This window comes from Somniosus microcephalus, unplaced genomic scaffold (genome assembly GCF_052327205.1).
Source record: "Somniosus microcephalus isolate GS21.2 unplaced genomic scaffold, FLI_Smic_1.0 scaffold197, whole genome shotgun sequence".
NCBI classification, from domain to species: Eukaryota; Metazoa; Chordata; class Chondrichthyes; order Squaliformes; family Somniosidae; genus Somniosus; species Somniosus microcephalus.
Genome location: NW_028225384.1, coordinates 3,104 through 291,461, shown reverse-complemented (window position 1 = coordinate 291,461; position 288,358 = coordinate 3,104). Strand labels below are relative to the sequence as shown.

At 50.1% G+C, this 288,358-nt stretch overlaps 1 protein-coding gene and 1 long non-coding RNA gene across 4 annotated transcripts; both read left to right on the top strand.

Annotated features, from left to right (window-relative positions):
- The first annotated feature begins 92,193 nt into the window (after positions 1–92,193).
- On the top strand, positions 92,194–95,663 carry LOC147082062 (uncharacterized). Its single transcript, XR_015076325.1, has 2 exons — positions 92,194–93,145; positions 94,971–95,663. It is a non-coding gene; the product is annotated as an uncharacterized LOC147082062 (long non-coding RNA).
- Positions 95,664–113,466: 17,803 nt separating this feature from the next.
- On the top strand, positions 113,467–246,425 carry LOC147082061 (uncharacterized). 3 transcript variants are annotated; one of them, XM_085980485.1, is made up of 3 exons: positions 113,467–113,553; positions 113,940–114,104; positions 245,196–246,425. In XM_085980485.1, exon 3 carries the CDS (start codon positions 245,303–245,305, stop codon positions 246,254–246,256), a length of 954 nt encoding a protein of 317 aa, XP_085836611.1. In that variant the 5' UTR covers positions 113,467–113,553; positions 113,940–114,104; positions 245,196–245,302; the 3' UTR covers positions 246,257–246,425. The 3 variants fall into 3 exon arrangements, with proteins under 3 accessions (XP_085836611.1, XP_085836609.1, XP_085836610.1); XM_085980483.1 differs by lacking the exon at positions 113,467–113,553 and adding an exon at positions 113,560–113,763; XM_085980484.1 differs by lacking the exon at positions 113,467–113,553 and adding an exon at positions 113,560–113,862.
- The last annotated feature ends 41,933 nt before the right edge of the window (positions 246,426–288,358 follow it).

Sequence of the window (288,358 nt, the reverse complement as noted above, 5' to 3'; positions counted from 1 at the left end):
CCGACCTGACCAGTCCTGATGGCCGAGACTGTCCCCGCCCCTCCCCCGACCTGACCAGTCCTGATGGCCGAGACTGTCCCCGACCCTCCCCCGAGCCGAGCCGACCATTCCTGATGGCCGAGACTGTCCCCGCCCCTCCCCCGACCCGACCCGACCAGTCCTGATGGCCGAGACTGTCCCCGCCCCGCCCCCGACCCGACCTGATCAGTCCTGATTGCCGAGACTGTCAACGCCCCTCCCCCAACCCGACCAGTCCTGATGGCCGAGACTGTCCTTGCCCCTCCCCCGACCCGACCAGTCCTGATGGCCGAGACTGTCCCCGCCCCTCCCCCGACCCGACCAGTCCTGATGGCCGAGACTGTCCCCACCCCTCTCCCAACCCGTCCAGTCCTGATGGCCGAGACTGTCAACGCCCCTCCCCCAACCCGACCAGTCCTGATGGCCGAGACTGTCCCCGCCCCTCCCCTGACCCGACCAGTCCTGATGGCCAAGACTGTCCCCGCCCCTCCCCCGACCCGACCAGTCCTGATGGCCAAGACTGTCCCCTCCCCTCCCCCGACCCGACCAGTCCTGATGGCCGGGACTGTCCCCACCCCTTCCCTGACCCGACCAGTCCTGATGGCCGAGACTGTCCCCGCCCCTCCCCCGACCCGACCAGTCCTGATGGCCGAGACTGTCCCCGCCCCTCCCCCGATCCGACCAGTCCTGATGGCCGAGACTGTCCCCGCCCCTCCCCCGACCCGACCAGTCCTGATGGCCGAGACTGTCCCCACCCCTCCCCCGACCCGTCCTGTGCTGATGGCCAAGACTGTCCCCGCCCCTCCCCCGACCCGTCCAGTCCTGATGGCCGAGACTGTCCCCACCCCTCCCCCGACCCGACCAGTCCTGATGGCCGAGACTGTCCCCGCCCCGACCCGTCCAGTCCTGATGGCCGAGACTGTCCCCACCCCTCCCCCGACCCGACCAGTCCTGATGGCCGAGACTGTCCCCGCCCCTCCCCCGACCCGTCCAGTCCTGATGGCCGAGAATGACCCCGCTCCTCCCCCCGACCCGACCAGTTCTGATGGCCGAGACTGTCCCCGCCCCTCCCCCGACCCGACCAGTCCTGATGGCCGAGAATGACCCCGCTCCTCCCCCGACCCGACCAGTCCTGATGGCCGAGACTGTCCCCGCCCCTCCCCCGACCCGACCAGTTCTGATGGCCGAGACTGACCCCGCCCCTCCCCCGACCCGACCAGTTCTGATGGCCGAGACTGCCCCCGCCCCTCCCCCGACCCGACCAGTCCTGATGGCCGAGACTGACCCCGCCCCTCCCCGGACCCGACCAGTCCTGATGGCCGAGACTGTCCCTGCCCCTCCCCCGACCCGACCAGTCCTGATGGCCGAGACTGTCCCCGCCTCTCCCCCGACCCGACCAGTCCTGATGGCCGAGACTGTCCCCGACCCGACCAATCCTGATGGCCGAGACTGACCCCGCCCCTCCCCCGACCAGTCCTGATGGCCAAGAATGTCCCTGCCCCTCCCCCGACCCGACCAGTCCTGATGGCCGCGACTGTCCCCGCCCCTCCCCCGACCCGACCAGTCCTGATGGCCGAGACTGTCCCCGCCCCTCCCCCGACCCGACCAGTCCTGATGGCCGAGACTGTCCCCGCCCCTCCCCCGACCCGACCAGTCCTGATGGTAGAGACTGTCCCCGCCCCTCCCCCGACCCGACCAGTCCTGATGGCCGAGACTGTCCCCGCCCCTCTCCCGACCCGAACAGTTCTGATTGCCGAGACTGTCCCCGACCCGACCTGACCAATCCTGATGGCCGAGACTGTCCCCGCCCCTCTCCCGACCCGAACAGTTCTGATTGCCGAGACTGTCCCCGCCCCTCCCCCGACCCGACCTGACCAATTCTGATGGCCGAGACTGTCCCCGCCCCACCCCCGACCCGACCAGTCCTGATGGCCGAGACTGTCCCCGCCCCTCCCCCGACCCGACCTGGCCAATCCTGATGGCCGAGACTGTCCCCGCCCCTCCCCCGACCCGACCTGGCCAATCCTGATGGCCGAGACTGTCCCCGCCCCTCCCCCGACCTGACCCGACCAGTCCTGATGGCCGAGACTGTCCCCGCCCCTCCCCCGACCCGACCAGTCCTGCTGGCCGAGACTGTCCCCGCCCCTCCCCCGACCCGACCAGTCGTGATGGCCGAGACTGTCCCCGCCCCTCCCCCGACCCGACCAGTCCTGATGGCCGAGACTGTCCCCGCCCCTCCCCCGACCCGACCAGTCCTGATGGCCGAGACTGTCCCCGCCCCGACCAGTCCTGATGGTGGAGACTGTCCCCGCCCCTCCCCCGACCCGACCAGTCCTGATGGCCGAGACTGTCCCCGCCCCTCCCCCGACCCGACCAGTCCTGATGGCCGAGACTGTCCCCGCCCCTCCCCCGACCAGTCCTGATGGCCGAGACTGTCCCCGCTCCTCCCCCGACCCGACCCGACCAGTCCTGATGGCCGAGACTGACCCCGCCCCTCCCCCGACCTGACCAGTCCTGATGGCGGAGACTGCCCCTCCCCCGACCCGACCCGTCCTGATGGCCGAGACTGTCCCCGCCCCTCCCCCGACTTGACCAGTCCTGATGGCCGAGATGTCCCCTCCCCCGACCCGACCAGTCCTGATGGCCGAGACTGTCCCCGCCCCTCCCCCGACCCGACCAGTCCTGATGGCCGAGACTGTCCCCGCCCCTCCCCCGACCTGACCAATCCTGATGGCCGAGACTGTCCCCGCCCCTCCCCCGACCCGACCCGACCAGTCCTGATGGCCGAGACTGTCCCCGCCCTCCCCCGACCCGACCAGTCCTGATGGCCGAGACTGTCCCCGCCCCTACCCCGACCCGACCAGTCCTGATGGCCGAGATTCTCCCCGCCCCTCCCCCGACCCGACCAGTCCTGATGGCCGAGACTGCCCCGCCCCCCCGACCTGACCCGACCAGTCCTGATGGCCAAGACTGTCCCCGCCCTTCGCCCGACCTGACCAATCCTGATGGCCGAGACTGTCCACGCCCGTCCCCGATCCGACCCGACCAGTCCTGAGGGCCGAGACTGTCCCCGCCCCTCCCCATGGCCGAGACTGTCCCCGACCCGGCCAGTCCTGTTGGCCGAGACTGTCCCCGCCCCGCCCCGACCTGACCCGACCAGTCCTGAGGGCCGAGACTGTCCCCGCCCCTCCCCGACCCGACCAGTCCTGATGGCCGAGACTGTCCCCGCCCCTCCCCCGACCCGGCCAGTCCTGTTGGCCGAGACTGTCCCCGCCCCGCCCCGACCTGACCCGACCAGTCCTGAGGGCCGAGACTGTCCCCGCCCCTCCCCGACCCGACCAGTCCTGATGGCCGAGACTGTCCCCGCCCCTCCCCCGACCCGACCAGTCCTGGTGGCCGAGACTGTCCCCGCCCCTCTCCCGACCAGTCCTGATGGCCGAGACGGTCCCCGCCCCGACCAGTCCTGATGGCCGAGACTGTCCCCGCCCCTCCCCCGACCCGACCAGTCCTGATGGCTGAGACTGTCCCCGCCCCTCCCCCGACCCGACCAGTCCTGATGGCCGAGACTGTCCCCGACCCGACCAGTCCTGATGGCCGAGACTGTCCCCGCCCCTCCCCCGACCCAACCAGTCCTGATGGCCGAGACTGCCCCGCCCCTCCCCCGACCTGACCCGACCAGTCCTGATGGCCGAGACTTTCCCCGCCCCTCGCCCAACCTGACCAATCCTGATGGCCGAGACTGCCCTCCCCCGACCTGACCCGACCAGTCCTGATGGCCGAGACTGTCCACGCCCCTCGCCCAACCTGACCTATCCTGATGGCCGAGACTGTCCCCACCCCTCCCCCGACCCGACCAGACCAGTCCTGATGGCCGAGACTGTCCACGCCCCTCCCCGACCCAACCTGACCAGTCCTGATGGCCGAGACTGTCCCCACCCCACCCCCGACCCGACCAGACCAGTCCTGATGGCCGAGACTGTCCCCGCCACTCGCCCGACCTGACCAATCCTGATGGCCAAGACTGTCCCCGACCCTCCCCCGAGCCGACCCGACCATTCCTGATGGCCGAGACTGTCCCCGCCCCTCCCCCGACCTGACCAGTCCTGATGGCCGAGACTGTCCCCGCCCCTCCCCCGACCTGACCAGTCCTGATGGCCGAGACTGTCCCCGACCCTCCCCCGAGCCGAGCCGACCATTCCTGATGGCCGAGACTGTCCCCGCCCCTCCCCCGACCCGACCCGACCAGTCCTGATGGCCGAGACTGTCCCCGCCCCGCCCCCGACCCGACCTGATCAGTCCTGATTGCCGAGACTGTCAACGCCCCTCCCCCAACCCGACCAGTCCTGATGGCCGAGACTGTCCTTGCCCCTCCCCCGACCCGACCAGTCCTGATGGCCGAGACTGTCCCCGCCCCTCCCCCGACCCGACCAGTCCTGATGGCCGAGACTGTCCCCGCCCCTCCCCTGACCCGACCAGTCCTGATGGCCAAGACTGTCCCCGCCCCTCCCCCGACCCGACCAGTCCTGATGGCCAAGACTGTCCCCTCCCCTCCCCCGACCCGACCAGTCCTGATGGCCGGGACTGTCCCCACCCCTTCCCTGACCCGACCAGTCCTGATGGCCGAGACTGTCCCCGCCCCTCCCCCGACCCGACCAGTCCTGATGGCCAAGACTGTCCCCGCCCCTCCCCCGATCCGACCAGTCCTGATGGCCGAGACTGTCCCCGCCCCTCCCCCGACCCGACCAGTCCTGATGGCCGAGACTGTCCCCGCCCCTCCCCCGACCAGTCCTGATGGCCGAGACTGTCCCCGCCCCTCCCCCGACCAGTCCTGATGGCCAAGACTGTCCCCGCCCCTCCCCCGATCCGACCAGTCCTGATGGCCAAGACTGTCCCCGCCCCTCCCCTGACCCGACCAGTCCTGATGGCCGAGACTGTCCCCGCCCCTCCCCTGATCCGACCAGTCCTGATGGCCGAGACTGTCCCCGCCCCTCCCCCGACCCGACCAGTCCTGATGGCCGAGACTGTCCCCGCCCCTCCCCCGACCTGACCAGTCCTGATGGCCGAGACTGTCCCCGCCCCTCCCCTGATCCGACCAGTCCTGATGGCCGAGACTGTCCCCGCCCCTCCCCCGACCCGACCAGTCCTGATGGCCGAGACTGTCCCCGCCCCTCCCCTGATCCGACCAGTCCTGATGGCCGAGACTGTCCCCGCCCCTCCCCCGACCCGACCAGTCCTGATGGCCGAGACTGTCCCCACCCCTCCCCCGACCCGTCCTGTGCTGATGGCCAAGACTGTCCCCGCCCCTCCCCCGACCCGTCCAGTCCTGATGGCCGAGACTGTCCCCACCCCTCCCCCGACCCGACCAGTCCTGATGGCCGAGACTGTCCCCGCCCCTCCCCCGACCCGACCAGTCCTGATGGCCGAGACTGTCCCCACCCCTCCCCCGACCCGTCCTGTGCTGATGGCCAAGACTGTCCCCGCCCCTCCCCCGACCCGTCCAGTCCTGATGGCCGAGACTGTCCCCACCCCTCCCCCGACCCGACCAGTCCTGATGGCCGAGACTGTCCCCGCCCCTCCCCCGACCCGTCCAGTCCTGATGGCCGAGACTGTCCCCGCCCCTCCCCCGACCCGACCAGTCCTGATGGCCGAGACTGACCCCGCCCCTCCCCCGACCCGTCCAGTCCTGATGGCCGAGACTGTCCCCGCCCCTCCCCCGACCCGTCCAGTCCTGATGGCCGAGACTGTCCCCACCCCTCCCCTGACCCGACCAGTCCTGATGGCCGAGACTGTCCCCGCTCCTCCCCCGACCCGACCAGTCCTGATGGCCAAGACTGTCCCCGCCCCTCCCCCGACCAGTCCTGATGGCTGAGACTGTCCCCGCCCCTCCCCCGACCCGTCCTGTGCTGATGGCCGAGACTGTCCCCGCCCCTCCCCCGACCCGCCCAGTCCTGATGGCCGAGACTGTCCCCGCCCCTCCCCCGACCCGACCAGTCCTGATGGCCAAGACTGTCCCCACCACTCCCCCGACCAGTCCTGATGGCCGAGACTGTCCCCGCCCCTCCCCCGACCCGTCCAGTCCTGATGGCCGAGACTGTCCCCACCCCTCCCCCGACCCGTCCTGTGCTGATGGCCGAGACTGTCCCCGCCCCTCCCCCGACCACAGAGAAGACTGGTTGGGTCATGGAATATGTGGGTCAGTGGCAGCTTGGATAAGGAATTGGTTTAAGGACTGAAAACAGCGAGTTGTGGTAAATGGCTGTTTTTCAAACTGGAGGATTGTAGACAGTGGTCTTCCCCGAGGGGCAGTGCTGGGGCCACTGCTTTTTTGGATAAATATAAATGACCTGGATATTGGAATACAGAGTAGAATTTCTAAATTTGCCGATGACACCAAACTTGGAGGTGTGGCAAACAGTGAGGATGATACCAATCCACTGCAACAAGACATAGAAGAATAGCAGAATGGGCAGACAAGTGGCAGATGGAATTTAGTACAGAGAAGTGTGAGGTGATGCATTTTAGCAGAAGGAACAGGGAGAGGCAATATACACTTAATGGCACAGTTTTAAAGAGTGTGCAGGGACAGAGGGACCTGGGAGTTAATGTGCGTAGGTCCCTGAAGGTGGCGGGTCATATTGAGAGTGTGGTTAACAAAGCATTTGGGATCTTGTAAGGGGTTTTGTCCTCGGTCTCTCTCCCGTGAGACCTCTCTCTTTTACACAGTAATTTACCGAGAGTTTCGACCCACTCACCCCTTAGGTTCTGTACACTGGACTTTGAGGCAGGAGCGACAATGCAGAGAATACTCTGTAGACCAGGTTTAATGAAACGAACTGAAATTTTATTGCATGAAGAAAAATTGGATGTAAGCCAATAAGATACATGGGAGGGGAAAACAAATCATAATACAGTACTGACCAATATATCCGCAGGCATATTATACTTTACAAGGTTCAACGTGAAATATTGGAAACACACAGAACATCGAGGGACAACAACTCATTGTTAATTATCCCTTAAAATGCCCACCCCCTAAACCTAGCTCGGTTAGATTATGAGGGGCCAGAAACATGCTCACCAGTCCCAGTTAGAAAGTAGAGGTTTTGAAGTCTGCGTTTTGGTCCTCTCGGGCGTCCTGTCTCCACGTGGTCAGCGGAACGCAGCGGGTAGTGACACACTCTTTTCTCCCTCGAGGTGATGGACACGGCCAGGCTGGATGTTAGCAGGCCTGGACGTCGGCGTGGAGAGAGACCAACTGTTTGACCATTTTTTAATCGGTTTCTTTGTGGAGGGTCGCCGTCTTTTGTCTCGTCAACGGCCCGGGGTTTATCGATGATCTCCCGGTAGCTACCCCGGGTCTGGACGCAGACTCTGCCTGGACCACCAATGCCTCTACAAAGCTCTCTTTCGATCAACTCCGTCGGTCATCTCCCGGATGCTCTCCCTTCGAGAAGTGCTCCCGATGATCTCTGATGGCCTCGATGTTCCCGATCCTTCCCGATGGCCTCAATCTCCGATGATCTCGAATCAATAGCCCCCGATGCCTACCCCGGGTCTCCAGTTATACTTTTCATCGAGGCCCTTATCTCCCACCATATCAAGGTTAGTCTTTGTTTAACTTTTGGTGGGCTTGTAGCACAGCGGGGTAGTCATTGTGTTTGAAGTACCTTCAGGATGGCCGGTAACTGCCATCTCTGGTCTGGAATGACCTTGTACTGTCTTTAATGGGTCTTGATGTCCCCCTTCGAACTTGAAGCTGTTTCCCTTTGTCTGGGTAAACAGTTTGATGGCATTTATCTACAGGCCGATCTGATTGGCTCTGCATCCAATCTATATGTATGGGGTTCTGTCTGGTTTCGCATTCTCTGAAATTGCATTCCAGAACTTACTGTGGGCTGAATCCACAAAAGCAGTCTGTGGACTGCAGGAACCATTTAAAAATGTCCCAAAAAGCTGGTCACGGGGTCTGGTGGCCATTTTGTGTGCCCCTTTTCCTGGGCTTCTTTTCAAACAGTCTTTAAAAAATTAAGGCCTTTTCTGCCAATAGACCCTTATAGGACAATGTTCAATTTTGCGAATCCTACAATCTTGGGCTTCATAAATAGAGGTATTGAGTACAAAAGTAGAGAAGTTATGCTGAACCTTTATAAAACGCTGGTTAGGCCACAACTGGAGTATTACGTCCAGTTCTGGTCACCACACTTTAGGAAGGATGTGAAGGCCCTTGAGAGGGTGCAGAGGAGATTTACCAGAATGGTTCCGGGGATGGGGGATCTTAGCTACAAGGACAGGTTGGAGAAGCTGGATTTGTTTTCATTGGAGCAAAGGAGGTTGCGGGGTGATTTGATAAGAGGTGTACAAGATTATGACTGGTTTGGATAGGCTAGACGGGGAAAGGCTGTTCCCACTAGTTGATGGTACAAGGACTAGGGGACACAGATTTAAGGTTTTGGCCAAGAGATACAGGGGGGATGTGAGGAAAAACTTTTTTACGCAGCCAGTGCTGATGACCTGGAACTCGCTGCCGACGGAAGTGGTGGAAGTGGAGACACTCAATGTTTTCAAGGGGAGACTGGATAGGCACTTGAGGGAAATAAACCTGCAGGGCTACGGGGATAGAGCGGGGGAATGGGACTGACTGGATTGCTCTACAGAGAGCCGGCACGGACTTGATGGGCTGAATGGCCTCCTTCTGTGCTGTTGTGACTCTATGACCTCTACCACCTAGAAGGACAAGGGCAGCAGACGCATGGGAACACCACCACCTCCAAGTTCCCCTCCATGTGCCACACCATCCTGACTTGGAAGTATATCAGCCGATCCTCCATCGTCGCTGGGTCAAAATCCTGGAACTCCCTCCCGAACAGCACTGTGGGAGCACCTTCACCACACGGACTGCAGCGGTTCAAGAAGGCAGCTCACCACCACCTTCTCAAGGGCAACTAGGGATGGGCAATAACTGCTGGCATTACCAGCGACGCCCAGATCCCATGAATGAATAAAATAAAAACTACCTCCCTGATTTTGTCTGTATATTTTCCTTTCCTGTAACACCATGAACAGTTAATCAAAGGTAATCATTAGCACAACAATCTTAAAGATTAAACAGCAGTACAAGAATTTATAAAACATTCATCCATTCCATGTTCATGTCACCCCAGCTGTCTACAGGGCCCTGTGCTACAGAACAGTGTGAACTCGCTGGTGTCTCCGCAGAGTCGAGGACTGAGAGAATCCCTTCCCACACACAGAGCAGGTGAACGGTCTCTCCCCAGTGTGAATTTGCTGGTGTCTCTTCAGCTCCCCAGAGCTTTTAAAGCTCTTACCACAGTCAGAACATTTAAATAGTCTCTCATCAGTGTGAACTTGCTGGTGTGTCAGCAGGTTGGATGACTGAGTGAATCCCTTCCCACACACGGAGCAGGTGAACATTCTCTCCCCAGTGTGAACTCGCTGGTGTCCGTTCAGATTCCTGGAGCTTTTAAAGCTCTTCCCACAGACAGAACATTTAAATGGTCTCTCATCGGTGTGAACTTGCTGGTGTCCCTTCAGATCCCTAGAGGTTTTAAAGTCTTTCCCACAGTCAGAACATTTAAATGGTCTCTCATCAGTGTGATATCGCTGATGTGTCAGTAGGTGGGGTGACTGAGTGAATCCCTTCCCACACACAGAACAGGTGAACGCTCTCTCCCCAGTGTGAACTCGCTGGTGCCCCTTCAGATCCCCAGAGGTTTTAAAGCTCTTCCCACAGTCAGAACATTTAAATGGTCTCTCATCGGAGTGAACTCGCTGGTGTCTCACCAGGCTTGATGGCTGAGTGAATCCCTTCCCACACACAGAGCAGGTGAACGGTCTCTTTCCTGCTGTCTCCAGCTGGTGGCCCTTCAGCTCCTGGGACCTTTTAAAGCTTTTCCCACAGTTGGAATGTTTTACCGGCCTGTCCCCAGCGTGAACTCGCTGGTGTGCCAGCAGATTAGAGGACCGAGTGAATCCCTTCCCACACTCAGAGCAGGTGAACGGCCTCTCCCCAGTGTGAACTTGCTGGTGTCTCTCATCAGTGTGGACAAGCTGGTGTCTCAACAGCATGGAGTGTGCAATTAATCCCTTCCCACACACGGAGCGGGTTAAAGGTCTCTCCCTAGTGTGATCTTGCTGGTGTGCCATCGGAGCGGACGACTGAGTGAATCCCTTCCCACACACGGGGCCGGTGAACGGGCTCTCCTCAGTGTGTAGCCACTGGTGTCGCTTCAGGTACTTGTAGATTTTGAAGCTCTTCCCACACTCAGAACATTTAAAAGGTCTCACATCATTGTGAACTCGCTGGGGTGCCAGCAGATTGGAGGAGCGACTGAATCAGGTCCTGATGAATCGAGCGACTCTGTCTGTTCTTGACGTGATGTTTGGTCTGAGCTTCCTGTCTGTAAATGCTCCACTTCTAAAACCCTGTAAAAGGAGTGTAGAAAGGGGTAAGAGGGAGAATGTTGCCTCATGTCCCCCTTTCCCAGCCCAGGGGCAGTGAAGCTGATTTTCAGGCCCCAGCTGCTGCACAGGTTACATACGAACATACGAATTAGGAGCAGGAGTCGGCCTCTCGGCCTCTCGAGCCTGCTCCGCCATTCAATAAGATCATGGCTGATCCGATTAGGCCACATTCCTGCCTACCCCCGATAACCTTTCACCCCCTTGCTTATCAAGAATCTATCTACCTCTGCCTTAAAAATATTCAAAGCCTCTGCTTCCACCGCCCTCTGAGGAAGAGAGTTCCAAAGAAGGCCATCAGGCCCCGGGGACTTGTCAGGCCGCAGCTCCAACAATTTGCTCAGTACCACTTCCCTGGTGATTGTCATTTTCACAGATCACAGAAATCACAGAAACCCCACAGTGCAGATAGAGGCCATTTCGGCCCATCGAGCCTGCACCGACACATATCCCACCCGATCCCCGTAACCCCTACACCAACACATATCCCACCCGATCCCCGTAACCCCTACACCAACACATATCCCACCCGATCCCCGTAACCCCTACACCAACACATATCCCACCCGATCCCCGTAACCCCTACACCGACACATATCCCACCCTATCCCCGTAACCCCTACACCGACACATATCCCACCCGATCCCCGTAACCCCTACACCAACACATATCCCACCCGATCCCCGTAACCCCTACACCAACACATATCCCACCCGATCCCCGTAACCCCTACACCAACACATATCCCACCCGATCCCCGTAACCCCTACACCGACACATATCCCACCCTATCCCCGTAACCCCTACACCGACACATATCCCACCCGATCCCCGTAACCCCTACACCAACACATATCCCACCCGATCCCCGTAACCCCTACACCGACACATATCCCACCCGATCCCCATAACCCCTACACCAACACATATCCCACCCGATCCCCGTAACCCCTACACCGACACATATCCCACCCTATCCCCGTAACCCCTACACCAACACATATCCCACCCGATCCCCGTAACCCCTACACCAACACATATCCCACCCGATCCCCGTAACCCCTACACCAACACATATCCCACCCTATCCCTGTAACCCCTACACCGACACATATCCCACCCGATCCCCGTAACCCCTACACCAACACATATCCCACCCTATCCCTGTAACCCCACTTATTTAATCCCCCTAACACTAAGGGTCAATTTATCATAGCCAATCAACCTAACCCGCACATCGTTGGACTGTGGGAGGAAACCGGAGCACCCGGAGGAAACCCACGCAAACACGGGGAGAATGTGCAAACTCCACACAGGGAGGGAGGATTTTCTTGAATTCCTCCCTCCCTTCCATTTCCTGATTTACAGCTATTTCTGGGATGTTACTTGAATCCTCTATAATGAAGACCGATGCAAAATACCTGTTCAATTCAACTGCTATCTCCTTATTTTCCATTTTTAATTCCCCAGACTCACTTTCTATAGGACCAATGCTCACTTTGTTAACTCTTTTCTTTTTTAAATATCTATAGAAACTCTTACTATCTGTTTTTATATTTCTAGTTAGCTTTCTCTCATACTCTCATTTTTCTCTCCTTATTAATCTTATATTCATTCTTTGCTGGTTTTTATATTCTGTCCAATCTTCTGACCTGCCACCCATCTTTGCGCAATTATCTGCTTTTTCTTTAAGTTTGATACTATCTTTAACTTTTTTAGTTAACCACGGATGGTGGGTCCTCCCCTTGGAATTTTTCTTTCTCGTTGGAATGTATCTATTTTGTGTACAGGAAACTTTCTGGTACCCTGCACTGATGGGACCGAGCTGGTGCCGTTAGATCAAAACTGCCGGAGAAACCAGCGCTAATGTTAAAACATACGGAGCTTCTGAGCAGCTTGCAAGCATCTAGCTGAAGCTGTTGCTTAGCTACAGAGACGCTTGCAGAGCCAGGACTGGAGAAAAGAAGCAATGAAAAGAAAAAAACTTAGCTGAACTGACTCCTGAATTTTGCCATGGCATAGAGTTTTCCGGACATTTAACCTCCGGATAAATGAAAGTTTCCTGTATTCTGAAATATCCCCTTAAATGTCTGCCACTGTAACTCTATTGACCGATCCCTTAACCTAATTTGCCAGTTCACTTTAGCTAGCTCTGTTTTCATGCCCTCAGAATTGCCCTTATTTAAGTTTAAAATACTAGTCTGGGACCCACTCTTCTCTCCCTCAAACTGAAGGTAAAATTCAATCATATTATGATCGCTGCTACCTAGGGGCGCCTTCACTATGAGGTCATTAATTAATCCTACCTCGTTGCACAATGCCAGGTCTGGTATAACCTGCTCTCTGGTTGGCTCCAGAACGTGCTGTTCAAAGAAACTATCCCGAAAACATTCTATGAACTCCTCATCTAGGCTACCTTTGCCCATCTGATTTTTCCCATCTATATGTAGAATAAAATCCCCCACAATTATTGCCGTACCTTTCTGACAAGCTCTCATTATTTCTTCCTTTACACTCCATCCTACTGTTAGAGGGCCTGTACACCACTCCCACAAGTGACATTTTGCCTTTATCATTTCTCATCTCTACCCAAACCGCTTTGACATTCTGGTTTCCTGAACTTGGGTCATCCCTCTCTATTGTGCTAATACCATCATTAATTATCAGAGCCACCCCTTCACCTTTTCCCACCTTCCTGTCCTTCCTAAATGTCAGGTACCCTTCAATATTCAGGTCCCAATCTATGTCACCCTGCAGCCATGTTTCTGTAATGGCGATCAGGTCGTACTTATTTATTCCTATTTGCACTATCAGTTCATCTGTTTTGTTTTGAATGCTTCGTGCATTCAGATGCAGAGCCTTTAGTTTTGTCCTTTTATTATTTTTGTAACCTCTAGCCTTATCTGTTGATTTACTCTTAGATTTGTCCTCTCTATCCCTTCCTGTCACGGTCTGTTTATCATTTCCCATATTAATACCTTTCTCTCTTGCCTTGTCTCTACCCTTTGATTTACCACATCTCAACAAGTTTGCTCCCTTGCCCCCCACTATTTAGTTTAAAACCCTCTCTACCGCCCCAGTTATATGACTCGCCAGAACACTGGTCCCAGCACGGTTCAAGTGAAGACCGTCCCAACGATACAGATCCCACTTTCCCCAGTGTAGTGCCAGTGCCCAGGAATCGAAACCCATTTCTCCCACACCAGTCTTTGAGCCACGCATTCATCTCTCTAATTTTATTTACCCTATATGCCAATTTGCTCGTGGCTCAGGTAAGAATGCAGACATTATTATCCTTGAGGTTCTACTTTTTAATTTAGCCCCTAGCTGCTCACACTCTCTCAGCAGAACCTCTTTCCTAGTTCTACCTATGTCGTTGGTACCAACATGGACCATGGCCACTGGCTCCTCCCCCTCTCACTGCAAGTTCCTCTCCAGCCCGGAAGAGGTGTCCCGAACCCTGGCACCGGGCAGGCAACACAGCCGTCTGGACTCTAACTGGTTGAAAGGATCAACAGTAATGGCGGCTGCAATCCCCAAAAGCTCCCGCGTTCCAGCCGCCGCGCTGAGTTGTGGCTGACCCCGCTCATGCGCCCCATGGCCCCGCCCTCTCCTCCTCCACAGGTGCCTGGCCCACACTGCGCATGCTCAGCACACACCCTGGGCCCCTGTCAATCATCCTCGCCTGCGCGCTGGGCCCCTGTGGTGATTATTCCTTGTTTAGTAAAAGTATTGTGATTGGTTGTTTGTTAACTGCCTTGGGATATATGTTGTAATCTCATTGGTAGTTGATGATCACATGATGTGTTGTGGCCACCTTAAATTCAGTTCTTTTCCAGCTTTGGTTGGGACTGGATGTGGGAAGATGTGCTGCAGATTTTAAGGTTAATAAAGCCTAGCCTTGGAAGGCAAATCTATTCTTTATTTCAATTTATTAACTTTATGTTAGAATGGAGCGATATCTTCAACCAGAACGATTCAAGGCTGACCCCAATTCTGCTGGAGTGGATGATAAATGGAAACATTGGTATTGTACATTTAAAAACTTTTTGGGTGTGTTGGATCAAGAGTCTCTAAATAAGCTGAATATGCTGATCAACTACATTGCTCCAGATGTATATAAATATATTTTGGACTGTAAAACTTATGAAGTGGCTATTTCTACATTGGAAAAGATTTTTGTTAAACCAAAGAATGAGGTATTTGCACGTCACCTTCTATCTGCCCGTAGGCAGCAGGTGGGAGAATCTTTGGATACTTATTTACAAGCACTTCGGTGCCTTAGTGTTAACTGTAATTATAAGGCCGTGACGGCTGAAGAATATAAGGAAGAATCGGTACGGGATGCTTTTATTAATGGATTACTGTCTAGATCAATTCGTCAGCGGTTGTTAGAAAATAAGACTTTGGATCTTAAAAGTGCTTTTGAGCAAGCTTCTACATTGGATGTGGCTCAGAGAAGTTCGGATTCTTATGCTCTTTTTAATCAGCCTGCGTCTATGGTTTCGGCAGTTTCGGATGAAAAGGAATTATGTGGACTTAATGGGAGTGGTTTACTAGATTCTGAAACAGTTTCTACTTCGGCGGCTGTTGCCTCTAGGATTCAGAAGTGTTATTTTTGTGGGAATATCCGGCACCCTCGTCTGAAGTGTCCTGCTCGGGAGGCTGTGTGTAGTAAATGCGGCAAGAGAGGTCATTATGCACGCGTGTGCAAATCATCAGGTTCAATTACCTCCTCCTCTCCTGGTGTGGGAGGGCCCTCCTCCACTACCTCCTCTGTGACTATTCAGCCTTTAGATAGGACGTTTATTGCATCAATTTCTGCTGCATTTGCTCATGGCCTAAACAAAGCTATAGTTACGGCTCAAGTTAATGGGTTGGAAGTGAAGGCCCTTATAGATACGGGCAGTACTGAGAGTTTTATAAGTCTTCAGTTTGCGAAGGAGAAGCATTTGAAAATTTCGCCTGTTACGTATCAGCTGTGTATGGCTCAGACGACCCTTACTTCACAAATAGCTGGTTGTTGCTTTGTGAAAATGATTCTTCTAGGTAATACGTATACTGATATACGCCTATCTGTTTTGCCTAATCTCTGTGCGGATATTTTGATTGGACATGATGTGCTTCAGTTACACGAGTCTCTTAGTCTTTCATTTGGAGGGACTAAGCCACCTTTATCTATTTGTGGATTAACCTCTTTATCTATTTCTCCATTATCACTTTTTTCCAATTTGATGTCGGATTGTAAGCCAATTGCTACCAAGTCAAGAAGATATAGTAGTCAGGATAGAGAATTTATTAATTCTGAAGTTCAACGTCTCTTATTGGAAGGAATCATTGAACCTAGTTGTTCGCCTTGGCGAGCACAGGTAGTTGTCACGACTAACGAGAGACACAAGAAGCGAATGGTGATAGACTATTCCCAAACTATTAATAGGTATACTCAATTAGATGCGTACCCTTTGCCTAAGATTGATGAGCTTATCAACAAAGTATCTCAGTATAAGGTTTTTAGCACTATTGATTTAAAGAGTGCTTATCATCAGATTCCCATTGTTAAGAAGGATCAACCATATACGGCCTTTGAGGCTGGTGGAAAGCTGTATCAGTTTTGCCGAATACCATTTGGTGTTACTAATGGTGTTGTTTGTTTTCAACGGGCAATGGATGCTTTTATAAGTGATAACTCCCTCTCTGACACCTTTTCATACTTAGATGACATCACAGTGTGTGGCAAATCAAGGGTGGAGCATGATTCTAATTTAAAAAGATTCCTTCAAGCTGCGGAAAAAGTTGGTTTAACTTTCAACAAAGAGAAATGTATCTTTTCGACTACTGAGGTAAATCTATTGGGGTATATTATCTCGGGAAACAAGATTAAACCAGATCCAGAACGTCTGCGACCATTGATTGATTTACCTTGTCCTACTAATTTTAAGGCTTTGCAACGAGTTGTTGGACTGTTTTCTTAATATTCTAATTGGATTGCAAATTTTTCACGGAAGATCCGGCCTCTTATTCGGGTTACGACATATCCTCTATCATGGGAGGCCAGGACATGTTTTGAGAATTTTAAAAAGGATATTTTAGGAGCAGTTGTGCATTCTATTGATGAGCAGGTTCCCTTTGTGATTGAGACGGATGCTTCAGATTTTGCAATTGGGGCTACTCTGAACCAAAATGGAAGACCTGTGGCCTTTTTCTCACGTACTTTGAACAATAGTGAAAAAAGATATTCTTCAATAGAGAAAGAGGCATACGCAATAGTAGAAGCATTGCGTAAATGGAGACATTATTTATCGGGGCGACATTTCACGTTGGTAACTGATCAAAAATCTGTGTCCTTTATGTTTGATGTTAAACATTTTGGAAAGATCAAAAATGATAAAATAATGAGATGGAGGATTGAGTTGGCATGTTACCATTTTGACATAGTTTATCGTCCGGGGAAGGATAATGTTGCTGCTGATGCACTGTCGAGGGCTTATTGTTCTGTGATTCACGGAGATACACTTATTAATCTTCACAATGCCTTATGTCATCCTGGGGTTACGAGGATGATACACTTTGTACGCAGTAAGAACTTGCCTTTTTCAGTTGAAGACGTCAAGCGGATGACTTCATCATGTTCTATCTGTGCTCGGTGTAAACCGAATTTCTTTAAGCCTCAACGAGCTCATCTTATAAAGGCTACTTCTCCTTTTGAACGTTTGAGCGTCGATTTTAAGGGGCCTCTTCCTTCAACTACTCAAAACCGATATATATTTACTGTTGTGGATGAGTTTTCAAGGTTCCCTTTTGCTTTTCCTTGTGCAGATGTATCAGCTGCTACAGTTATTAAATGTCTGACAACTTTTTGTCATCTTTGGGATGCCTGCGTATATCCATTCGGATCAGGGAAGTTCTTTTATGTCTTCCCAGTTGAAGGAATACCTTCAGAGTCGGGGAATTTCTACTAGTAGAACTACCCCGTATAATCCCCAGGGTAATGGACAGTGTGAACGATACAATGGGGTGATCTGGAAGGCAGTTATGTTGGCTTTGATATCCCGGAACCTTAAGAATACACAGTGGGAAATGGTACTGCCTGATGCCCTGCATTCCATTAGATCATTGCTTTCAACGGCTACTAATGTGACCCCCCATGAAAGGCTCTTTAACTATCCACGGAGATCTACTACGGGATATTTGGTACCTTCATGGCTTACTATGCAGGGACCTGTGCTGCTTCGACGCCATGTTAGATTGTCAAAATATGATCCTTTGGTGGAGGAGGTGGAGCTGTTGGAGGCAAATTCCCAATATGCTCATATTCGATTCCAAGATGGGAAAGAAAGTACTGTTTCAATTAGAGACTTGGCTCCTTGTGGGGGCCAGCCCTCTTCTGAGGATATTAACAATAGTCATGATTCAGATAATGTGGATGCTGTTACAGATATTACGAATATTTCCAATCCGATTGCAGATAATTATACTTCTATTAGTCAGCCCTTGATAGATGTTTATGACCATCCCAGTTTACCTTCTGATGGGATTTCTAATCCGGAAACCGTTGAAAATCGGGATATGGATAGCCTTCCTGCTGAAGATACTTCTGTGCCTTCTGGTGTGGGAGGGCAAGGAATTTCACCAAGGTTAAGAAGGTTGACACGAACAAGATATCCGGTCGACCGATTGAAAATGGACTTTTAAATTGATAGTAATGTTTTAAAATTGTTGAAATATTATAGTATATTGTTTTAGTTGAGAGATACTTAATACTTATGTGCAATGTTACTATTTGTTGTTGTTCACTTAGTATTGTGTCATGTGAACAGTTTTATTCTTGTTGTGCATAGTTTTAGTTGTAAATAATTAATTATAAATTGTAAAGGTTATTTAGGTTGGAGTATATTTTAAAAGGAGGGGTGAATGTGGTGATTATTCCTTGTTTAGTAAATGTATTGTGATTGGTTGTTTGTTAACTGCCTTGGGATATATGTTGTAATCTCATTGGTAGTTGATGATCACATGATGTGTTGTGGCCACCTTAAATTCAGTTCTTTTCCAGCTTTGGTTGGGACTGGATGTGGGAAGATGTGCTGCAGATTTTAAAGTTAATAAAGCCTAGCTTTGGAAGGCAAATCTATTCTTTATTTCAGCCCCTGAGCTCCAGGCTGCTGCGCGGGGCTTTCTTTGTAAAGTCGGTGTTGGTGAAGAGCCGCAATCAGTGAGGGAAAGTGAGTTTTCCCCCAGATCCGATTGAGATCAGAGGAGGGGAGAGAATAAAGGGGAATCCAAACCTGAGAGTCCGAGGGCTCTGCAGGCACTGAATGAAGCGACTTCACTCGGGCGGAGCCGGAGAGTGCCTCAGGGGCACGTGACCGTGGGCAGCGGGTGGGATTGATGTGTCCACCGACCAATAGGGAGAGAGATCACGGGAGCAGTGGGCGGGCGGCGGGTGATGCGCTCGCCAACGTCTTGATGTCATAAAAAGTGCAGGTGTCATAACGTGTTTCTGCTGAGTGCTGTACATCAATGAGTTGGTCTTGAACAGAGCAAGTATGAAGTTTGCAGATGATGCAAAAGTTGGCCGTGTGGTGGATGAAGAAGAAAGCTGCAGACTGCAGGAAGATATCAATGGACTGGTCAGGTGGGCAGAACAGAGGCAAATGGAATTCAATCCAGAGAAGTGCGAGATAATGCATTTGGGGAGGGCTAACAAGGCAAGGGAATACACAATAAATGGTAGGACACTGAGAAGTGTAGAGGATCAGAGGGACCTTGGAGTGCATGTCCACAGATCCCTGAAGGTAGCAGGACAGGTAGATAAGGTGGTTAAGAAGACACATGGGATATTTGCCTTTATTAGCCGAGGCATAGAATATAAGAGCAGGGAGGTTATGCTTGAACTGTATAAAACACTAGTTAGGCCACAACTAGAATACTGCGTGCAGTTCTGGTCACCACATTACAGGAAGGATGTGATTGCACTAGAGAGGGTGCAGAGGAGATTTACCAGGAGGTTGTCTGGGCTGGGGAATTTTAGCTATGAGGAAAGATTGGATAGGCTGGGGTTGTTTTCTTTGCAACAGAGGAGGCTGAGGGGAGACTTAACTGAGGTGTATACAATTATGAGAGGCCTAGATAGAGTGGATAGGAAGGACCTATTTCCCTTAGCAGAAGGGTCAATAACCAGGGGGCATAGATTTAAAGTAATTGGTTGGAGGTTTAGAGAGAATTTGAGGCAAACTTTTTTCACCCAGAGGGTGATGGGGGTCTGGAACTCACTGCCTGACAGGGTGGTAGAGGCAGAGACCCTCATCACATTTAAAAAGTACTTGGATGTGTACTTGAAGTGCCGTAACCTACAGGGCTACGGACCGAGTGCTGGAAAGTGGGATTAGGGTGGATAGCTCTTTGTCGGCCGGCACGGACAGGATGGGCCGAATGGCCTCCTTCTGTGCTGTAAATTTCTATGATTCTATGAGTGAGGGAGTCTGGGGGTCAAGGTCGACTGACAGTCTGTGCTGACCCTTGACCTCCCTTTCCCCCGCTCCCCAGGATAGGTTGCCCATTCCAGCTGCTCACTGTGGGGGTGCTCAGCTGATCCCGGCCTGGGATGCAGTTAGGGAGACTGCAGTTAGCCTCAGTGCCCTGGGCTCCTGCTACTGATCACTGTCCAGTCACCCCGGCAGCAAAGGCCGAGTCTGCAAAGGGGGCTTGATTTTGTCTGTGATGCCCCCCCAAGGTTGAATAGGCTGCCAACAGTCACTGCACCCCCTCACACATTGGCCACTCGGAGGGGCACTAGAAGGCAACCAGTGACACTGGGACTGTATCCCAGCGGATACCCGCCCTTCACAATAGAGGGAGGGAAACTTGAATAACAGTTAAAAAACTAAAAAGGGCAGGGGGAGTTCTCCCTGTGTCCTGAGGCCAATGTTTATCGCTCACCCAACATCACCAATACAGCTTATCCAGTCATTATCACACTGCTATCTGTGTGAGCTTGGTGTGAGTGAATTCACTGCCACGTTTCCTGCCTGAAACCCTCATCCAAACCTTTGTTACCTCCAGACTCGACTGTTCGTACCCTAACTCGCACCAAGTCCCGTTCACCCTGTGCTCGCTGACCTACATTGGCTCCCGGTCCAGTGATCTCATCCTTGTTCCCAAATCCCTGCATGGCCCTTGGTCTCTCCCTATCTCTGTAACCTCCTCCAGCCCCACAACCCTCCCCGATCTCTGCGCTCCTTGATATACGATGATCAGCCATGATCTCATTGAATGGCGGAGCAGGCTCGAGGGGCTGAATGGCCTACTCCTGCTCCTATCTTCTATGTTTCTATGTCTCCCACCCCTCCAGCCAAATCCTCTGGTAGTCTCCTAGCTCGTCCTGTCATTAATTCATAGGGGGTCAGTCTGGTCGTTCGTCCTGGGGTGGCTCACAGCCTCATTACTATGCTGGGTAATAATTCCGACCATCCCTTCCCTGTTTCTTGGATGACTTTTGTCAGCTCGTTTTTCAGTGTCCTATTCATTCTTTCTACCATCCCCGAGCTCTGGGGGTGATATGGTACATGATATTTTTGTGTCACATGTAGCAGCTTACAGATTTCTTTCATTATTTTGCTGGTGAAATGAGTGCCGTTGTCTGAGTCAATTTGCAGAGGCACTCCCCAACGGGGTATAACCTCGGTAGCCAATATTAGTGCAACTGTTTGTGCAGAGCAGTCTCGGGTGGCAAAGGCTTCCACCCAGCTGGTAAATTGGTCAATTATTACCAGGCAATATTTCTTCCCCCGGTCCTGCGCTAAGGGGCCGGCGAAGTCAATTTGTAAGTTTTCCCAGGGTCCTTGGGGCCTGGGTTGGTTTGCTACTCTAACTCGACATCTCTGTCCTACATTATTCTTGTGCATATTATACAGCGGTGGCAATATTTTGCTACTTCCCGACCTATCTTTGGCCACCACCAGTACTGTGTCAGTAGGTGCAACATGTTACTTCTGCCAGTATGTGTTACACCATGGTATAGCGCCATCAGTTGTTGTCTACAACATTCCGGTGCCACCACCTGGTTACGTGGGCCCCATTTCCAAATTCCATCTTGTAATTGTGCGCCAGCTTGTCTCCATTTCTCCTTTTGCTCTTTACTAGTATTTTCTTGTAGCTCCATTATATTCACTTCCTGTACCCCACTGACTATCATGACCATATTTATTTCGTTTTTGAACGCGTCCTCTGGTTGCATTTCTTCTGCAGCTAGTTTTGCGGCTAGATCTGCATACCTATTCCCCATAGGGGCCTGGTCCTGGGGTTCATAGAAACATAGAAGATAGGAGCCGGAGTAGGCCATTCGGCCCCTCGAGCCTGCTCCGCCATTCAATGAGATCATGGCTGATCATCCAAATTCAGTACCCTGTCCCTGCCTTCTCCCCATATCCCTTGATCCCTTTAGCCTTAAGAAATATATCCAACTCCTTCTTGAATATATTTAATGAATTGGCCTCCACTGCCTTCTGTGGTAGAGAATTCCATAGGTTCACCACTCTCTGGGTGAAGAAGTTCCTCCTCATCTTTGTCCTAAATGGTTTACCCCTTATCCTTAGACTGTGACCCCTGGTTCTGGACTCCCCCGCCATCGGGAACATCCTCCCTGCATCCAGTCTGTCCAGTCCTATTAGAATTTTATAAGTTTCAATGAGATCCCCTCTCATTCTTCTAAACTCCAGTGAGTATAAGCCCAATCGACCCAATCTCTTCTCATACGTCATTCCTGCCATCCCAGGTATCAGCCTGGTGAATCTTCGCTGCACTCCCTCCATGGCAAGATCATCCTTCCTCAGATAAGGCGACCAAAACTGCACACAATACTCAAGATGTGGTCTCACCAAGGCCCTGTACAACTGCAGCAAGACATCATTGTTCCTGTACTCAAACCCTCTCGCTATGAAGGCCAACATACCATTTGCCTTCTTAGCTGCCTGCTACATCTGCATGCTTACCTTCAGCGACTGGTGCACAAGGACGCCCAGGTCTCGTTGCACTTCCCCTTCTCCCAATCTATTGCCATTCAGATAATAATCTGCCTTGCTGTTTTTGACACCAAAGTGGATAACCTCACATTTATCCACGTTATATTGCATCTGCCATGCTTCTGCCCAATCACCCAACCTGTCCAAATCATACTGGAGTTTCTCGGCATCCTCCTCACAGCACACACGCCCACCCAGCTTTGTGTCGTCTGCAAACTTGGAGATATTACATCTAGTTCCCTCGCCCAGATCATTAATATATATTGTGAATAGCTGGGGTCCAAGGACTGATCCCTGCGGTACCCCACTAGTCACTGCCTGCCACTCGGAAAAAGAGCCGTTTATTCCAACTCTTTGTTTCCTGTCTGCCAACCAGTTCTCTATCCAAGTCAGTACCTTGCCCCCAATCCCATGTGCCTTAACTTTACACGCTAATCTCTTATGCGGGACCTTATCGAAAGCCTTCTGAAAGTCCAGATACACCACATCCACTGGTTCTCCCTTATCTATTTTACCAGTTACATCCTCAAAAAATTCCAGTAGATTAGTCAAGCATGATTTACCCTTTGTAAATCCATGTTGACTTTGTCCGATCCGGTCACTTGCTTCCAAGTGCTCTGCCATTACATCCTTTATAATGGACTCTAGCATTTTCCCCACTACCGATGTCAGGCTTACTGGTCTGTAATTCCCCGTTTTCTCTCTACCACCTTTTTTGTGGGGTAACATTAGCTACCCTCCAATCCATGGGAACTGTTCCAGAGTCTATCGAATTTTGGAAGATGACCAGCAATGCATCTACTATTTCTGGGGCCACTTCCTTAAGTACCCTAGGATGTAGATTATCAGGCCCTGGGGATTTATCGGCCTTCAATCCCGTCAATTTCCCTAACAGCATTTCCCTAACAATATTGATTTCTTTCAGTTCCACCCTTTCATCAGACCCTATGTTCCCCGACATCTCTGGGAGGTTATTTGTGTCCTCCTTTGTGAAGACAGAACCAAAGTATGTGTTTAAGACCAGGACCAGTGCAAGATAGATTAAGGCGATACTTAATACAACTAAATCAGGAGGTACAAGCCCTAAATAAAGAAGTAAGGAACCAACAACAGATTAAAGATCTAGAAAGGCAGAATGCTGGACTTAAACCAGACGAGTTGCCCAGAATAGGTCAACAAGCAATGACGCAAGTTATCGGAAGAAAGGGAATGGGGGCCGTTGGATGGGGCCATGTACTGTATTAATGACAAGTGATACGTGTGTTTGTCTACAGGAACCGATGGGTATGTGATGGAAGCAATGGACCCAGGTGAAACCATTTAACACTAAAGACCCCCATTCTACCCTCTCCTCTAGGGGAAAGAGCTCGGAAGACGACCAGACCTCTGTTTAAATTACAGATAAACATGGATCCAGTCGACCCTTTATATCAGAGGGTCTGTCTCGGGGAGAAGAAGCTCTCCCGGTTTCCCCTTACACCTGAGAACTCATTTTTAATGTGGAAGCAAGTCATCCTCGGTTCCGGGGGACTGCCTAAGAAGAAAGAAGAAGATATAATTGGAGTAAGACTTCTTTACTCCTGTACTCAAATCCTCTTGTAATGAAGGCCAGCATACCATTTGCCTTCTTAACTGCCTTTCACGACCACCGGACGTCCCAAAGCGCTTTACAGCCAATGAAGTACTTTTGAAGTGTACTGTTGTAATGTGGGAAACGCTGCAGCCAATTTGCGCACAGCAAGCTCCCACAAACAGCAATGTGATAATGGCCAGATAATCTGTTTTTTCGTCGTGTTGATTGAGGGATAAATATTGGGCTCAAAACACCGGGGATAACTTCTTCGAAATAGCACCACGGGATCTTTTACGTCCACCTGAGGGGGCAGGCGGGGGCCTCGGTTTAACGTCTCACCCTTCGGACGGCACCTCCGACACTGCAGCGCCCCTTCATTACTGCCCCTCCGACAATGCGGCTCTCCCGTGGCACTGCCCCTCCGACAATGCAGCTCTCCCGTGGCACTGTCCCTCCGACAGTGCGGCGCTTCCGCAGTACTGCCCCTCCGATGGCGCGGCGCTCCCTCAGTACTGCCCCTCCGACAGTGCGGCGCTCCCTCAGCACTGTCCCTCCGACAGTGCGGCGCTCCCTCAGCACTGTCCCTCCGACAGTGCGGCGCTCCCTCAGCACTGTCCCTCCGACAGTGCGGCGCTCCCTCAGCACTGTCCCTCCGACAATGCGGCGCTCCCTTAGTACTGTCCCTCCGACAGTGCGGCACTCCCTCAGCACTGCCCCTCCGACAGTGCGGCGCTCCCTCAGTACTGCCCCTCCGACAGTGCGGCGCTCCCTCAGTACTGCCCCTCCGACAGAGCGGCGCTCCCTCAGCACTGCCCCTCCGACAGTGCGGCGCTCCCTCAGTACTGCCCCTCCGACAGTGCGGCGCTCCCTCAGTACTGCCCCTCCGACAGTGCGGCGCTCCCTCAGTACTGCCCCTCCGACAGTGCAGCACTCCCTCAGCACTGCCCCTCCGACAGTGCGGCGCTTCCTCAGCACCGTACTGGAGTGTCAGCCTCGCTTTATATGCTCAAGTCCCTGGAGCGGGATTTGAACCCACAACCTTCTGACTCTGCTATCCACTGAGCCACAGCTGACTCCAGTCTTTTACACAGTTTCATGATAACTTCCTTGCTTTTGCACTCTACGCCTCTCCTAAAGCAGGGGAGTTATGATGAATTGTTAAACAGTTATTTTCTGCAGAGTGACCAAGGCTGTCTGTACGAAACAATTTTGCATTTGAAAGAAGCTTGTATTGTAAAGCTTCTGCCCCTTTGCCAGGCCCGCTGCCTGCGGCCCCTCTCCCAGACTCCAGCCCCAGCTCTGCGCTGCCTGCGGCCCCTCTCCCAGATTCCAGCCCCAGCTCTGTGCTGCCTGCGGCCCCTCTCCCAGATTCCAGCCCCAGCTCTGTGCTGCCTGCGGCCCCTCTCCCAGATTCCAGCCCCAGCTCTGTGCTGCCTGCGGCCTCTCTCCCAGATTCCAGCCCCAGCTCTGTGCTGCCTGCGGCCCCTCTCTCAGATTCCAGCCCCAGCTCTGTGCTGCCTGCGGCCCCTCTCCCAGATTCCAGCCCCAGCTCTGTGCTGCCTGCGGCCCCTCTCCCAGATTCCAGCCCCAGCTCTGTGCTGCCTGCGGCCCCTCTCCCAGATTCCAGCCCCAGCTCTGTGCTGCCTGCGGCCTCTCTCCCAGATTCCAGCCCCAGCTCTGTGCTGCCTGCGGCCCCTCTCTCAGATTCCAGCCCCAGCTCTGTGCTGCCTGCGGCCCCTCTCCCAGATTCCAGCCCCAGCTCTGTGCTGCCTGCGGCCCCTCTCCCAGATTCCAGCCCCAGCTCTGTGCTGCCTGCGGCCCCTCTCCCAGATTCCAGCCCCAGCTCTGTGCTGCCTGCGGCCCCACTCCCAGATTCCAGCCCCAGCTCTGTGCTGCCTGCGGCCCCTCTCCCAGATTCCAGCCCCAGCTCTGTGCTGACTGCGGCCCCTCTCCCAGATTCCAGCCCCAGCTCTGTGCTGCCTGCGGCCCCTCTCCCAGATTCCAGCCCCAGCTCTGTGCTGCCTGCGGCCCCTCTCCCAGATTCCAGCCCCAGCTCTGTGCTGCCTGAGCTGCTCTCACCTGGGGACAGCGCGTCACAATCGGCCCCAGCGCACCTGAGCTGGAGAGGAGGCCCCGCCCCCTTGCCGCGCCGCCATTGGTTGGAGGACCAGGACGCCCAGTTTAGTCCTCCCACCTCAGCCCTCGTCCTATTGGTCAGAGCTCCTGTCATTCACAGGCCGGGTCGGGCCTCCATCCACCTGATTGGGCCTCTTCTTCTGATGACGTCACAATCCGGCCCCAGCGTCAGCGCCGGGGAGGAAGGTCCCGCCCCCTTGCCGCGCCACCATTGGTTGGAGGACCAGGTCCCCAGTTCAGTCCTCCCACCTCAGCCCTCTTCCTATTGGTCAGAGCTCCCGTCAGTCAGAAACACGTTGCTCCGGCTCACTCCGCCCCCCCGCGTGGCTCAATCCGCTCCGTTCGGTGTCTGCGGAGGTCCCGCCCGCCCGCCCGCCCGACTCTCAGGTTTGGTTTTCCCGTATTTTACTTTATAATCTCGCTCTCCGCTCCCCCCTCACCTCGATTTAAATCGATTCCCCAACACTTGACTTTACCCCGGCCGCTGATTCCACCTCTTCCCCCGGGCCCGGCCTTCCGTTTCCTGCCCATAGGCCCCGCGCAGGCGCACTGGCAGCCTCGTGTTGTGGTGGGGCCGAATGAGCATGCGCGGCCCCGCCTCTCCACATTTAAAGGGACACCCACCCCATCCACATTTAAAGGGAGACCCACCCCCCTCCGCATTTAAAGGGACACCCACCCCCCCGCAATTAAAGGGACACCCACCCACCTCCACATTTAAAGGGACACCCACCCACCTCCACATTTAAAGGGACACCCACCACCTCCACATGTAAAGGGACATCCACCCCCTCCACATTTGAACGGACACCCACCTCCTCTACATTTGAAGGGACACCCACCCCCTCCGCATTTAAAGGGACACCCACCACCTCCACATGTAAAGGGACATCCACCCCCTCCACATTTTAAGGGACTCCCTCCCCCCCCCGCCCCTCTCATGTCCCCTACTGTGGAGGAGGAATTCCTGGAGTGTTTACGGGATGGTTTCCTGGACCAATATGTCGAGGAACCAACCAGAGATCAGGCCATCTTAGACTGGGTATTATGTAACGAGAAAGGATTAATTAGCAATCTTGTTGTACGAGGCCCCTTGGGTTCGAGTGATCATAATATGATCGAATTCTTCACTAAGATGGAGAATGAAGTTGTTGACTCAGAGACTAGGGTCCTAAATTTAAATAAAGGAAACTACGATGGTCTGAGGAGCGAGTTGGGTAGGATTGATTGGGGAATGTCTCTCAAAGGGTTGACGGTGGATAGGCAATGGCAAACATTCAAAGACCGCATGGATGAACTACAGAATTTGTTCACCCCAGTTTGGCATAAAAATAAAACAAAAATGGTGACTCAACCGTGGCTAACAAGGGAAATTCGGGATAGCATAAGATCCAAGGAGAGGACATATAAATTGGCCAGAAAAAGCAGTAAACCTGAGGATTGGAAGCAGTTTAGGATTCAACAAAGGAGGACAAAGGGATTAATTAAGAAGGGGAAAATACAATATGAGAGTAAGCTTGCAGGGAACATAAAAACTGACTGTAAAAGCTTTTATAGATATGTGAAGAGAAAAAGAACATAAGAAGTAGGAGCAGGAGTAGGCTATATGGCCCCTCGGGCCTGCTCCGCCGTTCAATAGGATCATGGCTGATCCGAACCTAGACTCACGTCCACTTCCCTGCCCGCTCCCCGTAACCCCTAATTCCCTTATCAGCTAGGAAACTGTCTATCTCCGTTTTAAATTTATTTAATGTCGCAGCTTCCAAAGCTATCTGAGGTAGCAAATTCCATAGATTTTCCACCCTCTGAGTGAAGAAGTTTCTCCTCATCTCAGTTTTGAAAGGGCAGCCCCTTATTCTAAGTTTATGCCCCCTAGTTCTAGTCTCACCCATCAGTGGAAACATCCTCACCGCATCCACCCAATCAAGCCCCCTCACAATCTTATATGTTTCGATAAGATCGCCTCTCATTCTTCTGAATTCCAATGAGTAGAGGCCCAACCTACTCAACCTTTCCTCATACGTCAACCCTGTCATCTCCGGAATCAACTGAGTGAACCTTCTCTGAACTGCCTCGAGAGCAAGTATATCTTTTCTTAAATATGGAAACCAAAACTGTATGCAATATTCCAGGTGTGGCCTCACCAGTACCCTGTATAACTGAAGCAAGACTTCCCTGCTTTTATACTCCATCCCCCTTGCAATAAAAGCCAAGATTCCATTGGCCTTCCTGATCACCTGCTGTACCTGCATACTAACCTTCTGTGTTTCATGCACCAGGACCCCCAGATCCCTTTGTACTGTAGCACTTTGCAGTTTCTCTCCATTTAGATAATAACTTGCTCTTTGATTTTTTCTGCCAAAGTGCATAACCTCACACTTTCCAACATTATATTCCATCTGCCAAATTTCTGCCCACTCACTTAGCCTGTCTATGTGCTTTTGCAGGTTTTTTATGTCCTCCTCACTCACTGCTTTCCCTCCCATCTTTGTATCGTCGGCAAACTTGGATATGTTGCACTCGGTCCCTTCCTCCAAATCGTTAATATAGATTGTAAAGAGTTGGGGTCCCAGCACTGACCCCTGTGGAAAACCACTAGTTACTGATTGCCAACCCGAGAATGAACCATTTATCCCAACTCTCTGTTTTCTGTTAGATAGTCAATCTTCCACCCATGCCAGTATATTACCCCCAATCCCGTGATTTTTTATCTTGTGCAGTAATCTTTTGTGTGGCACCTTGTCAAATGCCTTTTGGAAGTCCAAATACACCACATCCACTGGTTCCCCTTTATCCACCCTGTTTGTTACATCCTCAAAGAATTCGAGCAAATTTGTCAAACAGGACTTCCCCTTTATAAAACCATGCTGACTCTGTCTGATTAAATTATGCTTATCCAAATGTCCTGTTACTGCTTCCTTAATAATGGACTCCAACATTTTACCAACCACAGATGTTAGGCTAACTGGTCGATAGTTTCCAGCCTTTTGTCTACCTCCCTTTTTAAATAAGGGCGTTACATTAGCAGCTTTCCAATCTGCTGGGACCTTGCCTGAATCCAGGGAGTTTTGGAAAATTACCACTAATGCATCCGCAATCCCCACCGCTACCTCTCTCAAGACCCTAGGATGTAAGCCATCAGGTCCAGGGGATTTATCCGCCTTAAGTCCCATTATCTTACGGAGTACCATCTCCTTAGTGATTTTAATTGTGTTTAGCTCCTCCCCCCTTATAGCCTCCTGTTTGTCCAGTGTTGGGATATTTTTAGTGTCCTCTACTGTAAAGACTGATACAAAATATTTGTTCAGCGTTTTTGCCATCTCCATGTTCCCCACTACTAATTTCCCGGTCTCGTCCTCTAAGGGACCAACATTCACTTTAGCCACCCTTTTTCTTTTTATATAACTGTAGAAACTCTTGCTATCTGTTTTTATATTTTTTGCTAGTTTACTTTCATAATCTATCTTCCCTTTCTTAATTAATCTTTTAGTTATTCTTTGCTGGCTTTTAAATGCTTCCCAATCTTCTATCCTCCCACTAGATTTGGCTACTTTATATGCCCTTGTTTTCGGTCGGATACTATCCTTTATTACGTTACTTAGCCACGGATGGCTGTCTTTTCTTTTACGCCCCTTTTTCCTCAGTGGAATATATTTTTCTTGAAAGTTGTGAAATATCTCCTTGAATGTACACCACTGCTCATGTACCGTCTTACACCTTAATCTATTTTCCCAGTCCACTTTAGTCAACTCTGCTCTCATACCTTCACAGTCTCCTTTATTTAAGCTTAGTACGCTGGTTTGAGATCCAGCTCTCTCACCCTCCAACTGAATTTGGAATTCAACCATGTTATGGTCACTCATTCCAAGGGGATCCTTTACTAGGACATTTTTTATTAATCCTGTCTCATTACACAGGACCAGATCTAAGATTGCCTGCCCCCTGGTTGGTTCAGTAACATACTGCTCAAGGAACCCATCCCTAATGCACTCTAGGAACTCTTCCTCAAGGCTGCCCTGCCCAATTTGATTTGTCCAGTCAATATGAATGTTAAAATCTCCCATGATTATAGCTGTTCCCTTATTACAAGCCCCAACTATTTCCTGATTTATACTCCGACCAATAGAGTTGCAACTGTTAGGAGGCCTATAGACTACGCCCACTAGTGACTTTTTCCCCTTATTATTCCTTATTTCTACCCAAACCGTTTTAATATCCTGATCCTTTGACCCAATATCATTTCTCACTATTGCAGTGATTCCATCCTTTATTAACACAGCCACCCCACCTCCTTTTCCTTCCTGTCTGTCCTTCCTAATAGTCAAATACCCCTGGATGTTTAGTTCCCAGTCATGGTCACCCTGCAGCCATGTCTCCGTAATGGCCGCCAGATCAGACCCATGTGCAGTTATTTGTACCGTCAACTCGTCTATTTTGTTACAAATGCTGCGTGCATTCAGATAAAGAACTTTTAAATATGTTTTGCGACAATTTATTCCTGCTTTTACCCCCTTTACTACTTTACCTTTATATATTCTGTCCCTTCCTGACACGCTCTGGTTTTTAATTCCCCCACTGCTACCTTGCTCTATTGCCTTCTCCGCTGACATTTTTATTTTTCACTCTCTTGAAACCTCCCCCCCACTAATTAGTTTAAAGCCCTCTCTCCAACCCCAGTTATTCGATTCGCCAGGATTCTAGTCCCAGCACTGGCCAAGTGAAGTCCATCCCAACGGAACAGCTCTCTCCTGTCCTGGTACTGGTGCCAGTGTCCCAAGAAGCAAAACCCATTTCTCCCACACCAGTCTTTGAGCCACGCATTTAACTCTCTGCTTTTATTTACCCTAGCCAAATTTGCTTGTGAGGGCAGGTACAGCATGGGTTAGATACAGAGTAAAGCTCCCTCTACACTGTCCCATCAAACACTCCCAGGGCAGGTACAGCACGGGTTAGATACAGAGTAAAGATCCCTCTACACTGTCCCATCAAACACTCCCAGGGCAGGTACAACACGGGTTAGATACAGAGTAAATCTCCCTCTACACTGTCCCATCAAACACTCCCAGGGCAGGTACAGCACGGGTTAGATACAGAGTAAAGCTCCCTCTACACTGTCCCATCAAACACTCCCAGGGCAGGTACAGCACGGGTTAGATACAGAGTAAAGCTCCCTCTACACTGACCCATCAAACACTCCCAGGGCAGGTACAGCACGGGTTAGATACAGAGTAAAGCTCCCTCTACACTTGCCCATCAAACACTCCCAGGGCAGGTACAGCACGGGTTAGATACAGAGTAAAGCTCCCTCTACACTTGCCCATCAAACACTCCCAGGGCAGGTACAGCACGGGTTAGATACAGAGTAAAGCTCCCTCTGCACTGTCCCATCAAACACTCCCAGGGCAGGTACAGCATGGGTTAGATACAGAGTAAAGCTCCCTCTACACTGTCCCATCAAACACTCCCAGGGCAGGTACAGCACAGGTTAGATACAGAGTAAAGCTCCCTCTACACTGTCCCATCAAACACTCCCAGGGCAGGTACAGCACGGGTTAAATACAGAGTAAAGCTCCCTCTACACTGTCCCATCAAACACTCCCAGGGCAGTTACAGCACAGGTTAGATACAGAGTAAAGCTCCCTCTACACTGTCCCATCAAACACTCCCAGGGCAGGTACAGCACGAGTTAGATACAGAGTAAAGCTCCCTCTACACTGTCCCATCAAACACTCCCAGGGCAGGTACAGCACGGGTTAGATACAGAGTAAAGCTCCCTCTATACTGTCCCATCAAGCACTCCCAGGGCAGGTACAGCACGGGTTAGATACAGAGTAAAGCTCCCTCTGCACTGTCCCATCAAACACTCCCAGGGCAGGTACTGCACAGGTTAGATACAGAGTTAATCTCCCTCTACACTGTTCCATCAAACACTCCCAGGGCAGGTACAGCACGGTTTAGATACAGAGTAAAGCTCCCTCTACACTGTCCCATCAAACACTCCCAGGGCAGGTACAGCACAGGTTAGATACAGAGTAAATCTCCCTCTACACTGTCCCATCAAACACTCCCAGGGCAGGTACAGCACAGGTTAGATACAGAGTAAAGCTCCCTCTACACTGCCCCATCAAACACTCCCAGGGCAGGTACAGCACGGGTTAGATACAGAGTAAATCTCCTTCTACACTGTCCCATCAAACACTCCCAGGGCAGGTACAGCACGGGTTAGATACAGAGTAAATCTCCCTCTACACTGTCCCATCAAACACTCCCAGGGCAGGTACAGCACGGGTTAGATACCGAGTAAAGCTCCCTCTACACTGTCCCATCAAACACTCCCAGGGCAGGTGCAGCACGGGTTAGATACAGAGTAAAGCTCCCTCTACACTGTCCCATCAAACACTCCCAGGGCAGGTACAGCACGGGTTAGATACAGAGTAAATGCTGGAAATACTCAGCAGGTCCGACAGCGTCTGTGGAGAGAGAAACAGAGTTAACGGTTCAGGTCTGGGACCCTTTGACAGAACTGGAAAAAGCTGGCGATGGAACAGGTTTTTAAGCAGGGGCTGGGCAATAAATGCTGGCCTTTGCCAACGACACCCAGATCCCAGGGAAAGTTGCCTTGGGGCAGGGAAAGGGGGGAGGGGAGGAAAGAACAAAAGGGAAGGTCTGTGATCGGATGGAAGGCAGGAGAGATTAGGAGATGGTGCGAGGCTAAAGGAGATGGTAATGGGACAAGTTAAACAAAAGATGGCTCTCGATGAAGTGTAAATGGCTCTCCCATTACCATCTCAATCAATTTTCTCCCTCTATTATTTTTTTAGTCATCCTTTGCAAGTCTCTGAAAAATTTCCCAATCTTCTGGCCTATCACTAATCTTCACAACATTGTATGCCTTTTCTTTCAATTTGATCCCCTCCTTAACTTCCTTTGTTCATCCTTCTCAGAGTCTTTCTCACTGGAATATATCTTTGCTGAGAGTTATGAAATATCTCCTTAAAAGTCTGCCACTGCTTATCTACCATCTTACCTTTCAATCTATTTTCCAGTCCACTTTCGCCAACTCTGTCTTCAAACCCTTGTAATTGCCTTTATTTAAGTTTAAGACACTAGTTTCAGACCCAAGTTTCTCACAATCAAACTGAATGTGAAATTCTATCATGTTATGAGCAGGTTCCCTAGAGGCGGTTATGAAGGCAACTGGTATGTTGGCCTTCATAGCGAGAGGGTTTGAGTACAGGAACAAGGATGTCTTGCTGCAGTTGTACAGGGCCTTGGTGAGACCGCACCTTGAGTATTGTGTGCAGTTTTGGTCACCTTATCTGAGGAAGGATGTTCTTCCCATGGAAGGAGTGCAGCGAAGATTCGCCAGGCTGACACCTGGGATGGCAGGCATGACGTATGAGGAGAGATTGGGTTGATTGGGCTTGCACTCGCTGGAGTTCAGAAGAATGAGAGGGGATCTCATTGAAACTTATAAAATTCTAACAGGACTAGACAGACTAGATGCAGGAAGGATGTTCCCGATGGTCGGGGAGTCCAGAACCAGGGGTCACAGTCTAAGGATAAGGGGTAAGCCATTTAGGACTGAGATGAGGAGGAATTTCTTCACCCAGAGAGTGGTGAGCCTGTGGAATTCTCTGCCACAGAGGGTGGTGGAGGCCAGTTCATTAAATATATTCAAGAAGGAGTTGGATATATTTCTTAAGGCTAAAGGGATCAAGGGATATGGGGAGAAGGCAGGGACAGGGTACTGAATTTGGATGATCAGCCATGATCTCATTGAATGGCGGAGCAGGCTCGAGGGGCCGAATGGCCTACTCCTGCTCCTATCTTCTATGTTTCTAAGTTTCTATGTAATTTTACATTAAGTTTGAGAGTGATGTAGTACAATCTGAAACTCAGGTCTTCAATCTAAACAGAGGAAACTACAAGGGTATGAGGGACATTCTCCCTGTGTCTGCGTGGGTTTCCTCCGGGTGCTCTGGTTTCCTCCCACAGTCCAAAGATGTGCGGGTTAGGTTGATTTGGCGATGATAAATTGACCCTTAGTGTTAGGGGATTAAATACGTGGGGTTACGGGGATAGGGTGGGATATGTGTCGGTGCAGGCTCGATGGGCCGAAATGGCCTCTATCTGCACTGTAGATTCTGTGATTCTGTGTGATTCTGTGAAGTTGGCCATGGTAGATTGGGAGACTACACTAAAAGGTATGAAGGTGGACATACAATGGCTAACATGCAAGGAAATAATGCATAATTTGCAACAAACATATATTCCTCTGGGGCATAAAAACCCAAAAGGAAAAGTGATCCAACCATGGCTAAAAGAAATTAAACTGAGTATTAAGTCAAAGGAGGAAGCTTATAAAGTTGCCAGAAAAAGCGGTCAGCCTGAGGATTGGGATCTGTTTAGAAATCAGCAAAGGGGGACCAAGAAATTGATAAAAGGTAAAATGGAATATGAGCACAAACTAGCGAAAAATATAAAAACGGATTTAAAAGCTTCTATAGGTATGTGAAAAGGAAAAGACTGGCGAAGGTAAATGTAGGTCCTTTACAGTCAGAGACGGGAGAATTTATAATGGGGAATGAGGAAATGGCAGAGAAATTAAATAAATACTTTGTTTCTGTCTTCACGGAGCAATACACAAAAAACCTCCCAGAAATACGAGAAAACCAAGGGTGTGGCGAGAATGAGGAACTTAAAGAAATTATTATTAGTAATAAAACAGTACTAGCAAAATTAATGGGACTAAAAGTCGATAAATCCCAAGGACGGGATGACCTACATCCTAGGGTTTTGAAAGAGGTGGCCATTGGAATAGTGGAGCATTGGTTGTCATCTTCCAAAATTCTATAGATTCTGGAACGGTTCCTGCAGATTGGAGGGTAGCAAATGTAACCTCGCTATTTAAGAAAGGAGGGAGAGGGGGAACGACAGACCTGTTAGCCTCACATCAGTAGTTGGGAAATTGCTGGAATCTATTATAAAGGATGCAATAACTGGGCACTTAGAAACTAATAGTAAGATTGGGCAGAGTCAACCTGGATTTATGAAAGGGAAATCCTGTTTGACAAACCTATTGGAGTTCTTTGAGGATGTAACTAGTGGAGTAGACAAAGGGGAACCAGTAGATGTGGTGTATCTGGATTTTCAGAAGGCCTTCGATAAGGTCCCACACAAGAGGTTGGTGAATAAAATGAGGGCACATGGAATTGGGGGTAATATACTAGCATGGATTGAGAACTGGTTAACAGACAGAAAACAAAGAGTAGGGATAAACGGATCTTTTTCAGGATGGCAGGCTGTGACTAGTGGGGTACCACAAGGATCGGTACTTGGGCCCCAGCTATTCACAATCTATATCAATGATTTGGATGAGGGGACTAAATGTAAAATTTCTAAATTTGCTGATGATACAAAGCTAGGTGGCAGTGTCAGTTGTGAAGAGAATGTGAAGAGGCTTCAAGGAGATCTCGACAGGCTCAGTGAGTGGGTGAGAACATGGCAGATGGAATATAATGTGGATAAATGTGAAGTTATTCACTTTGGTAGAAAAAACAGAAAGGCAGAATATTTCCTAAATGGTGAAAGATTGGGGAATGCAGATGCTCGAAGGGACCTGGGTGTCCTTGTACATGAGTCACTGAAAGTGAATGTGCAGGTGCAGCAAGCCATTAGGAAGGGAAATGGTATGCTGGCCTTCATTACAAGAGGATTTGAGTACAGGAGTCTTACTCCAATTATATAGGGCCTTGGTGAGACCACACCTGGAGTACTGTGTACAATTTTGGTCTCCTTACCTAAGGAAGGACATACTTGCCACAGAGGGAGTGCAACGAAGGTTCACGAGATTGATTCCTGGGATGGCGGGACTGTCGTATGAGAAGAAATTGAGTAAACTAGGCCTGTATTCTGTTGAATTCAGAAGAATGAGAGGGGATCTCATTGAAGCATACACAATTATTACAGGGCTTGATCGGGTGGATGCTGGGAGAATGTTTCCCTTGGCTGGGGAGTCTAGAACCAGGGGCCACAGCCTCAGGATAAAGGGTCGGCCATTCAGGACTGAGATGAGAAGAAATTTCTTCACACAGAGGGTGGTGAATCTTTGGAATTCTCTACCCCAGAGGGCTGTGGAGGCTCAGTCATTGGGTATATTCAAAACAGAAGTCTATAGATTTCTGACTAGTAAGGGCATCAAGGGATATGGCGATAGGGCCGGTGAATGGAGTTGAGGCAGAAGATCAGCCATGATCTAATTGAATGGCGGAGCAGGCTCGAAGGGCCGAATGGCCGACTCCTGCTTCTATTTCTTATGTTCTTAAACCCTTATAAATCACTGGGTTCGTCCCCAGCTGGAGTATTGTGTCCAATTCTGGGAACCACACTTTAGGAAGGATGTCAACGCCTTGGAGAGGGTGCAGAGGAGATTTACCAGGATGGTTCCAGGGATGAGGGACTTCAGTTATGTGGAAAAACTGAAGAAGCTGGGATTGTTATCCTTAGAGCAGAAGGTTAAGGAGAGATTTAATAGAGGCGTTCAAAATCATGAAGGGTTTGGATAGAGTAAATAAAGAGAAACTGTTTCCAGCGGCAGGAGGGTCGGTAACCAGAGGACACAGATTGAAGATAATCGGTAAAAGAACCAGAGGTGACATGAGGAAACAGTTTTTTACACAGCGAGTTGTTGTGATCTGGAACGCGCTGCCTGAAAGGGCGGTGGAAGCAGATTCAATAGTAACTTTCAAAAAAGAATTGGATCGATACTTTAAGGGGAAAAATTTGCAGGGATATGAGGGGAGTGGGATTAATTGGAGAGCTCGTTCAAAGACTCCAAGGGTTAAGTTACGAGGAGGGATTACACAAACTAGGGTTGTATTCCCTAGAATTTAGAAGGTTATGGGGCGATCTGATGGAAATTTTCTAGATATTGAGGGGAACAGATAGGGCGATAGAGAGAAACTATTTCCGCTGGTTGGGGATTCTAGGACTGGGGGCAGAGTCTAAAAGTTAGCGTCAGACCTTTCAGGAGTGAAATTAGGAAACACTTCTACACACAAAGGGTGGTAGAGGTTTCGAACTCTCTTCCGCAAACAGCAATTGATGCTCGATCAATCGTTCATTTTAAATCGGAGACTGATAGATTTTTGTTAAGCAAAGGTATTAAGGGATATGGGCCAAAGGCGGGTGTATGGATTGAGGCTGCAGACCAGCCATGATCTCATTGAATGGCGGAACAGGCTCGAGGGACAGAATGGCCTCCTCCTGCACTGTATAGAAACATAGAAGATAGGAGCAGGAGTAGGCCATTCAGCCACCGAGCCTGCTCCGCCATTCAGTGAGATCATGGCTGATCATCCAAACTCAGTACCCTGTCCCTGCCTTCTCCCCAGATCCCTTGATCCCTTAAGCCTTAAGAAATATATCTAACTCCTTCTTGAATATATTTAATGAATTGGCCTCCACCGCCCTCTGTGGCAGAGAATTCCACAGGTTCACCACTCTCTGGGTGAAGAAATTCCTCCTCATTTCAGTCCTAAATGGCTTACCCCTTATCCTTAGACTGTGACCCCTGGTTCTGGACTCCCAGGCCATCAGAAACATCCTTCCTGCATCTAGTCTGTCTAGTCCTGTTAGAATTTTATAAGTTTCAATGAGATCCCCTCTCATTCTTCTAAACTTCAGCGAGTATAAGTCCAATCGACCCAATCTCTCCTCATACGTCATTCCTGCCATCCCAGGTATCAGTCTGGTGAATCTTCGCTGAACTCCCTCCATGGCAAGAACATCCTTCCTCAGATAAGGCGACCAAAACTGCACACAATACTCAAGATGTGGTCTCACCAAGGCCCTGTACAACTGCAGCAAGACATCCTTGTTCCTGTACTCAAACCCTCTTGCTACGAAGACCAACATACCATTTGCCTTCTTAACCGCCTGCTGCACCTGCATGCTTACCTTCAGCGACTGGTGCACAAGGACACCCAGGTCTCATTGCATTTCCCCTTCTCCCAATCTATTGCCGTTCAGATAATAATCTGCCTTCCTGTTTTTACCACCAAAGTGGATAACCTTGCATTTATCCACATTATACTGCATCTGCCATACATCTACCCAATCACCCAACCTGTCCAAATCATCCTGGAGTTTCTCGGCATCCTCCTCACAGCACACACGCCCACCCAGCTTTGTGTCGTCTGCAAACTTGGAGATATTACATCTAGTTCCCTTGTCTAGATCATTAATATATACTGTGAATAGCTGGGGGTCCGAGCACCGATCACTGCGATATCGATCTAGAATTCTTTAAAATAGGCTTTACTGACTCAGCAAACCTTATTTGCTTTGCTGCTTTTTGGCTGACGAAATAAAAGTGTTTTTTTGGGCTGCAGGTATTTAATTGAGTTAGTTCAGGCTTGCTGTCAGTCCTGGCACTGATCCCGCCCCTTCCTGCACCTCATTGGCTGACACGCTGCTGTCAATCGACAGCACGAGGGGATCGCGATGGTCGGGAAGTCCAGAACCAGGGGTCACAGTCTAAGGATAATGGGTAAGCCATTTAGGACAGAGATGAGAAGGAATTTCTTCACCCAGAGAGTGCTGTGCTGTGAGGAGGATGCCGAGAAACTCCAATATGATTTGGACAGGTTGGGTGACTGGGCAGAAGCATGGCAGATGCAGTATAATGTGGATAAATGTGAGGTTATCCACTTTGGTGTCAAAAACAGGAAGGCAGATTATTACCTGAATGGCAATAGATTGGGAGAAGGGGAAGTGCAACGAGACCTGGGTGTCCTTGTGCACCAGTCGCTGAAGGTAAGCATGCAGGTGAAGCAGACGGTTAAGAAGGCAAATGGTATGTTGGCCTTCGTAACGAGAGGGTTTGAGTACAGGAACAAGGATGTCTTGCTGCAGTTGTACAGGGCCTTGGTGAGACCACATCTTGAGTATTGTGTGCAGTTTTGGTCGCCTTATCTGAGGAAGGATGTTCTTGCCATGGAGGGAGTGCAGCGAAGATTCACCAGGCTGATCCCTGGGATGGCAGGAATGACGTATGAGGAGAGATTGGGTCGATTGGACTTATACTCGCTGGAGTTTAGAAGATTGAGAGGGGATCTCATTGAAACTTATAAAATTCTAACAGGACTAGACAGACTAGATGCAGGAAGGTTGTTCCCGATGGTCGGGGAGTCCAGAACCAGGGGTCACAGTCTAAGGATAAGGGGTAAGCCATTTAGGACAGAAATGAGGAGGAATTTCTTCACCCAGAGAGTGGTGAACCTGTGGAATTCGCTACCACAGAGGGCAGGAGAGGCCAATTCATTAAATATATTCAAGAAGGAGTTGGATATATTTCTTAAGGCTAAAGGGATCAAGGAATATGGGGAGAAGGCAGGGACAGGGTACTGAGTTTGGATGATCAGCCATGATCTCATTGAATGGCGGAGCAGGCTCAAGGGGCCGAATGGCCTACTCCTGCTCCTATCTTCTATGTTTCTATGTTTCTAAAATAGACTTTGCTGACTCAGCAAACCTCATTTGCTTTACTGTTTTTTGGCTGACTCAATAAAAGTGTTTTTTTGGCTGCATGCAGGTATTTAATTGAGTGAGTTCAGGCTTGCTGTCAGTCCTTGCCCTGGTCCCGCCCCTTCCTGCACCTCATTGGCTGACACCGCTGTCAATCGACACCACGAGGGGGAAGGGAGAGTGATTGACAGGTGACGATTGAGAGAAGCGCCTGCCCGCGCTGTGATTGGTGCAGGGGAAGGGAGGGTGATTGACAGGCGGCGATTGAGAGATGCGCCTGCCCGCGCTGTGATTGGTGCAGGGGAAGGGAGGGTGATTGACAGGTGGCGATTGTTGAAGCCCCTGCCCGCGCTGTGATTGGTGCAGGGGAAGGGAGGGTGATTGACAGGTGGTGATTGAGAGAAGCCCCTGCCCGCGCTGTGATTGGTGCAGGGGAAGGGAGAGTGATTGACAGGTGGCGATTGTTGAAGCCCCTGCCCGCGCTGTGATTGGTGCAGGGGAAGGGAGGGTGATTGACAGGTGGTGATTGAGAGAAGCGCCTGCCCGCGCTGTGATTGGTGCAGGGGAAGGGAGGGTGATTGACAGGTGGTGATTGAGAGAAGCGCCTGCCCGCGCTGTGATTGGTGCAGGGGAAGGGAGGGTGATTGACAGGTGGTGATTGAGAGAAGCCCCTGCCCGCGCTGTGATTGGTGCAGGGGAAGGGAGGGTGATTGACAGGTGGTGATTGAGAGAAGCGCCTGCCCGCGCTGTGATTGGTGCAGGGGAAGGGAGGGTGATTGACAGGTGGCGATTGAGAGAAGCGCCTGCCCGCGCTGTGATTGGTGCAGGGGAAGGGAGGGTGATTGACAGGTGGTGATTGTTGAAGCGCCTGCCCGCGCTGTGATTGGTGCAGGGGAAGGGAGGGTGATTGACAGGTGGTGATTGTTGAAGCGCCTGCCCGCGCTGTGATTGGTGCAGGGGAAGGGAGGGTGATTGACAGGTGGTGATTGAGAGAAGCGCCTGCCCGCGCTGTGATTGGTGCAGGGGAAGGGAGGGTGATTGACAGGTGGCGATTGAGAGAAGCGCCTGCCCGCGCTGTGATTGGTGCAGGGGAAGGGAGGGTGATTGACAGGTGGTGATTGTTGAAGCCCCTGCCCGCGCTGTGATTGGTGCAGGGGAAGGGAGGGTGATTGACAGCTGGCGATTGAGAGAAGCGCCTGCCCGCGCTGTGATTGGTGCAGGGGAAGGCAAGTGGGCGTGTCCGGGCGCGGCCCACGTGGGGTAGTCAAAGGCTGGCTGAAGCGCATGCGCAGCCCGCCTCGCACCGTTGGGAAACTTTTCAAAAAAATGTTTTTCCAAAACAAATTGAAAACACTCATTAATTCCCCCAACCTCCTCCGCTCTAAAGTGCGATTATTATTATTATTGTTTTTCCTCATTTGTGTGGGGTGTTTCTTTTTTTTTAACCTTGCGGTGGCGCGCGCCGATTCAACCGTCCCCTGGGCGTTGCGTGCTGGCGTCAGCGCGTAATCGGAGGGGGGTGATTTACGCGAGGCGCCCGCCAATCAGGAGCGGGGAAAACGCTGGGAGGACCGGGCGGGCTGACGGTCCTCCAACCAATGGCGGCGCGGGAGGGAGGGGGGCGGGACCTCGGTGGGCTGCGCGCGCCGCTTTCCTGCTTTCATTGTCTGCAGGAGCTGTTAAAGGGAAGGGGAGGAGGGGGTGGAAAAAACCCAGCTTGTGAGTGTTTATTCCTTTACATTACCTTTATTGCAAGGCTGTTCATCAACTGCATTCATTAAAAATAAGTGAACCTTTTCTCTTTTATCCAGAAGAAAGAGCCCTGATGCTGTGAACATTTTGGTGGGCAGCCACTTTTAAAGGGACAAAGACCAGCATTCTTCCTCCTCTCTCTCTCTCTTGTGAGTATTTGTGGTGGGTGGGGGGGTGAGTCAAAGGGGACTGCGGCCCCTTTTCAACACAAAATTATTGCTTGGCCATTTAAAAGGGAATGGTGCCCCCCCAGGTATTTAAAGGGGCAGTGCCTATTTCTGTATCATGTAAGAGCAGGGAGGTTCTGCTGGAACTGTACAAATACACCAGTTAGGCCACCGGCTAGAGTGCTGCGTGCAGTTCTGCTCGCCCCATTGCAGGAAAGATGTGACTGTGCTCGAGACGGGAGATTTACGAGGATGTAGCCAGGACTGGAGAATTTCAGCTACAAGGAAAGATTGAATACATAGAAACATAGAAGATAACCTACATCCTAGGGTACTTAAGGAAGTGGCCCTAGAAATAGTAGATGCATTGCTGGTCATCTTCCAAAATTCGATAGACTCTGGAACAGTACCCATGGATTGGAGGGTAGCTAATGTTACCCCACTGTTCAAAAAAGGTGGTAGAGAGAAAATGGGGAATTACAGACCGGTAAGCCTGACATCGGTAGTGGGGAAAATGCTAGCGTCCATTATAAAAGACGTAATAGCAGAGCATTTGGAAAATAGTGACCGGATTGGACAAAGGTAAATCGTGCTTGACTAATCTGCTGGAATTTTTTGAGGATGTAACTGGTAAAATAGATAAGGGAGAACCAGTGGATCTGGTATATTTGGACTTTCAAAAGGCTTTCGATAAGGTCCCGCATAAGAGATTGAAACATAGAAGATAGGAGCAGGAGTAGGCCATTCGGCCCCTCAAGCCTGCTCCGCCATTCAATGCGATCATGGCTGATCATCCAAGTTCAGTACCCGGTCCCTGCTTTCTCCCCATACCCCTTGATCCCTTTAGCCTTAAGAAATATATCCAACTCCTTCTTGAATATATTTAATGAATTGGCTTCTACTTCCTTCTGTGGTAGAGAATTCCACAGGTTCACCACTCTCTGGGTGAAGAAATTCCTCCTCATTTCTGTCCTAAAAGGCTTATCCCTTATCCTTAGACTGTGACCCCTGGTTCTGGACTCCCCGACCATCGGGAACATCCTTCCTGCATCCAGTCTGTCCAGTCCTGTCAGAATTTTATAGGTTTCGATGAGATCCCCTCTCATTCTTCTAAACTCCAGCGAGTACAAGCCCAATCGTCCCAATCTCTCCTCATACATCATTCCTGCCATCCCAGGTATCAGCCTGGTGAATCTTTGCTGCACTTCTTCCATGGCAAGAAAATCCTTCCTCAGATAAAGTGACCAAAACTGCACACAATACTCAAGATGTGGTCTCACCAATGCCCTGTACAACTGCAGCAAGACATCCTTGTTCCTGTACTTGAACCCTCTCGCTACGAAGGCCAACATACCATTTGCTTTCTTCACCGCCTGCTGCACCTGCATGCTTACCTTCAGCGACTGGTGCACAAGGACACCCAGATCTCGTTGCACTTCCCCTTCTCCCAATCTATTGCCATTCAGATGATAATCTGCCTTCCTGTTTTTGACACCAAAGTGGATAACCTCATATTTATCCACGTTATATTGCATCTGCCATGCTTCTGCCCAATCACCCAACCTGTCCAAATCATCCTGTAGTTTCTCGGCATCCTCCTCACAGCACACACGCCCAACCAGCTTTGTGTCGTCTGCAAATTTGGAGATATTACATCTAGTTCCCTTGTCTAGATCATTAATATATATTGTGAATAGCTGGGGCCCAAGGACCGATCCCTGCGGTAACCCATTAGTCATTGCCTGCCACTCGGAAAAAGACCCGTTTATTCCAACTCTTTGCTTTCTATCTGCCAACCAGTTCACTATCCAAGTCAATACCTTGCCTTAACTTTACACGCTAATCTCTTATGTGGGACCTTATCGAAAGCCTTCTGAAAGTCCAAATACACCACATCCACTGGTTCGCCCTTATCTATTTTACTAGTTAAATCCTCAAAAAATTCCAGTAGATTAGTTAAGCACGATTTACCTTTTGTAAATCCATGTTGACTTTGTCCGATCCTGTCACTGTTTTCCAAGTGCTCTGCTATTACATCTTTTATAATGGACTCTAGCATTTTCCCCACTACCGATGTCAGTAATTCCCCGTTTTCTCTCTACCACCTTTTTTGAATAGTGGGGTAACATTAGCTACCCTCCGATCCATGGGTACTGTTCCAGATTCCATCGAAAATCCAGCAGCTTCTCCTCCATCTCCACTCCAGCTCAAACTGCTGCAACAAAAAGACCTACACAGGTGGCCAGGGACCGACTTCCGTCAGCCTGCAATAAAACTTTTCCCAACAGCCGCTGACGAATGGCGGCAGCAGCACCCACAATTCCCTGCGCCCCAGAAACCGCTCTATGCAACGCGCTGATTTCCCCGCTGAGAGTGCGCATGCTCCCCGGGGCCGAGGGCCATTCTGGGAGCCTGGCTCCTGTCCTTTGTCCTGAGTCAGACTTGGTGGAACCGGCTGAAGAAACCGGGAAGCAGCAGCTCGGATGGGGGAGGCGCTGCACCCTGGGTTTCCTGGTGCCGGGGCCCTGGCCGCATGTCCGCCGGGCCTGGCCACTCTGATTCTGATTGAGTTTTTTGATGAGGTAACGGGGTTCATGAGGGCAATGCGGTTAACGAGGTGTACATGGATTTCCAAAAGGCGTTCGACAGCGTGTAAAGTTAAAGGCACATGGGATTGGGGGCAAGGTATTGACTTGGATAGAGAACTGGTTGGCAGAGAGAAAGCCAAGAGTTGGAATAAACGGGTCTTTTTCCGAGTGGCAGGCAGTGAGTAGTGGGGTACCGCAGGGATCGGTCCTTGGACCCCAGCTATTCACAATATATATTAATGATCTGGACAAGGGAACTAGATGTAATATCTCCAAGTTTGCAGACGACACAAAGCTGGGTGGGCGTGTGTGCTCTGAGGAGGATGCCGAGAAACTCCAGTATGATTTGGACAGGTAGGGTGATTGGGCAGAAGCATGGCAGATGCAATATAATGTGGATAAATGCGAGGTTACCCACTTTGGTGTCAAAAACAGGAAGGCAGATTATTATCTGAATGGCAATAGATTGGGAGAAGGCGAAGTGCAACAAGACCGAGGTGTCCTTGTGCACCAGTCGCTGAAGGTAAGCATGCAGGTGCAGCAGGCAGTTAAGAAGGCAAATGGTATGTTGGCCTTCATAGCGAGAGGGTTTGAGTACAGGAACAAGGATGTCTTGCTGCAGTTGTACAGGGCCTTGGTGAGTCCTCATCTTGAGTATTGTGTGCAGTTTTGGTCACCTTATCTGAGGAAGGATTTTCTTGCCATGGAAGGAGTGCAGCGAAGATTCACCAGGCTGATACCTGGGATGGCAGGAATGATGTATGAGGAGAGATTGGGTCGATTGGGCTTGTACTTGCTGGAGTTTAGAAGAATGAGAGGGGATCTCATTGAAACTTATAAAATTCTAACAGGACTACACAGACTAGATGCAGGAAGGATGTTCCCGATAGCGGGGGTGTCCAGAACCAGGGGTCACAGTCTAAGGATAAGGGGTAAGCCATTTAGGACAGAGATGAGGAGGAATTTCTTCACCCAGAGAGTGCTGAACCTGTGGAATTCTCTACCACAGAAGGCAGTAGAGGCCAATTCATTAAATATATTCAAGAAGGAGTTAGATATATTTCTTAAGGCTAAAGGGATCAAGGGATATGGAGAGAAGGCAGGGACAGGGTTCTGAATTTGGATGATCAGCCATGATCTCATTGAATGGCGGAGCAGGCTCGAGGGGCCGAATGGCGTACTGCTGTTCCTATCTTCTATGTTTCTATGTGTCCCCAGGTATTTAAAGGGGCAGTGCCTCTCTCTGTATCATGTAAGAGCAAGGAGGTTCTGCTTGAACTATACAAAAACACCAGTTAGGTCACCGCGTGCAGTTCTGATCGCCCCATTGCAGGAAAGATGTGACTGTGCTCGAGACGGGAGATTTACGAGGATGTTGCCAGGACTAGAGAATTTCAGCTGCAAGGAAAGATTGAATACATAGAAACATATAGAAGATAGGAGCAGGAGTCAGCCATTCGGCCCCTTGAGCCTGCTCCGCCATTCAATGAGATCATGGCTGATCATCCATATTCAGTACCCGGTCCCTGCTTTCTCCCCATATCCCTTGATCCCTTTCGCCTAAAGAAATATATCTAACTCCTTCTTGAATATATTTAATAAATTGGCCTCCACTGCCTTCTGTGGTAGAGAATTCCGCAGGTTCACCACTCTCTGGGTGAAGAAATTCCTCCTCATCTCAGGATAGAGAACTGGTTGGCGGACAGAAAGCAAAGAGTTGTAATAAACGGGTCGTTTTCCGAGTGGCAGGTAGTGACTAGTGGGCTGTCGCAAGGATCGGTCCTAGGACCCCAGCTGTTCACAATATATATTAATGATCTGGACGAGGGAATTGGATGTAATATCTCCAAATTTGCAGACGACACAAAGCTGGGTCGGAGGGTATGCTGTGAGGAGGATGTCGAGAAACTCCAGTACGATTTGGACAGGTTGGGTGATTGGGCAGAAACATGGCAAATGCACTATAATGTGAATAAATGTGAGGTTATCCACTTTGGTGGCAAATGCAGGAAGGCAGATTATTATTTGAATGGCAATAGATTGGGAGAAGGGGAAGTGCAAAGAGACCTGGGTGTTCTTGTGCACCAGTCGCTGAAGGTAAGCATGCAGGTGCAGCAGGCGGTTAAGAAGGCAAATGGTATGTTGGCCTTCGTGGCAAGAGGGTTCGAGTACAAGAACAAGGATGTCTTGCTGCAGTTGTACAGGGCCTTGGTGAGACCACACCTTGAGTGTTGTGTGCAGTTTTGGTCGCCTTACCTGAGGAAGGATGATCTTGCCATGGAAGGAGTGCAGCGAAGATTCACCAGGCTGATACCTGGGATGGCAGGAATGACGTATGAGGAGAGATTGTGTCGATTGGGCTTATACTCACTGGAGTTTAGAAGATTGAGAGGGGATCTCATCGAAACCTATAAAATTCTGTCAGGCCTGGACAGACCAGATGCAGGAAGGATGTTTCTGATGGCCGGGGAGTCCAGAACCAGGGGTCATAGTATAAGGATAAGGGGTAAGCCACTTAGGACTGAAATGAGGAGGAATTTCTTCACCCAGAGAGTGGTGAACCTGTGGAATTCTCTGCCACAGAGGGCGGTGGAGGCCAGTTCATTAAGTATATTCAAGAAAGAGTTGGATATATTTCTTAAGGCTAAAGGGATCAAGGGATATGGGGAGAAGGCAGGGACAGGGTACTGAATTTGGATGATCAGCCATGATCTCATTGAATGGCGGAGCAGGCTCGAAGGGCCGAATGGCCTACTCCTGCTCCTATCTTCTATGTTTCTATCATGGGAGGTGGATTCTGGGGGAGATTAGGTTGTTAAACAGACACTGTCCGTACAATGTAAAAGAGTACTGTTTTAGGAACAAGTATTTCTGTACAGGCTTTTAATCCAGTTTACATCTACAGATTTGTTTTAATTCATTCTTGGGATGTGGGCGTAGCTCGCAAGAGCAGCAAATATTGCCAATCCCCAGTTTCCCATTGAGAAGGGGCTGGTGAGTCACCTTCTTGAACTACTGCAGTCCGTGTGGTGAAGGTATTCCCACAATGTTGTTCGGTAAGGAGTTCCAGGATTTTGACCCAGCAACGATGAATATATCTGAGTCAGGATGGTGTGTGACTTGGAGGGGAACTTGGAGGTGATGGTGCTCCCATACAACAGCTGCCCTTGTCCTTCTAGGTGGTGGAGGTTGTGGGTTTTGGAGGTTCTATCAAAGTTCTGGTCGAGTTGCAGATGTATAAAGCTACTTTCCTTCGCCCCTCCCCCTCCCACCTCTCTCTCTCTCTCTCTCCTCCCATAGAGGCCAGAGTCTTGTGTAGGCCCAGACCAGGTGGTGGATTCCCTTCCCTGAAGTACATCAGTGAACCAGTTGGGTATTTATGACAATCCAGCAGCTTTCATGGTCACTTTTTTCTAGTGCCGGCCCCACAATTGACCAGATTCATTGAGCTCAATTTCACAACCTGCCTTTGTTTTCTTGTGGGTTGTCTCTCACGCTCCCTGTTTTATATTAATTTTATTTACAGGGCACTGGAAGGGGAGGATTTACAGACGGTAAGCTCAAACCAAACATCACTTCAAGATCTGACAGAGCCACTCGACTCATCGGATCTGAATATCACCGGCCTCTGAACATGGAAGCAAAAAGCACCGTTCACAGTGGGGAGAAACCGTACACGTGTTCTGTGTGTGGACGAGGCTTCAGCCGATCCTCTGGCCTATCGAGACACAAGCGCATTCACACTGGGGAGAGGCCGTTCACCTGCTCTGAGTGTGGGAAGGGATTCACTCAGTCATCCCACCTACTGACACACCAGCGAGTTCACACTGGGGAGAGGCCGTTCACCTGCTCTGAGTGTGGGATGGAATTCACTCAGTCATCCAACCTGCTGATACACCAGCGTGTTCACAGTGGGGAGAGGCCGTTCACCTGCTCTGAGTGTGGGAAGGGATTCACTCAGTCATCCAACCTGCTGACACACCAGCGAGTTCACACTGGGGAGAGACCGTTCACCTGCTCTGAGTGTGGGAAGGGATTCACTCAGTCATCTGAACTTCAGACACACCAGCGTGTTCACACCGGGGAGAGACCGTTCACCTGCTCTGAGTGTGGGAAGGGATTCACTAATTCATCCAACCTGCTGAATCACCAGCGAGTTCACACTGGAGAGAGACCGTTCACCTGCTCTGAGTGTGGGAAGGGATTCACTAATTCATCTCACCTACTGACACACCAGCGTGTTCACACTGGAGAGAGCATGTTCACCTGCTCTGAGTGTGGGAAGGGATTCACTCGGACATCCCACCTACTGACACACCAGCGAGTTCACACTGGGGAGAGGCCGTTCACCTGCTCTGAGTGTGGGAAGGGATTCACTCAGTCATCCGACCTGCTGAATCATCAGCGAGTTCATAGTGGGGAGAGGCCGTTCACCTGCTCTGAGTGTGGGAAGGGATTCACTAAGTCATCCAACCTGCTGAGTCATCAGCATGTTCACACTGGGGAGAGGCCATTCACCTGCTCTGAGTGTGGGAAGGGATTCACTAATTCATCCAAGCTGCTGAATCACCAGCGAGTTCACACTGGGGAGAGGACGTTCACCTGCTCAGAGTGTGGGAAAGGATTCACTAATTCATCCAACCTGCTGAATCACCAGCGAGTTCACACTGATGAGAGACCTTTTAATCGCCCAGACTGTGGGAAGTGCTTTAATAGTTCCAGGGAACTGACATGCCATCAACGTGTTCACACTGACGAGAGACCGTTCAGGTGCTCTCACTGCGGGACTAGGTTCAGGCGATCATCTGAGCTCACTGTACACCAGCGCACTCACACTGGGGAGGGACCGTTCACCTGCTCCGTTTGTGGGAAGGGATTCACTCTGGCATCCAACCTGCTGAATCACCAGCGAGTTCACACTGGGGAGAGGGAGTTCACCTGATCCGTGTGAGGGAAGGGATTCACTCTCGCATCCAAACTGCTGACACATCAACAAGTTCACACTGTGGAGAGGCCGTTCACCTGCTCTGAGTGTGGGAAGGGATTCACTCTGGCATCCAAACTGCTGACACACCAGCGAGTTCACACTGGGGAGAGGCCGTTCTCCTGCTCCGTGTGTGGGAAGGGATTCACTCAGTCATCCGACCTGCTCAGACACCAGCGAGTTCACACTGGGGAGAGGCCGTTCACCTGCTCTGAGTGTGGGAAGGGATTCACTCAGTCATCCAACCTGCTGACACACCAGCGAGTTCACAAGTGACTGCAGGGGTTGGATTCTGCTGTCACTGCTGCTGTTAATCACATCCAGGACTGAACCATGTTCATTCTGACAGTTGGGGTTTGTTTCTGCTGATGTTAATAACCCCTATAACTGGGCTGGAGTTTAATATTCTGGATAGAGGTCAAATAAATCAGCTTTGTTTTAAACACATTGTTGTAGATTTTTGTCTTTCCCACCTGAGTTGTTTAGCATCACCTGGCTGGAGCTCAGAAAGGACAATCTGGGGGAGGATCGTACTGCGGGAACAGAACTCCAGCCTGGACACAGTGCTTCAGGGCCACACTGAGAGGGGCAAATGGCACGTTGGTCTTTCTTGTTTCTCTTCACTGACAGCAAAGTTGCCATGCGGGTTACTCTCGAGGCGTGTGAGAAACGTGTCCCAGCTGCTCTCTGCCATGGTTCAGAGCTCCTAGGCACGGAACAGGAGGCTCCTTTAGGCGTGTACCCCAGTGCTTTTTTTTAATGGCCTTATTAACCTGTGTTGCTACTTTTAGTGATTTGTGTATCTGTATCCCTGGATCCCTCTGCTCCTCCAGCCCATTTAGACTCTTAGGGAGAAATTCAGAGGGGCCGGGGCTAATTTCAGCACCCCGAAAAAGTTAGCGCCCCTGCGCATTAAATTCAGTGGTAGCGCCACAGGCAGGAGGCAGGGTGCTACTGGAAGCGCTCCCCTCCCTCTTGAGGCACTACCAGTGAATTTCACAGCGCTTCGTGTAACAGTGCCACGCCCATCGGCACATAGCACCGTGTCATAGCAGACCTCCCTCCCTGATTAAAGGGGAGGGGCCTAGCACTGCGCACACCGGGGCCCTGCTGGCCCACCAAGGAGTGGGGTGTCGGATCAAGAGGAGCACCGGGCTGTGCGATCGTGGCCGACACCCCGAAGAAGAAAGGGGAAGTGGGCAGGTGCTGGCTGTCAGCCAAAATAAAAGGTTGCCGCCCGACACCTGCCCTTTAAGTGGCGTCGCCGCGGCTGCAGAAATGACCCCTGACCCTGTCTGACATATCGTCCGGCGATAGGTCAGGGGTTGCCACCCAAGTTTGCAGCCGGGGTGCTGTGCGTGGCGATGACGTCACTGCCGGCGGTGCAGTGCCGCAGGGAGCTACTGACTACCTCCGCCGCTAACCTCCTGCTGAGTATCGCGGGAGGCACAAAGAAACCCAATTTCACCCCCATGTCCAAGTAGTGAGTTGCCTCCTTATTCTTCCCACCAAAACACACCACCTCACACTGACCTATAGTGAAATTCAATAACACACCCCGTCACACTGATCTACAGTGAAATTCATTAACACACCACCTCACACTGACCTACAGTGAAATTCATTAACACACCACATCATATTGATCTGTAGTGAAATTCATTAACACACCACCTCACACTGATCTACAGTGAAAATCATTAACACACCACCTCACACTGATCTACAGTGAAATTCATTAACACACCACTTCACACTGACCTATAGTGAAATTCATTAACTCACCACCTCACACTGACCTATAGTGAAATTCATTAACACACCAACTCACACTGATCTACAGTGAAATTCATTAACACACCAACTCACACTGACCTATTGTGAAATTCATTAACACACCACATCACACTGATCGACAGTGAAATTCATTAACACACCACCTCACACTGATCTATAGTGAAATTCATTAACACACCACCTCACAGTGACCTATAGTGAAATTCATTAACACACCACCACAAACTGATCTACAGAAAATTTCTTTAACACACCACCTCACACTGATCTACAGTGAAATTCATTAACACACCACCTCACACTGATCTACAGTGAAATTAATTAACACACCACATCACAATGATCTACAATGAAATTCATTAACACACCGCCTCACACTGATCTACGGTGAAATTAATTAACACACCACCTCACACTGATCTATAGAGAAATTCATTAACACGGCTCCTCACACTGATCTCTCGTGAAATTCATTAACACACCACCTCACACTGATCCACAGTGAAATTCATTAACCTGCCACCTCACACTGATCTACAGTGAAATTCATTAACACACCACCTCACACTGATCTACAGCGAAATTCATTAACACACCCACACTGATCTACAGTGAAATTCATTAACACACTCCCTCACACTTATCTAAAGTGAAATTCATTAACACACCACCTCACACTGATCTACAGTAAAATTCATTAACACACCACCTCACACTGATCTATAGTGAAATTCATTAACACACCACCTTACACTGATCTACTGTGAAATTCATTAACACACCACCTCACACTTATCTACAGTGAAATTCATTAACACACCACCTCACACTGATCTATAGTGTAATTCATTAACAAACCACCTCACACTGATCTATAGTGAAATTTATTAACACACCACCTCAAACTGATCTACAGTGAAATTCATTTCCCAATTACACACCACCTCACACTGATCTATAGCAAAATTCATTAACACACCACCTCACACTGATCTACAGTGAAATTCATTAACACACCACCTTACACTGATCTACAGTGAAATTCATTAAGACACCACCTCACACTGATCTACAGTGTCATTCATTAACACACCACCTCACACTGATCTAGTGTCATTCATTAACACACCACCTCACACTGACCTATAGTGAAATTCTTTAACACCACCTCACACTGACCTACAGTGAAATCCATTAACACACCACCTCACACTGATCTATAGTGAAATTCATTAACACACCACCTCACACTGACCTATAATGAAATTCATTAACACACCACCTCACACTGATCTACAGTGAAATTCATTAACACCCCACTCACACTTATCTAAAGTGAAATTCATTAATGCACCGCCTCACACTGATCTATAGTGAAATTCATTAACACACGACCTCACACTGATCTAGAGTGCAATTCATTAACACACCACCTCACACTGATCTACAGTGAAGTTCATTAACGCACTACCTCACACTGATCTATAGTGAAATTCATTAACACACCACCTCACACTGATCTATAGTGAAATTCATTAACTCACCACCTCACACTGATCTACAGTGAAATTCATTAACACACACCCCTCACACTGATCTATAGTGAAATTCATTAACACACACCCTCAAGCTGATCTGTAGTGAAATTCATTAACACACCACCTCACAATGATCTACAGTGAAATTCATTAACACACCACTTCACACTGACCTATAGTGAAATTCATTAACTCACCACCTCACACTGATCTATAGTGAAATTCATTAACACACCAACTCACACTGATCTACAGTGAAATTCATTAACACACCACCTCACACTAACCTACAGTGAAATTCATTAACACACCAACTCACACTGATCTATAATGAAATTCATTAACACACCACCTCACACTGATCTATAGTGAAATTCATTAACACACCCCCTCACACTGATCTATAGTGAAATTCTTTTACTCACCAACTCACACTGACCTATAGCGAAATTCATTAACACACCACTTCACACCGAACTATAGTGAAATTCATTAACAAACCACCTCACACTGACCGAAAGTGAAATTCATTAACACACCACCTCACACTGATCTATAGTGAAATTCATTAACACACCACCTCACACTGACCTATAGTGAAATTCATTAACACACCACCACAAACTGATCTACAGTAAATTTCATTAACACACCACCTCACACTGACCTGCAATGAAATTCATTAACACACCCCATCACACTGATCTACAGTGAAATTAATTAACACACCACCTCACACTGATCTATAGTGAAATTCATTAACACACCTCCTCACACTGATCTCTCGTGAAATTCACTAACACTCCACCTCACACTGATCCATAGTGAAATTCATTAACCTGCCACCTCACACTGATCTACAGTGAAATTCATTAACACACCCACTCTGATCGACTGTGAAATTCATTAACACACTCCCTCACACTTATCTAAAGTGAAATTCATTAACACACCACCACACACTGATCTACAGTAAAATTCATTAACACACCACCTCATACTGATCAATAGTGAAATTCATTAACACACCACCTTACACTGATCTACAGTGAAATTCATTAACACCCCCCCTCACACTGATCTACAGTTAAATTTATTAACACACACCCTCACACTGATCTACAGTGAAATTCATTAACACACCACCTCACACTGATCTATAGTGAAATTCATTAACAAACCACCTCACACTGATCTATAGTGAAATTTATTAACACACCACCTCAAACTGATCTACAGTGAAATTCATTTCCCAATTACACACCACCTCACACTGATCTATAGCTAAATTCATTAACACACCACCTCACACTGATCTACAGTGAAATTCATTAACACACCAACTTACACTGATCTACAGTGAAATTCATTAACACACCACCTCACACTGATCTACAGTGTCATTCATTAACACACCACCTCACACTGATCTATAGTGAAATTCCTTAACACACCACCTCACACTGACCTATAGTGAAATTCATTAACACACCACCACAAACTGATCTACAGTAAATTTCATTAACACACCACCTCACACTGATCTACAGTGAAATTAATTAACACACCACCTCACACTGATCTATAGTGAAATTAATTAACACACCGCCTCACACTGATCTACAATGAAATTCATTAACACACCGCCTCACACTGATCTACAGTGAAATTAATTAACACACCACCTCACACTGATCTCTCGTGAAATTCATTAACACACCTCCTCACACTGATCTCTCGTGAAATTCATTAACACACCACCTCACACTGATCCATAGTGAAATTCATTAACCTGCCACCTCACACTGATCTACAGTGAAATTCATTAACACACCACCTCACACTGATCTACAGCGAAATTCATTAACACACCCACACTGATCTATAGTGAAATTCATTAACACACTCCCTCACACTTATCTAAAGTGAAATTCATTAACACACCACCTCACACTGATCTACAGTGAAATTTATTAACACACACCCTCACACTGATCTACAGTGAAATTCATTAACACACCACCTCAAACTGATCTATAGTGAAATTCATTAACAAACCACCTCACACTGATCTATAGTGAAATTTATTAACACACCACCTCAAACTGATCTACAGTGAAATTCATTTCCCAATTACACACCACCTCACACTGATCTATAGCAAAATTCATTAACACACCACCTCACACTGATCTACAGTGAAATTCATTAACACACCACCTTATACTGATCTACAGTGAAATTCATTAATACACCAACTCACACTGATCTACAGTGTCATTCATTAACACACCACCTCACACTGACCTATAGTGAAATTCTTTAACACACCACCTCACACTGACCTACAGTGAAATCCATTAACACACCACCTCACACTGATCTACAGTGAAATTCATTTACACACCACCTCACACTGATCTACAGTGAAATTCGTTAACACACCACCTCACACTGATCTCTCGTGAAATTCATTAACTCACTACCTCAAACTGATCTACAGTGAAATTCATTAACACACCACCTCACACTGATCTACAGTAAAATTCATTAACACACTACCTCACACTGATCTATAGTGAAATTCATTAACACACCACCTTACGCTGATCTACAGTGAAATTCATTAACACACCACCTCAAACTGATCTACAGTGAAATTTATTAACACACACCCTCAGACTGATCTACAGTGAAATTCATTAACAACACCTCACACTGATCTATAGTGAAATTCATTAACAAACCAACTCACACTGATCTATAGTGAAATTTATTAACACACCACTTCAGACTGATCTACAGTGAAATTCATTTCCAAATTACACGCCACCTCGCGCTGATCTATAGCAAAATTCATTAACACACCACCTCACACTGATCTACAGTGAAATTCCTTAACACACCACCTCACACTGATCTATAGTGAAATTCATTAACACACCACCTCACACTGATCTATAGTGTCATTCATTAACACAGCACCTCACACTGACCTATAGTGAAATTCTTTAACACCACCTCACTCTGACCTACAGTGAAATCCATTAACACACCACCTCACACTGATCTATAGTGAAATTCATTAACACACCACCTCACACTGACCTATAATGAAATTCATTAACACACCACCTCACACTGATCTACAGTGAAATTCATTAACTCCCCACTCACACTTATTTAAAGTGAAATTCATTAATGCACCGCCTCACACTGATCTATAGTGAAATTGATTAACACACCACCTCACACTGACCTAGAGTGCAATTCATTAACACACCACCTCACACTGATCTACAGTGAAATTCATTAACTCCCCACTCACACTTATTTAAAGTGAAATTCATTAATGCACCGCCTCACACTGATCTATAGTGAAATTGATTAACACACCACCTCACACTGACCTAGAGTGCAATTCATTAACACACCACCTCACACTGATCTACAGTGAAGTTCATTAACACACTACCTCAAACTGATCTATAGTGAAATTCATTGACACACCACCTCACAATGAACTACAGTGAAATTCATTAACACACCACCTCACACTGATCTATAGTGAAATTCATTAACACACCACCTCACACTGATCTACAGTGAAATTCATTAACACACACCCCTCGCACTGATCTATAGTGAAATTCATTAACACACACCCTCAACCTGATCTGTAGTGAAATTCATTAACACACCACCTCACACTGATCTATATTGAAATTCATTAACACACCCCCTCAAACTGATCTATAGTGAAATTCATTAACACACCACCTCACACTGATCTACAGTGAAATTCATTAACACACCACGTAACACTGGCCTATAGTGAAATTCATTAACTCACCACCTCACACTGATCTATAGTGAAATTCATTAACACACCTACTCACACTGATCTACAGTGAAATTCTTTAACACACCACCTCACACTAACCTACAGTGAAATTCATTAACACACCAACTCACACTGATCTATAATGAAATTCGTTAACACACCACCTCACACTGATCTATAGTGATATTTTTTAACACACCATCTCACACTGACCTATAGCGAAATTCATTAACACACCACTTCACACTGAACTATAGTGAAATTCATTAACAAACCACCTCACACTGACCGAAAGTGAAATTCATTAACACACCACCTCACACTGATCTACAGTGAAGTTCATTAACACACCACCTCACACTGATCTATAGTGAAATTCATTAACACACCACCTCACACTGACCTATAGTGAAATTCATTAACACACCACCACAAACTGATCTACAGTAAATTTCATTAACACACCACCTCACACTGACCTGCAATGAAATTCATTAACACACCCCATCACACTGATCTACAGTGAAGTTAATTAACACACCACCTCACACTGATCTATAGTGAAATTCATTAACACACCTCCTCACACTGATCTCTCGTGAAATTCACTAACACTCCACCTCACACTGATCCATAGTGAAATTCATTAACCTGCCACCTCACACTGATCTACAGTGAAATTCATTAACACACCCACACTGATCGACTGTGAAATTCATTAACACACTCCCTCACACTTATCTAAAGTGAAATTCATTAGCACACCACCACACACTGATCTACAGTAAAATTCATTAACACACCACCTCATACTGATCAATAGTGAAATTCATTAACACACCACCTTACACTGATCTACAGTGAAATTCATTAACACCCCCCTCACACTGATCTACAGTTAAATTTATTAACACACACCCTCACACTGATCTACAGTGAAATTCATTAACACACCACCTCACACTGATCTATAGTGAAATTCATTAACAAACCACCTCACACTGATCTATAGTGAAATTTATTAAAACACCACCTCAAACTGATCTACAGTGAAATTCATTTCCCAATTACACACCACCTCACACTGATCTATAGCTAAATTCATTAACACACCACCTCACACTGATCTACAGTGAAATTCATTACACACCACCTTACACTGATCTACAGTGAAATTCATTAACACACCACCTCACACTGATCTACAGTGTCATTCATTAACACACCACCTCACACTGATCTATAGTGAAATTCCTTAACACACCACCTCACACTGACCTATAGTGAAATTCATTAACACACCACCACAAACTGATCTACAGTAAATTTCATTAACACACCACCTCACACTGATCTACAGTGAAATTCATTAACACACCACCTCACACTGATCGAAAGTGAAATTAATTAACACACCACCTCAAACTGATCTACAATGAAATTCATTAACACACCGCCTCACACTGATCTACAGTGAAATTAATTAACACACCACCTCACACTGATCTACAGTGAAATTCATTAACACGCCTCCTCACACTGATCTCTCGTGAAATTCATTAACACACCACCTGACACTGATGCATAGTTAAATTCATTAACCTGCCACCTCACACTGATCTACAGTGAAATTCATTAACACACCACCTCACACTGATCTACAGCGAAATTCATTAACACACCCACACTGATCTACAGTGAAATTCATTAACACACTCCCTCACACTTTTCTAAAGTGAAATTCATTAACACACCACCTCACACTGATCTACAGTAAAATTCATTAACACACCACCTCACACTGATCTATAGTGAAATTCATTAACACACCACCTTACACTGATCTACAGTGAAATTCATTCACACACCACCTCACACTGATCTACAGTGAAATTTATTAACACACACCCTCAGACTGATCTACAGTGAAATTCATTAACACACCACCTCACACTGATCTATAGTGAAATTCATTAACAAACCACCTCACACTGATCTATAGTGAAATTTATTAACACACCACCTCAAACTGATCTACAGTGAAATTCATTTCCCAATTACACACCACCGCACACTGATCTATAGCAAAATTCATTAACACACCACCTCACACTGATCTACAGTTAAATTCATTAACACACCACCTTACACTGATCTACAGTGAAATTCATTAACACCCCACCTCACACTGATCTATAGTTAAATTCATTAACACACCACCTCACACTGATCTACCGTGTCATTCATTAACACACCACCTCACACTGACCTATAGTGAAATTCTTTAACACCACCTCACACTGACCTACAGTGAAATCCATTAACACACCACCTCACACTGATCTATAGTGAAATTCATTAACACACCACCTCACACTGACCTATGATGAAATTCATTAACACACCACCTCACACTGATCTACAGTGAAATTCATTAACACCCCACTCACACTTATCTAAAGTGAAATTCATTAATGAACCGCCTCACACTGATCTATCGTGAAATTCATTACACACCACCTCACACTGATCTAGAGGGCAATTCATTAACACACCACCTCACACTGATCTACAGTGAAGTTCATTAACACACTACCTCACACTGATCTATAGTGAAATTCATTAACACACCACCTCACAATGAACTACAGTGAAATTCATTAACACACCACCTCACACTGATCTATAGTGAAATTCATTAACACACCACCTCACACTGATCTACAGTGAAATTCATTAAGACACACCCCTCACACTGATCTATAGTGAAATTCATTAACACACACCCTCAACCTGATCTGTAGTGAAATTCATTAACACACCACCTCACACTGATCTATATTGAAATTCATTAACACACCCCCTCAAACTGATCTATAGTGAAATTCATTAACACACCACCTCACACTGATCTACAGTGAAATTCATTAACACACCACTTCACACTGACCTATAGTGAAATTCATTAACTCACCACCTCAATCTGATCTATAGTGAAATTCATTAACACACCAACTCACACTGATCTACAGTGAAATTCATTAACACACCACCTCACACTAACCTACAGTGAAATTCATTAACACACCACTTCACACTGAACTATAGTGAAATTCATTAACAAACCACCTCACACTGACCAAAAGTAAAATTCATTAACACACCACCTCACACTGATCTACAGTGAAATTCTTTAACACACCACCTCACACTGATCTTTAGTGAAATTCATTAACACACCACCTCACACTGACCTATTGTGAAATTCATTAACACACCACCTCACACTGATCTACAGTGAAATTCATTAACACACCACCTCACACTGATCTATAGTGAAATTCATTAACACACCACCTCACACTGACCTATAGTGAAATTCATTAACACACCACCACAAACTGATCTACAGTAAATTTCATTAACACACCACCTCACACTGATCTACAATGAAATTCATTAACACACCCGCTCACACTGATCTACAGTGAAATTAATTAACACACCACCTCATACTGATCAATAGTGAAATTCATTAACACAGCACCTTACGCTGATCTACAGTGAAATTCATTAACACACCACCTCTCACTGATCTACAGTGAAATTTATTAACACACACCCTCACACTGATCTACAGTGAAATTCATTAACACACCACTTCATACTGATCTATAGTGAAATTCATTAACAAACCACCTCACACTGATCTATAGTGAAATTTATTAACACACCACCTCAAACTGATCTACAGTGAAATTCATTTCCCAATTACACACCACCTCACACTGATCTATAGCAGAATTCATTAACACAGCACCTCACATTGATCTACAGTGAAATTCATTAACACACCACCGCACACTGACCTACAGTGAAATTTATTAACACACCACCTCACACTGATCTACAGTGTCATTCATTAACACACCACCTCACACTGACCTATAGTGAAATTCTTTAACACACCACCTCACACTGACCTACTGTGAAATCCATTAACACACCACCTCACACTGATCTATAGTGAAATTCAGTAACACACCACCCCACACTGAGCTATAGTGAAATTCATTAACGAACCACGTCAAACTGATCTATAGTGAAATTCATTAACACACCACTTCACACTGACCTATAATGAAATTCATTAACACACCACCTCACACTGATCTACAGTGTAATTCATTAACACACCACCTCACACTGCTCTACAGTGAAATTCATTAACGCACTACCTCACACTGATCTCTCGTGAAATTCATTAACACACTACCTCAAACTGATCTACAGTGAAATTCATTAACACACCACCTCACACTGATCTATAGTGAAATTCATTAACACACCACCTCACACTGATCTACAGTGAAATACTTTAACACCCCCTCAAACTTATCTGAAGTGAAATTCATTAACGCACCACCTCACACTGATCTATAGTGAAATTCATTAACAAACCACCTCACACTGATCTACAGTGAAATTCATTAACACACACCCCCCACACTGTTCTATAGTGAAATTCATTAACACACACCCTCAACCTGATCTGTAGTGAAATTCATTAACACACCACCTCACACTGATCTATATTGAAATTCATTAACACACCCCCTCAAACTGATCTATAGTGAAATTCAATAATACACCATCTCACACTGATCTACAGTGAAATTCATTAACGCACCCCATCACACTGATCTATAGTGAAATTCATTAACACACCACCTCACACTGATCTACAGTGAAATTCATTAACACACCCCCTCACACTGATCTATAGTGAAATTCATTAACACACCCCCTCACACTGATCTATAGTGAAATTCATTAACACACCACCTCACACTGATCTATAGTGAAATTCATTATCACACCACCTCACACTGATCTATAGTGAAATTCATTAACACACCACCTCACACTGATCTACAGTGAAATTCATTAACACACCACCTCACACTGATCTACAGTGAAATTCATTAACAAACCACCTCACACTGATCTACAGTAAAATTCATTTGCCAATTAATTGCCCATTCTGAAATTTATTAATGTCTTCTTGCATTTTGTCTTCCTCAGTATTAACTCTACCTCCCAATTTGGTGTTATCGACAAACTTTGAAAATGTTCTAGAACATAAGAACATAAGAAATAGGAGCAGGAGTAGGCCAATCGGCCCCTCGAGCCTGCTCCACCATTCAATGGCTGATCTGATCCTAACCTCAAATTTTCTATCACTCTGCATCCACCCGAACCCATGTGATGGGTTCTTCTGATTCACATGTCCAAATTGTTTATGTAAATGGTGAACAATAGTGATCCCAGCGCCGATCCCCGTGGAACACCACTTCCCACCTTTTGCCACTCTGAGTAGCTACTCTTAACCCCTACTCTCTGTTTTCTGTTTTGTGACCAGCTCGCTATCTGTAACAGTATGTAAGATCGACAAGATGACCAAGGTCAGGCTGTGTGGAGTGAAGGGCCAGGCAGCAGAATGGATGGAAAGCTGGCTACAAAACTGAAACGGAGTTAAGGGAAGTTTGTAGTGATCTTTCCATCCATTCTGCTGCCTGGCCCTTGACTCCACATGGCCTGACCGTGGTCATCTTGTAGACCGTACATACTGCAGACACAGTGCACCAGTGGTGGAGGGAGTGGATATTGAGTCCTGTGGCAGGGGCGCTGATGAAGTGGATTTCTCTGTCTATGAGTTTTGAGGCATCGCTAGTTGCGTTTTTCACCTCTTTCCACCTTTAAAAAAAACCTTGCTGCCAGTTTATTAAAGCCATTAACAGCCGCTCGGGTGGGACACAGCAATAAATGAAGCCTTGTTTCCCTCAGAATGACAGGCCTGAACCCGAGTTAGAAAACATTTAGTAATTAAACCAGACTGGTGGCCAGCGTACTTCACACCAGGGCTGAGGACCCGGGGACTCAGATTTCTGTGTCATTTATTGATTAATTTTGTTTATTGCCCAATCTCAATTAGACTGGCGGGTCATCTTGCTGTCTGACAGAGGCGAGGTTCCCCAGTGGAGGGCTCTCTACACGGGAGTCCTTCCCAGCACCATTGGGGATCTGGGGTGGAGACTGTTGCAGGGAGCTGTCGTGTGCAACAGTTTAAGCTCCTTTCCAGACTTCAAGGTCAGATGTGATGTTTGCGACCTAGACGAGTCCACGTGCCGTGTACATATTCAGTGTGAGAGGTTACAGCCCCTGTATAGTTACCTGAAGGGGCTGCTCCTCAACTCTTGGTTACACTTTAGCCCCATGCTCCTAATCTTTGGCCGCCTGGTGCGGAGTGGGGGTGGGTAAGTGGGAGGATCTTCTCCTGGACCTGCTCTTGGGCCTGGCGGAAACAGCAATTTGTAGATCCTGGATGGGCGGGGCCCATGGGGGTTCACTCTGGCTGCCTGCCTCTCTCCCATGGTCTTGTCCCTGCCCGGGTGGCCCTGGAGAGGGAGCAGGCGGTGTCCACCGGCTCACTTGATACCTTCCTCGACTGGTGGACACGGAAGGTATCAAGATGCGATAATCGATCCTCACAATCACATTGTGATTTAATTATTAATTGTGTGTGTGTCACAAATACATTTCTTCTATTTTGATACAAAAGTTCGACTAGACATGTTAAACTACTAGTTATTTTATCAGGGCTGCAGCTGCTGAAAGGTTGACTGTACTGAGGTTTGTGGCCAGAGCTGGCAGATGTGTTGTTCTGAAGTCTGATGTCTCACACCTGAAGAGTCTGCTTATGTTGTGTTGTAATGACCTTTTTCTGTTGCCTGGTGTCAGAAATAGAAATCAAAGGAAGATGATGCCCCACTCTGTTAATCAACTCTTTGACACATTTCCATTTCTTAATTTACAAAGATCACAACTGCATTAGTGGACAATGGATTGCCAGTCTGCCACTTTTTAGTGAGGCTTGAAAGAATTCACTGTGAAGCTACACCTGCCCATCTGTCTGTGTGTCACTGTGTTTAGATTGTGTTAGACAACAGTCCTGATATCTTGCCTACATCCATTACAATTTTTGAAATGTTAGATTGTACTTGGAAGAAGTTGAGTTTGAATCTGACAATTCTGAAATTGGGAGCTGTTAATAATTTCTGTTTTTCACATAACTATATAGTGATGTGATCAGTCAAAGCAAATTAAAAGATGGTGCTATTTACTGAACACAACTGAATAATCCTACAAGGATGCTATCACAGTCTTCCTCAGTATTAACTACACCCCCCAATTTAGTGTCATCAGCAAATTTTGAAATTGTACTTCTGATTCCCAAGTCCAAATCATTCATGTAAATGGTGAACAACAGTGGTCCCAGCACCAATCCCCGTGGAACACCACTTCCCACCTTCCGCCCATCTGAGTAAATACCTTTAACTCATCCCATCACTATAACTGGACTTGTCTCCATTCCCGTGCCGAGGGGATTGCTGTACCAGATGGGAGGGGTGTTGTATCCGTGTGTTAATGGAGACACGGAATGCAGGAGTTGGTTTAACAGGTGTTTACTGAACAAAGTCTGGAGGTGAACTAACAGATACAAGACACTATACAGGCTTATATAGCCCGAGTGGCCACTACCGGCATTACAGTACACAGGGGCTCTTAAAGGCACATACACCACAATTCCTCCCCTTCTAGACAACCAGTACATAACATTTTTAAGTGTTCATTAATTAACATGTTTACAAGAACAATAATCTACACATTTGCTGCAGTTAATTAATTATAAGTTAGTCTCCCTGGAGGCTTCCTGACTCGGTCCGGATAATGCCTCGGTGGTGTAGTAGTTTTCGGTGGTGTAGTAGGTTCTTTTGGCAAGGTTGATTCGGCTTGAATGCCAGTGTCGGGTTCATCTGGTCAGAGCTGATCCTATATCTAGCTCCATTTTAACTGGGGACCCCGCTATCGTGAGGGTAACCCAAATGGTCTGGTAATCTTCTTTGGCAATTACATTATGTAATTTGAGACAGCTTAGTCTCTTGTTCCGGAGTCGCTATCTCTCTTCTGGTCTTCGGAGCTACTGTCCGTCCTCATTTGCAACTTTCTGTACTTTTCCTTATTGATTTTTTTTCTGTCAGTGGATTTTTTGTTTCCAGATCGGCATACACGTGCAATGTGTCCCATCTTTCCGCATTGCCTGCATGCTTTGTCCTTGAACCAGCTGTCCCTCTGGTCATGGGTGGATCTGCCGCAGCGATAACATGTCTCGAAACCCTGTGTCATTTCATGGGTGCCGAAGTCCTGTGGCTTTTGCTGTATCTCTGCAGCTCCTCTTGCTGCTGCTTCGTATGATACAGCTACCCTGAAAGCCTTGACCAGTGTTAAATCTTTCTCAGAAAGTAGCCTTTTCTGTGTTCCTTCACTTAGGAGACCGCAGACGAATTTGTCTTGAAGAGAATCTGCCAGTCCTGCCCCGAATTGGCAGTGCTTTGACAGCTTCCTTAATTCGGTGAGGTAATCAGCGTTACTTTCATTCTTCTGCTGATTCCTCCTGAAGAATTTGAATCATTCCACTATCAGCAGCGGTGTTGGGTTCAGGTGCTCCTGTAGGGTATCAACAATCTCCTTAAAATTCTTGTCCATCGGTTTGGCTGGAGTGATTAAGTTTCGTAACAGCCCGTATGTCCTTGCGCCCATTAGATTTAGAAGTACCGATGCCTTTTTATCATCCTCTATTTCATTCGCTGTGAAATATACCTCCACTCTTTCCACATATGTGGTCCAATCCTCTACATCACTATCGAAAGCAGTAATATTTCCAGTCTTAGGCATCCTGGAAAAAAAATGGCGCCTCCCGCGCTTTCCTTCCCTGCCGAGAAAAAATGGCGCCTCCCGCGCTTTCCCGCCGCTGCCGCTGCTGACAACGCTGTTCTCTGCGGTTTTTATTTATACAGATATTTTTAATAGTTGGAGACTTGTTCCCATCAGACTCTCTGGGACTTTTCCCTCCCTCTGCTTGGTCCGAACGCCGACCTGCTTTGCAGCGCTGGCCGTCTCCCGAGTGCACCACCCTCCGTCTCTGTTTGCCTCCGCCTTCGCTGCTTGGCCCCGCTGCAGAGCCAGCCGATCAAGCCCCAGCCCACCACCCAGGAAGGATTATTGCAGTACCTGCCACCAGCCCAGCTAGCTGGTGAAACCAAAGTTTTTTTTTCCTTTTTTTTTCTTCGACTTTCGTCTGAGGAATCGATCTCCTTGAGGTGCTGCCGAATTGCAGGTAAGTCCGTTTCCAATTCGTCACCACTGTTGTATCCATGTGTTAATGGAGACATGGAATGCAGGAGTTGGTTTAACAGGTGTTTACTGAACAAAGTCTGGAGGTGAACTAACAGATACAAGACACTATACAGGCTTATATAGCCCGAGTGGCCACTACCGGCATTACAGTACACAGGTGCTCTTCAAGGCACATACACCATAAGGGGCAACATTTGGGGACTCTCGATTCTTCACCAATTCCCATTCCCCTTCTTTCTGGTGGATAATGGAGGTGCCACTGTTTGTAATGTGCAAGTCAGTAAGAGTTGTCAGTGAGGATTAATCAGCACTTTCTAATTGGAGATGATAATCAATGGAATCTTTCAGACAATGAATTGTAGATTTTATAGCAAAGATTAATATACGATTGGAGTAAAAGTTCATAATTTTATTGTAAAATATTTCAGGGACACACATCAGAAATTAAGGGGAAAGATCAGACAGCAGCACTTAAAGGGACACTGTTGCCCCGACAATGCAATCAGCTATATATCCAGAATATTAAAATCCAGCCCAGTTATAGGGGTTATTAATATCAGCAGAAACAAACCCCAACTGTCAGAATCAACATGGTTCAGTCCTGGATGTGACTAACAGCAGCAATAACAGCAGAATCGAACCGCTGCAGTCACTTGTGAACTTGCTGGTGTCTCAGCAGGTTGGATGACTGATTGAATCCCTTCTCACACACTGAGCAGGTGAACGGCCTCTCCCCGGCGTGAACTCGCTGGTGTGCCAGCAGGTTGGATGACTGATTGAATCCCTTCTCATACACTGAGCAGGTGAACGGCCTCTCCCCGGTGTGAACTCGCTGGTGTGTCAGCAGGGTGGACGACTGAGTGAATCCCTTCCCACACACGGAGCAGGTGAACGGCCTCACCCCAGTGTGAGCTCGCAGGTGTATCAGCAAGTTGGTTGACTGATTGAATCCCTTCCCACACATGGAGCAGGTGAAAGGTCTCTCCCCAGTGTGAATATTCTGGTGTATCAGCAGGTTGGATGAATTAGTGAATCCCTTCTCACACAAGGAGCAGATGAATGGTCTCTCCCCAGTGTGAATGTGCTGGTTTATCAGCAGGTTGGATGAATGAGTGAATCCCTCCTCACACATGGAGCAGGTGAACCGTCTCTCCCCAGTGTGAATGTGCTGGTGTATCAGCAGGTTGGATGAATTAGTGAATCCCTTCCCACACTCAGAGCAGGTAAACGGTCTCTCCCCGGTGTGAACTCGCTGCGTCGATGAGTTTCCAGCTGGGACATGGAGCTGAATCAGTTGAAGCCTCATCCACACACACAACACGTTTACGGTTTCTCCCCGCTGTGAACAGTGCAATGTTTTTTCAGACTGTGTAACTGGTTAAAGCTCTTTCCACAGTCAGTGTACTGGAACACTCTCACTCGGGTGTGTGTGTCTCGGTGCTTTTCCAGTCACACCGATCTTCGAAATCTTTTCCCACAGACAGAACAGGCAAACATTTCTCCTTCCACATTCAAAGGCCGATATTCCCTGTAAAAGCAGTTTACAAAAGACATCACTGTAAGTTCAGGATTAAAATTTGGAACAGATAATTCTAGTTTCTATGGAACATTCTCTCCTCTCTTATTACATAGAATTACACAGATTGTACAGCACAGAAACAGGCCAATCGGCCCAACTGTACCATGTGGTGTTTATGCTCCACACGAGCCTCCTCCCACCTCTCTTCATCTCACCCTATCAGCATCTCCTTCTATTCCTTTCTCCCATGTGTTTATCCAGCTTCCCCTTAAATACATCCATGCTCTTCGCCTCAACTATTCCCTGTGGCAGCAAGTTCCACATTCTCAGCAACCTCTGGGTGAAGGAGTTTAATCTAAATAGGACTTCCCTGGGCAGCCAATCAGCACTGCTGCCTCTTTTGTGCATTTCCTGGCGAGGCAAAACAGTTGATATTTTCTGATCAAAAAGAGCTGAGCTCGGCAGCATTAGTCCTGTTTTGCCTCCTTTGGAGACCAGGTGTACGAGTAGAGTGAGCGCAGCCTTCGCAGCAACCACAATAAAATTGTTACAGTTGTGGAGGAACTTTGTGTCAGTGCACTGGACCACAAGCAAAATATGTGTGTCAATTGTTGTCTTATTACCCTACTGTAAAGTGCCTTGAGATGTTTTAAAAGCTCTATATAAAGGTAAGTTGTTGTTGGTGTATAGAGAACTCTGTTGAAATTTAGTGAAATGATCAATAACCAAGGAAGATCATTTCTTTGTTTGGTTCTGTTAGTTTTCATAGAATCATGGAAACGTACAGCACGAAGGAGGCCATTCGGCCCATCGTGCCTGTGCTGTCTCTTAGAAAGAGCACTCGTGCTTAGTCCCACATCCCTGCTTGTTGTCCGTAACCCTGTAAGATCCTCATCCTCAAGTACCCGCCCAACTCCCTTTTAAACTCATTGATGGAATCAGCTCATGACCTTTTCAGGTCGAGCGTTCCAGATCCCCACAACTCTCTGAGTTTTATTCAATTGTTACCACAGTTGTTTCTGTGAAGGTTTAATAATAAATGCATTTTGCTATGAAAGCAATTAAAACATTCCAGTATATAAATAGACAGATGCATCAAAATATTAAAATTGTGGGAGGGAGGGCAGTGCTCGCCCAGGGCCCAATAAACAATGGATTTCTTGTTTCCCAACCCAATGCTCAGAAGATGAAGTCCCAGAGCTGCCTCTGGCTCGGTTCCACCTGCCCTATTCTGACAAGCTGAGGTGTTGGTCAGTGCACTGTGATTGCCCTGTGGGCAGAAAATGGCAAATCTAGAAATATGACCAAAATAACACATTTAACCCCAAAGCTGTAAATCCCCGTCCCACACACTCTCCCTCCTCCCTGTGCTGAAATCCAAACCCATCGCACCATCTCCAACATTTCTTTCCTCCACTCCCAGTTTTCCCCCTCCCTCTACTCTGGTTGGGTTCAGTTCTACACCCGCTGTGTGCAGAGTGAGAATAAAATCATGAGTCAATGATTGTCTGTCCTGGTCACTGGGACCCTGAAACCTTCAGTTCCACACCCGCTGTGTGCAGAGTGAGAATAAAATCATGAGTCAATGATTGTCTGTCCTGGTCACTGGGACCCTGAAACCTTCAGTTCCACACCCGCTGTGTGCAGAGTGAGAATAAAATCAATGAGTCAATGATTGTCCCTCTTGGTCACTGGGACCCTGAAACCTTCAGTTCCAAACCGGCTGTCTGCAGAGTGAGAATAAAATCAATGAGTCAATGACTGCACCTCTTGGTCACTGGGACCCTGAAGCCCTGCCCACTCTCTGTTCCTGTACAAAGATGGCCACGCATGTGCCCTGCTGCAGGCAGAACCGGTCTGTCTTTCCTTCACCAAGATGGTGGTGCGTAACCCGGGCCTGTCACCGAGAAAAAGCCTCACCGCTGCTGTCTGGCAGAACACATTCAGCCGCTGGATCTCATTTGGGCCTGAGACCATTCTCCAACTTTATAAACCCTGCGGCACGGCCTACCCGCAGTTTATTTTTTTTTAGTTTATATTTTTTTATATATATATTTTTTTTAATTTTAAATATTTTTTTTGGTTCATTTTTTTGTGCTTTTTTTTAATGACATTCACAGAGCTCAAGTCTCGGCTCTTTGTACAAAGTCACAAGCCCTCATGCCTACAAGGCAGGGGTCCCAGTCTCCAAGTTAATGATGTGATCTCCAAGCTTCTTGATCATCTTCACTTGTTCATCCGGATAGTGGGTCTCCAGGAATTCACAAAGTTGAGGGTCGGCATTCCCAGTGGAGAGTTTGTGCAGATCCAGCAGACTCTGGTCGACATTCTTCTCCATCTGCAGGGCTCTCTGCATCGCCGAGCGGAGCCTCCCGCTCTCCCAGCCAAACAGATGGACTGTAAAGAAGCTTAAAATCACTGGATTAATTTAAAAAATGAATCAAGTTAAATTAAAATCACATTGGCCGGGGTGATGATGCACTCCAGTCCCCGCATCACCCACCGCTCTCGGAAGGTCTCAAGTGTGCCGGCAGACACCGCATGCTCCATCTCCAGGGCAACCCGGGCATGAACATAGCCGCAGAAGAGAGGCAGGCAATCGGGCCGAATGACACCCTCGACCGCCCGCTGCCTGGACCTGTTTATGGCCACTTTAGCCAGGCCCAGGGGCAGTCCTACAAGGAGGTCCTCTGACCTGCCCTCTCTCCTCCGCACCGGGTGGCCGTAGATCAGAGGCGTGGGACTGAAGTGCAGCCAAAAATCGAGGAGCAGCCCCTTCAAATAATGGAACAGGGGCTGCAACCTCTCACATTCCACATAAACATGGAACACGGACTTCTCCAGGCCACAAAAATAGCAAGAGGCCTGGGAGTCCGTGAACTTACTTAAAATCTTATTGCACGGGACTGCTCCATGCAACACCCTCCAGGCCAAGTCCCCAATAGATAAAGGGAGGACTCCTGCGTAGAGAGCCCCCCATTGGGGACCTCCGCCTCCACCGGATGGCAAGATGGCACGCCAAGGCGTGTCCAGACGGCAGGTGAAGATGACAAAGTGGAGAGTGTGCAGGAGCAGCCCGTACAGGAAACCCCTCCGCGCAGAACTATAAGGCACGGAGGGCATTTCCTCGAGATGGCTCAAATTGTGAGGCACCAGTTCCCGAGAGGCGTTTTGGGGCCACGCACCGATGAGGAATTCCATCCGAACAGTGGTCAGTTCAGACGGGATCGCACCACATGCTTGAGCCTCCTCGATACACCTAGTGGAGTCGGGGCCCAGTGCCGCTTTCAGCGTCTCGATGGCTTTGGCCGCGAGCCAGACACTGGCCCAGGACAGGCACTGCATCAGCTCCTCCGGCACCATCCAGCCCGCTCCTCCGCCATCGAGCAGGTCCCTGACCCTAGTCACCTTACCAGGCACAGCCCTGCCCTCCGCCAGCCGCCCGATCCAGCGGTCATGGAGGTGCAGATTCCTGAGCAGCGGCTCCTGAAGGAGAGCTGCCACTCCTGACAGGGGAGAACTCCGCCTGGAGGCGACGCTGTTCTAGACCCATAGCAGTTCCTGGTAGAAGACAGGCAGCTCGGCACGCATACAGCCCAATTCCACAAACAGGAGCTGCGTGTCGTAGTTGAGGCCGTGCAGCTGGCGGAAGAAATACGTCACCAGCCCACACCATCGAGGAGGATTCTCGACGTACAGGTATCTCTGCAGGGTCCGAAGACAGAAAGTCGCCGCCCAGGTGCGAAGGCACACCAGCGCCTGACCACCCTCCCTAAGCGGGAGACTCAGAACCGCGGCAGAGACCCAGTGCTTCCCTTTGTCCCAGAAGAAGTCGATGAGCTTCTTCTGCATCTTGGCGACAAACGCAGGGGGCGGGATCAAAGTGACCAACCGGTACCACAACATGGCGGCCACCAGCTGGTTTATGACCAGCGCTCGACCCCTGTCGGACAACACTCAGAGCAGTCCTGTCCAGCATCCTAGGCAAGCGGTGACTTTGGCCTCCAGCTCCTGCCAGTTTGCCGGCCAGGCGTCCTTGGCGGGGCTGAGGTAGACTCCCAAGTAGAGGAGGTGTGTGGTGCTCCAGGCGAAGGGCCTGAACTCCTCCGGCAGGAAGTCCACCCGCCACTGACCCACCTGGAGCCTGGAGCATTTCTCCCAGTTGATTCTGGTGGAGGGTGCATCCGAGTAAATCTGCTGGCATTTTCGCATCATCCGCAAGTCAGTGGGATCCGTGACCATGAGGAGCACGTCATCAGCATAAGCTGAGAGGACGACTTCCACACCCGGCCCTTGCAGAGCCAATCCCATCAGCCTCTTCCACAAGAGGTGCAGGAAAGGCTCCACGCAGACGGCATATAACTGGCCGGACATGGGGCATCCCTGACGCACCCTCCTCCCGAAACAAAGGGGAGCCGTCAAAGACCCATTAACTTTAATCAGACACTCCGCGGCGGCGTACAGAAGTCAGATCCGGGCGACGAAATGCATCCCGAACCCGAATGCGCGCAGAGTTCCGAAGAGATACTCATGATCCACCCTGTCGAATGCCTTCTCCTGATCCAGGGAAAGGAAGGCGACCGACAGAACAGATCTCTGGGAATGGTGGACCAGGTCCCGGACCAGATGGATGTTATCGTGGATAGTCCGGCCCAGGACTGTGTAGGACTGGTCAGGTGGATCATGTGGGCCAGCACGGTGCCAAGGCGGGCAGACATAGTCCTGGCAAAAACTTTATAATCCGTACTGAGGTGGGAGACCGGGCGCCAGCTTTTCAATAGGTGGAGATCGCCCCTCTTAGGCAGCAGGACAATGATCACCCTGTGCCAAGAGAGGGGCATCTCCCCGGTCGCCAGACTTTCCCCCAGGACCCGCACGTAGTCACCCCGCAAGATGCCCCAGAACACACTGTGGAACTCCACGGTCAGCCCATCCAGCCCTGGGGACTTTCCCTTCAAGAGCTGGCCGAGGGCGCCGGTCAGCTCCGCCAAGCTTAGCGGAGCATCCAATTTTTCGGCGCTTTCCAGGCCAACCTTCAGCAAGTCCTCCCACAAAGCTCTGTGCGCATCCTCCCTGGACAGATCCGGAGAGAGCAGAGCCCTGTAATAGGCCCAGGTCTCCGCGCTGATCCCCTCCGGATCAGAGACCAGAGATCCGTCGTCGGCCAGCAGCCCCAAGAGCTGCTTACGGACCCCCCATATTTTCCAGCGAGTAGAAGAAGGGGGAGCTGCGGTCCAGGTCCCGGAGGGTCTGGATCCGCGATCTCATGTACGCGCCTCGGGACCCGACGAGCTGCAGGTCCTTCAGTGTGCCCTGCTTCTCTTCGTACACCTTCCGCAGGGCCGGGTCATCGACGACTTGACCGAGACGGGACTCCAGGTCGAGCACTTCCCTCTCCAACCGACCGACCTGGGCCTCCCGCCTCTTGGTTGACCACCTCGTGTACTCCTGACAGAAGAGACGGACGTGAGCCTTGCCCACGTCCCACCATAGCCTCAAGGAGGGGAAGCCCCCCCCCCGCTTTCTTTTCCAGTCAGCCCAGAACCGACGAAACGAATCCTGGAACCGTGCGTCCTCCAGCAGCAGGTTGTTAAAATGCCAGTACGTGGACCCCCCCAGCGCACGCAATGGAGCGAGCTCCACCCACACCAGGTGGTGGTCCGTGCACGACACCAGCCGCATGGAAACCGCCGGGACGCAGGAGACGTACGCCCGGGAAATGTAAAGGCGGTCGATTCTGGACCTTCCTCCTCCAGACCTTACGTAAGTGAAGGCGCTGGAATCGGGATGGAGATTTCGCCAGATGTCCACCAAGTCAAAGGACCCACACAGAAATCACACAGAAACCCCACAGTGCAGATAGAGGCCATTTCGGCCCATCGAGCCTGCACTGACACATATCCCACCTGATCCCCGTAACGCCTACACCAACACATATCCCACCCTATCCCCGTAACCCCACGTATTTAATCCCCCTAACACTAAGGGTCAATTTATCATAGCCAATCAACCTAACCCGCACATCTTTGGACCCGACCAGGTCCCTCAACTTCTCCACCAATGCCAGGCTGCGCGGGGGACCCGAACGGTCCCTCGCCTTGAGGGTGCAATTAAAATCTCCCCCGAGGATGATGCACTCACCGACGTCGATGGAGCCCAGAAGAGCAGACACTTCTTCAAAGAAGCACACTTGCTGCGCACCAGCCGCAGTGACCTGAAGCAAGCAGCCCGGCACGTGCTCCTTGACCCACAAGATAACCGGCTGAAAATGCAGGGCCAGCAAGGTAGCCACCCCGCTGGAATAGTTGGAGAGGTGACTCATGCTGACCCCTCCTTGCCACTCCAGGAGCCACGTGGCCTCGTCCTCCGGAACGGTGTGGGTTTCTTGCAGGAAGCACACCGCATACCTCCCGTCCCGGAGGACCAAGAAGTTATTAACTCTACGGCGCGCATCTCTGCTGCCGTTGATGTTGAGGCTGGCTATGGTTATCTTCATGACAAGAGCATAGTGCAAACTCTACTTAACCCAACGGGAGGAGGGAGAGCGGCCGCTATTCGACCGCCACTCCCTCAGCAGCCCAGTGAGGAATTTGTTGATCTGACGCTGCTCCCGTGGCCCCGCGCCCTCGTCCGCGCCCATGGATTTGACAGCGGCACGTATGGAGCCGACGAGCAGCACCAGATCCGACCATCTGTCTAGGGCCTTGGAGGCAGGGCAGTTCTTTCGTACGTGCCCCACCTCCTTACAGGCGTGGCACTGCACACCGTCCGACATCCAAAAGCCGCGGTGGGCAGCCCCATCGTGGCACACGATAAAAGCGCCCTCGGTGTCCTCATCCTGAGCCAGCTGAACATAAAGCTGGTGCTGGAAGGAGAAGACATGCCGGAGGCTGGCCTCCTTGCATCCGAGTGGGATGGGTGTGATCCCCGACCTCACCTCCCCCAGTTGACGTAGGTGGGGGGAGGAGGAGCTCAGCCAAAACAAAGGGCGGGACGTTTGACAAGAGGATCCTTTGCGCGGTGGCCTCAAGAGGATCCACCGGCAGGAAGGTCCCACCCACGGTGAGCCCCTTGGTTACAGCCAGGGACATCACCCGCTCCGATGCCAGGAAGAACACTGCCTTGCCGTACATTTTCGAGGTGGCGATGATGGCTGAAGGGCCAACAACCCCAGCCATGGCCTTCACGCACGCCTCGATAGTCATGTTGGGGTGAGTGTAGCTCTTCACCCCGTGTTTTTTAGTGATGAGGCGGAATGGTGACGGGGCAGCAGAAGCAGCGGGAGCAGCCGTGGCCATGGCTGCCACACTTGCATATGACCTTGCTGGCCCCGTCACCAGCGATGATGTGGTCACCATCGTGGGGTGCTTATTATAAAGGGCTACACCCGCCCAAGTCACAGGCCTGGTGATGTTAATGGCCTCAGTGGTTGTTTTCCCTGAGCAGGGGGAGCTTTAAAAGTGAAGACACACCTCTCCCCTTGTTGATTAAATTGGGAGAGGGGCCTTCTCCCCTCTGCTCAATGGGCAATTGATGGATATGAGGTGCCTCTTTAGAGAGAGACAAAGAGAGAGACAAAAAGAGAGAGAGAAAGGGGGGTGGGAAGGAGGGAGGCCGCAGGGGCTGGGTCTCCACTCAAGATGGTGGGTGGGTGCTCGCAGGGGTGCACTCTCTGAAAAGTAAGTCTCTATTGATGGTCTTCTTGTGGGGGGAGAAGATGTCTTCACCTGGGAAAATAAAGCTAGCGATGCCCAGGCTCAGTCCACCACCAGGTCTTAACGATGTGATAATTAAATGATGACTTCACCTGGGCAGCTCCAGCTGTCCCAGGTCAAGCAATAGGGAGGGGTGTTTGCTAGTGGTGTGTGTGGCCTAGTTTTTACAAGAGCCACACACACTCACACACACCCCTAGATGTTTTCTTCTCCTTCTTCTTTCCTCCCCCCCACTTAAATACAAAGTCTTTATGAGAGTGCACCATGAAACACCCACCTGTAGAAGTTTTCCAATGGCTCTCCCTCCTTCTGAACAGATGTAGGATGTTCGTTTTTCTCACCTCTCTCCCTCTCCTGTAATGGAGACCAGTTGGGGAAACAGTGATGGAATGGCTTCCCTTTGTTGTTAGCTCTGGTCTGGTCTCCTGGTCTCTCCTCTCCTCTCCTCTGGCACCCCAATAGTAGCTGCAGCAGCAACATATGTGGTCTCTCCTCCTGGACAGAGAGAGAGACCTCACCTGTCCTCTCCTCTCCTCTCCTCTCTTCTCTTCTGGCACAGCAGCAGCACCAGATTCCTGGCTGGCTATCAGGGATCCCGGGGTTCATTTTTTCTCTTTTATTTAAATCTGGTAGTACTTGTTACAGCTCATCAATTACATGATAAATCCATTACATTCATTAACCACAATAAGGCTAAGCCTTAAAAAAAAACAGCTTTTAGATTAACAGTACAAATACAATAATAAATTTTTCCAGGCAAAACCAATGTCAACAATACAGGCACCCATAGTAAAAAACAATACATACCAGTCCTACTGGCAATCTAGTAACTCTTCATTTTTGCTTGGTATAACCTGTTGTCCTTTTTAAAATGTTAACATTCAAGTACAACAGTACTTATACAACTCATCAGTTACATAGTAAATCCATTACATTCATTGACCAATTATGGTCAACAATATAAATACAACAATAAATTTTACAGGTAAATCAATAATATTTACAGTACAAACTGCAACTATTTAATAAACCAAGAATCCGTACACACCAGTCCAACTGGCATCGTTCAATCATTCATTCCTCCATTCGTACGTTCGTTCGCTCAAGCGTAAGTTCCATTGTGCATGACTGTGTACATGTGTGCCATTTCTATCTGCGTGCATGCGTGCATTCGTTCATCCATCCGGCAGGCTTCGTGCTCACCAAGCGGGCCTTCATCCTGGAGAGCAAGGGCCCTTCATTCAGTCGAACGTAAGTTCCATTGTGTATGCGTGCATATCATTTGTCTACCTGTGTGTATGCGTGCGTTCGTTCATCCGTCCGGCAGGCCTCACACTCACCGAGCGACCCCCGTCCTGGAGAGCGGGCCCTTCATTCGGCTGAACGTAAGTTCCACTGTGTATGCGTGTGTGCGTGCATATATTTGTATCTGCATGCGTGCGTTCACTAGAGCGTTCGTTCATTCGATTAAGGAAGGCTTTAACACTAAATAACACCACAATATACAAAGTCCTACAACCACATCAAAAAATCACTTAAGACTTCAAGTAAACTATTTTTAACCAGAACCCGAAACTTCTTCAAAATGCAAGTAATACCAGTTCAACGCCAGTCCTATTGGCACTCTAATAACTCCTGGTCTTCACTTGATGTTATCCAACCATATAATGTCATAATCCTTATCCACAATCTTCAACCTTTCCACAGAAAAGAAGCCGACCACTTTCTCAAATCCCGTAAAAGAGGAAAACGAGTACTCAAATTTCCTTCTTCTTGCTGTTATCACTCACAGGACCCAGCCATCAAGACATTGGTTATTCCTTGCCGATATACCTTGTTTTGTCTTTTATTTTCCTTTTTCACTTGTATCCCGTTCTCTTTTCCCATCTTATGGCTGTTCAAGCACCATACTATAGATAGGAACAGTCTGTCTTTCCTCCACCAAAATGGCAGCGCACAAACCCGATCCCATCACTGAAACAAAGCCTCACAGCTGCCACCAGACGAAGCACAGGCGGGGCCGCTGGAACTCATTCGGGCCGGAGACCGTTCTTCAACTTTAGAAACCGTGCAGCATGCTCACCCACAGCATCTCCCCACTCCGCTTCTGTCGACCAGCCGCTCTGCCCTGGGCCCCCCGCCTGGGGTCCTCCGTGCTGGGCCCCCCGCCTGGGGTCCTCCGCCCTGGGCCCCCCGCCTGGGGTCCTCCGCCCTGGGCCCCCGCCTGGGGTCCTCCGCGCTGGGCCCCCCGCCTGGGGTCCTCCGCGCTGGGCCCCCCGCCTGGGGTCCTCCGCGCTGGGCCCCCCACCTGGGGTCCTCCATGCTGGGCCCCCTGCCTGGGATCCTCCGTGCTGGGCCTCCCGCCTAGGACACTCTCCTCTGGGTCCTCCGTGTTGGGCCTCCCACCTGGGGTCCTCCGTGCTGGGCCTCCCGCTGAGGACACTCTCTGGGACTTCCACCCTGGGCCTTCTGCACTGGGTGCTCCGCACTGACATTCCCTGTGAGCAGCCGGGGTGTGGAGCAGCCCGTTCACACAGCACCGAGCAGAGCTGAGCTGCTGAGAATCTCGCAGCCTCCCCTGGGGTTCATTAACCCGCTCCCTGAGCTCTCTCACCTGATGTGTCAGCGGCAGCTGCCAAGGTTCGCGCATGCTCAGCTCACACTGCCCGGGTGATTGCCGGGAGCTTCCAACCAATAGGGAGCGAGCGGGGCAGGGCTGGAGGAGCGAGCCGGTGGCGGGTCCTCCAACCAATCGGGGAGCCCGAGGGGTGGGACTAGCGCCGGCTGATTGTCTGATCTGCAGGGCAGCGAGTTTCTCCAGTCCCTTGTTCGGGGCCCGGGGAGGCTGTGGGCCTTTATTCCCCACATTGGACACAAGGCTCTTTGTCTCACAACACACTTTCTCAGGTTTTAATAGAGACTTTTTAAATTCATCACTAAAAGCAGATAAATCTCGTGGAACAAAATATTTAATATTTGGGAGTAAAAATACTGTTATTTTTCCTCTGTGGAATTTGTTAGTTTCAGACAATAACAACGATTTGGATTTATAGAACGTATTTAATGTAGTAAAATGTCCCAACGTGCTTCACGGGAGCGTTATAAAACAAAATTTGACACCAGGTACAAACCAAGCATATTCCCATAAGGAGGAAAGATGGGGCGTCCAAAGCTCAAACTCCCTGGATGACAAAGGATATCGAGGTAAGAATAAAACAGAAAAAGGAAGTTTATGACAAATGTCAGGTACAGAATAAAGTCAAAAACCAGGAGAATACAGAGAGTGTGGGGAAATTGAAAAAGGATATATGAAAGAAAGACTTGCATTGATATAGCGCCTTTCACGACCACCAAACATCTCAAAGCTCTTTACAGCCAATGAAGTACTTTTGAAGTGGAGTCATTGTTGTAATGTGGGAAACACGGCAGCCAATTTATGCTCAGCAAGCTCCCACAAACAGCATTGTGATAATAACCAGGTAATCTGTTTTTGTTCTGTTGGTTGAGGGATAAATATTGGCCAGGACACCGGGGATAACTCCCCTACTTGTCTTCAAAAGAGTGCCATGGGGTCTTTTACATCCACCTGAGAGCAGACGGGGCCTCAGTTTAAAGTCTCATCAGAAACAGTGCAGCACTCCCTCAGCACTGCACTGGAGTGTCAGCCTAGCTTTATGTGCTCAAGTCCCTGGAGTGGGACTAGAACAACCTTCTGACTCAGAGAGCCACAGCTGACACAAGGGAGAGAATACAAGAAAAGATTAGTGGGTAATGTAAAAGGGAACCCAAAAATCTTTTATAAACATATGAAAAGTAAAAGGATAGTTAAAGGAATGGTGGGGCCGATTAGGGACCAAATAGGAGCTCATCATACGGAGGCAGAGGGCGTGGCTGAGGTACTGAATGAGTACTTAGCATCTGTCTTCACAAAAGAAGAGGATGAAGTTAATGTCGCAGTAGAGGAGGGGGAGTAGAGAAATTGGATAAAAATGGATAGAAAGGAGGTGCTAAATAGGTTGTCATCACTCAAAGTTAACAAGTCACCCAGTCCAGGTGGATGCATCCTCGATTGCAAAGGGAAGCTAGGGTGGAGATAGCAGATGCTCCGAGCACAATCTTTCAATCTCCCTCAGATATATGGGAGTGGTGCCAGAGGACTGGAGGATTGCAAATGTTACACCCTGTTTAAAAAAAGGGAAGAGGGATAAACCTGGTAACTACAGGCCAATCAGTCTAATGTCATTGGTGCAGGTGGGCATCCTTTACCTGGTTTACGGTAATTTACCTGGTCAGGCAGCCTTTGGCACTGCACTTTGACCAATTCCAATCAGCGGTTTTGAATCGCTAAACCCCCCCCCTCCAGTTCTGACTTGAGGACCTTATAATTAATGATATATTAAAAACGGACAAATGGTCTGGATGCAAGAAAGTCACATTTTATTATAACTAAAGAAACTACACCACACGATCAAAGTAATCACGGTAAAATTGCTTAACAGGGGAATGCAGACGGCAAAAACGAGGGATAAATGGCTACAATGTTAACCGTACAATCTTAGCAACATTTCCCTTAAATTACCACCCCTTCTCACTAGATTGTCTTGCTAGTGGGTCAAAACCTTGCTCACCTGCAGTCCAAAGAGTAAGAGACAAAAAAGGGGGCAGAGGAATTCCTGGGCTTAATCTTTATACCCTGGGAGTCCCTGCTGTTTTCACGCCGAAAAGGTCCGTGCGCAATTTCGCGCTGAAAAGTCCGAATACACAAGAGAAGGGCTTTTAACTTCCTCCATTCATACATGGAGACATCACGTAGTAGAGTCAATTTCAGTGAATGGATGTGTGTAAACAACCCATTGTGCTTGCTGTCCGATGATTGGCTGATTCAAACAGGCTACTCCCCAGTGTAAACAAGCAGCTTGTAGGTTACCAGACCCGCCCAATACCACAGGGTGACCGACAGCTCGGGCTCCATTCAAACTTACTACAGGGCAGTGCTGAGCTTTTCATATGCTAACAGCCTGTCTGTCCTTTTCTGCTGCCTTTTAAAATTCGGTTTCCATGAGGTCTGTTCAGCCATTTTTATGCCCTGGGCAATTTAAACAGTCCAAAACTCAAGAGTACATCTTTTAATAAAATGTACAATCTTAAAGTGTGCGATTTTCACAAAGTTCTTTGATTCCAGTGTCCAAGTGCTGCCTAGCTTACGAGCTTTTTAACACAGCCTTTTGCAGTTCTGGGTATGTTTTAAAACATTGTCCAACCCAGAGACAATTTAAATCACACAAGTCGTCGTCCACGATGTGGGCTAATATTTCCCAATCTTTGGGGGCTGGGGGGATTTTGCGACCCCTACATTTCCCCACTTGGATACTTCCAACTTGCTTGTAGTATCCTCTTGAAGAAGTGAGCAAAATTTTCTGACCCCCCCCACAAACAATCATCCCCTGTATTTACCTATAGCTACCTATCACTGATTCCCCGACCCGTCTATTACCCTCAAATCCGAGAAAAACCATGGTACGGTAGGCATCTACAGATACATCAATTACAAAATGTTACAATAAGGGGTCTCATACCCCTGCACCACTTGTTACATTATAACATATTACAAAATGTTGCAATCTTGGTTATACAATGTAATCAAAATGATCCCAAGCACGGAGAGGGTCCAACGCCTCTGCAGTGCTTGGAACTGTAAAACAAAATACAAAATCTTCATTAAACATTTGAAACAAAATGCTGAAATAAACCCCAACCATCACGTGCCAATGATGGGTCGCAAAATTCGAGTGGGTATTGCTCCTCCCACCCGGGCAGTAAATGTTCCATCCATCCCCCCTTTAATGGTCATAAACGTTTAAAATATACTGAATGGATTTTACAGAACAGTCTGATCTGCCAGCCCCGAGCCGTTCCCTTGTCCCTTTGTGGAGGCGGGGTACCCCTCATGTTTCACAGACCGAGACCGGGGAGTATAGGATTGTGACTCCCAGTCCCTCCCCCTCCAGTCTTCCCTCGACTGGCTGCAGAAAATGATGGGTGCCTGTGTGGCGGCTCTCACTGGCCCCACACTCAAACTTGGATCCCAGATCCGGCCACCCACTCATCCTTCCCAGCCACACTTACACTCTAACTTTACCCGTGGGCCCCGGGTGAGTTCCTCCCTTCCCCGAACGCACCCACGCGACTCTTGGGTCTCCCCCTTCCCTTTACAATCTTTCCCGGGCCACCACCACCCACTCCCGGGGAACGCGTCCCTATCTGACAAGGCGCCCGCACTTCCCCACCATGACTCCTCAATAGCGAGGTCTCCCGCAAGTGAAATTCGGTCAGGATAGTGCTGGGTTGGGGCCGTGCCCCACCCAGCTGGGGCCATCTCTTCCACGTAGGATGAATAGGCAGGTTCCTCCGGACCCTGTCCGGTTTCTCCCAAAGGTCGCTGCGGGGTCTCCTCCTAGATTCGTCCAGTGGCGAGGTGATCCCCAACATTCTGTATAACTATACCTTCATTTGATGCCCAGCTCGGGCTGAGCGAACAGGGCTGCTCCTTTGTCCACTCTCCTGCAAAAGAACTTAAAATGCAGCCAGGTCTCTCACTGACCTGCTGTCTTAGGTGGAGACATGGTCGAGTCCCTCGACCTCGGACCAAAATACAAGCATTTGGCACACTTATAAACTTAAACCTTGAACTTAAACTCAAAACTACTAGTTACATTCTAAACTTAAAATTTAAACACCTTAAAAGCAAGCTATAAACATTGGTAACTTAACACAAAGCTATAATACAAATGCCGCCCATCTCCGGATGGCCAGGTTAATCTCTGGTGTCACTGTCACAGATTACTGCTGCCTGCAGCAAAGCTGGACTGCCTCCTGCTTCTGGTCCCTGGCAACTTATGGCTGCTAGTTGGGGACCTCTGTGATCAGTTTCCTCCCGGGCTCGGGAGATTGCTCCTTGTGGCGGGTACTCTGGTGACCATCTTATCTTGGGCTTGTGGACCCGCTGAGACCTTCTGAGGGGCGTCTCTGTGGGGGAAACTTTGGCTGACGGACCCTGAGCTTGGGTCACAGCCCTAGCTGGCTGGGAGCCTTCTCCCCCTGATGCAAACAGCCCGCACTGTTTAATATACCTGGCAGCCTGCCAGTAATCCGGGTTTGTCTCCTTTTCCCTACCCACTCCTGTACTGGGGGCAGGTATCCCCTCACCACCCGCTGCTGGTGGCTGAAAATCTTCCTCTCCAGGTCCAAAACCTGGTACCAGCTCCTTCCATATGTCCCCTGCAAGAGGAATTGCTATCCCTTCCTCCCAGAGTCCCACACCATAGGGGGAACCACTCTAGAAGCGGGCTGGGAAGCTTGTCCCTTTAACCAGGTGACTGCGCCTGCGCGAGAAAACTGAAGAGGAGCCGCTGTGGTCACGGGCTGGGGAACTGCACCTGCGCGAACAGGCCGTTCAAAAGACTGGGGAATTCCTGTCTCCAGACCGGCGACTACGCATGAGCAGGCAGTCTCTTCAAAAGGCGGCTCCTTCCTGGAGCCCCCCAAGCGATTTTCTGTGAATGAACTCACAGCAGCCTGCAGATTTCTACTCTCAGGCTGCGGTTTCTCTGTTTCTGAACTAAATAACTGCTTCAAATTTAAACTTTGGCCAAAACTTAGGTCCCACTGGGGCGGGGAAGTGTCCCAATTGGTAGGCCGGACAACTTTTCCCTTGAAACAAGCCACAGCGCCTGTCTTTACAGCCTGTGAACTTGAACTTGTATGGTCAGATTTATACAATTTACATTGGTTGGTGTGGAACCACTTTGTGCACCGGGGTAGTTTTACTGCATAGACCATGGGGCTGGCCCTATCAACTATACTATAGGGTCCCATGTAGAGTGGCTCTAAACTTCCCACCTGGGAATAGTTTCTTACCATCACTAGGTCTCCTATCTCCCACTGGTGGCTCTTGCTAGGCTCGAGCAGCGGCCGGTTATTCCAATGATGCTTCCCCATGCTGTCTGCTGCCTGCCCATAAATTACCCCCGCCTGCTCCTGACCGGTGAATCCCGATAGTATGTATGGAACCCCGTTAGACAGAGGTGAGGTGGTGGGATTATCCATATGGATCACGGTGCATGATGCCCCCGTATCCAATAGATAAGTCCCTGTAACCTTCTCTACCTCCATCTGTACGAGCGGTCTCTTCCATTCATCGTACCGGAGATTACACAGACGGACAGGCTGCGTGGGCTCCAGTCATTGTGGGGAGGCAGAGGTGGGCGAGGGGGCTGTAGCACCACTGATTGCTGCTACCTTTCCCTGATTGGCCCTGAGGAAAGATTTTATCGACTCCATGATGGACTCGACTGTATCGGGAGAAGTTTCTGTCTCTGCCTTCTGAGTTGGGCCTTGGGGGTCCTGGCTTTATCATCTCTCCCAGGCTTTTCACAATCCCGGTGCCAGTGGCCATCCTCCCCGCACCTGTAACAAGTGACCTTGTTCTGGGAGGGATGGCTCCCCTCCTGGCGCCACTCTTTCTTGTTTTGAGCCCCAGGTTTAACCTCGTGGACCTTACCCTTTTGCTGGGGGGTCCCACTATTCCTACCGTTCCTATATGCTACTGTGAGCTGCCGGATTACAGTCTCTTCGGTTGCTAGGGGGTCTCGGTGGTCAAACCAAGTATCAGCCTTTGCTTTTATCTGGGGCAGGCAATTGGACACCAGGCAATGAAACCATTGGGTCCGCTGCCGCTGGTTCAGGTGTGCCCTATCTTGTCCCCCTGTACACGCACTGTTGTAGACTGGCCACAGCCTGTCTGCAAATGCCTGTGGGGTCTCCCCTTCCTTCTGCAGAGTTTTCCCTATGCGATCGAATGGACTGCCGTCGTTCGCACCCATGGCTTCCAGTGTTTCCTCCTTTAGGTCCTCAAAACCCTTCTGCCCTCTCTTAGCCTCATCTGAAAGGGTCTGATAGAGCTTACTATCTACAGAGAAAAGCAACATTTTGGCTTTCTCTTCGTCATCACAGCCGTTAACACAGGCTGCCTGTTCTATCTCTTGGAAGTGCATTCAGGGTTTCCCTTCTCGGAGAGCAGGGGAATATGTTTCACCAGGCCTCTGAGCTGTTGGGTATCATAGGGTACCAGATAGGTATGCTGAACAGCCCCTGGGTCATTATCGTTCACGGGCAGACCATACCTCCGTTGTCGGAGGGGGTACACTGGTCCTGGTCCCCGCCTGCCTAGTGGGACTTGCTGGCATTCTCCTACCACCCCATTGTCCACCCCTTCTTGCTGCCAGAGCTCCTCAAAACTCGGAGCTGTGGGCTGCGGTCTTGGGATCTCTAATTCCCTAGCCAGCTCTGTTCTGGGTGCTGCCTGTGGGGCAGTTTGATTTGGGCTGCTGGTACTGTCCGACGGACTTCCCTTCGGACTTATGAGACATATCATCCCTTTAGTCCTTAATAACACCATACCCAAACTCTCTATCTGTCTGTTACATGGGGTATGATCTGCTCCACTAAATCTTTGGTCGCAGGCCAGCTTATAAGCTGCCTTTACCTCCCTAACCTTTTCCTCCTGCTGTTACTTCTGAGGTGAGGTGGGCATTCTCTTCCCGCAGTCTCATCTCGTTACTCTTTGCTTCTGTAATTTGGCACTTTAGGAACTCTATCTTGTGCCTCGTGTGGCTTTTGCCCTCAGTAGCTTCTTGGGTGAGATGTGCGTTTTCCTCCTGTAGCCTCATCTCACTGTCCCTAGCCTCTGTGACTTCCTGCACAAGGCGCTCGATCTCTGCCTGGCATTTTGTGACCTCTAGTGTGAGGCGTGCATTTTCTTCCCACACCCTCATCCCACTATCTCTGGCCTCATTCACCTCTCTTATGAGGCGTTCTACGTCCGCCTGGCATTTTTCAAACACTGACTCCCGATTCTTGGCCTCTGTAACCTCCTCCCGCACCCTCATCTCACCCTTCTTAACCCAGCCACCTATACTATAATAGGTCAGCTTACATGCTGCCGCTAACTTCTGCAGGGCTACCCACAGACTGAAAGCAAGAAAAGCAAGAGCTGATGCTTTCTCTAGATCCAGACCACTTATCCTTTCAAAAACTTCCTCCAGTCCTGCCGTGGTCGCCAATTTGTAGGTGGGCATCCTTTACCTGGTTTACAGTAATTTACCTGGTCAGGCTGCCTTTGCCACTGCCCTGTGACCAATTTCAATCAGCGGTTTCAAATTGCTAAAAAAAACTCCAGTTCTGACTGGAGGAACTTATAATTAATGATATATTAAAAACGGACAAATAGTCTGGATGCAAGAAAGTCAAATTTTATTAAAACTAAAGAAACTACACCACACAATCAAAGTAATCACGGTAAAATTGCTTAACAGGGGAAGGCAGACGGCAAAAATGAGGGATAAATGGCTACAATGTTAACCGTACAATCTTAGCAACATTTCCCTTAAGTTACCACCGCTTTACTTCTCCCTAGATTGTCTTGCTAGTGGGTCAGAAGCCTTGCTCACCTGCAGTCCAAAGAGTAAAAGAGACAAAAAAGGGGGCAGAGGACTTCCTGGGCTTAATCTTTATACCCTGGGAGTCCCTGCTGTTTTCGCGCTGAAAAGGTCCGTGCGCAATTTCGCGCCGAAAAGTCCGAATACACAAGAGAATGGCTTTTAACTTCCTCCATTCATACATGGAGACATCACGTAGTAGTCAATTTCAGTGAATGGATGTGTGTTAGCAACCCATTGTGCTTGCCGTCCGATGATTGGCTGATTCAAATGGGCCACTCCCCAGTGTAAACAAGCAGCTTGTAGGTTACCAGACCCACCCAATACCACAGGGTGACCGACAGCTCGGGCTCCATTCAAACTTACTACAGGGCAGCGCTGAGCTTTTCATATGCTAACAGCCTGTCTGTCCTTTTCTGCTGCCTTTTAAAATTCTGTTTCCATGAGGTCTGTTCAGCCATTTTTATGCCCTGGGCAATTTAAACAGTCCAAAACTCAAGAGTACATCTTTTAATAAAATGTACAATCTTAAAGTGTGCGATTTTCACAAAGTTCTTTGATTCCAGTGTCCAAGTGCTGCCTAGCTTATGAGCTTTTTAACGCAGCCTTTTGCGGTTCTGGGTCTGTTTTAAAACATTGTCCAGCCCAGAGACAATTTAAATCACACAAGTCTTCATCTACGATGTGGATTAATATTTCCCGATCTTCGGGGGCTGAGGGGATTTTGCGACCCCTACAGTGGTGGGTGAACGACTAGAGACCATTGTCAAGGACAAAATTAATTCTCACTTGGAGAAGCATGGATTAATAAGGGGCAGCCAGTATGGATTTGTTAAAGGTAAATCGTGTCTGATTAACCTGATTGAGTTCTCGGATGAAGTAACAGAGGGTTGATGAAGGTAGTGCAGCAGATGTTGTATATATGGACTTTCAAAAGGCATTTGATAAAGTACCACATAAGAGACTTACTCTGAAAATAGAAGCAGAGGGAATTAAAGGGCTGATGGTAATTTGGGTATATAATTGGCTAAGGGAGAGGAGGCAGTGAGCAGTGCTGAGGGATGTTTTTCTGAACTGGAGGGAAGTATGCAGTGGATTCCCCCAGGGGTCGGAATTAGGACCATTGCTTTTCTTGTTATATATAACTGACCTGGACTTGGGTATAGGTGAACAATTTCAAAGTTTACGGATGATACTATTTACTATGTTGCCAAGTTTTGTGAGTGTAGTAGTAGCAGACTTCAGAAGGACAGAGACAGACTGTGAAATGAGCAGACACAAGGCAGATGACATTAAATGAGGAGAAGTGTGAAGTGATGCACTTTGGGAGAAACAACAGGGAGAGGCCGTATAATCTAAATGGGACTATTTTGAGGGGGTGCAAGAGCAGAGGGACCTGGGGGCCCATATTCACAAATCTTTGAAAGTGCCGCGGCAAGTTGGTGAGGCGGTTCAGAAAGCGTATGGGATACTTGGCTTTGTAAACAGTGCCATTGAATACAAAAACAAGGAAGTTACACTAAACTTTTACAAATCACTAGTTGGGAACATAGGACAGGAGGAGGCCATTCAGCCCCTCGAGCCTGTTCCGCCATTCAATGAGATCATGGCTGATCTGTGACCTAACTCCATACACCCGCCTTTGGCCCATATCCCTTAATACCTTTGGTTAACAAAAACCTATCAATCTCAGATTTAAAATTAACAATTGATCGAGCATCAATTGCTGTTTGCGGAAGAGAGTTCCAAACCTCTACCACCCTTTGTGTGTAGAAGTGTTTCCTAATTTCACTCCTGAAAGGTCTGGCTCTAATTTTAAGACTATGCCCCCAGTCCTAGAATCCCCAACCAGCAGAAATAGTTTCTCTCTATCTATCCTATCTGTTCCCCTTAATATCCTGAAAACTTCGATCAGATGACCCCTTAACTTTCTAAATTCCAGGGAACACAACCCTAATTTGTGTAATCGCTCCTCGTAACTTAACCCTTGAAGTCCAGGTATCATTCTGGTAAACCTACGCTGCACTCCCTCCAAGGCCAATATATCCTTCCTAAGGTGTGGTGCCCAGAACTGCTCACAGTGCTCCAGGTGTGGTCTAACCAGGGTTTTGTACAGCTGCAGGGTTTTGGCCTCAGCTGGAGTCTTGTGTACAGTTCTGGGCACCACACTTTAGGAAGGATGTCAAGGCCTTGGAGAGGGTGCAGAGGAGGCTGACCAGGATGGTACCAGGGATGAGGGACTTCAGTTATGTGGAGAGATTGGAGAAGCTGGGATTGTTCCCCTTAGAGCAGAGAAGGTTAAGAGGAGACCTAATAGAGGTGTTCAAAATGATGAGGGGTTTTGATCGAGCAAGTAGGGAGAAACTGTTCACTCTGGCAAGTGGGTCGGTAACCAAAGGTCACAGATTTAAAATAGTTACTAAAAGAACTAGAGGGGAAATGAGGAGAATTGTTTTCATACAGAGGGTTGTTAAGATCTGGAACGCACCATCTGAAAGGATGTTGGAATCAGGTTCCACAGGAACTTTCAAACAGTAATTGGATGAGTCCTTTAAGAGGACTAGTTTGCAGAGTTCTGGGGATAAAGCTGGGGTGTGGGACTAAATTGGACAGATCTTTCAAACACACGATGGGCCGAATCACCTCCTTCTGTGCTGTTAGATTCTATGATCAGTGTGAAGTCGCTGGTGTCTCTTCAACTCCCCGGAGCTTTTAAAGCTCTTCCCACAGTCAGAACATTTAAAGGGCCTCTCGTCAGTGTGAACTCGCTGATGTGTCAGCAGGTTGGATGACTGAGTGAATCCCTTCCCACACACGGAGCAAGTGAACGGTCTCTCCCCAGTGTGAACTCGCCGATGTGCCAGCAGGTTGGATGAATCAGTGAATCCCTTCCCACACACAGAGCAGCTGAACGGCCTCTCCCCAGTGTGTAGGTGTTGGTGTAGCTTGAGGTCCCCGGACCTTTTAAAACTCTTCCCACACTCAGAACATTTAAAGGGTCTCTCGTTAGTGTGAACTCGCTGGTGCCCCTTCAGCTCCCCGGAGCTTTTAAAGCTCTTCCCACAGTCAGAACATTTAAAGGGCCTCTCATCAGTGTGAACTCGCTGATGTGTCAGCAGGTTGGGTAACTGGGTGAATCCCTTCCCACACACAGAGCAGGTGAACTGTCTCTCCCCAGTGTGAACTCGCTGATGTATCAGCAGATTGGATGACTGAGTGAATCCCTTCCCACACACAGAGCAGGTGAACTGTCTCTCCCCAGTGTGAACTCGCTGATGTATCAGCAGATTGGATGACTGAGTGAATCCCTTCCCACACATGGAGCAGGTGAACGGCCTCTCCCCAGTGTGTAGGTGTTGGTGTTTCTTGAGCTCCCCGGAGCTTTTAAAACTCTTCCCACACTCAGAACATTGAAAGAGTCTCTCCCCAGTGTGAACGCGCTGGTGTCCCTTCAGCTCCCCAGAGCTTTTAAAGCTCTTCCCACAGTCAGAACATTGAAAGGGTCTCTTGTCAGTGTGAACTCGCTGGTGTACCAGCAGGCTGGAGGGCCGAGCGAATCCCTTCCCACACACGGAGCAGGTGAACGGTCTGTCCCCAGTGTGAACTCGCTGATGTACCATCAGCTGGAATGACTGAATGAATCCCTTCCCACACACAGAGCAGGTGAATGGCCTCTCCCCAGTGTGTAGGTGTTGGTGTCTCTTCAAACCCCCGGAGCTTTTAAAGCTCACCCCACAGTCAGAACATTTAAAGGGTCTCTCGTCACTGTGAACTCGCTGATGTACCAGCAGTTGGGATGAATCAGTGAATCCCTTCCCACACACGGAGCAGGTGAACGGCGTCTCCCCAGTGTGAACTCGCTGATGTACCAGCAGGTGGGATGAATTAGTGAATCCCTTACCACACACGGAGCAGGTGAACGGCCTCTCCCCAGTGTGTAGGAGCCAGTGTCCCTTCAGCTGCTGGGGGCTTTTAAAGCTCTTCCCACAGTCAGAACATTTAAAGGGTCTCTCGTCAGTGTGAATAAGTTGGTGTTGCTTTAGTTCCCCGGGGCTTTTAAAGCTCTTCCCACAGTTAGGACACTGAAATGGTCTCCCATCAGTGTGAACTCCCTGGTGTCCCTTCAGTTCCCTGAGGCTTTTAAAGCTCTTCCCACAGTCAGAACATTGAAATGGTCTCTCATCAGTGTGAACAAGCTGGTGTCCCTTCAGATACCGAGCGCTTTTAAAGCTCTTCCCACAGTCAGAACATTGAAATGGTCTCTCATCAGTGTGGACAAGTTGGTGTAGCTTTAGTTCCGCGGGGCTTTTAAAGCTCTTCCCACAGTCAGAACATTGAAATGGTCTCTCATCAGTGTGGACAAGTTGGTGTAGCTTTAGTTCCTTGGGGCTTTTAAAGCTCTTCCCACAGTCAGAACATTGAAATGGTCTCTCCTCAGTGTGAACTCCCTGGTGTGTTTGCAGGTGGGATGAACAAACAAATCCCTTTCCACACACGGAGCAGGTGAACAGACTGTCCCTGGTGTGACTGCGCCATTGAACCTCCAATGCAGACGGGGAACTGAAGCCCTTCCCGCCGTCCCCACCTTTACCCGGTTTCTCCCCGGTGTGACGGTGCACGTGTCTCACCAGGTCAGGCGATCGGCTGAATCCGCGTCCACACACTGAACACGTGTGCGGTTTGTCTGCGTTGCGATCCCTGCTCTCTCCTTCCATGTGCAAAGGCCGATGATATTCAGGTCCTGATGAATCCAGCGACTCTGTCAGATCTTGACGTGATGTTTGGTCTGAGCTTCCCGCCTGTAACTGCTCCACTTCTATAACCCTGTAAATTGAGATCAGAAAAGGATCAGAGGCAAACTGTTGTTTAATTTTCCCCTTTCCGAACCTAGGGGCAGTGAAGCTGATTTTCAGGCCCCAGCTGCTGCACAGGTTGGTTGAAAGGATCAGCAGTAATGGCGGCTGTAATACCCACAAGGCCCCGGCTCTGCAGAAAGTGCTCTGTTGACTCTGAGTCCCGCGCATGTGCTCATGGCCCCCGCGCTCTCCCTCCTGCTCTAAAATCGCCCGTCCCGATCGGCCTGCAACACGTATGCTCAGCACACAAAACCCTGCGGTTGGAACATCGGGCGTGCATGCGGAGCCGCAACATCTGGTACGCGTGAGCGGCTCAGGTGCGGGCGAGTCGGTGTTTCGCCTCAGCCGCCAGGGAGGTGCGCATGCGCAGGATGACCCAACATTCTTCCTGTCAGCAATCACTCCCTCGTTTCTTTAATAAAAACAGAAAATGCTGGAAATACTCAGCAGGTCAGGCAGCATCTGTGAAGAGAGAAACAGAGTTAATGTTTCAGGTCGATGACCATTCGTCAGAACTGCTTGCTCTTTAGTGTCAGGCAGTGGCTCAGTGGGCAGCACTCTCGCCTCTGAGTCAGAAAGTTGTGGGTTCATAGTCCCACTCCAGAGACTTGAGCACAAAAATCCAGGCTGACACTCCAGTGCAGTGCTGAGGGAGTGCTGCACTGTCGGAGGTGCCGTCTTTCGGATGAGATGTTAAACTGAGGCCCTGTTTGCTCTCTCAGGTGGATGTAAAAGATCCCATGGCATTATTTCAGGAAAGAAAGACTTGCATTTATATAGTGCCACCAGATATCCTAAAGTGCTTTACAGCCAATGAAGTACTACAATGAAGTAGTCACTGTTGTAATGTGGGAAAGAGCAGGGGAATTATCCCCAGTGTCCGAGCCAATGTTTATCCCTCAATCAACATAAAAAATGATAGATTATCTGGTCATTATCACATTGCTGTCTGTGGGAGCTTGCTGTGCGCTAACTGACTGCCGCATTTCCTACATTACAACAGTGACTACACTGCAAAAGTACTTTTTTGAAGTGTAACCGAAACGTCAACTCAAATTTCTCTCCACGGATGTTGCCTGACTTGCTGAGTTTTTCCAGCATTTTCTGTTGTTACTTCAAAAGTACTTCATTGGCTGTAAAGTACTTTGGGACGTCCGGTGGTGGTGAAAGGCGCTATATAAATGCAAGTCTTTCTTTCTTCACTGGTCTCACCAGCGACCTCTTCTGGCGGTTGGTGGATTGACAGCCGAAAGCCCGCGCATGCGCACAGGGAGCGGCGGTTTGGGCCGAGTCCGGCACAGCGACCCCTCCCGGTCACCAAGGGTAATGACCGCGCATGCCCAGAGGAGACCAAAACCCCCTCCCCCACTCGGAGCTGCGCCTGCGCACTCGGATCCTGCCAGACGGAGTCGGCGCGGGGCCATTCCGGGGAAAGGCCTTGGTGTCGGTTCCAGAGTCGCGATCGGTGACGCGAAGTGAGTTTTCTCCGCTCCGATTGGGTGGAGAATGGCGCGGGGTGGATCGGGAGAGAATCGAGAGAAATAGAAAAACCTCAGAGGCCCCGGACCGAGCGGCGGCACTTGGACGGTGCACGTGATCTCCTCGGGGACACGTCACACCGGCCCACGGCCTGATTGACGGCAGCTTCCCACCAATAGGGAGCGAGCGGGGCGGGGCTGGTGGAGCGAGCTGGCAGCGGGTCCTCCAACCAATCGGGGAGCCCGAGGGGCGGGACTAGCTGCACCCAGTGGGCGGGGCTGGTGGAGCGAGCCGGCGGCGAGTCCTCCAACCAATCGGGGAGCCCGAGGGGCGGGACTAGCGGCACCCAGTGGGCGGGGCTGGAGGAGCGAGCCGGCGGCGGGTCCTCCAAGCAATCGGGGAGCCCGAGGGGCGGGGCTAGCGCCGGCTGATTGTCTGATCCGCAGGGCAGCGAGTTTCTCCAGTCCCTTGTTCAGGGCCCGGGGAGGCTGTGGGCCTTTATTCCCCGCATTGGACACAAGGCTCTTTGTCTCAGGCATATGGTGACGTCGCACTGAAACTTTCCGCTGTCCTTTACAAAGATGGCTGCCGTTAACCTGGGCCTGTAAGGGGAAGAAATCCCCGCAACTGCAAACACGGGATCTTCAGGTTATTATTCGGGGCTTGCCTCCTGCACGAGTTGTTTATGAAGCCTCCCCACCCACCTACCGGTCCATTACTCCCCTCCGTCGCCCTCCCGGCTTCAGCTCCTCTCCAACTCCGGTAACGCACTGCGCATGCTCACTATACCGGCCCCTGCTGCGCCTGCGCGCTGGGCTCTTGTAGTCTGGGTGCGGCATGTGGTCCACCGCGGGGAGTGCTGGGTAAAAGACATAGAAACATAGAAGATAGGAGCAGGAGTAGGCCATTCGGCCCCTCAAGCCTGCTCCACCATTCAATGAGATCATGGCTGATCATCCAAATTCAGTACCCTGTCCCTGCCTTCTCCCCATATCCCTTGATCCCTTTAGCCTTAAGAAATATATCCAACTCTTTTTTGAATATATTTAATGAACTGGCCTCCACCGCCCTCTGTGGCAGAGAATTCCACAGCTTCACCACTCTCTGGGTGAAGAAGTTCCTCCTCATTTCAGTCCTAAATGGCTTACCCCTTATCCTTAGACTGTGACCCCTGGTTCTGGACTCCCTGGCCATCATAAACATCCTATCTGCATGTAGTCTGTCCAGACCTGACAGAATTTTATAGGTTTCGATGAGATCCCCTCTCAATCTTCTAAACTCCAGTGAGTATAAGCCCAATCGACGCAATCTCACCTCATACATCATTCCTGCCATCCCAGGTATCAGCCTGATGAATCTTCGCTGCACTCCCTCCATGGCAAGAACGTCCTTCCTCAGGTAAGGTGACCAAAACTGCACACAATACTCAAGGTGCGGTCTCACCAAGGCCCTGTACAACTGTAGCAATACATCCTTGTTCCTGTACTCGAACCCTCTTGCTACGAAGGCCAGCATACCATTTGCCTTCTTAACTGCCTGCTGCACCTGCATGCTTACCTTCAGCAACTGGTGCACAAGAACACCCAGGTCTCTTTGCACTTCCCCTTCTCCCAATCTATTGCCATTCAAATAATAATCTGCCTTCCTGTTTTTGCCACCAAAGTGGATAACCTCACATTTATCCACATTATAGTGCATTTGCCATGTTTCTGCCCAATCACCCAACCTGTCCAAATCGTACTGGAGTTTCACGACATCCTCCTCACAGCTTACCCTCCCACCTAGCTTTGTGTCATCTGCAAATTTGGAGATATTACATCCAATTCCCTCATCCAGATCATTAATATATATTGTGAACAGCTGGGGTCCTAGGACCGATCCTTGCGGCACCCCACTAGTCACTGCCTGCCACTCGGAAAACGACCCGTTTATTCCAACTCTTTGCTTTCTGTCCGCCAACCAGTTCTCTATCCAAGTCAATACCTTACCCCCAATCCCATGTGCCTTAATTTTGCACGCTAATCTCTTATGTGGGACCTTATCGAAAGCCTTCTGAAAGTCCAAATACACCACATCCACTGGTTCTCCCTTATCTATTTTACCAGTTACATCCTCAAAAAATTCCAGTAGATTAGTCGAGCATGATTTACCTTTTGTAAATCCATGTTGACTTTGTCCGATCCTGTCACTGCTTTCCAAGTGCTCTGCTATTACATCTTTTATAATAGACTCCAGCATTTTCCCCACTACCGATGTCAGGCTTACCGGTCTATAATTCCCCGCTTTTTCTCTACCACCTTTTTGAATAGTGGGGTAACATTAACTACCCTCCAATCCATGGGTACCGTTCCAGAGTCGATCGAGTTCTGGAAGATGACCAGCAATGCATCTACTATCTCTCGGGCCACTTCCTTAAGTACCCTGGGATGTAGACCATCAGGCCCTAGGGATTTATCAGCCTTCAGTCCCATCAATTTTCCTAACACCATTTCCCTACAAATACTGATTTCTTTCAGTTCCTCCTCACCAGATTAGTGAATGGAACATGATTTACTGTGATCAGGACCCCAGCTGTTCAGATTGAGGACTGAACCATGTTCATTCTAGTAGTCATGGTTTGTTTCTGCTGATCTTAATAACTCCTGTATCTGCGCTGGAGATTAATATTCTGTTTAAATAGTGAATAAATAAAGCTCGAGGAACAGCACCTCATCTTTCGATTCGGCACTTTACAGCCTTCTGGACTCAACATTGAGTTCAACAATTTCAGACTTTAACACTTACTCCCATTTTTCATGCTGTATGATTTTGCCATCCCCATTTGTAACATTTTCCAAGACTCGGTTTCACAGCCACATCCCTTTCCTCAGCACCTGTCTCCGGTTCCAACTTATTCCACGTGGATTCCAACTGAACTTCCACCCTTCGTGTTTCAGATCCACCCAGGATAACTTTCCTGCCTCTTACCTTAGTAATATCTGTTACATCTCCAGCTTTTTCCAGTTCTGATGAAGGGTCCCAGACCTGAAACGTTAACTCTGTTTCTCTCTCCACGGATGCTGCCTGGCCTGCTGAGTATTTCCAGCATTTTCTGTTGTTATTTCAGGGAATAAATAAGCTTTGTTTCAAACACAGTGTGTCAAATATTTGATTTCTCCATAAGAGAAGACGAATTGATGTTCTGTTCCAGACTGTTTAATTTTCGGGCCTTTTCTTACTCTAGATTATTTCCGTTCTCATCTCGTTCGCCTTCTACCACATCAAACCCCAAGCTTGCTCCATTTGAGTACACGACTTGTGGGTGTCATAGACTGAACTGTAGTGTCTCACTTACACTCAACTGCCATCAACTGGTCCAGGCAGCGGGCGGTCGAGGGGGTCGTTCGGCCCGACTGCCTGCCTCTCTTCCGGTGGCCCTGGAGATGGAGCACGCGGTGTCCGCTGGCAGGCTCGAGGCCTTCCGCGACCGGTGGGCACTGCGGGGACTGGAGTGCATCATCACCCCGGCCAACAAAATTTTAATTTAATTTGTTAAGTTTCATTTAATGGTTTATTAAGTTACAGTTTATTTGTTTATGATCCCTACAAAAGAGTAAACTCATCTGCACACCGCAGGGACTGGGGTGCTTATCACCACAGGTAATGAAATGTTAATTGAATTATTAAGTTTCCTTTAATGTTTTAAATTAAGCTACAGTTTATTTGTTAACACAAAAGAGCACACTCAGCTGCAATTCCTTTGAACCATAGCTTTATAGAACTATCTTGCATAGGTTTTGAAATCTGTTATTACCTGTATCATTTAGTAAATCTCCTCCACACGGACTGCACGTGAGAACCTTTGAAAGGTTCTGATCTTTGCAGTAGTAATTTCTGAGCTTGATGGTCCAGTTGATTTAATCTCTTGTTACTAACATACCTTGCACTATTTCTTTCATTGAGATAATTATTTCAAATACTTCCATTATCAGGTCTTTAGCTCCTCCATTGATCCCTGTCAATGGTCCTTTGTTAGGGGCTGTGGTTAGGGTGTAGGCTTAGGGGTTAATGGTTGTGGATAGTGGTTATTGGTTAGGATTGGGGTTAGTGGTTGGGGTTAGTGGTTATTGGTTAGGATTGGGGCTAGTGGTTGGGGCCAGTGGTTATTGGTTAGGATTGGGGTTAGTTGTTGGGGCTAGTGGTTATTGGTTAGGATTGGGGTTAGTGGTTGGGGCCAGTGGTTATTGGTTAGGATTGGGGTTAGTGGTTGGGGCTAGTGGTTATTGGTTAGGATTGGGGTTAGTGGTTATTGGTTAGGATTGGGGTTAGTGGTTATTGGTTAGGATTGGGGTTAGTGGTTATTGGTTAGGATTGGGGTTAGTGGTTATTGGTTAGGATTGGGGTTAGTGGTTGGGGCTAGTGGTTATTGATTAGGATTGGGGTTAGTGGTTATTGGTTAGGATTGGGGTTAGTGGTTATTGGTTAGGATTGGGGTTAGTGGTTATTGGTTAGGATTGGGGTTAGTGGTTATGGGTTAGGATTGGGGTTAGTGGTTGGGGCCAGTGGTTAGGATTGGGGTTAGTTGTTGGGGCTAGTGGTTATTGGTTAGGATTGGGGTTAGTGGTTGGGGTTAGTGGTTATTGGTTAGGATTGGGGTTAGTGGTTATTGGTTAGGATTGGGGTTAGTGGTTGGGGTTAGTGGTTATTGGTTAGGATTGGGGTTAGTGGTTATTGGTTAGGATTGGGGTTAGTGGTTGGGGTTAGTGGTTATTGGTTAGGATTGGGGTTAGTGGTTGGGGCTAGTGGTTATTGGTTAGGATTGGGGTTAGTGGTTGGGGCTAGTGCTTATTGGTTAGGATTGGGGTTAGTTGTTGGGGCCAGTGGTTATTGGTTAGGATTGGGGTTAGTGGTTGGGGTTAGTGGTTATTGGTTAGGATTGGGGTTAGTGGTTGGGGTTAGTTGTTGGGGCCAGTGGTTATTGATTAGGATTGGGGTTAGTGGTTGGGGTTAGTGGTTATTGGTTAGGATTGGGGTTAGTGGTTGGAGCCAGTGGTTATTGTTTAGGATTGGGGTTAGTGGTTGGGGTTAGTGGTTATTGGTTAGGATTGGGGTTAGTGGTTGGGGCTAGTGGTTATTGGTTAGGATTGGGGTTAGTGGTTGGGGCTAGTGGTTATTGATTAGGATTGGGGGTTAGTGGTTGGGGTTAGTGGTTATTGGTTAGGATTGGGGTTAGTGGTTGGGGCTAGTGGTTATTGGTTAGGATTGGGGGTTAGTGGTTATTGGTTAGGATTGGGGTTAGTTGTTGGGGCTAGTGGTTATTGGTTAGGATTGGGGGTTAGTGGTTATTGGTTCGGATTGGGGTTAGTGGTTATGATTGGGGTTAGTTGTTGGGGCTAGTGGTTATTGGTTAGGATTGGGGGTTAGTGGTTATGATTGGGGTTAGTTGTTGGGGCTAGTGGTTATTGGTTAGGATTGGGGTTAGGGTCTAATTGGAGCCTGAGCAGGCCAAGTGATATACGAGGTCGACACGTTACCCAACTTAGGCTTATGTGAATAAACTCACACAACCAAATAGTTTGAGAGAAGTAAAAATGCACAGTTTAATGTACAGAGCGCTCTGGGAGAAGAAGAACAGTAGACCCCGTGGTCTCAGCTGCCAGCTTCTCGGTTTTACAATAGTAGCCGAGCTTCTTTTATACAGTTTAAAAACAGGAAAGGTAGCATATCAGCAGTTATTACATTAATTCCTTGGCCAATCTGGTACTTTAGCATCCTTCAACTTTGGCCAATCCGATACCTTAGCAACCCTTAATCACATTCTGTCAAAAACAAGTTAATTATATTATTATACCGTTAGCTATCTTCTTTCACAAACAACTTAATTATATTAATGTTAGCTAGCTTCTTTCATGTGACATGTTGGTATTTCGCAACCCTATTCTCAGTGATACCTATGACCTGCCAGTTGCGTAACCCCGCCCTTAAACACCCTTTACCTCCCTTCTTCTTCCTAAACATAATTTTTCGCTCTTACAGTTTTACCCCAACAGTTGACTAGCCGTTCCTGTCTTACGTCTGTACAAGTGATATCACAAGTTGGTGCAAGCAGATCAAGTCAGCTGTCTGTTATGCCAGTGTCTGCAAAAGTCAATAAATGTCAAGTATTTCAGCAGGCACTACGGTGCCATTTTAAATTGTCCTCCAACAGCCCCTCCTTTTGGTCCTGGAGCACGATCCTCTTGCTCCCAGATGACCATCGTTCTTCGTTTCTTCACAGGGTTGGTTTACAACCACTGACTCATCTCGTGAGAACCGGCTGTTCCGGCCACGTCATCATACGTTTCTTCTTCACCCGTATTTCTGGGCAGGAGCTCGGTGTATTCTTCGACAGAAGCTACTGGCAGCACAGCTTTCACAGCAGTTTGACAGCACATTTTAATGATACTCAATGCACAGCACAGCAGTATACATATCACAACTATGATCAATATCATTTGCATTAGCCAAGCACCCCAGCCTGATCCTCCCAGTAACCAATCAAACCATCCGCCTCCAATATTGGATTGATGGAGCAAAGCTACTTGTTTTTGAATATGGTCTGCTAGGTTGGTAATATTTTCAGAACTGTCTGGGATATATGTATAGCATTCTGCTCCGATCATGACACGTGTACCTCCCTGTGCAGCTAGTAGGTAATCTAGTGCCATTCTATTTTGTAGGGCAACAGTTCTTAGGGCTACCATTTCGGCACTCATCTCTCTCAGGGATTCAGCCATGTCATTGGCTACTCCCTCAATTATGGTTGCCAATAACTATATTTCTTGAGAAGTAAACACTATTCCAGCCGTGGGGAACATAGCTCCTAGTACCACCTGCCAGGTGGGAAGTTCTCTTTTAGTACGACTATGCTTGTGGTGGTCTTTCAATTCCTTTATGTGGTGTACGTATGGTACTACATACCCCAAATAGCATGATCCTGCCCAATTCTCTGGTAGCCAGGGGTATGCTCTATGACCGCATATGAAGTATGTCCCATTATAGGCTGTCATTATCTGTCCCGGTTGTTCGGGGTTTATGTTGGCGCGGAAGACGGTAAAACCCATCTGGTTGTCAGTATCTGTTCGCCTGGTCCCATTCCATGGTTTATTATTGGTCAAATTCATCAAATTGGTGGTATTGAACCACCAGCTTTCCATGGAATTTCCTGCATTATATGTGGTAAAATTTTGTATACAATGACTTTTCCCCACATCAATTCTGATCCCTTCAGTCTGTTCTGTACCGCGCTCCCAACATATCTCTGGGATCGGCTGGCCCTTTCCTGACGTATTGGTAAGGACTAAAAAGGGGGGTTCTTTCGTATAATCATATGTTGGCTTATACCATTCTTTAAAATTTTCTAATGAATATCCTCCCCCCCGGAACTCATTCCTTAGGCTACTCCATTTCTGTTCCCATGTTTTTCCGAAGGTGGATAAGGTGGTATTTTTCTGTTTCGTATGATTTTTATTAATTATCCATTCTGCCATATCTGTGAGGTTCAAGGGTATTGGTCGCAAGGGTATCCCTCCTTTCGCATGAGTGGGAGTATGGCTACATACCGAACAGGCATCTATCCCACTCAGTTTGGATTACTTATATGACATATATAAAAACGTATTTACATGCAGCTCTCTTTTCTTGCGGGAGTTAAGTATACCTTCCGTGACAATACCAATTAACGCAACTATACATAAAACACTTAACAGCCTCATGTTGTTTTGGGGCTGTCACCTTTTGCTTGCAGTATTCAATCTGTAGTTTTAAATTACATGGTTTTTTTCTCTCGGGAACAATTTATGGGTTATAGACTTTTAATTGGGTCCAATGTTTCCACTTTCCTACACCCCTTATGTCCAGACAGGCACAGGTGTCTCCACTGATTATAACCTCATAGGGTCCAGACCATTTTGGGGCAAATCCCGGTTTTCCAGGTAAGTTTTTTAACATTACCTTAGATCCAGCGGGTGGAACCTCGGGGAGCATTTGTAATTTCAGCTCCTCGTCCCTTTCCTGTTGACGGTTCCTCACCCCCGCCCTCATTTCTTTTAGTTGGTTACTTAGTTCCAACACATATCGTTTTAGCCTGTCTTTTAAGGGCCCCACATCTGCTCCACCTGTTATAATGCCTTCTGGTAATTGCATTGCTCGTCCTGTCATTAGTTCATAAGGGGTTAGTCCAGTGGTACGATTGGAAGTTGCTCTCAACTTCATTAATATTATGGGTAACATCTCCACCCATGTTTTTCCCGTTTCGGCTATAGCTTTGGCCAGAGCTAATTTCAAAGTTCTGTTCATTCTCTCTACCATCCCGGAGCTTTCGGGGTGGTAGGGTATGTGGAATTTCTGTTTGATTCCCATCAATTTGCAAATGGTTTTTTACCACTGTTCCAGTAAAGTGCGTTCCTTGATCAGAATCTATTTGCAATGGTACTCCCCACCTTGGGATAACTTCTTCTGCCAAAAGACGCGCAACTGTTAATGCGGTACAATTTCGGGTAGGAAAAGCCTCGACCCACCTTGTAAACTGATCAATTATTACTAAACAATATATTTTTCCATGTGATGATGGCAGGGGGCCAGTAAAGTCAATTTGGAAGTGTTCCCAAGGTCCCCTAGGTCGAGGCTGATGTGCCATTCTAATTTTTACAGGCCTGCCTGGATTATATTGTGCACACATCACACACCGGTGACAGTGTTTTGCTATATCTCTTCCCATTCCAGGCCACCACCAATCTCTTGAGCGAGCTTCCTGCATGGCATCTCGTCCTGAATGCGTCAGGCCATGATGCAGATCCAGTAACGTTAACCTTACACACTCTGGTGCTAATACTTTAGTATCCTTCCTCCAGTTTCCATCTGATCCTTGTACTGCCCCTTTCTGTTTCCATTCATCCTTTTCTACTGGCGGGGTATCTTTCTGCAATTTCTGTATTTCAATTTCTTCCATTTGTATGCTCCCTACGGGATAACTGTCTTCCTCTTCCTCTAATTCTAGAGCTGCCTTGGCCGCCAAATCGGCCGCCTGATTACCCTGTTGATTTAGCCAGTCAGGGTTACCCTGTTCTGGGGCCTTCTGGTGTGCCTTTATTTTTATAACGGCTGCCTTACTTGGTTTTGCCGCCGCATCTAATAAGGCTCTTATTCATTGTTGATGTTTAATAGGTTCCCCAGTAGTGGTTACAAATCCACGTCTTCCCCAGGCTGTCATATAGTCATGTACTACCCCAAAGGCGTACCGGCTATCTGTATAAATATTGACAGTTTTTCCTTCTCCTAATTCAAGGGCTTTGGTTAGGGCGACTATCTCCGCAACCTGTGCGGATAGTCCTCCTTCTAATCGCCCGGATTTTACTGTTTTAAGAGGATTGTCCACTATTGCCCAGCCTGTTCTAGGTAAGCCGTTAATATGTTTGCGGGATCCATCTACATAGAAGACCTCTTCTGTCTGTTCCAAAGCTTCTTCCTTAATCCAACTTTCCTCAGCTTCCTCATCTATATCCCCACACTTATGTGGTTCTCCTTCGTTTAACATTCCTGCGGCTGGGTTAACTCCGGTGTCCCGAATTATTCCTACTGATTTATCCGCTGGTACTAATACGGCTTCCCATCTTGCCCTCCTCATATTTGAAACTGACCTTAATCTTCCGGTATTTAACATTTCTACCAAGGTGTGTTTGGTATGGAGGATAATTTCTCCTGTCATTACGATGGGCTCACTAACCTTTACCGCCCATGCTGCACAATCCAGGGCAGCTACACACCGAGAAAGTCTGGCTGCTGCCGGACATCGTCGTGTGGAATAATAGGCTACCGGTCTATTATCACCCCCGTGGTCTTGAGTGACTACCGCAGCGTAGAAGCCTCCTTCATTTTCACAATAGATGTGAAATGGCTTACCTATATTGGGTAATCCTCATCCTGGAGCTAATGTTAAGGCAGTTTTTAGTTCGGTATACGCATTTTCTTGTTCCGATCCCCATTCTATCTGATCGAAGGCCGCTTTCCCTCCTTTTAATAATCTTTGTATTGGCTCCGCTATTTTAGCAAAGTTGGGGATGAAGTTCCTACTATAGTTAAAGAGTCCTAATATTTTCCTAACTCCTCTAACTGTACTGGGTCTGGGCATAGCCCGTATAGCCGCTTTTCTATCTTCTGGCATTGTTTTAGTTCCTTGCGAAATTTTATGGCCCAAATAGGTTACTTCTGATTTCCCAACTTGCGCTTTTTTGGGGTTCACTTTAAACCCTTTACTATTTAGTGCTCATAACAGCAAATCGAGTGCACAATTGTGGTCTTCCTCCTTCTCTGAAGCAATGAGGAGGTTGTAGTGTCCGTGTGTAGATAAAGACACTGAAGACAGGAGTTGGTTCATAGGTATTTACTAAGCAAGTCTGGGGGGGGGTTCTAAAGGATATACACAATACACAGGCTTATATAGCCCAAGTGGCAATTACCGGCATTACGCACACCTGGGGCTCTTAAAGGCACATACACCACAATTGCTCTTAAAGGCACATACACCACAATTCCTCCCCTTCTAGCTAACTAGTACATCATATTTTAAGTAATTATTAATTACATGTTATATGCAAAATAATATACATTGCTGTATTAATTAATTATAAGTTAGTCTCTCAGGAGGCTTCCTGACTCGGTCCGGATAACGCCTCGGGGGTGTAGTAGTTTCTGGTGGTGTAGTAGGTTCTTCTGGCAAGGCTGATTCGGCTTGAAGGCCAGTGTCGGGTTCATCGGGTTCCAGTATCACCGGATCGGAGGTAGATATGGGTATCTCTACTTCATCGTTAGATGTATAGCGTGGTGGTGTAGGTTGTCCCTTTTCGGATGACTTGATGATTTGGTCAGCATGGCGCCTTATTATGCTTTCTCCGATGTCCACGGTATACATCAGTGGTCCTAGTCGTGTGCAGATAGTTCCAGGCTGCCATTTCTCGGTACGGTAATCCCGGGCCAAAACCGGTTGGCCTATCTGGAAGGCCCTAGTTGGCCTTTCATTCATGCCCTGAAACTGCCGGTTCTCCACGTCCCTTCGGATGTTGGGCTTGACCAAATCCAGCCGGCATCTTAGGTTTCTATTGTAGAACATCATGGCGGGAGTTTGGTTTGAAACCATATGTGTTGCATTCCTATATGCAAATAAGAAGTTATCCACCTTGTGCTGAAGTTTTATGTCTTCATTACCCATGGCCTTTATGGCCTTCTTGAAGGTCTGGACAAACCTTTCAGCCAATCCATTGGTGGCGGGATGGTATGGGGCGGACGTGTAGTGCTTTACCCCATTGTTCTTTAAGAACTTTCTGAATTCTTCGGACACAAATTGCGGTCCATTATCAGAACATATCTGTTCCGGCAGCCCATTCCTGGCAAATATGGTCCTTAATACTGTGATGGTTTTTTCCGTGGTGGTGGAGGACATCTTTATTACCTCCGGCCACTTGGAGTGTGCATCAACTGCGATTAAGAACATTGAGTCCATAAATGGACCAGCAAAGTCGATGTGCACCCTTTGCCAGGGAGATGAGGGCCACTCCCATGGATGTAGAGGGGCCTGTGGCGGAGCATTTTGGACCTTCTGGCATCCTAGGCAGCTCTTGGTCATGTCTTCGATGTCTCCATCGATACCTGGCCACCATACAAACGCCCTAGCTAGGTTCTTCATTTTCACTCCACCCAGATGCCCCTCGTGAAGCTCCTTTAGCACTTTATCCTGGAGTTTGGGTGGAATCACCACTCTGGATCCACACATCAAGGTTCCTCGGCACACTGACAGCTGTTCTCTTCTTTGTGAGAATGCTGGCAACAGTGGTTCGCCATGTGCTGGCCATCCCTTCACTGTTAAATCGTAGACCCGTGAGAGAGTAGGGTCATTTCTTGTCTCCCTTTCAATGGCAGAATTTGTCACCGGTAGACATTCCACTATGGTAGAGTGGAATATCTCTACTGGGTCTACTGTAGGTGCCTCTTCTATCGTTGGCAACGGCAGGCGTGATAAACCATCAGCATTCCCATGCTGTTTTGACCCTTTGTATTCAATGTTGTATTGGTGTGCCCCTAGAAAAAGGGACCACCTCTGTAGTCTTTGTGCCGTCATAATGGGGACACCTTTCTTAGGGTTGAATATGGAGATGAGGGGTTGATGGTCAGTCAGCAAGGTAAATTTTTGTCCGTGTAGGTAATGGTTGAATTTCTTCACTCCCCATACCAGGCTGAGTGATTCCCTGTCTATCTGGGAATAGTTACGCTCAGCTGAGTTCAATGAGCGTGACGCAAAAGCTATCGGCCGTTCCGAGCCATCAGGGAATCTATGGGACAATACCGCTCCTATGCCGTAAGGGGATGCATCGCACGCCAGTCTGATTGGTAGTGATGGGTTGTAATGAGCCAAAACTTTCTCGGATGTGATTAAGTCTTTACATTTATGGAAGGCACGTTTACAGTCTTCGTTCCATTTCCAAATCACTCCTGTGTGTAGAAGATCATTAAGAGGGTGTAGAATAGTTGATAAGTTCGGTAAAAATTTATGATAGTAATTTATTAATCCCAAGAATGACCTCAATTGTGAAACATTTTCAGGTGCTGGGGCTTTTATAACTGCTTCAATTTTTTCAGGTGACTTATGCAACCCTTCCTTATTAATTATGTGGCCACAATATGATATCTGATTTTGGAAAAATTCGCACTTGGGGCGATTTGCTCGTAGGCCCCGTTCTTTCAGTCTAGTGAGTACCTGCTCCAAATTGGCAAGGTGCTCGTTGTCGTTTTCGCCTGCTATAAGGATGTCGTCCAGGTAGCATTGAGTCCCTGGAATCCCTTGCAGGACTTGCTCCATAGCTCTTTGCCAGATAGCTGGAGCTGATGCTACTCCAAAAACCAGTCGATTGTACTGGTACAGGCCTTTGTGTGTGTTTATTGCGAGATACTTTTTAGAGGTCTCCTCAACCTCCATTTGTAGATATGCCTGTGCCAAGTCAATTTTTGTGAAACGTTTCCCTCCGGATAGTGAGGCGAAAATATCTTCTATCCTCGGAAGAGGATACTGTACCATGTGAAGGACCGGGTTTACAGTCACCTTAAAGTCCCCACAGATGCGAATTTTTCTCTGTTCCTCAAAGTTATTTTTCAATGCTTTTTTCATGACTGGAACGATGGGTGTTGCCCATTCGCTCCAATCTATTTTGGATAATACGCCTGACTTTTCCAAATTCTCCAGCTCTGCTTCGACTGCCGGACGTATTGCGTATGGCACTGGCCTTGCCTTAAAAATTTTTGGAATTGCTGCATCTTCCAATTTTATTGAGGCGGTGATGCCTTTCAAGGTTCCTAGTTTCTCTTGAAACACTTCTTTGGCGTTGGCCAAGATGTCTTTTAATCGTTCAGGTATGATGTCATCATTGTTTTTTTCCTTATTGGTCACCGTCAGTGCCTGAATGGAGTGCCAGTCTAAACGTATCTTCCTTATCCATTCACGTCCCAACAACGGTGGACCACCATCTTGTAGAATGTATAAATACAACTTTTGTATTTCTTTGCCGTTTTATACCACAGGCACCTTTATTTTTCCTTTGGGGTATACTTTCTGCCCCGTATATGTTTTTAAGATAATGGATGTGTCTTTTAGAGGTATATGCGAAAATAGCCTCTCGTAATCTCGTCGATTTATTACGGTTAGAGCTGATCCTGTATCTAGCTCCATTTTAACTGGGGACCCTGCTATTATGAGGGTAACCCAAATGGTCTGGTAATCTTCATTGGCAATTACATTATGTAATTTGAGAGAGCTTAGTCTCTTGTTCCCGGAGTCGCTATCGCTCTTCTGGTCTTTGGAGCTACTGTCCGTCATCATTTGTACCTTTCTGTGCTTTTCCTTATTGATTCTTTTCCCGTCAGTGGATTTTTTATTTTCAGATCGGCATACACATGGAATGTGTCCCATCTTTCCGCATCGCCTGCATGCTTTTTCTTTGAACCAGCAATCCCTCTGGTCATGGTTGGATCTGCCGCAGCGATAACATCTCTCGAAACCGCGTGTCATTTCATGGGTGCCGAAGTCCTGTGGCCTTTGCTGTATCTTTGCCGCTCCTATTGTACTGAAAGCCTTGTCCAGTGTTAAATCTTTTCCAGAAGATACCTTTTTTTGTGTTTCTACACTTAGGGGATCGCAGATGAATTTGTCTTGCAGAGAATCTGCCAGTCCTGCCTCGAATTGGCAGTGTAGGGTATCAACAATCTCTTCAAAATTCTTGTCCATCGGTTCGGCTGGAGTGATTAAGTTGCGTAACAGCTTGTATGTTTCTGCGCCCATTAGATCCAGAAGCACTGAAGCTTTTTTTTCATCTTCTATTCCATTTGCGGTGCAAAACACCTCCACTCTTTCTACATATGTGGTCCAATCCTCTATCTTGTTATCAAAAACATCAATATTGCCAAAGTTAGGCTCTGTTTCCTTATCAAAAGCATCAATATTGCCAGACTTAGGCATTTCAAAAAAAAGATATGGCGCTTCCCGCGCTTTTTTTTTCTTCTCTGTAGCAACGATATGGCGCTTCCTGCGCTTTCCCGCCGCTGCTACCGATAACAACGATGTTTCACTGGGGTTTCCGTTTATTCACTGTTGGAGACTCGTTCCCGACGGAGGTCTAAACGCTGACCTGCTTGCCGCGCCGGCCGTCTCCCGAGTGCACCCTCCCAGTCCGTTATTGCTTGCCTCCGATTTCGCTGCCTGTCTCAGCTGTAGAGCCCGCCGCTGGAGCCCCAGCCTGACGCCCAGGAAGGATTAGCGCAGTACCTGCCACCAGCTTGGCCAGCTGGTGAAACCACAGTTTCTATTACTTCTTTGAGTCTTCTGGACGCTGGAGGAATCGATGTCCTTGAGGTGCTGCCGAATTGCAGGTAAGTCCGTTTCCACCTCGTCGCCACTGTAGTGTCCGTGTGTAGATAAAGACACTGAAGACAGGAGTTGGTTCATAGGTATTTACTAAGCAAGTCTGGGGGGGGTTCTAAAGGATATACACAATACACAGGCTTATATAGCCCAAGTGGCAATTACCGGCATTACGCACACCTGGGGCTCTTAAAGGCACATACACCACAATTGCTCTTAAAGGCACATACACCACAGAGGTCATCCACATATTGTAGAATAGTACTTCCCTTCGGGAGGTCAACTGTCTCCAGTAGAGACTGCATGACTCTATGGAATATAGCCGGACTGTTATGGAACCCTTGTGGCAAGCGGGTCCATGTGTATTGCGTATCTCCTATAGTGAACGCAAATTTCTCCTGGGATTCTGGGTCCAAAGGTAATGACCAGAATCCATTTGCAATATCTAATACTGTGAAAACTTTATGTTCTGCGCTTAACCCATTTAATATTGTCGCTGGACTTGCTACAATAGGTTGTAACTTTGGTGTTACTTTATTTAAAGCGGTATAGTCAATAGTTAATCTCCAAGTTCCATCGGGTTTTCCTACCGGCCAGGTAGGGGAATTGGTTGTGCTTTCCGTTTTACGCACTACTCCCTGTTCTTCCAATGTTTTAATTATTTCCGTAATTGCTTTCTTAGCTTCGGGTTTTATTGGGCATTGTCTATGCGGTTTATGCTCTGGTCCAGGGATTTTAATTGGTTCCATTCTTACTTTTCCGGTCTCTAATTTATCCTCTGCCCATACGCCTTTTACGGCATTACATATTGTTCCAAAATTACCAGTTTCTAATTTCCAATCCCGGGAAAGAGGTTTAGCAGTTGCTATTTTAGTGCAATTTGCAGCATATTGGTTTACTTCAGTTTTACTTCCATCCTGTCTAGGCCAGATCAATTTTCCTTTATGACAGTCAATCAGGATTTTATATTCCCTCATAAGGTCATTTCCCATTATAGTTCCTTCATTATTTTTACACACATAAAATCTCATCGGGATCAAATGGCCATCTAATTCGACCACTTGTACTGTACTTAAAAAGGCGGGGGTCTTTGTCCCCCCTAATCCGGTCAAATAAATGTTAGTTTATGTGATGGGTAAAGGTAAATTGGTTATAGACATCGATGCGCCAGTGTCCACTAGCATGTTACACTGTCGGCCCCCTACTAGTGCGGACACATAAATTCTACTATCTCCCTTATCTTTAATTACGGGGGCCGCTGCATGTCAGTGCCCTCCGTCCCGAGCATCCCTAAAGGCTTGGAGTTCTCGGTATTCATCACTGGTCATTTTTCCCGGTTCTGGATTTAATCTACTATAACATTTGTCCCATGTGTGACCTCTCTTTTTACAAAATGAGCATTCCTGTCGCGGGGCTCTACATTCTTTAGCAAAGTGTCCTTGTTTCCCACCATTCTCTTTGTGCTCCCAATGTCTGACTCGTATCCCATCCATCTCTCCGCATTTTTTAAATTAGGGTTCTCCTATCAGCCATATACTGATTACTAAGGGAGCCCGAAGGCCCCCATGTTTGACCCTTACCTGTGATCTTGTAAATCCTCTTCTTACCCTGTGTTGTCAGAGGTACGTCCTCCTCACGAAGAGAAGCAAGCGTACATGCAACCTATATATCAGTGGTTCCCCGGGACCTTCTGCCGGTCCAACCCCGAAGGTAGTAAGCGACATCTACGAGTTTTACCTTATGATCCTTATAAATGCTCTACGAGATACAAACAAACAAAGAATACCACAAACTTTCGGTTAACTGTGAATTCTCACCTCTCGTCAAACCCCTTTCTTGTTCTTTTGATCAGTCGGTGCTCCGGTGTCACCCGTCTAGCGTCGCTAATTGATGGATGGTCAAAAATTTGACTACTCGCCCGAGATCACCTCTGGGTGCTCCGGCGCCCTCCGAGCTGATCCTGCCGACTACGTCAATTTGTTAGGGTCTAATTGGAGCCTGAGCGGGCCAAGTGATATACCAGGTCGACGCGGTACCCAACTTAGACTTATGTGAATAAACTCACACAACCAAATAGTTTGAGAGAAGTAAAAATGCACAGTTTAATGTACAGAGCGCTCTAGGAGAAGAACAGTAGACCCCGCGGTCTCAGCTGCCAGCTTCTCGGTTTTACAATAGTAGCCGAGCTTCTTTTATACAGTTTAAAAACAGGAAAGGTACCAGATCAGCAGTTATTACATTAATTCCTTGGCCAATCTGGTACTTTAGCATCCTTCAACTTTGGCCAATCCGATACCTTAGCAACCCTTAATCACATTCTGTCAAAAACAAGTTAATTATATTATTATACCGTTAGCTAGCTTCTTTCACAAACAACTTAATTATATTACTGTTAGCTAGCTTCTTTCATGTGACATGTTGGTATTTCGCAACCCTATTCTCACAGTGATACCTGTGTCCTGCCAGTTGCGTAACCCCGCCCTTAAACACCCTTTACCTCCCTTGTTCTTCCTAAACATAATTTTTCGCTCTTACACTTTTACCCCAACAGTTGACTAGCCGTTCCTGTCTTACATCTGTACAAGTGATATCACAAGTTGGTGCAAGCAGATCAAGTCAGCTGTCTGTTATGCCAGTCTCTGCAAAATGTCAATAAATGTCAAGTATTTCAGCAGGCACTATGGTGCCATTTTAAATTTTCCTCCAACAGACACGATGGGCCGAATCACCTCCTTCTGTGCTGTTAGATTCTATGATCAGTGTGAAGTCGCTGGTGTGTCAGCAGGTTGGATGACTGAGTGAATCCCTTCCCGCACACGGAGCAGGTGAACGGTCTCTCCCCAGTGTGAACTCGCTGATGTAACAGCAGGCGGGATGACTGAGTGAATCCCTTCCCACACACGGAGCAGGTGAACGGTCTCTCCCCAGTGTGAAGTCGCTGATGTACCAGCACGTAGGATGACCGAGTGAATCCCTTCCCACACACGGAGCAGGTGAACGGCCTCTCCCCAGTGTGTAGGTGTTGGTGTCTCTTGAGCTCCCGGGAGCTTTTAAAACTATTCCCACACTCAGAACATTTAAAGGGTCTCTCGTTAGTGTGAACTCGCTGGTGCCCCTTCAGCTCCCCGGAGCTTTTAAAGCTCTTCCCACAGTCAGAACATTTAAAGGGCCTCTCGTCAGTGTGAACTCGCTGATGTGTCAGCAGGTTGGGTAACTGAGTGAATCCCTTCCCACACACAGAGCAGGTGAACTGTCTCTCCCCAGTGTGAACTCGCTGGTGTACCCTCAGGTCCCTGGAGCTTTTAAAGCTCTTCCCACAGTCAGAACATTTAAAGGGCCTCTCGTCAGTGTGGACTCGCTGATGTGTCAGCAGGTTGGATAAATGCGTGAATCTCTTCCCACACACAGAGCAGGTGAATGGCGTCTCCCCAGTGTGACCTCGCTGATGTACCAGCAGGTTGGATGAATCAGTGAATCCCTTCCCACACACAGAGCAGCTGAACGGCCTCTCCCCAGTGTGTAGGTGTTGGTGTTTCTTGAGCTCCCTGGAGCTTTTAAAACTCTTCCCACAGTCAGAACATTTAAAGGGCCTCTCGTCAGTGTGAACTCCCTGGTGTCCCTTCAGCTCCCCGGAGCTTTTAAAGCTCTTCCCACAGTCAGAACATTTAAAGGGCCTCTCGTCAGTGTGAACTCGCTGATGATTCAGCAGGTTGGATGACTGAGTGAATCCCTTCCCACACACAGAGCAGGTGAACGGCCTCTCCCCAGTGTGAACTCGCTGATGTTCCAGCAGGTTGGATGACCGAGCAAATCCCTTCCCACACACGGAGCAGGTGAACGGCCTCTCCCCAGTGTGTAGGAACCAGTGTTTCTTCAGCTCCCGGGGGCTTTTAAAGCTCTTCCCACAGTCAGAACATTGAAATGGTCTCTCATCAGTGTGAACAAGCTGGTGTCCCTTCAGATACTGAGTGCTTTTAAAGCTCTTCCCACAGTCAGGACACTGAAATGGTCTCTCCCCAGTGTGAACTCCCTGGTGTGTTTGCAGGTGGGATGAACAAACAAATCCCTTTCCACACACGGAGCAGGTGAACAGACTGTCCCTGGTGTGACTGCGCCGTTGAACTTTCAATGCAGACGGGGAACTGAAGCCCTTCCCGCCGTCCCCACCTTTACCCGGTTTCTCCCCGGTGTGACGGTGCACGTGTCTCACCAGGTCAGGCGATCGGCTGAATCCGCGTCCACACACTGAACACGTGTGCGGTTTGTCTGCGTTGCGATCCCTGCTCTCTCCTTCCATGTGCAAAGGCCGATGATATTCAGGTCCTGATGAATCCAGCGACTCTGTCAGATCTTGACGTGATGTTCGGTCTGAGCTTCCCGCCTGTAACTGCTCCACTTCTATAACCCTGTAAATTGAGATCAGAAAAGGATCAGAGGCAAACTGTTGTTTAATTTTCCCCTTTCCGAACCTAGGGGCAGTGAAGCTGATTTTCAGGCCCCAGCTGCTGCACAGGTTGGTTGAAAGGATCAGCAGTAATGGCGGCTGTAATACCCACAAGCCTCCGCGCTCCAGAAAGCACTCTGTTGACTCTGAGTCCTGCGCATGTGCTCATGGCCCCCGCGTTCGCCCTCCTGCTCTACAATCGCCCGTCCCGATCGGTCCGCAACACGCATGCTCAGCACACAAAACCCCGCATGCGGAGCCGCAACATCTGGTACGCGTGAGCGGCTCAGGTGGGGGTGAGTCGGTGTTTCGCCTCAGCCACCAGGGAGGTGCGCATGTGCAGGACGACCCAACATTCTTCCCGTCAGCAATCACTCCCTCGTTTCTTTAACAAAAACAGAAAATGCTGGAAATACTCAGCAGGTCAGGCAGCATCTGTGGCGAGAGAAACAGAGTTAACGTATCAGGTCGATGACCATTTGTCAGAACTGCTTGCTCTTTAGTGTCAGCCAGTGGCTCAGTGGGCAGCACTCGCACCTCTGAGTCAGAAAGTTGTGGGTTCATAGTCCCACTCCAGAGACTTGAGCACAAAAATCCAGGCTGACACTCCAGTGCAGTGCTGAGGGAGTGCGGCACTGTCGGAGGTGCCGTCTTTCGGATGAGATGTTAAATTGAGGCCCTGTTTGCTCTCTCAGGTGGATGTAAAAGATCCCATGGCATTATTTCAGGAAAGAAAGACTTGCATTTATATAGTGCCACCAGATATCCTAAAGTGCTTTACAGCCAATGAAGTACTACAATGAAGTAGTCACTGTTGTAATGTGGGAAAGAGCAGGGGAATTATCCCCAGTGTCCGAGCCAATGTTTATCCCTCAATCAACATAAAAAAATGATAGATTATCTGGTCATTATCACATTGCTGTTTGTGGGAGCTTGCTGTGCGCTAATTGACTGCCGCATTTCCTACATTACAACAGTGACTACACTGCAAAAGTACTTCATTGGCTGTAAAGTACTTTGGGACGTCCGGTGGTGGTGAAAGGCGCTATATAAATGCAAGTCTTTCTTCCTTCACTGGTCTCAGCAGCGACCTCTTCTGGCGGTTGGTTGATTGACAGACGAGAGCCCGCGCATGCGCACAGGGAGCGGCGGTTTGGGCCGAGTCCGGCACAGCGACACCTCCCGGTCACCAAGGGTAATGACCGCGCATGCCCAGAGGAGACCAGCCCCCCTCCCCCCACTCGGAGCTGCGCCTGCGCACTCGGATTCTGCCGGACGGAGTCGGCGCGGGGCCATTCCAGGGAAAGGCCTTGGTGTCGGTTCCAGAGTCGCGATCGGTGACGCGAATTGAGTTTTCTCCGCTCCGATTGGGTGGAGAATGGCGCGGGGTGGATCGGGAGAGAATCGAGAGAAATAGAAAAACCTCAGAGTCCGCGAGGCCCCGGACCGAGCGGCGGCAGTTGGACGGTTCCCTGATCTCATCGGGGACACGTGACCCGGGCCCGCGACCTGATTGACGGGAGCTTTCGACCAATAGGGTGCGAGCGGGGCGGGGCTGGAGGAGCGAGCCGGCGGCGGGTCCTCCAACCAATCGGGGAGCCCGAGGGGCGGGGCTTGCGGCACCCAGTGGGTGGGGCTGGAGGTGCGAGCCGGCGGCGGGTCCTCCAACCAATCGGGGAGCCCGAGGGGCGGGACTAGCGCCGGCTGATTGTCTGATCCGCAGGGCAGCGAGTTTCTCCAGTCCCTTGTTCAGGGCCCGGGGAGGCTGTGGGCCTTTATACCCCGCATTGGACACAATGCTCTTTGTCTCAGGCATATGGTGACGTCGCACTGAAACTTTCCTCCCTCCTTTACAAAGATGGCTGCCGGTAACCTGGGCCTGTATATGTTCCGATGTAGTCCTCCCACCACTGGGAGCGACAGTGATCCGTTCATGCGACATAGCTGTACCGCGCAGGCGTAGTACCGCTCCCTTTCCTCTCTCTCTCTCTCGCGCAGGCGCAGTGCCGCTCCCTTGCTCCCTCCCGCGCAGGTGCAGTGCCGCTGCCCTGCCGTCCGGCGCAGGCGCAGTGCAGCTCCCTTTCTCCCTCTCCCGCGCAGGCGCAGTGCCGCTCCCCTGCCCTCCGGCGCAGGCGCAGTGCCGCTCCCTTTCTCCCTCCCGCGCAGGCGCAGTGCCGCTCCCCTGCCCTCCGGCGCAGGCGTAGTGCCGTTCCCCTGCCCTCCGGCGCAGGCGCAGTGCCGCTCCCCTGCCCTCCGGCGCAGGCGCAGTGCCGCTCCCCTGCCCTCCGGCGCAGGCGCAGTGCTGCTCCCCTGCCCTCCGGCGCAGGCGCAGTGCCGCTCCCCTGCACTCCGGCGCAGGCGCAGTGCCGCTTCCCTGCACTCCGGCGCAGGCGCAGTGCCGCTCCCCTGCTGTGTGCCGGGCCGGGCGGCGCGGGTTGATCGGTGCGTGTGGGTCAGACACAGGCTGGTTGCCCGGGTTACAGGGCCCGTTCTGTGACTGAGGGAACTCGGCCCGACAGCGGCTACTCAGCCCCGAGTTTAGATCACAGTGAGGGAGGGTCATCGCTCCGGGAAGTAACTCCGCACAGAAAATGGCGCATTTCCGCCGAGAGCTGTGAGAATGGGGGAGTCTCAGGAGGCCGGAAATTGACTGTGAGCAAAATCTCCAAACTAAACACACAGCCCCGCAACTGGGGATCTGAGCAAAGGCACAAATTCAAACAAATACTCCGCCTTCACATTGGATTATTAGTAAGCAGATTAAAAGTCTACATTACATTATTTCACGCTTTCAATATTGTTCTTATTTTCTGCTTTGCCACAATTAGATCTCCCGGTGAATGATGGTGTGATTGACGAAGGTGCTCACCTCGAAGTAAACAGGGATTGTCGACTGAGGAACAACAGCCAGTTAACCAGCACAGGATTGTGAGCACCAACCGGAGAGAACCCTTCCGATTCAAAGAGCTTTCAGAGATTGACTGTGGAACAAGGTAAGAGAAAGTCCCATTGACTCAGATACACACTGGTCCTGGAGATGGACTGGGGAGAAAGGTCAGAGAGAGTCCCATTGACTCAGATACACACTGGTCCTGGAGATAGACTGGGGAGAAAGGTCAGAGAGTCCCATTGACTCAGATACACACTGGTCCTGGAGATGGACTGGGGAGAAAGGTCAGAGAGAGTCCCATTGACTCAGATACACACTGGTCCTGGAGATAGACTGGGGAGAAAGGTCAGAGAAAGTCCCATTGACTCAGATACACACTGGTCCTGGAGATGGACTGGGGAGAAAGGTCAGAGAGAGTCCCATTGACTCAGATACACACTGGTCCTGGAGATGGACTGGGGAGAAAGGTCAGAGAGTCCCATTGACTCAGGTACACACTGGTCCTGGAGATGGACTGGGGAGAAAGGTCAGAGAGAGTCCCATTGACTCAGATACACACTGGCCCTGGAGATAGACTGGGGAGAAAGGTCAGAGAGAGTCCCACTGACTCAGATACACACTGGTCCTGGAGATAGACTGGGGAGAAAGGTCAGAGAGAGTCCCATTGACTCAGATACACACTGGTCCTGGAGATGGACTGGGGAGAAAGGTCAGAGAGAGTCCCATTGACTCAGATACACACTGGTCCTGGAGATGGACTGGGGAGAAAGGTCAGAGAGAGTCCCATTGACTCAGATACACACTGGCCCTGGAGATAGACTGGGGAGAAAGGTCAGAGAGAGTCCCACTGACTCAGATACACACTGGTCCTGGAGATAGACTGGGGAGAAAGGTCAGAGAGAGTCCCATTGACTCAGATACACACTGGTCCTGGAGATGGACTGGGGAGAAAGGTCAGAGAGAGTCCCATTGACTCAGATACACACTGGTCCTGGAGATGGACTGGGGAGAAAGGTCAGAGAGTCCCATTGACTCAGATACACACTGGTCCTGGAGATGGACTGGGGAGAAAGGTCAGAGAGAGTCCCATTGACTCAGATACACACTGGTCCTGGAGATGGACTGGGGAGAAAGGTCAGAGAGTCCCATTGACTCAGATACACACTGGTCCTGGAGATGGACTGGGGAGAAAGGTCAGAGAGAGTCCCATTGACTCAGATACACACTGGTCCTGGAGATGGACTGGGGAGAAAGGTCAGAGAGAGTCCCATTGACTCAGATACACACTGGTCCTGGAGATGGACTGGGGAGAAAGGTCAGAGAGTCCCATTGACTGAGATACACACTGGTCCTGGAGATGGACTGGGGAGAAAGGTCAGAGAGTCCCATTGACTCAGATACACACTGGTCCTGGAGATGGACTGGGGAGAAAGGTCAGAGAGTCCCATTGACTCAGATACACACTGGTCCTGGAGATGGACTGGGGAGAAAGGTCAGAGAGAGTCCCATTGACTCAGATACACACTGGTCCTGGAGATGGAACGGGGAGAAAGGTCAGAGAGAGTCCCATTGACTCAGATACACACTGGTCCTGGAGATGGACTGGGGAGAAAGGTCAGAGAGAGTCCCATTGACTCAGATACACACTGGTCCTGGAGATGGACTGGGGAGAAAGGTCAGAGAGAGTCCCATTGACTCAGATACACTCTGGTCCTGGAGATGGACTGGGGAGAAAGGTCAGAGAGAGTCCCATTGACTCAGATACACACTGGTCCTGGAGATGGACTGGGGAGAAAGGTCAGAGAGTGTCCCATTGACTCAGATACACTCTGGTCCTGGAGATGGACTGGGGAGAAAGGTCAGAGAGAGTCCCATTGACTCAGATACACACTGGTCCTGGAGATGGACTGGGGAGAAAGGTCAGAGAGAGTCCCATTGACTCAGATACACTCTGGTCCTGGAGATGGACTGGGGAGAAAGGTCAGAGAGAGTCCCATTGACTCAGATACACACTGGTCCTGGAGATGGACTGGGGAGAAAGGTCAGAGAGTGTCCCATTGACTCAGATACACTCTGGTCCTGGAGATGGACTGGGGAGAAAGGTCAGAGAGAGTCCCATTGACTCAGATACACACTGGTCCTGGAGATGGACTGGGGAGAAAGGTCAGAGAGAGTCCCATTGACTCAGATACACACTGGTCCTGGAGATGGACTGGGGAGAAAGGTCAGAGAGTCCCATTGACTCAGATACACACTGGTCCTGGAGATAGACTGGGGAGAATGGTCAGAGAGAGTCCCACTGACTCGGATACACACTGGTCCTGGAGATGGACTGGGGAGAAAGGTCAGAGAGAGTCCCATTGACTCAGATACACACTGGTCCTGGAGATGGACCGGGGAGAAAGGTCAGAGAGAGTCCTATTGACTCAGATACACACTGGTCCTGGAGATAGACTGGGGAGAAAGGTCAGAGAGAGTCCCATTGACTCAGATACACACTGGTCCTGGAGATGGACTGGGGAGAAAGGTCAGAGAGAGTCCCATTGACTCAGATACACACTGGTCCTGGAGATGGACTGGGGAGAAAGGTCAGAGAGAGTCCCATTGACTCAGATACACACTGGTCCTGGAGATGGACTGGGGAGAAAGGTCAGAGAGAGTCCCATTGACTCAGATACACACTGGTCCTGGAGATGGACTGGGGAGAAAGGTCAGAGAGAGTCCCATTGACTCAGATACACACTGGTCCTGGAGATGGACTGGGGAGAAAGGTCAGAGAGAGTCCCATTGTCTCAGATACACACTGGTCCTGGAGATGGACTGGGGAGAAAGGTCAGAGAGAGTCCCATTGACTCAGATACACACTGGTCCTGGAGATGGACTGGGGAGAAAGGTCAGAGAGAGTCCCATTGACTCAGATACACACTGGTCCTGGAGATGGACCGGGGAGAAAGGTCAGAGAGTCCCATTGACTCAGATACACACTGGTCCTGGAGATGGATTGGGGAGAAAGGTCAGAGAGAGTCCCATTGACTCAGATACACACTGGTCCTGGAGATGGACGGGGGGAAAAGGTCAGCAAGAGTCCCATTGACTCAGATACACACTGGTCCTGGAGATGGACTGGAGAGAAAGGTGAGAGAGAGTCGCATTGACTCAGATACACACTGGTCCTGGAGATGGATTGGAGAGAAAGGTGAGAGAGTGTCCCATTGACTGAGATACACACTGGTCCTGGAGCTGGACTGGGGAGAAAGGTGAGAGAGTGTCCCATTGACTCAGATACACACTGGTCCTGGAGCTGGACTGGGGAGAAAGGTGAGAGAGTGTCCCATTGACTCAGATACACACTCATCCTGGAGATGGACTTGGGAGAAAGGTCAGAGAGAGTCCCATTGACTCAGATAAGAACATCAGAACATAAGAAATAGGAGCAGGAGTAGGCCAATTGGCCCCTCGAGCCTGCTCCGCCATTCAATTATATCATGGCTGATCTGATCCTAACCGCCAATCCACTATCACAGAACCATCTCCTGAATCTAACAGAATTAGACACACGAAATAGGAGTAGGATCAGGCTACACGGCCCCTGGGCCCGCTCCGCCACCCACAGGGCCATGACCGATCCGAACCTAGACTCATGTCCAAATTCCTGCCCGCTCCCCGAAACCCTTAATTCCCTTTACTTCGAGGAAACTGTCTATTTCTGTTTTAAATTTATGTAATGATGTAGCTTCTACATCTTTTTGGGGCAGCATATTCCATGGACCTACCATCCTCTGAGTGAAGTAGTTCCTCCTCATCTCAGTTTTGAAAGAGCAGCCCCTTATTCTAAGACTATGCCCCCTAGTTCTAGTTTCACCCATCATCGGGAACATCCTCCCCGCATCCACCCGATCCAACCCCTTCACAATCTTGGGACTGGGGAGAAAGCTCAGAGAGAGTCCCATTGACTCAGATACACACTGGTCCTGGAGATGGACTGGGGAGGAAGGTCAGAGAGAGTCCCATTGACTCAGATACACACTGGTCCTGGAGCTGGACTGGGGAGGAAGGTCAGAGAGATTCCCATTGACCCAGATACACACTGGTCCTGGAAATGGACTGGGGAGAAAGGTCAGAGAGAGTCCCATTGACTCAGATACACACTGGTCCTGGAGATGGACCGGGGAGAAAGGTCAGAGAGAGTCCCATTGACTCAGATACACACTGGTCCTGGAGATGGACTGGGGAGAAAGGTCAGAGAGAGTCCCATTGACTCAGATACACACTGGCCCTGGAGATGGACTGGGGAGAAAGGTCAGAGAGAGTCACATTGACTCAGATACACACTGGTCCTGGAGATGGACTGGGGAGAAAGGTCAGAGAGAGTCCCATTGACTCAGATACACACTGGTCCTGGAGATGGACTGGGGAGAAAGGTCAGAGAGACCCATTGACTCAGATACACACTGGTCCTGGAGATGGACTGGGGAGAAAGGTCAGAGAGAGTCCCATTGACTCAGATACACACTGGTCCTGGAGATGGACTGGGGAGAAAGGTCAGAGAGTCCCATTGACTCAGATACACACTGGTCCTGGAGATAGACTGGGGAGAAAGGTCAGAGAGGGTCCCATTGACTCAGATACACACTGGTCCTGGAGATAGACTGGGGAGAAAGGTCAGAGAGAGTCCCATTGACTCAGATACACACTGGTCCTGGAGATAGACTGGGGAGAAAGGTCAGAGAGAGTCCCATTGACTCAGATACACACTGGTCCTAGAGATGGACTGGGGAGAAAGGTCAGAGAGAGACCCATTGACTCAGATACACACTGGTCCTGGAGATGGACTGGGGAGAAAGGTCAGAGAGAGTCCCATTGACTCAGATACACACTGGTCCTGGAGATGGACTGGGGAGAAAGGTCAGAGAGAGTCCCATTGACTCAGATACACACTGGTCCTGGAGATGGACCGGGGAGAAAGGTCAGAGAGAGTCCCATTGACTCAGATACACACTGGTCCTGGAGATGGACCGGGGAGAAAGGTCAGAGAGAGTCCCATTGACTCAGATACACACTGGTCCTGGAGATGGACTGGGGAGAAAGGTCAGAGAGTCCCATTGACTCAGATACACACTGGTCCTGGAGATGGACTGGGGAGAAAGGTCAGAGAGAGTCCCATTGACTCAGATACACACTGGTCCTGGAGATAGACTGGGGAGAAAGGTCAGAGAGAGTCCCATTGACTCAGATACACACTGGTCCTGGAGATAGACTGGGGAGAAAGGTCAGAGAGTCCCATTGACTCAGATACACACTGGTCCTGGAGATAGACCGGGGAGAAAGGTCAGAGAGTCCCATTGACTCAGATACACACTGGTCCTGGAGATGGACTGGGGAGAAAGGTCAGAGAGACCCATTGACTCAGATACACACTGGTCCTGGAGATGGACTGGGGAGAAAGGTCAGAGAGAGTCCCATTGACTCAGATACACACTGGTCCTGGAGATGGACTGGGGAGAAAGGTCAGAGAGTCCCATTGACTCAGATACACACTGGTCCTGGAGATAGACTGGGGAGAAAGGTCAGAGAGAGTCCCATTGACTCAGATACACACTGGTCCTGGAGATGGACTGGGGAGAAAGGTCAGAGAGAGTCCCATTGACTCAGATACACACTGGTCCTGGAGATGGACTGGGGAGAAAGGTCAGAGAGTCCCATTGACTCAGATACACACTGGTCCTGGAGATGGACTGGGGAGAAAGGTCAGAGAGAGTCCCATTGACTCAGATACACACTGGTCCTGGAGATGGACTGGGGAGAAAGGTCAGAGAGTCCCATTGACTCAGATACACACTGGTCCTGGAGATGGACTGGGGAGAAAGGTCAGAGAGTCCCATTGACTCAGATACACACTGGTCCTGGAGATGGACTGGGGAGAAAGGTCAGAGAGACCCATTGACTCAGATACACACTGGTCCTGGAGATAGACTGGGGAGAAAGGTCAGAGAGTCCCATTGACTCAGATACACACTGGTCCTGGAGATAGACCGGGGAGAAAGGTCAGAGAGTCCCATTGACTCAGATACACACTGGTCCTGGAGATGGACTGGGGAGAAAGGTCAGAGAGTCCCATTGACTCAGATACACACTGGTCCTGGAGATAGACTGGGGAGAAAGGTCAGAGAGGCCCATTGACTCAGATACGCACTGGTCCTGGAGATGGACCGGGGAGAATGGTCAGAGAGTCCCATTGACTCAGATACACACTGGTCCTGGAGATGGACTGGGGAGAAAGGTCAGAGAGGCCCATTGACTCAGATACACACTGGTCCTGGAGATAGACTGGGGAGAAAGGTCAGAGAGGCCCATTGACTCAGATACACACTGGTCCTGGAGATGGACTGGGGAGAAAGGTCAGAGAGAGTCCCATTGACTCAGATACACACTGGTCCTGGAGATAGACTGGGGAGAAAGGTCAGAGAGAGTCCCATTGACTCAGATACACACTGGTCCTGGAGATGGACCGGGGAGAAAGGTCAGAGAGTCCCATTGACTCAGATACACACTGGTCCTGGAGATGGACTGGGGAGAAAGGTCAGAGAGAGTCCCATTGACTCAGATACACACTGGTCCTGGAGATGGACTGGGGAGAAAGGTCAGAGAGAGTCCCATTGACTCAGATACACACTGGTCCTGGTGATGGACTGGGGAGAAAGGTCAGAGAGTATCATTGACTCAGATACACACTGGTCTTGGAGATGGACTGGGGTAGAAAGGTCAGAGAGAGTCCCATTGACTCAGATACACACTGGTCCTGGAGATGGACGGGGGAGAAAGGTCAGAGAGAGTCCCATTGACTCAGATACACACTGGTCCTGGAGATGGACTGGGGAGAAAGGTCAGAGAGTATCATTGACTCAGATACACACTGGTCCTGGAGATGGACTGGGGAGAAAGGTCAGAGAGAGTCCCATTGACTCAGATACACACTGGTCCTGGTGATGGACTGGGGAGAAAGGTCAGAGAGTATCATTGACTCAGATACACACTGGTCCTGGAGATGGACTGGGGAGAAAGGTCAGAGAGAGTCCCATTGACTCAGATACACACTGGTCCTGGAGATGGACTGGGGTAGAAAGGTCAGAGAGAGTCCCATTGACTCAGATACACACTGGTCCTGGAGATGGACGGGGGAGAAAGGTCAGAGAGAGTCCCATTGACTCAGATACACACTGGTCCTGGAGATGGACTGGGGAGAAAGGTCAGAGAGTCCCATTGACTCAGATACACACTGGTCCTGGAGATGGACTGGGGAGAAAGGTCAGAGAGAGTCCCATTGACTCAGATACACACTGGCCCTGGAGATGGACTGGGGAGAAAGGTCAGAGAGAGTCCCATTGACTCAGATACACACTGGTCCTGGAGATGGACTGGGGAGAAAGGTCAGAGAGAGTCCCATTGACTCAGATACACACTGGTCCTGGAGATGGACTGGGGAGAAAGGTCAGAGAGAGTCCCAATGACTCAGATACACACTGGTCCTGGAGATGGACTGGGGAGAAAGGTCAGAGAGAGTCCCATTGACTCAGATACACACTGGTCCTGGGGATGGACTGGGGAGAAAGGTCAGAGAGAGTCCCATTGACTCAGATACACACTGGTCCTGGACATGGACTGGGGAGAAAGGTCAGAGAGAATCCCATTGACTCAGATACACACTGGTCCTGGAGATAGACCGGGGAGAAAGGTCAGAGAGAGTCCCATTGACTCAGATACACACTGGTCCTGGAGATAGACTGGGGAGAAAGGTCAGAGAGGGTCCCATTGACTCAGATACACACTGGTCGTGGAGATAGACTGGGGAGAAAGGTCAGAGAGGGTCCCATTGACTCAGATACACAGTGGTCCTGGAGATGGACTGGGGAGAAAGGTCAGAGAGAGTCCCATTGACTCAGATACGCACTGGTCCTGGAGATGGACCGCGGAGAAAGGTCAGAGAGAGTCCCATTGACTCAGATACGCACTGGTCCTGGAGATGGACTGGAGAGAAAGGCCAGAGAGAGTCCCATTGACTCAGATACACACTGGTCCTGGAGATGGACTGGGGAGAAAGGTCAGAGAGAGTCCCATTGAGTCAGATACACACTGGTCCTGGAGATAGACTGGGGAGAAAGGCCAGAGAGAGTCCCATTGACTCAGATACACACCGGTCCTGGAGATGGACTGGGGAGAAAGGTCAGAGAGAGTCCCATTGACTCAGATACACACTGGTCCTGGAGATGGACTGGGGAGAAAGGTCAGAGAGAGTCCCATTGACTCAGATACACACTGGTCCTGGACATGGACTGGGGAGAAAGGTCAGAGAGAGTCCCATTGACTCAGATACACACTGGTCCTGGAGATAGACTGGGGAGAAAGGTCAGAGAGGGTCCCATTGACTCAGATACACACTGGTCCTGGAGATAGACTGGGGAGAAAGGTCAGAGAGGGTCCCATTGACTCAGATACACACTGGTCCTGGAGATGGACTGGGCAGAAAGATCAGACAGAGGCCCATTGACTGATACACACTGGTCCTGGAGATGGACTGGGGAGAAAGGTCAGAGAGAGTCCCATTGACTCAGATACGCACTGGTCCTGGAGATGGACCGCGGAGAAAGGTCAGAGAGAGTCCCATTGACTCAGATACGCACTGGTCCTGGAGATGGACTGGAGAGAAAGGCCAGAGAGAGTCCCATTGACTCAGATACACACTGGTCCTGGAGATGGACTGGGGAGAAAGGTCAGAGAGAGTCCCATTGACTCAGATACACACTGGTCCTGGAGATGGACTGGGGAGAAAAGTCAGAGAGAGTCCCATTGACTCAGATACACACTGGTCCTGGAGATGGACTGGGGAGAAAAGTCAGAGAGAGTCCCATTGACTCAGATACACACTGGTCCTGGAGATGGACTGGGGAGAAAGGTCAGAGAGAGTCCCATTGACTCAGATACACACTGGTCCTGGAGATGGACTGGGGAGAAAGGTCAGAGAGAGTCCCATTGACTCAGATACACACTGGTCCTGGAGATGGACTGGGGAGAAAGGTCAGAGAGAGTCCCATTGACTCAGATACACACTGGTCCTGGAGATAGACTGGGGAGAAAGGCCAGAGAGAGTCCCATTGACTCAGATACACACTGGTCCTGGAGATGGACTGGGGAGAAAGGTCAGAGAGAGTCCCATTGACTCAGATACACACTGGTCCTGGAGATGGACTGGGGAGAAAAGTCAGAGAGAGTCCCATTGACTCAGATACACACTGGTCCTGGAGATGGACTGGGGAGAAAAGCCAGAGAGAGTCCCATTGACTCAGATACACACTGGTCCTGGAGATGGACTGGGGAGAAAGGTCAGAGAGAGTCCCATTGACTCAGATACACACTGGTCCTGCAGATGGACTGGGGAGAAAGGTCAGAGAGAATCCCATTGACTCAGATACACACTGGTCCTGGAGATGGACTGGGGAGAAAGGTCAGAGAGAGTCCCATTGACTCAGATACACACTGGTCCTGGAGATAGACTGGGGAGAAAGGTCAGAGAGGGTCCCATTGATTCAGATACACACTGGTCCTGGAGATGGACTGGGGAGAAAGGTCAGAGAGGGTCCCATTGACTCAAAAAGACAGTGGTCCTGGAGATGGATTGGGGAGAAAGGTCAGAGAGTCGCATTGACTCAGATACACACTGGTCCTGGAGATGGACTGTGGAGAAAGGTCAGAGAGAGTGCCATTGACTCAGATACACACTGGTCCTGGACATGGACTGGGGAGAAAGGTCAGAGAGAGTCCCATTCACTCAGATACACACTGGTCCTGGAGATGGACTGGGGAGAAAGGTCAGAGAGAGTCCCATTGACTCAGATACACACTGGTCCTGGAGATGGACTGGGGAGGAAGGTCAGAGAGTATCATTGACTCAGATACACACTGACCTGGAGATGGACTGGGGAGAAAGGTCAGAGAGAGTCCCATTGACTCAGATACACACTGGTCCTGGAGATGGACTGGGGACAAAGTTCAGAGAGAGTCCCATTGACTCAGATACGCACTGGTCCTGGAGATGGACTGGAGAGAAAGGCCAGAGAGAGTCCCATTGACTCAGATACACACTGGTCCTGGAGATGGACTGGGGAGAAAGGTCAGAGAGAGTCCCATTGAGTCAGATACACACTGGTCCTGGAGATAGACTGGGGAGAAAGGCCAGAGAGAGTCCCATTGACTCAGATACACACCGGTCCTGGAGATGGACTGGGGAGAAAGGTCAGAGAGAGTCCCATTGACTCAGATACACACTGGTCCTGGAGATGGACTGGGGAGAAAGGTCAGAGAGAGTCCCATTGACTCAGATACACACTGGTCCTGGACATGGACTGGGGAGAAAGGTCAGAGAGAGTCCCATTGACTCAGATACACACTGGTCCTGGAGATAGACTGGGGAGAAAGGTCAGAGAGGGTCCCATTGACTCAGATACACACTGGTCCTGGAGATAGACTGGGGAGAAAGGTCAGAGAGGGTCCCATTGACTCAGATACACACTGGTCCTGGAGATGGACTGGGCAGAAAGATCAGACAGAGGCCCATTGACTGATACACACTGGTCCTGGAGATGGACTGGGGAGAAAGGTCAGAGAGAGTCCCATTGACTCAGATACGCACTGGTCCTGGAGATGGACCGCGGAGAAAGGTCAGAGAGAGTCCCATTGACTCAGATACGCACTGGTCCTGGAGATGGACTGGAGAGAAAGGCCAGAGAGAGTCCCATTGACTCAGATACACACTGGTCCTGGAGATGGACTGGGGAGAAAGGTCAGAGAGAGTCCCATTGACTCAGATACACACTGGTCCTGGAGATGGACTGGGGAGAAAAGTCAGAGAGAGTCCCATTGACTCAGATACACACTGGTCCTGGAGATGGACTGGGGAGAAAAGTCAGAGAGAGTCCCATTGACTCAGATACACACTGGTCCTGGAGATGGACTGGGGAGAAAGGTCAGAGAGAGTCCCATTGACTCAGATACATACTGGTCCTGGAGATGGACTGGGGAGAAAGGTCAGAGAGAGTCCCATTGACTCAGATACACACTGGTCCTGGAGATGGACTGGGGAGAAAGGTCAGAGAGAGTCCCATTGACTCAGATACACACTGGTCCTGGAGATAGACTGGGGAGAAAGGCCAGAGAGAGTCCCATTGACTCAGATACACACTGGTCCTGGAGATGGACTGGGGAGAAAGGTCAGAGAGAGTCCCATTGACTCAGATACACACTGGTCCTGGAGATGGACTGGAGAGAAAGGCCAGAGAGAGTCCCATTGACTCAGATACACACTGGTCCTGGAGATGGACTGGGGAGAAAGGTCAGAGAGAGTCCCATTGACTCAGATACACACTGGTCCTGCAGATGGACTGGGGAGAAAGGTCAGAGAGAATCCCATTGACTCAGATACACACTGGTCCTGGAGATGGACTGGGGAGAAAGGTCAGAGAGAGTCCCATTGACTCAGATACACACTGGTCCTGGAGATAGACTGGGGAGAAAGGTCAGAGAGGGTCCCATTGATTCAGATACACACTGGTCCTGGAGATGGACTGGGGAGAAAGGTCAGAGAGGGTCCCATTGACTCAGAAAGACAGTGGTCCTGGAGATGGATTGGGGAGAAAGGTCAGAGAGTCGCATTGACTCAGATACACACTGGTCCTGGAGATGGACTGTGGAGAAAGGTCAGAGAGAGTGCCATTGACTCAGATACACACTGGTCCTGGACATGGACTGGGGAGAAAGGTCAGAGAGAGTCCCATTCACTCAGATACACACTGGTCCTGGAGATGGACTGGGGAGAAAGGTCAGAGAGAGTCCCATTGACTCAGATACACACTGGTCCTGGAGATGGACTGGGGAGGAAGGTCAGAGAGAGTCCCATTGACTCAGATACACACTGACCTGGAGATGGACTGGGGAGAAAGGTCAGAGAGAGTCCCATTGACTCAGATACACACTGGTCCTGGAGATGGACTGGGGAGAAAGTTCAGAGAGAGTCCCATTGACTCAGATACACACTGGTCCTGGAGATGGACCGGGGAGAAAGGTCAGAGAGAGTCCCATTGACTCAGATACACACTGGTCCTGGAGATGGACTGGGGAGAAAGTTCAGAGAGAGTCCCATTGACTCAGATACACACTGGTCCTGGAGATGGACTGGGGAGAAAGGTCAGAGAGAGTCCCATTGACTCAGATACACACTGGTCCTGGAGATGGACTGGGGAGAAAGGTCAGAGAGAGTCCCATTGACTCAGATACACACTGGTCCTGGAGATGGACTGGGGAGAAAGGTCAGAGAGAGTCCCATTGACTCAGATACACACTGGTCCTGGAGATGGACTGGGGAGAAAGGTCAGAGAGAGTCCCATTGACTCAGATACACACTGGTCCTGGAGATGGACTGGGGAGAAAGTTCAGAGAGAGTCCCATTGACTCAGATACACACTGGTCCTGGAGATGGACTGGGGAGAAAGGTCAGAGAGTCCCATTGACTCAGATACACACTGGTCCTGGAGATGGACTGGGGAGAAAGGTCAGAGAGAGTCCCATTGACTCAGATACACACTGGTCCTGGAGATGGACCGGGGAGAAAGGTCAGAGAGAGTCCCATTGACTTAGATACACACTGGTCCTGGAGATGGACCGGGGAGAAAGATCAGAGAGAATCCCATTGACTCAGATACACACTGGTCCTGGAGATAGACTGGGGAGAAAGGTCAGAGAGAGTCCCATTGACTCAGATACACACTGGTCCTGGAGATGGACCGGGGAGAAAGGTCAGAGAGAGTCCCAATGACTCAGATACACACTGGTGCTGGAGATGGACCGGAGAGAAAGGTCAGAGAGTCCCAATGACTCAGATACGCACTGGTCCTGGAGATGGACTGGGGAGAAAGGTCAGAGAGAGTCCCATTGACTCCGATACACACTGGTCCTGGAGATGGACTGGGGAGAAAGGTCAGAGAGAGTCCCATTGACTCAGATACACACTGGTCCTGGAGATGGACCGGGGAGAAAGGTCAGAGAGAGTCCCATTGACTCAGATACACACTGGTCCTGGAGATGGACTGGGGATAAAGATCAGAGAGAGTCCCATTGACTCAGACACACACTGGTCCTGGAGATGGACTGGGGAGAAAGGTCAGAGACAGTCCCATTGACTGATACACACTGGTCCTGGAGATGGACTGGGGAGAAAGGTCAGAGAGAGTCCCATTGACTCAGATACACACTGGTCCTGGAGATGGACTGGAGAGAAAGGCCAGAGAGAGTCCCATTGACTCAGATACACACTGGTCCTGGAGATGGACTGGGGAGAAAGGTCTGAGAGAGTCCCATTGACTCAGATACACACTCGTCCTGGACATGGACTGGGGAGAAAGGTCAGAGAGAGTCCCATTGACTCAGATACACACTGGTCCTGGAGATAGACTGGGGAGAAAGGTCAGAGAGGGTCCCAGTGACTCAGATACACACTGGTCCTGGAGATGGACTGGGGAGAAAGGTCAGAGAGGGTCCCATTGACTCAGATAGACACTGGTCCTGGAGATGGATTGGGGAGAAAGGTCAGAGAGTCGCATTGACTCAGATACACACTGGTCCTGGAGATGGACTGTGGAGAAAGGTCAGAGAGAGTCCCATTGACTCAGATACGCACTGGTCCTGGAGATGGACTGGGGAGAAAGGTCAGAGAGAGTCCCATTGACTCAGATACACTCTGGTCCTGGAGATGGACCGGGGAGAAAGGTCAGAGAGAGTCCCATTGACTCAGATACACACTGGTCCTGGAGATAGACTGGGGAGAAAGGTCAGAGAGAGTCCCATAGACTCAGATACACACTGGTCCTGGAGATGGACTGGGGAGAAAGGTCAGAGAGAGTCCCATTGACTCAGATACACACTGGTGCTGGAGATGGAACGGGGAGAAACGTCAGAGAGAGTCCCATTGACTCAGATACACACTGGTCCTGGAGATCGACTGGGGAGAATGGTCAGAGAGAGTCCCATTGACTCAGATACACACTAATCCTGGAGATGGACTGGGGAGAAAGGTCAGAGAGAGTCCCATTGACTCAGATACACACTGGTGCTGGAGATGGAACGGGGAGAAAGGTCAGAGAGAGTCCCATTGACTCAGATACACACTGGTCCTGGAGATCGACTGGGGAGAATGGTCAGAGAGAGTCCCATTGACTCAGATACACACTGGTCCTGGAGATCGACTGGGGAGAAAGGTCAGAGAGAGTCCCATTGACTCAGATACACACTGGTCCTGGAGATCGACTGGGGAGAATGGTCAGAGAGTCCCATTGACTCAGATACACACTGGTCCTGGAGATGGACCGGGGAGAAAGGTCAGAGAGTCCCATTGACTCAGATACACACTGATCCTGGAGATGGACTGGGGAGAAAGGTCAGAGAGAGTCCCATTGACTCAGATACACACTGGTCCTGGAGATGGACGGGGGAGAAAGGTCAGAGAGGGTCCCATTGACTCAGAAACACACTGGTCCTGGAGATGGACTGGGGAGAAAGGTCAGAGAGAGTCCCATTGACTCAGATACACACTGGTCCTGGAGATGGACTGGGGATAAAGATCAGAGAGAGTCCCATTGACTGATACACACTGGTCCTGGAGATGGACTGGGGAGAAAGGTCAGAGAGAGTCCCATTGACTCAGATACACACTGGTCCTGGAGATGGACTGGAGAGAAAGGCCAGAGAGAGTCCCATTGACTCAGATACACACTGGTCCTGGAGATGGACTGGGGAGAAAGGTCTGAGAGAGTCCCATTGATTCAGATACACACTCGTCCTGGACATGGACTGGGGAGAAAGGTCAGAGAGAGTCCCATTGACTCAGATACACACTGGTCCTGGAGATAGACTGGGGAGAAAGGTCAGAGAGGGTCCCAGTGACTCAGATACACACTGGTCCTGGAGATGGACTGGGGAGAAAGGTCAGAGAGGGTCCCATTGACTCAGATAGACACTGGTCCTGGAGATGGATTGGGGAGAAAGGTCAGAGAGTCGCATTGACTCAGATACACACTGGTCCTGGAGATGGACTGGAGAGAAAGGTGAAAGAGGGCCCCATTGACTCAGATACACACTGGTCCTGGAGATGGACTGGGGAGAAAGGTCAGAGAGAATCCCAATGACTCAGATACGCACTGGTCCTGGAGATGGACCGCGGAGAAAGGTCAGAGAGAGTCCCATTGACTCAGATACACACTGGTCCTGGAGATGGACTGGGGAGAAAGGTCAGCGAGAGTCCCATTGACTCAGATACACACTGGTCCTGGAGATGGACTGGGGAGAAAGGTCAGAGAGAGTCCCATTGACTCAGATACACACTGGTCCTGGACATGGACTGGGGAGAAAGGTCAGAGAGAGTCCCATTGACTCAGATACACACTGGTCCTGGAGATAGACTGGGGAGAAAGGTCAGAGAGGGTACCATTGACTCAGATACACACTGGTCCTGGAGATAGACTTGGGAGAATGGTCAGAGAGGGTCCCATTGACTAAGATACACACTGGTCCTGGAGATGGACTGGGGATAAAGATCAGACAGAGGCCCATTGACTGATACACACTGGTCCTGGAGATGGACTGGGGAGAAAGGTCAGAGAGAGTCCCATTGACTCAGATACACACTGGTCCTGGAGATGGACTGGAGAGAAAGGCCAGAGAGAGTCCCATTGACTCAGATACACACTGGTCCTGGAGATGGACTGGTGAGAAAGGTCTGAGAGAGTCCCATTGACTCAGATAGACACTGGTCCTGGAGATGGATTGGGGAGAAAGGTCAGAGAGTCGCATTGACTCAGATACACACTGGTCCTGGAGATGGACTGTGGAGAAAGGTCAGAGAGAGTGCCATTGACTCAGATAGACACTGGTCCTGGAGATGGATTGGGGAGAAAGGTCAGAGAGTCGCATTGACTCAGATACACACTGGTCCTGGAGATGGACTGGGGAGAAAGGTCTGAGAGAGTCCCATTGACTCAGATAGACACTGGTCCTGGAGATGGATTGGGGAGAAAGGTGAGAGAGAGTCCCATTGACTCAGATACACACTGGTCCTGGAGATGGACTGGGGATAAAGATCAGACAGAGGCCCATTGACTCAGATACACACTGGTCCTGGAGATGGACTGGAGAGAAAGGTGAAAGAGTGCCCCATTGACTCAGATACACACTGGTCCTGGAGATGGACTGGGGAGAAAGGTCAGAGAGAATCCCATTGACTCAGATACACACTGGTCTTGGAGATGGACCGGGGAGAAAGGTCAGAGAGAGTCCCAATGACTCAGATACGCACTGGTCCTGGAGATGGACCGCGGAGAAAGGTCAGAGAGAGTCCCATTGACTCAGATACACACTGGTCCTGGAGATGGACTGGGGAGAAAGGTCAGAGAGAGTCCCATTGACTCAGATACACACTGGTCCTGGAGATGGACTGGGGAGAAAGGTCAGAGAGAGTCCCATTGACTCAGATACACACTGGTCCTGGACATGGACTGGGGAGAAAGGTCAGAGAGAGTCCCATTGACTCAGATACACACTGGTCCTGGAGATAGACTGGGGAGAAAGGTCAGAGAGGGTACCATTGACTCAGATACACACTGGTCCTGGAGATAGACTTGGGAGAAAGGTCAGAGAGGGTCCCATTGACTCAGATACACACTGATCCTGGAGATGGACTGGGGATAAAGATCAGACAGAGGCCCATTGACTGATACACACTGGTCCTGGAGATGGACTGGGGAGAAAGGTCAGAGAGAGTCCCATTGACTCAGATACGCACTGGTCCTGGAGATGGACCGCGGAGAAAGGTCAGAGAGAGTCCCATTGACTCAGATACACACTGGTCCTGGAGATGGACTGGGGAGAAAGGTCAGAGAGGGTCCCATTGACTCAGATACACAGTGGTCCTGGAGATAGACTGGGGAGAAAGGTCAGAGAGGGTCCCATTGACTCAGATACACACTGGTCCTGGAGATGGACTGGGGATAAAGATCAGACAGAGGCCCATTGACTGATACACACTGGTCCTGGAGATGGCCTGGGGAGAAAGGTCTGAGAGAGTCCCATTGACTCAGATACACACTGGTCCTGGACATGGACTGGAGAGAAAGGCCAGAGAGAGTCCCATTGACTCAGATACACACTGGTCCTGGAGCTAGACTGGGGAGAAAGGTCAGAGAGGGTCCCATTGACTCAGATAGACACTGGTCCTGGAGATGGATTGGGGAGAAAGGTCAGAGAGTCGCATTGACTCAGATACACACTGGTCCTGGAGATGGACTGGAGAGAAAGGTCAGAGAGAGTCCCATTGACTCAGATACACACTGGTCCTGGAGATAGACTGGGGAGAAAGGTCAGAGAGAGTCCCATTGACTCAGATACACACTGGTCCTGGAGATAGACTGGGGAGAAAGGTCAGAGAGGGTCCCATTGACTCAGATAGACACTGGTCCTGGAGATGGATTGGGGAGAAAGGTCAGAGAGTCGCATTGACTCAGATACACACTGGTCCTGGAGATGGACTGGAGAGAAAGGTCAGAGAGAGTCCCATTGACTCAGATACACACTGGTCCTGGAGATGGACCGGGGAGAAAGGTCAGAGAGTCCCATTGACTCAGATACACACTGGTCCTGGAGATGGACTGGGGAGAAAGGTCAGAGAGTCCCATTGACTCAGATACACACTGGTCCTGGAGATGGACTGGGGAGAAAGGTCAGAGAGTCCCATTGACTCAGATACACACTGGTCCTGGAGATGGACTGGGGAGAAAGGTCAGAGGGAGCCCCATTGACTCAGATACACTCTGGTCCTGGAGATGGACCGGGGAGAAAGGTCAGAGAGAGTCCCATTGACTCAGATACACACTGGTCCTGGAGATGGACTGGGGAGAAAGGTCAGAGAGAGTCCCATTGACTCAGATACACACTGGTCCTGGAGATGGACTGGGGAGAAAGGTCAGAGAGAGTCCCATTGACTCAGATACACACTGGTCCTGGAGATGGACTGGGGAGAAAGGTCAGAGAGAGTCCCATTCACTCAGATACACACTGGTCCTGGCGATGGACTGGGGAGAAAGGTCAGAGAGTGCCTTTGACTCAGATAAACACTGGTCTTGGGGATGGACTGGGGAGAAAGATCAGAGAGTCCCTTTGACTCAGATACACACTGGTCCTGGAGATGGATTGGGGAGAAAGGTCAGAGAGAGTCCCATTGACTCAGATACACACTGGTCCTGGAGATGGACTGGGGAGAAAGGTCAGAGAGTCCCATTGACTCAGATACACACTGGTCCTGGAGATGGACTGGGGAGAAAGGTCAGAGAGTCCCATTGACTCAGATACACACTGGTCCTGGAGATGGACTGGGGAGAAAGGTCAGAGAGAGTCCCATGGACTCAGATACACACTGGTCCTGGAGATAGACTGGGGAGAAAGGTCAGAGAGAGTCCCATTGACTCAGATACACACTGGTCCTGGAGATGGACCGGGGAGAAAGGTCAGAGAGAGACCCATTGACTCAGATACACACTGGTCCTGGAGATGGACTGGGGAGAAAGGTCAGAGAGAGTCCCATGGACTCAGATACACACTGGTCCTGGAGATGGACCGGGGAGAAAGGTCAGAGAGAGACCCATTGACTCAGATACACACTGGTCCTGGAGATGGACTGGGGAGAAAGGTCAGAGAGTCCCATTGACTCAGATACACACTGGTCCTGGAGATGGACTGGGGAGAAAGGTCAGAGAGAGTCCCATTGACTCAGATACACACTGGTCCTGGAGATAGACTGGGGAGAAAGGTCAGAGAGAGTCCCATTGACTCCGATACACACTGGTCCTGGAGATGGACTGGGGAGAAAGGTCAGAGAGAGTCCCATTGACTCAGATACACACTGGTCCTGGAGATGGACCGGGGAGAAAGGTCAGAGAGAGACCCATTGACTCAGATACACACTGGTCCTGGAGATGGACTGGGGAGAAAGGTCAGAGAGAGTCCCATTGACTCAGACACACACTTGTCCTGGAGATGGACTGGGGAGAAAGGTCAGAGAGAGTCCCATTGACTCAGATACACACTGGTCCTGGAGATGGACCGGGGAGAAAGGTCAGAGAGAGTCCCAGTGACTCAGATACACACTAGTGCTGGAGATGGACTGGGGAGAAAGGTCAGAGAGAGTCCCATTGACTCAGATACACACTGGTCCTGGAGATGGACTGGGGAGAAATGTCAGAGAGAGTCCCATTGACTCAGATACACACTGGTCCTGGAGATGGACTGGGGAGAAAGGTCAGAGAGAGCCCCATTGACTCAGACACACAGTGATCCTGGAGATGGACTGGGGAGAAACGTCAGAGAGGGTCCCATTGACTCAGAAACACACTGGTCCTGGAGATGGACTGGAGAGAAAGGCCAGAGAGAGTCCCATGGACTCAGATACACACTGGTCCTGGAGATAGACTGGGGAGAAGGGTCAGAGAGGGTCCCATTGACTCAGATACACACTGGTCCTGGAGATAGACTGGGGAGAAAGGTCAGAGAGGGTCCCATTGACTCAGATACACACTGGTCCTGGAGATGGACTGGGGATAAAGATCAGACAGAGGCCCATTGACTCAGATACACACTGGTCCTGGAGATGGACTGGAGAGAAAGGCCAGAGAGAGTCCCATTGAGTCAGATACACACTGGTCCTGGAGATGGACTGGGGAGAAAGGTCTGAGAGAGTCCCATTGACTCAGATGCACACTGGTCCTGGACATGGACTGGGGAGAAAGGTCAGAGAGAGTCCCATTGACTCAGATACACACTGGTCCTGGAGATGGATTGGGGAGAAAGGTCAGAGAGTCGCATTGACTCAGATATACACTGGTCCTGGAGATGGACTGTGGAGAAAGGTCAGAGAGAGTGCCATTGACTCAGATACACACTGGTCCTGGACATGGACTGGGGAGAAAGGTCAGAGAGAGTCCCATTCACTCAGATACACACTGGTCCTGGAGATGGACTGGGGAGAAAGGTCAGAGAGAGTCCCATTGACTCAGATACACACTGGTCCTGGAGATGGACTGGGGAGAAAGGTCAGGGAAAATCCCATTGACTCAGATACACACTGGTGCTGGAGATGGACTGGGGAGAAAGGTCAGAGAGAGCCCCATTGACTCAGACACACAGTGATCCTGGAGATGGACTGGGGAGAAAGGTCAGAGAGGGTCCCATTGACTCAAATACACACTGGTCCTGGAGATGGACTGGGGAGATAGGTTCAAGAGAGTCCCATTGACTCAGATACACACTGGTCCTGGAAATGGACTGGGGAGAAAGGTCAGAGAGAGTCCCATTCAATCAGATACACACTGGTCCTGGAGATGGACTGGGGAGAAAGGTCAGAGAGAGTCCCATTGACTCAGATACACACTGGTCCTGGAGATGGACTGGGGAGAAAGGTCAGAGGGTGCCTTTGACTCAGATACACACTGGTCCTGGAGATGGACTGGGGAGAAAAGTCAGAGAGAGTCCCATTGACTCAGATACACACTGGTCCTGGAGATGGACTGGGGAGAAAGGTGAGAGAGAGTCCCATTGACTCAGATACACACTGGTCCTGGAGATGGACTGGGGAGAAAGGTCAGAGAGAGACCCATTGACTCAGATACACACTGGTCCTGGAGATGGACTGGGGAGAAAGGTCAGAGAGTCCCATTGACTCAGATACACACTGGTCCTGGAGATAGACTGGGGAGAAAGGTCAGAGAGAGTCCCATTGACTCAGATACACACTGGTCCTGGAGATAGACTGGGGAGAAAGGTCAGAGAGTCCCATTGACTCAGATACACACTGGTCCTGGAGATGGACTGGGGAGAAAAGTCAGAGAGAGTCCCATTGACTCAGATACACATTGGTCCTGGAGATGGACTGGGGAGAAAGGTCAGAGAGAGTCCCATTGACTCAGATACACACTGGTCCTGGAGATGGACTGGGGAGAAAGGTCAGAGAGTGTCCCATTGACTCAGATACACACTGGTCCTGGAGATGGACGGGGGAGGAAGGTCTGAGAGTCCCATTGACTCAGATACACACTGACCTGGAGATGGACTGGGGAGAAAGGTCAGAGAGAGTCCCATTGACTCAGATACACACTGGCCCTGGAGATGGACTGGGGAGAAAGGTGAGAGAGAGTCCCATTGACTCAGATACACACTGGTCCTGGAGATGGACTGGGGATAAAGATCAGACAGAGGCCCATTGACTCAGATACACACTGGTCCTGGAGATGGACTGGAGAGAAAGGTGAAAGAGTGCCCCATTGACTCAGATACACACTGGTCCTGGAGATGGACTGGGGAGAAAGGTCAGAGAGAATCCCATTGACTCAGATACACACTGGTCTTGGAGATGGACCGGGGAGAAAGGTCAGAGAGAGTCCCAGTGACTCAGATACGCACTGGTCCTGGAGATGGACCGCGGAGAAAGGTCAGAGAGAGTCCCATTGACTCAGATACACACTGGTCCTGGAGATGGACTGGGGAGAAAGGTCAGAGAGAGTCCCATTGACTCAGATACACACTGGTCCTGGAGATGGACTGGGGAGAAAGGTCAGAGAGAGTCCCATTGACTCAGATACACACTGGTCCTGGACATGGACTGGGGAGAAAGGTCAGAGAGAGTCCCATTGACTCAGATACACACTGGTCCTGGAGATAGACTGGGGAGAAAGGTCAGAGAGGGTACCATTGACTCAGATACACACTGGTCCTGGAGATAGACTTGGGAGAAAGGTCAGAGAGGGTCCCATTGACTCAGATACACACTGATCCTGGAGATGGACTGGGGATAAAGATCAGACAGAGGCCCATTGACTGATACACACTGGTCCTGGAGATGGACTGGGGAGAAAGGTCAGAGAGAGTCCCATTGACTCAGATACACACTGGTCCTGGAGATGGACTGGGGAGAAAGGTCAGACAGAGTCCCATTGACTCAGATACGCACTGGTCCTGGAGATGGACCGCGGAGAATGGTCAGAGAGAGTCCCATTGACTCAGATACACACTGGTCCTGGAGATGGACTGGGGAGAAAGGTCAGAGAGGGTCCCATTGACTCCGATAGACACTGGTCCTGGAGATGGATTGGGGAGAAAGGTCAGAGAGTCGCATTGACTCAGATACACACTGGTCCTGGAGATGGACTGTGGAGAAAGGTCAGAGAGAGTGCCATTGACTGAGATACACACTGGTCTTGGACATGGACTGGGGAGAAAGGTCAGAGAGAGTCCCATTCACTCAGATACACACTGGTCCTGGCGATGGACTGGGGAGAAAGGTCAGAGAGTGCCTTTGACTCAGATAAACACTGGTCTTGGGGATGGTCTGGGGAGAAAGATCAGAGAGTCCCTTTGACTCAGATACACACTGGTCCTGGAGATGGACTGGGGAGAAAGGTCAGAGAGTCCCATTGACTCAGATACACACTGGTCCTGGAGATGGACTGGGGAGAAAGGTGAGAGAGTCCCATTGACTCAGATACACACTGGTCCTGGAGATGGACTGGGGAGAAAGGTCAGAGAGTATCATTGACTCAGATACACACTGACCTGGAGATGGACTGGGGAGAAAGGTCAGAGAGAGTCCCATTGACTCAGATACACACTGGCCCTGGAGATGGACTGGGGAGAAAGGTCAGAGAGAGTCCCACTGACTCAGATACACACTTGTCCTGGAGATGGACCGGGGAGAAAGGTCAGAGAGAATCCCATTGACTCAGATACGCACTGGTGCTGGAGATGGACTGGGGAGAAAGGTCAGAGAGAGTCCCATTGACTCAGATACACACTGGTCCTGGAGATGGACTGGGGAGAAATGTCAGAGAGAGTCCCATTGACTCAGATACACACTGGTCCTGGAGATGGACTGGGGAGAAAGGTCAGAGAGAGCCCCATTGACTCAGACACACAGTGATCCTGGAGATGGACTGGGGAGAAACGTCAGAGAGGGTCCCATTGACTCAGAAACACACTGGTCCTGGAGATGGACTGGAGAGAAAGGCCAGAGAGAGTCCCATGGACTCAGATACACACTGGTCCTGGAGATAGACTGGGGAGAAAGGTCAGAGAGGGTCCCATTGACTCAGATACACACTGGTCCTGGAGATGGACTGGGGATAAAGATCAGACAGAGGCCCATTGACTCAGATACACACTGGTCCTGGAGATGGACTGGAGAGAAAGGCCAGAGAGAGTCCCATTGACTCAGATACACACTGGTCCTGGAGATGGACTGGGAAGAAAGGTCTGAGAGAGTCCCATTGACTCAGATGCACACTGGTCCTGGACATGGACTGGGGAGAAAGGTCAGAGAGAGTCCCATTGACTCAGATACACACTGGTCCTGGAGATAAACTGGGGAGAAAGGTCAGAGAGGGACCCAGTGACTCAGATACACACTGGTCCTGGAGATGGACTGGGGAGAAAGGTCAGAGAGTCGCATTGACTCAGATACACACTGGTCCTGGAGATGGACTGTGGAGAAAGGTCAGAGAGAGTGCCATTGACTCAGATACACACTGGTCCTGGACATGGACTGGGGAGAAAGGTCAGAGAGAGTCCCATTCACTCAGATACACACTGGTCCTGGAGATGGACTGGGGAGAAAGGTCAGAGAGAGTCCCATTGACTCAGATACACACTGGTCCTGGAGATGGACTGGGGAGAAAGGTCAGAGAGAGTGCCTTTGACTCAGATAAACACTGGTCTTGGGGATGGACTGGGGAGAAAGGTCAGAGAGAGTCCCATTGACTCAGATACACACTAGTCCTGGAGATGGACCGGGGAGAAAGGTCAGGGAGAATCCCATTGACTCAGATACACACTGGTGCTGGAGATGGACTGGGGAGAAAGGTCAGAGAGAGCCCCATTGACTCAGACACACTGGTCCTGGAGATGGACTGGGGAGATAGGTTCAAGAGAGTCCCATTGACTCAGATACACACTGGTCCTGGAAATGGACTGGGGAGAAAGGTCAGAGAGAGTCCCATTCAATCAGATACACACTGGTCCTGGAGATGGACTGGGGAGAAAGGTCAGAGAGAGTCCCATTGACTCAGATACACACTGGTCCTGGAGATGGACTGGGGAGAAAGGTCAGAGGGTGCCTTTGACTCAGATACACACTGGTCCTGGAGATGGACTGGGGAGAAAAGTCAGAGAGAGTCCCATTGACTCAGATACACACTGGTCCTGGAGATGGACTGGGGAGAAAGGTGAGAGAGAGTCCCATTGACTCAGATACACACTGGTCCTGGAGATGGACTGGGGAGAAAGGTCAGAGAGAGTCCCATTCACTCAGATACACACTGGTCCTGGAGATGGACTGGGGAGAAAGGTCAGAGGGTGCCTTTGACTCAGATACACACTGGTCCTGGAGATGGACTGGGGAGAAAATTCAGAGAGAGTCCCATTGACTCAGATACACACTGGTCCTGGAGATGGACTGGGGAGAAAGGTGAGAGAGAGTCCCATTGACTCAGATACACACTGGTCCTGGAGATGGACTGGGGAGAAAGGTCAGAGAGAGACCCATTGACTCAGATACACACTGGTCCTGGAGATGGACTGGGGAGAAAGGTCAGAGAGTCCCATTGACTCAGATACACACTGGTCCTGGAGATAGACTGGGGAGAAAGGTCAGAGAGAGTCCCATTGACTCAGATACACACTGGTCCTGGAGATAGACTGGGGAGAAAGGTCAGAGAGTCCCATTGACTCAGATACACACTGGTCCTGGAGATGGACTGGGGAGAAAAGTCAGAGAGAGTCCCATTGACTCAGATACACACTGGTCCTGGAGATGGACTGGGGAGAAAGGTCAGAGAGAGTCCCATTGACTCAGATACACACTGGTCCTGGAGATGGACTGGGGAGAAAGGTCAGAGAGTGTCCCATTGACTCAGATACACACTGGTCCTGGAGATGGACGGGGGAGGAAGGTCTGAGAGTCCCATTGACTCAGATACACACTGACCTGGAGATGGACTGGGGAGAAAGGTCAGAGAGAGTCCCATTGACTCAGATACACACTGGCCCTGGAGATGGACTGGGGAGAAAGGTGAGAGAGAGTCCCATTGACTCAGATACACACTGGTCCTGGAGATGGACTGGGGATAAAGATCAGACAGAGGCCCATTGACTCAGATACACACTGGTCCTGGAGATGGACTGGAGAGAAAGGTGAAAGAGTGCCCCATTGACTCAGATACACACTGGTCCTGGAGATGGACTGGGGAGAAAGGTCAGAGAGAATCCCATTGACTCAGATACACACTGGTCTTGGAGATGGACCGGGGAGAAAGGTCAGAGAGAGTCCCAATGACTCAGATACGCACTGGTCCTGGAGATGGACCGCGGAGAAAGGTCAGAGAGAGTCCCATTGACTCAGATACACACTGGTCCTGGAGATGGACTGGGGAGAAAGGTCAGAGAGAGTCCCATTGACTCAGATACACACTGGTCCTGGAGATGGACTGGGGAGAAAGGTCAGAGAGAGTCCCATTGACTCAGATACACACTGGTCCTGGACATGGACTGGGGAGAAAGGTCAGAGAGAGTCCCATTGACTCAGATACACACTGGTCCTGGAGATAGACTGGGGAGAAAGGTCAGAGAGGGTACCATTGACTCAGATACACACTGGTCCTGGAGATAGACTTGGGAGAAAGGTCAGAGAGGGTCCCATTGACTCAGATACACACTGATCCTGGAGATGGACTGGGGATAAAGATCAGACAGAGGCCCATTGACTGATACACACTGGTCCTGGAGATGGACTGGGGAGAAAGGTCAGAGAGAGTCCCATTGACTCAGATACACACTGGTCCTGGAGATGGACTGGGGAGAAAGGTCAGACAGAGTCCCATTGACTCAGATACGCACTGGTCCTGGAGATGGACCGCGGAGAATGGTCAGAGAGAGTCCCATTGACTCAGATACACACTGGTCCTGGAGATGGACTGGGGAGAAAGGTCAGAGAGGGTCCCATTGACTCAGATAGACACTGGTCCTGGAGATGGATTGGGGAGAAAGGTCAGAGAGTCGCATTGACTCAGATACACACTGGTCCTGGAGATGGACTGTGGAGAAAGGTCAGAGAGAGTGCCATTGACTGAGATACACACTGGTCTTGGACATGGACTGGGGAGAAAGGTCAGAGAGAGTCCCATTCACTCAGATACACACTGGTCCTGGCGATGGACTGGGGAGAAAGGTCAGAGAGTGCCTTTGACTCAGATAAACACTGGTCTTGGGGATGGTCTGGGGAGAAAGATCAGAGAGTCCCTTTGACTCAGATACACACTGGTCCTGGAGATGGACTGGGGAGAAAGGTGAGAGAGTCCCATTGACTCAGATACACACTGGTCCTGGAGATGGACTGGGGAGAAAGGTCAGAGAGTATCATTGACTCAGATACACACTGACCTGGAGATGGACTGGGGAGAAAGGTCAGAGAGAGTCCTATTGACTCAGATACACACTGGTCCTGGAGATGGACCGGGGAGAAAGGTCAGAGAGAGACCCATTGACTCAGATACACACTGGTCCTGGAGATGGACTGGGGAGAAAGGTCAGAGAGTCCCATTGACTCAGATACACACTGGTCCTGGAGATGGACCGGGGAGAAAGGTCAGAGAGAGTCCCATTGACTCAGATACACACTGGTCCTGGAGATGGACTGGGGAGAAAGGTCAGAGAGAATCCCATTGACTCAGATACGCACTGGTGCTGGAGATGGACTGGGGAGAAAGGTCAGAGAGTCCCATTGACTCAGATACACACTGGTCCTGGAGATGGACTGGGGAGAAATGTCAGAGAGAGTCCCATTGACTCAGATACACACTGGTCCTGGAGATGGACTGGGGAGAAAGGTCAGAGAGTCCCATTGACTCAGATACACACTGGTCCTGGAGATGGACTGGGGAGAAAGGTCAGAGAGAGCCCCATTGACTCAGACACACAGTGATCCTGGAGATGGACTGGGGAGAAAGGTCAGAGAGAGTCCCATTGACTCAGAAACACACTGGTCCTGGAGATGGACTGGAGAGAAAGGCCAGAGAGAGTCCCATGGACTCAGATACACACTGGTCCTGGAGATAGACTGGGGAGAAAGGTCAGAGAGGGTCCCATTGACTCAGATACACACTGGTCCTGGAGATGGACTGGGGATAAAGATCAGACAGAGGCCCATTGACTCAGATACACACTGGTCCTGGAGATGGACTGGAGAGAAAGGCCAGAGAGAGTCCCATTGACTCAGATACACACTGGTCCTGGAGATGGACTGGGAAGAAAGGTCTGAGAGAGTCCCATTGACTCAGATGCACACTGGTCCTGGACATGGACTGGGGAGAAAGGTCAGAGAGAGTCCCATTGACTCAGATACACACTGGTCCTGGAGATAAACTGGGGAGAAAGGTCAGAGAGGGACCCAGTGACTCAGATACACACTGGTCCTGGAGATGGACTGGGGAGAAAGGTCAGAGAGTCGCATTGACTCAGATACACACTGGTCCTGGAGATGGACTGTGGAGAAAGGTCAGAGAGAGTGCCATTGACTCAGATACACACTGGTCCTGGACATGGACTGGGGAGAAAGGTCAGAGAGAGTCCCATTCACTCAGATACACACTGGTCCTGGAGATGGACTGGGGAGAAAGGTCAGAGAGAGCCCCATTGACTCAGATACACACTGGTCCTGGAGATGGACTGGGGAGAAAGGTCAGAGAGAGTCCCATTGACTCAGATACACACTGGTCCTGGAGATGGACTGGGGAGAAAGGTCAGAGAGAGTGCCTTTGACTCAGATAAACACTGGTCTTGGGGATGGACTGGGGAGAAAGGTCAGAGAGAGTCCCATTGACTCAGATACACACTGGTCCTGGAGATGGACCGGGGAGAAAGGTCAGAGAGAGCCCCATTGACTCAGATACACACTGGTCCTGGAGATGGACTGGGGAGAAAGGTCAGAGAGAGTCCCATTGACTCAGATACACACTGGTCCTGGAGATAGACTGGGGAGAAAGGTCAGAGAGAGTCCCATTGACTCCGATACACACTAGTCCTGGAGATGGACTGGGGATAATGATCAGAGAGGGTCCCATTGACTCAGATACACTCTGGTCCTGGAGATAGACCGGGGAGAAAGGTCAGAGAGAGTCCCATTGACTCAGATACACACTGGTCCTGGAGATGGACTGGGGAGAAAGGTCAGAGAGAGTCCCATTGACTCAGATACACTCTGGTCCTGGAGATAGACTGGGGAGAAAGGTCAGAGAGGGTCCCATTGACTCAGACACACTGGTCCTGGAGATGGACTGGGGAGATAGGTCAGGGAGAATCCCATTGACTCAGATACACACTGGTGCTGGAGATGGACTGGGGAGAAAGGTCAGAGAGAGCCCCATTGACTCAGACACACTGGTCCTGGAGATGGACTGGGGAGATAGGTTCAAGAGAGTCCCATTGACTCAGATACACACTGGTCCTGGAAATGGACTGGGGAGAAAGGTCAGAGAGAGTCCCATTCAATCAGATACACACTGGTCCTGGAGATGGACTGGGGAGAAAGGTCAGAGAGAGTCCCATTGACTCAGATACACACTGGTCCTGGAGATGGACTGGGGAGAAAGGTCAGAAAGGGTCCCATTGACTCAGATAGACACTGGTCCTGGAGATGGATTGGGGAGAAAGGTCAGAGTGTCGCATTGACTCAGATACACACTGGTCCTGGAGATGGACTGTGGAGAAAGGTCAGAGAGAGTCCCATTCACTCAGATACACACTGGTCCTGGAGATGGACTGGGGAGAAAGGTCAGAGGGTGCCTTTGACTCAGATACACACTGGTCCTGGAGATGGACTGGGGAGAAAAGTCAGAGAGAGTCCCATTGACTCAGATACACACTGGTCCTGGAGATGGACTGGGGAGAAAGGTGAGAGAGAGTCCCATTGACTCAGATACACACTGGTCCTGGAGATGGACTGGGGAGAAAGGTCAGAGAGAGACCCATTGACTCAGATACACACTGGTCCTGGAGATGGACTGGGGAGAAAGGTCAGAGAGTCCCATTGACTCAGATACACACTGGTCCTGGAGATAGACTGGGGAGAAAGGTCAGAGAGAGTCCCATTGACTCAGATACACACTGGTCCTGGAGATAGACTGGGGAGAAAGGTCAGAGAGTCCCATTGACTCAGATACACACTGGTCCTGGAGATGGACTGGGGAGAAAGGTCAGAGAGTGTCCCATTGACTCAGATACACACTGGTCCTGGAGATGGACGGGGGAGGAAGGTCTGAGAGTCCCATTGACTCAGATACACACTGACCTGGAGATGGACTGGGGAGAAAGGTCAGAGAGAGTCCCATTGACTCAGATACACACTGGCCCTGGAGATGGACTGGGGAGAAAGGTGAGAGAGAGTCCCATTGACTCAGATACACACTGGTCCTGGAGATGGACTGGGGATAAAGATCAGACAGAGGCCCATTGACTCAGATACACACTGGTCCTGGAGATGGACTGGAGAGAAAGGTGAAAGAGTGCCCCATTGACTCAGATACACACTGGTCCTGGAGATGGACTGGGGAGAAAGGTCAGAGAGAATCCCATTGACTCAGATACACACTGGTCTTGGAGATGGACCGGGGAGAAAGGTCAGAGAGAGTCCCAATGACTCAGATACGCACTGGTCCTGGAGATGGACCGCGGAGAAAGGTCAGAGAGAGTCCCATTGACTCAGATACACACTGGTCCTGGAGATGGACTGGGGAGAAAGGTCAGAGAGAGGCCCATTGACTCAGATACACACTGGTCCTGGAGATGGACTGGGGAGAAAGGTCAGAGAGAGTCCCATTGACTCAGATACACAGTGGTCCTGGACATGGACTGGGGAGAAAGGTCAGAGAGAGTCCCATTGACTCAGATCCACACTGGTCCTGGAGATAGACTGGGGAGAAAGGTCAGAGAGGGTACCATTGACTCAGATACACACTGGTCCTGGAGATAGACTTGGGAGAAAGGTCAGAGAGGGTCCCATTGACTCAGATACACACTGATCCTGGAGATGGACTGGGGATAAAGATCAGACAGAGGCCCATTGACTGATACGCACTGGTCCTGGAGATGGACCGCGGAGAATGGTCAGAGAGAGTCCCATTGACTCAGATACACACTGGTCCTGGAGATGGACTGGGGAGAAAGGTCAGAGAGGGTCCCATTGACTCAGATAGACACTGGTCCTGGAGATGGATTGGGGAGAAAGGTCAGAGAGTCGCATTGACTCAGATACACACTGGTCCTGGAGATGGACTGTGGAGAAAGGTCAGAGAGAGTGCCATTGACTGAGATACACACTGGTCTTGGACATGGACTGGGGAGAAAGGTCAGAGAGAGTCCCATTCACTCAGATACACACTGGTCCTGGCGATGGACTGGGGAGAAAGGTCAGAGAGTGCCTTTGACTCAGATAAACACTGGTCTTGGGGATGGTCTGGGAGAAAGATCAGAGAGTCCCTTTGACTCAGATACACACTGGTCCTGGAGATGGACTGGGGAGAAAGGTCAGAGAGTCCCATTGACTCAGATACACACTGGTCCTGGAGATGGACTGGGGAGAAAGGTGAGAGAGTCCCATTGACTCAGATACACACTGGTCCTGGAGATGGACTGGGGAGAAAGGTCAGAGAGTATCATTGACTCAGATACACACTGACCTGGAGATGGACTGGGGAGAAAGGTCAGAGAGAGTCCCATTGACTCAGATACACACTGGCCCTGGAGATGGACTGGGGAGAAAGGTCAGAGAGAGTCCTATTGACTCAGATACACACTTGTCCTGGAGATGGACCAGGGAGAAAGGTCAGAGAGAGACCCATTGACTCAGATACACACTAGTCCTGGAGATGGACCGGGGAGAAAGGTCAGAGAGAATCCCATTGACTCAGATACGCACTGGTGCTGGAGATGGACTGGGGAGAAAGGTCAGAGAGAGTCCCATTCACTCAGATACACACTGGTCCTGGAGATGGACTGGGGAGAAATGTCAGAGAGAGTCCCATTGACTCAGATACACACTGGTCCTGGAGATGGACTGGGGAGAAAGGTCAGAGAGAGCCCCATTGACTCAGACACACAGTGATCCTGGAGATGGACTGGGGAGAAACGTCAGAGAGGGTCCCATTGACTCAGAAACACACTGGTCCTGGAGATGGACTGGAGAGAAAGGCCAGAGAGAGTCCCATGGAGTCAGATACACACTGGTCCTGGAGATAGACTGGGGAGAAAGGTCAGAGAGGGTCCCATTGACTCAGATACACACTGGTCCTGGAGATGGACTGGGGATAAAGATCAGACAGAGGCCCATTGACTCAGATACACACTGGTCCTGGAGATGGACTGGAGAGAAAGGCCAGAGAGAGTCCCATTGACTCAGATACACACTGGTCCTGGAGATGGACTGGGAAGAAAGGTCTGAGAGAGTCCCATTGACTCAGATACACACTGGTCCTGGAGATGGACTGGGGAGAAAGGTCAGAGAGAGTCCCATTGACTCAGATACACACTGGTCCTGGAGATAAACTGGGGAGAAAGGTCAGAGAGGGACCCAGTGACTCAGATACACACTGGTCCTGGAGATGGACTGGGGAGAAAGGTCAGAGAGTCGCATTGACTCAGATACACACTGGTCCTGGAGATGGACTGTGGAGAAAGGTCAGAGAGAGTCCCATTGACTCAGATACACACTGGTCCTGGACATGGACTGGGGAGAAAGGTCAGAGAGAGTCCCATTGACTCAGATACACACTGGTCCTGGAGATGGACTGGGGAGAAAGGTCAGAGAGAGTGCCTTTGACTCAGATAAACACTGGTCTTGGGGATGGACTGGGGAGAAAGGTCAGAGAGAGTCCCATGGAGTCAGATACACACTGGTCCTGGAGATAGACTGGGGAGAAAGGTCAGAGAGGGTCCCATTGACTCAGATACACACTGGTCCTGGAGATGGACTGGGGATAAAGATCAGACAGAGGCCCATTGACTCAGATACACACTGGTCCTGGAGATGGACTGGAGAGAAAGGCCAGAGAGAGTCCCATTGACTCAGATACACACTGGTCCTGGAGATGGACTGGGAAGAAAGGTCTGAGAGAGTCCCATTGACTCAGATACACACTGGTCCTGGAGATGGACTGGGGAGAAAGGTCAGAGAGAGTCCCATTGACTCAGATACACACTGGTCCTGGAGATAAACTGGGGAGAAAGGTCAGAGAGGGACCCAGTGACTCAGATACACACTGGTCCTGGAGATGGACTGGGGAGAAAGGTCAGAGAGTCGCATTGACTCAGATACACACTGGTCCTGGAGATGGACTGTGGAGAAAGGTCAGAGAGAGTCCCATTGACTCAGATACACACTGGTCCTGGACATGGACTGGGGAGAAAGGTCAGAGAGAGTCCCATTGACTCAGATACACACTGGTCCTGGAGATGGACTGGGGAGAAAGGTCAGAGAGAGTGCCTTTGACTCAGATAAACACTGGTCTTGGGGATGGACTGGGGAGAAAGGTCAGAGAGAGTCCCATTGACTCAGATACACACTTGTCCTGGAGATGGACTGGGGAGAAAGGTCAGAGAGAGTCCCATTGACTCAGATACACACTAGTCCTGGAGATGGACCGGGGAGAAAGGTCAGGGAGAATCCCATTGACTCAGATACAAACTGGTGCTGGAGATGGACTGGGGAGAAAGGTCAGAGAGAGCCCCATTGACTCAGACACACTGGTCCTGGAGATGGACTGGGGAGATAGGTTCAAGAGAGTCCCATTGACTCAGATACACACTGGTCCTGGAAATGGACTGGGGAGAAAGGTCAGAGAGAGTCCCATTCAATCAGATACACACTGGTCCTGGAGATGGACTGGGGAGAAAGGTCAGAGAGAGTCCCATTGACTCAGATACACACTGGTCCTGGAGATGGACTGGGGAGAAAGGTCAGAGAGGGTCCCATTGACTCAGATAGACACTGGTCCTGGAGATGGATTGGGGAGAAAGGTCAGAGTGTCGCATTGACTCAGATACACACTGGTCCTGGAGATGGACTGTGGAGAAAGGTCAGAGAGAGTCCCATTCACTCAGATACACACTGGTCCTGGAGATGGACTGGGGAGAAAGGTCAGAGGGTGCCTTTGACTCAGATAAACACTGGTCCTGGAGATGGACTGGGGAGAAAAGTCAGAGAGAGTCCCATTGACTCAGATACACACTGGTCCTGTAGATGGACTGGGGAGAAAGGTCAGAGAGAGTCCCATTGACTCAGATAGACACTGGTCCTGGAGATGGACTGGGGAGAAAGGTCAGAGAGAGTCCCATTGACTCAGATACACACTGGTCCTGGAGATAGACTGGGGAGAAAGGTCAGAGAGGGTCCCATTGACTCAGATACACACTGGTCCTGGAGATGGACTGGGGATAAAGATCAGACAGAGGCCCATTGACTCAGATACACACTGGTCCTGGAGATGGACTGGAGAGAAAGGCCAGAGAGAGTCCCATTGACTCAGATACACACTGGTCCTGGACATGGACTGGGGAGAAAGGTCAGAGAGAGTCCCATTGACTCAGATACACACTGGTCCTGGAGATAAACTGGGGAGAAAGGTCAGAGAGAGTCCCATTGACTCAGATACACACTGGTCCTGGAGATGGACTGGGGAGAAAGGTCAGAGAGAGTCCCATTGACTCAGATACACACTGGTCCTGGAGATGGACCGGGGAGAAAGGTCAGAGAGGGACCCAGTGACTCAGATACACACTGGTCCTGGAGATGGACTGGGGAGAAAGGTCAGAGAGGGTACCATTGACTCAGATAGACACTGGTCCTGGAGATGGATTGGGGAGAAAGGTCAGAGAGTCGCATTGACTCAGATACACACTGGTCCTGGAGATGGACTGTGGAGAAAGGTCAGAGAGAGTGCCATTGACTCAGATACACACTGGTCCTGGACATGGACTGGGGAGAAAGGTCAGAGAGAGTCCCATTCACTCAGATACACACTGGTCCTGGAGATGGACTGGGGAGAAAGGTCAGAGAGTCCCATTGACTCAGATACACACTGACCTGGAGATGGACTGGGGAGAAAGGTCAGAGAGAGTCCCATTGACTCAGATACACACTGGCCCTGGAGATGGACTGGGGAGAAAGGTGAGAGAGAGTCCCATTGACTCAGATACACACTGGTCCTGGAGATGGACGGGGGAGGAAGGTCTGAGAGTCCCATTGACTCAGATACACACTGACCTGGAGATGGACTGGGGAGAAAGGTCAGAGAGAGTCCCATTGACTCAGATACACACTGGCCCTGGAGATGGACTGGGGAGAAAGGTGAGAGAGAGTCCCATTGACTCAGATACACACTGGTCCTGGAGATGGACTGGGGATAAAGATCAGACAGAGGCCCATTGACTCAGATACACACTGGTCCTGGAGATGGACTGGGGATAAAGATCAGACAGAGGCCCATTGACTCAGATACACACTGGTCCTGGAGATGGACTGGGGAGAAAGGTCAGAGAGAATCCCATTGACTCAGATACACACTGGTCTTGGAGATGGACCGGGGAGAAAGGTCAGAGAGAGTCCCAATGACTCAGATACGCACTGGTCCTGGAGATGGACCGCGGAGAAAGGTCAGCGAGAGTCCCATTGACTCAGATACACACTGGTCCTGGAGATGGACTGGGGAGAAAGGTCAGAGAGAGGCCCATTGACTCAGATACACACTGGTCCTGGAGATGGACTGGGGAGAAAGGTCAGAGAGAGTCCCATTGACTCAGATACACACTGGTCCTGGACATGGACTGGGGAGAAAGGTCAGAGAGAGTCCCATTGACTCAGATACACACTGGTCCTGGAGATAGACTGGGGAGAAAGGTCAGAGAGGGTACCATTGACTCAGATACACACTGGTCCTGGAGATGGACTGGGGAGAAAGGTGAGAGAGTCCCATTGACTCAGATACACACTGGTCCTGGAGATGGACTGGGGAGAAAGGTCAGAGAGTATCATTGACTCAGATACACACTGACCTGGAGATGGACTGGGGAGAAAGGTCAGAGAGGGTCCCATTGACTCAGATACACACTGGCCCTGGAGATGGACTGGGGAGAAAGGTCAGAGAGAGTCCTATTGACTCAGATACACACTTGTCCTGGAGATGGACCAGGGAGAAAGGTCAGAGAGAGACCCATTGACTCAGATACACACTAGTCCTGGAGATGGACCGGGGAGAAAGGTCAGAGAGAATCCCATTGACTCAGATACGCACTGGTGCTGGAGATGGACTGGGGAGAAAGGTCAGAGAGAGTCCCATTGACTCAGATACACACTGGTCCTGGAGATGGACTGGGGAGAAATGTCAGAGAGAGTCCCATTGACTCAGATACACACTGGTCCTGGAGATGGACTGGGGAGAAAGGTCAGAGAGAGCCCCATTGACTCAGACACACAGTGATCCTGGAGATGGACTGGGGAGAAACGTCAGAGAGGGTCCCATTGACTCAGAAACACACTGGTCCTGGAGATGGACTGGAGAGAAAGGCCAGAGAGAGTCCCATGGACTCAGATACACACTGGTCCTGGAGATAGACTGGGGAGAAAGGTCAGAGAGGGTCCCATTGACTCAGATACACACTGGTCCTGGAGATGGACTGGGGATAAAGATCAGACAGAGGCCCATTGACTCAGATACACACTGGTCCTGGAGATGGACTGGAGAGAAAGGCCAGAGAGAGTCCCATTGACTCAGATACACACTGGTCCTGGAGATGGACTGGGAAGAAAGGTCTGAGAGAGTCCCATTGACTCAGATGCACACTGGTCCTGGACATGGACTGGGGAGAAAGGTCAGAGAGAGTCCCATTGACTCAGATACACACTGGTCCTGGAGATAAACTGGGGAGAAAGGTCAGAGAGGGACCCAGTGACTCAGATACACACTGGTCCTGGAGATGGACTGGGGAGAAAGGTCAGAGAGTCGCATTGACTCAGATACACACTGGTCCTGGAGATGGACTGTGGAGAAAGGTCAGAGAGAGTGCCATTGACTCAGATACACACTGGTCCTGGACATGGACTGGGGAGAAAGGTCAGAGAGAGTCCCATTCACTCAGATACACACTGGTCCTGGAGATGGACTGGGGAGAAAGGTCAGAGAGAGTCCCATTGACTCAGATACACACTGGTCCTGGAGATGGACTGGGGAGAAAGGTCAGAGAGAGTGCCTTTGACTCAGATACTCACTGGTCCTGGAGATGGACTGGAGAGAAAGGTCAGAGAGAGTCCCATTGACTCAGATACACACTGGTCCTGGAGATGGACTGGGGAGAAAGGTCAGAGAGAGTCCCATTGACTCAGATACACACTGGTCTTGGGGATGGACTGGGGAGAAAGGTCAGAGAGAGTCCCATTGACTCAGATACACACTGGTCCTGGAGATGGACCGGGGAGAAAGGTCAGAGAGAGTCCCATTGACTCAGATACACACTGGTCCTGGAGATGGACTGGGGAGAAAGGTCAGAGAGAGTCCCATTGACTCAGATACACACTGGTCCTGGAGATGGACTGGGGAGAAAGGTCAGAGAGAGTCCCATTGACTCAGATACACACTGGTCCTGGAGATGGACCGGGGAGAAAGGTCAGGGAGAATCCCATTGACTCAGATACACACTGGTCCTGGAGATGGACTGGGGAGAAAGGTCAGAGAGGGTCCCATTGACTCAGACACACTGGTCCTGGAGATGGACTGGGGAGATAGGTCAGAGAGAGCCCCATTGACTCAGACACACTGGTCCTGGAGATGGACTGGGGAGATAGGTTCAAGAGAGTCCCATTGACTCAGATACACACTGGTCCTGGAAATGGACTGGGGAGAAAGGTCAGAGAGAGTCCCATTCAATCAGATACACACTGGTCCTGGAGATGGACTGGGGAGAAAGGTCAGAGAGAGTCCCATTGACTCAGATACACACTGGTCCTGGAGATGGACTGGGGAGAAAGGTCAGAGAGGGTCCCATTGACTCAGATAGACACTGGTCCTGGAGATGGATTGGGGAGAAAGGTCAGAGTGTCGCATTGACTCAGATACACACTGGTCCTGGAGATGGACTGTGGAGAAAGGTCAGAGAGAGTCCCATTCACTCAGATACACACTGGTCCTGGAGATGGACTGGGGAGAAAGGTCAGAGGGTGCCTTTGACTCAGATAAACACTGGTCCTGGAGATGGACTGGGGAGAAAAGTCAGAGAGAGTCCCATTGACTCAGATACACACTGGTCCTGTAGATGGACTGGGGAGAAAGGTCAGAGAGAGTCCCATTGACTCAGATAGACACTGGTCCTGGAGATGGACTGGGGAGAAAGGTCAGAGAGAGTCCCATTGACTCAGATACACACTGGTCCTGGACATGGACTGGGGAGAAAGGTCAGAGAGAGTCCCATTGACTCAGATACACACTGGGCCTGGAGATAGACTGGGGAGAAAGGTCAGAGAGGGTCCCATTGACTCAGATACACACTGGTCCTGGAGATGGACTGGGGATAAAGATCAGACAGAGGCCCATTGACTGATACACACTGGACCTGGAGATGGACTGGGGAGAAAGGTCAGAGAGAGTCCCATTGACTCAGATACACACTGGTCCTGGAGATGGACTGGGGAGAAAGGTCAGAGAGAGTCCCATTGACTCAGATACGCACTGGTCCTGGAGATGGACCGCGGAGAAAGGTCAGAGAGAGTCCCATTGACTCAGATACACACTGGTCCTGGAGATGGACTGGAGAGAAAGGCCAGAGAGAGTCCCATGGACTCAGATACACACTGGTCCTGGAGATGGACTGGGGAGAAATGTCTGAGAGAGTCCCATTGACTCAGATACACACTGGTCCTGGACATGGACTGGGGAGAAAGGTCAGAGAGAGTCCCATTGACTCAGATACACACTGGTCCTGGAGATGGACTGGGGAGAAAGGTCAGAGAGGGTCCCATTGACTCAGATAGACACTGGTCCTGGAGATGGATTGGGGAGAAAGGTCAGAGTGTCGCATTGACTCAGATACACACTGGTCCTGGAGATAGACTGGGGAGAAAGGTCAGAGAGAGTCCCATTGACTCAGATACACACTGGTCCTGGAGATAGACTGGGGAGAAAGGTCAGAGAGTCCCATTGACTCAGATACACACTGGTCCTGGAGATGGACTGGGGAGAAAAGTCAGAGAGAGTCCCATTGACTCAGATACACACTGGTCCTGGAGATGGACTGGGGAGAAAGGTCAGAGAGAGTCCCATTGACTCAGATACACACTGGTCCTGGAGATGGACTGGGGAGAAAGGTCAGAGAGTGTCCCATTGACTCAGATACACACTGGTCCTGGAGATGGACGGGGGAGGAAGGTCTGAGAGTCCCATTGACTCAGATACACACTGACCTGGAGATGGACTGGGGAGAAAGGTCAGAGAGAGTCCCATTGACTCAGATACACACTGGCCCTGGAGATGGACTGGGGAGAAAGGTGAGAGAGAGTCCCATTGACTCAGATACACACTGGTCCTGGAGATGGACTGGGGATAAAGATCAGACAGAGGCCCATTGACTCAGATACACACTGGTCCTGGAGATGGACTGGAGAGAAAGGTGAAAGAGTGCCCCATTGACTCAGATACACACTGGTCCTGGAGATGGACTGGGGAGAAAGGTCAGAGAGAATCCCATTGACTCAGATACACACTGGTCTTGGAGATGGACCGGGGAGAAAGGTCAGAGAGAGTCCCAATGACTCAGATACGCACTGGTCCTGGAGATGGACCGCGGAGAAAGGTCAGAGAGAGTCCCATTGACTCAGATACACACTGGTCCTGGAGATGGACTGGGGAGAAAGGTCAGAGAGAGTCCCATTGACTCAGATACACACTGGTCCTGGAGATGGACTGGGGAGAAAGGTCAGAGAGAGTCCCATTGACTCAGATACACACTGGTCCTGGACATGGACTGGGGAGAAAGGTCAGAGAGAGTCCCATTGACTCAGATACACACTGGTCCTGGAGATAGACTGGGGAGAAAGGTCAGAGAGGGTACCATTGACTCAGATACACACTGGTCCTGGAGATAGACTTGGGAGAAAGGTCAGAGAGGGTCCCATTGACTCAGATACACACTGATCCTGGAGATGGACTGGGGATAAAGATCAGACAGAGGCCCATTGACTGATACACACTGGTCCTGGAGATGGACTGGGGAGAAAGGTCAGAGAGAGTCCCATTGACTCAGATACACACTGGTCCTGGAGATGGACTGGGGAGAAAGGTCAGACAGAGTCCCATTGACTCAGATACGCACTGGTCCTGGAGATGGACCGCGGAGAATGGTCAGAGAGAGTCCCATTGACTCAGATACACACTGGTCCTGGAGATGGACTGGGGAGAAAGGTCAGAGAGGGTCCCATTGACTCAGATAGACACTGGTCCTGGAGATGGATTGGGGAGAAAGGTCAGAGAGTCGCATTGACTCAGATACACACTGGTCCTGGAGATGGACTGTGGAGAAAGGTCAGAGAGAGTGCCATTGACTGAGATACACACTGGTCTTGGACATGGACTGGGGAGAAAGGTCAGAGAGAGTCCCATTCACTCAGATACACACTGGTCCTGGCGATGGACTGGGGAGAAAGGTCAGAGAGTGCCTTTGACTCAGATAAACACTGGTCTTGGGGATGGTCTGGGGAGAAAGATCAGAGAGTCCCTTTGACTCAGATACACACTGGTCCTGGAGATGGACTGGGGAGAAAGGTGAGAGAGTCCCATTGACTCAGATACACACTGGTCCTGGAGATGGACTGGGGAGAAAGGTCAGAGAGTATCATTGACTCAGATACACACTGACCTGGAGATGGACTGGGGAGAAAGGTCAGAGAGAGTCCCATTGACTCAGATACACACTGGCCCTGGAGATGGACTGGGGAGAAAGGTCAGAGAGAGTCCTATTGACTCAGATACACACTTGTCCTGGAGATGGACCGGGGAGAAAGGTCAGAGAGAGACCCATTGACTCAGATACACACTGGTCCTGGAGATGGACTGGGGAGAAAGGTCAGAGAGAGTCCCATTGACTCAGATACACACTGGTCCTGGAGATGGACTGGGGAGAAAGGTCAGAGAGAGTCCCATTGACTCAGATACACACTGGTCCTGGAGATGGACTGGGGAGAAATGTCAGAGAGAGTCCCATTGACTCAGATACACACTGGTCCTGGAGATGGACTGGGGAGAAAGGTCAGAGAGAGCCCCATTGACTCAGACACACAGTGATCCTGGAGATGGACTGGGGAGAAACGTCAGAGAGGGTCCCATTGACTCAGAAACACACTGGTCCTGGAGATGGACTGGAGAGAAAGGCCAGAGAGAGTCCCATGGACTCAGATACACACTGGTCCTGGAGATAGACTGGGGAGAAAGGTCAGAGAGGGTCCCATTGACTCAGATACACACTGGTCCTGGAGATGGACTGGGGATAAAGATCAGACAGAGGCCCATTGACTCAGATACACACTGGTCCTGGAGATGGACTGGGGAGAAAGGTCAGAGAGTCCCATTGACTCAGATACACACTGGTCCTGGAGATGGACTGGAGAGAAAGGCCAGAGAGAGTCCCATTGACTCAGATACACACTGGTCCTGGAGATAGACTGGGGAGAAAGGTCAGAGAGAGTCCCATTGACTCAGATGCACACTGGTCCTGGACATGGACTGGGGAGAAAGGTCAGAGAGAGTCCCATTGACTCAGATACACACTGGTCCTGGAGATGGACTGGGGAGAAAGGTCAGAGAGTCGCATTGACTCAGATACACACTGGTCCTGGAGATGGACTGTGGAGAAAGGTCAGAGAGAGTCCCATTGACTCAGATACACACTGGTCCTGGAGATGGACTGTGGAGAAAGGTCAGAGAGGGTCCCATTCACTCAGATACACACTGGTCCTGGAGATGGACTGGGGAGAAAGGTCAGAGAGAGTCCCATTGACTCAGATACACACTGGTCCTGGAGATGGACTGGGGAGAAAGGTCAGAGAGAGTCCCATTGACTCAGATACACACTGGTCCTGGAAATGGACTGGGGAGAAAGGTCAGAGAGAGTCCCATTGACTCAGATACTCACTGGTCCTGGAAATGGACTGGGGAGAAAGGTCAGAGAGTCCCATTGACTCAGATACACACTGGTCCTGGAAATGGACTGGGGAGAAAGGTCAGAGAGTCCCATTGACTCAGATACACACTGGTCCTGGAAATGGACTGGGGAGAAAGGTCAGAGAGTCCCATTGACTCAGATACACACTGGTCCTGGAGATGGACTGGGGAGAAAGGTCAGAGAGAGTGTCTTTGACTCAGATAAACACTGGTCTTGGGGATGGACTGGGGAGAAAGGTCAGAGAGAGTCCCATTGACTCAGATACACACTGGTCCTGGAGATAGACTGGGGAGAAAGGTCAGAGAGAGTCCCATTGACTCAGATACACACTGGTCCTGGAGATGGACCGGGGAGAAAGGTCAGAGAGAGTCCCATTGACTCAGATACACACTGGTCCTGGAGATGGACCGGGGAGAAAGGTCAGAGAGAGTCCCATTGACTCAGATACACACTGGTCCTGGAGATGGACTGGGGAGAAAGGTCAGAGAGAGTCCCATTGACTCAGATACACACTGGTCCTGGAGATGGACTGGGGAGAAAGGTCAGAGAGAGTGTCTTTGACTCAGATAAACACTGGTCTTGGGGATGGACTGGGGAGAAAGGTCAGAGAGAGTCCCATTGACTCAGATACACACTTGTCCTGGAGATGGACCGGGGAGAAAGGTCAGAGAGAGTCCCATTGACTCAGATACACACTGGTCCTGGAGATGGACTGGGGAGAAAGGTCAGGGAGAATCCCATTGACTCAGATACACACTGGTCCTGGAGATGGACTGGGGAGAAAGGTCAGAGAGAGCCCCATTGACTCAGACACACTGGTCCTGGAGATGGACTGGGGAGATAGGTTCAAGAGAGTCCCATTGACTCAGATACACACTGGTCCTGGAAATGGACTGGGGAGAAAGGTCAGAGAGAGTCCCATTCAATCAGATACACACTGGTCCTGGAGATGGACTGGGGAGAAAGGTCAGAGAGAGTCCCATTGACTCAGATACACACTGGTCCTGGAGATGGACTGGGGAGAAAGGTCAGAAAGGGTCCCATTGACTCAGATAGACACTGGTCCTGGAGATGGATTGGGGAGAAAGGTCAGAGTGTCGCATTGACTCAGATACACACTGGTCCTGGAGATGGACTGTGGAGAAAGGTCAGAGAGAGTCCCATTCACTCAGATACACACTGGTCCTGGAGATGGACTGGGGAGAAAGGTCAGAGGGTGCCTTTGACTCAGATACACACTGGTCCTGGAGATGGACTGGGGAGAAAAGTCAGAGAGAGTCCCATTGACTCAGATACACACTGGTCCTGGAGATGGACTGGGGAGAAAGGTGAGAGAGAGTCCCATTGACTCAGATACACACTGGTCCTGGAGATGGACTGGGGAGAAAGGTCAGAGAGAGACCCATTGACTCAGATACACACTGGTCCTGGAGATGGACTGGGGAGAAAGGTCAGGGAGTCCCATTGACTCAGATACACACTGGTCCTGGAGATAGACTGGGGAGAAAGGTCAGAGAGAGTCCCATTGACTCAGATACACACTGGTCCTGGAGATAGACTGGGGAGAAAGGTCAGAGAGTCCCATTGACTCAGATACACACTGGTCCTGGAGATGGACTGGGGAGAAAGGTCAGAGAGTGTCCCATTGACTCAGATACACACTGGTCCTGGAGATGGACGGGGGAGGAAGGTCTGAGAGTCCCATTGACTCAGATACACACTGACCTGGAGATGGACTGGGGAGAAAGGTCAGAGAGAGTCCCATTGACTCAGATACACACTGGCCCTGGAGATGGACTGGGGAGAAAGGTGAGAGAGAGTCCCATTGACTCAGATACACACTGGTCCTGGAGATGGACTGGGGATAAAGATCAGACAGAGGCCCATTGACTCAGATACACACTGGTCCTGGAGATGGACTGGAGAGAAAGGTGAAAGAGTGCCCCATTGACTCAGATACACACTGGTCCTGGAGATGGACTGGGGAGAAAGGTCAGAGAGAATCCCATTGACTCAGATGCACACTGGTCTTGGAGATGGACCGGGGAGAAAGGTCAGAGAGAGTCCCAATGACTCAGATACGCACTGGTCCTGGAGATGGACCGCGGAGAAAGGTCAGAGAGAGTCCCATTGACTCAGATACACACTGGTCCTGGAGATGGACTGGGGAGAAAGGTCAGAGAGAGGCCCATTGACTCAGATACACACTGGTCCTGGAGATGGACTGGGGAGAAAGGTCAGAGAGAGTCCCATTGACTCAGATACACACTGGTCCTGGAGATAGACTGGGGAGAAAGGTCAGAGAGGGTACCATTGACTCAGATACACACTGGTCCTGGAGATAGACTTGGGAGAAAGGTCAGAGAGGGTCCCATTGACTCAGATACACACTGGTCCTGGAGATGGACTGGGGATAAAGATCAGACAGAGGCCCATTGACTCAGATACACACTGGTCCTGGAGATGGACTGGGGAGAAAGGTCAGAGAGTCCCATTGACTCAGATACACACTGGTCCTGGAGATGGACTGGAGAGAAAGGCCAGAGAGAGTCCCATTGACTCAGATACACACTGGTCCTGGAGATAGACTGGGGAGAAAGGTCAGAGAGAGTCCCATTGACTCAGATGCACACTGGTCCTGGACATGGACTGGGGAGAAAGGTCAGAGAGAGTCCCATTGACTCAGATACACACTGGTCCTGGAGATGGACTGGGGAGAAAGGTCAGAGAGTCGCATTGACTCAGATACACACTGGTCCTGGAGATGGACTGTGGAGAAAGGTCAGAGAGAGTCCCATTGACTCAGATACACACTGGTCCTGGAGATGGACTGTGGAGAAAGGTCAGAGAGGGTCCCATTCACTCAGATACACACTGGTCCTGGAGATGGATTGGGGAGAAAGGTCAGAGAGTCGCATTGACTCAGATACACACTGGTCCTGGAGATGGACTGTGGAGAAAGGTCAGAGAGAGTGCCATTGACTGAGATACACACTGGTCTTGGACATGGACTGGGGAGAAAGGTCAGAGAGAGTCCCATTCACTCAGATACACACTGGTCCTGGCGATGGACTGGGGAGAAAGGTCAGAGAGTGCCTTTGACTCAGATAAACACTGGTCTTGGGGATGGTCTGGGGAGAAAGATCAGAGAGTCCCTTTGACTCAGATACACACTGGTCCTGGAGATGGACTGGGGAGAAAGGTCAGAGAGTCCCATTGACTCAGATACACACTGGTCCTGGAGATGGACTGGGGAGAAAGGTGAGAGAGTCCCATTGACTCAGATACACACTGGTCCTGGAGATGGACTGGGGAGAAAGGTCAGAGAGTATCATTGACTCAGATACACACTGACCTGGAGATGGACTGGGGAGAAAGGTCAGAGAGAGTCCCATTGACTCAGATACACACTGGCCCTGGAGATGGACTGGGGAGAAAGGTCAGAGAGAGTCCTATTGACTCAGATACACACTTGTCCTGGAGATGGACCAGGGAGAAAGGTCAGAGAGAGACCCATTGACTCAGATACACACTAGTCCTGGAGATGGACCGGGGAGAAAGGTCAGAGAGAATCCCATTGACTCAGATACGCACTGGTGCTGGAGATGGACTGGGGAGAAAGGTCAGAGAGAGTCCCATTGACTCAGATACACACTGGTCCTGGAGATGGACTGGGGAGAAATGTCAGAGAGAGTCCCATTGACTCAGATACACACTGGTCCTGGAGATGGACTGGGGAGAAAGGTCAGAGAGAGCCCCATTGACTCAGACACACAGTGATCCTGGAGATGGACTGGGGAGAAACGTCAGAGAGGGTCCCATTGACTCAGAAACACACTGGTCCTGGAGATGGACTGGAGAGAAAGGCCAGAGAGAGTCCCATGGACTCAGATACACACTGGTCCTGGAGATAGACTGGGGAGAAAGGTCAGAGAGGGTCCCATTGACTCAGATACACACTGGTCCTGGAGATGGACTGGGGATAAAGATCAGACAGAGGCCCATTGACTCAGATACACACTGGTCCTGGAGATGGACTGGAGAGAAAGGCCAGAGAGAGTCCCATTGACTCAGATACACACTGGTCCTGGAGATGGACTGGGAAGAAAGGTCTGAGAGAGTCCCATTGACTCAGATGGACACTGGTCCTGGACATGGACTGGGGAGAAAGGTCAGAGAGAGTCCCATTGACTCAGATACACACTGGTCCTGGAGATAAACTGGGGAGAAAGGTCAGAGAGGGACCCAGTGACTCAGATACACACTGGTCCTGGAGATGGACTGGGGAGAAAGGTCAGAGAGTCGCATTGACTCAGATACACACTGGTCCTGGAGATGGACTGTGGAGAAAGGTCAGAGAGAGTGCCATTGACTCAGATACACACTGGTCCTGGAGATAGACTGGGGAGAAAGGTCAGAGAGAGTCCCATTGACTCAGATACTCACTGGTCCTGGAGATAGACTGGGGAGAAAGGTCAGAGAGAGTCCCATTCACTCAGATACACACTGGTCCTGGAGATGGACTGGGGAGAAAGGTCAGAGAGAGTCCCATTGACTCAGATACACACTGGTCCTGGAGATGGACTGGGGAGAAAGGTCAGAGAGAGTGCCTTTGACTCAGATAAACACTGGTCTTGGGGATGGACTGGGGAGAAAGGTCAGAGAGAGTCCCATTGACTCAGATACACACTTGTCCTGGAGATGGACCGGGGAGAAAGGTCAGAGAGAGTCCCATTGACTCAGATACACACTAGTCCTGGAGATGGACCGGGGAGAAAGGTCAGAGAGAGTCCCATTGACTCAGATACACACTGGTCCTGGAGATAGACTGGAGAGAAAGGTCAGAGAGAGTCCCATTGACTCAGATACACACTGGTCCTGGAGATGGACTGGGGAGAAAGGTCAGGGAGAGCCCCATTGACTCAGATACACACTGGTGCTGGAGATGGACTGGGGAGAAAGGTCAGAGAGAGTCCCATTGACTCAGATACACACTGGTCCTGGAGATGGACTGGGGAGAAAGGTCAGAGAGAGCCCCATTGACTCAGATACACACTGGTCCTGGAGATGGACTGGGGAGAAAGGTCAGGGAGAGCCCCATTGACTCAGATACACACTGGTCCTGGAGATGGACTGGGGAGAAAGGTCAGAGAGAGCCCCATTGACTCAGATACACACTGGTGCTGGAGATGGACTGGGGAGAAAGGTCAGGGAGAGCCCCATTGACTCAGATACACACTGGTCCTGGAGATGGACTGGGGAGAAAGGTCAGAGAGAGCCCCATTGACTCAGATACACACTGGTGCTGGAGATGGACTGGGGAGAAAGGTCAGAGAGAGTCCCATTGACTCAGATACACACTGGTCCTGGAGATGGACTGGGGAGAAAGGTCAGAGAGAGTCCCATTGACTCAGATACACACTGGTCCTGGAGATGGACTGGGGAGAAAGGTCAGAGAGAGTCCCATTGACTCAGATACACACTGGTCCTGGAGATGGACTGGGGAGAAAGGTCAGAGAGAGTCCCATTGACTCAGATACAAACTGGTGCTGGAGATGGACTGGGGAGAAAGGTCAGAGAGAGTCCCATTGACTCAGATACAAACTGGTCCTGGAGATGGACTGGGGAGAAAGGTCAGAGAGAGTCCCATTGACTCAGATACACACTAGTCCTGGAGATGGACTGGGGAGAAAGGTCAGGGAGAATCCCATTGACTCAGATACAAACTGGTGCTGGAGATGGACTGGGGAGAAAGGTCAGAGAGAGCCCCATTGACTCAGACACACTGGTCCTGGAGATGGACTGGGGAGATAGGTTCAAGAGAGTCCCATTGACTCAGATACACACTGGTCCTGGAAATGGACTGGGGAGAAAGGTCAGAGAGAGTCCCATTCAATCAGATACACACTGGTCCTGGAGATGGACTGGGGAGAAAGGTCAGAGAGAGTCCCATTGACTCAGATACACACTGGTCCTGGAGATGGACTGGGGAGAAAGGTCAGAGAGGGTCCCATTGACTCAGATAGACACTGGTCCTGGAGATGGATTGGGGAGAAAGGTCAGAGTGTCGCATTGACTCAGATACACACTGGTCCTGGAGATGGACTGTGGAGAAAGGTCAGAGAGAGTCCCATTCACTCAGATACACACTGGTCCTGGAGATGGACTGGGGAGAAAGGTCAGAGGGTGCCTTTGACTCAGATAAACACTGGTCCTGGAGATGGACTGGGGAGAAAAGTCAGAGAGAGTCCCATTGACTCAGATACACACTGGTCCTGTAGATGGACTGGGGAGAAAGGTCAGAGAGAGTCCCATTGACTCAGATAGACACTGGTCCTCGAGATGGACTGGGGAGAAAGGTCAGAGAGAGTCCCATTGACTCAGATACACACTGGGCCTGGAGATAGACTGGGGAGAAAGGTCAGAGAGGGTCCCATTGACTCAGATACACACTGGTCCTGGAGATGGACTGGGGATAAAGATCAGACAGAGGCCCATTGACTGATACACACTGGACCTGGAGATGGACTGGGGAGAAAGGTCAGAGAGAGTCCCATTGACTCAGATACACACTGGTCCTGGAGATGGACTGGGGAGAAAGGTCAGAGAGAGTCCCATTGACTCAGATACGCACTGGTCCTGGAGATGGACCGCGGAGAAAGGTCAGAGAGAGTCCCATTGACTCAGATACACACTGGTCCTGGAGATGGACTGGAGAGAAAGGCCAGAGAGAGTCCCATGGACTCAGATACACACTGGTCCTGGAGATGGACTGGGGAGAAATGTCTGAGAGAGTCCCATTGACTCAGATACACACTGGTCCTGGACATGGACTGGGGAGAAAGGTCAGAGAGAGTCCCATTGACTCAGATACACACTGGTCCTGGAGATAGACTGGGGAGAAAGGTCAGAGAGGGTCCCATTGACTCAGATACACACTGGTCCTGGAGATGGACTGGGGATAAAGATCAGACAGAGGCCCATTGACTCAGATACACACTGGTCCTGGAGATGGACTGGAGAGAAAGGCCAGAGAGAGTCCCATTGACTCAGATACACACTGGTCCTGGACATGGACTGGGGAGAAAGGTCAGAGAGAGTCCCATTGACTCAGATACACACTGGTCCTGGAGATAAACTGGGGAGAAAGGTCAGAGAGAGTCCCATTGACTCAGATACACACTGGTCCTGGAGATGGACTGGGGAGAAAGGTCAGAGAGAGTCCCATTGACTCAGATACACACTGGTCCTGGAGATGGACTGGGGAGAAAGGTCAGAGAGAGTCCCATTGACTCAGATACACACTGGTCCTGGAGATGGACCGGGGAGAAAGGTCAGAGAGGGACCCAGTGACTCAGATACACACTGGTCCTGGAGATGGACTGGGGAGAAAGGTCAGAGAGGGTACCATTGACTCAGATAGACACTGGTCCTGGAGATGGATTGGGGAGAAAGGTCAGAGAGTCGCATTGACTCAGATACACACTGGTCCTGGAGATGGACTGTGGAGAAAGGTCAGAGAGAGTGCCATTGACTCAGATACACACTGGTCCTGGACATGGACTGGGGAGAAAGGTCAGAGAGAGTCCCATTCACTCAGATACACACTGGTCCTGGAGATGGACTGGGGAGAAAGGTCAGAGAGTCCCATTGACTCAGATACACACTGACCTGGAGATGGACTGGGGAGAAAGGTCAGAGAGAGTCCCATTGACTCAGATACACACTGGCCCTGGAGATGGACTGGGGAGAAAGGTGAGAGAGAGTCCCATTGACTCAGATACACACTGGTCCTGGAGATGGACGGGGGAGGAAGGTCTGAGAGTCCCATTGACTCAGATACACACTGACCTGGAGATGGACTGGGGAGAAAGGTCAGAGAGAGTCCCATTGACTCAGATACACACTGGCCCTGGAGATGGACTGGGGAGAAAGGTGAGAGAGAGTCCCATTGACTCAGATACACACTGGTCCTGGAGATGGACTGGGGATAAAGATCAGACAGAGGCCCATTGACTCAGATACACACTGGTCCTGGAGATGGACTGGGGATAAAGATCAGACAGAGGCCCATTGACTCAGATACACACTGGTCCTGGAGATGGACTGGAGAGAAAGGTGAAAGAGTGCCCCATTGACTCAGATACACACTGGTCCTGGAGATGGACTGGGGAGAAAGGTCAGAGAGAATCCCATTGACTCAGATACACACTGGTCTTGGAGATGGACCGGGGAGAAAGGTCAGAGAGAGTCCCAATGACTCAGATACGCACTGGTCCTGGAGATGGACCGCGGAGAAAGGTCAGAGACAGTCCCATTGACTCAGATACACACTGGTCCTGGAGATGGACTGGGGAGAAAGGTCAGAGAGAGGCCCATTGACTCAGATACACACTGGTCCTGGAGATGGACTGGGGAGAAAGGTCAGAGAGAGTCCCATTGACTCAGATACACACTGGTCCTGGACATGGACTGGGGAGAAAGGTCAGAGAGAGTCCCATTGACTCAGATACACACTGGTCCTGGAGATAGACTGGGGAGAAAGGTCAGAGAGGGTACCATTGACTCAGATACACACTGGTCCTGGAGATAGACTTGGGAGAAAGGTCAGAGAGGGTCCCATTGACTCAGATACACACTGATCCTGGAGATGGACTGGGGATAAAGATCAGACAGAGGCCCATTGACTGATACACACTGGTCCTGGAGATGGACTGGGGAGAAAGGTCAGAGAGAGTCCCATTGACTCAGATACACACTGGTCCTGGAGATGGACTGGGGAGAAAGGTCAGACAGAGTCCCATTGACTCAGATACGCACTGGTCCTGGAGATGGACCGCGGAGAATGGTCAGAGAGAGTCCCATTGACTCAGATACACACTGGTCCTGGAGATGGACTGGGGAGAAAGGTCAGAGAGGGTCCCATTGACTCAGATAGACACTGGTCCTGGAGATGGATTGGGGAGAAAGGTCAGAGAGTCGCATTGACTCAGATACACACTGGTCCTGGAGATGGACTGTGGAGAAAGGTCAGAGAGAGTGCCATTGACTGAGATACACACTGGTCTTGGACATGGACTGGGGAGAAAGGTCAGAGAGAGTCCCATTCACTCAGATACACACTGGTCCTGGCGATGGACTGGGGAGAAAGGTCAGAGAGTGCCTTTGACTCAGATAAACACTGGTCTTGGGGATGGTCTGGGGAGAAAGATCAGAGAGTCCCTTTGACTCAGATACACACTGGTCCTGGAGATGGACTGGGGAGAAAGGTCAGAGAGTCCCATTGACTCAGATACACACTGGTCCTGGAGATGGACTGGGGAGAAAGGTGAGAGAGTCCCATTGACTCAGATACACACTGGTCCTGGAGAAGGACTGGGGAGAAAGGTCAGAGAGTATCATTGACTCAGATACACACTGACCTGGAGATGGACTGGGGAGAAAGGTCAGAGAGAGTCCCATTGACTCAGATACACACTGGCCCTGGAGATGGACTGGGGAGAAAGGTCAGAGAGAGTCCTATTGACTCAGATACACACTTGTCCTGGAGATGGACCAGGGAGAAAGGTCAGAGAGAGACCCATTGACTCAGATACACACTAGTCCTGGAGATGGACCGGGGAGAAAGGTCAGAGAGAATCCCATTGACTCAGATACACACTGGTGCTGGAGATGGACTGGGGAGAAAGGTCAGAGAGAGTCCCATTGACTCAGATACACACTGGTCCTGGAGATGGACTGGGGAGAAATGTCAGAGAGAGTCCCATTGACTCAGATACACACTGGTCCTGGAGATGGACTGGGGAGAAAGGTCAGAGAGAGCCCCATTGACTCAGACACACAGTGATCCTGGAGATGGACTGGGGAGAAACGTCAGAGAGGGTCCCATTGACTCAGAAACACACTGATCCTGGAGATGGACTGGAGAGAAAGGCCAGAGAGAGTCCCATGGACTCAGATACACACTGGTCCTGGAGATAGACTGGGGAGAAAGGTCAGAGAGGGTCCCATTGACTCAGATACACACTGGTCCTGGAGATGGACTGGGGATAAAGATCAGACAGAGGCCCATTGACTCAGATACACACTGGTCCTGGAGATGGACTGGAGAGAAAGGCCAGAGAGAGTCCCATTGACTCAGATACACACTGGTCCTGGAGATGGACTGGGAAGAAAGGTCTGAGAGAGTCCCATTGACTCAGATGCACACTGGTCCTGGACATGGACTGGGGAGAAAGGTCAGAGAGAGTCCCATTGACTCAGATACACACTGGTCCTGGAGATAAACTGGGGAGAAAGGTCAGAGAGGGACCCAGTGACTCAGATACACACTGGTCCTGGAGATGGACTGGGGAGAAAGGTCAGAGAGTCGCATTGACTCAGATACACACTGGTCCTGGAGATGGACTGGGGAGAAAGGTCAGAGAGAGTGCCTTTGACTCAGATAAACACTGGTCTTGGGGATGGACTGGGGAGAAAGGTCAGAGAGAGCCCCATTGACTCAGATACACACTGGTCCTGGAGATGGACCGGGGAGAAAGGTCAGAGAGAGTCCCATTGACTCAGATACACACTGGTCCTGGAGATGGACTGGGGAGATAGGTTCAAGAGAGTCCCATTGACTCAGATACACACTGGTCCTGGAAATGGACTGGGGAGAAAGGTCAGAGAGAGTCCCATTCAATCAGATACACACTGGTCCTGGAGATGGACTGGGGAGAAAGGTCAGAGAGAGTCCCATTGACTCAGATACACACTGGTCCTGGAGATGGACTGGGGAGAAAGGTCAGAGAGGGTCCCATTGACTCAGATAGACACTGGTCCTGGAGATGGATTGGGGAGAAAGGTCAGAGTGTCGCATTGACTCAGATACACACTGGTCCTGGAGATGGACTGTGGAGAAAGGTCAGAGAGAGTCCCATTCACTCAGATACACACTGGTCCTGGAGATGGACTGGGGAGAAAGGTCAGAGGGTGCCTTTGACTCAGATAAACACTGGTCCTGGAGATGGACTGGGGAGAAAAGTCAGAGAGAGTCCCATTGACTCAGATACACACTGGTCCTGTAGATGGACTGGGGAGAAAGGTCAGAGAGAGTCCCATTGACTCAGATAGACACTGGTCCTGGAGATGGACTGGGGAGAAAGGTCAGAGAGAGTCCCATTGACTCAGATACACACTGGTCCTGGACATGGACTGGGGAGAAAGGTCAGAGAGAGTCCCATTGACTCAGATACACACTGGGCCTGGAGATAGACTGGGGAGAAAGGTCAGAGAGGGTCCCATTGACTCAGATACACACTGGTCCTGGAGATGGACTGGGGATAAAGATCAGACAGAGGCCCATTGACTGATACACACTGGACCTGGAGATGGACTGGGGAGAAAGGTCAGAGAGAGTCCCATTGACTCAGATACACACTGGTCCTGGAGATGGACTGGGGAGAAAGGTCAGAGAGAGTCCCATTGACTCAGATACGCACTGGTCCTGGAGATGGACCGCGGAGAAAGGTCAGAGAGAGTCCCATTGACTCAGATACACACTGGTCCTGGAGATGGACTGGAGAGAAAGGCCAGAGAGAGTCCCATGGACTCAGATACACACTGGTCCTGGAGATGGACTGGGGAGAAATGTCTGAGAGAGTCCCATTGACTCAGATACACACTGGTCCTGGACATGGACTGGGGAGAAAGGTCAGAGAGAGTCCCATTGACTCAGATACACACTGGTCCTGGAGATAGACTGGGGAGAAAGGTCAGAGAGGGTCCCATTGACTCAGATACACACTGGTCCTGGAGATGGACTGGGGATAAAGATCAGACAGAGGCCCATTGACTCAGATACACACTGGTCCTGGAGATGGACTGGAGAGAAAGGTCAGAGAGAGTCCCAGTGACTCAGATACACACTGGTCCTGGAGATAGACTGGGGAGAAAGGCCAGAGAGAGTCCCATTGACTCAGATACACACTGGTCCTGGACATGGACTGGGGAGAAAGGTCAGAGAGAGTCCCATTGACTCAGATACACACTGGTCCTGGAGATAAACTGGGGAGAAAGGTCAGAGAGAGTCCCATTGACTCAGATACACACTGGTCCTGGAGATGGACTGGGGAGAAAGGTCAGAGAGAGTCCCATTGACTCAGATACACACTGGTCCTGGAGATGGACCGGGGAGAAAGGTCAGAGAGGGACCCAGTGACTCAGATACACACTGGTCCTGGAGATGGACTGGGGAGAAAGGTCAGAGAGGGTACCATTGACTCAGATAGACACTGGTCCTGGAGATGGATTGGGGAGAAAGGTCAGAGAGTCGCATTGACTCAGATACACACTGGTCCTGGAGATGGACTGTGGAGAAAGGTCAGAGAGAGTGCCATTGACTCAGATACACACTGGTCCTGGACATGGACTGGGGAGAAAGGTCAGAGAGAGTCCCATTGACTCAGATACACACTGGTCCTGGAGATGGACTGGGGAGAAAGGTCAGAGAGAGTGTCTTTGACTCAGATAAACACTGGTCTTGGGGATGGACTGGGGAGAAAGGTCAGAGAGAGTCCCATTGACTCAGATACACACTTGTCCTGGAGATGGACAGGGGAGAAAGGTCAGAGAGAGTCCCATTGACTCAGATACACACTAGTCCTGGAGATGGACCGGGGAGAAAGGTCAGGGAGAATCCCATTGACTCAGATACACACTGGTGCTGGAGATGGACTGGGGAGAAAGGTCAGAGAGAGCCCCATTGACTCAGACACACTGGTCCTGGAGATGGACTGGGGAGATAGGTTCAAGAGAGTCCCATTGACTCAGATACACACTGGTCCTGGAAATGGACTGGGGAGAAAGGTCAGAGAGAGTCCCAGTCAATCAGATACACACTGGTCCTGGAGATGGACTGGGGAGAAAGGTCAGAGAGAGTCCCATTGACTCAGATACACACTGGTCCTGGAGATGGACTGGGGAGAAAGGTCAGAGAGGGTCCCATTGACTCAGATAGACACTGGTCCTGGAGATGGATTGGGGAGAAAGGTCAGAGTGTCGCATTGACTCAGATACACACTGGTCCTGGAGATGGACTGTGGAGAAAGGTCAGAGAGAGTCCCATTCACTCAGGTACACACTGGTCCTGGAGATGGACTGGGGAGAAAGGTCAGAGGGTGCCTTTGACTCAGATAAACACTGGCCTTGGAGATGGACTGGGGAGAAAGCTCAGAGAGTCCCTTTGACTCAGATACACACTGGTCCTGGAGATGGACTGGGGAGAAAAGTCAGAGAGAGTCCCATTGACTCAGATACACACTGGTCCTGGAGATGGACTGGGGAGAAAGGTCAGAGAGAGTCCCATTGACTCAGATACACACTGGTCCTGGAGATGGACTGGGGAGAAAGGTCAGAGAGAGTCCCATTGACTCAGATACACACTGGTCCTGGACATGGACTGGGGAGAAAGGTCAGAGAGAGTCCCATTGACTCAGATACACACTGGTCCTGGAGATAGACTGGGGAGAAAGGTCAGAGAGGGTCCCATTGACTCAGATACACACTGGTCCTGGAGATGGACTGGGGATAAAGATCAGACAGAGGCCCATTGACTGATACACACTGGACCTGGAGATGGACTGGGGAGAAAGGTCAGAGAGAGTCCCATTGACTCAGATACACACTGGTCCTGGAGATGGACTGGGGAGAAAGGTCAGAGAGAGTCCCATTGACTCAGATACGCACTGGTCCTGGAGATGGACCGCGGAGAAAGGTCAGAGAGAGTCCCATTGACTCAGATACACACTGGTCCTGGAGATGGACTGGAGAGAAAGGCCAGAGAGAGTCCCATGGACTCAGATACACACTGGTCCTGGAGATGGACTGGGGAGAAATGTCTGAGAGAGTCCCATTGACTCAGATACACACTGGTCCTGGACATGGACTGGGGAGAAAGGTCAGAGAGAGTCCCATTGACTCAGATACACACTGGTCCTGGAGATAGACTGGGGAGAAAGGTCAGAGAGGGTCCCATTGACTCAGATACACACTGGTCCTGGAGATGGACTGGGGATAAAGATCAGACAGAGGCCCATTGACTCAGATACACACTGGTCCTGGAGATGGACTGGAGAGAAAGGCCAGAGAGAGTCCCATTGACTCAGAAACACACTGGTCCTGGAGATGGACTGGAGAGAAAGGCCAGAGAGAGTCCCATGGACTCAGATACACACTGGTCCTGGAGATAGACTGGGGAGAAAGGTCAGAGAGGGTCCCATTGACTCAGATACACACTGGTCCTGGAGATGGACTGGGGATAAAGATCAGACAGAGGCCCATTGACTCAGATACACACTGGTCCTGGAGATGGACTGGAGAGAAAGGCCAGAGAGAGTCCCATTGACTCAGATACACACTGGTCCTGGAGATGGACTGGGAAGAAAGGTCTGAGAGAGTCCCATTGACTCAGATGGACACTGGTCCTGGACATGGACTGGGGAGAAAGGTCAGAGAGAGTCCCATTGACTCAGATACACACTGGTCCTGGAGATGGACTGGGGAGAAAGGTCAGAGAGTCGCATTGACTCAGATACACACTGGTCCTGGAGATGGACTGTGGAGAAAGGTCAGAGAGAGTGCCATTGACTCAGATACACACTGGTCCTGGACATGGACTGGGGAGAAAGGTCAGAGAGAGTCCCATTCACTCAGATACACACTGGTCCTGGAGATGGACTGGGGAGAAAGGTCAGAGAGAGTCCCATTGACTCAGATACACACTGCTCCTGGAGATGGACTGGGGAGAAAGGTCAGAGAGAGTGCCTTTGACTCAGATAAACACTGGTCTTGGGGATGGACTGGGGAGAAAGGTCAGAGAGAGTCCCATTGACTCAGATACACACTTGTCCTGGAGATGGACCGGGGGGAAAGGTCAGAGAGAGTCCCATTGACTCAGATACACACTGGTCCTGGAGATAGACTGGGGAGAAAGGTCAGAGAGTGTCCCATTGACTCAGATACACACTGGTCCTGGAGATGGACTGGGGAGAAAGGTCAGAGAGAGTCCCATTGACTCAGATACACACTGGTGCTGGAGATGGACTGGGGAGAAAGGTCAGAGAGAGTCCCATTGACTCAGATACAAACTGGTGCTGGAGATGGACTGGGGAGAAAGGTCAGAGAGAGCCCCATTGACTCAGATACACACTGGTCCTGGAGATGGACTGGGGAGAAAGGTCAGGGAGAATCCCATTGACTCAGATACAAACTGGTGCTGGAGATGGACTGGGGAGAAAGGTCAGAGAGAGCCCCATTGACTCAGACACACTGGTCCTGGAGATGGACTGGGGAGATAGGTTCAAGAGAGTCCCATTGACTCAGATACACACTGGTCCTGGAAATGGACTGGGGAGAAAGGTCAGAGAGAGTCCCATTCAATCAGATACACACTGGTCCTGGAGATGGACTGGGGAGAAAGGTCAGAGAGAGTCCCATTGACTCAGATACACACTGGTCCTGGAGATGGACTGGGGAGAAAGGTCAGAGAGGGTCCCATTGACTCAGATAGACACTGGTCCTGGAGATGGATTGGGGAGAAAGGTCAGAGTGTCGCATTGACTCAGATACACACTGGTCCTGGAGATGGACTGTGGAGAAAGGTCAGAGAGAGTCCCATTCACTCAGATACACACTGGTCCTGGAGATGGACTGGGGAGAAAGGTCAGAGGGTGCCTTTGACTCAGATAAACACTGGTCCTGGAGATGGACTGGGGAGAAAAGTCAGAGAGAGTCCCATTGACTCAGATACACACTGGTCCTGTAGATGGACTGGGGAGAAAGGTCAGAGAGAGTCCCATTGACTCAGATAGACACTGGTCCTGGAGATGGACTGGGGAGAAAGGTCAGAGAGAGTCCCATTGACTCAGATACACACTGGGCCTGGAGATAGACTGGGGAGAAAGGTCAGAGAGGGTCCCATTGACTCAGATACACACTGGTCCTGGAGATGGACTGGGGATAAAGATCAGACAGAGGCCCATTGACTGATACACACTGGACCTGGAGATGGACTGGGGAGAAAGGTCAGAGAGAGTCCCATTGACTCAGATACACACTGGTCCTGGAGATGGACTGGGGAGAAAGGTCAGAGAGAGTCCCATTGACTCAGATACGCACTGGTCCTGGAGATGGACCGCGGAGAAAGGTCAGAGAGAGTCCCATTGACTCAGATACACACTGGTCCTGGAGATGGACTGGAGAGAAAGGCCAGAGAGAGTCCCATGGACTCAGATACACACTGGTCCTGGAGATGGACTGGGGAGAAATGTCTGAGAGAGTCCCATTGACTCAGATACACACTGGTCCTGGACATGGACTGGGGAGAAAGGTCAGAGAGAGTCCCATTGACTCAGATACACACTGGTCCTGGAGATAGACTGGGGAGAAAGGTCAGAGAGGGTCCCATTGACTCAGATACACACTGGTCCTGGAGATGGACTGGGGATAAAGATCAGACAGAGGCCCATTGACTCAGATACACACTGGTCCTGGAGATGGACTGGAGAGAAAGGCCAGAGAGAGTCCCATTGACTCAGATACACACTGGTCCTGGACATGGACTGGGGAGAAAGGTCAGAGAGAGTCCCATTGACTCAGATACACACTGGTCCTGGAGATAAACTGGGGAGAAAGGTCAGAGAGAGTCCCATTGACTCAGATACACACTGGTCCTGGAGATGGACTGGGGAGAAAGGTCAGAGAGAGTCCCATTGACTCAGATACACACTGGTCCTGGAGATGGACTGGGGAGAAAGGTCAGAGAGAGTCCCATTGACTCAGATACACACTGGTCCTGGAGATGGACCGGGGAGAAAGGTCAGAGAGGGACCCAGTGACTCAGATACACACTGGTCCTGGAGATGGACTGGGGAGAAAGGTCAGAGAGGGTACCATTGACTCAGATAGACACTGGTCCTGGAGATGGATTGGGGAGAAAGGTCAGAGAGTCGCATTGACTCAGATACACACTGGTCCTGGAGATGGACTGTGGAGAAAGGTCAGAGAGAGTGCCATTGACTCAGATACACACTGGTCCTGGACATGGACTGGGGAGAAAGGTCAGAGAGAGTCCCATTAACTCAGATACACACTGGTCCTGGAGATGGACTGGGGAGAAAGGTCAGAGAGTCCCATTGACTCAGATACACACTGACCTGGAGATGGACTGGGGAGAAAGGTCAGAGAGAGTCCCATTGACTCAGATACACACTGGCCCTGGAGATGGACTGGGGAGAAAGGTGAGAGAGAGTCCCATTGACTCAGATACACACTGGTCCTGGAGATGGACGGGGGAGGAAGGTCTGAGAGTCCCATTGACTCAGATACACACTGACCTGGAGATGGACTGGGGAGAAAGGTCAGAGAGAGTCCCATTGACTCAGATACACACTGGCCCTGGAGATGGACTGGGGAGAAAGGTGAGAGAGAGTCCCATTGACTCAGATACACACTGGTCCTGGAGATGGACTGGGGATAAAGATCAGACAGAGGCCCATTGACTCAGATACACACTGGTCCTGGAGATGGACTGGGGATAAAGATCAGACAGAGGCCCATTGACTCAGATACACACTGGTCCTGGAGATGGACTGGAGAGAAAGGTGAAAGAGTGCCCCATTGACTCAGATACACACTGGTCCTGGAGATGGACTGGGGAGAAAGGTCAGAGAGAATCCCATTGACTCAGATACACACTGGTCTTGGAGATGGACCGGGGAGAAAGGTCAGAGAGAGTCCCAATGACTCAGATACGCACTGGTCCTGGAGATGGACCGCGGAGAAAGGTCAGAGACAGTCCCATTGACTCAGATACACACTGGTCCTGGAGATGGACTGGGGAGAAAGGTCAGAGAGAGGCCCATTGACTCAGATACACACTGGTCCTGGAGATGGACTGGGGAGAAAGGTCAGAGAGAGTCCCATTGACTCAGATACACACTGGTCCTGGACATGGACTGGGGAGAAAGGTCAGAGAGAGTCCCATTGACTCAGATACACACTGGTCCTGGAGATAGACTGGGGAGAAAGGTCAGAGAGGGTACCATTGACTCAGATACACACTGGTCCTGGAGATAGACTTGGGAGAAAGGTCAGAGAGGGTCCCATTGACTCAGATACACACTGATCCTGGAGATGGACTGGGGATAAAGATCAGACAGAGGCCCATTGACTGATACACACTGGTCCTGGAGATGGACTGGGGAGAAAGGTCAGAGAGAGTCCCATTGACTCAGATACACACTGGTCCTGGAGATGGACTGGGGAGAAAGGTCAGACAGAGTCCCATTGACTCAGATACGCACTGGTCCTGGAGATGGACCGCGGAGAATGGTCAGAGAGAGTCCCATTGACTCAGATACACACTGGTCCTGGAGATGGACTGGGGAGAAAGGTCAGAGAGGGTCCCATTGACTCAGATAGACACTGGTCCTGGAGATGGATTGGGGAGAAAGGTCAGAGAGTCGCATTGACTCAGATACACACTGGTCCTGGAGATGGACTGTGGAGAAAGGTCAGAGAGAGTGCCATTGACTGAGATACACACTGGTCTTGGACATGGACTGGGGAGAAAGGTCAGAGAGAGTCCCATTCACTCAGATACACACTGGTCCTGGCGATGGACTGGGGAGAAAGGTCAGAGAGTGCCTTTGACTCAGATAAACACTGGTCTTGGGGATGGTCTGGGGAGAAAGATCAGAGAGTCCCTTTGACTCAGATACACACTGGTCCTGGAGATGGACTGGGGAGAAAGGTCAGAGAGTCCCATTGACTCAGATACACACTGGTCCTGGAGATGGACTGGGGAGAAAGGTGAGAGAGTCCCATTGACTCAGATACACACTGGTCCTGGAGAAGGACTGGGGAGAAAGGTCAGAGAGTATCATTGACTCAGATACACACTGACCTGGAGATGGACTGGGGAGAAAGGTCAGAGAGAGTCCCATTGACTCAGATACACACTGGCCCTGGAGATGGACTGGGGAGAAAGGTCAGAGAGAGTCCTATTGACTCAGATACACACTTGTCCTGGAGATGGACCAGGGAGAAAGGTCAGAGAGAGACCCATTGACTCAGATACACACTAGTCCTGGAGATGGACCGGGGAGAAAGGTCAGAGAGAATCCCATTGACTCAGATACACACTGGTGCTGGAGATGGACTGGGGAGAAAGGTCAGAGAGAGTCCCATTGACTCAGATACACACTGGTCCTGGAGATGGACTGGGGAGAAATGTCAGAGAGAGTCCCATTGACTCAGATACACACTGGTCCTGGAGATGGACTGGGGAGAAAGGTCAGAGAGAGCCCCATTGACTCAGACACACAGTGATCCTGGAGATGGACTGGGGAGAAACGTCAGAGAGGGTCCCATTGACTCAGAAACACACTGGTCCTGGAGATGGACTGGAGAGAAAGGCCAGAGAGAGTCCCATGGACTCAGATACACACTGGTCCTGGAGATAGACTGGGGAGAAAGGTCAGAGAGGGTCCCATTGACTCAGATACACACTGGTCCTGGAGATGGACTGGGGATAAAGATCAGACAGAGGCCCATTGACTCAGATACACACTGGTCCTGGAGATGGACTGGAGAGAAAGGCCAGAGAGAGTCCCATTGACTCAGATACACACTGGTCCTGGAGATGGACTGGGAAGAAAGGTCTGAGAGAGTCCCATTGACTCAGATGCACACTGGTCCTGGACATGGACTGGGGAGAAAGGTCAGAGAGAGTCCCATTGACTCAGATACACACTGGTCCTGGAGATAAACTGGGGAGAAAGGTCAGAGAGGGACCCAGTGACTCAGATACACACTGGTCCTGGAGATGGACTGGGGAGAAAGGTCAGAGAGTCGCATTGACTCAGATACACACTGGTCCTGGAGATGGACTGTGGAGAAAGGTCAGAGAGAGTGCCATTGACTCAGATACACACTGGTCCTGGACATGGACTGGGGAGAAAGGTCAGAGAGAGTCCCATTCACTCAGATACACACTGGTCCTGGAGATGGACTGGGGAGAAAGGTCAGAGAGAGTCCCATTGACTCAGATACACACTGGTCCTGGAGATGGACTGGGGAGAAAGGTCAGAGAGAGTGCCTTTGACTCAGATAAACACTGGTCTTGGGGATGGACTGGGGAGAAAGGTCAGAGAGAGCCCCATTGACTCAGATACACACTGGTCCTGGAGATGGACCGGGGAGAAAGGTCAGAGAGAGTCCCATTGACTCAGATACACACTGGTCCTGGAGATGGACTGGGGAGATAGGTTCAAGAGAGTCCCATTGACTCAGATACACACTGGTCCTGGAAATGGACTGGGGAGAAAGGTCAGAGAGAGTCCCATTGACTCAGATACACACTGGTCCTGGAGATGGACTGGGGAGAAAGGTCAGAGAGGGTCCCATTGACTCAGATAGACACTGGTCCTGGAGATGGATTGGGGAGAAAGGTCAGAGTGTCGCATTGACTCAGATACACACTGGTCCTGGAGATGGACTGTGGAGAAAGGTCAGAGAGAGTCCCATTCACTCAGATACACACTGGTCCTGGAGATGGACTGGGGAGAAAGGTCAGAGGGTGCCTTTGACTCAGATAAACACTGGTCCTGGAGATGGACTGGGGAGAAAAGTCAGAGAGAGTCCCATTGACTCAGATACACACTGGTCCTGTAGATGGACTGGGGAGAAAGGTCAGAGAGAGTCCCATTGACTCAGATAGACACTGGTCCTGGAGATGGACTGGGGAGAAAGGTCAGAGAGAGTCCCATTGACTCAGATACACACTGGTCCTGGACATGGACTGGGGAGAAAGGTCAGAGAGAGTCCCATTGACTCAGATACACACTGGGCCTGGAGATAGACTGGGGAGAAAGGTCAGAGAGGGTCCCATTGACTCAGATACACACTGGTCCTGGAGATGGACTGGGGATAAAGATCAGACAGAGGCCCATTGACTGATACACACTGGACCTGGAGATGGACTGGGGAGAAAGGTCAGAGAGAGTCCCATTGACTCAGATACACACTGGTCCTGGAGATGGACTGGGGAGAAAGGTCAGAGAGAGTCCCATTGACTCAGATACGCACTGGTCCTGGAGATGGACCGCGGAGAAAGGTCAGAGAGAGTCCCATTGACTCAGATACACACTGGTCCTGGAGATGGACTGGAGAGAAAGGCCAGAGAGAGTCCCATGGACTCAGATACACACTGGTCCTGGAGATGGACTGGGGAGAAATGTCTGAGAGAGTCCCATTGACTCAGATACACACTGGTCCTGGACATGGACTGGGGAGAAAGGTCAGAGAGAGTCCCATTGACTCAGATACACACTGGTCCTGGAGATAGACTGGGGAGAAAGGTCAGAGAGGGTCCCATTGACTCAGATACACACTGGTCCTGGAGATGGACTGGGGATAAAGATCAGACAGAGGCCCATTGACTCAGATACACACTGGTCCTGGAGATGGACTGGAGAGAAAGGCCAGAGAGAGTCCCATTGACTCAGATACACACTGGTCCTGGACATGGACTGGGGAGAAAGGTCAGAGAGAGTCCCATTGACTCAGATACACACTGGTCCTGGAGATAAACTGGGGAGAAAGGTCAGAGAGAGTCCCATTGACTCAGATACACACTGGTCCTGGAGATGGACTGGGGAGAAAGGTCAGAGAGAGTCCCATTGACTCAGATACACACTAGTCCTGGAGATGGACCGGGGAGAAAGGTCAGAGAGGGACCCAGTGACTCAGATACACACTGGTCCTGGAGATGGACTGGGGAGAAAGGTCAGAGAGGGTCCCATTGACTCAGATACACACTGGTCCTGGACATGGACTGGGGAGAAAGGTCAGAGAGAGTCCCATTGACTCAGATACACACTGGTCCTGGAGATGGACCGGGGAGAAAGGTCAGAGAGTCGCATTGACTCAGATACACACTGGTCCTGGAGATGGACTGTGGAGAAAGGTCAGAGAGAGTGCCATTGACTCAGATACACACTGGTCCTGGACATGGACTGGGGAGAAAGGTCAGAGAGAGTCCCATTGACTCAGATACACACTGGTCCTGGAGATGGATTGGGGAGAAAGGTCAGAGAGTCGCATTGACTCAGATACACACTGGTCCTGGAGATGGACTGTGGAGAAAGGTCAGAGAGAGTGCCATTGACTCAGATACACACTGGTCCTGGACATGGACTGGGGAGAAAGGTCAGAGAGAGTCCCATTGACTCAGATACACACTGGTCCTGGAGATGGACTGGGGAGAAAGGTCAGAGAGAGTGTCTTTGACTCAGATAAACACTGGTCTTGGGGATGGACTGGGGAGAAAGGTCAGAGAGAGTCCCATTGACTCAGATACACACTTGTCCTGGAGATGGACAGGGGAGAAAGGTCAGAGAGAGTCCCATTGACTCAGATACACACTGGTGCTGGAGATGGACTGGGGAGAAAGGTCAGAGAGAGTCCCATTGACTCAGATACACACTAGTCCTGGAGATGGACCGGGGAGAAAGGTCAGGGAGAATCCCATTGACTCAGATACACACTGGTGCTGGAGATGGACTGGGGAGAAAGGTCAGAGAGAGTCCCAGTCAATCAGATACACACTGGTCCTGGAGATGGACTGGGGAGAAAGGTCAGAGAGAGTCCCATTGACTCAGATACACACTGGTCCTGGAGATGGACTGGGGAGAAAGGTCAGAGAGGGTCCCATTGACTCAGATAGACACTGGTCCTGGAGATGGATTGGGGAGAAAGGTCAGAGTGTCGCATTGACTCAGATACACACTGGTCCTGGAGATGGACTGTGGAGAAAGGTCAGAGAGAGTCCCATTCACTCAGGTACACACTGGTCCTGGAGATGGACTGGGGAGAAAGGTCAGAGGGTGCCTTTGACTCAGATAAACACTGGCCTTGGAGATGGACTGGGGAGAAAGCTCAGAGAGTCCCTTTGACTCAGATACACACTGGTCCTGGAGATGGACTGGGGAGAAAAGTCAGAGAGAGTCCCATTGACTCAGATACACACTGGTCCTGGAGATGGACTGGGGAGAAAGGTCAGAGAGAGTCCCATTGACTCAGATACACACTGGTCCTGGAGATGGACTGGGGAGAAAGGTCAGAGAGAGTCCCATTGACTCAGATACACACTGGTCCTGGACATGGACTGGGGAGAAAGGTCAGAGAGAGTCCCATTGACTCAGATACACACTGGTCCTGGAGATAGACTGGGGAGAAAGGTCAGAGAGGGTCCCATTGACTCAGATACACACTGGTCCTGGAGATGGACTGGGGATAAAGATCAGACAGAGGCCCATTGACTGATACACACTGGACCTGGAGATGGACTGGGGAGAAAGGTCAGAGAGAGTCCCATTGACTCAGATACACACTGGTCCTGGAGATGGACTGGGGAGAAAGGTCAGAGAGAGTCCCATTGACTCAGATACGCACTGGTCCTGGAGATGGACCGCGGAGAAAGGTCAGAGAGAGTCCCATTGACTCAGATACACACTGGTCCTGGAGATGGACTGGAGAGAAAGGCCAGAGAGAGTCCCATGGACTCAGATACACACTGGTCCTGGAGATGGACTGGGGAGAAATGTCTGAGAGAGTCCCATTGACTCAGATACACACTGGTCCTGGACATGGACTGGGGAGAAAGGTCAGAGAGAGTCCCATTGACTCAGATACACACTGGTCCTGGAGATAGACTGGGGAGAAAGGTCAGAGAGGGTCCCATTGACTCAGATACACACTGGTCCTGGAGATGGACTGGGGATAAAGATCAGACAGAGGCCCATTGACTCAGATACACACTGGTCCTGGAGATGGACTGGAGAGAAAGGCCAGAGAGAGTCCCATTGACTCAGATACACACTGGTCCTGGACATGGACTGGGGAGAAAGGTCAGAGAGAGTCCCATTGACTCAGATACACACTGGTCCTGGAGATAAACTGGGGAGAAAGGTCAGAGAGAGTCCCATTGACTCAGATACACACTGGTCCTGGAGATGGACTGGGGAGAAAGGTCAGAGAGAGTCCCATTGACTCAGATACACACTGGTCCTGGAGATGGACTGGGGAGAAAGGTCAGAGAGGGTACCATTGACTCAGATAGACACTGGTCCTGGAGATGGATTGGGGAGAAAGGTCAGAGAGTCGCATTGACTCAGATACACACTGGTCCTGGAGATGGACTGTGGAGAAAGGTCAGAGAGAGTGCCATTGACTCAGATACACACTGGTCCTGGACATGGACTGGGGAGAAAGGTCAGAGAGAGTCCCATTCACTCAGATACACACTGGTCCTGGAGATGGACTGGGGAGAAAGGTCAGAGAGAGTCCCATTGACTCAGATACACACTGGTCCTGGAGATGGACTGGGGAGAAAGGTCAGAGAGAGTCCCATTGACTCAGATACACACTGGTCCTGGAGATGGACTGGGGAGAAAGGTCAGAGAGAGTGTCTTTGACTCAGATACACACTGGTCTTGGGGATGGACTGGGGAGAAAGGTCAGAGAGAGTCCCATTGACTCAGATACACACTAGTCCTGGAGATGGACCGGGGAGAAAGGTCAGGGAGAATCCCATTGACTCAGATACACACTGGTGCTGGAGATGGACTGGGGAGAAAGGTCAGAGAGAGCCCCATTGACTCAGACACACTGGTCCTGGAGATGGACTGGGGAGATAGGTTCAAGAGAGTCCCATTGACTCAGATACACACTGGTCCTGGAAATGGACTGGGGAGAAAGGTCAGAGAGAGTCCCAGTCAATCAGATACACACTGGTCCTGGAGATGGACTGGGGAGAAAGGTCAGAGAGAGTCCCATTGACTCAGATACACACTGGTCCTGGAGATGGACTGGGGAGAACGGTCAGAGAGGGTCCCATTGACTCAGATAGACACTGGTCCTGGAGATGGATTGGGGAGAAAGGTCAGAGTGTCGCATTGACTCAGATAAACACTGGCCTTGGAGATGGACTGGGGAGAAAGCTCAGAGAGTCCCTTTGACTCAGATACACACTGGTCCTGGAGATGGACTGGGGAGAAAAGTCAGAGAGAGTCCCATTGACTCAGATACACACTGGTCCTGGAGATGGACTGGGGAGAAAGGTCAGAGAGCGTCCCATTGACTCAGATACACACTGGTCCTGGAGATGGACTGGGGAGAAAGGTCAGAGAGAGTCCCATTGACTCAGATACACACTGGTCCTGGACATGGACTGGGGAGAAAGGTCAGAGAGAGTCCCATTGACTCAGATACACACTGGTCCTGGAGATAGACTGGGGAGAAAGGTCAGAGAGGGTCCCATTGACTCAGATACACACTGGTCCTGGAGATGGACTGGGGATAAAGATCAGACAGAGGCCCATTGACTGATACACACTGGTCCTGGAGATGGACTGGGGAGAAAGGTCAGAGAGAGTCCCATTGACTCAGATACACACTGGTCCTGGAGATGGACTGGGGAGAAAGGTCAGAGAGAGTCCCATTGACTCAGATACGCACTGGTCCTGGAGATGGACCGCGGAGAAAGGTCAGAGAGAGTCCCATTGACTCAGATACACACTGGTCCTGGAGATGGACTGGAGAGAAAGGCCAGAGAGAGTCCCATGGACTCAGATGCACACTGGTCCTGGAGATGGACTGGGGAGAAATGTCTGAGAGAGTCCCATTGACTCAGATACACACTGGTCCTGGACATGGACTGGGGAGAAAGGTCAGAGAGAGTCCCATTGACTCAGATACACACTGGTCCTGGAGATAGACTGGGGAGAAAGGTCAGATAGGGTCCCAGTGACTCAGATACACACTGGTCCTGGAGATGGACTGGGGACAAAGGTCAGAGAGAGTCCCATTGACTCAGATACACACTGGTCCTGGAGATGGACTGGGGAGGAAGGTCAGAGAGTATCATTGACTCAGATACACACTGACCTGGAGATGGACTGGGGAGAAAGGTCAGAGAGAGTCCCATTGACTCAGATACACACTGGCCCTGGAGATGGACTGGGGAGAAAGGTCAGAGAGAGTCCCATTGACTCAGATACGCACTGGTGCTGGAGATGGACTGGGGAGAAAGGTCAGAGAGAGTCCCATTGACTCAGATACACACTGGTCCTGGAGATGGACTGGGGAGAAAGGTCAGAGAGAGTCCCATTGACTCAGATACACACTTGTCCTGGAGATGGACCGGGGAGAAAGGTCAGAGGGAGACCCATTGACTCAGATACACACTGGTCCTGGAGATAGACCGGGGAGAAAGGTCAGAGAGAATCCCATTGACTCAGATACGCACTGGTGCTGGAGATGGACTGGGGAGAAAGGTCAGAGAGAGTCCCATTGACTCAGATACACACTGGTCCTGGAGATGGACTGGGGAGAAAGGTCAGAGAGAGCCCCATTGACTCAGACACACAGTGATCCTGGAGATGGACTGGGGAGAAACGTCAGAGAGGGTCCCATTGACTCAGAAACACACTGGTCCTGGAGATGGACTGGAGAGAAAGGCCAGAGAGAGTCCCATGGACTCAGATACACACTGGTCCTGGAGATAGACTGGGGAGAAAGGTCAGAGAGGGTCCCATTGACTCAGATACACACTGGTCCTGGAGATGGACTGGGGATAAAGATCAGACAGAGGCCCATTGACTCAGATACACACTGGTCCTGGAGATGGACTGGAGAGAAAGGCCAGAGAGAGTCCCATTGACTCAGATACACACTGGTCCTGGAGATGGACTGGGGAGAAAGGTCTGAGAGAGTCCCATTGACTGAGATGCACACTGGTCCTGGACATGGACTGGGGAGAAAGGTCAGAGAGAGTCCCATTGACTCAGATACACACTGGTCCTGGAGATAAACTGGGGAGAAAGGTCAGAGAGGGACCCAGTGACTCAGATACACACTGGTCCTGGAGATGGACTGGGGAGAAAGGTCAGAGAGGGTCCCATTGACTCAGATAGACACTGGTCCTGGAGATGGATTGGGGAGAAAGGTCAGAGAGTCGCATTGACTCAGATACACACTGGTCCTGGAGATGGACTGTGGAGAAAGGTCAGAGAGAGTGCCATTGACTCAGATACACACTGGTCCTGGACATGGACTGGGGAGAAAGGTCAGAGAGAGTCCCATTCACTCAGATACACACTGGTCCTGGAGATGGACTGGGGAGAAAGGTCAGAGAGAGTGCCTTTGACTCAGATAAACACTGGTCTTGGGGATGGACTGGGGAGAAAGGTCAGAGAGAGTCCCATTGACTCAGATACACACTTGTCCTGGAGATGGACCGGGGAGAAAGGTCAGAGAGAGTCCCATTGACTCAGATACACACTGGTCCTGGAGATAGACTGGGGAGAAAGGTCAGAGAGTCCCATTGACTCAGATACACACTGGTGCTGGAGATGGACTGGGGAGAAAGGTCAGAGAGAGCCCCATTGACTCAGACACACAGTGATCCTGGAGATGGACTGGGGAGAAACGTCAGAGAGGGTCCCATTGACTCAGAAACACACTGGTCCTGGAGATGGACTGTGGAGAAAGGTCAGAGAGAGTCCCATTCACTCAGATACACACTGGTCCTGGAGATGGACTGGGGAGAAAGGTCAGAGGGTGCCTTTGACTCAGATAAACACTGGCCTTGGGGATGGACTGGGGAGAAAGCTCAGAGAGTCCCTTTGACTCAGATACACACTGGTCCTGGAGATGGACTGGGGAGAAAAGTCAGAGAGAGTCCCATTGACTCAGATACACACTGGTCCTGGACATGGACTGGGGAGAAAGGTCAGAGAGAGTCCCATTGACTCAGATACACACTGGTCCTGGAGATAGACTGGGGAGAAAGGTCAGAGAGGGTCCCATTGACTCAGATACACACTGGTCCTGGAGATAGACTTGGGAGAAAGGTCAGAGAGGGTCCCATTGACTCAGATACACACTGGTCCTGGAGATGGACTGGGGATAAAGATCAGACAGAGGCCCATTGACTGATACACACTGGTCCTGGAGATGGACTGGGGAGAAAGGTCAGAGAGAGTCCCATTGACTCAGATACACACTGGTCCTGGAGATGGACTGGAGAGAAAGGCCAGAGAGAGTCCCATGGACTCAGATACACACTGGTCCTGGAGATGGACTGGGGAGAAAGGTCAGAGAGAGTCCCATTGACTCAGATACACACTGGTCCTGGAGATAGACTGGGGAGAAAGGTCAGATAGGGTCCCAGTGACTCAGATACACACTGGTCCTGGAGATGGACTGGGGAGAAAGGTCAGAGAGTCCCATTGATTCAGATACTCACTGGTCCTGGAGATGGACTGGGGAGAAAGGTCAGAGAGAGTCCCATTGACTCAGATACACACTGGTCCTGGAGATAGACTGGGGAGAAAGGTCAGAGAGTCCCATTGACTCAAATACACACTGGTCCTGGAGATGGACTGGGGAGAAAGGTCAGAGAGAGTCCCATTGACTCAGATACACACTGGTCCTGGAAATGGACTTGGGAGAAAGGTCAGAGAGAGTCCCATTCACTCAGATACACACTGGTCCTGGAGATGGACTGGGGAGAAAGGTCAGAGAGAGTCCCATTGACTCAGACACACACTGGTCCTGGAGATGGACTGGGGAGATAGGTCAGAGAGAGTCCCATTGACTCACATACACACTGGTCCTGGAAATGGACTTGGGAGAAAGGTCAGAGAGAGTCCCATTCACTCAGATACACACTGGTCCTGGAGATGGACTGGGGAGAAAGGTCAGAGAGAGTCCCATTGACTCAGACACACACTGGTCCTGGAGATGGACTGGGGAGAAAGGTCAGAGAGAATCCCATTGACTCAGATACACACTGGCCCTGGACATGGACTGGGGAGAAAGGTCAGAGAGAGTCCCATTCACTCAGATACACACTGGTCGTGGAGATGGACTGGGGAGAAAGGTCAGAGAGTGCCTTTGACTCAGATAAACACTGGTCTTGGGGATGGACTGGGGAGAAAGGTCAAAGAGTCCCTTTGACTCAGATACACACTGGTCCTGGAGATGGACTGGGGAGAAAGGTCAGAGAGAGTCCCATTGACTCAGATACACACTGTCCTGGAGATCAACTGGGGAGAATGGTCAGAGATTCCCATTGACTCAGATACACACTGGTCCTGGAGATGGACTGGGGAGAAAGGTCAGAGAGAGTCCCATTGACTCAGATACACACTGGTCCTGGAGATGGACTGGGGAGAAAGGTCAGAGAGAGTCCCATTGACTCAGATACACACTGGTCCTGGAGATAGACTGGGGAGAAAGGTCAGAGAGGGTCCCATTGACTCAGATACACACTGGTCCTGGAGATGTACTGGGGAGAAAGGTCAGAGAGGGTCCCATTGACTCAAATACACACTGGTCCTGGAGATGGACTGGGGAGATAGGTCAGAGGGAGTCCCATTGACTCAGATACACACTGGTCCTGGAGATGGACTGGGGAGAAAGGTCAGAGAGAGTCCCATTGACTCAGATACACACTGGTCCTGGAGATGGACTGGGAAGAAAAGTCAGAGAGAATGCCATTGACTCAGATACACACTGGTCCTGGAGATGGACTGGGGAGAAAGGTCAGAGAGAGTCCCATTGACTCAGATACACACTGGTCCTGGAGATGGACTGGGAAGAAAAGTCAGAGAGTGTCCCATTGACTCAGATACACACTGGTCCTGGAGATGGACTGGGGATAAAGATCAGACAGAGGCCCATTGACTGATACACACTGGTCCTGGAGATGGACTGGGGAGAAAGGTCAGAGAGAGTCCCATTGACTCAGATACACACTGGTCCTGGAGATCGACTGGGGAGAATGGTCAGAGAGTCCCATTGACTCAGATACACACTGGTCCTGGAGATGGACCAGGGAGAAAGGTCAGAGAGATTCCCATTGACTCAGATACACACTGGTCCTGGAGATGGACTAGGGAGAAAGGTCAGGGAGAGCCCCATTGACTCAGATACACACTGGTCCTGGAGATGGACTGGGGAGAAAGGTCAGAGAGAGTCCCATTGACTCAGATACACACTGGTCCTGGAGATGGACTGGGGAGAAAGATCAGAGAGAATCCCATTGACTCAGATACACACTGGTCCTGGAGATGGACCAGGGAGAAAGGTCAGAGAGATTCCCATTGACTCAGATACACACTGGTCCTGGAGATGGACTGGGGAGAAAGGTCAGAGAGAGTCCCATTGACTCAGATACACACTGGTCCTGGAGATGGACTGGGGAGAAAGGTCAGAGAGAGTCCCATTGACTCAGATACACACTGGTCCTGGAGATGGACTGGGGAGAAAGGTCAGACAGAGTCCCATTGACTCAGATACACACTGGTCATGGAGATGTACTGGGGAGAAAGGTCAGAGAGGGTCCCATTGACTCAAATACACACTGGTCCTGGAGATGGACTGGGGAGATAGGTCAGAGGGAGTCCCATTGACTCAGATACACACTGGTCCTGGAGATGGACTGGGGAGAAAGGTCAGAGAGAGTCCCATTGACTCAGATACACACTGGTCCTGGAGATGGACTGGGAAGAAAAGTCAGAGAGAATGCCATTGACTCAGATACACACTGGTCCTGGAGATGGACTGGGGAGAAAGGTCAGAGAGAGTCCCATTGACTCAGATACACACTGGTCCTGGAGATGGACTGGGAAGAAAAGTCAGAGAGTGTCCCATTGACTCAGATACACACTGGTCCTGGAGATGGACTGGGGATAAAGATCAGACAGAGGCCCATTGACTGATACACACTGGTCCTGGAGATGGACTGGGGAGAAAGGTCAGAGAGAGTCCCATTGACTCAGATACACACTGGTCCTGGAGATCGACTGGGGAGAATGGTCAGAGAGTCCCATTGACTCAGATACACACTGGTCCTGGAGATGGACCAGGGAGAAAGGTCAGAGAGATTCCCATTGACTCAGATACACACTGGTCCTGGAGATGGACTAGGGAGAAAGGTCAGGGAGAGCCCCATTGACTCAGATACACACTGGTCCTGGAGATGGACTGGGGAGAAAGGTCAGAGAGAGTCCCATTGACTCAGATACACACTGGTCCTGGAGATGGACTGGGGAGAAAGATCAGAGAGAATCCCATTGACTCAGATACACACTGGTCCTGGAGATGGACCAGGGAGAAAGGTCAGAGAGATTCCCATTGACTCAGATACACACTGGTCCTGGAGATGGACTGGGGAGAAAGGTCAGAGAGAGTCCCATTGACTCAGATACACACTGGTCCTGGAGATGGACTGGGGAGAAAGGTCAGAGAGAGTCCCATTGACTCAGATACACACTGGTCCTGGAGATGGACTGGGGAGAAAGGTCAGACAGAGTCCCATTGACTCAGATACACACTGGTCCTGGAGATGGACTGGGGAGAAAGATCAGAGAGAGTCCCATTGACTCAGATACACACTGGTCCTGGAGATGGACTGGGGAGAAAGGTCAGAGAGAGTCCCATTGACTCAGATACACACTGGTCCTGGAGATGGACTGTGGAGAAAGGTCACAGAGAGTGCCATTGACTCAGATACACACTGGTCCTGGACATGGACTGGGGAGAAAGGTCAGAGAGAGTCCCATTCACTCAGATACACACTGGTCGTGGAGATGGACTGGGGAGAAAGGTCAGAGAGTGCCTTTGACTCAGATAAACACTGGTCTTGGGGATGGACTGGGGAGAAAGGTCAGAGAGAGACCCATTGACTCAGATACACACTGGTCCTGGAGATGGACTGGGGAGAAAGGTCAGAGAGTCCCATTGACTCAGATACACACTGGTCCTGGAGATAGACTGGGGAGAAAGGTCAGAGAGAGTCCCATTGACTCAGATACACACTGGTCCTGGAGATGGACTGGAGAGAAAGGTCAGAGAGAGTCCCATTGACTCAGATACACACTGGTCCTGGAGATGGACTGGGGAGGAAGGTCAGAGAGTATCATTGAATCAGATACACACTGACCGTTAGATGGACTGGGGAGAAAGGTCAGAGAGAGTCCCATTGACTCAGATACACACTGGTCCTGGAGATGGGCTGGGGAGAAAGGTCAGAGAGAGTCCCATTGACTCAGATACACACTGTCCTGGAGATCGACTGGGGAGAATGGTCAGAGAGTCCCATTGACTCAGATACACACTGGTCCTGGAGATGGACTGGGGAGAAAGGTCAGAGAGGGTCCCATTGACTCAGATACACACTGGTCCTGGAGATGGACTGGGGAGAAAGGTCAGAGAGGGTCCCATTGACTCAGATACACACTGGTCCTGGAGATAGACTGGGGAGAAAGGTCAGAGAGGGTCCCATTGACTCAGATACACACTGGTCCTGCAGATGGACTGGGGAGAAAGGTCAGAGAGGGTCCCATTGACTCAAATACACACTGGTCCTGGAGATGGACAGGGGAGATAGGTCAGAGGGAGTCCCATTGACTCAGATACACACTGGTCCTGGAGATGGACTGGGGAGAAAGGTCAGAGAGAGTCCCATTGACTCAGATACACACTGGTCCTGGAGATGGACTGGGAAGAAAAGTCAGAGAGAATGCCATTGACTCAGATACACACTGGTCCTGGAGATGGACTGGGGAGAAAGGTCAGAGAGAGTCCCATTGACTCAGATACACACTGGTCCTGGAGATGGACTGGGAAGAAAAGTCAGAGAGAGTCCCATTGACTCAGATACACACTGGTACTGGAGATGGATTGGGGAGAAAGGTCAGAGAGTCGCATTGACTCAGATACACACTGGTCCTGGAGATGGACTGGAGAGAAAGGCCAGAGAGAGTCCCATGGACTCAGATACACACTGGTCCTGGAGATGGACTGGGGAGAAAGGTCAGAGAGAGTCCCATTGACTCAGATACACACTGGTCCTGGAGATAGACTGGGGAGAAAGGTCAGATAGGGTCCCAGTGACTCAGATACACACTGGTCCTGGAGATGGACTGGGGAGAAAGGTCAGAGAGTCCCATTGATTCAGATACTCACTGGTCCTGGAGATGGACTGGGGAGAAAGGTCAGAGAGAGTCCCATTGACTCAGATACACACTGGTCCTGGAGATAGACTGGGGAGAAAGGTCAGAGAGTCCCATTGACTCAAATACACACTGGTCCTGGAGATGGACTGGGGAGAAAGGTCAGAGAGAGTCCCATTGACTCAGATACACACTGGTCCTGGAAATGGACTTGGGAGAAAGGTCAGAGAGAGTCCCATTCACTCAGATACACACTGGTCCTGGAGATGGACTGGGGAGAAAGGTCAGAGAGAGTCCCATTGACTCAGACACACACTGGTCCTGGAGATGGACTGGGGAGATAGGTCAGAGAGAGTCCCATTGACTCACATACACACTGGTCCTGGAAATGGACTTGGGAGAAAGGTCAGAGAGAGTCCCATTCACTCAGATACACACTGGTCCTGGAGATGGACTGGGGAGAAAGGTCAGAGAGAGTCCCATTGACTCAGACACACACTGGTCCTGGAGATGGACTGGGGAGAAAGGTCAGAGAGAATCCCATTGACTCAGATACACACTGGCCCTGGACATGGACTGGGGAGAAAGGTCAGAGAGAGTCCCATTCACTCAGATACACACTGGTCGTGGAGATGGACTGGGGAGAAAGGTCAGAGAGTGCCTTTGACTCAGATAAACACTGGTCTTGGGGATGGACTGGGGAGAAAGGTCAAAGAGTCCCTTTGACTCAGATACACACTGGTCCTGGAGATGGACTGGGGAGAAAGGTCAGAGAGAGTCCCATTGACTCAGATACACACTGTCCTGGAGATCAACTGGGGAGAATGGTCAGAGATTCCCATTGACTCAGATACACACTGGTCCTGGAGATGGACTGGGGAGAAAGGTCAGAGAGAGTCCCATTGACTCAGATACACACTGGTCCTGGAGATGGACTGGGGAGAAAGGTCAGAGAGAGTCCCATTGACTCAGATACACACTGGTCCTGGAGATAGACTGGGGAGAAAGGTCAGAGAGGGTCCCATTGACTCAGATACACACTGGTCCTGGAGATGTACTGGGGAGAAAGGTCAGAGAGGGTCCCATTGACTCAAATACACACTGGTCCTGGAGATGGACTGGGGAGATAGGTCAGAGGGAGTCCCATTGACTCAGATACACACTGGTCCTGGAGATGGACTGGGGAGAAAGGTCAGAGAGAGTCCCATTGACTCAGATACACACTGGTCCTGGAGATGGACTGGGAAGAAAAGTCAGAGAGAATGCCATTGACTCAGATACACACTGGTCCTGGAGATGGACTGGGGAGAAAGGTCAGAGAGAGTCCCATTGACTCAGATACACACTGGTCCTGGAGATGGACTGGGAAGAAAAGTCAGAGAGTGTCCCATTGACTCAGATACACACTGGTCCTGGAGATGGACTGGGGATAAAGATCAGACAGAGGCCCATTGACTGATACACACTGGTCCTGGAGATGGACTGGGGAGAAAGGTCAGAGAGAGTCCCATTGACTCAGATACACACTGGTCCTGGAGATCGACTGGGGAGAATGGTCAGAGAGTCCCATTGACTCAGATACACACTGGTCCTGGAGATGGACCAGGGAGAAAGGTCAGAGAGATTCCCATTGACTCAGATACACACTGGTCCTGGAGATGGACTAGGGAGAAAGGTCAGGGAGAGCCCCATTGACTCAGATACACACTGGTCCTGGAGATGGACTGGGGAGAAAGGTCAGAGAGAGTCCCATTGACTCAGATACACACTGGTCCTGGAGATGGACTGGGGAGAAAGATCAGAGAGAATCCCATTGACTCAGATACACACTGGTCCTGGAGATGGACTTGGGAGAAAGGTCAGAGAGAGTCCCATTGACTCAGACACACACTGGTCCTGGAGATGGACTGGGGAGAAAGGTCAGAGAGAATCCCATTGACTCAGATACACACTGGCCCTGGACATGGACTGGGGAGAAAGGTCAGAGAGAGTCCCATTCACTCAGATACACACTGGTCGTGGAGATGGACTGGGGAGAAAGGTCAGAGAGTGCCTTTGACTCAGATAAACACTGGTCTTGGGGATGGACTGGGGAGAAAGGTCAAAGAGTCCCTTTGACTCAGATACACACTGGTCCTGGAGATGGACTGGGGAGAAAGGTCAGAGAGAGTCCCATTGACTCAGATACACACTGTCCTGGAGATCAACTGGGGAGAATGGTCAGAGATTCCCATTGACTCAGATACACACTGGTCCTGGAGATGGACTGGGGAGAAAGGTCAGAGAGAGTCCCATTGACTCAGATACACACTGGTCCTGGAGATGGACTGGGGAGAAAGGTCAGAGAGAGTCCCATTGACTCAGATACACACTGGTCCTGGAGATAGACTGGGGAGAAAGGTCAGAGAGGGTCCCATTGACTCAGATACACACTGGTCCTGGAGATGTACTGGGGAGAAAGGTCAGAGAGGGTCCCATTGACTCAAATACACACTGGTCCTGGAGATGGACTGGGGAGATAGGTCAGAGGGAGTCCCATTGACTCAGATACACACTGGTCCTGGAGATGGACTGGGGAGAAAGGTCAGAGAGAGTCCCATTGACTCAGATACACACTGGTCCTGGAGATGGACTGGGAAGAAAAGTCAGAGAGAATGCCATTGACTCAGATACACACTGGTCCTGGAGATGGACTGGGGAGAAAGGTCAGAGAGAGTCCCATTGACTCAGATACACACTGGTCCTGGAGATGGACTGGGAAGAAAAGTCAGAGAGTGTCCCATTGACTCAGATACACACTGGTCCTGGAGATGGACTGGGGATAAAGATCAGACAGAGGCCCATTGACTGATACACACTGGTCCTGGAGATGGACTGGGGAGAAAGGTCAGAGAGAGTCCCATTGACTCAGATACACACTGGTCCTGGAGATCGACTGGGGAGAATGGTCAGAGAGTCCCATTGACTCAGATACACACTGGTCCTGGAGATGGACCAGGGAGAAAGGTCAGAGAGATTCCCATTGACTCAGATACACACTGGTCCTGGAGATGGACTAGGGAGAAAGGTCAGGGAGAGCCCCATTGACTCAGATACACACTGGTCCTGGAGATGGACTGGGGAGAAAGGTCAGAGAGAGTCCCATTGACTCAGATACACACTGGTCCTGGAGATGGACTGGGGAGAAAGATCAGAGAGAATCCCATTGACTCAGATACACACTGGTCCTGGAGATGGACCAGGGAGAAAGGTCAGAGAGATTCCCATTGACTCAGATACACACTGGTCCTGGAGATGGACTGGGGAGAAAGGTCAGAGAGAGTCCCATTGACTCAGATACACACTGGTCCTGGAGATGGACTGGGGAGAAAGGTCAGAGAGAGTCCCATTGACTCAGATACACACTGGTCCTGGAGATGGACTGGGGAGAAAGGTCAGACAGAGTCCCATTGACTCAGATACACACTGGTCATGGAGATGTACTGGGGAGAAAGGTCAGAGAGGGTCCCATTGACTCAAATACACACTGGTCCTGGAGATGGACTGGGGAGATAGGTCAGAGGGAGTCCCATTGACTCAGATACACACTGGTCCTGGAGATGGACTGGGGAGAAAGGTCAGAGAGAGTCCCATTGACTCAGATACACACTGGTCCTGGAGATGGACTGGGAAGAAAAGTCAGAGAGAATGCCATTGACTCAGATACACACTGGTCCTGGAGATGGACTGGGGAGAAAGGTCAGAGAGAGTCCCATTGACTCAGATACACACTGGTCCTGGAGATGGACTGGGAAGAAAAGTCAGAGAGTGTCCCATTGACTCAGATACACACTGGTCCTGGAGATGGACTGGGGATAAAGATCAGACAGAGGCCCATTGACTGATACACACTGGTCCTGGAGATGGACTGGGGAGAAAGGTCAGAGAGAGTCCCATTGACTCAGATACACACTGGTCCTGGAGATCGACTGGGGAGAATGGTCAGAGAGTCCCATTGACTCAGATACACACTGGTCCTGGAGATGGACCAGGGAGAAAGGTCAGAGAGATTCCCATTGACTCAGATACACACTGGTCCTGGAGATGGACTAGGGAGAAAGGTCAGGGAGAGCCCCATTGACTCAGATACACACTGGTCCTGGAGATGGACTGGGGAGAAAGGTCAGAGAGAGTCCCATTGACTCAGATACACACTGGTCCTGGAGATGGACTGGGGAGAAAGATCAGAGAGAATCCCATTGACTCAGATACACACTGGTCCTGGAGATGGACCAGGGAGAAAGGTCAGAGAGATTCCCATTGACTCAGATACACACTGGTCCTGGAGATGGACTGGGGAGAAAGGTCAGAGAGAGTCCCATTGACTCAGATACACACTGGTCCTGGAGATGGACTGGGGAGAAAGGTCAGAGAGAGTCCCATTGACTCAGATACACACTGGTCCTGGAGATGGACTGGGGAGAAAGGTCAGACAGAGTCCCATTGACTCAGATACACACTGGTCCTGGAGATGGACTGGGGAGAAAGATCAGAGAGAGTCCCATTGACTCAGATACACACTGGTCCTGGAGATGGACTGGGGAGAAAGGTCAGAGAGAGTCCCATTGACTCAGATACACACTGGTCCTGGAGATGGACTGTGGAGAAAGGTCACAGAGAGTGCCATTGACTCAGATACACACTGGTCCTGGACATGGACTGGGGAGAAAGGTCAGAGAGAGTCCCATTCACTCAGATACACACTGGTCGTGGAGATGGACTGGGGAGAAAGGTCAGAGAGTGCCTTTGACTCAGATAAACACTGGTCTTGGGGATGGACTGGGGAGAAAGGTCAGAGAGAGACCCATTGACTCAGATACACACTGGTCCTGGAGATGGACTGGGGAGAAAGGTCAGAGAGTCCCATTGACTCAGATACACACTGGTCCTGGAGATAGACTGGGGAGAAAGGTCAGAGAGAGTCCCATTGACTCAGATACACACTGGTCCTGGAGATGGACTGGAGAGAAAGGTCAGAGAGAGTCCCATTGACTCAGATACACACTGGTCCTGGAGATGGACTGGGGAGGAAGGTCAGAGAGTATCATTGAATCAGATACACACTGACCGTTAGATGGACTGGGGAGAAAGGTCAGAGAGAGTCCCATTGACTCAGATACACACTGGTCCTGGAGATGGGCTGGGGAGAAAGGTCAGAGAGAGTCCCATTGACTCAGATACACACTGTCCTGGAGATCGACTGGGGAGAATGGTCAGAGAGTCCCATTGACTCAGATACACACTGGTCCTGGAGATGGACTGGGGAGAAAGGTCAGAGAGGGTCCCATTGACTCAGATACACACTGGTCCTGGAGATGGACTGGGGAGAAAGGTCAGAGAGGGTCCCATTGACTCAGATACACACTGGTCCTGGAGATAGACTGGGGAGAAAGGTCAGAGAGGGTCCCATTGACTCAGATACACACTGGTCCTGCAGATGGACTGGGGAGAAAGGTCAGAGAGGGTCCCATTGACTCAAATACACACTGGTCCTGGAGATGGACAGGGGAGATAGGTCAGAGGGAGTCCCATTGACTCAGATACACACTGGTCCTGGAGATGGACTGGGGAGAAAGGTCAGAGAGAGTCCCATTGACTCAGATACACACTGGTCCTGGAGATGGACTGGGAAGAAAAGTCAGAGAGAATGCCATTGACTCAGATACACACTGGTCCTGGAGATGGACTGGGGAGAAAGGTCAGAGAGAGTCCCATTGACTCAGATACACACTGGTCCTGGAGATGGACTGGGAAGAAAAGTCAGAGAGAGTCCCATTGACTCAGATACACACTGGTACTGGAGATGGATTGGGGAGAAAGGTCAGAGAGTCGCATTGACTCAGATACACACTGGTCCTGGAGATGGACTGGAGAGAAAGGCCAGAGAGAGTCCCATGGACTCAGATACACACTGGTCCTGGAGATGGACTGGGGAGAAAGGTCAGAGAGAGTCCCATTGACTCAGATACACACTGGTCCTGGAGATAGACTGGGGAGAAAGGTCAGATAGGGTCCCAGTGACTCAGATACACACTGGTCCTGGAGATGGACTGGGGAGAAAGGTCAGAGAGTCCCATTGATTCAGATACTCACTGGTCCTGGAGATGGACTGGGGAGAAAGGTCAGAGAGAGTCCCATTGACTCAGATACACACTGGTCCTGGAGATAGACTGGGGAGAAAGGTCAGAGAGTCCCATTGACTCAAATACACACTGGTCCTGGAGATGGACTGGGGAGAAAGGTCAGAGAGAGTCCCATTGACTCAGATACACACTGGTCCTGGAAATGGACTTGGGAGAAAGGTCAGAGAGAGTCCCATTCACTCAGATACACACTGGTCCTGGAGATGGACTGGGGAGAAAGGTCAGAGAGAGTCCCATTGACTCAGACACACACTGGTCCTGGAGATGGACTGGGGAGATAGGTCAGAGAGAGTCCCATTGACTCACATACACACTGGTCCTGGAAATGGACTTGGGAGAAAGGTCAGAGAGAGTCCCATTCACTCAGATACACACTGGTCCTGGAGATGGACTGGGGAGAAAGGTCAGAGAGAGTCCCATTGACTCAGACACACACTGGTCCTGGAGATGGACTGGGGAGAAAGGTCAGAGAGAATCCCATTGACTCAGATACACACTGGCCCTGGACATGGACTGGGGAGAAAGGTCAGAGAGAGTCCCATTCACTCAGATACACACTGGTCGTGGAGATGGACTGGGGAGAAAGGTCAGAGAGTGCCTTTGACTCAGATAAACACTGGTCTTGGGGATGGACTGGGGAGAAAGGTCAAAGAGTCCCTTTGACTCAGATACACACTGGTCCTGGAGATGGACTGGGGAGAAAGGTCAGAGAGAGTCCCATTGACTCAGATACACACTGTCCTGGAGATCAACTGGGGAGAATGGTCAGAGATTCCCATTGACTCAGATACACACTGGTCCTGGAGATGGACTGGGGAGAAAGGTCAGAGAGAGTCCCATTGACTCAGATACACACTGGTCCTGGAGATGGACTGGGGAGAAAGGTCAGAGAGAGTCCCATTGACTCAGATACACACTGGTCCTGGAGATAGACTGGGGAGAAAGGTCAGAGAGGGTCCCATTGACTCAGATACACACTGGTCCTGGAGATGTACTGGGGAGAAAGGTCAGAGAGGGTCCCATTGACTCAAATACACACTGGTCCTGGAGATGGACTGGGGAGATAGGTCAGAGGGAGTCCCATTGACTCAGATACACACTGGTCCTGGAGATGGACTGGGGAGAAAGGTCAGAGAGAGTCCCATTGACTCAGATACACACTGGTCCTGGAGATGGACTGGGAAGAAAAGTCAGAGAGAATGCCATTGACTCAGATACACACTGGTCCTGGAGATGGACTGGGGAGAAAGGTCAGAGAGAGTCCCATTGACTCAGATACACACTGGTCCTGGAGATGGACTGGGAAGAAAAGTCAGAGAGTGTCCCATTGACTCAGATACACACTGGTCCTGGAGATGGACTGGGGATAAAGATCAGACAGAGGCCCATTGACTGATACACACTGGTCCTGGAGATGGACTGGGGAGAAAGGTCAGAGAGAGTCCCATTGACTCAGATACACACTGGTCCTGGAGATCGACTGGGGAGAATGGTCAGAGAGTCCCATTGACTCAGATACACACTGGTCCTGGAGATGGACCAGGGAGAAAGGTCAGAGAGATTCCCATTGACTCAGATACACACTGGTCCTGGAGATGGACTAGGGAGAAAGGTCAGGGAGAGCCCCATTGACTCAGATACACACTGGTCCTGGAGATGGACTGGGGAGAAAGGTCAGAGAGAGTCCCATTGACTCAGATACACACTGGTCCTGGAGATGGACTGGGGAGAAAGATCAGAGAGAATCCCATTGACTCAGATACACACTGGTCCTGGAGATGGACCAGGGAGAAAGGTCAGAGAGATTCCCATTGACTCAGATACACACTGGTCCTGGAGATGGACTGGGGAGAAAGGTCAGAGAGAGTCCCATTGACTCAGATACACACTGGTCCTGGAGATGGACTGGGGAGAAAGGTCAGAGAGAGTCCCATTGACTCAGATACACACTGGTCCTGGAGATGGACTGGGGAGAAAGGTCAGACAGAGTCCCATTGACTCAGATACACACTGGTCATGGAGATGTACTGGGGAGAAAGGTCAGAGAGGGTCCCATTGACTCAAATACACACTGGTCCTGGAGATGGACTGGGGAGATAGGTCAGAGGGAGTCCCATTGACTCAGATACACACTGGTCCTGGAGATGGACTGGGGAGAAAGGTCAGAGAGAGTCCCATTGACTCAGATACACACTGGTCCTGGAGATGGACTGGGAAGAAAAGTCAGAGAGAATGCCATTGACTCAGATACACACTGGTCCTGGAGATGGACTGGGGAGAAAGGTCAGAGAGAGTCCCATTGACTCAGATACACACTGGTCCTGGAGATGGACTGGGAAGAAAAGTCAGAGAGTGTCCCATTGACTCAGATACACACTGGTCCTGGAGATGGACTGGGGATAAAGATCAGACAGAGGCCCATTGACTGATACACACTGGTCCTGGAGATGGACTGGGGAGAAAGGTCAGAGAGAGTCCCATTGACTCAGATACACACTGGTCCTGGAGATCGACTGGGGAGAATGGTCAGAGAGTCCCATTGACTCAGATACACACTGGTCCTGGAGATGGACCAGGGAGAAAGGTCAGAGAGATTCCCATTGACTCAGATACACACTGGTCCTGGAGATGGACTAGGGAGAAAGGTCAGGGAGAGCCCCATTGACTCAGATACACACTGGTCCTGGAGATGGACTGGGGAGAAAGGTCAGAGAGAGTCCCATTGACTCAGATACACACTGGTCCTGGAGATGGACTGGGGAGAAAGATCAGAGAGAATCCCATTGACTCAGATACACACTGGTCCTGGAGATGGACCAGGGAGAAAGGTCAGAGAGATTCCCATTGACTCAGATACACACTGGTCCTGGAGATGGACTGGGGAGAAAGGTCAGAGAGAGTCCCATTGACTCAGATACACACTGGTCCTGGAGATGGACTGGGGAGAAAGGTCAGAGAGAGTCCCATTGACTCAGATACACACTGGTCCTGGAGATGGACTGGGGAGAAAGGTCAGACAGAGTCCCATTGACTCAGATACACACTGGTCCTGGAGATGGACTGGGGAGAAAGATCAGAGAGAGTCCCATTGACTCAGATACACACTGGTCCTGGAGATGGACTGGGGAGAAAGGTCAGAGAGAGTCCCATTGACTCAGATACACACTGGTCCTGGAGATGGACTGTGGAGAAAGGTCACAGAGAGTGCCATTGACTCAGATACACACTGGTCCTGGACATGGACTGGGGAGAAAGGTCAGAGAGAGTCCCATTCACTCAGATACACACTGGTCGTGGAGATGGACTGGGGAGAAAGGTCAGAGAGTGCCTTTGACTCAGATAAACACTGGTCTTGGGGATGGACTGGGGAGAAAGGTCAGAGAGAGACCCATTGACTCAGATACACACTGGTCCTGGAGATGGACTGGGGAGAAAGGTCAGAGAGTCCCATTGACTCAGATACACACTGGTCCTGGAGATAGACTGGGGAGAAAGGTCAGAGAGAGTCCCATTGACTCAGATACACACTGGTCCTGGAGATGGACTGGAGAGAAAGGTCAGAGAGAGTCCCATTGACTCAGATACACACTGGTCCTGGAGATGGACTGGGGAGGAAGGTCAGAGAGTATCATTGAATCAGATACACACTGACCGTTAGATGGACTGGGGAGAAAGGTCAGAGAGAGTCCCATTGACTCAGATACACACTGGTCCTGGAGATGGGCTGGGGAGAAAGGTCAGAGAGAGTCCCATTGACTCAGATACACACTGTCCTGGAGATCGACTGGGGAGAATGGTCAGAGAGTCCCATTGACTCAGATACACACTGGTCCTGGAGATGGACTGGGGAGAAAGGTCAGAGAGGGTCCCATTGACTCAGATACACACTGGTCCTGGAGATGGACTGGGGAGAAAGGTCAGAGAGGGTCCCATTGACTCAGATACACACTGGTCCTGGAGATAGACTGGGGAGAAAGGTCAGAGAGGGTCCCATTGACTCAGATACACACTGGTCCTGCAGATGGACTGGGGAGAAAGGTCAGAGAGGGTCCCATTGACTCAAATACACACTGGTCCTGGAGATGGACAGGGGAGATAGGTCAGAGGGAGTCCCATTGACTCAGATACACACTGGTCCTGGAGATGGACTGGGGAGAAAGGTCAGAGAGAGTCCCATTGACTCAGATACACACTGGTCCTGGAGATGGACTGGGAAGAAAAGTCAGAGAGAATGCCATTGACTCAGATACACACTGGTCCTGGAGATGGACTGGGGAGAAAGGTCAGAGAGAGTCCCATTGACTCAGATACACACTGGTCCTGGAGATGGACTGGGAAGAAAAGTCAGAGAGAGTCCCATTGACTCAGATACACACTGGTACTGGAGATGGATTGGGGAGAAAGGTCAGAGAGTCGCATTGACTCAGATACACACTGGTCCTGGAGATGGACTGTGGAGAAAGGTCAGAGAGAGTGCCATTGACTGAGATACACACTGGTCCTGGAGATGGACTGGGGATAAAGATCAGACAGAGGCCCATTGACTGATACACACTGGTCCTGGAGATGGACTGGGGAGAAAGGTCAGAGAGAGTCCCATTGACTCAGATATACACTGGTCCTGGAGATCGACTGGGGAGAATGGTCAGAGAGTCCCATTGACTCAGATACACACTGGTCCTGGAGATGGACCAGGGAGAAAGGTCAGAGAGATTCCCATTGACTCAGATACACACTGGTCCTGGAGATGGACTGGGGAGAAAGGTCAGAGAGAGCCCCATTGACTCAGATACCCACTGGTCCTGGAGATGGACTGGGGAGAAAGGTCAGAGAGAGTCCCATTGACTCAGATACACACTGGTCCTGGAGATGGATTGGGGAGAAAGGTCAGTGAGTCCCATTGACTCAAATACACACTGGTCCTGGAGATGGACTGGGGAGATAGGTCAGAGAGAGTCCCATTGACTCAGACACACACTGGTCCTGGAGATGGACTGGGGAGAAAGGTCAGAGAGAGTCCCATTGACTCAGACACACACTGGTCCTGGAGATGGACTGGGGAGAAAGGTCAGAGAGAATCCCATTGACTCAGATACACACTGGTCCTGGACATGGACTGGGGAGAAAGGTCAGGGAGAGTCCCATTCACTCAGATACACACTGGTCGTGGAGATGGACTGGGGAGAAAGGTCAGAGAGTGCCTTTGACTCAGATAAACACTGGTCTTGGGGATGGACTGGGGAGAAAGGTCAAAGAGTCCCTTTGACTCAGATACACACTGGTCCTGGAGATGGACTGGGGAGAAAGGTCAGAGAGAGTCCCTTTGACTCAGATACACACTTGTCCTGGAGATGGACCGGGGAGAAAGGTCAGAGAGAGTCCCATTGACTCAGATACACACTGTGCTGGAGATGGACTGGGGAGGAAGGTCAGAGAGTATCATTGACTCAGATACACACTGACCTGGAGATGGACTGGGGAGAAAGGTCAGAGAGAGTCCCATTGACTCAGATACACACTGGCCCTGGAGATGGACTGGGGAGAAAGGTCAGAGAGAGTCCCTTTGACTCAGATACACACTTGTCCTGGAGATGGACTGGGGAGAAAGGTCAGAGAGAGTCCCATTGACTCCGATACACACTAGTCCTGGAGATGGACCGGGGAGAAAGGTCAGAGAGAGTCACATTGACTCAGATACACACTGGTCCTGGAGATGGACTGGGGAGAAAGGTCAGAGAGAGCCCCATTGACTCAGATACGCACTGGTGCTGGAGATGGACTGGGGAGAAAGGTCAGAGAGAGTCCCATTGACTCAGATACACACTGGTCCTGGAGATGGACTGGGGAGAAAGGTCAGAGAGAGCCCCATTGACTCAGACACACAGTGATCCTGGAGATGGACTGGGGAGAAACGTCAGAGAGGGTCCCATTGACTCAGAAACACACTGGTCCTGGAGATGGACTGGAGAGAAAGGCCAGAGAGAGTCCCATGGACTCAGATACACACTGGTCCTGGAGATAGACTGGGGAGAAAGGTCAGAGAGGGTCCCATTGACTCAGATACACACTGGTCCTGGAGATGGACTGGGGATAAAGATCAGACAGAGGCCCATTGACTCAGATACACACTGGTCCTGGAGATGGACTGGAGAGAAAGGCCAGAGAGAGTCCCATTGACTCAGATACACACTGGTCCTGGAGATGGACTGGGGAGAAAGGTCTGAGAGAGTCCCATTGACTCAGATGCACACTGGTCCTGGACATGGACTGGGGAGAAAGGTCAGAGAGCGTCCCATTGACTCAGATACACACTGGTCCTGGAGATAAACTGGGGAGAAAGGTCAGAGAGAGTCCCATTGACTCAGATACACACTGGTCCTGGAGATGGATTGGGGAGAAAGGTCAGAGAGTCGCATTGACTCAGATACACACTGGTCCTGGAGATGGACTGTGGAGAAAGGTCAGAGAGAGTGCCATTGACTCAGATACACACTGGTCCTGGACATGGACTGGGGAGAAAGGTCAGAGAGAGTCCCATTCACTCAGATACACACTGGTCCTGGAGATGGACTGGGGAGAAAGGTCAGAGAGAGTGCCTTTGACTCAGATAAACACTGGTCTTGGGGATGGACTGGGGAGAAAGGTCAGAGAGAGTCCCATTGACTCAGATACACACTGGTCCTGGAGATAGACTGGGGAGAAAGGTCAGAGAGAGTCCCATTGACTCAGATACACACTGGTCCTGGAGATGGACTGGGGAGAAAGGTCAGAGAGAGTCCCATTGACTCAGATACACACTGGTCCTGGAGATGGACCGGGGAGAAAGGTCAGAGAGAGCCCCATTGACTCAGACACACACTGGTCCTGGAGATGGACTGGGGAGAAAGGTCAGAGAGAGTCCCATTGACTCAGATACACACTGGTCCTGGAGATGGACCGGGGAGAAAGGTCAGGGAGAATCCCATTGACTCAGATACACACTGGTGCTGGAGATGGACTGGGGAGAAAGGTCAGAGAGGGTCCCATTGACTCAGATACACACTGGTCCTGGAGATGGACTGGGGAGAAAGGTCAGAGAGAGTCCCATTGACTCAGATACACACTGGTCCTGGAGATGGACCGGGGAGAAAGGTCAGGGAGAATCCCATTGACTCAGATACACACTGGTGCTGGAGATGGACTGGGGAGAAAGGTCAGAGAGAGCCCCATTGACTCAGACACACAGTGATCCTGGAGATGGACTGGGGAGAAACGTCAGAGAGGGTCCCATTGACTCAGAAACACACTGGTCCTGGAGATGGACTGTGGAGAAAGGTCAGAGAGAGTCCCATTCACTCAGATACACACTGGTCCTGGAGATGGACTGGGGAGAAAAGTCAGAGAGAGTCCCATTGACTCAGATACACACTGGTCCTGGACATGGACTGGGGAGAAAGGTCAGAGAGAGTCCCATTGACTCAGATACACACTGGTCCTGGAGATAGACTGGGGAGAAAGGTCAGAGAGGGTCCCATTGACTCAGATACACACTGGTCCTGGAGATAGACTTGGGAGAAAGGTCAGAGAGGGTCCCATTGACTCAGATACACACTGGTCCTGGAGATGGACTGGGGATAAAGATCAGACAGAGGCCCATTGACTGATACACACTGGTCCTGGAGATGGACTGGGGAGAAAGGTCAGAGAGAGTCCCATTGACTCAGATACACACTGGTCCTGGAGATGGACTGGGGAGAAAGGTCAGAGAGAGTCCCATTGACTCAGATACGCACTGGTCCTGGAGATGGACCGCGGAGAAAGGTCAGAGAGAGTCCCATTGACTCAGATACACACTGGTCCTGGAGATGGACTGGAGAGAAAGGCCAGAGAGAGTCCCATGGACTCAGATACACACTGGTCCTGGAGATGGACTGGGGAGAAAGGTCAGAGAGAGTCCCATTGACTCAGATACACACTGGTCCTGGAGATAGACTGGGGAGAAAGGTCAGATAGGGTCCCAGTGACTCAGATACACACTGGTCCTGGAGATGGACTGGGGAGAAAGGTCAGAGAGTCCCATTGATTCAGATACTCACTGGTCCTGGAGATGGACTGGGGAGGAAGGTCAGAGAGAGTCCCATTGACTCAGATACACACTGGTCCTGGAGATAGACTGGGGAGAAAGGTCAGAGAGTCCCATTGACTCAAATACACACTGGTCCTGGAGATGGACTGGGGAGAAAGGTCAGAGAGAGTCCCATTGACTCAGATACACACTGGTCCTGGAAATGGACTTGGGAGAAAGGTCAGAGAGAGTCCCATTCACTCAGATACACACTGGTCCTGGAGATGGACTGGGGAGAAAGGTCAGAGAGAGTCCCATTGACTCAGACACACACTGGTCCTGGAGATGGACTGGGGAGAAAGGTCAGAGAGAATCCCATTGACTCAGATACACACTGGTCCTGGACATGGACTGGGGAGAAAGGTCAGAGAGAGTCCCATTCACTCAGATACACACTGGTCGTGGAGATGGACTGGGGAGAAAGGTCAGAGAGTGCCTTTGACTCAGATAAACACTGGTCTTGGGGATGGACTGGGGAGAAAGGTCAAAGAGTCCCTTTGACTCAGATACACACTGGTCCTGGAGATGGACTGGGGAGAAAGGTCAGAGAGAGTCCCATTGACTCAGATACACACTGTCCTGGAGATCAACTGGGGAGAATGGTCAGAGATTCCCATTGACTCAGATACACACTGGTCCTGGAGATGGACTGGGGAGAAAGGTCAGAGAGAGTCCCATTGACTCAGATACACACTGGTCCTGGAGATGGACTGGGGAGAAAGGTCAGAGAGAGTCCCATTGACTCAGATACACACTGGTCCTGGAGATAGACTGGGGAGAAAGGTCAGAGAGGGTCCCATTGACTCAGATACACACTGGTCATGGAGATGTACTGGGGAGAAAGGTCAGAGAGGGTCCCATTGACTCAAATACACACTGGTCCTGGAGATGGACTGGGGAGATAGGTCAGAGGGAGTCCCATTGACTCAGATACACACTGGTCCTGGAGATGGACTGGGGAGAAAGGTCAGAGAGAGTCCCATTGACTCAGATACACACTGGTCCTGGAGATGGACTGGGAAGAAAAGTCAGAGAGAATGCCATTGACTCAGATACACACTGGTCCTGGAGATGGACTGGGGAGAAAGGTCAGAGAGAGTCCCATTGACTCAGATACACACTGGTCCTGGAGATGGACTGGGAAGAAAAGTCAGAGAGTGTCCCATTGACTCAGATACACACTGGTCCTGGAGATGGACTGGGGATAAAGATCAGACAGAGGCCCATTGACTGATACACACTGGTCCTGGAGATGGACTGGGGAGAAAGGTCAGAGAGAGTCCCATTGACTCAGATACACACTGGTCCTGGAGATCGACTGGGGAGAATGGTCAGAGAGTCCCATTGACTCAGATACACACTGGTCCTGGAGATGGACCAGGGAGAAAGGTCAGAGAGATTCCCATTGACTCAGATACACACTGGTCCTGGAGATGGACTGGGGAGAAAGGTCAGGGAGAGCCCCATTGACTCAGATACACACTGGTCCTGGAGATGGACTGGGGAGAAAGGTCAGAGAGAGTCCCATTGACTCAGATACACACTGGTCCTGGAGATGGACTGGGGAGAAAGATCAGAGAGAATCCCATTGACTCAGATACACACTGGTCCTGGAGATGGACCAGGGAGAAAGGTCAGAGAGATTCCCATTGACTCAGATACACACTGGTCCTGGAGATGGACTGGGGAGAAAGGTCAGAGAGAGTCCCATTGACTCAGATACACACTGGTCCTGGAGATGGACTGGGGAGAAAGGTCAGAGAGAGTCCCATTGTCTCAGATACACACTGGTCCTGGAGATGGACTGGGGAGAAAGGTCAGACAGAGTCCCATTGACTCAGATACACACTGGTCCTGGAGATGGACTGGGGAGAAAGATCAGAGAGAGTCCCATTGACTCAGATACACACTGGTCCTGGAGATGGACTGGGGAGAAAGGTCAGAGAGAGTCCCATTGACTCAGATACACACTGGTCCTGGAGATGGACTGTGGAGAAAGGTCACAGAGAGTGCCATTGACTCAGATACACACTGGTCCTGGACATGGACTGGGGAGAAAGGTCAGAGAGAGTCCCATTCACTCAGATACACACTGGTCGTGGAGATGGACTGGGGAGAAAGGTCAGAGAGTGCCTTTGACTCAGATAAACACTGGTCTTGGGGATGGACTGGGGAGAAAGGTCAGAGAGAGTCCCATTGACTCAGATACACACTGGTCCTGGAGATGGACTGGGGAGAAAGGTCAGAGAGTCCCATTGACTCAGATACACACTGGTCCTGGAGATAGACTGGGGAGAAAGGTCAGAGAGAGTCCCATTGACTCAGATACACACTGGTCCTGGAGATGGACTGGAGAGAAAGGTCAGAGAGAGTCCCATTGACTCAGATACACACTGGTCCTGGAGATGGACTGGGGAGGAAGGTCAGAGAGTATCATTGACTCAGATACACACTGACCGTTAGATGGACTGGGGAGAAAGGTCAGAGAGAGTCCCATTGACTCAGATACACACTGGTCCTGGAGATGGGCTGGGGAGAAAGGTCAGAGAGAGTCCCATTGACTCAGATACACACTGTCCTGGAGATCGACTGGGGAGAATGGTCAGAGAGTCCCATTGACTCAGATACACACTGGTCCTGGAGATGGACTGGGGAGAAAGGTCAGAGAGGGTCCCATTGACTCAGATACACACTGGTCCTGGAGATGGACTGGGGAGAAAGGTCAGAGAGGGTCCCATTGACTCAGATACACACTGGTCCTGGAGATAGACTGGGGAGAAAGGTCAGAGAGGGTCCCATTGACTCAGATACACACTGGTCCTGCAGATGGACTGGGGAGAAAGGTCAGAGAGGGTCCCATTGACTCAAATACACACTGGTCCTGGAGATGGACAGGGGAGATAGGTCAGAGGGAGTCCCATTGACTCAGATACACACTGGTCCTGGAGATGGACTGGGGAGAAAGGTCAGAGAGAGTCCCATTGACTCAGATACACACTGGTCCTGGAGATGGACTGGGAAGAAAAGTCAGAGAGAATGCCATTGACTCAGATACACACTGGTCCTGGAGATGGACTGGGGAGAAAGGTCAGAGAGAGTCCCATTGACTCAGATACACACTGGTCCTGGAGATGGACTGGGAAGAAAAGTCAGAGAGAGTCCCATTGACTCAGATACACACTGGTACTGGAGATGGACTCGGGATAAAGATCAGACAGAGGCCCATTGACTGATACACACTGGTCCTGGAGATGGACTGGGGAGAAAGGTCAGAGAGAGTCCCATTGACTCAGATAGACACTGGTCCTGGAGATGGATTGGGGAGAAAGGTCAGAGAGTCGCATTGACTCAGATACACACTGGTCCTGGAGATGGACTGTGGAGAAAGGTCAGAGAGTCCCATTGACTCAAATACACACTGGTCCTGGAGATGGACTGGGGAGAAAGGTCAGAGAGAGTCCCATTGTCTCACATACACACTGGTCCTGGAAATGGACTTGGGAGAAAGGTCAGAGAGAGTCCCATTCACTCAGATACACACTGGTCCTGGAGATGGACTGGGGAGAAAGGTCAGAGAGAGTCCCATTGACTCAGACACACACTGGTCCTGGAGATGGACTGGGGAGAAAGGTCAGAGAGAATCCCATTGACTCAGATACACACTGGTCCTGGACATGGACTGGGGAGAAAGGTCAGAGAGAGTCCCATTCACTCAGATACACACTGGTCGTGGAGATGGACTGGGGAGAAAGGTCAGAGAGTGCCTTTGACTCAGATAAACACTGGTCTTGGGGATGGACTGGGGAGAAAGGTCAAAGAGTCCCTTTGACTCAGATACACACTGGTCCTGGAGATGGACTGGGGAGAAAGGTCAGAGAGAGTCCCATTGACTCAGATACACACTGTGCTGGAGATCAACTGGGGAGAATGGTCAGAGATTCCCATTGACTCAGATACACACTGGTCCTGGAGATGGACTGGGGAGAAAGGTCAGAGAGAGTCCCATTGACTCAGATACACACTGGTCCTGGAGATGGACTGGGGAGAAAGGTCAGAGAGAGTCCCATTGACTCAGATACACACTGGTCCTGGAGATGGACTGGGGAGAAAGGTCAGAGAGAGTCCCATTGACTCAGATACACACTGGTCCTGGAGATAGACTGGGGAGAAAGGTCAGAGAGGGTCCCATTGACTCAGATACACACTGGTCCTGGAGATGGACTGGGGAGAAAGGTCAGAGAGAGTCCCATTGACTCAGATACACACTGGTCCTGGAGATGGACTGGGAAGAAAAGTCAGAGAGAATGCCATTGACTCAGATACACACTGGTCCTGGAGATGGACTGGGGAGAAAGGTCAGAGAGAGTCCCATTGACTCAGATACCACTGGTCCTGGAGATGGACTGGGAAGAAAAGTCAGAGAGTGTCCCATTGACTCAGATACACACTGGTCCTGGAGATGTACTGGGGATAAAGATCAGACAGAGGCCCATTGACTGATACACACTGGTCCTGGAGATGGACTGGGGAGAAAGGTCAGAGAGAGTCCCATTGACTCAGATACACACTGGTCCTGGAGATCGACTGGGGAGAATGGTCAGAGAGTCCCATTGACTCAGATACACACTGGTCCTGGAGATGGACCAGGGAGAAAGGTCAGAGAGATTCCCATTGACTCAGATACACACTGGTCCTGGAGATAGACTGGGGAGAAAGGTCAGAGAGAGTCCCATTGACTCAGATACACACTGGTCCTGGAGATAGACTGGGGAGAAAGGTCAGAGAGAGTGCCTTTGACTCAGATACACACTGGTCCTGGAGATGGACTGGGGAGAAAGGTCAGGGAGAGCCCCATTGACTCAGATACACACTGGTCCTGGAGATGGACTGGGGAGAAAGGTCAGAGAGAGTCCCATTGACTCAGATACACACTGGTCCTGGAGATGGACTGGGGAGAAAGATCAGAGAGAATCCCATTGACTCAGATACACACTGGTCCTGGAGATGGACCAGGGAGAAAGGTCAGAGAGATTCCCATTGACTCAGATACACACTGGTCCTGGAGATGGACTGGGGAGAAAGGTCAGAGAGAGTCCCATTGACTCAGATACACACTGGTCCTGGAGATGGACTGGGGAGAAAGGTCAGAGAGAGCCCCATTGACTCAGATACACACTGGTCCTGGAGATGGACTGGGGAGAAAGATCAGAGAGAGTCCCATTGACTCAGATACACACTGGTCCTGGAGCTGGACTGGGGAGAAAGGTGAGAGAGAGTCCCATTGACTCAGATACACACTGGTCCTGGAGATGGACTGGGGAGAAAGGTCAGAGAGAGTCCCATTGACTCAGATACACACTGGTCCTGGAGATGGACTGGGGAGAAAGGTCAGACAGAGTCCCATTGACTCAGATACACACTGGTCCTGGAGATGGACTGGGGAGAAAGGTCAGAGAGAGTCCCATTGACTCAGATACACACTGGTCCTGGAGATGGACTGTGGAGAAAGGTCACAGAGAGTGCCATTGACTCAGATACACACTGGTCATGGACATGGACTGGGGAGAAAGGTCAGAGAGAGTCCCATTCACTCAGATACACACTGGTCGTGGAGATGGACTGGGGAGAAAGGTCAGAGAGTGCCTTTGACTCAGATAAACACTGGTCTTGGGGATGGACTGGGGAGAAAGGTCAGAGAGAGTCCCATTGACTCAGATACACACTGGTCCTGGAGATGGACTGGGGAGAAAGGTCAGAGAGTCCCATTGACTCAGATACACACTGGTCCTGGAGATGGACTGGGGAGGAAGGTCAGAGAGTATCATTGACTCAGATACACACTGACCGTTAGATGGACTGGGGAGAAAGGTCAGAGAGAGTCCCATTGACTCAGATAAACACTGGTCTTGGGGATGGACTGGGGAGAAAGGTCAGAGAGAGTCCCATTGACTCAGATACACACTGGTCCTGGAGATGGACTGGGGAGAAAGGTCAGAGAGTCCCATTGACTCAGATACACACTGGTCCTGGAGCTAGACTGGGGAGAAAGGTCAGAGAGAGTCCCATTGACTCAGATACACACTGGTCCTGGAGATGGACTGGAGAGAAAGGTCAGAGAGAGTCCCATTGACTCAGATACACACTGGTCCTGGAGATGGACTGTGGAGAAAGGTCAGAGAGAGTGCCATTGACTCAGATACACACTGGTCCTGGAGATGGACTGGGGAGAAAGGTCAGAGAGAGTCCCATTGACTCAGATACACACTGGTCCTGGAGATGGACTGGGAAGAAAAGTCAGAGAGAGTCCCATTGACTCAGATACACACTGGTCCTGGAGATGGACTGGGGATAAAGATCAGACAGAGGCCCATTGACTGATACACACTGGTCCTGGAGATGGACTGGGGAGAAAGGTCAGAGAGAGTCCCATTGACTCAGATATACACTGGTCCTGGAGATCGACTGGGGAGAATGGTCAGAGAGTCCCATTGACTCAGATACACACTGGTCCTGGAGATGGACCAGGGAGAAAGGTCAGAGAGATTCCCATTGACTCAGATACACACTGGTCCTGGAGATGGACTGGGGAGAAAGGTCAGAGAGAGCCCCATTGACTCAGATACCCACTGGTCCTGGAGATGGACTGGGGAGAAAGGTCAGAGAGAGTCCCATTGACTCAGATACACACTGGTCCTGGAGATGGACTGGGGAGCAAGATCAGAGAGAATCCCATTGACTCAGATACACACTGGTCCTGGAGATGGACTGGGGAGAAAGATCAGAGAGAGTCCCATTGAATCAGATACACATTGTTCCTGGAGATAGACTGGGGAGAAAGGTCAGAGAGGGTCCCATCGACTCAGATACTCACTGGTGCTGGAGATGGACTGGGGAGAAAGGTGAGAGTCCCATTGACTCAGATACACACTGGTCCTGGAGATGGACTGTGGAGAAAGGTCAGAGAGAGTGCCATTGACTCAGATACACACTGGTCCTGGAGATGGACTGGGGAGAATGGTCAGAGAGCCCCATTGACTCAGATACACACTGGTCCTGGAGATGGACTGGGGAGAAAGGTCAGAGAGAGTCCCATTGACTCAGATACACACTGGTCCTGGAGATGGACTGGGGAGAAAGGTCAGAGAGAATCCCATTGACTCAGATACGCACTGGTCCTGGAGATGGACCGGGGAGAAAGGTCAGAGAGAGTCCCATTGACTCAGATACGCACTGGTCCTGGAGATGGACCGCGGAGATAGGTCAGAGAGAGTCCCATTGACTCAGATACACACTGGTCCTGGAGATGGACTGGGGAGAAAGGTCAGAGAGAGTCCCATTGACTCACATACACACTGGTCCTGGAGATGGACTGGGGAGAAAGGTCAGAGAGAGTCCCATTGACTCAGATACACACTGGTCCTGAACATGGGCTGGGGAGAAAGGTCAGAGAGGGTCCCATTGACTCAGATACACACTGGTCCTGGAGATGGACTGGGGAGAAAGGTCAGAGAGGGTCCCATTGACTCAAATACACACTGGTCCTGGAGATGGACTGGGGAGATAGGTCAGAGAGAGTCCCATTGACTCAGATACACACTGGTCCTGGATATGGACTTGGGAGAAAGGTCAGAGAGAGTCCCATTCACTCAGATACACACTGGTCCTGGAGATGGACTGGGGAGAAAGGTCAGAGAGAGTCCCATTGACTCAGATACACACTGGTCCTGGAGATGGACTGGTGAGAAAGGTCAGAGAGAGTCCCATTGACTCAGATACACACTGGTCCTGGAGATGGACTGGGAAGAAAAGTCAGAGAGAGTCCCATTGACTCAGATACACACTGGTCCTGGAGATGGACTGGGGATAAAGATCAGACAGAGGCCCATTGACTGATACACACTGGTCCTGGAGATGGACTGGGGAGAAAGGTCAGGGAGAGTCCCATTGACTCAGATACACACTGGTCCTGGAGATCGACTGGGGAGAATGGTCAGAGAGTCCCATTGACTCAGATACACACTGGTCCTGGAGATGGACCAGGGAGAAAGGTCAGAGAGATTCCCATTGACTCAGATACACACTGGTCCTGGAGATGGACTGGGGAGAAAGGTCAGAGAGAGTCCCATTGACTCAGATACACACTGGTCCTGGAGATGGACCGGGGAGAAAGGTCAGAGAGAGTCCCATTGACTCAGATACACACTGGTCCTCGAGATGGACTGGGGAGAAAGATCAGAGAGAATCCCATTGACTCAGATACACACTGGTCCTGGAGATGGACTGGGGAGAAAGATCAGAGAGAGTCCCATTGACTCAGATACTCACTGGTGCTGGAGATGGACCGGGGAGAAAGGTCAGAGAGAGTGCGATTGACTCAGATACACACTGGTCCTGGAGATGGACTGGGGAGAATGGTCAGAGAGCCCCATTGACTCAGATACACACTGGTCCTGGAGATGGACTGGGGAGAAAGGTCAGAGAGAGTCCCATTGACTCAGATACACACTGGTCCTGGAGATGGACTGGGGAGAAAGGTCAGAGAGAGTCCCATTGACTCAGATACACACTGGTCCTGGAGATGGACTGGGGGGAAAGGTCAGAGAGAATCCCATTGACTCAGATACGCACTGGTCCTGGAGATGGACCGGGGAGAAAGGTCAGAGAGAGTCCCATTGACTCAGATACGCACTGGTCCTGGAGATGGACCGCGGAGTTAGGTCAGAGAGAGTCCCATTGACTCAGATACACACTGGTCCTGGAGATGGACTGGGGAGAAAGGTCAGAGAGAGTCCCATTGACTCACATACACACTGGTCCTGGAGATGGACTGGGGAGAAAGGTCAGAGAGAGTCCCATTGACTCAGATACACACTGGTCCTGAACATGGGCTGGGGAGAAAGGTCAGAGAGGGTCCCATTGACTCAGATACACACTGGTCCTGGAGATGGACTGGGGAGAAAGGTCAGAGAGGGTCCCATTGACTCAAATACACACTGGTCCTGGAGATGGACTGGGGAGATAGGTCAGAGAGAGTCCCATTGACTCAGATACACACTGGTCCTGGATATGGACTTGGGAGAAAGGTCAGAGAGAGTCCCATTCACTCAGATACACACTGGTCCTGGAGATGGACTGGGGAGAAAGGTCAGAGAGAGTCCCATTGACTCAGATACACACTGGTCCTGGAGATGGACTGGGGAGAAAGGTCAGAGAGAATCCCATTGACTCAGATAGACACTGGTCCTGGAGATGGATTGGGGAGAAAGGTCAGAGAGTCGCATTGACTCAGATACACACTGGTCCTGGAGATGGACTGTGGAGAAAGGTCAGAGAGAGTGCCATTGACTCAGATACACACTGGTCCTGGAGATGGACTGGGAATAAAAGTCAGAGAGAGTCCCATTGACTCAGATACACACTGGTCCTGGAGATGGACTGGGGATAAAGATCAGACAGAGGCCCATTGACTGATACACACTGGTCCTGGAGATGGACTGGGGAGAAAGGTCAGAGAGAGTCCCATTGATTCAGATACACACTGGTCCTGGACATGGACTGGGGAGAAAGGTCAGAGAGAGTCCCATTGACTCAGATACACACTGGTCCTGGAGATAGACTGGGGAGAAAGGTCAGAGAGGGTCTCATTGACTCAGATACACACTGGTCCTGGAGATGGACCGGGGAGAAAGGTCAGAGAGATTCCCATTGACTCAGATACACACTGGTCCTGGAGATGGACTGGGGAGAAAGGTCAGAGAGAGCCCCATTGACTCAGAGACACACTGGTCCTGGAGATGGACTGGGGAGAAAGGTCAGAGAGAGTCCCATTGACTCACATACACACTGGTCCTGGAGATGGACTGGGGAGAAAGGTCAGAGAGAGTCCCATTGACTCAGATACACACTGGTCCTGGAGATGGACTGGGGAGAAAGGTCAGAGAGAGTCCCATTGACTCAGATACACACTGGTCCTGGAGATGGACTGGGGAGAAAGGTCAGAGAGAGCCCCATTGACTCAGATACACACTGGTCCTGGAGATGGACTGGGGAGAAAGATCAGAGAGAGTCCCATTGACTCAGATACACACTGGTCCTGGAGCTGGACTGGGGAGAAAGGTGAGAGAGAGTCCCATTGACTCAGATACACACTGGTCCTGGAGATGGACTGGGGAGAAAGGTCAGAGAGAGTCCCATTGACTCAGATACACACTGGTCCTGGAGATGGACTGGGGAGAAAGGTCAGACAGAGTCCCATTGACTCAGATACACACTGGTCCTGGAGATGGACTGGGGAGAAAGGTCAGAGAGAGTCCCATTGACTCAGATACACACTGGTCCTGGAGATGGACTGTGGAGAAAGGTCACAGAGAGTGCCATTGACTCAGATACACACTGGTCATGGACATGGACTGGGGAGAAAGGTCAGAGAGAGTCCCATTCACTCAGATACACACTGGTCGTGGAGATGGACTGGGGAGAAAGGTCAGAGAGTGCCTTTGACTCAGATAAACACTGGTCTTGGGGATGGACTGGGGAGAAAGGTCAGAGAGAGTCCCATTGACTCAGATACACACTGGTCCTGGAGATGGACTGGGGAGAAAGGTCAGAGAGTCCCATTGACTCAGATACACACTGGTCCTGGAGATGGACTGGGGAGGAAGGTCAGAGAGTATCATTGACTCAGATACACACTGACCGTTAGATGGACTGGGGAGAAAGGTCAGAGAGAGTCCCATTGACTCAGATAAACACTGGTCTTGGGGATGGACTGGGGAGAAAGGTCAGAGAGAGTCCCATTGACTCAGATACACACTGGTCCTGGAGATGGACTGGGGAGAAAGGTCAGAGAGTCCCATTGACTCAGATACACACTGGTCCTGGAGCTAGACTGGGGAGAAAGGTCAGAGAGAGTCCCATTGACTCAGATACACACTGGTCCTGGAGATGGACTGGAGAGAAAGGTCAGAGAGAGTCCCATTGACTCAGATACACACTGGTCCTGGAGATGGACTGTGGAGAAAGGTCAGAGAGAGTGCCATTGACTCAGATACACACTGGTCCTGGAGATGGACTGGGGAGAAAGGTCAGAGAGAGTCCCATTGACTCAGATACACACTGGTCCTGGAGATGGACTGGGAAGAAAAGTCAGAGAGAGTCCCATTGACTCAGATACACACTGGTCCTGGAGATGGACTGGGGATAAAGATCAGACAGAGGCCCATTGACTGATACACACTGGTCCTGGAGATGGACTGGGGAGAAAGGTCAGAGAGAGTCCCATTGACTCAGATATACACTGGTCCTGGAGATCGACTGGGGAGAATGGTCAGAGAGTCCCATTGACTCAGATACACACTGGTCCTGGAGATGGACCAGGGAGAAAGGTCAGAGAGATTCCCATTGACTCAGATACACACTGGTCCTGGAGATGGACTGGGGAGAAAGGTCAGAGAGAGCCCCATTGACTCAGATACCCACTGGTCCTGGAGATGGACTGGGGAGAAAGGTCAGAGAGAGTCCCATTGACTCAGATACACACTGGTCCTGGAGATGGACTGGGGAGCAAGATCAGAGAGAATCCCATTGACTCAGATACACACTGGTCCTGGAGATGGACTGGGGAGAAAGATCAGAGAGAGTCCCATTGAATCAGATACACATTGTTCCTGGAGATAGACTGGGGAGAAAGGTCAGAGAGGGTCCCATCGACTCAGATACTCACTGGTGCTGGAGATGGACTGGGGAGAAAGGTGAGAGTCCCATTGACTCAGATACACACTGGTCCTGGAGATGGACTGTGGAGAAAGGTCAGAGAGAGTGCCATTGACTCAGATACACACTGGTCCTGGAGATGGACTGGGGAGAATGGTCAGAGAGCCCCATTGACTCAGATACACACTGGTCCTGGAGATGGACTGGGGAGAAAGGTCAGAGAGAGTCCCATTGACTCAGATACACACTGGTCCTGGAGATGGACTGGGGAGAAAGGTCAGAGAGAATCCCATTGACTCAGATACGCACTGGTCCTGGAGATGGACCGGGGAGAAAGGTCAGAGAGAGTCCCATTGACTCAGATACGCACTGGTCCTGGAGATGGACCGCGGAGATAGGTCAGAGAGAGTCCCATTGACTCAGATACACACTGGTCCTGGAGATGGACTGGGGAGAAAGGTCAGAGAGAGTCCCATTGACTCACATACACACTGGTCCTGGAGATGGACTGGGGAGAAAGGTCAGAGAGAGTCCCATTGACTCAGATACACACTGGTCCTGAACATGGGCTGGGGAGAAAGGTCAGAGAGGGTCCCATTGACTCAGATACACACTGGTCCTGGAGATGGACTGGGGAGAAAGGTCAGAGAGGGTCCCATTGACTCAAATACACACTGGTCCTGGAGATGGACTGGGGAGATAGGTCAGAGAGAGTCCCATTGACTCAGATACACACTGGTCCTGGATATGGACTTGGGAGAAAGGTCAGAGAGAGTCCCATTCACTCAGATACACACTGGTCCTGGAGATGGACTGGGGAGAAAGGTCAGAGAGAGTCCCATTGACTCAGATACACACTGGTCCTGGAGATGGACTGGGAAGAAAAGTCAGAGAGAGTCCCATTGACTCAGATACACACTGGTCCTGGAGATGGACTGGGGATAAAGATCAGACAGAGGCCCATTGACTGATACACACTGGTCCTGGAGATGGACTGGGGAGAAAGGTCAGGGAGAGTCCCATTGACTCAGATACACACTGGTCCTGGAGATCGACTGGGGAGAATGGTCAGAGAGTCCCATTGACTCAGATACACACTGGTCCTGGAGATGGACCAGGGAGAAAGGTCAGAGAGATTCCCATTGACTCAGATACACACTGGTCCTGGAGATGGACTGGGGAGAAAGGTCAGAGAGAGTCCCATTGACTCAGATACACACTGGTCCTGGAGATGGACCGGGGAGAAAGGTCAGAGAGAGTCCCATTGACTCAGATACACACTGGTCCTCGAGATGGACTGGGGAGAAAGATCAGAGAGAATCCCATTGACTCAGATACACACTGGTCCTGGAGATGGACTGGGGAGAAAGATCAGAGAGAGTCCCATTGACTCAGATACTCACTGGTGCTGGAGATGGACCGGGGAGAAAGGTCAGAGAGAGTGCGATTGACTCAGATACACACTGGTCCTGGAGATGGACTGGGGAGAATGGTCAGAGAGCCCCATTGACTCAGATACACACTGGTCCTGGAGATGGACTGGGGAGAAAGGTCAGAGAGAGTCCCATTGACTCAGATACACACTGGTCCTGGAGATGGACTGGGGAGAAAGGTCAGAGAGAGTCCCATTGACTCAGATACACACTGGTCCTGGAGATGGACTGGGGGGAAAGGTCAGAGAGAATCCCATTGACTCAGATACGCACTGGTCCTGGAGATGGACCGGGGAGAAAGGTCAGAGAGAGTCCCATTGACTCAGATACGCACTGGTCCTGGAGATGGACCGCGGAGTTAGGTCAGAGAGAGTCCCATTGACTCAGATACACACTGGTCCTGGAGATGGACTGGGGAGAAAGGTCAGAGAGAGTCCCATTGACTCACATACACACTGGTCCTGGAGATGGACTGGGGAGAAAGGTCAGAGAGAGTCCCATTGACTCAGATACACACTGGTCCTGAACATGGGCTGGGGAGAAAGGTCAGAGAGGGTCCCATTGACTCAGATACACACTGGTCCTGGAGATGGACTGGGGAGAAAGGTCAGAGAGGGTCCCATTGACTCAAATACACACTGGTCCTGGAGATGGACTGGGGAGATAGGTCAGAGAGAGTCCCATTGACTCAGATACACACTGGTCCTGGATATGGACTTGGGAGAAAGGTCAGAGAGAGTCCCATTCACTCAGATACACACTGGTCCTGGAGATGGACTGGGGAGAAAGGTCAGAGAGAGTCCCATTGACTCAGATACACACTGGTCCTGGAGATGGACTGGGGAGAAAGGTCAGAGAGAATCCCATTGACTCAGATAGACACTGGTCCTGGAGATGGATTGGGGAGAAAGGTCAGAGAGTCGCATTGACTCAGATACACACTGGTCCTGGAGATGGACTGTGGAGAAAGGTCAGAGAGAGTGCCATTGACTCAGATACACACTGGTCCTGGAGATGGACTGGGAATAAAAGTCAGAGAGAGTCCCATTGACTCAGATACACACTGGTCCTGGAGATGGACTGGGGATAAAGATCAGACAGAGGCCCATTGACTGATACACACTGGTCCTGGAGATGGACTGGGGAGAAAGGTCAGAGAGAGTCCCATTGATTCAGATACACACTGGTCCTGGACATGGACTGGGGAGAAAGGTCAGAGAGAGTCCCATTGACTCAGATACACACTGGTCCTGGAGATAGACTGGGGAGAAAGGTCAGAGAGGGTCTCATTGACTCAGATACACACTGGTCCTGGAGATGGACCGGGGAGAAAGGTCAGAGAGATTCCCATTGACTCAGATACACACTGGTCCTGGAGATGGACTGGGGAGAAAGGTCAGAGAGAGCCCCATTGACTCAGAGACACACTGGTCCTGGAGATGGACTGGGGAGAAAGGTCAGAGAGAGTCCCATTGACTCACATACACACTGGTCCTGGAGATGGACTGGGGAGAAAGGTCAGAGAGAGTCCCATTGACTCAGATACACACTGGTCCTGAACATGGGCTGGGGAGAAAGGTCAGAGAGGGTCCCATTGACTCAGATACACACTGGTCCTGGAGATGGACTGGGGAGAAAGGTCAGAGAGGGTCCCATTGACTCAAATACACACTGGTCCTGGAGATGGACTGGGGAGATAGGTCAGAGAGAGTCCCATTGACTCAGATACACACTGGTCCTGGATATGGACTGGGGAGAAAGGTCAGAGAGAGTCCCATTGACTCAGATACACACTGGTCCTGGAGATGGACTGGGGAGAAAGGTCAGAGAGAGTCCCATTGATTCAGATACACACTGGTCCTGGACATGGACTGGGGAGAAAGGTCAGAGAGAGTCCCATTGACTCAGATACACACTGGTCCTGGAGATGGACTGGGAAGAAAAGTCAGAGAGAGTCCCATTGACTCAGATACACACTGGTCCTGGAGATGGACTGGGGAGAAAGGGCAGGGAGAGTCCCATTGACTCAGATACACACTGGTCCTGGAGATCGACTGGGGAGAATGGTCAGAGAGTCCCATTGACTCAGATACACACTGGTCCTGGAGATGGACCAGGGAGAAAGGTCAGAGAGATTCCCATTGACTCAGATACACACTGGTCCTGGAGATGGACTGGGGAGAAAGGTCAGAGAGAGTCCCATTGACTCAGATACACACTGGTCCTAGAGATGGACCGGGGAGAAAGGTCAGAGAGAGTCCCATTGACTCAGATACACACTGGTCCTCGAGATGGACTGGGGAGAAAGATCAGAGAGAATCCCATTGACTCAGATACACACTGGTCCTGGAGATGGACTGGGGAGAAAGATCAGAGAGAGTCCCATTGACTCAGATACTCACTGGTGCTGGAGATGGACCGGGGAGAAAGGTCAGAGAGAGTGCGATTGACTCAGATACACACTGGTCCTGGAGATGGACTGGGGAGAATGGTCAGAGAGCCCCATTGACTCAGATACACACTGGTCCTGGAGATGGACTGGGGAGAAAGGTCAGAGAGAGTCCCATTGACTCAGATACACACTGGTCCTGGAGATGGACTGGGGAGAAAGGTCAGAGAGAGTCCCATTGACTCAGATACACACTGGTCCTGGAGATGGACTGGGGGGAAAGGTCAGAGAGAATCCCATTGACTCAGATACGCACTGGTCCTGGAGATGGACCGGGGAGAAAGGTCAGAGAGAGTCCCATTGACTCAGATACGCACTGGTCCTGGAGATGGACCGCGGAGTTAGGTCAGAGAGAGTCCCATTGACTCAGATACACACTGGTCCTGGAGATGGACTGGGGAGAAAGGTCAGAGAGAGTCCCATTGACTCACATACACACTGGTCCTGGAGATGGACTGGGGAGAAAGGTCAGAGAGAGTCCCATTGACTCAGATACACACTGGTCCTGAACATGGGCTGGGGAGAAAGGTCAGAGAGGGTCCCATTGACTCAGATACACACTGGTCCTGGAGATGGACTGGGGAGAAAGGTCAGAGAGGGTCCCATTGACTCAAATACACACTGGTCCTGGAGATGGACTGGGGAGATAGGTCAGAGAGAGTCCCATTGACTCAGATACACACTGGTCCTGGATATGGACTTGGGAGAAAGGTCAGAGAGAGTCCCATTCACTCAGATACACACTGGTCCTGGAGATGGACTGGGGAGAAAGGTCAGAGAGAGTCCCATTGACTCAGATACACACTGGTCCTGGAGATGGACTGGGGAGAAAGGTCAGAGAGAATCCCATTGACTCAGATAGACACTGGTCCTGGAGATGGATTGGGGAGAAAGGTCAGAGAGTCGCATTGACTCAGATACACACTGGTCCTGGAGATGGACTGTGGAGAAAGGTCAGAGAGAGTGCCATTGACTCAGATACACACTGGTCCTGGAGATGGACTGGGAATAAAAGTCAGAGAGAGTCCCATTGACTCAGATACACACTGGTCCTGGAGATGGACTGGGGATAAAGATCAGACAGAGGCCCATTGACTGATACACACTGGTCCTGGAGATGGACTGGGGAGAAAGGTCAGAGAGAGTCCCATTGATTCAGATACACACTGGTCCTGGACATGGACTGGGGAGAAAGGTCAGAGAGAGTCCCATTGACTCAGATACACACTGGTCCTGGAGATAGACTGGGGAGAAAGGTCAGAGAGGGTCTCATTGACTCAGATACACACTGGTCCTGGAGATGGACCGGGGAGAAAGGTCAGAGAGATTCCCATTGACTCAGATACACACTGGTCCTGGAGATGGACTGGGGAGAAAGGTCAGAGAGAGCCCCATTGACTCAGAGACACACTGGTCCTGGAGATGGACTGGGGAGAAAAGTCAGAGAGAGTCCCATTGACTCAGATACACACTGGTCCTGGAGATGGACTGGGGATAAAGATCAGACAGAGGCCCATTGACTGATACACACTGGTCCTGGAGATGGGCTGGGGAGAAAGGTCAGAGTGAGTCCCATTGACTCAGATACACACTGGTCCTGGAGATGGACTGGGGAGAAAGGTCAGAGAGAATCCCATTGACTCAGATACACACTGGTCCTGGAGATGGACCGGGGATAATGGTCAGAGAGAGTCCCATTGACTCAGATACGCACTGGTCCTGGAGATGGACCGCGGAGAACGGTCAGAGAGAGTCCCATTGACTCAGATACACACTGGTCCTGGAGATGGACTGGGGAGAAAGGTCAGAGAGGGTCCCATTTACTCAGATACACACTGGTCCTGGAGATAGACTGGGGAGAAAGGTCAGAGAGGGTCCCATTGACTCAGATACACACTGGTCCTGGAGATGGACTGGGAAGAAAGGTCAAAGAGAGTCCCATTGACTCAGATGCACACTGGTCCTGGAGATGGACTGGGGATAAAGATGAGACAGAGGCCCATTGACTGATACACACTGGTCCTGGAGATGGACTGGGGAGAAAGGTCAGAGAGAGTCCCATTGACTCAGATACACACTGGTCCTGGAGATGGACTGGGGAGAAAGGTCAGAGAGAGTCCCATTGACTCAGATACACACTGGTCCAGGAGATGGACTGGGGAGAAAGGTCAGAGAGAATCCCATTGACTCAGATACACACTGGTCCTGGAGATGGACTGGGGAGAAAGGTCAGAGAGAGTCCCATTGACTCAGATACACACTGGTCCTGGAGATGGACTGGGGAGAAAGGTCAGAGAGAGTCCCATTGACTCAGATAGACACTGGTCCTGGAGATGGATTGGGGAGAAAGGTCAGAGAGTCGCATTGACTCAGATACACACTGGTCCTGGAGATGGACTGTGGAGCAAGGTCAGAGAGAGTGCCATTGACTCAGATACACACTGGTCCTGGAGATGGACTGGGGAGAAAGGTCAGAGAGAATCCCATTGACTCAGATACACACTGGTCCTGGAGATGGACTGGGGAGAAAGGTCAGAGAGAGTCCCATTGACTCAGATACACACTGGTCCTGGAGATGGACTGGGAAGAAAAGTCAGAGAGAGTCCCATTGACTCAGATGCACACTGGTCCTGGAGATGGACTGGGGATAAAAATCAGACAGAGGCCCATTGACTGATACACACTGGTCCTGGAGATGGACTGGGGAGAAAGGTCAGAGAGAGTCCCATTGACTCAGATACACACTGGTCCTGGAGATCGACTGGGGAGAATGGTCAGAGAGTCCCATTGACTCAGATACACACTGGTCCTGGAGATGGACCGGGGAGAAAGGTCAGAGAGATTCCCATTGACTCAGATACACACTGGTCCTGGAGATGGACTGGGGAGAAAGGTCAGAGAGAGCCCCATTGACTCAGATACACACTGGTCCTGGAGATGGACTGGGGAGAAAAGTCAGAGAGAGTCCCATTGACTCAGATACACACTGGTCCTGGAGATGGACTGGGGATAAAGATCAGACAGAGGCCCATTGACTGATACACACTGGTCCTGGAGATGGGCTGGGGAGAAAGATCAGAGAGAGTCCCATTGACTCAGATACACACTGGTCCTGGAGATGGACTGGGGAGAAAGGTCAGAGAGAATCCCATTGACTCAGATACACACTGGTCCTGGAGATGGACCGGGGAGAATGGTCAGAGAGAGTCCCATTGACTCAGATACGCACTGGTCCTGCAGATGGACCGCGGAGAAAGGTCAGAGAGAGTCCCATTGACTCAGATACACACTGGTCCTGGAGATGGACTGGGGAGAAAGGTGAGAGAGGGTCCCATTGACTCAGATACACACTGGTCCTGGAGATGGACTGGGGAGAAAGGTCAGAGAGGGTCCCATTGACTCAGATACACACTGGTCCTGGAGATGGACTGGGGAGAAAGGTCAGAGAGGGTCCCATTGACTCAGATACACACTGGGTCTGGACATGGACTGGGGAGAAAGGTCAGAGAGAGTCCCATTGACTCAGATACACACTGGTCCTGGAGATAGACTGGGGAGAAAGGTCAGAGAGGGTCCCATTGACTCAGATACACACTGGTCCTGGAGATGGACTGGGGAGAAAGTTCAGAGAGGGTCCCATTGACTCAAATACACACTGGTCCTGGAGATGGACTGGGGAGAAAGGTCAGAGAGAGTCCCATTGACTCAGATACACACTGGTCCTGCAGATGGACTGGGGAGAAAGGTCGGAGAGAGTCCCATTGACTCAGATACACACTGGTCCTGGAGATCGACTGGGGAGAATGGTCAGCTAGTCCCATTGACTCAGATACACACTGGTCCTGGAGATGGACCGGGGAGAAAGGTCAGAGAGAGTCCCATTGATTCAGATACACACTGGTCCTGGAGATGGACTGGGGAGAAAAGTCAGAGAGAGTCCCATTGACTCAGATACACATTGGTCCTGGAGATGCACTGGGGATAAAGATCAGACAGAGGCCCATTCACTGATACACACTGGTCCTGGAGATAGACTGGGGAGAAAGGTCAGAGAGAGTCCCATTGACTCAGATACACACTGGTCCTGGAGATGGACTGGGGAGAAAGGTCAGAGAGAGTCCCATTGACTCAGATACGCACTGGTCCTGGAGATGGACCGGGGAGAATGGTCAGAGAGAGTCCCATTGACTCAGATATGCACTGGTCCTGGTGATGGACCGCGGAGAAAGGTCAGAGAGAGTCCCATTGACTCAGATACACACTGGTCCTGGAGATGGACTGGGGAGAAAGGTCAGAGAGAGTCCCATTGACTCAGATACACACTGGTCCTGGAGATGGACTGGGGAGAAAGGTCAGAGAGAGTCCCATTCACTCAGATACACACTGGTCCTGGAGATGGACTGGGGAGAAAGGTCAGAGAGAGTCCCATTGACTCAGATACACACTGGTCCTGAAGATGGACTGGGGAGAAAGGTCAGAGAGAATCCCATTGACTCAGATACACACTGGTCCTGGAGATGGACTGGGGAGAAAGGTCAGAGAGAGTCCCATTGACTCAGATACACACTGGCCCTGGAGATAGACTGGGGAGAAAGGTCAGAGAGATTCCCATTGACTCAGATACACACTGGTCCTGGAGATGGACTGGGGAGAAAGGTCAGAGAGAGTCCCATTGACTCAGATACACACTGGTCCTGGAGATGGACTGGGGAGAAAGGTCAGAGAGGGTCCCATTGACTCAGATAGACACTGGTCCTGGAGATGGATTGGGGAGAAAGGTCAGAGAGAGTCCCATTGACTCAGATACACACTGGTCCTGGAGATGGACTGGGGAGAAAGGTCAGAGAGAGTCCCATTCACTCAGATACACACTGGTCCTGGAGATGGACTGGGGAGAAAGATCAGAGAGAATCCCATTGACTCAGATACACACTGGTCCTGGAGAAGGACTGGGGAGAAAGGTCAGAGAGAGTCCCATTGACTCAGATACACATTGGTCCTGGAGATAGACTGGGGAGAAAGGTCAGAGAGGGTCCCATTGACTCAGATACACACTGGTCCTGGAGATGGACTGTGGAGAAAGGTCAGAGAGGGTCCCATTGACTCAAATACACACTGGTCCTGGAGATGGACTGGGGAGAAAGGTCAGAGAGAGGCCCATTGACTCAGATACACACTGGTCCTGGAGATGGACTGGGGAGATAGGTCAGAGAGGGTCCCATTGACTCAGATACACACTGGTCCTGGAGATGGACTGGGGAGAAAGGTCAGAGAGAGTCCCATTCACTCAGATACACACTGGTCCTGGAGATGGACTGGGGAGAAAGATCAGAGAGAATCCCATTGACTCAGATACACACTGGTCCTGGAGAAGGACTGGGGAGAAAGGTCAGAGAGAGTCCCATTGACTCAGATACACACTGGTCCTGGAGATGGACCGGGGAGAATGGTCAGAGAGTCCCATTGACTCAGATACACGCTGGTCCTGGAGATGGACTGGGTAGAAAGGTCAGAGAGAGTCCCATTGACTCAGAAACACACTGGTCCTGGAGATAGACTGGGGAGAAAGGTCAGAGAGAGTCCCATTGACTCAGATACACACTGGTCCTGGAGATGGACCGGGGAGAAAGGTCAGAGAGAGTCCCATTGACTCAGATACACACTGGTCCTGGAGATGGACCGGGGAGAAAGGTGAGAGAGAGTCCCATTGACTCAGATACACACTGGTCCTGGAGATGGACTGGGAAGAAAAGTCAGAGAGAGTCCCATTGACTCAGATACACACTGGTCCTGGAGATGGACTGGGGATAAAGATCAGGGAGAGTCCCATTGACTCAGATACACACTGGTCCTGGAGATCGACTGGGGAGAATGGTCAGAGAGTCCCATTGACTCAGATACACACTGGTCCTGGAGATGGACCAGGGAGAAAGGTCAGAGAGATTCCCATTGACTCAGATACACACTGGTCCTGGAGATGGACTGGGGAGAAAGGTCAGAGAGAGTCCCATTGACTCAGATACACACTGGTCCTCGAGATGGACTGGGGAGAAAGATCAGAGAGAATCCCATTGACTCAGATACACACTGGTCCTGGAGATGGACTGGGGAGAAAGATCAGAGAGAGTCCCATTGACTCAGATACACATTGTTCCTGGAGATAGACTGGGGAGAAAGGTCAGAGAGGGTCCCATCGACTCAGATACTCACTGGTGCTGGAGATGGACCGGGGAGAAAGGTCAGAGAGAGTCCCATTGACTCAGATACACACTGGTCCTGGAGATGGACTGGGGAGAATGGTCAGAGAGCCCCATTGACTCAGATACACACTGGTCCTGGAGATGGACTGGGGAGAAAGGTCAGAGAGAGTCCCATTGACTCAGATACACACTGGTCCTGGAGATGGACTGGGGGGAAAGGTCAGAGAGAATCCCATTGACTCAGATACGCACTGGTCCTGGAGATGGACCGGGGAGAAAGGTCAGAGAGAGTCCCATTGACTCAGATACGCACTGGTCCTGGAGATGGACCGCGGAGATAGGTCAGAGAGAGTCCCATTGACTCAGATACACACTGGTCCTGGAGATGGACTGGGGAGAAAGGTCAGAGAGAGTCCCATTGACTCACATACACACTGGTCCTGGAGATGGACTGGGGAGAAAGGTCAGAGAGAGTCCCATTGACTCAGATACACACTGGTCCTGAACATGGGCTGGGGAGAAAGGTCAGAGAGGGTCCCATTGACTCAGATACACACTGGTCCTGGAGATGGACTGGGGAGAAAGGTCAGAGAGGGTCCCATTGACTCAAATACACACTGGTCCTGGAGATGGACTGGGGAGATAGGTCAGAGAGAGTCCCATTGACTCAGATACACACTGGTCCTGGATATGGACTTGGGAGAAAGGTCAGAGAGAGTCCCATTCACTCAGATACACACTGGTCCTGGAGATGGACTGGGGAGAAAGGTCAGAGAGAGTCGCATTGACTCAGATACACACTGGTCCTGGAGATGGACTGTGGAGAAAGGTCAGAGAGAGTGCCATTGACTCAGATACACACTGGTCCTGGAGATGGACTGGGAATAAAAGTCAGAGAGAGTCCCATTGACTCAGATACACACTGGTCCTGGAGATGGACTGGGGATAAAGATCAGACAGAGGCCCATTGACTGATACACACTGGTCCTGGAGATGGACTGGGGCGAAAGTTCAGAGAGAGTCCCATTGACTCAGATACACACTGGTCCTGGAGATGGACTGGGGAGAAAGGTCAGAGAGAGTCCCATTGACTCAGATACACACTGGTCCTGGAGATGGACTGGGGAGAAAGGTCAGAGAGGGTCTCATTGACTCAGATACACACTGGTCCTGGAGATGGACCGGGGAGAAAGGTCAGAGAGATTCCCATTGACTCAGATACACACTGGTCCTGGAGATGGACTGGGGAGAAAGGTCAGAGAGAGCCCCATTGACTCAGAGACACACTGGTCCTGGAGATGGACTGGGGATAAAGATGAGACAGAGGCCCATTGACTGATACACACTGGTCCTGGAGATGGACTGGGGAGAAAGGTCAGAGAGAGTCCCATTGACTCAGATACACACTGGTCCTGGAGATGGACTGGGGAGAAAGCTCAGAGAGAGTCCCATTGACTCAGATACACACTGGTCCTGGAGATGGACTGGGGAGAAAGGTCAGAGAGAATCCCATTGACTCAGATACACACTGGTCCTGGAGATGGACTGGGGAGAAAGGTCAGAGAGAGTCCCATTGACTCAGATACACACTGGTCCTGGAGATGGACTGGGGAGAAAGGTCAGAGAGAGTCCCATTGACTCAGATAGACACTGGTCCTGTAGATGGATTGGGGAGAAAGGTCAGAGAGTCGCATTGACTCAGATACACACTGGTCCTGGAGATGGACTGTGGAGAAAGGTCAGAGAGAGTGCCATTGACTCAGATACACACTGGTCCTGGAGATGGACTGGGGAGAAAGGTCAGAGAGAATCCCATTGACTCAGATACACACTGGTCCTGGAGATGGACTGGGGAGAAAGGTCAGAGAGAGTCCCATTGACTCAGATACACACTGGTCCTGGAGATGGACTGGGAAGAAAAGTCAGAGAGAGTCCCATTGACTCAGATGTACACTGGTCCTGGAGATGGACTGGGGATAAAAATCAGACAGAGGCCCATTGACTGATACACACTGGTCCTGGAGATGGACTGGGGAGAAAGGTCAGAGAGAGTCCCATTGACTCAGATACACACTGGTCCTGGAGATCGACTGGGGAGAATGGTCAGAGAGTCCCATTGACTCAGATACACACTGGTCCTGGAGATGGACCGGGGAGAAAGGTCAGAGAGAGTCCCATTGACTCAGATACACACTGGTCCTGGAGATGGACTGGGGAGAAAGGTCAGAGAGGGTCCCATTGACTCAGATAGACACTGGTGCTGGAGATGGACGGGTGAGAAAGGTCAGAGAGATTCCCATTGACTCAGATACACACTGGTCCTGGAGATGGACTGGGGAGAAAGGTCAGAGAGAGTCCCATTGACTCAGATACACACTGGTCCTGGAGATGGACTGGGGAGAAAGGTCAGAGAGAGCCCCATTGACTCAGATACACACTGGTCCTGGAGATGGACTGGGGAGAAAAGTCAGAGAGAGTCCCATTGACTCAGATACACACTGGTCCTGGAGATGGACTGGGGATAAAGATCAGACAGAGGCCCATTGACTGATACACACTGGTCCTGGAGATGGGCTGGGGAGAAAGATCAGAGAGAGTCCCATTGACTCAGATACACACTGGTCCTGGAGATGGACTGGGGAGAAAGGTCAGAGAGAATCCCATTGACTCAGATACACACTGGTCCTGGAGATGGACCGGGGAGAATGGTCAGAGAGAGTCCCATTGACTCAGATACGCACTGGTCCTGCAGATGGACCGCGGAGAAAGGTCAGAGAGAGTCCCATTGACGCAGATACACACTGGTCCTGGAGATGGACTGGGGAGAAAGGTGAGAGAGGGTCCCATTGACTCAGATACACACTGGTCCTGGAGATGGACTGGGGAGAAAGGTCAGAGAGGGTCCCATTGACTCAGATACACACTGGGTCTGGACATGGACTGGGGAGAAAGGTCAGAGAGAGTCCCATTGACTCAGATACACACTGGTCCTGGAGATAGACTGGGGAGAAAGGTCAGAGAGGGTCCCATTGACTCAGATACACACTGGTCCTGGAGATGGACTGGGGAGAAAGTTCAGAGAGGGTCCCATTGACTCAAATACACACTGGTGCTGGAGATGGACTGGGGAGAAAGGTCAGAGAGAGTCCCATTGACTCAGATACACACTGGTCCTGCAGATGGACTGGGGAGAAAGGTCGGAGAGAGTCCCATTGACTCAGATACACACTGGTCCTGGAGATCGACTGGGGAGAATGGTCAGCTAGTCCCATTGACTCAGATACACACTGGTCCTGGAGATGGACCGGGGAGAAAGGTCAGAGAGAGTCCCATTGATTCAGATACACACTGGTCCTGGAGATGGACTGGGGAGAAAGGTCAGAGAGAGCCCCATTGACTCAGATACACACTGGTCCTGGAGATGGACTGGGGAGAAAAGTCAGAGAGAGTCCCATTGACTCAGATACACACTGGTCCTGGAGATGCACTGGGGATAAAGATCAGACAGAGGCCCATTCACTGATACACACTGGTCCTGGAGATAGACTGGGGAGAAAGGTCAGAGAGAGTCCCATTGACTCAGATACACACTGGTCCTGGAGATGGACTGGGGAGAAAGGTCAGAGAGAGTCCCATTGACTCAGATACGCACTGGTCCTGGAGATGGACCGGGGAGAATGGTCAGAGAGAGTCCCATTGACTCAGATATGCACAGGTCCTGGTGATGGACCGCGGAGAAAGGTCAGAGAGAGTCCCATTGACTCAGATACACACTGGTCCTGGAGATGGACTGGGGAGAAAGGTCAGAGAGAGTCCCATTGACTCAGATACACACTGGTCCTGGAGATGGACTGGGGAGAAAGGTCAGAGAGAGTCCCATTCACTCAGATACACACTGGTCCTGGAGATGGACTGGGGAGAAAGGTCAGAGAGAGTCCCATTGACTCAGATACACACTGGTCCTGAAGATGGACTGGGGAGAAAGGTCAGAGAGAATCCCATTGACTCAGATACACACTGGTCCTGGAGATGGACTGGGGAGAAAGGTCAGAGAGAGTCCCATTGACTCAGATACACACTGGCCCTGGAGATAGACTGGGGAGAAAGGTCAGAGAGATTCCCATTGACTCAGATACACACTGGTCCTGGAGATGGACTGGGGAGAAAGGTCAGAGCGAGTCCCATTGACTCAGATACACACTGGTCCTGGAGATGGACTGGGGAGAAAGGTCAGAGAGGGTCCCATTGACTCAGATAGACACTGGTCCTGGAGATGGATTGGGGAGAAAGGTCAGAGAGTCGCATTGACTCAGATACACACTGGTCCTGGAGATGGACTGTGGAGAAAGGTCAGAGAGAGTGCCATTGACTCAGATGCACACTGGTCCTGGAGATGGACTGGGGAGAAAGGTCAGAGAGAGTCCCATTGACTCAGATAGACACTGGTCCTGGAGAAGGACTGGGGAGAAAGGTCAGAGAGAGTCCCATTGACTCAGATACACACTGGTCCTGGAGATGGACTGGGGAGAAAGGTCAGAGAGAGTCCCATTCACTCAGATACACACTGGTCCTGGAGATGGACTGGGGAGAAAGATCAGAGAGAATCCCATTGACTCAGATACACACTGGTCCTGGAGAAGGACTGGGGAGAAAGGTCAGAGAGAGTCCCATTGACTCAGATACACATTGGTCCTGGAGATAGACTGGGGAGAAAGGTCAGAGAGGGTCCCATTGACTCAGATACACACTGGTCCTGGAGATGGACTGTGGAGAAAGGTCAGAGAGGGTCCCATTGACTCAAATACACACTGGCCCTGGAGATGGACTGGGGAGAAAGGTCAGAGAGAGTCCCATTGACTCAGATACACACTGGTCCTGGAGATGGACTGGGGAGATAGGTCAGAGAGAGTCCCATTGACTCAGATACACACTAGTCCTTGAGATGGACTCGGGCGAAAGGTCAGAGAGGGTCCCATTGACTCAGATACACACTGGTCCTGGAGATGGAATGGGGAGAAAGGTCAGAGAGGGTCCCATTGACTCACTTACACACTGGTCCTGGAGATGGACTGGGGTGAAAGGTCAGAGAGAGTCCCCTTGACTCAGATACACACTGGTCCTGGAGATGGAGGCTCCCGCACTCACCCTGACCCTCCTGCACTCGCCCCCTGACCCTCCCGCACTCGCCCCCTGACTCTCCCGCACTCGCCTTGATGGGGCTCTTCTCAGGTACACCAAGCGGTGCAATAAAACACCCCCAGAATCAAGGCCCTGCTCCTGGGGAAGGTGATCAGGCCCCAGGATCCAGTACAAGTGAACGACGTCAGGGTCAAGGCCCTGCTCCTGGGGATGGTGATCAGGCCCCAGGAACCAGTACAAGTGAAGCAACTCCTTCTCCCGGAGGTTTATTAAACGTGAATACTCCAAGAGTTGACCAAAAATCAGGTTACTAATATTAATCAAGGAGTCAATTTCTGCTGTAAGGAGGGATGATACCTTAGCAGGTTCCTCTAATGAGGCCACATGGGTAGAACTTAAAAACAAAAAGGGGGCAAGCACTTTGCTGGGAGTGTACTATCGGCCCCCAAACAGTAAAGGGGAGATAGAGGAACAGATATGTAGGCAAATCTCCGAGAAGTGTAGAAATAATAGGGTAATAATTGTTGGGGATTTCAACCTCCCCAATATTAACTGGGATAGTCAGAGTGTGAATGGCTTAGAAGGTGTGGAATTCTTAAAGTGCATCCAGGAGAGCTTTTTCAGCCAACATGTAGAAAGTCCTACAAGAGAGGGGGCGGTACTGGACCTCATTTGAGGGAATGTAGCAGGGCAAGTGGTAAAAGGGTTAGTAGGAGAGCATTTTGGTGACAGTGACCATAATTCGGTGAGATTTAAGGTGGTCATGGAAAAGGACAAAGATGGACCGGAAATAAAGGTTCTAAATTGGGGGAAGGCCGATTTTAATATGATAAGGCAGGATCTGGCCAAAGTGGACTGGGATCAGCTACTTGTAGGAAAATCCACATCAGAGCAGTGGGAGTCTTTCAGAAAGGAAATAGACAGAGTACAACGCCAACATGTTCCCGTAAAGGTCAAGGGTGGGACCAACAAGCCCAGGGAACCTTGGATGTCGAGGGACATACAAGAATGGTTTAGGAAAAAAAGGCAGGCTTTTGGCAGATACAAAGGACTAAAAACAGTGGAAGCCCTAGAGGAATATAGAAGGTGCAGGGGGGTACTTAAAAAAGGTATTAGGAAAACGAAGAGGGGTCATGAAAAAACACTGGCAGGCAAAATAAAGAAAAATCCCAAGGTGTTTTATTAGTATTGTAATGAAATCTGTTTGTCTTGTTCTGCATTCGTTTTGCACTCATGTATATTACCCTCCCCCACGGTGTATAGTTTCACTTCCATTTTCCCGACTAACCTGGAAGGTTCCAGGTCTTGGCTCTTGGCTCCGCCCCTGACTTCTCTTACATAAAGATCCCAGGATCTGTATGACTCATTCCTGTGAACCAGTCGGCGTGTTGAGATGTTAGCTCTGATCTTAGTGATTAAAAGCCAACTTGTTTAAGTCTATAACTTCTAGTTTTGTGGTTATTGAAGGCCCATCAATTTTAATCACTAAAGAATACTAGGATGGATCGACTCCTAAAACCAGAGCGTCTGGACTTGGATCCACATTCTGCTGAAGCATCAAATCAATTTGGACACTGGCTCAAATGCTTCGAACTCTTCGCGGGGGCCTCATCCGCTAGCGAGGTAGATAAACTGAGTCTACTGACTACTCGCGTAAGTCATCGGATTTATTTGTTCCTCCGGGACGCCACCTCTTAGACGGAGGCCATCACTATCCTGAAGGCCCAATACCAGAGGCCGGTAAACGAAGTGTACGCCAGACATCTGCTGGCTACACGCAGGTGGTGACCAGAGGAATCAATGGACGATTTCTTACAGGGCCTAAAGGACCTGGTCCGGGACTGTAACTGCAAGGCCGTGACGGCCAACGCGTACTCTGACGAATTGGTCCGCGATTCCTTCATCACGGGCCTCAAATCGAATTATATCCGACAGAGACTGCTGGAGAAGGAGGTCCTGGACTTAAAAAAGGCAGTGGCCACTGCGCGATCGCTGGACGTGGCCCAGAGAAACTCTGACTCTTATTCTTCCGGCCATGCGGCCCTCACCACCTCATGCGCGCCGAGGGGGCCGCCATCTTGGAATCAGCCATCTTCCCCAACCAGGTCTCAGACCAGCTCTACGCCGCCGGAGTCCCCACACAGAAGTTCACCCAGGAGTCCAACTGCAGCAGCAATGTCTCGAGGCCCGAAATGCTACTTCTGCGGCCAGGCCAAGCACCCCAGACAATGATGCCCAGCGAAGGACACTACATGCTTCAAATGTAAGAAAAAGGGGCATTTTAGCAAAGTCTGCAGGGGGAATCCGATTTCCAACTCCGTCACCGTCTCGTGCATGCTGTGCGGGCCGCCATCTTGGGATCCGCCATCTTTTCCCGACTCAACGGCCGCCCAGGGCCCAACAGTGGCTTCGATCACGGTGGATCAATCCAGGCCACACCCGTTGACAAAATCCATGATGGACATACAGGTAAACGGGAATTTAACTAAATGTTTAATTGACTGTGGGAGTACCGAGAGTTTTATCCACCCTAGCCTGGTACGGCGGCACTCATTAACGGTAACCCCTACACGGAGCAGAATTGCTATGGCTGCTAAGCCCCACACTTCGGACATTTTGGACTACTGTGTGGTAACACTGACTGTAAAAGGCACGGACTACAAGGATTTTAAACTCCTCGTGATGCCAGAACTCTGTGTTAATGTAATCTTGGGCCTGGACTTCCAGTGCCACCACTAAGTGTCACGCTAGCATATGGCGGGTCCCAGCCGCCACTCACAGTCTGTGGCCTATCAACCTTAAAAATCAGCCCGCCCTCTTTATTCGCTAATCTCGCTCCGAACTGTAGGCCCATAGCGACCAAAAGTAGACAGTACAGTCTGGAAGACAGACACTTTATCAAGGCGGAAGTGGACAGACTCCTGCGGGAAGGCATTATTGAATGCAGTACCAGCCCGTGGCGTGCCCAAGTAGTCATAGTTAAAAATAGCGAAAAGAAACGGATGGTAATTGACTACAGCCAGACTGTTAATATTTATACCCAGCTGGACGCCTACCCTTTACCCCGCATATCAGAAATGGTCAACCAGATTGCGCAATACCGAGTCTTCTCGACTATCGACCTCAAAGCCGCGTATCACCAGCTCCCCATTAGAACGGAGGACCGCCCATACACCGCCTTTGAGGCGAACGGACGTCTCTACCATTTTCTCAGAGTGCCCTTCCGGGTAACAAATGGGGTCTCGGTCTTCCAACGTGAGATGGACCGCATGGTTGACGAGAATAAACTACAAGCTACCTACCCCTATCTGGACAATGTCACTATCTGCGGGCACAACCAGCAAGACCACGATCTAAATCTTGCGAGATTTTTAAAAACTGCCCTAAAGCTGAATCTAACCTACAACGAAGACAAATGTGTCTTCAACACAACCCGTCTCTGTATCCTCGGCTGTGTGGTGGAAGATGGGGTAATTGGACCGGACCCTGACCGAATACGCCCCCTAAAGGAACTGCCCCTGCCACACAATCCCAAAGCTTTAAAAAGGTGCCTGGGATTTTTTTCGTATTATGCCCAATGGGTGCCCAATTACTCTGATAAGGCCCGACCCCTCATTAAATCGACGTCCTTCCCACTATCAGCTGAAGCTCGGGAGGCTTTCACCAGTATCAAACAGGACATTGAAAGGGCTGCAGTGTGTGCAGTGGACGAAAGCATTCCCTTTCAAGTCAAAAGCGATGCGTCAGACTTTGCTTTAGCTGCGACCCTCAATCAGGCTAGGAGACCTGTGGCCTTCTTCTCCCGAACCCTTCAGGGACCTGAAATCAGGCACTCTTCTGTCGAGAAGGAGGCACAGGCTATAGTGGAGGCAGTGCGGCACTGGAGACACTACCTAGCCGGCAAACGTTTCACCCTGCTCACCGACCAGCGGCCGGTGGCTTTCATGTTTAATAACAAACAAAGGGGGAAAATCAAGAATGACAAAATACTCAGGTGGAGGATCGAACTATCCACGTTCGACTATGATATTATGTACAGGCCGGGAGCCCTTAATGAACCCCCAGATGCCCTATCGCGAGGAATGTGTGCCAACATTCATACGGACAAATTACAGGGTCTCCACAATGACCTCTGTCACCCAGGGGTCACCCGACTATACCATTTTATAAAGTCCCGCAATCTGCCCCACTCCATCGAGGAGGTCAGGGCAATGACCAGAGCCTGCCGCATCTGTGCGGAATGCAAGCCTCGTTTCTACAGGCCTGACCGTGCACACCTTATCAAAGCCACACGGCCATTCGAGCGCCTAAGTCTGGACTTCAAGGGACCCCTTCCCTCTGCCGACCGTAAAGTATACTTCCTCAATATCATTGATGAATGTTCCCGCTTCCCCTTCGCCATTCCCTGCCCAGACATGGCCAGTGCCACGGTCATCAAGTGTCTCTGTATTCTATTCTGCATGTTTGGCATGCCGAACTACATACACAGCGATAGGGGGACGTCATTCATGAGTGACGAGCTGCGCCAGTTCTTGCTCTCGAAGGGGATAGCCACTAGCAGAACCACTAGCTACAACCCCCGGGGTAATGGGCAAGTGGAAAGGGAGAATGCTACTGTTTGGAAGGCTGTCACGTTAGCCTTAAAGTCAAAAGGCCTTCCGACCTCCCGCTGGCAGGAAGTCCTCCCAGACGTGCTCCACTCCATAAGGTCTCTGTTATGTACTGCCACTAACGCTACCCCTCACGAAAAGATGTTCGTTTTCCCCCGGAAATCCACCTCGGGCATATCTCTACCTGCGTGGCTGACGTCTCCGTGGACAGTACTATTGCGGAAGCACGTGAGAGGCCATAAAATGGACCCCCTTGTGGAAAAGGTACAGCTCCTCCATGCACACCCTCAGTACGCCTATATCGAATACTCTGACGGGCGAGAGGACACTGTTTCCATAAAAGACCTCGCTCCCTCGGGGAGCGGAGAGAACGATGGGAGACTACCCGATGAAGACCTACACTACAAAGAGACAGGACGCCCAGAGGTATCAATACCCAACTTTAACCTGGAGGACACTGCAGATTACCTGGAAGACACTGCGGAGGCCCGGACAGCGGAGGAACCAGAATCCACTCCCCTAGGGGCACCCCAACCGGCTTTACGCCGATCCCTGAGAACTGCAAAACCTCCTGACAGACTCACTTATACCAACTTTTAAGAAACATCACCCCGACGGACTAAATCTATAGAAGGGGTGAATGTAATGAAATCTGTTTGTCTTGTTCTGTATTCGTTTTGCACTCATGTATATTACCCTCCCCCATGGTGTATAGTTTCACTTCCTCTTTCCCGACTAACCTGGAAGGTTCCAGGTCTTGGCTCTTGGCTCCGCCCCTGACTTCTCTTACATAAAGATCCCAGGATCTGTATGACTCATTCCTGTGAACCAGTCGGCGTGTTGAGATGTTAGCTCTGATCTTAGTGATTAAAAGCCAACTTGTTTAAGTCTATAACTTCTAGTTTTGTGGTTATTGAAGGCCCATCAAGTATATTAAGGGCAAGAGGATAACCAGGGAAAGAGTAGAGCCCATTAGGGACCAAAGTGGCAATCTGTGTGTAGAGCCAGAAGATGTAGGTGAGGTTTTAAATTAATATTTTGCATCTGTGTTCACTATGGAGAAGGACGATGCAGGCATAGAGATCAGGCAGGGGGATTGTGATATACTTGAACAAATTAGTATTGAGAGGGAGGAGGTACTAGTGGTTTTAGCGGGCTTAAAAGTGGATAAACCCCCAGGCCCAGACGAGATGTATCCCAGCCTGCTGTGTGAGGCAAGGGAGGAGATTGCAGGGGCTCTGACACAAATTTTCAGAACCTCTCACAGGGGAGGTGCCAGAGGACTGGAGAACAGCTAACGTAGTACCATTATTCAAGAAGGGTAATAGTAGGGATAAACCAGGGAATTACAGGCCAATGAGCCAAACATCAGTGGTAGGGAAATTCTGAGGGACAGAATTAGTCTCCACTTGGAGAGGCAAGGATTAATCAAGGATAGTCAGCATGGATAACCAATTTGACTGAATTTTTCGATGGGGGTGACTAGATGTGTGGATGAGGGCAGTCCAGTTGATGTAGTCTACATGGACTTCAGTAAGGCTTTTGACAAAGTCCCACATGGGAGACTGTTCAAGAAGGTAAGAGCCCATGGGATCCAGGGCAATTTGGCACATTGGATCCAAAATTGGCTTAGTGGCAGGAGGCAGAGGGTGATGGTCGAAGGTTGTTTTTGTGACTGGAAGCCTGTGTCCAGTGGTGTACTGCAGGGATTGGTGCTGGGTCCTTTGCTGTTTGTAGTGTACATTAATGATTTAGATATGAATGTAGGAGGTATGATCAGTAAGTTCGCAGATGACACGAAAATTGGTGGAGTGGTAAATAGCGAGGAGGGAAGCCTCAGGCTACAGGAGAATATAGACGGGTTGGTTAGATGGGCAGCACAGTGGCAAATGGAATTTAACCCTGAAAAGTATGAGGTGATGCATTTTGGGAGGACTAACAAGGGAATACACAATGAATGATAGGACCCTAGGAAGGACAGGATCAGAGGGACCTTGGTGTGCATGTACATAGATCCCTGAGGGCAGCAGGACAGCTAGATAGGGTGGTTAAGAAGGCATATGGGATAATTATATTCTATGCCTCGGCTAATGAAGGCAAGAGGAGGGAGGTTATGATGGAGCTGTACAAAACGCTAGTTAGGCCACAGCTGGATTAGTGTGTGCAGTTCTGGTTGCCACACTATAGGAAGGATGCGATTGCATTGGAGAGGGTGCAAAGGAGATTCACCAGGGTGTTACCTGGGCTGGACGCTTCAGCTATGAAGAGAGACTGGACAGACTGGGGTTGTTTTCCTTAGAGCAGAGAAGCCTGAGGGGGGACCTGATTGAGGTGTACAAAATTATGAGGGGCATAGGGTAGATAGAAAGGAACTTTTCCCCTTAGTAGAGGGATCAATAACCAGGGGGCATAAGTTCAAGGTAAAGGGCGGGAGGTTTAGAGGGGATGTGAGAAAGAACTTTTTCACCCAGAGGGTGGTTGGAGTCTGTAACTCACTGCCTGAAAGGGTTGTGGAGGCAGGAACCCTCACAACATTGAAGAAGCATTTAGATGAGCACTTGAAACGCCATAGCATACAAGGCTACGGACCAAGTGCTGGAAAATGGGATTAGAATAGACAGGGCTTGATGGCCGGCGCGGACACGATGGGCCGAAGGGCCCCTTTCTGTGCTGTATAAACCTATGACTCTATGGTAGCACTCTTGCCTCTGAGGCATAAGGTTGTGGGTTCAAGTCCCACTCCAGAGACTTGAGCACAAAAATTCAGGCTGACACTCCAGTGCAGTACTGAGGCACTGTCAGAGGTGGCGTCTTTCGGATGAGACATTAAACTGAGGCCCTGTCTGCTCTCTCAGGTGGATGTAAAAGATCCCATGACACTATTTTGAGAAAGAAAGACTTGCATTTATATAGTGCTTTCATGACCAGCAGACGTCTTGAAGTGCTTTACAGCCAATGAAGTACTTTTGAGGTGTAGTCACTGTTGTAATGTGGGAAAGAGCAGGGGAAATATCCCTGGTGTGCTAGCCAATGTTTATCCCTCAATCAATGTAACAACAGGATAATAGCAAAATACTGTGGATGCTGGAAATCTGAAATAACAACAGGAAATGCTGGAAACACACAGCAGGCGAGGCAACATCCGTAGAGAGAGAAACAGCGTTAACAAAAAGATACATTATCTGGTCATTATCACATTGCTGTTTGTGGGAGCTTGCTGTGCGCTATTTCACTGCCGCATTTCCTACATTACAACAGTGACTACACTTCAAAAGTACTTCATTGGCTGTAAAGCACTTTAGGACGTCCGGTGGTGTTGAAAGGCGCCACAGAAATGCAAGTGTTTCTTTCTTCACTGGTCTCACCAGCGACCTCTTCTGGCTGATTGACAGACGATAGTCCGCGCATGCGCACAGGGAACGGCGGTTTGGACCGAATCCGGCACAGCGACCTCTCCCGGTTACCAAGGGTAATAACCGTGCGTGCCCAGAGGAGATCAACCCCCTCCCCCACTCGGAGCTGCGCCTGCGCGATCGGATCCTGCCGGACGGAGTCGGCGCGGGCCATTCCGGGGAAAGGCCTTGGTGTCGGTTCCAGAGTCGCGATCGGTGATGCAAAGTGAGTTTTCTCCGCTCCGATTGGGTGGAGAATCGCACGGCGTCGGGGGGAGGGGTGGATCGGGAGAGAATAAGGAGAAATAGAAAAACCTGAGAGGCCGCAAATCCCCGGACCGAGCGGCGGCAGTTGGACGGAGCACGTGATCTCCTCGGGGACACGTGGCCCGGGCCCAGGGCCTGATTGACGGTAGCTTCCGACCAATAGGGAGCGGGCAGGGCTGGAGGAGCGAGCCGGCGGCGGGTCCTCCAACTAATCGGGGAGCCCGAGGGGCGGGACTAGCGCCGGCTGATTGTCTGATCCACAGGGCAGCGAGTTTCTCCAGTCCCTTGTTCACGGCCCGGGGCCAGGGGAGGCTGTGGGCCTTTATTCCCCGCATTGGACACAAGGCTCTTTGGCTCGCAACACACTGGCTCAGGTTTTAATAGAGACTTTTTAAATTCATCAATAAAAGCAGATAAACCCCTGAAATAAAGAATAGATTTGCCTTTCTAATCTAGGCTTTATTAACTTAAAAGTCCTGTCGCACATCTTCAACACCCAGTCCCAACTAAAGGCTGGAAAGAACTGAATTTAAGATGGCCACCACAAATCACATGACATCAACTACCAATGAGATTACAGCATATATCCCAAGGCAGGAAACAAACAACCAATCACAATACTTCTTACTAAAGAATAATCACCACATTCACCCCTCCTTTTAAAATATACTCCAACCTAAATAACCTTTACAATTTATAATTAATTATTTACAACTAAAACTATGCACAGACAAAATAAAACTATTCAACATGACACAATACTAAGTGAGCAACAACAAATAGTAACATTGCACATAAGTATTAAGTATCTCTCAACTAAAACAATATAATATAATATTTCAACAATTTTAAAACATTACTATCAATTTAAAAGTCCATTTTCAATCGGTCGACCGGATATCTTGTTCGTCTCGACCTTCTCAACCTTGGTGAAATTCCTTGCCCTCCCACACCAGGAGACACAGAAGTATCTTCTGCCGGAAGGCTATCCATATCCCGATTTTCAACGGTTTCCGGATTAGAAATCCCATCAGGAGGTAAACTGGGACGGTCATGAACATCCATCGAGGGCTGACTAATAGAAGTATAATTATCTGCAGTCGGATTGGAAATATTCGTAGTATCTGTAACAGCATCCACATTATCTGAATCATGACTATTGTTAATATCCTCAGAAGAGGGCTGGCCACCACAAGGAGCCAAGTCTTTAATTGAAACAGTACTTTCTTTCCCATCTTGGAATCGAATATGAGCATATTGGGAATTTGCCTCCAACAGCTCCACCTCCTCCACTAAAGGATCATATTTTGACAATCTAACATGGCGTCGAAGCAGCACCGGTCCCTGCATAGTAAGCCATGAAGGTACCGAATATCCCGTAGTAGATCTCTGCAGATAGTTAAAGAGCCTTTCATGGGGGGTCACATTAGTAGCCGTTGAAAGCAATGATCTAATGGAATGCAGGGCATCAGGCAGTACAATTTCCCACTGTGTATTCTTAAGGTTCCGGGATGTCAAAGCCAACATAACTGCCTTCCAGATCACCCCATTGTATCGTTCGCACTGTCCATTACCCTGGGGATTATACGGGGTAGTTCTGCTAGTAGAAATTCCCCGACTCTGAAGGTATTCCTTCAACTGGGAAGACATAAAAGAACTTCCCTGATCCGAATGGATATACGCAGGCATCCCAAAGATGACAAAAAGTTGAGTCAGACATTTGATAACTGTAGCAGCTGATACATCTGCGCAAGGAAAAGCAAAAGGGAACCTTGAAAACTCATCCACAACAGTAAATATATATCGGTTTTGAGTAGTTGAAGGAAGAGGCCCCTTGAAATCGACGCTCAAACGTTCAAAAGGAGAAGTAGCCTTTATAAGATGAGCTCGTTGAGGCTTAAAGAAATTCGGTTTACACCGAGCACAGATAGAACATGATGAAGTCATCCGCTTGACATCTTCAACTGAAAAGGGCAAATTCTTACTGCGTACGAAGTGTATCATCCTCATAACCCCAGGATGGCATAAGGCATTGTGAAGATTAATAAGCGTATCTCCGTGAATCACAGAACAATAAGCCCTCGACAGCGCATCAGCAGCAACATTATCCTTCCCCGGACGATAAACTATAAATGGTAACATGCCAACTCAATCCTCCACCTCATTATTTTATCATTCTTAATCTTTCCAAAATGTTTGACATCAAACATAAAGGACACAGACTTTTGATCAGTTACCAACGTAAAATGTCGCCCCGATAAATAATGTCTCCATTTACGCAGTGCTTCTACTATTGCATACGCCTCTTTCTCTATTGAAGAATGCCTTTTTTCACTATTGTTCAAGGTACGTGAGAAAATGGCCACAGGTCTTCCATTTTGGTTCCGAGTAGCCCCAATTGCAAAATCAGAAGCATCCGTCTCAATCACAAAAGGAACCTGCTCATCAATAGAATGCACAACTGCTCCAAGGATATCCTTTTTAAAATTATCAAAACACGTCCTGGCCTCCCATGATAGAGGATATGTCGTAACCCGAATAAGAGGCCGGATCTTCTGTGAAAAATTTGCAATCCAATTAGAATAGTAAGAAAACAGTCCAACAACTCGTTGCAAAGCCTTAGAATTAGTAGGACAAGGTAAATCAATCAATGGTCGCAGACGTTCTGGATCTGGTTTAATCTTGTTTCCCGAGGTAATGTACCCCAGTAGATTTACCTCAGTGGTCGAAAAGGTACACTTCTCTTTATTGAAAGTTAAACCAACTTTTTCCGCAGCTTGAAGGAATCTTTCTAAATTAGAATCATGCTCCACCCTTGATTTGCCACACACCGTGATGTCATCTAAGTATGAAAAGGTGTCAGAGAGAGAGTTATCACTTATAAAAGCATCCATTGCCCGTTGAAAACAAGCAACACCATTAGTAACACCAAATGGTATTCGGCAAAACTGATACAGCTTTCCACCAGCCTCAAAGGCCGTATATGGTTGATCCTTCTTAGCAATAGGAATCTGATGATAAGCACTCTTTAGGTCAATAGTGCTAAAAACCTTATACTGAGATACTTTATTGATAAGCTCATCAATCTTAGGCAAAGGGTACGCATCTAATTGAGTATACCTATTAATAGTTTGGGAATAGTCTATCACCATTCGTTTCTTATGTCTCTCGTTAGTCGTGACAACTACCTGTGCCCGCCAAGGCGAACAACTAGGTTCAATGATTCCTTCCAATAAGAGACGTTGAACTTCAGAATTAATAAATTCTATATCCTGACTGCTATACCTTCTTGACTTGGTAGCAATTGGCTTACAATCCGGCATCAAATTGGAAAAAAGTGATAATGGAGAAATGGATAAAGAGGTTAATCCACAAATAGATAAAGGTGGCTTAGTCCCGCCAAATGAAAGACTGAGAGACTCGTGTAACTGAAGCACATCATGACCAATCAAAATATCCGCACAGAGATTAGGCAAAACAGATAGGCGTATATCAGTATACGTATTACCTAGAAGAATCAATTTCACAAGGCAACAACCAGCTACTTGTGAAGTGAGAGTCGTCTGAGCCATACACACCTGATAGGAAACAGGCAAAATTTTCAAATGCTTCTCCTTTGCAAACTGAAGACTTATAAAACTCTCGGTACTGCCCGTATCTATAAGGGCCTTCACTTCCAACCCATTAACTTGGGCCGTAACTATAGCTTTGTTTAGGCCATGAGCAAATGCAGCAGAAATTGATGCAATAAACGCCCTATCTAAAGGCTGAATAGTCACAGAGGAGGTAATTGAACCTGATGATTTACACACACGTGCGTAATGACCTCTCTTGCCGCATTTACTACACACAGCCTCCCGAGCAGGACACTTCAGACGAGGGTGCCGGACGTTCCCACAAAAATAATACTTCTGAATCCTAGAGGCAACAGCCGCTGAAGTAGAAACTGTTTCAGAATCTATTAAACCAATCCTATTAAGTCCACATAATTCCTTTTCATCCGGAACTGCCGAAACCACAGTCACAGGCCGATTAAAAGAGCATAAGAATCCGAACTTCTCTGAGCCACATCCAATGGAGAAGCTTGCTCAAAAGCACTCTTAAGATCCAAAATCTTATTTTCTAACAACCGCTGACGAATTGATCTAGACAGTAATCCATTAATAAAAGCATCCCGTACCGATTCTTCCTTATATTCTTCAGCCGTCACGGCCTTATAATTACAGTTAACACTAAGGCACCGAAGTGCTTGTAAATAAGCATCCAAAGATTCTCCCACCTGCTGCCTACGGGCAGATAGAAGGTGACGTGCAAATACCTCATTCTTTGGTTTAACAAAAATCTTTTCCAATGTAGAAATAGCCACTTCGTAAGTTTTACAGTCCAAAATATACTTATACACATCCGGAGCAATGTAGTTGATCAGCATATTCAGCTTATTTAGAGACTCTTGATCCAACACGCCCAAAAAGTTTTTAAATGTACAATACCAATGTTTCCATTTATCATCCACTCCTGCAGAATTAGGGTCAGCATTGAATCGTTCTGGTTGAAGATATCGCTCCATTCTGACATAAAGTTAATAAATTGAAATAAAGAATAGATTTGCCTTTCTAATCTAGGCTTTATTAACTTAAAAATCCTGTAGCACATCTTCAACACCCAGTCCCAACTAAAGGCTGGAAAGAACTGAATTTAAGATGGCCACCACAAATCACATGACATCAACTACCAATGAGATTACAGCATATATCCCAAGGCAGGAAACAAACAACCAATCACAATACTTCTTACTAAACATAAAGAATAATCACCACAACCCCAAACAAAATTTCTAATATTTTATAGAATCATAGAATGGTTACAGCACAGAAGGAGGCCATTCAGCCCGTCGATCCCGTGCCGGCTCTCTGCAAGACCACTTCAGCTAGTCCCACTCCCCGCTCTTTCCCCGTAACCCTGCAAATATCTTTACTTCAGGTACTTATCCAATTCCCTTTTGAAAGCCGTGATTGAATCTGCCTCCACCACCCTTTCAGGCAGTGCATTCCAGATCCTAACCACTCGCTGAGTAAAAAGGTTTTTCCTCATGTCGCCTTTGGTTCTTCTGCCAATCACCTTAAATCTGTGTCCTCTGGTTCGACCCTTCCGCCAATGGGAACAGTTTCTATCTACTCTGTCCAGAACCCTCGTGATTTTGAACACCTCTATCAAATCTCATCTCAACCTTCCCTGCTCTAAGGAGAACAACCTCAGCTTCTCCAGTCTATCCACCTAACTGAAGTCCCTCATCCCTGGAACCATTCTTGTAAATCTTTTCTGCACCCTCTCTGAGGCCTTCACATCCTTCCTAAAATGCGGTGCCCAGAATTGGACACACTACTCCAGTTGAGGCCGAACCAGTGTTTTATAAAGGTTCATCATAACCTCCTTGCTTTTGGACTCCATGCCTCTATTTATAAAGCCCAGGATCCCGCACGCTTTTTGAACTGCTTTCTCAACCTGCCCTGCCACCTTCAATGATTTGTGCACACATACCCCCAGGTCTCTCTGTTCATGCACATATTTTAGACTTATACCCTTTAGTTTATATTGCCTCTCCTCATTCTTCCTACCAAAATATATCAGTTCGCACTTTTCGGCGTTAAATTTCATCTCCCATGTGTCCGCCCATTCCACCAGCATGTCTATGTGCTCTTGAAGTCTATCACAATCCTCCTCACTGTTCACTATACTTCCAAGTTTTGTGTCATCTGCATATTTTGAAACTGTGCCCTGTACACCCAAGTCTAAGTCACATATATATCAATCAAGAAAAGCAGTGGTCCTAGTACCGACCCCTGGGGAACACCACTGTATACCTTCCTCCAGTCTGAAAAACAACCGTTCACCACTACTCTGTTTCCTGTCACTTTGCCAATTCCGTATCCATGCTGCCACTGTCCCTTTTATTCCATGGGCTTCAACTTTGCTGGCAAGCCAATTATGTGGCACTTGTCGAACGCCTTTTGGAAATCCATGTACAACATGTTAACCGCATTGCCCTCATTAACCCCTCTGTTACCTCATCAAAAAACTCAATCAGAATCAGAGCGGCCGGGCCCGGTGGACGTGCGGCCAGGGCCCTGGCACCAGGAAACCCAGGGTGCAGCGCCTCCCCCATCCGAGCCGCCGCTTCCCGGTTTCTTCAGCCGGTTCCACCAAGTCCGCCTCGGGGCAAAGGACAGGAGCCAGGATCCCAGAATGGCCCGCGGCCCCGGGGAGCATGCGTACTCTCAGCGGGGAAATCAGCGCGTTGGATAGAGCGGTTTCTGGGGCGCGGTGAATTGTGTGTGCTGCGGCCGCCATTAGTCAGCGGCTGTGGGGAAGAGCTTTATTGCAGGCTGACCGAAGGTATGTCCCTGGCCGCCTGTGTAGGTCTTTTTGTTGTTTCAGTTTGAGCTGGAGTGGAGATGGAGGAGAAGCTGCTGGGTTTAACCCCCAGTACTTCTGAGCCCAGGAGGACCCAACAATTTCCAATGTGTGACAGTCAAGGGAGGTGGATTCTGGAGGAGATTAGGTTGTTACACAGACACTGTCCCTACAATGTAAAAGAGTATTGTTTTAGGAACAAGTATTTCTGTCGAGGTTTTTAATCCATTTTACATACACAGATTTGTTTTCATTCATTCTTGGGATGTGGGCGTCGCTCGCAAGACCAGAATATGTTGCCAATCCCCATCTTCCCGTTGAGAAGGTGATGGTGGGCCGCCTTCTTGAACCGCTGCAGTCCGTGTGGTGAAGGTACTCCCACAATGCTGTTGTGTAAGGAGTTCCAGGATTTTCACCCAGTGATGATGTAGCAACGGTGATATATGTCCAAGTCAGGATGGTGTGTGACTGGGAGAACTTGGAGATGATGGTGCTCCCATGCACCTTCTGCCTTTGTCCTTCTAGGTGCTGGAGGTTGCGGGTTTTGGAGGTTCTGTCAAAGTTCTGGTCGAGTTGCAGATGTATAAAGTCCATCTCCTTCGCCCCCTCCCACTCCCACCTCTCTCTCTCTCTCTCCTCCCATCGAGGCCAGAGTCCCAGACCAAGTGGCAGATTCCCTTCACTGAGGGACATTAGTGAACCAGTGGGATTTTATGACAATCCGGCAGCTTTCATGGTCACTTTTTTCTAGTGCCGGCCCCACAAATAACCAGATTCATTGAGCTCAATTTCACAACCTGCCTCTTTAGTGGGTTCTCTCTCACGCTCCGTGTTTTAAATTTATTTTACAGGGTATTAGAAGGGGAGGATTTGCAGACGGGAAACTCAAACCACACATCACGTCAAGATCTGACAGTCACTTGATTCATCAGGAACTGAATATCATCGGCCTTTGAATATGGAAGCAAAAAGCACCGTTCACACCGGGGAGAGGCCGTTCACCTGCTCCGTGTGTGGGAAAGGATTCACTCACTCATCCACCCTGCTGAGACATCAGCGAGTTCACACTGGCGAGAGACCATTCAGGTGCTCTCACTGCGGGATAGGGTTCAGGCAACCATCTGAGCTCACTATACACCAACGAGTTCACACTGGGGAGAGGCCGTTCACCTGCTCCGTGTGTGGGAAGGGATTCACTCAGTCATCCACCCTGCTGAGACATCAGCTAGTTCACACTGACGAGAGACCATTCAGGTGCTCTCACTGCGGGATTGGGTTCAAGCGACCATCTGAGCTCACTATACACCAGAGAGTTCACACTGGGGAGAGACCGTTCACCTGCTCCGTGTGTGGGAAGGGATTCACTCAGTCATCCTCCCTGCTGTCACACCAGCGAGTTCACACTGATGAGAAACCTTTTAATTGCTCGGACTGTGGGAAGTGCTATAAAGGTTCCGGGGAACTGATACGCCATCAACGTGTTCACACTGGGGAGAGACCGTTCAGGTGCTCTCACTGCGGGAATGGGTTCAGGCAGTCAGCTGAGCTCACTGTACACCAGCGAGTTCACACCGGGGAGAGGCCGTTCACCTGCTCCGTGTGTGGAAAGGGATTCACTCGCTCATCCAACCTGCTGAGACACCAGCGAGTTCACACTGGGGAGAGACCGTTCACCTGCTCTGAGTGTGGGAAGGGATTCACAGAGTCATCCCACCTGCTGACACACCAGCGAGTTCACACTGGGGAGAGGCCGTTCACCTGCCCTGAGTGTGGGAAGGGATTCATTCAGTCATCCACCCTGCTGACACACCAGCGAGTTCACACTGGGGAGAGGCCGTTCACCTGCTCTGTGTGTGGGAAGGGATTCAGTCGCTCATCCACCCTGCTGACACACCAGCGAGTTCACAAGTGACTGCAGGGGTTGGATTCTGCTGTTACTGCTGCTGCTAATCACATCCAAGACTGAACCATGTTCATTCTGACAGGTGGGGATTGTTTCTGCTGATGTTAATAACTCCAGGAACTGGGCTGGAGTTTAATATTCTGGATATATGTCAAATAAATCAACTTTGTTTTAAACACATTGTTGTAGATATTTGTTTTCCCACCTGAGTGTTTAGCATCACCTGGCTGGAGCTCAGAAAGGACAATCTGGGGGAGGATCGTACGGCAGGAACAGAACTCCAGCCTGGACACAGCCTTTCAGGGCCACACTGAGAGGGGCAAACAGCACTTTGGTCTTTCTTGTCTCTCTTCACTGACAGCAAAGTTGCCGTGTGGGTTAATCTCAAGGCGTGTGAGATACGTGTCCCAGCCGCTCTCTGCCATGGTTCAGAGCTCCTAGGCACGGAACAGAAGGCTCCTTTAGGAATGTACCGCAGTGCTTTTGTTTTAATGGCCTTATTAACCTGTGTTGCTACTTTTAGTGATTTGTGTATCTGGATCCCTCTGCTCCTCCAGCCCATTTAGACTCTTAGGGGGTGAGGCGCTATCAATTACTCATAAAAGACTGAGAGTTAAGAGAGTAACTAAAGGCTTTTATTAACAAAAGAATGAAGGTCTGCCTCGAGTGGTGGACCGGTCCAGAAATACAAAGGGCTGGGGAGCAGTCACCTTTATACTAGGACTTGTGGGAGGAGTCAGCCGAGGCATGTCCAGGCATGTACACAGTGGAATACAAACAGTGGTTTACCACAGGGGGAAATTCGGTGGCGCCCCCTTTGGGTCGCTAACGTCACCAGGGCTAATTTTAGCTCCCTGAAAAAGTTAGCGCCCCTGCGCATTAAATTCAGTGGCAGCGCCCCAGGCAGGGTGCTACTGGAAGCGCTCCCTTCCCTCTTGAGGCACTACCAGTGAATTTCACGGTGCTTCGTGTAACAGCACCATGCCCGTCGGCACATAGCACCGTGTCATAGCAGACCTCCCTCCCTGATTAAAGGGGAGGGGCCTAGCACTGCGCACACCGGGGCCCTGCTGGACCACCGGGGAGCGGGGTGTCGGATCAAGAGGGACGCCGGGCTGAGCGATCGCGGCTGACACCGAAGAAGAAAGGGGAAGGGGGCAGGTGCTGGCAGTCGGCCAAAATTAAAAGTTGCTGCCCGACACCTGCCCTTTAAGTGGTGTCGCCGCGGCTGCAGGAACAACCCCTGACCCTGTCGGACATATCATCCGGTGATAGGTCAGGAGTCGCAACCCAAGCTTGCAGCCAGGGTGCTGCGCACGGCGATGACGTCATTGCCGGTGGTGCAGTGCCGCGGGGCGCAACCGGCTGCCGCCGCCGCTAACCTCCCGTTGAATATCACAGCAGGCACAAAGCAACCCAATTTCACCCCCTTGTCCAAGTAGTGAGTGGCCTCCTTATTCTTCCCACCAAAACACACCCCCTCACACTGATCTACAGTGAACATAGTAACATAGAGATAGGAACAGGAGTAGGCCATTCGGCCCTTCGAGCCTGCTCCGCCATTCAATGAGATCATGGCTGATCCTCGTCTGAGATCATAGCTGATCTTACCAGTTCAGTACCCCGTCCCCGCCTTTTCTCCGTAACCCTTAATCCCCTTAGCCTTCAGAAATATATCCAATTCTCTCTTGAAAATATTTATTGAATTAGCCTTCACAGCCCTCTGTGGCAGGGAATTCCACAGGCTCACCACTCTTTGAGTGAAGAAATTCTTCCTCATCTCTGTTTTAAATGATTTGCCCGCTATTTTTAGACTGTGGCCCCTGGTTCTGTGCTCCCTGGCCATTGGAAACATTCTCTCTGAATTCAGCCTGTCCAGGCCTGCCATAATTTTATATGTTTCGATGAGATCCCCTCTCAATCTTCTAAACTCCAGTGAGTACAAGCCCAAACTATTTAATCTCTCTTCGTAGGTCATTCCCGCCATTCCAGGTATCAGCCTGGTGAATCGCCGTTGCACTCTTTCCATGGCAAGTACATCCTTCCGCAGATGGGGCGACCAAAACTGTACACAATACTCCAGATGCGGTCTCACCAGCACCTTGTACAGCTGTAGTAAGGTATCCCTATTCCTATACTCGAACCCCCTTGATATGAAGGCCAACATACCATTTGCCTTCTTAATCGCCTGTTGCACCTGCATGCTCTCCTTCAGTGACTGGTGCACAAGAACACCCAGGTCCCTCTGCACTTCCCCATCTCCCAATCTATTGCCATTTAGATAATAATCTACCCTCCTGTTTTTACCCCCAAAGTGGATAACCTCGCATTTATCCACATTATAGTGCATCTGCCACATATCCGCCCATTCCCCCAACCTGTCCAAATCGCACTGTAGCCTCCTGACATCCTCATCAGAGCCCACCCCTCCTCCTAGTTTAGTGTCGTCAGCGAATTTGGAAATATTGCATCCAATTCCCTGATCCAGATCATTTATATATATTGTGAACAGCTGGGGTCCCAGGACAGATCCTTGCGGCACCCCGCTGGTCACTGCCTGCCACTCTGAAAACGAGCCGTTTATTCCAACTCTCTGTTTTCTATCCGCCAGCCAGTTCTCTATCCACGTTAATACTTTGCCCCCAATCCCATGAGCCTTAATTTTGCATGACAATCTTTTGTGTGGAACCTTATCGAAGGCTTTCTGGAAGTCAAGGTACACCACATCCACTGGCTCTCCCCCATCTATTTTACCAGTTACTTCCTCAAAAAATTCCAGCAGATTAGTCAAACACGATTTACCCTTTGTAAATCCATGTTGACTCTGTCCGATCCTTTCCCCATTTGACAAGTGCTCCGCTATTTTATCCTTAATAATGGACTCTAGCATTTTGCCCACAACCGATGTAAGGCTTACTGGTCTATAATTCCCTGCTTTCTCTCTACCCCCCTTTTTAAATATTGGGGTAACATTAGCTACCCTCCAATCCACGGGTACTGTTCCCGAGTCAATGGAGTTCCGGAAGATGATCCTTAGAGCATCTGCTATCTCCAGGGCCACCTCCTTAAGTACCCTAGGATGTAGTTTATCAGGCCCCGGGGATTTGTCGGCCTTCAGTCCCCTCAACTTACCCAACACCATATCCCTAGAGATACTAATTTCTGTCAGCTCCTCCCTCTCATTAGTCCCTATGTTTGCCGATATTCCTGGGAGGTTATTTGTGTCCTCCTTTGTGAATACAGAACCAAAGTATGAGTTTAATTGGTCTGCCATTTCCTTATTCTCCATTATATATTCTCCCGAATCGGACTGCAGGGGACCGACTTGGGATTTTACCAGTCTTTTCCTCCTGATATACCGATAAAAGCTTTTGCAGTCTGTCTTTATTTTTGCTGCAAGTTTACTTTCGTATTCTATTTTCCCCTTCCTGATTAATCCCTTTGTCCTCTTCTGCTGTATCCTGTACTGCCCCCAATCTTCCGGTCTGGTGCTTTTTTTTGCCAGTTGATATGCCCTTTTTTTTGATTTTATGCTGTCCCTAATTTCCCTCGTTATCCACGGTTGAGTCACCTTTTTAGGTTTATTTTTATGCCAAACCGGTATAAACATGTTCTGGAATTCTTCCATTCTATCTTTGAATGCTTGCCATTGTCTATCCACTGTCAATCCCCCCAGAAACACCACCCAATCAATCTTACCCAATTCCCGTCTCATACCCTCGTAATTCCCTTTATTTAAGTTCTGGACCTTAGTCTCTGATTCAATTTCCTCACTCTCCATCTCGACTGAGAGCTCGATCATATTATGATCGCTCTGACCCAAGGGGCCTCGTACAAGAAGATTGGTGATAAGTCCCTTCTCATTGCACAATACCCAGTCTAAAATGGCCTGATCTCGAGTCGGCTCCTCGACATATTGGTCCAGATAACCGTCCCGAAAACATTCCAGGAATTCCTCCTCCTCAGAATTTTTACTAATTTGGGTAGTCCAATCAATATGTAAATTAAAGTCACCCATGATGACAGCTGTGCTCTTATCGCACGCTTCTCTAATTTCCCTTTTTATGCCTTCCCTCACCTCCATATTACTATTTGGAGGCCTATATATCACACCCACTAACGTTTTTCTCCCCTTGCTATTTCTCATTTCTACCCATACAGATTCCGTTTCATCCGAGTTAATATCCTTCCTTTCCATTGCATTAATCCCCTCCTTTACCAGCAATGCTACCCCACCTCCCCTACCTTTTTGCCGATCCTTCCTAAATATTGTATATCCCTGGATGTTAAGTTCCCAGCCTTGCCCACCCTGCAGCCACGTTTCTGTAATCCCAATCAAATCATACTTGTTTACCTCTATTTCCACAACTAATTCATCCACCTTGTTCCTAATGCTTCTAGCATTAAGATACAAAGCCTTCAGGCTTGCTTTTTTCACACTCTCATTATGAATTAGTTTGGCCCTTTGTGTTTCTCTCCTTTGCTTATTGCTTCTCACCTTTCTACCATCTATTTCTGACTTCATATGACTTCCCTCTTTTCCACTACCTAGGTTCCCATCCCCCTGCCAAATTAGTTTAAATCCTCCCGAACCGTCCTAGAAAATATTACCCCGAGGACATCGGCTCCCTCACAGTTCAGGTGTAGACCGTCCCCTTGGTACAGGTCACTCCTCCCCAAGAACTGGTTCCAATGCCTCAAGAATTTAAATCCCTCTCCCTTGCACCACTGCTCAAGCCACGTATTTAGCTTATCTATCTTACTCTCTCTAAACTTATTAGCTCGTGGCACTGGTAGCAATCACACTGATCTGCAGTGAAATTCATTAACACACCACCTCACACTGTTATATCGTGCAAACCATTAACAACCACCTCATGCTGATCTATAGTGAAATTCATTAACACACCACCTCACACTGATCTACAGTGAAATTCATTAACACACCACCTCGCACTGATCTACAGTGAAATTCATTAACACACCACCTCACACTGATCTACAGTGAAATTCATTAACACACCCCCTCACACTGATCTATAGTGAAATTCATTAACACACCACATCTCACTGATCTATAGTGAAGTTCATTAACACACCACCTCACACTGATTATAGTGAAATTCATTAACACACCACCTCACACTGATCTACAGTAAAATTCATTAACGCACCACCTCACACTGATCTACAGTGACATTCATTAACACCACCTCACACTGACCTATAGTGAAATTCATTAACACACCACCTCACACTGATCGATAGTGAAATTCATTAACACACCTCCTCACACTGATCTATAGTGCAATCCATTAACACACCACCTCACACTGATCTATAGTGAAATTCATTAACACACCACCTCACACTGATCTATAGTGAAATTCATTAACACACCACCTCACACTGGTCTACAGTGAATTCATTAATGCACCACCTCACACTGATCTATAGTGAAATTCATTAACACACCACCTCACACTGATCTATAGTGACATTCATTTGCCAATTACACACCCATGCTGAAATTTATTAATGGCTTGTTGCATTTTGTCTTTCTCAGTATTAACTCTACCTTTATTGGTATTATCGACAAACTTTATAATTGTTCTTCTGATTCCCGAGTCCAAATCGTTTATGAACAATAGTGATCCCAGCACCGTTCCCTGTGGAACACCACTGTACCTGAACTCTTAAATCACTCTGCTCCTCTACTCCTTTTAAAGTTTTACATAAGAACATAAGAATTAGGAGCAGGAGTATGTCACACGGCCCCTCGAGCCTGCTCCACCATTCAGTAAGATCATGATTGATCATCGACCTGAACTCCACTTTCCCACCCAATCCCCATAGCCCTTGATTCCCCTAGAGTCCAAAAATCTATCTATCTAAGCCTTGAATATACTCAAAGACTCAGCATTCACAACCCTCTGGGGCAGAGAATTCCAAAGCTTCATAACCCTATGAGTGAAGAAATCCCTCCTTATCTCAGTCTTAAATGGCCGACCCCTTATCCTGAGATTATGCCCATTAGTTCTACATACTCCAGCCAGGGGAAACAACCTCTCAGCATCTACCCTGTCAATACCCCTCAAAATCCTGTATGTTTCAATTAAAATGTACATTTCCTCTCATTCTTCCTCACAAAATGTATCACTTCACATATCTCTACACTAAATTTCATCTGACCTCTACCTGTTCAATCTACTATCCCATGTATATCATGTTGAAATCACTCTTCACAGTTCCCCACAGTCCCTATTGTAGTCTCATCTAGATATTTTGATCTTGTGCTCCATAAACCCAAGCCCAGATCATTTGTCTATATTGAGAAGAGCAATGGTCCCAACACTGACCCTGGGGGACACCACTGTTTACATCCCTGCAGTCTGAACATCCATCAATCACTACTCTCTGTCCTTTACAAAACTTCCTATCCACGCTACCCCACTCCCTTTAATACCATGAGCCATAACTTGTCCTCCCACTTTTAAAGGTTTGTGTATCTGAGCCGCTTGTTTCCTACAATACAACACTGTCAGTGACTACACTTCCAAAGTACTTCATTGGCTATGAAGCACATTGCGACGTCCTGAGGTGGTGAAAGGTGCTATATAAATGCAAGTCTTTCTTTCTTGTAGGTTTTAGAGATATTAGCATAACAAGGCTAAAATTCATTGACATCAAATGTCTTATGTAATATACATTATGGGAAAGAAGTTTAGTCTGAGTTAGAAACTCAAACAGGTGCTTCACTGCAGACAGGTCGCTATGGCAACACTGATAAGACATTCCATTCACTGAATCGAGTGGTTGGAATCTGTAATCAGATCAGGGGAAAAACAGGTTTTGTCTGTTATTAAATACAATATAAGCTTAAAGCAGAGTGAGTAGTAGAATAGATTAAATTATAATGTGTGCTGTTCATATGTATAGTTGTGAAACTATAAGAAATAACATAATTAACAGCAGGCATGGTAGTTTAGGGATGATGAGAACATTACTGTAGAAAAGTAACTGTTGGGAACCAGGGAATGTGTCCTTGTAAATCACAGATTAGCGAACTTCCAGCTGTGTTTTCCTCGCTTCCTGCCAAAACCCAGCAGAGAAGACAAATAAGAGTCAGGTGCCAGAGACTGCAGGGTATAAACTACATGAGAGTAAGCTTGCAGGGAACATAAAAACTGACTGTAAAAGCTTTTATAGATATGTGAAGAGAAAAAGATTGGTGAAGTCAAACGTAGGTCCCTTGCAGTCAGAATCAGGGGAATTTATAATGGGGACCAATTAAATACATACTTTGGTTCTGTCTTCACAAAGGAGGACACAAATAACCTCCCAGAGATGTCAGGGAACATACGGTCTAATGAGAGGGAGGAACTGAAAGAAATCAGCATTTGTAGGGAAATGGTGTTAGGGAAATTGACGGGATTGAAGGCCGATAAATCCCCAGGGCCTGATAATCGACATCCTAGGGTACATAAGGAAGTAGCCCTAGAAATAGTAGATGCATTGCTGGTCATCTTCCAACATTCAATAGAATCTGGAACAGTTCCCATGGATTGGATGGGAAGCTAATGTTACCCCACTATTCAAAAAAGGTGGTAGGGAGAAAATGGGGAATTATAGACCGGTAAGCATGACATCGGTAGTGGGGAAAATGCTAGAGTCCATTATAAAAGATGTAATAGCAGAGCACTTGGAAAACAGTGACAGGATCGGACAAAGTCAACATGGATTTACAAAAGGTAAATCGTGCTTGACTAATCTACTGGAATTTTTTTAGGATGTAACTGGTAGAATAGATAAGGAAGAACCAGTGGATGTGGTGTATTTGGACTTTCAGAAGGCTTTCGATAAGGTCCCGCATAAGAGATTAGCATGTAAAGTTAAGGCACATGGGATTGGGGGCAAGGTACTGACTTGGATAGAGAACTGGTTGGCAGACAGGAAGCAAAGAGTTGGAATTAATGGCTCTTTTTCTGAGTGGCAGGCAGTGACTAGTGGGGTACCACAGGGATCGGTCCTAGGACCCCAGCTATTCACAATATATATTAATGATCTAGACGAGGGAACTAGATGTAATATCTCCAAGTTTGCAGACAACACAAAGCTGGGTGGGCATGTGTGTTGTGAGGAGGATGCCGAGAAACTCCAGTGTGATTTGGACAGGTTGGACTATAACCTGGTGTTGTGTGACTTCTTCCAGTTGGAAGCAGACACTGAAGCCCGGCCCCGCCCACACTATGTTCCTGTACAAAGATGGTCGCGCACGCGCTCGGCTACACACAGGGTCAAAATGGTGTCGCACTGGAACGTTCCGCCCTCCTTTACAAAGATGGCGGCCATTAACCTGGGCCTGCTCGTGAAGAAATCCCCCCCAGCTGCAAACACGGGATCTTCAGGTTATTATTCGGGGCTTGCAGCCGACACCAGTTGTTTTTGAAATCTCCCCAACCATCCATCGCTCCATTACTCCCCTGCGGCTCTGATTTTTACCCGCTGCGGAATCGCTCGAACGCCTTCTGTTCCTCAATCAGTCGGTCTCCAGTACTGTACTGCGCATGAACATAAGAACATAAGAACATAAGAAATAGGAGCAGGAGTAGGCCATTCGGCCCCTCGAGCCTGCTCCGCCATTCAATAAGATCATGGCTGATCTGATCCTAACCGCCAATCCACTATCACAGAACCGTCTCCTGAATCTAACAGAATTAGACACACGAAATAGGAGCAGGATCAGGCTACATGGCCCCTGGGCCCGCTCCGCTACCCACAGGGCCATGACCAATCCGAACCTAGACTCATGTCCAAATTCCTGCCCGCTCCCCGTAACCCTTAATTCCCTTTACTTCTAGGAAACTGTCTATTTCTGTTTTAAATTTTGTAATGATGTAGCTTCTACAGCTTTTTGGGGCAGCATATTCCATGGACCTACCACCCTCTGAGTGAAGTAGTTCCTCCTCATCTCAGTTTTGAAAGAGCAGCCCCTTATTCTAAGACTATACCCCCTAGTTCTAGTTTCACCCATCATCGGGAATATCTTCCCCGCATCCACCCGATCCAACCCCTTCACAATCTTATATGTTTCAATAAGATCGCCTCTCATTCTTCTGAACTCCAATGAGTAGAGTCCCAATCTACTCAACCTCTCCTCATATGTCCATCCCCTCATCCCCGGGATTAACCGAGTGAACCTTCTTTGTACTGACTCGAGAGCAAGTATGTCCTTTCTTAAGTATGGACACCAAAACTGTACGCAGTATTCCAGGTGCGGTCTCACCAATACCTTGTACAACTGAAGCAATACCTTCCTATTTTTATATTCTATCCCCCTAGCAATGAAAGCCAACATTCCATTGGCCTTCTTAATCACTTGCTGCACCTGCATACTAACCTTTTGAGTTTCGTGCACCAGGACCCCCAGATCCCTTTGTACTTCAGTAATTTCCAGTTTCTTGCCATTAAGATAATAACTTGCTCTACGATTTTTCCTGCCAAAGTGCATAACCTCGCACTTTCCAGTATTGTATTCCATCTGCCAAATCTCTGCCCACTTACTTAGCCTGTCAATGTCCCCTTGCAGGTTTTTTATGTCCTCCTCACTCACTACTTTCCCTCCCATCTTAGTATCATCTGCAAACTTTGATATGTTACACTCGGTCCCCTCCTCCAAATCGTTAATATAGATTGTAAAGAGTTGGGGACCCAGCACTGACCCCTGCGGAGCACCACTAGTTACTGATTGCCAGTCTGAGAATGAACCATTTATCCCAACTCTCTGCCTTCTGTTAGATAGCCAATCCTCTATCCATGCCAGAATATTACCCCCAATCCCATGATTTTTTATCTTAAGCAATAATCTTTTGCGTGGCACCTTGTCAAATGCCTTTTGGAAGTCTAAATACACTACATCCACTGGTTCCCCTTTATCCACCCTATACGTTACTTCCTCAAAGAACTCCAGCAAATTTGTCAAACATGACTTCCCCTTCATAAAACCATGCTGACTTTGTCCTATTAAATTATGATTATCCAAATGTCCTGTTACTGTCTCCTTAATAATGGACTCCAAAATTTTACCTACCATAGATGTTAGGCTAACCGGTCTATAGTTTCCAGCCTTCTGTCTACTGCCCTTTTTAAATAAGGGTGTTACATTAGCAGTTTTCCAGTCTGCCGGGACCTTTGCCGAGTCCAGGGAGTTTTGGAAAATTATTACCAATGCATCCACAATCCCTACCGCCACTTCCCTCAAGACCCTAGGATGTAAGCCATCAGGTCCAGGTGATTTATCCGCCTTGAGTCCCATTATTTTACCGAGTACCATTTCCTTAGTGATTTTGATCGTGTTTAGCTCCTCCCCCCCTTTAGCCCCCTGTTTGTCCAGTGTTGGGATATTCTTAGTGTCTTCTACTGTAAAGACTGATGTAAAATATTCATTCAGTGTTTTTGCCATCTCCATATTTCCCACCATTAATTTCCCGGTCTCATCCTCTGAGGGACCAACATTTACTTTAGCCACCCTTTTTCTTTTTATATAACTATAAAAACTCTTACTATCTGTTTTTATATTTTTTGCTAATTTACTTTCATAATCTATCTTCCCTTTCTTAATCAATCTTTTTGTTATTGTTTGCTGTCTTTTAAAGTTTTCCCAATCCTCTATCCTCCCACTAGATTTGGCGACCTTATATGCCCTTGTTTTTAGTCGAATACTATCCTTAATTTCTTTACTTAGCCACGGATGGCTGTCTTTTCTTTTACACCCTTTTCTTCTCAGTGGAATATATTTTTTTGCAAGTTGTAAAATAACTCCTTAAATGTACACCACTGATCATGTATCGTCTTACCCTTTAATCTATTTTCCCAATCCACTCTACTCAATTCCGCTCTCATACCTTCATAGTCTCCTTTATTCAAGCTTAGCACACTTGTTTGAGATCCAACCTTCTCACCCTCTAATTGAATATGGAATTCAACCATGTTATGGTCACTCATTCCAAGGGGATCCTTTACTAGGACATTTTTAATTAATCCCATCTCGTTACACAGGACGCGATCTAAGGTTGCTTGCCCCCTGGTCGGTTCAGATACATACTGCTCAAGAAACCCATCCCTAATACATTCAATGAACTCATCCTCAATGCAGCCCTGCCCAATTTGATTTGTCCAATTAATATGATAGTTAAAATCCCCCATAATTATAGATGTTCCCTTATTACAAGCCTCAACTATTTCCTGATTGATACTCCGTCCAACAGAGTTGCCACTGTTCGGAGGCCTATAAACTACGCCCACTAGTGTTTTTTTCCCCTTATTATTCCTTACCTCCACCCAAACTGTTTCATTATCCTGATCTTTTGACCCAATATCATTTCTCTGTATTACAGTGATTCCTTCCTTTATTAACATAGCCACCCCACCTCCCCTTCCTTCCTGCCTGTCCTTCCTGATCGATAAATAACCTGGTATGTTTAATTCCCAGGCATTGTCACCCTGCAGCCATGTTTCTGTAATGGCCACAAGATCATACCCATATGTAGTTATTTGTGCCATTAACTCGTCTATTTTGTTACGAATGCTACGTGCATTCAGATAGAGAACTTTCAAAGATGTTTTGTGACACTTAGTTCCTGTTTTTGCCCTTTTTATTACTTTACCTTTTACTCCATACCTTCTGCCCCTTCCTGACACGCTCTGGTTTTTAATTTCCCCACTGCTACCTAAGTCGATGACCTTCTCTGTTGTCATTTTTATTATTTGCTCTCTAGGAACCTCCCCCCCACTAGTTGGTTTAAAGCCCTCTCTACAGCCCTAGTTATATGATCTGCCAGGACTCTAGTCCCAGCACTGGCCAAGTGAAGCCCGTCCCAACGGAACAGCTCCCTCCTGCCCCAGTACTGGTGCGAGTGTCCCAGGAAGCAAAACCCATTTCTCCCACACCAGTCTTTGAGCCATGCATTTAACTCTCTAATTTTATTTGTCCTAGCCAAATTCGCTCGTGGCTCAGGTAATAATCCAGAGATTATTACCCTTGCGGTTCTGCTTTTTAATTTGGCCCCTAGCTGCTCAAACTCCCTCAGCAGAACCTCCTTCCTTGTCCTATCTATGTCGTTGGTACCAACATGGACCACGACAACTGGATCCTCCCCCTCCCACTCCAAGTTTTTCTCCAGTCCAGAGGAGATGTCCTTAACCCTGGCACCGGGCAGGCAACACAGCCTTCGGGACTCTCGCTCTCGGCTGCAAAGAACTCTATCTATCCCCCTAATGATACTATCCCCTACCACTACAACATTTCTTTTAACTCCCCCCACTTGAATGGCCCCCTGCTCCACGGTGCTGTGGCCAGGTTGCTCATCCTCCCCGCAGTCCCTGTTCCCATCCTCACAGGGAGTAAGAGCCTCGAATCTGTTGGACAAGTGCAAGGGCTGCAGCTCCTCCAACACTACTTCCTGGATCCCCGTACCTGCCTCACTTCTAGTCACACCATCCTGGCCACGGACTACATCTGAATTAATTAATCTAATTGGTGTGACTACCTCATGATACACAGTGTCCAGTTATCTCTCCCCCTCCCTGATGTGTCTCAGTGTTTGAAGCTCGGACTCCAGCTCTTCAACACGGAGCCGGAGTTCCTCGAGCAGCCAACACTTACTGCAAATGTGATCATCGTGAACATCAATGGTGTCCACCAGCTCCCACATATTGCAGCAGCAACACATCGCCTGATCTCCCATTCTATGTAATTAATTAAATTTATTAATATTATTCTTAAATATCCTCTGCCCCGATTCTAGATGGTGAATATCACACCTTAGAAACTATAAACCAAAGAGATTTAAGCTTAAAAGGGAGAAATACTTACCAACCAATCACTTACCAACCAGTAGCAGGGATAAACCAGGGAATTACAGGCCAGTGAGCCTAACATCTGTGGTAGGGAAATTATTGGAAAAAATTCTGAGGGTCAAAATTAGTCTCCACTTGGAGAGGCAAGGATTAATCAGGGATAGTCAGCATGGCTTTGTCAAGGGTAAATCATGTCTGACAAATCTGATTGAATTTTTCGAGGGGGTGACTAGGTGTGTGGATGAGGGAAATGCTGTGGATGTGGTTTACATGGACTTCAGTAAAGCTTTTGACAAAGTCCCGCATAGGAGACTGGTCAAGAAGGTAAGAGCCCATGGGATCCAGGGTGCCTTGGCGCATTGGATCCTAAACTGGCTGAGTGGCAGGAGGCAGAGGGTGATGGTCGAAGGTTGCTTTTGTGACTGGAAGCCTGTGTCTAGTGGGGTACCTCAGGGATCGGTGCTGGGTCCCTTGCTGTTTGTGATCTACATAAATGATTTGGATGAGAATGTAAAAGGTATGATCAGTAAGTTCGCAGATGACACAAAAATTGGTGGGGTGGTAAATTGTGAGGAGGAAAGCCTCAGGCTACAGGAAGATATAAACGAGTTGGTCAGATGGGCGGAAAAGTGGCAAATGGAATTTAACCCTGAAAAGTGCGAGGTGATGCATTTTGGACGGACAAATAAGGCAAGGGAGTACACAATGAGTGGTAGGACCCTAGGAAGTACAGAGGGTCAGAGGGACCTTGGTGTGCATGTACATAGATCCCTGAAGGCAGTGGAACAGGTAGATAAGGTGGTTAAAAAGGCATATGGGATACTTGCCTTCATTAGCCGAGGCATAGAATATAAGAGCAGGGAGGTTATGATGGAGCTGTACAAAACGCTGGTGAGGCCACAGCTGGAGTACTGTGTGCAGTTCTGGTCGCCTCACTATAGGAAGGATGTGATTGCTTTGGAGAGGGTGCAGAGAAGATTCACCAGGATGTTACCTGGGATGGAGCGCCTCAGCTATGAAGAAAGACTAAACAGGCTGGGGTTGTTTTCCTTGGAGCAAAGAAGGCTGAGGGGGGACCTGATTGAGGTGTACAAAATGATGAGGGGCATAGATAGGGTAGATAAAGAGGAACTTTCCCCCTTAGTAGGGGGGTCAATAACAAGGGGGCATAGATTCAAGGTAAGGGGCAGGAGATTTAGAGGGGATTTGAGGAGGACCTTTTTCACCCAGAGGGTGGTTGGAATCTGGAACTCTCTGCCTGAAAGGGTGGTAGAGGCAGGAACCCTCACAACATTTAAGAAGCATTTGGATGAGCACTTGAAATGCCATTGCATACAAGGCTATGGACCAAATGCTGGAAAATGGGATTAGACTGGACAGGGATTGATGGACGGCGCAGACACGATGGGCCGAAGGGCCTCTTTCTGTGCTGTAAAACTCTATGACTCTATGACTTACCCGCTTTCTGGTGACATCACACTTGGATTACTTTTTACCTCTCTCCTTCCAGACTGGAGACTGGTAAACCTTACCTGGTCTCTGGGACTTTTATAGCCCCTCTCTGCCGCTCAGGATTCCCGCCGACGCTGTGAGGCCTTACCTGGTCTCTGGGACTTTTATAGCCCCGCTCTGCTGCTCGAGATTCCCGCCGACGCTGTGAGGCCTTACCTGGTCTCTGGGGCTTTTATAGCCCCACTCTGCCGCTCCAGATTCCCGCCGACGCTGTGAGGCCTTACCTGGTCTCTGGGGCTTTTATAGCCCTGCTCTGCCGCTCGAGATTCCCGCCGATGCTGTGAGGCCTTACCTGGTCTCTGGGGCCTTTTATAGCCCCACTCTGCCGCTCCCTCTCAGCCAATCCATTTGTGGCTGGATGATATGGGGCAGAGGTTGTGGTAAACCACTGTTATACCTGCCTGTGTGGGTGTTTGTATTCCACTGTGTACATGTCTGTACATGCCTCGGCTGACTCCTCCCACGAGTCCAGGTATAAAGGTGACTGCTCCACAGTCCCTCTGTATTCTGGACTGGTCGACCACTCGAGGCACACCTTCATTCTCTTGTTAATTAAAGCCTGTTAGTTACTCGCTTAACCTCAGTCTTTTGAGTAATTGATAGCGCATCAATTTTATTAACAAGATTTTTCTATAATGGAGAAGATCCTCACACCAGCATGCCTGGACTTAGACCATCGGGAGGCGGATGCATCCACCAAGTTTGCTCACTGGCTTAGGTGTTTTGAAAGATTCCTGATCGCCTCCGCTGCAACGGTCAAATCGGATGAGGACAAACTGGATGTCCTGAACTCCAAAGTGAACCACCGAGCGTACTCGGTCATCCAGGACGCGACCTCGTACACGGCTGCTCTCAAGCTCCTCAAGGACCAGTACACGTGCCCAGTGAACGAGGTGTACGCCAGGCACCTCCTGGGGAGTCGTAAACAACAACCTGGGGAATCGACCGAGGAATACCCTCAGGCACTGTCTGTGCTTGGCCGGGCCTGTGGTTGTAAGGATGTAAAGGCCGCCGTGTACACAGAGGAACTTATCCGGGACACTTTGTAGCGGGCCACAGGTCCAATTACACCCGACAGCGATTGTTGGAGCAGAGTCACCTCGACCTCAACAAGGCCTCTGAACTCGCACTATCATTGGACGCAGCCTACCGGGGCATGGATGCCTACTCCACAGTCCAAAGATGTGCGGGTTAGGTTGATTGGCTATGATAAATTGACCCTTAGTGTTAGGGGGATTAAATACGTGGGGTTACAGGGATAGGGTGGGATATGCGTTGGTGTAGGGGTTACGGGGATCGGGTGGGATATGTGTCGGTGCAGGCTCGATGGGCCGAAATGGCCTCTATCTGCACTGTGGGGTTTCTGTGATTCTGTGATTTCTGTGATTCCTCTGCACCGTGGATGCCGCGGGGAACGACAGCCTGGGACACGGTAGGACCGTCTCATAGCGCCGTGCCACCCCAGCCACATCCCAGCAACGGCCCAACTACCGCAGCAGTGTCCCAAGGCCAGAAATGCTACTTCTGTGGCCAGGCCAAACACCCCAGAGCGCGCTGCCCGGCGAAAAATGCGATCTGCTCGGGCTGCGGGATGAAGGGACACTACGCCAGTGTCTGCAGGGCCAAAGCCACCCCGAACCCCAGCAGCGCCGCGTGTGGGCCGTGCGGGCCGCCATCTTGGGCCTCGCCAGCCATGTGTGAACCAGCGGAACAGCAGCCATTTTGGACGCCTCCAGCCACATGGGGATCATGGACGCCGCCATCTTGGACGCCAGCCGGGACACAGCAGGCCCCCAACACCGCCTCATCTGATACCCGCAGTGACACACTGACCCCTACGCTGGCCTCCATTACGCTGGACCAAGCGAGACCGCACCAACTGGCCCGGTCCACAATGGACATTAAGGTAAATGGTCACGAAACAACCTGCCTTTTTGACTCTGGGAGCACGGAGAGCTTCATCCACCCCGACACGGTGCGGCGTTGCTCTCTCCCAGTCCTGCCTGCGCACCAGCGGATTTCTATGGCCTCCGAGTCCCAGTCGGCGGACATTGGCGGCTACTGCGTGGTGACACTCTTAGTAGACAGGACTGTGTATGATAATTTTAAACTTCTGGTCCTGCCCCACCTCTGCGCTGCCGTTCTACTGGGGTTAGATTTTCAGTGCCACCTTAAAAGTGTTACGATGGCGTACGGTGGACCCCTCCCCCCACTCACAGTCCGCAGCCAGCAGCTTCCAAACTGCCCGCCGTGCACCAGGTGCAACCTCTCCACACTCAGAGTCACCCCCCCCCACTGTTTGCTAACCTCACCCCCGACTGTAAGTCCATCGCCACAAAGAGCAGGCGATACAGTGCCGGGGACAGGGTTTTCATTAAAACCGAAGTGGAGTGGCTCCTGAAGGAGGGGATTATTGAGGGCAGCACCAGCCCCTGGCGAGCCCAGGTTGTGGTCGTTAAGACCGGCGAGAAGCAGCGCCTGGTCATCGACTACAGCCAGACAATAAATCGCTACACCCTGCTGGACGCTTACCCACTCCCCCGCATAGCTGATATGGTCAACCAGATCGCGCAGTACCGCGTCTTCTTGACCATTGACCTGAAATCAGCGTACCACCAGCTCCCTATCCGCCCTGAGGACCGCCAATATACTGCCTTTGAGGCAAACGGCCGCCTCTATCACTTCCTTAGGGTTCACTTTGGCGTCACCAATGGGGTCTCCGTCTTCCAAAGGGAGATGGACCGGATGGTCGATCAAAATGCGTTGCAGGCCACTTTCCCATATCTGGACAATGTGACCATCTGCGGCCATGACTTGCAGGACCATGACGCAAACCTCGAAAAATTCCTCTGCACCACCCAACTCCTGAACCTGACGTATAACAAGGAGAAGTGCATTATCCGCACAACCCGCCTCGCCATCCTTGGCTGTGTTGTGGAACACGGAGTCATCGGTCCCAACCCCGACCGGATGTGTCCCCTTATGGAACTCCCACTGCCATAGTTCACCAACCCGAGGAACGACCTCAGTTGCGACACATTTTCCGGTGCTGGAGCCTTGACTACAGCCTCAATCTTGTCCAGCGACTTATGCAACCCTTCCTCATCAATCATGTGGCCACAATACGAGATTTGTCTCCTGAAGAACTCGCATTTGGGGCGGTTGGCTCGTAGCCCATATTCCTGTAATCTCGTGAGCACCTGCTCCAGGTTGGCAAGGTGTTCATTGTCATTTTCGCCCGTAACCAGGGTGTCGTCCAAATAACACTGGGTCCCCGGGATCCCTTGCAGGACTTGTTCCATTGCCCTCTGCCAAATGGCCGGGGCCGATGCTACCCCGAATACCAGTCGATTGTACTGGTAAAGGCCTTTGTGAGTGTTTATCGTGAGGTATTTTTTAGATGCTTCTTCCACCTCCATTTGTAGATACGCTTGGGCCAGATCAATCTTTGTAAAATGTTTCCCTCCAGATAGTGAGGCGAAAATATTTTCTATCTGTGGAAGTGGATACTGTACTGTGTGCAGGACTGAGTTCACAGTCACCTTGAAGTCCCCACAGATGCAAACCTTCTTTGGCTCCCCAGGCATGCTGCTCAATGCTTTCTTCATTACAGGAATGATGGGTGTGGCCCACTCGCACCAGTCCACCTTGGACCGCACACCCGAACATTCCAGACTCTCCAGTTCAGCTTCAATGGCTGGGCAGATCGCGCATGGCACCGGTCTGGCCTTGAAAAATTTTGGGTTTGCGTTATCCTCAATCTTTATCATTGCCTTTACTCCTTTTAGAGTCCCAAGTCCTTGTTGGAACACCTCTTCTGCGTCAGATAGAATTTGTGACAGACGTCCAGGTGCGACATCATCATCCTTTTTGTCAGTCACAGTTAGCGCCAGAATGGAATGCCAATCCAATTGTATTTTTTGGATCCATTCACGTCCCAATAATGGTGGTCCTCCATCTCGTAGTATATACATATATAGTTTCTGTGTTTCCTTGCCGTTATATTTAACTGGCACCCTTATTTTACCTCTGGGGTAGACCTTTTGCCCCGTGTATGTCTTCAATACAATGGACATGTCCTTTAAGGGTATTTGTGAGAATAGCCGCTCATAGTCTCGTCGATTCATGACAGTTAGGGCTGATCCTGTGTCCAATTCCATCTTTACTGGGGACCCTGCTATCATGAGGGTGACCCAAATGGTTCGGTGATCTTCCTTTGCGATCACATTGTGTAACTTTAGACAACTTAGTCTCCTGCTCCCGGAGTCCTTATCACTCTCCTGATCTTCCGAACTGCTGTCTGTCAGTTTCTTTACTTTCCTGTACTGTTCCTTAGTAGTTCTTGTCATGTTGGTTTTCTTTCCCGACCTGCAGACTCTTGCTATATGTCCCATTTTTCCACATTGCCTGCATATTTTGTCCTTAAACCAGCAGTCCTTCTGCTCATGGGTTGTTCTGCCGCAGCGATTCCACTTTTCTGCTCCATATGCCATTTCGTTAGCGCTGTATTCTTGTGGTTTCTGATGTATTTCCACAGCTCCCCGTGCTCTGCTTTGTAGGATACTGCCACGCTGAAAGCCTGTTCTAGCTTCAGGTCCTTTTTTGAAAGTACTCGTTTCTGGGTTCCTTCACTCTGGAGCCCGCAGACAAACTTATCCCGCAAGGTGTCTGCCAGTCCTGCTCCGAACTGGCAGTGCTTCGATAACTTGCGTAGTTCCATAAGATAGTCAGCATTGCTCTCATCTTTGTGCTGGTTTCTTTGATGGAACTTGAATCTTTCTGCTATCAGCAGCGGTGTAGGGTTTAGGTGCCCCTGTAAGGTATTAACAATCTCCTCAAAACTTTTCTCCATTGGTTTAGCTGGGGTAATTAAATTCCGCAATAGGCCGTACGTACTCGCGCCCATCAAATTCAATAATACCGATGCCCTCTTTCCATCGGCCACCTCATTTGCCTTGCAGTACACTTCAATTCTTTCCACATACGTGGTTCAGTCTTCTACCTCGTTGTCGAAAGCAGTGATACTGCCACTTTTCGGCATCTTGGGTGATTTAAAATGGTGCCTCCCGCGTTTTTTCTTCTTCCCCAATGGAATAAAATGGTGCCTCCCGCGCTTTTCCTTCTTCCCCAACGGGATAAAATGGTGCCTCCCGCGCTTTTCCTTCTTCCCCTTGCTGCCGTGCTGCTCCTAGCATTCTACGGGGTAATGGCGGCGACCCGCGGCTTCGGCGCATCTTGCTTTCCTTCCCCCTCGTTTATTTTCTCTCCGCTGCCCGGTTCTTGAGCACCGACCGCGCCCTGTGCGCTCCACCCTCTCTCTCTCTTGGTTTCTTTTCCCGGCGACGCTGCACAGCCTGTTTTGTCGAGCCGCTCGATCGAGCTTGAGCCCGCCGCAGTCCGGAAGGGTCAGCGCACTACCTGCTACCAGCACGATTTGCTGGAACACCTGAACTGGGGAGCCAAGCACAGCTCTCCACAGTCTCTCCTGCAATTCTCCGAACACCGATGAATTCTTTGGGCTGTTGCCCGCGGTCGACGCCCGTTGCTCAGACTACGACCTCCAAGAAACCTCCTCTCAGGGCGAGATCCCCGTGAGATGATGCCACATTGCAGGTGAGTTCGAACTTACTCGTCGCCACTGTAAAGTCCGCGCCTCAATAATACACGGACTTCAGGAGAACAGTTTACAAGGTACTTTACTGAACAGGAGGGCAACGTCAGACTGGAATACAGAAGCCTGCTAGGGCCTTTTATACAGGGGTGGTCACTGCCGGTACTGCAGTCTAAAACCAGTTCTTCCCTTAAAGGTACATACACAACACAGCCCCTTCAAATGATGGAACAGGGGCTGCAACCTCTCACATTTCACATAAACATGGAACACGGACTCCTCTATGCCACAAAAATGGCAAGCAGCCTGGGAGTCCGTGAACTTATCTAAAATCTTATTGCATGGGACTGCTCCATGCAACACCCTCTAGGCCAAGTCCCCAATAGATAAAGGGAGGACTCCTGAGCAGAGAGCCCCCCATTGGGGACTTCCACCTCCGCCGGATGGCAAGATGGCACACCAAGGCGTGTCGTGTCCGGACGGCAGGTGAAGATGGCAAAGTGGAAAGTGCAGGAGCAGCCCATACAGGAAACCCCTTCGTGCAGAACTAAAAGGCACGGATGGCGTTTCCCCGAGATGGATCAAGTTGTGAGGCACTGGTTCCCGAGAGGGGTTTCGAGGCTGGGCGCCGATGAGGAATTCCATCCGAATGGGGGTCAGTTCAGATGGGATCGCCCCACGTGCTTGAGCCTCCTCAATACACCGAATGGAGTCAAGGCCCAGTGCTGCTTTCAGTGTCTTGATGGCTTTGGCCGCGAGCCGGACACTGGCCCAGGACAGGGGCTGCATCAGCTCCTCTGGCACCATCCAGCCTGCTCCTCTGCCATCGAGCAGGTCCCGGACCCTGGTCACCTTACCAGGCACAGCCATGCCCTCCGCCAGCCGCACGATCCAGTGGTCACGGAGGTGCGGATTCCTGAGCAGCGGCTCCTGAAGGAGAGCCACCACTCCTGATGGGGGAGAACTCCACCTGGAGGCGACGCTGTTCCAGACCCATAGCAGTTCCTGGTAGAAGACAGGCAGCTCCCACAGGCAGGCACGCATATGGCCCAATTCCACAAACAGGAGCTGTGTGTCGTAGTTGAGGCCGTGTAGCTGGTGGAAGAAATACATCGCCAGCGCACACCATCGAGGAGGATTCTCGACGTACAGGTATCTCTGCAGGGTCCGAAGATGGAACGTCGCTGCCCGGGTGTGAAGGCACACCAGCACCTGACCGCCCTCCCTAAGCGGAAGACTCAGAACCGCGGCAGAGACCCAGTGCTTATCTTTGTCCCAGAAGAAGTCGATGAGCTTCTTCTGCACCTTGGCGACAAACGCAGGGGGCGGGATCAAAGTGACCAACCGGCACCACAACATGGTGGCCACCAGCTGGTTTATGACCAGTGTTCAACCCCTGTAGGACAACACTCGGAGCAGTCCTGCCCAGCATCCTAGGCGAGCGGTGACTTTGGCCTCCAGCTCTTGCCAGTTCGCCGGCCAGGCATCTTCGGTGGGGCTGAGGTAGACTCCCAAGTAGAGAAGGTGCGTGGTGCTCCAGGCGAAGGGCCTGAACTCCTCCGGCAGGGAGTCCACCCACCACTGGCCCACCAGGAGTTCAGAACATTTCTCCCAGTTGATTCTGGTGGAGGATGCGTCCGAGTAAATCTGCTGGCATTTTCGCATCCTCCGCAAGTCAGCGGGATCCGTGACCATGAGGAGCACGTCATCAGTGTAACTCAAGAGGAAGCCCTCCATGCCCAGCCCTTGCAGAGCCAGTCCCGTCAACCTCTTCCGCAAGAGGTGCAGGAAAGGCTCCACGCAGATGGCATATAACTGACAGGACATGGGGCATCCCTGACGCACCCCACTCCTGAAGCGAAGGGGCGCTGTCAAAGACCCATTAACTTTTATCAGACACTCCGCGGCGGCATACAGAAGTCAGATTCGGGCAACGAAATGCACCCCGAACCCGAATGTGCGCAGAGTTCTGAAGAGATACTCGTGATCCACCCTGGCGAAGGCCTTCTCCTGATCCAGGGAAAGAAAGGCGACCGACAGACCAGCCCTCTCGGAATGGTGGACCAGGCCCCGGACCAGATGGATGTTATCATGGATAGTCCGGCCCGGGACCGTGTAGGATTGGTCGGGGTGGATCATCTGGGCCAGCATGGTGCCAAGGCGGGCAGACATGACCCTGGCAAAAATTTTATAATCCGTGCTGAGAAAGGAGACCGGGCGCCAGTTTGCAAAAGGCGGAGATTGCCCCTCTTAGGCAGCAGGACAATGACCGCCCTGCACCAAGAGAGGAGCATCTCCCCAGTCGCCAGACTTTCCCCCAGGACCCGCACGTAGTCACCCCCCAGGATGTCCCAGAATGCCCTGTGGAACTCCACAGTCAGCCCGTCCAGCCCCGGGGACTTTCCCCTCGAGAGCTGGCCGAGGGCGCCGGTTAGCTCCGCCAAGCTTAGCGGAGCGTCCAATTTTTCAGCGCCCTCCGGGCCGAACTTTGGCAAGTCCTCCCACAAGACTCTGTGCACATCCTCGCTGGACGGATCTGGAGAGAACAGAGCCCCGTAATAGGCCCGGGTCTCCGCACTGATCCCCTCCGGATCCAAGATCCGTCTTCGGCCAGCAGCCCCAAGAGCTGCTTACAGACCCCCCGTCTTTTTTCCAGCGAGTAGAAGAAGGGGGAGCCGGAGGATCTGGGTCCGCAACCTCACGTACGTGCCTCAGGACCCGACGAGCTGCAGGTTCTTCTTTTCGTACACCTTCCGCAGGGCCGGGTCATCGACAACTTGACCGAGACGGGACTCCAGGTTGAGCACCTCCCTCTCCAACCGCCCGACCCGGACCTCCCACCTCTTGGTCGACCCCCTCGCATACTCCTGACACAAGAGACGGACGTGAGCCTTGCCCACGTCCCACCATAGCCTCAAGGAGGGGAAGCCCCCCCCGCTTCCTTCTCCAGTCGGCCCAGAACTGACAAAACGAATCCAGGAACTGCTCGTCCTCCAGCAGCAGGTTGTTAAAATGCCAGTACGCGGACCCCCCCCCCAGCGTGCGCAACGGAGCGAGCTCTGCCCACACCAGGTGGTGGTCCATGCATGGCACTGGCCGCATGGAAGCCGCTGGGATGCAGGAGATGTACGCCTGGGAAATGTAAAGGCGGTCGATTCTGGACCTTCCTCCTCCAGACCTTACGTAAGTGAAGGCGCTGGAGTCGGGATGGAGATTTCGCCAGACGTCCACCAAGTCGAAGGGCCCGACCAGGTCCCTCAACTTCTCCATCACCGCAAGGCTGTACGGGGGACCCGAAAGGTCCGTTGCCTCGAGGGTGCAATTAAAATCCCCCCCGAGGATGACGCACTCGCCGACGTCGATGGAGCCCAGAAGAGCGGACATTTCTTGAAAGAAGTGCACTTGCTGTGCACCGGCCACGGGGGCATACACGTTCACTAGATGGAGCAGCATGCCCCCCAGGTGAACAGTGACCTGGAGCAAGCGGCCCAGCATTTGCTCCTTGACCCCCAAGATCTCCGGTTGAAAATGCGGGGCCAGCAAGATAGCCACTTTGCTGGAATAGTTGGAGAGATGACTCATGCTGACCCCTCCATGCCACTCCAGGAGCGACGTGGCCTCGTCCTCCGGAATGGTGTGGGTTTCTTGCAGGAAGCACACCGCATACCTCCCATCCTGGAGGACAGAGAAGTTATTAAATCTATGGCGCGCATCTCTGCTGCCGTTGATGTTGAGGCTGGCTATGGTTATCTTCATGACAAGAGCATAGTGCAACCTCTACTTAACCTAACGGGAGGAGGGAGAGCGGCCGCTATTCGACCGCCACTCCCTCAGCAGCCCAGCGAGGAACTTGTTGATCCAACGCTGCTCGCATGGCCTCACGCCCTCATCCACGCCCATGAATTTGACAGTGGCACGGACGGAGCCAACGAGCAGCACCAGATCCGACCATCTGTCTAGGGCCTTGGAGGCAGGGCAGTTCTTTCGTACGTGCCGCACCTCCTTACAGGAGTGGCACCGCACACCGTCCGACGTCCAAAAGACGCAGTGGGCAGCCCCCTCGTGGCAAACAATAAAAGTGCCCTCGGTGTCCTCCTCCCACGCCAGCTGAACAAAAAGCTGGCGCCGGAAGAAGAAGACGTGCCGGAGGCTGGCCTCCCTGCATCCGAGCAGGATGGGTGTGATCCCCGACCTCACCTCCCCCAGTTGACGTAGGTGGGGGGAGGAGGAGTTCAGCCAAAACAAAGGGCAGGACGTTTGATAAGAGGATCCTCTGCACGGTGGCCTCGAGAGGATCCACCGGCAGGAAGGTCCCACCCATGGTGAGCCCCTTGGCTACGGCCAGGGACACCGCCTGCTCCGATGCCAGGAAGAACACAGCCTTGCCGTACATTTTCGAGGTGGCAACGATGGCTGAAGGGCCGACGACCCCAGCCATGGCCTTCACGGATGCCTCGATAGTCATGTTGGGGTGAGTGTAACTCTTCACCCCGTGTTTCTTAGTGATGAGGCGGAATGGTGATGGGGCAGCAGAAGCAGCGGGAGCAGCCGTGGCCATGGCTGCCACACTTGCATATGACCTTGCTGGCCCCATCACCGGCGATGATGTGGTCGCCGTCGTGGGGCGCTTATTATAAAGGGCTACACCCACCCGAGATGCTGGACCTCCTCCCTGTAGGCTGACTCATCGTTGTTGGTGATCTGGCCTACTACCGTGGTATCATCCGCAAACTTGATGATGGTGTTGGAACCATGAACAGCCACACAGTCGTGGGTGAAGAGGGAGTATAGGAGGGGGCTCAGCACACATCCTTATGGGGCCCCCGTGTTCATGGTCAGGGGGGGGGGGGAGGTGTGGTTACCTAATTTGACAGACTGGGGTCTGTTTGTTAGGAAGTCCAGGGTCCAGTTGCAGAGGGAAGTGTTCAGGCCAAGAGTTTGGAGTTTGGTGGCCAGCTTGTTGGGGACGATAGTGTTGAATGCTGAGCTGTAGTCTATGAACAGCATTCTGATGTAGGTCTCCTTATATAGAGCTTTAAAAACATCTCAAGGCACTTTACAGTAGGGTAATAAGACAACAATCAACACACACATTTTGTTTGTGATCCAGTGCACAGACACAAAGTTCCTTCACAACTGCAACAATTTTATTGCGGTTGCTGTCAAGGCTGCGCTCACTCTGCTCATACACCTGGTCTCCAAAGGAGGCAAAACAGGACTAATGCTGCCGAGCTCAGCTCTTTTTGATCAGAAAATATCAACTGTTTCGCCTCGCCAGGAAATGCACAAAAGAGGCAGCAGTGCTCATTGGCTGCCCAGGAAAGTCCTATTTAGATTAAACTCCTTCACCCAGAGGGTGCTGAGAATGTGGAACTTGCTGCCACAGGGAGTAGTTGAGGTGAAGAGCATGGATGTATTTAAAGGGAAGCTGGATAAACACATGGGAGAAAGGAATAGAAGGAGATGCTGATAGGGTGAGATGAAGAGAGATGGGAGGAGGCTCGTGTGGAGTATAAACACCACATGGACCAGTTGGGCCGAATGGCCTGTTTCTGTGCTGTACAATCTGTGTAATTCTATGTAATAAGAGAGGAGAGAATGTTCCATAGAAACTAGAATTATCTGTTCTGAATTTTAATCCTGAACTTACAGTGATGTCTTTTGTAAACTGCTTTTACAGGGAATATCATCAGCCTTTGAATGTGGAAGGAGAAATGTTTGCCTGTTCTGTCTGTGGGAAAAGATTTCAAAGATCGGTGTGACTGGAAAAGCACCGAGACACACACACCTGAGTGAGAGTGTTCCAGTGCACTGACTGTGGAAAGAGCTTTAACCAGTTACACAGTCTGAAAAAACATCGCACCGTTCACAGCGGGGAGAAACCGTACACGTGTTGTGTGTGTGGATGAGGCTTCAACTGATTGTCCAACCTGGAGAGGCACAAGGACACCCACACCACGGAGAAACTGTGGGAATGTGGGGACTGTGGGAAGGGATTTAGCTCCCTGTCCCGGCTGGAAACTCATCGATGCAGTCACACCGGGGAGAGGCCGTTCACCTGCTCCGAGTGTGGGAAGGGATTTAGTCAGTCATCCCACCTTCTGACACACCAGCGACTTCACACTGAGGAGAGACCATTCAGTTGCTCTCACTGTGGGAAGAGGTTCAGGCAGTCATCTCATCTCATTGAGCACCAGTGCATTCACACGGTAAAAGTAAGCTGATCATTTGGTAACAAGATTCAGACATAATTAAGCTGATCATTTAGTAACAAGATTCAGACATAATTGAGCTGATCATTTGGTAACAAGATTCAGACTGAACCTCCTGACAGAATATATGATTAACTAACCTTGTCTGGAGATATTTCTGTCCTGCTGACCTTTTGATTGTCCTTGTGCCAAACTCTTAATTTGTTTAACTCTTAATTTGTTTTAAAACGATACAATACCATTACATGTGATTTATGGAACACTTGCTTGTTTGAATGTATAAATATGCTGCATCAACAGATGTTCTCTGGAGTTGTGAGCCTAGCCATTGACTGGGCTCTCACTCCCCTTGTGCATGTAAAATAAAGCTTTGCTTATCTGACGGTGCTTACGTGTTTCAGAGTCTTACTTGGAGTTGAGATTTAGACAGTACTTCTTGGAGGTTCCACCGAGATCGCTTGTTGTACCGGTGAGTAAACGGACGAAGACACGGTATCTTTCTGGGAACGAATCCTAACTGGCCAGTTATAAGTGGCATTAGCCACCAAAGGGATTCCCTCTCAGTCTGAAAACTAGTGTGTTCTGTTTGCTATCGGCTACAGCACTGCGATCAGTTGAGACTAATTTTCCAGGGTTGAGTTGTCATTTTTGTAATTATTTCCTCTTTCAGTTTATCAGAAAAGGAGATGATTTCAGAAACTGAGCCCTGAAATAGACCGTCCAGATAAGACACAGTAAAGTCGGGTGATCCCGGACTAAGGAAGGTACCAAGGATAAAAGGAAAAGCGCTAGAAATTTGATACTGCAGTGGGGGTGGGTCCCCCGGAGATTAAGTTGAGACTACAGTAGGGGGTGGGTCCCCCGGAGATTAAGAAGCCAGAGAGAGAGTCTTGCGGCAGAAGGCAGGAGACCTTCAGAGATTTCATTAAAGTATAAGGACTTAGTTCTGCAGTGGCGAATAACACAGACTGAGAATTGTCTATTGTTCAGTATACAGTATAAGATTTTAATGAGTTACTTAATTTGTTTACCTGTGTGGTCTGTCACGTTAGTTATTATTAGTCTTGTTATTGTTAGTACGTGTTTCTTTTCATCTCTTACAGCAACTTGGTTGCAAAATCGCAAAGGGGAAACGGGTTATTGTGATCCAGAGAAATTACGCCTAATTGAGACTAACCAACAGGAAAGGCCCAATTAAGTAAAAAAAAAAATGGGTGCCAAATCTAGTAAAATCAGAGAGAAAGGCACCCCTGCTTGTTATATTTTTCAAAACTACAGTCAAGTTTCAATCAATGACCTGCCAAGGTGGTCCAGATGGACCTGAAATGGGAAATACCCATTTTCACCAGGTGGCACCTTTAACAAAGGCAGAATTACCTGTCTAGAGGAATGCCTCATAAAAAGGGACCCAACTAAAAAAGGGAAAAAAAAGAAGTAAATTGGTCAGCCTTCTCAGGTTGGAAAAAGGAAGCAGAGAGGTGACGTGAACGAAGTATAGAAGTTAGTAAACATAATAAAGAGGGATGAGATTAATCAGGAACAGAATAAACAACAAAAAGTTAAACAAATGGAATGGAGGAGGAAATTCAACGTGTTTTCATTGTGGACAAGTAGGCCATTGGAAATCCAATTGCCCACAATTACCCCTTGTCGTAAACCACTGTCGTTCACTGTGTTCACTATTGTTGTTGTTGTTGCTGTCGTTCACTCTTGTTTCACTGTTATACCTGACTATGCCTCAGCTGACTCCGCCCTTGGCTGCCTGGTATAAGGACGGCTGCACGGCAGCTCTCTGCCATTCGGTCGTCCACTAGAGGCATAGTCCTGATCTGTTTGTAGTTGCATTCAGTAGTTAATAAAAGCCTGTTGTTCTGAACTCTACTCAGCCTTTTATTAGAATCGATAGCGCATCAGTTTTATTAACTACTGACAAAAAAAATAAAAAAAATAACGATGCTGCAGATATTTAAGATCAAGTGCCTGGAACTCGACCCGCAAGAACCGGACTCGCCTGCTAAGTTCTCACACTGGTTGAACTGTTTTGAGTCTTTTCTGGCTGCATCCGGCGAGACCGTCGCCACCGACGCCGACAAGCTCAGGGTGCTGAATTCGAAAGTAAACCACCGAGCTTTTGCCCTTATCCGGGACGCTACGAGCTACCAGGGGGCTATCGACATTTTAAAGGAACAATATGCACGCCCGGTCAACTATGTTTACGCAAGACATCTCCTGGGGTCCCGCAAACAACAGCCCGGGGAACCCCCAGAAGCATACATACGGGCGCTGAAGGAACTCGGCCGAGCCTGCGAATGCAAGCAAGTATCAGCCACGGAACATACGGAGGAGCTCATCCGGGACGCCCTCGTTGCGGGCCTCAGGTCCACTCACACATGGCAGCGACTGCTGGAAAGTAGCGAGCTCGACCTGAAGAAGGCGATTTCACTCACCCTTTCGTTGGACGTAGCCCATCGGAACATGGAGGCCTACTCCCCGGACCGCGTGGCCGCCTCGTGGATGTCACGGCCGCCGCCATCTTGGGACGTGGCGGCGCCCCGGGCCCCGGCCCCAACTGCTGCAGCGATGTCCCGCCCGAGCCAGAAATGTTATTTCTGTGGCCAGACCAAACACCCCAGGGCGCGCTGCCCGGCGAAAAACGCTGTCTGCTCTGCCTGCGGTAAGAAGGGACACTACGCTGGCGTCTGCAGAAGTCAGAAGACCCCTACCTTCAGCAGCGCCGCTTGCGATTCGTGGGAGCGGCCATCTTGCCTTCCTCCAGCCTCGTGGGGATCGGGATCGTCATGGGCGCCGCCATTTTGTCCTTCTTCTCCGACGCCGCCATTTTGTCCGCCATTTTGCCAACGGGCCCCCGACTCACCCACCGCCTCACCAGGGTTTTACAGCGACGCTCCCGACTCCACAGCGGCCTCCATTACGCTGGATCAATCCAGACCCCATCAGCTAGCCAGGTCCACGATGGACATCCAGGTAAATGGCTGCGCCACAACTTGCCTTTTTGATTCCGGGAGCACGGAGAGCTTCATACACCCTGATACGGTGCAGCATTATTCCCTCTCGGTCCTGCCAGCGCGCTATCGGATCTCCATGGCCTCAAAATCTCACTCAGCAGACGTCGGCGGCTACTGCGTAGTGACGCTTTCGGTGAGGGGCTCCGTTTATAAAAATGTAAAGCTCTTCGTCCTGCCACATCTCTGCGCTGCCGTTCTGCTGGGGTTGGACTTTCATTGTCACTTTAAGAGTGTCACCTTGACATACGGTGGACCTTTTCCCCCACTCACTGTCTGCAACCAGCAGTTTTTAAATTGCCCACCGCACCCCACCTGTAGTCCCTCCACCCTCAAAATCACCCCCCCCCCCGTTCGCTAACCTCACCCACGACTGCAAGCCTATCGCCACAAAGAGCAGGCAATACAGCACCGGGGACAGATCCTTTATAAGATCTGAGGTGACGCGGCTCCTGAAGGAGGGGATTATTGAGGGTAGTACCAGCCCCTGGCGAGCTCAGGTGGTAGTCGTTAAGACCGGCAACAAGCAGCGCCTGGTCATCGACTACAGCCAGACAATCAACAAGTACACCCAGTTGGACGCATACCCTCTCCCCCGCATAGCCGACGTGGCTAATAAGATAGCGCAATATCACGTTTTCTCGACCATTGACCTCAAGGCAGCATACCACCAAATCCCTATCCGCCCTGAGGACTGCCAGTACACAGCTTTCGAGGCAAACGGCCGTCTTTTTCACTTCCTCAGGGTTCCTTTCGGCGTCACCAATGGTGTCTCCGTCTTCCAGAGGGAGATGGACCAGATGGTCGACGAGAATGCGTTACAGGCCACGTTTCCCTACCTGGACAACGTGACCATCTGCGGCCATGACCTGCAGGACCATGACGCCAACCTTGATAAGTTCCTTTGCACGGCCCAACTCCTAAACCTCACGTACAAGGAAAAGTGCATATTCCACACAACGCGCCTCACTATCCTTGGCTGCGTGGTGGAACACGGAGTCATCGGTCCTGACCCTGACCGGATGCGCCCCCTGATGGAACTTCCCCTGCCCCACTGTCTCAAGGCCCTCAAAAGGTGCCTGGGCTTCTTTTCCAACTACGCCCAGTGGGTCCCTCATTATGCGGACAAAGCCCGTCCACTTATCAAGTCCACTTCCTTTCCCCTGACGGCGGAGGCCCGCTCAGCCTTTCACCGTATAAAAGATGACATTGCCAAGGCCACCATGCACTCGGTGGACGAGTCCATCCCGTTCCAGGTGGAGAGCGATGCATCCGACTTTGCCCTGGCCGCTACCCTTAACCAGGCGGGAAGACCCATGGCCTTCTTTTCACGAACCCTCCAGGGCTCCGAACTCAGACACTCCTCTGTGGAAAAGGAGGCCCAGGCCATTGTGGAGGCAGTGCGCCACTGGCGGCACTACCTGGCTGGAAAACGATTTACCCTGCTTACTGACCAGCGTTCAGTCGCTTTCATGTTCAACAATAAGCAGAGGGGCAAAATCAAAAATGACAAGATTTTGAGGTGGAGAATTGAACTTTCCACCTACAATTACGACATCTTGTACCGGCCCGGGAAACTCAACGAACCCTCAGATGCTCTATCGCGAGGCACATGCGCCAACGCGCAGATCGATAGACTACGGGGCCTCCACAATGACCTCTGCCACCCGGGGGTCACCAGGTTCTTCCACTTCATCAAGGCCTGCAACCTGCCTTACTCCATCGAGGAGGTCAGGACCATGACCAGGAACTGCCAAGTCTGCGCTGAGTGCAAACTGCACTTTTATAGACCAGACAGGGCTCACCTGATAAAAGCCACTCGCCCCAAACAAATCCCACTGCCCCGCGAGAGATTTACCTATGGTGCAGTGACATTGATAAACCTCCAGAGGGCGACCGAGAGATTTACCTATAGTGCAGTAACATTGATAAACCTACAGAGGGCGAGCGAGAGATTTACCTATAGTGCAGTAACATTGATAAACCTACAGAGGGCGAGCGAGATATTTACCTATAGTGCAGTGACATTGATAAACCTACAGAGGGCGAGCGAGAGATTTACCTATGGTGCAGTGACATTGATAAACCTCCAGAGGGCGAGCGAGAGATTTACCTATAGTGCAGCAACATTGATAAACCTCCAGAGGGCGAGCGAGAGATTTACCTATAGTGCAGCAACATTGATAAACCTACAGAGGGCGAGCGAGAGATTTACCTATAGTGCATTAACATTGATAAACCTACAGAGGGCGAGCGAGAGATTTACCGATAGTGCAGTAACATTGATAAACCTACAGAGGGCGAGCGAGAGATTTACCTATAGTGCAGCAACATTGATAAACCTACAGAGGGCGAGCGGGAGATTTACCGATAGTGCAGTAACATTGATAAACCTACAGAGGGCGAGCGAGAGATTTACCTATAGTGCAGCAACATTGATAAACCTCCAGAGGGCGAGCGAGAGATTTACCTATAGTGCAGTAACATTGATAAACCTACAGAGGGCGAGCGAGAGATTTACCTATAGTGCAGCAACATTGACAAACCCACAGAGGGCGAGCGGGAGATTTGCAAAAGTGTGTATTGGAAGGTGAGCATCTCTTTGGTTCAGCTGACCCACATTTCATTGCATATGTCCAGGTGCTGAGACAGATAAACGGATGCACAACACACACTGCACAGGGGAAAGCTGAGGGAACTCAGGATTAAACAGGGAGCCAGCCACACACAGCATGAGAATGGCAAAGCACATAAATGGAGCTTGGAATAATAACCATCAAACAAGACTTCTTGAGCAATGGGGGGTGTGGGAGGAAGCAGCAGCCTCAGACAGGGAGGGTGATGTCCCTGTTGTAGGTGAGTGGAGGGAGGCCTCCCCAAGGTCCATCAGTCCTCGGCTGTGTCTGTCTGCCTGCAGTCAGGGGTCTGGGGGAAGGGCAGTGTTGGCCAGAGACAGGAAGGAACCATTTGGGAGGCCATTTGGGACTACCCCACTCCCCTGGAGATAGGCAGACTCAACTTGGACTGACCCACACCTGGGGGGCGGGCTTCAGGTGGAGGAAGCAGCAACCTGATAGGCTGGGGGGGCTGTGGAGTGGGTGGAGGGAAGTTTGAGTGACAGGTCGGCAGTATAAAAAGGTAGACCCATGTGTGTCTCACTCTTTCTGACTGCGGGATGGTGTTCTGATATTTGGTGAGTGATTCTTTTGACTGTAATTTCCACTCAGTGTTCCGGTAATGTAGTATTTTGTGTCTCTTTAGTGTTGAAACTCTTTGAGTGTCCAGGTAATGAATGTTGGTCTGTGTGTCTGTGTGAACTGGGTCCCATTGGCCATTCTGTGTTAGTGTGTGTGAGATTCTCTGGTGTGAACGGTGTGTGAGCGAGTCCTGTCTCAATCTCTCTCTCCCAGCCCCCAGCCCCTCTCTCCCTGCTCCAGGCTCGGTCCAGGTGAAAGGATGGATGGATGGAAGAGAGATCCGGCCGGCTGTTCCGTTGGTGCCATGTGGGACGGTGAGATTCAATCTGTAATCTCTTTCTCTCCCTCTCCCTTTTCACTCCCCTTTGCCTGTTTGCTCGAGGTTGTGTTCCCAGGTGTTGGGAGGAAGATTTCTGAGTTGTGGCTCCAGGTGGACGTGCGGAGATTGGGAGGAAGCGCAGACCAGGTGTGACCGTGAGTATCAATCTCCCTCATCTCGATCTCTCTCAATCTCAATCTCTCTCAATCTCAATCTCATTCTCTCTCAATCTCCCTCATCTCGATCTCTCTCAATCTCAATCTCTCTCAATCTCAATCTCATTCTCTCTCAATCTCCCTCATCTCGATCTCTCTCATCTCGATCTCTCTCATCTCGATCTCTCTCATCTCGATCTCTCTCAATCTCAATCTCATTCTCTCTCAATCTCCCTCATCTCGATCTCTCTCGATCTCTCTCATCTCGATCTCTCTCATCTCGATCTCTCTCAATCTCAATCTCTCTCAATCTCAATCTCATTCTCTCTCAATCTCTCTCATCTCGATCTCTCTCAATCTCAATCTCTCTCAATCTCAATCTCATTCTCTCTCAATCTCCCTCATCTCGATCTCTCTCAATCTCAATCTCTCTCAATCTCAATCTCATTCTCTCTCAATCTCCCTCATCTCGATCTCTCTCAATCTCAATCTCTCTCAATCTCAATCTCATTCTCTCTCAACTCGATCTCTCTCAATCTCTCTCATCTCGATCTCTCTCAATCTCTCTCATCTCGATCTCTCTCATCTCGATCTCTCTCATCTCGATCTCTCTCAATCTCTCTCATCTCAATCTCTCTCAACTCGATCTCTCTCGATCTCTCTCATCTCGATCTCTCTCATCTCAATCTCTCTCAATCTCTCTCATCTCGATCTCTCTCAATCTCTCTCATCTCGATCTCTCTCAATCTCTCTCATCTCGATCTATCTCGATCTCTCTCGATCTCTCTCATCTCGATCTCTCTCATCTCGATCTCTCTCAATCTCTCTCATCTCAATCTCTCTCAATCTCTCTCATCTCGATCTCTCTCGATCTCTCTCATCTCGATCTCTCTCATCTCGATCTCTCTCAATCTCTCTCATCTCAATCTCTCTCAATCTCTCTCATCTCGATCTCTCTCGATCTCTCTCATCTCGATCTCTCTCATCTCGATCTCTCTCAATCTCTCTCAATCTCTCTCATCTCAATCTCTCTCAATCTCTCTCATCTCGATCTCTCTCGATCTCTCTCATCTCGATCTCTCTCATCTCGATCTCTCTCATCTCGATCTCTCTCAATCTCTCTCATCTCAATCTCTCTCAATCTCTCTCATCTCGATCTCTCTCGATCTCTCTCATCTCGATCTCTCTCATCTCGATCTCTCTCAATCTCTCTCAATCTCTCTCATCTCGATCTCTCTCAATCTCTCTCATCTCGATCTCTCTCAATCTCTCTCATCTCGATCTCTCTCATCTCGATCTCTCTCATCTCAATCTCTCTCAATCTCTCTCATCTCGATCTCTCTCAATCTCAATATCATTCTCTCTCAATCTCTGCCTCTCTTTCTCAATCTCTCATCTCGATCTCTCTCAATCTCTCTCATCTCGCTCTCTCAATCTCGCTCTCTCTCAATCTCAATCATCTTGATCTCTCTCAATCTCAATCTCTCTCAATCTCTGTCTCTGTCTCAATCTCTGTTTCTCTTTTCTGTCTCTCTGTTTCTCGTTCTGTTTCTCAATCTCTTTTTCTGTCTTTCGGTCTGTTTCTCTCGGTCTCTGTCTCAATCTGTCTCTCTCAACATACAATATTACTTTTAAACAATATTAATTTTAAACAGTTTGTACTTCATTTGGTACGTTCAATATTAATTTTTAAACAGTCTTAATTTTAAACAGTCCTCAGGTTGTGACATGTTGTTACATATTTGGCCCCAAGGTATGGTCTGTCTCCTTCTCCTAGGACTATTCTCAATTTTGACAGATCATCCAATTCCTTGAAATCTGGGGTTGTTTGGCTTAGCTTGTTGAATAATATGTTTCTTGATGTGTTGAATTTTTCGCATTTTAGGAGGAAATGCATTTCTGTTTCAACCTCGCCAGCCAGACATTGATCGCATATTCTATTCTCTCTAGGCTGCCAGGATTTCTTGTATCTGCCTTTTTCAATTTCCAGTTGGTGGTCGCTTAGTCTGTACCTGGTGAGGGTCTGTCTCTGTTTTGTGTCTCTGATGGTCGTGAGGTAGTCTGCCAGTTTATATTCTCTTTTTAGGGCCCGGTAACATTCTAATCTGCTTTGGCTTTCGGTTATTTTGTTCCAATGTTCCAGGTAGGTTTCTTTGCATTTTTTAATGATTTGGTTCACTCGGATTGGTGTTTGGGCGGCTGTGTTGGTCTGGGGCTGGTCAGGGTCCGGCTGAGTACTTAGTTTCCGTAGCAGCTGACTCAGGGGACTCTTTTCTGGGTTTAGCTCTTGGGTCTGAAAGGCTTTGAAATGAAGGGTGTCTGGGGAGCTAGATTTGAGGTGATTTAGGAAGTTTAGTGCTCGTTTTTGGATGTTTATTATCAGTGGGTATCTGCCTAGTTCGGCTCTGCATGCATTTGTTGGCGTTTTCCTTTGGGTGCGAAGGATGCTTCGGCAGAATTCTGCATGTAGGGCTTCTATTGTATGTTTTTCCCATTTAGTGTAGCTTTGGTGATTTAGCGGGCCCCATACTTCACTACCGTACAGTGCAATGGGCAGGATTATGCTGTCAAATATTTTGAGCCAGATTTTGATTGGGATTTGGATGTTGTAGAATTTTCTTTTTATTGCATATAGGGCTCTTCGGGCTTTTTCTTTTAGTGCATTCACTGCTATGCTGAAGCTCCCTGATGCTGTAATAGTTAGACCAAGGTAGGTGTAGCTCATAGTGTGTCCTATAGTGATATCACTGAGGGTAAACTGGTATTTGTTTTCCTGACATCTGGGCCTTTTTTGAAAAATCATGATGTTGGTTTTCTTTAGATTTACTGTTAGAGCCCAATTTTGGCAGTATTTGTCGAGTAGGTCTAGTTGTTGCTGTAATCCCTGTTCTGTGGGACCTATCTCTCTGTCTCTCTCTCTGTCACTCTCTCTCTGTCCCTCTCTCTCTCTGTCCCTCTCTCTCTCTGTCCCTCTCTCTCTGTCCCTCTCTCTCTCTGTGTCTCTCTGTCCCTCTCTCTCTCTGTCCCTCTCTCTCTCTGTCGCTCTCTCTCTCTGTCCCTCTCTCTCTGTCCCTCTCTCTGTCTCTCTCTTTCTCTGTCCCTCTCTCTGTCCCTCTCTGTCCCTCTCTCTTTCTGTCCCTCTCTCTTTCTGTCCCTCTCTCTTTCTGTCCCTCTCTCTCTCTGTCCCTCTCTCTCTCTCTCTGTCCCTCTCTCTCTCTGTCCCTCTCTCTCTCTGTCCCTCTCTCGCTCTGTCCCTCTCTCTCTGTCTCTCAGTTCAGTTCAGTTCAAATGCTTTATTGGCATGAAAGTTTACAGAGAACCATATTGCCAAAGCTTACATAGCAAAAAGGTACAGTTTTCCAACATTCTGTAGGTGTCAATCGATTTGACATTTGTTGGGTATATACAATATTACTTTTAAACAATATTAATTTTAAACAGTCTTTCTACTTCATTTGGTACGTTCAATATTAATTTTAAACAGTCTTACTTTTAAACAGTCCTCAGGTTGTGACATGTTGTTACATATTTAGCCCCAAGGTATGGTCTGTCTCCTTCTCCTAGGACTAATCTCAATTTTGACAGATCATCCAATTCCTTGAAATCTGGGGTTGTTTGGCTTAGCTTGTTGAATAATATGTTTCTTGATGTGTTGAATTTTTCGCATTTTAGGAGGAAATGCATTTCTGTTTCAACCTCGCCAGCCAGACATTGATCGCATATTCTATTCTCTCTAGGCTGCCAGGATTTCTTGTATCTGCCTTTTTCAATTTCCAGTTGGTGGTCGCTTAGTCTGTACCTGGTGAGGGTCTGTCTCTGTTTTGTGTCTCTGATGGTCGTGAGGTAGTCTGCCAGTTTATATTCTCTTTTTAGGGCCCGGTAACATTCTAATCTGCTTTGGCTTTCGGTTATTTTGTTCCAATGTTCCAGGTAGGTTTCTTTGCATTTTTTAATGATTTGGTTCACTCGGATTGGTGTTTGGACGGCTGTGTTGGTCTGGGGCTGGTCAGGGTCCGGCTGAGTACTTAGTTTCAGTAGCAGCTGACTCAGGGGACTCTTTTCTGGGTTTAGCTCTTGGGTCTGAAAGGCTTTGAAATGAAGGGTGTCTGGGGAGCTAGATTTGAGGTGATTTAGGAAGTTTAGTGCTCGTTTTTGGATGTTTATTATCAGTGGGTATCTGCCTAGTTCGGCTCTGCATGCATTTGTTGGCGTTTTTCTTTGGGTGCGAAGGATGCTTCGGCAGAATTCTGCATGTAGGGCTTCTCTCTGTCCCTCTCTCTCTCTCTCTCTGTCTCTCTCTCCCTCTATCTGTCTCTCTCTCCCTCTATCTGTCTCTCTCTCCCTGTCTCTGTCCCTCTCTCTCTCTGTCCCACTCTCTCTCTGTCCCACTCTCTCTCTGTCCCTCTCTCTCTCTGTCCCTCTCTCTCTCTGTCCCTCTCTCTCTCTGTCCCTCTCTCTCTCTGTCCCTCTCTCTCTCTGTCCCTCTCTCTCTCTGTCTCTCTCTCTCTGTCTCTCTCTCTTTTGGGATTGATACAGGGCTATCGGGAGAGAGTGGGACAGTGGGATTAGTTTGCGGATTGATACAGGGCTATGGGGAGAGCGCGGGGCAGTGGGATTAGTTTGGGATTGATACAGGACTATGGGGAGAGAGCGGGGCAGTGCGATTAGATTGGGATTGATACAGGGCTATGGGGAGAGAGCGGGGCAGTGGGATTAGTTTGTGGATTGATACAGGGCTATCGGGAGAAAGCGGGCCTTTGAGATTAGTTTGGGATTGATACAGGGCTATCGGGAGAGAGTGGGACAGTGGGATTACTTTGGGATTGATTTTGGGCTATGGGGAGAGAGCGTGGCAGTGGGATTAGTTTCAGGATTGATACAGGGCTGTGGGGAGAGAGTGGGGCAGTGGGATTAGTTTGCGGATTGATACAGGGCTATCGGGAGTGAGCGGGGCAGTGGGATTAATACAGGGCTATAGGGAGAGAGCTGGGCATGGGGATTAGTTTGGGATTGATACAGGACTATGGGGAGAGAGTGGGGCTTAGGGATTCGTTTTGGATTGATACAGGGCTATCGGGAGTGAGCGGGGCACTGGGATTAGTTTGGGATTGATACAGGGCTATGGGGAGAGAGCGGGGCAGTGGGATTAGTTTGCGGATTGATACAGGGCTATGGAGAGAGCGGGGCAGTGGGATTAGTTTGGGATTGATACAGGGCTATCGGGAGAGATCGGGGCAGTGGGATTAGTTTGAGATTGATACAGGGCTATGGGGAGAGAGCGGGGCAGTGGGATTAGTTTGGGAATTGATACAGGGCTATGGGGTGAGAGCGGGGCAGTGTGATTTGTTTGGGATTGATACAGGGCTATGGGGAGAGAGCGGGCAGTGGGATTAGTTTGGGGATTGATACAGGGCTATGGGGCGTGAGCGGGGCAGTGGGATTAGTTTGGGATTGATACAGGGCTATAGGGAGAGAGCGGGGCAGTGGGATTAGTTTGGGATTGATACAGGGCTATGGGGAGAAAGCGGGGCAGTGGGATGAATTTGGGGATTGATACAGGGCTATGGGGAGAAAGCGGGGCAGTGGGATTAGTTTGGATATAACACAGGGCTATGGGGAGAAAGCGGGCAGTGGGATTTGTTTGGATATAACACAGGGCTATGGGGAGAAAGCGGGCAGTGTGCTTACGTTGGGGATTGATACAGGGCTATGGGGAGAGAGCGGGCAGTTTGATTAGTTTGGTAATTGAAACAGGGCTACGGAGAGAGCGGGGCAGTGGGATTAGTTTGGGATTGATACAGGGCTATCGGGAGAGATCGGGGCAGTGGGATTAGTTTGAGATTGATACAGGGCTATGGGGAGAGAGCGGGGCAGTGGGATTAGTTTGGGAATTGATACAGGGCTATGGGGTGAGAGCGGGGCAGTGTGATTTGTTTGGGATTGATACAGGGCTATGGGGAGAGAGCGGGCAGTGGGATTAGTTTGGGGATTGATACAGGGCTATGGGGAGAGAGCGGGGCAGTGTGATTAGCTTGGGATTGATACAGGGCAATCGGGAGAGAGCGGGGCAGTGGGATTAGTTTGGATATAACACAGGGCTATGGGGAGAAAGCAGGGCAGTGGACTTACGTTGGGGATTGATCCAGGGCTATGGGGAGAGAGCGGGGCAGTGGGATTAGTTTGGGAATTGATACAGGGCTATGGGGTGAGAGCGGGGCAGTGTGATTTGTTTGGGATTGATACAGGGCTATGGGGAGAGAGTGGGCAGTGGGATTAGTTTGGGGATTGATACAGGGCAATCGGGAGAGAGCGGGGCAGTGGGATTAGTTTGGATATAACACAGGGCTATGGGGAGAAAGCAGGGCACTGGACTTACGTTGGGGATTGATACAGGGCTATGGCGAGAGAGCGGGGTAGTGGGATTTGTTTGGGATTGATACAGGGCTATGGGGAGAAAGCGGGGCAGTGGGAGTAATTTGGGGATTGATACAGGACTATGGGGAGAAAGCGTGGCAGTGGGATTAGTTTGGATATAACACAGGGCTATGGGGAGAAAGCGGGCAGTGGGATTTGTTTGGATATAAAACAGGGCTATGGGGAGAAAGCGGGCAGTGTGCTTACGTTGGGGATTGATACAGGGCTATGGGGAGAGAGCAGGGCAGTGGAAATAGTTTGTGATTGATACAGGGATATGGGGAGAAAGCAGGGCAGTGGGATTAGTTTGGAGATTGATACAGGGCTATGGGGAGAGTGCGCGGCAGTGGGATTAGGTTGGGGACAGATACAGGGCTATGGGGAGAGAGCGGGGCAGTGGGATTAGGTTGGGGACTGATACAGGGCTATGGGGAGAGAGCGCGGCAGTGGGATTAGGTTGGGGACTGATACAGGGCTACGGGGAGAGAGCGAGGCAGTGGGATTAGGTTGGCGATTGATAAAGGGCTAACAGGAGAGAGCAGGGCAGTGGGATTAGTTTGGGACTGAGACAGAGGGTTGTCAAGTAGCTGTTCCCAGTCCACTTTGGACAGATCCTGCCTTATCATATTAAAATCGGCCTGTTGTTTGCTAAATTTCCCCACTGAACTCATTGTTAATCTGCTTTATCAAAACGTGCCTGGATCTCCTGGTATATTTCAATACTGAACCTCGGTAGATTAAATAAAAGTGTTACCGTGATTTGATTTAAATGCAGAGGAGGGATTCACATGCGGATGAATGTTGGTCTGCAGATATCTGGGTACACCTTAGAAAAATGAAGCAAATAAAAGACAATTAAAGTCTGTTCTGGGTATTCTTACTGAGATTTGAATGAATTTTAGGCCGTGAGACTCACTGTCTTATACACAGGAGTGAAGGATTACATCAAACAAAGATAATGGCCCTGAAATCATGGTCTCCGTACCAACGACTTGGGCCTTGGTAGAGGCCCCGCAAGTTCCGTGTTTCCGTCTGCGCTGTGTATGCGCTGAATCCCCGGACTTGCAATCTATCAAGGTTTGCCACAGAATCGATAGAGTATAGCTCTCTTTAAACCAGCCCAGCAAAAACTCCCAGGGCAGGAACAAGACGGGTTAGATACAGAGTGAAGCTCCCTCTACACTGTCCCATCAAACACTCCCAAGGCAGGTACTGCACGGGTTAGATACAGAGTAAAGCTCCCTCTACGCTGTCCCATCAAACACTCCCAAGGCAGGTACAGCACGGGTTAGATATAGAGTAAAGCTCCCTCTACACTGTCCCATCAAACACTCCCAAGGCAGGTACCGCACGGGTTAAATACAGAGCAAAGCTCCCTCTACGCTGTCCCATGAAACACTCCCAAGGCAGGTACCGCACAGCTTAGATACAGACAAAAAGCTGCCTCTACACTGTCCCATCAAACATTCCCAAGGCAGGTGCTGCACGGGTTAGATATATATAGTAATGCTCCCTCTACACTGTCCCATCAAACACTCCCAGGGCTATGGGGAGAGAACGTGGCAGTGGGGTTAGTTTGGGAATTATGCAGGGCTATGGGCGGAGAGTGGGGCAGAGGGATTAGTTTGGAATTGATGCAGGGCTATTGGGAAAAGTTTGGGATTGAGGCAGGGCTATGGGGAGAGAGTGGGGCAGTGGGATTAGTTTGGGATTGATTCAGGGCTATGGGGGGAGAGCAGGGCAGTGGGATTAGATTGGGATCAAGACAGAGCTATGGGGGGAAAGCGAGGCAGTGGGATTAGTTTGGGATTGATACAGGGCGATGGGGAGAGAGCGGGGCAGTGGGATTAGATTGGGGATTGATACACGGCTATGGGGAGAGAGCGGGGCAGTGGGATTAGATTGGGGATTGATACACGGCTATCGGGAGTGAGCGGGGCAGTGGGATTAGATTGGGGATTGATACAGGGCTATGGGGAGTCAGCAGGGCAGTGGGATTAGTTTGGGGATTGATACAGGGTATGGGGAGAGAGCGGGGCAGTGGGATTAGTTTGGGGATTGATACAGGGCTATGGGGAGAGAGCAGGACAGTGGGATTAGTTTGGGGATTGATACAGGGCTATGGGGATAGAGCGGGGCAGTGGGATTAGTTTGGAATTGATACAGTGCTATGGGGAGAGAGCAGGGCAGTGAGATTAGTTTGGGATTGTTACAGGGCTATGGGGAGAGAGCGGGGCAGTGGGATTAGTTTGGGGATTGAAACAGGGCTACGGGGAGAGAGCGCGGCATTGGGATTAGTTTGGGATTGATACAGGACTATGGGGCGAGAGTGGGGCTTTGGGATTTGTTTTGGATTGATACAGGGCTATCGGGAGTGAGCGGGGCACTGGGATTAGTTTGGGATTGATACAGGGCTATGGGGAGTGAGCGGGCAGTGGGATTTGTTTGGATATAACACAGGGCTATGGGGAGAAAGCAGGGCAGTGGACTTACGTTGGGGATTGATACAGGGCTATGGGGAGAGAGCGGGGCAGTGGGATTTGTTTGGGATTGATACAGGGCTATGGGGAGAAAGCGGGGCAGTGGGATTAATTTGGGGATTGATACAGGGCTATGGGGAGAAAGCGGGGCAGTGGGATTAGTTTGGATATAACACAGGGCTATGGGGAGAAAGCGGGCAGTGGGATTTGTCTGGATATAACACAGGGCTATGGGGAGAAAGCGGGCAGTGGGCTTACGTTGGGGATTGATACAGGGCTATGGGGAGAGTGCAGGGCAGTGGAAATAGTTTGTGATTGATACAGGGCTAT

Excerpts from the sequence above, each read along its gene's own strand:
- LOC147082061 (XM_085980485.1), top strand. The coding sequence starts at position 245,303 with ATGGAAGCAAAAAGCACCGTTCACACCGGGGAGAGGCCGTTCACCTGC.